At 38.8% G+C, this 288358-nt stretch overlaps 19 protein-coding genes, 5 long non-coding RNA genes and 5 pseudogenes across 46 annotated transcripts; 12 read left to right on the top strand and 17 right to left on the bottom strand.

The window, feature by feature from the left end:
- Positions 1-657: 657 nt before the first annotated feature.
- Positions 658-1788, bottom strand: LOC148731173 (uncharacterized). Its single transcript, XM_088761895.1, has one exon. It carries the CDS (start codon positions 1786-1788, stop codon positions 658-660), a length of 1131 nt encoding a protein of 376 aa, XP_088618021.1.
- A 169-nt stretch (positions 1789-1957) lies between these two features.
- Positions 1958-7216, bottom strand: LOC148731174 (neuroglian-like). The gene is made up of 5 exons (XM_088761896.1): positions 7171-7216; positions 5907-6155; positions 4571-4843; positions 2303-2467; positions 1958-2025 (listed from the first exon to the last, which is right to left on the bottom strand). Exons 1-5 carry the CDS (start codon positions 7214-7216, stop codon positions 1958-1960), a joined length of 801 nt encoding a protein of 266 aa, XP_088618022.1.
- Positions 7217-38025: 30809 nt separating this feature from the next.
- LOC148731175 (uncharacterized) lies at positions 38026-45934 on the bottom strand. Of its 11 annotated transcripts, none has more exons than XM_088760560.1 (20): positions 45696-45934; positions 45471-45601; positions 44894-44926; positions 44569-44601; positions 44229-44312; positions 43646-43726; positions 43480-43521; positions 43189-43254; positions 42976-43023; positions 42787-42890; positions 41471-41553; positions 41186-41265; positions 40659-40766; positions 40303-40384; positions 40137-40197; positions 39593-39637; positions 39411-39440; positions 39073-39126; positions 38565-38600; positions 38026-38416 (listed from the first exon to the last, which is right to left on the bottom strand). In XM_088760560.1, exons 1-20 carry the CDS (start codon positions 45917-45919, stop codon positions 38333-38335), a joined length of 1509 nt encoding a protein of 502 aa, XP_088616686.1. In that variant the 5' UTR covers positions 45920-45934; the 3' UTR covers positions 38026-38332. The 11 variants fall into 11 exon arrangements, 10 of the variants coding, with proteins under 10 accessions (XP_088616686.1, XP_088616685.1, XP_088616691.1 ...); XM_088760559.1 differs by having other exon boundaries at positions 43640-43726; XM_088760565.1 differs by lacking the exon at positions 43189-43254.
- Positions 45935-48200: 2266 nt separating this feature from the next.
- On the bottom strand, positions 48201-56849 carry LOC148731176 (uncharacterized). The gene is made up of 2 exons (XR_016001439.1): positions 56723-56849; positions 48201-48770 (listed from the first exon to the last, which is right to left on the bottom strand). It is a non-coding gene; the product is annotated as an uncharacterized LOC148731176 (long non-coding RNA).
- LOC148731177 (uncharacterized) lies at positions 49390-50899 on the bottom strand. Its single transcript, XM_088760571.1, has one exon. The coding sequence runs from the start codon at positions 50291-50293 to the stop codon at positions 49550-49552; it is 744 nt and encodes a 247-aa protein (XP_088616697.1). The 5' UTR covers positions 50294-50899; the 3' UTR covers positions 49390-49549.
- On the top strand, positions 51433-53363 carry LOC148731178 (uncharacterized). Its single transcript, XM_088761292.1, has 3 exons — positions 51433-51596; positions 51805-52096; positions 52664-53363. The coding sequence occupies exons 1-3, from the start codon at positions 51433-51435 to the stop codon at positions 53111-53113; spliced, it is 906 nt and encodes a 301-aa protein (XP_088617418.1). The 3' UTR covers positions 53114-53363.
- On the top strand, positions 54344-61105 carry LOC148731179 (uncharacterized). 2 transcript variants are annotated; one of them, XM_088760570.1, is made up of 4 exons: positions 54344-55264; positions 55787-55967; positions 56673-56872; positions 59400-61105. In XM_088760570.1, exons 1-4 carry the CDS (start codon positions 54726-54728, stop codon positions 59560-59562), a joined length of 1083 nt encoding a protein of 360 aa, XP_088616696.1. In that variant the 5' UTR covers positions 54344-54725; the 3' UTR covers positions 59563-61105. The 2 variants fall into 2 exon arrangements, 1 of the variants encoding a protein (XP_088616696.1); XR_016001438.1 differs by lacking the exons at positions 54344-55264; positions 55787-55967; positions 56673-56872 and adding an exon at positions 57353-57540 and having other exon boundaries at positions 59400-59579.
- A 5407-nt stretch (positions 61106-66512) lies between these two features.
- LOC148731180 (uncharacterized) lies at positions 66513-76044 on the bottom strand. The gene is made up of 3 exons (XR_016001626.1): positions 75871-76044; positions 75528-75581; positions 66513-66547 (listed from the first exon to the last, which is right to left on the bottom strand). It is a non-coding gene; the product is annotated as an uncharacterized LOC148731180 (long non-coding RNA).
- A 3333-nt stretch (positions 76045-79377) lies between these two features.
- On the bottom strand, positions 79378-82942 carry LOC148731181 (uncharacterized). The gene is made up of 2 exons (XR_016001625.1): positions 81677-82942; positions 79378-80066 (listed from the first exon to the last, which is right to left on the bottom strand). It is a non-coding gene; the product is annotated as an uncharacterized LOC148731181 (long non-coding RNA).
- A 467-nt stretch (positions 82943-83409) lies between these two features.
- On the bottom strand, positions 83410-87586 carry LOC148731182 (uncharacterized). The gene is made up of 10 exons (XM_088761897.1): positions 87416-87586; positions 86842-86874; positions 86517-86549; positions 86178-86261; positions 85595-85675; positions 85429-85470; positions 85138-85203; positions 84922-84969; positions 84733-84836; positions 83410-83511 (listed from the first exon to the last, which is right to left on the bottom strand). The coding sequence occupies exons 1-10, from the start codon at positions 87480-87482 to the stop codon at positions 83410-83412; spliced, it is 660 nt and encodes a 219-aa protein (XP_088618023.1). The 5' UTR covers positions 87483-87586.
- A 5108-nt stretch (positions 87587-92694) lies between these two features.
- On the top strand, positions 92695-94738 carry LOC148731183 (uncharacterized; annotated as a pseudogene).
- Positions 94739-96719: 1981 nt separating this feature from the next.
- Positions 96720-97623, top strand: LOC148731184 (uncharacterized). The gene is made up of 2 exons (XM_088761593.1): positions 96720-96864; positions 97387-97623. The coding sequence occupies exons 1-2, from the start codon at positions 96740-96742 to the stop codon at positions 97577-97579; spliced, it is 318 nt and encodes a 105-aa protein (XP_088617719.1). The 5' UTR covers positions 96720-96739; the 3' UTR covers positions 97580-97623.
- Positions 97624-98317: 694 nt separating this feature from the next.
- LOC148731185 (uncharacterized) lies at positions 98318-102774 on the top strand. The gene is made up of 2 exons (XR_016002073.1): positions 98318-98472; positions 101092-102774. It is a non-coding gene; the product is annotated as an uncharacterized LOC148731185 (long non-coding RNA).
- A 7119-nt stretch (positions 102775-109893) lies between these two features.
- On the bottom strand, positions 109894-152340 carry LOC111318827 (inactive tyrosine-protein kinase 7). Of its 2 annotated transcripts, XM_088760285.1 has the most exons (22): positions 152232-152340; positions 151931-151978; positions 149274-149522; positions 144333-144605; positions 133863-134111; positions 133214-133462; positions 132121-132366; positions 131245-131520; positions 129842-130123; positions 127819-128091; positions 125942-126208; positions 125394-125486; positions 125017-125044; positions 122848-123035; positions 122239-122355; positions 121564-121748; positions 120861-120980; positions 120115-120191; positions 119697-119737; positions 119286-119382; positions 118565-118661; positions 109894-111855 (listed from the first exon to the last, which is right to left on the bottom strand). In XM_088760285.1, exons 1-22 carry the CDS (start codon positions 152302-152304, stop codon positions 110518-110520), a joined length of 4866 nt encoding a protein of 1621 aa, XP_088616411.1. In that variant the 5' UTR covers positions 152305-152340; the 3' UTR covers positions 109894-110517. The 2 variants fall into 2 exon arrangements, with proteins under 2 accessions (XP_088616411.1, XP_088616412.1); XM_088760286.1 differs by lacking the exon at positions 133214-133462.
- LOC148731186 (uncharacterized) lies at positions 135764-138288 on the top strand (annotated as a pseudogene).
- A 9199-nt stretch (positions 152341-161539) lies between the features above and the next one.
- LOC148731187 (uncharacterized) lies at positions 161540-165945 on the bottom strand (annotated as a pseudogene). The gene is made up of 4 exons (XR_016001980.1): positions 165853-165945; positions 165376-165530; positions 164440-164537; positions 161540-163460 (listed from the first exon to the last, which is right to left on the bottom strand). The product of XR_016001980.1 is annotated as an uncharacterized LOC148731187 (transcript).
- Positions 165946-195168: 29223 nt separating this feature from the next.
- Positions 195169-196496, bottom strand: LOC148731188 (uncharacterized; annotated as a pseudogene).
- A 622-nt stretch (positions 196497-197118) lies between these two features.
- Positions 197119-197667, top strand: LOC148731189 (uncharacterized). The gene has a single exon (XM_088761898.1). The coding sequence runs from the start codon at positions 197119-197121 to the stop codon at positions 197665-197667; it is 549 nt and encodes a 182-aa protein (XP_088618024.1).
- A 1542-nt stretch (positions 197668-199209) lies between these two features.
- LOC148731190 (uncharacterized) lies at positions 199210-199944 on the top strand. The gene has a single exon (XM_088761899.1). The coding sequence runs from the start codon at positions 199210-199212 to the stop codon at positions 199942-199944; it is 735 nt and encodes a 244-aa protein (XP_088618025.1).
- Positions 199945-201899: 1955 nt separating this feature from the next.
- LOC148731191 (uncharacterized) lies at positions 201900-203936 on the top strand (annotated as a pseudogene).
- A 5086-nt stretch (positions 203937-209022) lies between these two features.
- Positions 209023-232300, bottom strand: LOC148731192 (CD320 antigen-like). Its single transcript, XM_088760426.1, has 4 exons — positions 232180-232300; positions 224836-224899; positions 221090-221200; positions 209023-209590 (listed from the first exon to the last, which is right to left on the bottom strand). The coding sequence occupies exons 2-4, from the start codon at positions 224891-224893 to the stop codon at positions 209457-209459; spliced, it is 303 nt and encodes a 100-aa protein (XP_088616552.1). The 5' UTR covers positions 224894-224899; positions 232180-232300; the 3' UTR covers positions 209023-209456.
- On the top strand, positions 225904-230137 carry LOC148731193 (uncharacterized). 6 transcript variants are annotated; one of them, XR_016001342.1, is made up of 5 exons: positions 225906-226242; positions 226461-226782; positions 227090-227171; positions 227688-227868; positions 229186-230137. It is a non-coding gene; the product is annotated as an uncharacterized LOC148731193 (long non-coding RNA). The 6 variants fall into 6 exon arrangements; XR_016001343.1 differs by having other exon boundaries at positions 225904-226242; positions 226575-226782; positions 227688-230137; XR_016001341.1 differs by having other exon boundaries at positions 227688-230137.
- Positions 232301-235803: 3503 nt separating the features above from the next.
- Positions 235804-248348, bottom strand: LOC111325247 (uncharacterized). 2 transcript variants are annotated; one of them, XM_088760288.1, is made up of 3 exons: positions 248278-248348; positions 242299-242477; positions 235804-241774 (listed from the first exon to the last, which is right to left on the bottom strand). In XM_088760288.1, exon 3 carries the CDS (start codon positions 241319-241321, stop codon positions 236474-236476), a length of 4848 nt encoding a protein of 1615 aa, XP_088616414.1. In that variant the 5' UTR covers positions 241322-241774; positions 242299-242477; positions 248278-248348; the 3' UTR covers positions 235804-236473. The 2 variants fall into 2 exon arrangements, with proteins under 2 accessions (XP_088616414.1, XP_088616413.1); XM_088760287.1 differs by lacking the exon at positions 248278-248348 and adding an exon at positions 245221-245775.
- Positions 248349-249052: 704 nt separating this feature from the next.
- Positions 249053-251905, bottom strand: LOC148731194 (uncharacterized protein C12orf56-like). Its single transcript, XM_088760373.1, has 3 exons — positions 251154-251905; positions 249758-249828; positions 249053-249295 (listed from the first exon to the last, which is right to left on the bottom strand). The coding sequence occupies exons 1-3, from the start codon at positions 251472-251474 to the stop codon at positions 249175-249177; spliced, it is 513 nt and encodes a 170-aa protein (XP_088616499.1). The 5' UTR covers positions 251475-251905; the 3' UTR covers positions 249053-249174.
- A 12143-nt stretch (positions 251906-264048) lies between these two features.
- Positions 264049-265995, top strand: LOC148731195 (uncharacterized). The gene is made up of 2 exons (XM_088760352.1): positions 264049-264314; positions 264630-265995. The coding sequence occupies exons 1-2, from the start codon at positions 264141-264143 to the stop codon at positions 265206-265208; spliced, it is 753 nt and encodes a 250-aa protein (XP_088616478.1). The 5' UTR covers positions 264049-264140; the 3' UTR covers positions 265209-265995.
- Positions 265898-268162, bottom strand: LOC148731196 (uncharacterized). Its single transcript, XM_088760304.1, has 2 exons — positions 267788-268162; positions 265898-267333 (listed from the first exon to the last, which is right to left on the bottom strand). Exons 1-2 carry the CDS (start codon positions 267907-267909, stop codon positions 266076-266078), a joined length of 1380 nt encoding a protein of 459 aa, XP_088616430.1. The 5' UTR covers positions 267910-268162; the 3' UTR covers positions 265898-266075.
- A 798-nt stretch (positions 268163-268960) lies between these two features.
- On the bottom strand, positions 268961-280638 carry LOC148731197 (uncharacterized protein C12orf56-like). Of its 4 annotated transcripts, none has more exons than XR_016001335.1 (5): positions 278937-279398; positions 278336-278410; positions 277756-277834; positions 276231-276408; positions 268961-270131 (listed from the first exon to the last, which is right to left on the bottom strand). XR_016001335.1 is itself a non-coding variant. In XM_088760416.1 (5 exons), the coding sequence occupies exons 4-5, from the start codon at positions 276404-276406 to the stop codon at positions 270008-270010; spliced, it is 300 nt and encodes a 99-aa protein (XP_088616542.1). In that variant the 5' UTR covers positions 276407-276408; positions 277756-277834; positions 278336-278410; positions 278937-279016; the 3' UTR covers positions 268961-270007. The 4 variants fall into 4 exon arrangements, 3 of the variants coding, with proteins under 3 accessions (XP_088616542.1, XP_088616540.1, XP_088616541.1); XM_088760416.1 differs by having other exon boundaries at positions 278937-279016; XM_088760414.1 differs by lacking the exons at positions 276231-276408; positions 277756-277834; positions 278336-278410; positions 278937-279398 and adding exons at positions 279417-279506; positions 280491-280638.
- Positions 272042-272810, top strand: LOC148731198 (uncharacterized). The gene has a single exon (XM_088760354.1). The coding sequence runs from the start codon at positions 272101-272103 to the stop codon at positions 272806-272808; it is 708 nt and encodes a 235-aa protein (XP_088616480.1). The 5' UTR covers positions 272042-272100; the 3' UTR covers positions 272809-272810.
- LOC148731199 (uncharacterized) lies at positions 273028-276181 on the bottom strand. The gene is made up of 2 exons (XM_088760329.1): positions 275759-276181; positions 273028-275633 (listed from the first exon to the last, which is right to left on the bottom strand). The coding sequence occupies exons 1-2, from the start codon at positions 275773-275775 to the stop codon at positions 274661-274663; spliced, it is 990 nt and encodes a 329-aa protein (XP_088616455.1). The 5' UTR covers positions 275776-276181; the 3' UTR covers positions 273028-274660.
- Positions 280639-288358: the final 7720 nt, after the last annotated feature.

The following is a 288358-nucleotide window of genomic DNA, read 5'->3' on the forward strand; positions in this document are numbered from 1 at the left end:
TTGCAGGATCTGATCCATGGCTTGCTGCCAGATGGCTGGCGCCGAAGCTAGACCATAAGGGAGGGGCTGGTACTGGAACAAACCACGGGTTGTGTTAATGGTGAGGAAAGGCCTGGAGTGCTCCTCAACCTCCATTTGTAAGTAGGCCTGACGCAGGCCAATGACGCTGAACAACGTTCCCCCAACTAGGCTGGCGTAAATATCATCAATGCGGGGAAGTGGGTACTCGTCTACCTCCAGCTGTGAATCGATGGTCACTTTGAAGTCACCACACACACTTACACTGCCATCCTTCTTCACAGGTGTCACAATTGGAGGAGCGCACTCACTGGTAGCTACCTTCTTTATAACTCCTTCAGCTTCCAGCTCTCTCAATGCTTCGTCCACTGCTGGTTTACGAGTCAGCGCTACTGGGCGGGCTTTCCAGAATCGAGGCCGGGCATCCTCTTTAACTTGGATCCGTGCTTGGATATTCTTCATCTTGCCCAAACCCTCAGAGAAAACATCTCCATGCTTACTCAGGACATTTTCCAGGGCTGGAATGGTTTCGGATGTTTCCAGACGAAGTAAGGGCAAGTCCAGATGGATAGATTCCAGCCATTCTCTGCCAAAAAGGGTGGGTCCCTCATTCTTCACTACATATATGGGAAGTTCCATTTACTGTCCCTGATACTGCACAGTCACATGGCAAAACCCCATAGGCTTCACTGACTCTCCTGTGTATGCGCGCAACTTCAAGGAGGTGTCCTTTAAAGGGATGTGGCGTAGGTAATCCAAATACACCCTCTCACTCATGACTGACACCACTGAACCTGTATCTAGCTCCATAGTCACTGGGCGGCCTACAAGGTAGATCTTACGTGAAATGGGCTTTTTGTTTTTAATGTCTGAGACATGGAACAGGTTTTCAAACTCTCCATCACTTTCTTCGGAATCATCACCCTCCATGACATTTATTCCAGCCTCAGTCATCTGTGAGGTGGCCTGTCTCTTCCTACATGCCCTCTGTGTATGTCCAATTATCCCACAATAAAAACAGCGTTCTTTCATGAAGGGACACTTTTGTGAGTTATGTGACCCTGAACAGCGGTAACAAAGTTTAGACTTCTTACTGCCCTTACCCCGGGGACCCTCGGCCTGACGAGGTGGCTTGGATATGGCTTGTTCTTCCCCAGTTTTGACAGTGTCAAGTTTATTGATTGGAGAGCCTGGCCCTTGTTCTCCCTGAAGCACCTGAACATCTTTATTAGCCTGCGCAATGGCCAAATACTTTTGAACCGCAAGATCAAAAGAAAGGTCGGCGAGTTTTACTTTCAAAAACTCCGTAATCATCTTCGAGTCGCGGATACCTGAAACTAATCGGTCACGAAGGCGCTCGGTTCGCATGGCCTCTCCAAACTTGCATTCTGTGGCCAAGTGCTTCAGAGTGGCTACATAATGACTAACTGACCCACAGGAATTCCTGGCTCGGTTGTCGAGCTCATACCTCGCAACCAGCGCTGATCTTTCAGGTTTCAGTTGTTCCCGCATTCGATCCACGATGATCTCATAGGTAATGGCGTTATCTTTCAGTTGTGTGGGGGCCACTAAATCCTTCGCCAATTGGTAAGTTTCCACCGGAAGGTTCGTCAAAAGTACGACCCTCATTGTTTTAGGTTTCTTGATTCCATTTGCAAGAAAGTAAAAATCCAGTTGTTCGGTGTAGGACTCCCAATCCGCTCCCACCACAAACTTTGTCACTTTGCCGATGGCTTGACTCGTGTTAGCGCTCGGTGCTTCGTCCGGCATAATTTTTTTTCCGTCGTCTCTGTCCCTTTTTGAACGTGATTTGTACGACCCACTCCTGTTAACCGCTTGTGCTTGATCAAAGGTATCCCACCTCGTCGCCAGTTGTCGTGTATTCCGAATAAAAGGCCAGGAACACAGCAACTAGACTAAGATGGCGGAAGAACTGTTTTTAATCTGAAAGCAGAAAACCTCGTGTACAATACCAAATATGGAAAACAGGTCTCTTGACACTAGCTTCTACGTAGAACAGGGAAACCAATATTAGGAAAAATCTAACACTAAGGTTCACCCCGTCCTTAGTCAAGAGTACCTCAGGTTTAGGGAAACCTCTTAGAGAGCAATTGAACCGAAGGGGTGAATTATATAGAAATGACTGGTTCTTGAGCTGAGGATTAATTTCAGGAGGACCTGGCTATGGAATAAATGAGCAAAATTAAGAAACGGTAGTAATCTGAAAAAGAAAAACATAAAACGAGGAGAGCAACTGCATAGAAAAAAGTAAATTAACATTTACCTGTGACTATAACCTCAAAAGCTGCTTTATTTTTCCCGTTGCTATTTACAGCGCTGCATGCGTATCGACCAGCATCTTCATATTTCACTTTACTAATCGAGAGAGTGTCGTTACCAATATTTGACCCATCTTTAGTCCAGAGAACTTCAGGTATAGGGAAACCACCTACAGAGCATATGAACTGAAGGGATGAACTATATGCAAATGACCGACTCGAGCTGAGTATTAATTCTAGGTGGACCTAGCTATGGAATTAACAAGCACAGTTTAGTACACGGAGGAGAAAGTAAAAAAAACCAAAAACAAGAAAATATGGAAATGAAAATAATAACTCAAAGAATAAGAGTGAATACTATGGTGAGTTCTATAGTGCTGCATGTATATTGTATATTAACCAGTTTCTTCATAGCTCATTCGATTAATGTTGAGCATTTTGCTTGTTTCAATTAACTCTCAATCTTTTGTCCAAGTCCCGGTCTGGTTAAGGAACACTCCTCACAAAGCATTGTATTTGAATTGTTGAATCTAATTTGACAGATTTCTCTCGCCGATAATGATTTTAGTGGGAATTTGTTTCTTTTTTCTTTTTGAAAAGGAAGCTAATAATTAAAATACAAGTACAGCCCCATCTCCCTCTCCTCTACTTCCTTTTAACCGTCGCTCATCCCTTTGATGTAAGTTTCGTTCTTTCCCCAGTTCTCTATTACTGTAAAATCAGAAGTGGAGGCTATGATATTCGCTAAGAAAATGCTAAGCATTAGCTCGCCAAAATCACAAAATTTGCCTTCGTCATGCACGAAAAAAAATAAGTCTATCATCAAATCGGAAAGAACAAAACTTTCGCAAAAAAAAAATGTTTCTAACTCAGCGCGACGTGTTGCTTTGCAAAGATAAATGGGGTGAGGGAAGGGGGTGGAGGTAGTTTTCAATAGAAATTTTGGTGCTACGTCAATAGTCGAACTTATAAAATCAACTCATATAATATTTAACAAGTGCACCAATATCGACTGGGAAAATGAACAACTTCCTTTAGTTTTAACTTCTAAACGATGTTCACGACAATGTCGCACTTTCTTTTCCTCTTTTCGCATTACTATCCTATCAAAAATGCATGATAAGTCACTTTTATTACACGACTCGGGCAGTCAGAGGGCCAATAACTAAAATCAACCTTTCAAAATGCTCTAATGCCGGTCAATATTCTCTCAATATTTGACCGAGCACTGTCCCGAATGGTCCTGAATGATACTGCACTTGTTTCCCTTTGAACTTCAGTCGTATAGTAGATCTCTTATTAACCAAGCTTGCTCGGGATCGTACTGGAAGAATATCGGCCCTCGGTCTTTTTTGTATGGACCTCGCTGCGCTCGGTCCGTACTGTCAAGACCTCGGGCTTATATTCTCCCAGTAAGGCGCTCGCGCTTTGTTACTATGCATAAGATATATATATTACAGAGTGTTTCTTTCTATTATATTAGAATGGTAGCTAGATCTAAGAACTCTTGTGACCCTTCAACCAAACCTGTGATATTTCCAATCTTAATTGGCTGCGTCTAATTACGAGTTCAAAATCACAAATTAACTTTGTGTATAGTTGCAAGGCAAGTAAATATCTAAAGGAATTATTTCAATCATTTCACCGCTATTTCACTTCGGATTTCGCTCAAGAATGAGAGAAGTTGTGTTTTTCCCATTGCCTTGTTCATTGTCAAGATTGTCAAATTTTGTACCATATGCACAAATGGCTTTTGAGTATCGCTTTCCTTTGTTATTCCTTCTATACTTCCTGGACCAGAAATATCTACTTTAAAAGTCTCAACTAAAATGAACAATGGATATTTTGAGGTGGTACGTGTCAGTCAGCAGACGATAGCGCCATTACTAGTAGTAGACTCAGAACAACAGTCTCTTTAGAGGTCTAGAACCAAATAATGAGTCACAAATCTTATTCCCGTAAGTACTGTAAGAGTCTCACGGACATAATTATTTAGGATATATATCGCCCTTATTTAAGCTTTCTCGTACTCCAAAAAAAAAAATTCCAACAAGAACTAGACCTATACCACCTTTCTCTCTCTGTACACATCCGTGCATAATTGAGATGATGTGTAGTCCGTAAGCATTCCTTCTGTTGAACCCCTAAGTTCCTATTTCTCCCCTTTCTCACACTTACCTTTATCTTTATCCCCACCCTCATCTTCATCCTACCTTTCTTCATATTCATCTTCATCCTAATTAACAATTTTATTTTCTCTTTATTAAACTTACCATAAAAATTCAGCGTTGCCGAAGAACTTGCTGAATTTTCTTTGTTTATTGCTGTACACTTGTAAGTCCCCTCCATCTCTTTTGTGACACGTGGCAATTCTAGGATTGATTCTCCTTCTTGATCGGTTTCATTGATACCACATGGAAGGTCACCATTATTAAAAGCCCAGACTAATGTTGGTGTTGGTATTCCTTTCGCTCGGCAACTAAAGTTAACAGAGTATCCTTCGGCAACAGTCTGGGTTATTGGAGCCTCAGTGATCTGCGGAGATACTTAAAATAAAGAGAATGCCAGATTCAGCAAGGGCTCATATTAACCATTTTAACGGTGATCCTTACCCAACCCCTTTTGAGTAAAACAAAAATAAAGTTGAACTCTTTTTTTTTATCCAAGTTCATTTTGAAATATGTTTCATCACTTTGGCACTAACAGGTCTCAATCAAACCAGTTTTTCACATATGTGTCATAAAAAAAATTCTTACTTGAGGTATGTTTTGTCTCAGACAACAGGGGGCGATAGTACTGATCTATCTATTTTTGTTTCCTTATAGTTTGTTTGGTGTGACGTAAACAACGTATACTACCATGCTCCAAGAGTGCCAGTTTCTCTAAGTTCAAAGTATACACTTATTTCGATTATAACAAAGCAAATAAACAAAACGATACAAAACGCTGGCATTCCGCAACAACAGAAAGTAAAACTGTCGTTTTGTACATCCAAAGTGGCCGTTTAAGAAAGGTGGGACCACACAAACTGTTCGTTAATGCACAGTGGTGATGCTTGTCTCCATAGCTTTGCCCGAAGATTTAACTTTTGCTTGAATTGGTGGGATATATAATTCGAGAATCAACTGTATGTGATCGGGAACTGTTCTATATAAAAAAAAAATTAAAACAGTGATGGTAAATGTTACTCAAAGAAGCTACAGGGATGATTTTTTTCAATCTCTTTCCGAAATCATTTATTTTGATGAAAATATAGTTTATGATGTAAAGATAGCCAGCTTCAACGCCCTCATGCCTAAATCCGTTGTTATTTATAAGGAATATGATGAAAAGCAAAAAAGAAAGGATCGATTCAATCTTAAAGCAACTCGGACGAGAAATACCGTCACAAAATGGTGCTTTCAGATCTAAAAAGTCAGGTTTTTTTGACACTCCGAAAATGTATCCTTCCAACGCCTCAAAAAAGAATTGGACTGATCCAGATAAAAGAATCAATCTACACTTGATAATACTGGTTAACATGAAATCGTAGTTTAGATGTTACCACTAACTAATAACCATTAACAATCAACCACAGCTCTTTTTCGCTCGTTTTAATGAGAACCATACCTCCGATAACTTTAATCCAGAGAGTTGATGTCTTGTTTCCTAAGCTGTGTGGGGCGCTGCTGGTGTATTGGCCAGAGTCCTCCAGCCTCGCTTGACGAATCGTGAAAGTGTTGTTGTTGCCGATATTCACTCCATCTTTAATCCAGAGTATCTCAGGTAATGGGAAACCTCTCAGCAAGCAATGTAACTGAAGGGATAAGTTATACGTAAGCGACTGATTCTTGGGATGAGGATTCATTTCAGGAGGACCTGAGCAAAGAATTGACAGATACAATTCAAAGCAGGTGAAAATAATAATAATAAAAAAAAAAAACAGAAAATAAAAAGAATAACTAAAAGCTTAAAATATGTAACATTTGGTACGAATGCAGCTTCCCTTTCCTTCTCATTACTCTGGGCACTGCACGTGTATTGACCAGCGAATCCTTAATTCAGTTGATTCTGTAGTAATGGTGAGTATGTTTTTGGCACCAAGTAACTTTCCATTCTTTGTCCAATTTAACTCTGGCTTAGGAAAACTCCTCCTATACAAATTCATTTGACTTGTGGAACCTAGTTTGACAGACTTCTCTCGCCGAAAATTGATTCAGGAGAACCTTTTATTTTTGAAAAAGAAACCAATAGCTAATGTAAAAATTGAGCCCTATCCCCTCCCCTCTTTCCCTTTTGACCGTCTGCAACAATCTATCTCTCCCAAGCTGTCCCCTGCTGTAAAAGTTAAAGTGTCAGCCATGATTATTTTGATAAGGAAAATAGATAGCACTCGCTAATAATTGGTAATAAGAGAGAGTGGGAGTATTTCTGACCAACCGTTCAGTCCTTTAGTTTCTCCTCCTACATAAAACCACTTACATTTACAAGGCCGTGATTCCTGAGTTCTTGTGCAGTTCAGTTCTAAACGTAAGGCTGTCCAGATAATCTTTTAAAAGTAATAAACGATTAGAGCCTAAAATGTGGTTGTTAATACGTCTTGAAGATTCCTGCACAATTCCCAGTTAAGAGAATAGGAAAAAGACAAGGAATAGATTTAATCTCACGTTATTATAAACTTAAACATTCATTTGCTACTTTTCCAACCATAGTAATAGTTCGTGTTTGGTTATCAACCTATTGTGCATGGTGTAATGTCCTGGAGGTTGATAACAGCCTATATTGTATTATATAAATAGGAAATCATTTATTTGAATAAAATCTTAAAAATGCGTTTGTAGTCTTTAAATGCACTTTCGAATTACAAGTATAAAAATCTCGTCTTGTCACTTACCACTCTTTCCCGGTTCTGTCCGCACTCTTTGCAGCCACCACTCCATGAGGACCACACTATGAAACCTTTAAAAACAGTAAGTTATGCGAAAAAGACATTTGGGGGAATTTTCTTCCCAGCTTCATAAATCTGCACCTTGCTGTAAAGGATACCAACGTAAATAATTATCATGGTTGATATTCTAGGTTTCTAATTTCCAAAGAGTGTTTGAACTAAAATCACCACGTTAAAAAGATAGATGGCTTGAAGCTTATAAATCACCCGCCTTACAGGTCCCGATTTATAAGCATCATCCATGCACTCTCAACATCCATCATGGATTTATCATGTTATCAAGCCCGGGAAAGTGAAGGTACGTGCTTTCTACTGCTCAAATAAATGCCGGTGCAAAAATGTTTACAAAAAACAATCTAGGTTTATAACGCTGTCCCTTCTCAATGCAGCTGTTGCACAGCCATAAGATGGATGAAGCCATTCATATTTAGTCGCTGTATTGTTTCTGTTTCTATTATGAATTTTTGTGTTGGCATCATATATTTATCCGAAGAGGAACACTGTGTCCAGTGTCTGTATTCGTGTATTGGGAACTATTCGTTTGTTCAATCAACTCTATTCTGCCTACTGATAAATGATAGTTCAAGCATGACTACTTACAATCTGTTAAACAGGTTAGGATGAGGACGTTAGGTGTACATGAAAAGAAAGATTGCATATTCGGTAAGTAAATGAGTGGCTTAATGAGTTGAATTACTTGGCTACACACATCATAAGCTTCATGAACTAACTGAACATGCTGTACTCACCCGCTTATAAATCAAGAAAGCATGCCATGAAAGAGAAAAATAATTTTGATAAGAAAAAACCACGGTTAATTCACTTATAATTAATTTAGCTATTTATTTCAACTAACCAGATTGTTTGTTATTTCACTTTTTTTTTATGTTGAAGTAAATCAAATAAACAACCAGGCCGAATATGACTGACATCTGATGATGATCACAGTTACAAATATCGTTTATCACAGGGCCCAGGTTTTAAGAGATACGTAATAACAGACTAAACACGATAGTAACAACGTTTCGACTGTGACTTTTAGTAGAAACAGCTATCTGTTATCGTCAGTGCTATACATCCTCAGATTCTCTTGTTCTATTCACGATTGCAATTTTCCGATTAGTTGCCGGGTGCTCTAGAGAGTCAGTGACGTACATTGACCAACATGACAGTTCATTATGGCTACGAGCGGATGATATTGATAGTTACCTTCCCTTTTGGCTGGACAGAAAACATGAGATAAGAGAAGATAAACAGTTAATTTTGTAAATAACATAGCTTTAGTTATAGAATAACAATCCATCTTGAAGTCTCACCCATCTCTTTCAGAAAGGAACTAGGTTCGACTACTTCATCACCACACAAAAAGCAAGTATTGGCGCCCAAAGTTACATTTCCCTGCAGAGAGGATGCCATGTGGAGAAATGAGTCTCCAAAAACTTGATGGAAATTTTAATGAATGGCTGGCTTTTTTAAGTCAGTTTAAACTCTTTGATGACGATGTCGCGTTAGGGGTTTCGCTGAAGTACCTGTGATTGACTTTGCTTTAATTCTGTTCAGCGCTCGTCAGACGTTAAAAAGGTCCTAACTCAGTCACCGTGAATATTTATGTTTGCAATCTTCCACGAGATTCAGTCGGATTTTTGGCCAGTTATGGTAGTCTTCAGCAAAAAGGATATACTGAAAGGAAGCTCAATATGTGAAAGACAGAAAAAAATACACTCGACATTCATAGATGTATCTCAGCGTAAAGTTCATCGTACTATTTAAAGCAAAAGCGATTTTCTGAAGAGGTGTATTTAATCTAGTTTGATTTCCCATGATCATGTACATGTGCGATTTCCAGCCCTGGATGCCAAATGCTTGTTTTGAATACGAGTTCCCGTAGGCTCCACTAATTTTTCGTTGTTCTAATTTTCTGTTAGAAGAAACTGACTTTGTTTTATCAACACTTAATAGACATTCGCTCCGAAAAGTAAAAGAAAATCATGCGTGGATCTCTTTTCAATGGGATCGTAGGCACTACAAAAAGAGTTAGTCGTCTGGAGCATAAATATTAAGAATAGAAATTGCGCGATGCTAGTGACTCCGCTATTCCTTTGGGGAGCTCTTCTAGTTTTACACTCCCGGCAGTACGTACCGAGCGTTTCCAACGTAGCTTTATTCCATGTATGCTTTTTAGACAATAAATAGTGTACATTACCTCATTTTTAATTTATCAGGATAGCTTTGATTGTAAACTATTAACTACTATTATTTAGTATGCTTGTAAACCAGTCGTTTTTCAATACTTGTATTGCCAGAACTGATGATGCTGAATAAACCTAAATTTATAAATGACATTCAACTTACCAGCTAAGTGATTGACGGTAGCAGCATGTAAAATAAAAAAAAATATATATATATATATAGAAATAAGATTAAAATGTGCATCTGTGGCTGAAAGAGATTCAGTTATTGAGAAATGCTATACAACTTTTCCTTTTATCTCCTGTATTCTAGTTAGATATGTGCTTGTAAACGCTCTGTAAAGGCGCCAGGAAAATACAAATGCTTTAAAAGAAAATAAGACATGTACTTACGTTCTAATCGTTTTCATCGAATACCAAGGCCAAGGAAATTAGTTTATTTATTAAATCAGTCGTCTGAAACCTCTTTACCCAATCATGACTTTAATTTTCAGTTTCAATTAAATAATACTCCATTTTCAGTCTGCTATACACACCATTAAATACATACCTAATTGAGCTGCTGGATAAAACCTGATCCTTGGCTGTATATTGTTTATCTCGAATAAATGCTTTCATAAGAGGCACATTTAAAACAACCTCGCCCAATTTCCGCCCTTAACTTGCAGACGGACGTCAGGAGATACAAAGCAAAAATAATTTCACAGTAGAGCGATGACAGTTCACGTCAACTTTTTCTCGTCACCTAATTTACGATTTCCAAAAATACTCTCGATTTTTAATGCACACTGTACAGCTCCGAAATCGCTCATTCACTATTAAGTCTACTTACATTAGTTCTTTAGAAAACTAGCTGTATAGAGATTTTTTTTTTTGTAATCCAAGTGTTGTTTTCAAGCTGTTGTCCTGTCGTAAAGCGACAAGTCCCCTTTGCCACTCCCAAAAAGAGGAAAATTCTTCGTAGTTTGCAACCTTCACAGGCGTGAAGTACAAAAGTATTCAGGTAAACAAAAACCGACGCCTCGAAAAACTTCAAGTCACTTTTTTCGGTAAAATGGATAATACCGATTTTACGGTGAAAAACACTCAGCACACTTCGTATCGAACGGTGAAGCGACAAAGCGTTCCAAAACAACCAGATCAAATAGTTTTTCGCCGTTAAGCCACTGTTCACAGAAGTTACAATTGAGGAAGGTGTACAAGCAGCTTTACGCAGACTGGAAAATGACTCTAGCCTTCCCAACGGCATTGCACTAATATAACACCAAGTCAGCTCGCGGACCCTTGGGCCTGAAGATCTAAATACTCCTAATAGTATAACAGATCAATTTACGAAAAGATGTAAGGCACGTTGACTACATTATGAGAAAAAAATAAAATAAAATAAAATAAACCACCGAGCTGCCCATCAAACGGTGCCTCACACCGATGGGAAACTGCAACCTTTTTTTTTCGTCTTGAGATGCTGCTCCCTAATAAATAAATGGGGGATCAGGGACAGGAAGGAAATCCCTATCACCCAAATCAACCCCTGGCTTTTTTTGTTACAGGGTGACAAGAGCAGTTTTCCAATTTCTGGGAACGTGCTCACTGAGTAAAGACAAAACGCCCATCCCAGTGACAGAGTAATCAGTCGGTTTCGAGACAATAGCGAGGTGGCAAGAGGGGACAAGATCTGATGTACAATAAGCATAAAAGCGGAAACGCGCGAGAACTCTTGAGCATTTCCTCAGGGATTAACAGAAGAAGTACAGGCCGTGGTTGATAAATATGAAACGTTTTTGGATTTTACTCCATAAGTTCCACCAACAAAGCGAAATAAAGAAGGAATTGGGAGCAAATTTGTTTTGGCGTAGTTATGCTTGGATAGAAATATACCAAATGGTCTCTCGGAAAGCTATTTAATCGCAGGAAATAGCCTACTAGAGTCACCTGCATTTAGATTTTCGTCTCTATTGTTGGAATCCAGAAACACATAAATTTGCAGTCAGAGTGTAATAGGGCATGATACATGTATATGTATCATGTCCTAAATAACATCATGTCATAAATAACAAAAATGGATTGCGATCGCTCAAATGGTTATTTTATTATTTATTTATTTATTTATTTATTCATATATATATATATATATATATATATTTTTTTTTTTTTTTTTTTCTCTTTTCCTTTATTTTTCAGTTTTGGTTTTCTACTTCTTTTAATGTATTGTTTTAAGATGAAATGCTTCGGTCATTTCCTTATTTGTCAGGAAGTGAAACAGGTGAACCCTCGAATATAATTCAACTGCAGTCGACCACTAAGAGCTAACACTATCGAAGACCATAGAAGATAATAGCAGCAACGCTTACATAACTGACATTAATCTGCAATGAAGCATACAGAGGCAAAGTAGTTTTAAGAAATATTGGCCCAAAATGCTCAATATACAGAACCGTTTTATTAACGCAACTTTAATATTGTGTTTGTCGCAGCAGGTTCTTGGTCAGAATTAAAAACAGTACCTGCCTGTATGATACTTAAGAACGCCTCGTAAAAACAATCAGCTTCAAAATAGTTATCTACCAACGAAAGAAAAGAGAAAAACAGAGGGCAAAATTTACTAAGAATCGAAATGGAGATTACAATCATCGGCGACGATTAATTATACGCGACATCTCATCAGTAGGAGAGCAACCAAATACCTTTATGAAGGGTGTTTCTCTGAAAATAAATAGATTCTTGACGAACAAAGTCGAAAGTCGTTGAATATAAATATTCCTTCCGCGATGAAAAAACCCGGCAAAAAGGAAGATTGTGTTGTTTACTTTGCATAAGTGTGTATTTTAGAATCAAATAGTCAATTATATTGAGGACATAAATTCGAATCGAGCCAATAAGAGGACATGAACAGTGTGGGCTTGCAGCCATCTTGAGAATTAAATTAACTTTGAATAAACAGGTTGATAGGACTAAAATTTCATTGCCACTTTTTTCCGTAATAATATTCAATGCAGCACGTTCAAAAATTTCCATCGAGAGCAACTGAGGTAAAGAAAAAGAAAATTTTACGCCTACAATGCAAATTAACCAAAATTTGCAGAAGTTAGTGTCCGCCATGTTGGTGTCCTCGGGTGTCAAATTTATGAATAATTAGTCGATCTCTAAGTGTGAGGCGATAAGAGTGAAGCCCTCTCTCTTATCGCTGTATTATTTCGCCAACTACATGAATATCCAGAAAGAAAATAGCGTTAAAAGTAGCTGGCATTCGTCGTAAGGTATCCCAGTGCTCTCTGAGTATGCCGAAAGCTTAGAGAGTTTGATAAAGGAAAGATGTTTGCAAAACATCTCGGTCATCGGGGTTGACCCCGCAAGCATACCAGCCGAGAAATTCAGTCCAGAATGCCTGCCTCCTGTGGAAGTGTCGGACTTGCTGAGTTACCTCGTTCTTGAGACCAGCTTCTACACCAAGAAGCAGTTCAAGGCGTCTAAGAGTCTGGAGGCGTTTAATCAAATGGTGTCGGGATTTGTAACCTCAGTTGTAGGCAAAGTAATCGCCGGCAAGTATGTCTTGAGAGCACGAGTTTGGCATTCACAGCATATGAATGATCCTTTAGTGAACATTTGGGTCATTTCCGAAAACGATGGGACTATTTTGTCAGCCCATTGCGTGGGATGCAAAGCTGGACTGGCTGAGTCATGCTCACACGTACATCGCGAGTGTTTTATTTTATTTAGAGGCAACTACTCCAATTCATGGCAAGCTCGCTGGGTGTCACGAAAACTCAGACCCCGAAAACTCAGACTCCTCTAAGTGCTCTCTAAACTTTCAAAGTGCTCCGCAATTCGATAGTGCATAGCATAAAGCATGAACCAATTGTTTTATAACCTAGCCGGTGGAATAATGCAACAAATCCGACGCGAAAGACGGACAACAATGTCAAGAGTGATTCTTCAGTGAAGCGAATCGTGACGGCGCTGATGCCGTCTTCTTTCCCGTTCTTTCTGCCTCATTTAAGAACTCTAGCCCAAGGGTCGCAAAACTGTCTTCGTTTTGGGACTGGTGGCCCGAGTCTCTGTTTGTATCCATTAATATCGCGAAATATTTAAGAATAATAAAACAGTGACAACAAGGAACTGTGCGACGAAGTACAAAGAAGTAAGCAAACGTCCCTTTCCGCTCGTCAAAATCACGCCACATTTTAATACTTTAATGTTGGAGCGAGCGCATTTGATCCAGTCAACTGTGAATGTAAAGCTCAAAATTAAGGGGAAAAATGGAGGAAATCTAAGCTAGATGAAGACTTGTGTCACTGTAAAATGTTTTAATACTCAACGATCGGACGATTTTGTGAAACGTGCAACTTGCGGCCTTGTTTTTGCTGCTTCAGTTAGATCAAGACCCAAAAGGTTAAAATATACGCGGCATTACCAGGAGTGATCATGAGTCGAGTTTATCTCTTGGATTTTCGAGGGGTCTGAGTTTCGGGGTTTGAGGTTTGAGGTCTGAGGTCTGAGGTCTGAGTTTTCGGGGTCTAAGTTTTCTTGACACCCCAAGCTCGCTTGCACTCAGGTAAAATGCTCATAGATTTTTCTGACATGTGTCAATGAAGAGGCATGTGCCTATGCGAGGGTTAAAGACATCGATTTCTCATTGGCTAAGAAGCTCAAAGAAAAGCTCGACCAAAAGATCGAGGATCTACAACAGCCGCAAGCCTCAAACCATACAACAGCTTCTAGTTCCTCCTGTTCTTTCCCTTGATTTGTAATGATCTGAGGTATAGCGCATTAGATCATATATCTAATGAATTTTTTCTCTATAGAAAGAATAAAATTATTAAATTATTATACGAAAAAATCCTTAGCCTGTATGTTTTCCACTTTTTCTCGAACAGCCAACAATGCATAAAACCATCCCCTTCTTTCTCACATGAACTCTTCGTTAGGTACGGTTTGTTTACGCTCGAGGGACACCAAGATGGCGGATAGTAACCGTTGCTAATCTATTGGTCACGTGGGTGAAACCTAAGAATACATAATAGTTTCACTTTACGGAAAGATGCCGAGAAAATATGTCCAACTTGGTCCTTTAAATATACACTCACTGTTTGCTACTTTTTTTACAGAACTGCGACATGTGTCCAGTAATTTATTATTATTATTATTATCGCAGAGAAATCAACTGAATGCTACAATCTAATCAGGCAGCACAAGGCGAAAATCGTAACCTGTGACCCATGGAGTAAAAATAAATGTACATTAACTAATCCTAAAAAGCTTTTCCGTTGTGTCTACGGTCCTCCTTCCAACAGGAACTCAAACTGCTACCTTGAAAGTCCGGGCCATATTCAGCGTGCCCGAGAGCACTGCCCTCTGCATCTTTCGCAGTACGTCTGTCCTTCTGCCTCCCACCAGCTCGGGCATCATGACATTCAGCTCCCGTGATCACCCCTCGAGGGCATCCATAATGATGTTATATTGCTTCACCTCATAGCCTGGGAACTGCTGCCTTAGTTCCCAGCGAAGGGGTCCGTACTTCAGTGTCTTCTCTTCATCCTTTCTTTTCAGAGTGTTAACCCACGGGCAGCTCATTTCCAGCGTCACAACTCTCTTGCACATATGATTTACAATGCGTGCATCCACACTATTGCAACTGACCTCTTGTTGATCAGCATATATATAGGGACATCCCAATAAGCCTTAACACTCTCTGACTCGTACACGGGCTTCGGCTTGTCGGGTGAGTACCAGGGTGGTATCTCGTCTATAAATGCCTCATCATACAAAAGTTCGTAGAACAGTACCTTCAGTGCTGCGTCGGGTCTAGAGAGATACTTGCTCTGGGCCAGCGCACTGTATCCTGACAAGATATGTGCCACACTCTCTGGAGCCTTGCCGCATAATCTGCACCTCACTTCGCCTTCCGCGCTTGTGTGGGTCTTCTGACTCGTGTATACTCGCGTTGGCAATAGCTGCTCGTATAGCTGGACGAGTCCAGCAATTGTGTGTGATGGGCAGTTCTTCTACTCTGTGAGCAACCAGAAACACCCATCGGCACTCAAACTCTCATCCTCCAGCCTAGTAGTCACTAGACGCCCTTGCCATCGTTGGTTTCTGATCTCATCCTCTAACTTCTCAAATTGGCACCTCCGCACCTCTTTCTTGATCCCTTGCGCGTGTTCCAAATCCAACTCCAGCCCCAACTCCTCTGAGCACTTAGCCGCTTCTTTAAAAATTCACCTACGCCCTATCCTTGCCGCTTGCTCTTCAAACTCCCGTACCATTCCCAGTGCAGGATCTTCATTACCATGGAGTCTGACTGCACCCTTGATTTTTAAGGCTTTGTACTCCATTTCAACAGAGCGCATATTATTATTATTATTATTATTATAACTTTGAGACAAAATGATTTATTCGTTTCTTTCTTTAGCAATATTTTTTCAAGAAGAAATCGCTTGAACCTGCAAATATTTCAGCAGCTGGTTGGCTAATTCCCAAAAAAGACATTGGGGCCACAGGGGTGGGGTTAGGGGGAGGTTTAAACCCTTTACTCCGCAGATGTGACTGTTTATTCTTCCCTCTTTATATTTCCTTTTTACTTACGTACAGGATTTTAGTGAAATATTAAGATAACAGGCGCGAGGGGGAATTCGCTCTTACGTCATTATTTTGAAATGATAGAGATATAGAGCAACATAAAGAAAGGATCTTATTACCTTTACGTCGATATCTTTTATAATCATCGGGCATATCATTAATTAATTATTGCGTGGCATCATGGAAGACACGGACTATTTAAGTGTTTCACGAGAAAACTAAGTCATTCTAGGTTGACCAGTCTTATGTTTGACCACTTTCTTTTTTCTTAATTGGTGCGATTTTTGATAAGCTAGCAGATTTTTAAAGTGTCTCTCGGAATACTTATAAAACTTGACAAAAAACGTTTATCAAAAAGGATTGCGAGAGTACCCTCTTTAAAATCTGAAAATGAGCCAAACGGATTTGAAAACAAAAGACATCGTCTCAAAAACACTGGATTTGATGCAAGCGGCTACATTGGTGCCTGTGGATGTGTGAATTTCAGCGGGTGCAATGTTACTAATGGCTGTATAGATGCCAATATTGGTGCATTGGCAGCCAGCGAAAGTCAAGTTTAACGCTTCCTAATGAAAAGGGGCATTGTTGCAGTCAGTATCTACCGAATGCTACAGGCACTTCTTCCGCTTGGCCTGCTCCCTGAAAGAATGAAGGCTGAAAAATATATTTATTTATTTATTTAAAGATTTGTACAAGAAGTACCGGAACAAAAACAAAAGGACATAAGTCCCCTACTAGGTTTAAGCTCCAACCCAACCCTCTCCCAAAATATTAACTTATAGACTAAATATTTAGTAATAGGCCCCTTAACAAGTGCAAGGGTATTTACCCGGCGAAATTTAGGACAAAACATTTTAAAGGTACGAAAGTTGTCGCCATGAAAACGTTGAAAAGTCTCTTAAAATAAAACGACGTAAGTTTACGCTTAAGAGAGTCAATAGACTCAGCCTGCCTAATATCATTAGGTATCATGCCTGTAGAAACTTGCTATGCTATTAAAATAGAAATCCCGAAATGTTGATGTACGATTTTTATCAATCTTTAAGTTCAGCCCTGAGCACGCTTGACGCGTCTGAATCGTAACAAGGAAAAAGTAGTAGTTAGATGAACGAGTTAGATCAATATGACCATGAAGACAATCAAAAAAGAAAGCTAAGTCGAGATATTCGAGCTAGTAATTAAGCGGCAACAATTTCAGTTTGATTAAGCGATCCTTACAAGATAAGTTACTATTATTTTTTAGTATAAAGCGTGTAGCTCTTCTTGGCACATTTTCAACTAAGAATAAATTGTTGATAACAGACTGAGGTGCCCATAACTGAGAGCAATAGCAAAAGTGCGAGGTCAACGCACTGATGAACAGTAAAGACGCAACAGCGGAACACTGCCAACAACTCCTGCGCAGCTCCTTACAATAAATCCCAGTAACCTACCTGTTTTAGCAACTATCATGAGTATATGATCCTTCCAAGAGGTGTCATTTTCGATCACTACCCCCAAATCTTTTTCAGTTGAGACAACCTCAACGTCCATACCATTTATATTATAGCTACGATATGGACTGATACGCTTCCTAGATATACGTAGATTACTGCACTTTGTGGGCTGAAAGTACGATTCATTTGACAAGGACCAATTTTTCTGCAAAATTAAATCCTGCTGCAATTTCGAGAAATTAGCATCATTATTTATGATCCTGTAACATTTAGAGTCGTCAGCAAACGTAGCCAGCGTCGCACTATTAATTACATTTGGCGTGTCATTTACAAATAATAAAAAAGAGAATCTGTCCTAGAAGTGACCCCTGGGGTACGCTTGACCCAACGTCCGCCCAATTGCTGAAATTTCCATTTAAAACCACTCTTTGACGCCTTCCAGTTTGGTATGAGTAAAACCAGGAGAGTAGGGGGTCATTAATTCCAAATGTTTTCAACTTCGACGCGAGCTTTGCTGGGCACACAGAATCGAAGGTATTGGCAAAGTCCAAGGAAATTATGTCAGTTTCTAGCCCGCGGTCCAGTGCATGACCAATGTCATAGAATACTTCAATGAGCTGAGTGACGCAAAACTTGGCCCTTTGAAAACCATGTTGAAAAGGATACAAGATCGTCTTAACGTGAGGGACAAAGCGCGATGTAACACGCCCCTCCTAAACTTTTAGAGATCACTGGAAGTAACGACAAGGGGCAATAATTTTCGACAACTCTCTTTTCCCTTTTTTAAAAGTTGGAGGAACATTTGCTTTTTCCAATCTGACAACTGAAAGCCTTTGTTTAAACTAAGATTGATAATCGCCGTTATAGATGGAGCAAGGGAGTCACCATTCTTTTAACGCGATGGTGGGCAGCTTATCATGTCCGATTGCCTCTTTAGTGTTCAATAAACAATGGATGTCCACAACTTCCGTAACTGACACTGTCACATGACACAATTGTTCAGTAACGCCTGGGCGAGTTAGTGCGTTCAGATCAATTACACAATTGGAATGATCCTTGTAAATAGATTTGAAAAAGTCATTTAAGGCTTATGCCCTTCCAAGATTATCCGAAAATGAGACACCATTGTAAGTTACCTCGTAAGGTGTGGGGTTTTTCTTGCATTTGAAGGAAAAGAACGACCAAAAACGCTTAAAAGTCTTATGGATTTCACTTGATACCTCTTCAACATAATTTCTCCTTTCATAACGAAGCTTATTTTTAATTTGTTGCCTTAATATGCGGAATTTCTTCACTTGTTGAGGAGATTTTACTTCCTAATACGCCGCCACGAGGTGTTCTTCTTGTTGATATCCTTTGCTAAGTCCATTGATATCCATGGAGGACGATTTGAATGTTTATAGTTTACTTTTGGGACGAAGCGTCTACTGCAACAAAAATAAAGTCATTCCACAATTCCCAAAGAGAATCAAATTCTTTAATGGAATTAACGCTGTGAATACCATTGCTGAGTGGAGTTAACAAAAGCACTTGTTTAAGAGACTCAAATTTGCATTTTTGAAGTCGAATCTCTTCAGACGAGAAACGTCTTTAAAATGTGCATCCACAGCAAAGTCAAAGAAGACGGGAAAATGATCCGATGAAAGTCCACTGTCTCTAACTAAGCTGGGGACTAGTTTTAGGCACAAGCATAAGGCAAGGGGTGTTTGTTAGAACGAGATCCAAGATGTTGTTGCTTCTAGTAGGTTGCTCTACTTATTGGAATAAATAAAAGTCCATGACCAAATTTGCAAAAGACGAGTCATCACCAGATGATACAAAGCCTGACCGCTCTATCCACTGTACGCCAGGGAAGTTAAAATCCCAACAACATTGAACAACATCGACTTGATTTTGTTTAAGTTAAGGAAATAAAGGCCTTTGTAGCCCGCAGTTAGCAAAGCTATTCTAGGCGGGCTACCTAAACAGACACTGTATGGGCTCTCTCTCTCTCTCTCTCTCTCTCTCTCTCTCTCTCTCTCTCTCTCTCTCTCCCTCTCTCTCTCTCTCTCTCTCTCTCTCTCTCACTCTCTGTCACACAAACACACACACACACACATAAAACAACTAAGTAAATAAATAAATGAGGAAATAAAAAGAAATAATAAATAATAGTGGTGATAATCATGTTAAAGGTTTTACCTGAGCCAGTCACACAAGGGATTTTTAACAGGTCAAAGAGAAAGCTAATCAGTTGAAATACAAATTTAAGCTAGAAAGGTCAAGGTAGCGTAAGTCAACATTCATCTCCTCAATTTCAAGAGTTTTCAAAAGCAGGTGAGTTAGCTTATGTTTAAAAGGTGCTTTCCTTAGCTTACGAAGTTCAGGTGAGGTGCCATTCCATATTTTCGCACCAAACCTAGAAAAGTAAAGCAGCTGATGATTTGTTCTCGCCTGTTTTATTTAAATGCTTCCAGCTACTGAGAAACGAGTAGAATAGGAGTGTACCTGTTCAGAGTGAGTAAAAAGTTCAGAAATATTGGGAGGAGTACAATGCTTTTTGATGTTATGTAACAGAGAGGCAACCAATTTGAAGTAAAGCATTTTTATTGGTAGCATTCCCGAAAGACCAAAAAGAGGAGCACTGTGAGATGTATAATCGGAAAGATACATTAGACGAAGAACCCGCTTTTGTAAAATGACGATTTTCTTTAAATGAGTATTCGCGGCTTGGCCCCAAGCAACGAGACCGTAGGAAATATACGGTTGAATGAGCGAGCGGTAAATGTTTATAAGAGTAGTGAGCGATACCAAGTGTCTAAGCCTTGCAATAATACCGATACCTTTGCTTATTTTCGTGGAAATGTAGTTAATATGGTGCTTCCGGCTAGGACAGATTACCGTCAATTAGAACACCAAGGTATTTAACATATGTCTTACGTTTAAGAGATCACAAATCCTCCGAGTTATTATCAAGTATTTTAAAGTTTACTTCTCGGTATAGTTATGGGTTGATAAGGATGAAAAATAACGAGATTAGATTTAGATACTTTAAGAGATAGTTTATTTGAATTCAGCCATTCACACAGCTTTAATAACTCCTTATTGACGACAACTTCAAGTTTGATTAGATCTTTTTCTGCACATAGTAAATTTATAAGGATGAAAAATAACGAGATTAGATTTAGATACGTTAAGAGATAGTTTATTTGAACTCAGCCATTCACACAACTTTATCATCAGCAAATAGGTAAAAGTCAAACTTTTTAGAGGAACGATGCATGTCATTGACATAAATTAAGAAAAGAAGCGAACCAAGTACAGAACCATGAGGGACTCCACACACTATTCTCTCTTTGCTGAGACAATAGAACCGATTTGGGTTGATTGCATCCTGACAGACAGGTATGACGAGAACCAGTCATTAACTGATTTATTAAGCTTCGCCGACCGGCATGGACACCGCAGCAGCCTGCGCCAATTACTGCGGGCCCAGTAAGCGCACCCATCTCACCCTAGAGGAGGACATCCATCACACAGTAATCTCGTGCATGGGAAATTAACGTCTCCTGCCCCTAACCCTACAGGAGACGGCACCTCCATTTATTCGTCCCTATCCAAGAACACTAGAATATGTAACCATTTCTTGATGTTATAGAAAGGTAGCAAATTCTTCTCAATTATTTTAAGAGCCTGAGTGTTGGTCCGGCCGGGGCTCGGACCCTCGACCTCCCGCACAACGGTCCAGCGCTCTATCCATTGAGCTAACAATTGATCAATCCTCTAATTCCATAATGGTGTAACTTATGCAACAAAATCGAATGATCAACCGTGTCGAAGGCCTTTTTTAAGTCAATGAAAGTGCCACAGGAATATAACTTTTTAATCAATGCTGTTTTGAATTTTATTTAGAATATCCAGAATTGCATGTTGAGTTGACAGCTCTCTCTAAATCCATATTGCGATGTAAAAAATATATCATTCTTATTTATAAAAGAGTTTAGGTGTTTGAACATTAGTTTTCCGAATATTCGACTAAACACGAACAGTAACGATATTGGGCGATAATTGTTTGAGTCAGTTTCATCATCCGCTTTATACATTGGAATTAATATAGCATGTTTTAATTTGTGGGGATAGATACCAATTGAAATAGACATGTTCATGAATTCAGCTAGGGTATGAGATATAGCTTGACGTGCGGACTTCAAAAGACGAACTGCACATGAATAAAGTCCGTAGGCTTTGTTTGATGCAGTACTCCCCCTACTGCCATAACAAAGTAGTGATCATGATGATGAAAATCTAAAGATCTTAAATAGAAAGCCAGCGAAATGCTGAATAAATTGTTGGTAATTGTCAGGAGGGCGATAGCAGTTTATAGGTAAGACACTGCGATCGTACTTTAGGTATGATACTCCAACAACAACAATTTCTGAAATTGAAAACTCTGACGAAACTTCATGGGACTTCACTCTGACGCAACTTCTACTTATGCTTGCTTTCCTATTTGGTGCAATTTTGGATGTGAGACAGCATCGTTGTCAATATGTCTCGGTTTAAAAAAGCTAAGCTAAATCTCTTCGGTAAAACCTGGGCCACCCACTTATTGGCGTTTTTCTGCTCGTGCATTTTAGACAGCTTACAGGGTCTATATAAAATACTTTCTCGATTTGTTGTTTAATTGGATTATTATCAAAATGAATAATGATCATGTAATACTTAACCGAAAAGCGTTCTCATTTGCCCTTTTTTCCAACTATTTCGGATTGTTATTATTTCTTTGCTGAAATTTTAATTCAAAATTTATTAAGCTTCGCCGACTGGCAGGGACACCGCAACAGCTTGTGCCAGCTACTGCCGGCCCAGTAAGCCCACCCAACCCACCCCAGGGGAGGACATCTATCACACAGTAATCTCGTGCGTGGGAAATTAACGTCTCCTGCCCCTCACCCTACAAAAGACGGGACCTCCATTTATTCGTCCCTATCCGAGAACACTAGAATATCTAACCATTTATTGATGTTATAGAAAGGTAGCAAATTCTTCTCAATTATGTTAAGACCCTGAGTGTTGGTCCGGCCTGGGCTCGAACTCTCGAATTCCCGCACAACAGTTCAGCGCTCTTAACATTGAGCAAACTGGGAGGCGGCAAAATACTTTCTCGACATGGTGATGATATGCATATGATATGGTGGATTTAAATTTCTGTCGAAATCAATTTTAGAGAAAGTCGAGGGAATAATGTTTCGATTGTTGTCTCAACAAGATTTTCTACATTTTCTCACCTGTTGAAATGTAATGTCAATTCTCAAATTCTCCAAAGGAATCAATTATTTTTCCCTTGCCTTAAAGACGAGGGAGTGACGTTTTTCTTTGTTCAATAGCCACGTCCTCATCAATTATCTCTATCAGTTTATCTATTTGAACAAATACGAGCAAATATATTCGATGATGCCTTGCGTATATTCAGTAAACGATAAAATAAGTAGTACACAAGGTGCAGCTGTGTGTGTCACTGATGTTTTGACCCCATTTTGACCTGTTCTAGGTTCTACTACTGAGTAAACACACGGCGTCATGGAATCTGTTTCTTTTATATCTTAACGAAGAATAGCTGTTAAAAGTGACATCATCCATGCGTTTACATCATAAGAAGGAACCAATCAGAACGAGTGTATATTTGATTCAGCTTAATGTATAAAAGGCAGATCGACTGCAAAAATTCACGTAAAAAGATTTGTCCGTGACGATTATTTGCCGGAAGGCTTTCCCCAGCCGTTAGCTCTAGTGACGAGAAATCTGAGACAAGGTAATACTTGGTATGAGAGGGGGGCCATCAAAACATTCTGTGCTGCTAAAAGTCTGGTCTACGGTTGTTCTGGTGCTGCTGTCTGTCACTGTATCAGTACAGTACTTGATAACTTTCACGACACAGTTTTTCGTTTTCATGTATTCTCTAGAAGAGAATTGTTTTAACTAAGTAAATGTTTTTCCACTGCTAGCTTTCGGCCCCTTTGACACTGTTTACAAAAACAAATGTTCAGGTAAAAGGTTTGGCTAGTTTAAAGATAGGAGGAGCCGTGGCGAGTGGTTAGGGTGCTGGACTTGTAATCAGGTGTCCCAGGCTCAAGTCTTCCACCCTGCCACTCACTTGATTTGTTCTCAGTTGCCTCAAGTTCCCCCATTGTTCTGCCTCCTGCCTGTGGGGATTTTTACGCACTTAGTCTACATTGTGGCTGAGAAGACCCTGTGGGGGACCTTCAATTTACGTATTGATTGATTCATTTATTTATTTGATAGTTTACAACGCACTTTTGTTCAAGAATGGTTAAACTTTGTTTAAATAACCGGCTTCAAATGTATTTGGGGAAGTTATCCTAGGGTATCAAGTGTGATCTGCTCTTCTAATGGACAGATTAGGAATGAAGACGAGAACTACAGACACAACAACAAATGCTGCTTCTTCTCAAATGCTACGCGTACATACCTCCGTAGAATTGCTGGTCTTTTGATTTTAATTTCATGGTTGATAAAGTCATTACTAATTAACTCCGGCATTTGCTACAAAAATAAAATTAACACGTGACATTAGCACCACCCTCCCACGAGGTGCTAATCAAATTTAAGTTTGATTCTACAACAGCAGCAGTCAATAACTCTATACTTATGCCTTTGACTTTGGGAGAGAAGCATGGACTAAGGAAGGGGAGGGTGCGCAGTTCCTTGGCTACTGACATCGAACTGGAAAACCCACATAATGAGACGAATGATTAACCCTTTAACTCCGGTGAGTGAGCACGTGACCAACATCTGATTTCTCCTTACAATATCACCCATAAATCACACATGAAGGTCACGAGAATGAAAGTAATGATCCCCAAGTGAAGAACCTTATGATTGTTAAACAAATTCTCCTTGTAAGTATATTAGGAAATGTATAGAGAACAGTATGGATAATATGCATACTGATCTTAGGGGTGTAAAGGGTTAAGAGAATGGATCGCACCAAAACAGTTACTTCAAGCTTGATCTCGGCTAAAATCCCTGCACATTCCTGAGCAACATGAGATGCTCCAATTATTACAGTCTTGCCTGGACTGCTTTCTTGTGCGCGCGACAAAGCGCGCTTGTTTATTTCAAGCAAGGAAACAATTATTCCACGAGCGCTCGTTTGATATGAGATGATGGATAGCCAACGAGGCGCGTAGCGGCCATGATGTGTACTTCTAGGAAGGTACTCATGCGTTATTTAAAAATTCATTGGGAAAAAAACTGCACGGAGAAAAATTTTATTGATGGACGCTTTTGTAGTGGGATAGACATTTTTGTTACTGGAATAATTAACAATTATTCCACGAGCGCGGGTTGGATATGAGATGATATAAAGCCAACGAGGCGCGTAGCGCCGAGTTGGCTATAAACATCCCATATCCAAGAAGTGCAAGTGGAATAATTGTTTTATTAAAAACGTTAAATTAAGTTATTCAATTTTATTAAATTTTAGCTCCCTTTTAATTTTAAGCTGACGCGTTCGCTTACCAAATTTGTTGATTATGGTATATTGGCTCATATACTATAATTGCTAAGCCAATTAATTAAAATTCTTGAATTGCATTATCCAATGATCCAGTTTTTAATAATTGCAATTATCATTGGAGGTGGATATTAACACTTTTACCCACACTGAGGTAAACAATCGTTTTAGTGTATACCACACAGAAACCGAAAAAATTAGTTTAATAACTTGCAGTATGAAAAACGCGCAAAAAAGATGAAACCGAGGAAGGAACACGTTAACAAACTTAAGAAAAAACACTAACGAAGAGGAATGATAAAATAAAGGACGAAGTACCTAAATAAGAATTACACAAAAAATAATTATAAAACGCTTAGATCTTACAGGAGGCTTAAGGACAGAACGAACAGACAACCTGATCCAGGCTTCCGCCTTCTTTATTTTCTACTTTGGAGCCTCTAAAATTATAGTCTAAAGATGTAAGTGTGGATCTAAGCTCAAAAATCAGTCTAGCCAAAAGATCTCTCGGTCTAATCTGTTTCACTTCCTTAGATCTATACTCTTTGAATTTCAAAGTTATTCATAGAACGATCTTGAATGAAAACGCGACTTACAAAATCAGCTTCTCCTGAGCCGTGACTAAAGGAATTTTCGACAAACAGGTCCTAAGAACAGACCTCTGAGAACAGGCTGGGGTTAAAAGTACCAGATAATGTGCGACAAATGAATCAAACAATTCTGAAAGCTACATCAATGCGCCGTTCCTCTGTAAGTGTCGTAAGGGAGCTTAGCAAACGACGACGACGATGCCGTGCACAACGTCGGTAAAAATAAAGTGAAACATTAGCTTTCATTTTACCTACAAATCTTGCAATACTCAAAAGTCATTTTCTTTGTTCTCACTGTCAAAACTTACTCGAAACTTAAATCTCGCAATACTCAAAAGTCATTTTCTTTGTTTCTCACTGTCAAAACTTACTCGAAACCTAAAAGGGAACAAAGCGTTAAATTTGAAACAGAGAGTTGAAAAAAAATTAGCCGTCGCCGTTCACATTCCCCCGACAAAACAAAGTTTGGTCATTTTACACTGTTGATTTGCTGAGGACAAAGAAATTTACAAATATTATATCACATGTGCACGCCATTGTTCTGCCCATTAAATCTTTTCTTTAGCGACTTTGTCGTCACTGTTGTTGTCGTGGTTTTCTTTGTGAACCACCTTTACACTTCAGTGGCTTACTTTTCGCTGCGCACGCAGGTCCCTCGGGAGTTCCAAATGGATAGTGTCGAACTCGCCATTTTCAGTGGGTGAAATGAACACAGTATCATGGGAGGCCATCGAGGGATCTTCGTCAAAGAAGTTGTACAGCCAGAGGTAGAAACTGGCAGAGTTAGCAGGCGTCGCGGTGTTCGGAATATCGTTTTCCTAATAGCCAAAAACAATAAGTGAGAAACCTAAGAGCGGGTTTTTGAAGAGTAAGGGTTTATCTTTAATTTAAGCTTAAAAATAGGATGTTTAAGAAAGTATAAGGACTATTTCTGAGCCTTTCAAAATGCCGAAAAAACGGACAGTTTTAGTATGATGGCCGATTACAAAAGCGGTTTTTTAAAAACTAAAACCGGCTTCCAAAAACCCAAGAGCGGAAAATGTAAGTTGGAGATTTCCTGAAACAGAATCCGTTTTGACTTTGAAAATTAGTGAACGGCAACCACTATTTCTCACAGCTTTAAAATTTCCTGTCGAAGTTCCTTACGAAAATTGCGCGTTTCGAGTTGTACTCCATTGTTCTCAGCCCACGCTTGAATGACTATGGCTGTCAAACCAAACAATGGCCTTTTCAAGAAAACCACTCATTTAAAAAAAAAAAAGAATTACCGCTTGTTTTAAAGGTGATCTTTGTGCATCAGCTGATTTATACCACTAGACCAAGCGATGATGAATGATCGAAGCAAAATGACCTCATAGAATCCCCTATCGACCCTATTCTTGTACAGGTAGTTCCAGCTTTCCTTGAGGAAAGCAATCCAGTATATGTAATTCAAATGAGCGGTGAATCTTCCTCGGCCTCCCACACAAGTAGCGAATAAGACCTATTTAGGCAGTCGTACTAAGCGCTGCGTAAGTTCATTCTTAACACAGCGTGTGGCTGCATTTTGTTTAGAAGAAGCAAGTGTCAGAGTGACTTGAAGTGACCCATTACGTACTTTCCATTATGGAAAAATATTGCGAGTGGTTTTTCCCGACGAAAATCGAATCCTAAACGGGAAATGATAGAACGAACGTTTTTGTTGAGTAAGATAGAGGAAGCGATGAATATGTAACGAACAGTTTCAAAATCGAGCACTATTCTAGCTTGAAACACACGGACGTAATGTGTGACTTTTTTTTATAACAACAGCTTAAACAATAATTTTACAAGCTATTGTTTCTTACCTCCGCCTTGAAAAGTTAATGAGCTAAACCAATATTCCTCGAGGAAGAATGCGCGAGTGATCTTTGACCAGTGATAACCCTCTAAAATACGTTTCGCAGCTAAAATTACAGATCTATAATTTTTTCGCTACTGCAAGTAAATGTCTCAAGAACAATAGGCATTCTGTGCGATGCACTCAGGCATCTAGATCTTCGTCTACGATCGATTCGTTGTTGGCAACGAAGCGTTGAAAGTCGACAACAGGATCGTACATACTGTAGTGATTGTAAAATGATGAGCTTGTCTTTCGGTTTCTTTTCGCTTAGTGACAGTCATTTGGTTCAAGCCCCAAGCGGCTCCTGTTAACAATCCCCAGTCCTTTGGGTACAACTGTTTCATCATGGCCCAGATGTGGATACGGTACCCTCGATTCACGCCTATGTTTTTAGCATTGTCGTCACTAAAGAAGTTTATTTACTTGGGATGATCGAAACTGGGCTAATAAATAACTTTTTGGTTACAATGAATATATGAAGTTCATATATTTTGAACTGCGGTATTAGATACGTATGATGCACGATCCTCGCACTAGACAGCGCTATTTCTGCACGATCCTCGCAGTAGAGAGGATCGTAAATAACTTTTTGTTCGGTTTTCTTTAAAGTGAGATTCAGGACTTTTTGAATTGTTCCCGCGAGGTCTTTATGAAGATCTGTGCCATAGGCTCTCGTGGGATGTCCAAAAAGTGGCCTGAACATAACCACTGATAGAAACGCGGGCTTGTATAGCCCCATTCGGATAGAGCAAATAGCCATTAATGTAATCGTAGTTAAACGTTGTTGAAATAGTTGGAAGAAACAGAACGTTTCTCGCCATTCCGCCCTAAAAATTAAGGCCATCTGTGTTTCCTTACTCGGATCTGGTCAGCTCAGACGACCACCACAAACCGTATGATATCAATCCATGCTTTAATAATTATTCGATCTAAAACAAATACATGTATGATTCGAAATCAGAAAAGCACAAACAAAGTCTTAATCTCGTGGCAAAACTCAAAAATCGTGATCGGAAACTTACCTCTGTGGCGGGTGGTAAAAACAGGTTTCTCTCTTCAGGTAAGCAGATTCAGGTAAGCGAAGAGATTATAAAAACCGACTGCGCTCTCTTGTTGATTCTTCTGAAAACTGGTTTAAAACATGATAAGTTAACACTTTTAAATCACAGTACGGAATTAATGTCAATCATGAGTCTTGTAATTAAATATAGCTATCGTCAAAACGCCACGCCTATTTGCTAAACGAAACAATCTGCATACTCAGTCATCTAAGTCTTTGCACTCTAACTAGCCAACGTTAATACTTGCTGTTTCATTCTCGCCTTTCTTCGTCATTCTTGTTGCCGCTTTGTTTCCACCTTGTTGCTGCTTGCATAATTTATCGATGTACTGTCTGTTTTCTCGCGCAGTTTAGTAAAGTCTTTAATACTTTAACGTCAGTTATCTTGGGTTTTTTTGTGGCCGTAACAACAAAAATATCTTATTAATAGTTCTCTTTCCGTCGTGTTATTCGTTATTTCTTTATATCGTATGTTGTGTAATTATTGTAATTGTTTGTTAATCCAGTTTCAACCCACGTCAGTTAAGCGGGAATTGAAAGTGAATTGTATTTAACTACCAGATATGGAGTAGTCTATTTCCAAGCAACAGATTTCGCATTGTTGCAGTTTCATAAAGGTTGCCGTGTCGATCAGCTATGTTCTGACACTTTGACGTTATCGACTGATGTTTCGAGTTAGGTTCGAGGCATGAAGGTAAATGTAAGCTAAGGGAAAGCACAGAAACTAGCTCGAGTAAACAGAGAGTTAAAATTAAACCAAGTTCGTTTATATTATAGTAAATGATAGTAAATTACTAAACAAATGGGGTCAAATCCAATTGAAATCAGTTCTTGTTCGAGTTAGTGGGGTTTTGCTGTAGAAGGACATAAAGTCAGTTGAAGTTGACAAACAAGTTATATTTAAATTTTTCAAAAGTACAGTTTGCTTGCCTTTGAAACTCTTTAAATGTCTTAATTCCTCCTAGGAAGACTGCTGGTCCCAATAGTAACTTAATTTTTTTTTTTCACAGTGAACAATGTGAATTATGGATATATCAACAAAGTTGAAATGGTAAATCGGCCACCGTAACGACTACAGAAGCTGACGTTTCGGGCGTTAGCCCTTCGTCGGAGCGTTAGCCCTTCGTCGTTCTTCGTCGAGCGTTAGCCCTTCGTCGAGCGTTAGACCGTCATGGTTAACGCTCGACGAAGAACGACGAAGGGCTAACGCTCCGACGAAGGACTAACGCCCGAGACGTCAGCTTTTGTAGTCGTTACGGTGGCCAATTTACCATTTCAACTTTGTTGATATATCCAAATTATTTCGTTACTCCCACCGACGCAGCCTCAAACAGTTTCTTTGGAAACTATCAGCCTTTTATGGTAATTATGAACAACTTGAAACAACGAAAAGTCTTTGGGGTATAATTGTTCCATAAATATTTTTTTGTGCACTGACGGGGAGTCAAAAATATGACCCTAAAACAATTTTCAATGGAGTGTGCAAAGTAAGTCGAGATTGCTTTGGTTTTGCTTTACTTCACTTGGCACCGTGATTGGTCCAGAAAGCTAGCACCACATTCTAAACCAATCAGATTCAAAACCTGAACTAATCACGACTTAGTCAGTCGAGGTTTCCTTGTGCTTAAAGCAGTTTTTTCTTTCGTGCATAATAACTGTCATGGACATGAAAGGCTTTTACGTGATGTAGAGCATGTTTCCTTAGTTTTTTGACCAATATCTTATACCTTAACCAGATGCTCGGTCAAGAATTAACATATATTAAGAACTGGACATACCTGCCAAAGGAGGCGAAGGGTGTCAGAATGTGACTAAGGAAGAAAGATCGTAAAGGTCACATTGTTTACCGGGCTTAACACGTTCTTCTACTCAAAGTTCTTGAAATAGTCAGGACCTTGAGGTGACCAGAAACAGCACGTGCTTGAACGCAAAAGAAATCAGTAAAACTGCTGGCATCAACGCAGCCACTGTTGGAAAATCTGCCTTTTTTTTGCAAGCCCTGTTGTTTGTCTCCCCATCCCTTTCATTTATTCTCCATGTATCAAAAAGGAAACCTTCCGGCTCAATCTCTGCTTGCAAATGATTTTATTGAAGCACTTAGAATTGAAAAACCAATTGGAAAACCAATTGAAAAAAGTGTTTTAGTTAAGATCGCGTCAGTTTTTTGGATACTTCACTCTGAGCAATGTACGTTATCAACATTTCAAATGAAGGAACAAGAGGAAAGTGTTTGTCTTTTCTCTTAAAGGGCCTCACTCAACAAAGATGCATTGTGGGAGTGGTGGCCTTTCTCAGTATTTTTTGTATTGCAGAAAAGGAAAGCCTTCTGTATGTATAATATTGTTGGGCTAAATGTTTGCAATCTTGATCGAGAACCGGCTTTTGCGATTGCGACAATGAAGCCATCGATAAAAGGTCGTCCTGCACGATGAAAAGGCACCGTATTATATGGCTGACTAGATCATTTTAAAAGCATTGAATGGCCAAAAGACAGCTTTGTGATTTACCAAGGAAACGAGCAGCGATTCTAAAGAAGCCCTCCTACACAGCATTTCGGAGGAAATTCAAACAGAAAGCTTCTCTCGGCTCCTGGGTGACCGTCGGACGGGAAAATGTTCACAATCGATCTCTAGCCTAAGGCCTACTGTGGGACCTTAAGTTGCCTAAAGTTTCCTTGAGTTGCCTCAATCAATCAATCAATCCTTTATCTAAACACGTGACAGCTAGGAGTACAGAAGTTCTCGTTAAAACGTGTACGTGTATGTACAATTAATAAATAAAACATCATTTCTGTAAGAATACAAATTTTAAGTAGATCTATTAACTAACTAAAAAAAAGGATCGAAGATCATAGACAAGAGCTATCAACATAAAATTACAATATTAACAATATTAACAATAACGATATTTACAATCACTACCGCTAAGCCATGTGGGCTTTAAGAGAACGCTTGGATGAAACAATATCTTGAGATTCTCTGAGTTTAGGGGGTAGCGCATTCCAAAGTTTACTAGCTAAAGATGAAAAAGACCGATGTGAAAACTCAAGATTAAAAGGAGGTAAATCTCGCCTGGTACTGAGCCCACGTAAACTATACGGTTCATTTCTAAAATTAAAAAAATCACTTATATAAGTAATCCCCTTATCATACAAGCGCTTATATAACATAACTAACGATTGGAATTGCCTACGATTCTCCAAGGACTTAATGTCGGCCAACTTGAGGCGGAAGTCGTATAACACAGACCTCGAGAAGCCTAATATAGTTCTTAATATAAAGTAATTACTTGTCTCTATTTTAGTAGTCTCCGCGTTACCTACTCCCAGCAAAAGGGGACTGCAGTAGTCAAGATGAGGGAGAACATAGGCCTTATATAAACAAACTAACACGTCCTTTGAAATAAACTTACGTATTCTCCGCAAAGCCGAAGTCTTTGCGCATCCCTTATGTAGATGTTGCTTTATGTGCGCTTTAAATGTTAATTTGCTGTCTAGGACCACCCCAAGGATTTTGAGTGTGTCCTTCGTATGGACATTACAATCATTAAGATGGAAATCATACTTGTTTGAAGACGGGCCAATAGCGATAGCTTGTGTTTTGGCGGCATTAGTCTGTAAAAAATTCATTGAGAACCATCTCGATAGAACGCTCAGATCAGAGTTAATTATATACTGCGAGACTGTTGGTGAGACATCAGAGACGTAATGAGTAGTGTCGTCAGCGTCTAGCCTCAAGGACGTATTAGTAATAAAATAATTAAGATCATTAACATACAAATGAAATAAGAGTGGACCCAACAGGGACCCCTGTGGTACACCAGTTTCAACGGTTCTCCACGAAGAATATACACCTCAAGTTTGACTCTCTGTCTCCGTCTAGTAAGGTAAGCGGTCATAATTTCCAGCGCGTCATGCGTAGAACCATATGCCTTTAATTTAGCTAGGAGAAGCGGGTGACAAACAGAGTCAAAAGCTTTACTTACATCGATAGCCACCGCTGCAACAGCTTCTCTTCTGTCAAGACAGGCTCTCCAATCTTCCGTAAATTTCAATAAGGCCGTGCAACACGAGTGACCCTTGAGAAAGCCAGACAGATTCGGTGAGAGTCGCCAATAAAAGGCTTCATAGATTTGATCGAACAATACCTTCTCATATAATTTCGATAAGGAAGTGAGAACAGAAACTGGATGATAGCAGGTCTTATCCGTCATACTTTCCTTCCTGAAAACAGGAACAACGTCACTGCTTTTCCGAACTATTGGCCATTGACGATTGGTAATAAAATCATTCATTAAACGGGTAACTGGCTCGCCAATAACAGGTGAGGATAAACGAAGGGATAATTATCAATAGCTGGGAACAGACCCTTATATAAAACCACCATGACATTTTATTCAAAAACCCCTTATGTAAATCATCATCGTTACATAGCGACAATATAGAGGTACAAATATAAAACTCCTGGATGTCAAGTACGGTTCTGACCTTCACGATCGACGATCGACGATCGATATCAACATCTGCGCGCAGAACCATAGATGTAACATTTTACCATCGCAATAAACAACTGGACACACGTTTAACATGGATGTGACATTTTAAGTTTAATTAATCAATATCAACATCTGGGCAAAGAATACGCACTGTATGTAAAGAGTTACGATCAACACAGACCCCTAACCGTAAGATACTAAGATAAGTATCAACATCTGGGCACAGCCCCCACGTGTAAGACACACTAATATAAACCCCTGAACGTAAGGAGCAACGATCATTATCAACATCTGGGCACAGTCCCCACGTGTAAGACACACTGATATAAACCCCTGAACGTAAGGACCAACGATCAATATCAACATCTAGACACAGCCCCTTCGTGTAAGACACATTGATATAAACCCCTGAACGTAAGGAGCAACGATCAATATCAACATCTGGGCACATCGCTCCATATAAAACACACTGATATGAACCCCTGATTGTAAGACCCCTGATTGTAAGAACCCCTGATTGTAGGAACCCCTGATTGTAAGAACCCCTGATTGTAAGAAGCCCTGATTATTAGAACCCTTGATTTTAAGACCCCTGATTGTAAGAATCCCTCACTGTAAGACCCCTGATTGTAAGAACACCTGATTTTAAGAACCCCTGAATTGTAAGAACCCCTGATAGTAAGAACCCCTGATTTTAAGAACCCCTGATTGTAAGAACCCCTGACTGTAAGACCCCTGATTTTAAGAGCCCCTGATTGTAAGAACCCCCGATTGTAAGAACCCCTGACTGTAAGACCCCTGATTGTAAGAACCCCTGATTGTAAGAACCCCTGATTGTAAGAACCCCTAATTTTAAGAGCCCCTGACTGTAAGACCCCTGATTCTAAGAACCCCTGATTGTAAGAACCCCTGACTGTAAGACCCCTGATTGTAAGAACCCCTGAATGTAAGACCCCTGATTGTAAGAACCCCTGATTCTAAGAACCCATGATTGTAAGAACCCCTGACTGTAGGAACCCCTGATTGTAAGAACCCCTGATCGTAAGAACCCCTGATTGTAAGAACCCCTGATTGTAAGACCCCTGATTGAAAGAGCCCCTGACTGTAAGACCCCTGATTGTAGGAACCCCTGATTTTAAGAACCCCTGAATTGTAAGAACCCTGAATGTAAGACCCCTAATTGTAAGAACCCCTGATACTAAGAACCAATGATTGTAAGAACCCCTGATTGTAAGAACCCCTGATTGTAAGACCCCTGACTGTAAGACCCCTGATTGTAAGAACCCCTGATTGTAAGAACCCCTGATTGTAAGAACCCGTTTGTAAGACCCCTGATTGTAAGAACCCCTGTTTGTAAGAACCGCTGGATCATTATCAATAGCTGGGAACAGACTCTTATATAAAACCACCATGACATTTTATTCAAAACCCCCTTATGTAAATCATCATCGTTACATAGCGACTATATAGAGGTACAAATATAAAACCCCTGGATGTCAAGTACGGTTCTGACCTTGACGATCGACGATCGATATCAACATCTGCGCGCAGACCCATAGATGTAACATTTTACCATCGCAATAAACAACTGGACACACGTTTAACATGGATGTGACATTTTAAGTTCAATTAATCAATATCAACATCTGGGCAAAGAATACGCACTCTATGTAAAGAGTTACGATCAACACAGACCCCTAGCCGTAAGATACTAAGATAAGTAGCAACATCTGCCTACAGCCCATCATGTAAGACACATTGATTAAAACCCATGGATGTAAGAAACAACGAACAATATCAACATCCGGGCACAGCCCCCACGTGTAAGACACACTGATATAAACCCCTGAACGTAAGGAGCAACGATCATTATCAACATCTGGGCACAGTCCCCACGTGTAAGACACACTGATATAAACCCCTGAACGTAAGGACCAACGATCAATATCAACATCTAGACACAGCCCCTTCGTGTAAGACAAATTGATATAAACCCCTGAACGTAAGGAGCAACGATCAATATCAACATCTGGGCACATCACTCCATATAAAACACACTGATATGAACCCCTGATTGTAAGACCCCTGATTGTAAGAACCCCTGATTGTAAGAACCCCTGATTATAAGAACCCCTGATTCTAAGACCCCTGACTGTAAGAACCCCTGACTGTAAGACCCCTGATTGCAAGAACCCCTGATTTTAAGAACCCCTGATTGTAAGAACCCCTGATAGTAAGAACCCCTGATTTTAAGAACCCCTGATTGTAAGAACCCCTGATTGTAAGAACCCCCGATGGTAAGAGCCCCTGACTGTAAGACCCCTGATTGTAAGAACCCCTGATTGTAAGAACCCCTGATTTTAAGAACCCCTGACTGTATGACCCCTGATTGTAAGAACCCCTGATAGTAAGAACCCCTGATTTTAAGAACCCCTGATTGTAAGAACCCCTGATTGTAAGAACCTGCGATTGTAAGAACCCCTGACTGTAAGACCCCTGATTGTAGGAACCCCTGATTGTAAGAACCCCTGATTTTAAGAACCCCTGACTATAAGACCCCTGATTGTAAGAACCCCTGATTGTAAGAACCCCTGACTGTAAGACCACTGATTGTAAGAACCCCTGATTGTAAGAACCCCTGACTGTAAGACCACTGATTGTAAGAACCCCTGATTGTAAGAACCCCTGATTGTAAGAACCCCTGATTGTAAGAACCCCTGATTGCAAGAACCCCTGACTGTAAGACCCCTGATTGTAAGAACCCCTGATTGTAAGAACCCCTGACTGTAAGACCCATCATTGTAAGAACACCTGATTTTAAGAACCCCTGATTGTAAGAACCCCTGATTGTAAGACCCCTGATTGTAAGAACCCCTGATTGTAAGAACCCCTGATTGTAAGACCCCTGATTGTATGAACCCCTGATTTTAAGAACCCCTGACTGTAAGAACCCCTGATTGTAAGAACCCCTGATTGTAAGACCTCTGATTGTAAGAACCCCTGATTGTAAGAACCCCTGATTGTAAGAACCCCTGATTTTAAGAACCCCTGACTGTAAGAACCCCTGATTGTAAGAACCCCTGATTGTAAGACCTCTGATTGTAAGAACCCCTGATTGTAAGAACCCCTGATTATAAGACCCCTGATTGTATGAACCCCTGATTTTAAGAACCCCTGACTGTAAGAACCCCTGATTGTAAGAATCCCTGATTGTAAGACCCCTGATTGTAAGACCCCTGATTGTAAGAACCCCTGATTGTAAGAACCCTGATTCTAAGAACCCCTGACTGTAAGACCCCTGATTCTAAGAACCCCTGATTGTAAGAACCCCTGATTGTAAGAACCCCTGATTGTAAGAACCCCTGATTGTAAGAACCCCTGATTGTAAGAACCCCTGTTTGTAAGAACCCCTGATAGTAGGAACCCCTGAATGTAAGAACCCCTGATTGTAAGAACCCCTGAATATAAGAACCCCTGATTAAGAACCCCTGATTTTAAGACCCCTCATTGTAAGAACCCCTCACTGTAAGAACCCTGATTTTAAGAACCCCTGATTTTAAGAACCCCTGATTTTAAGAACCCCTGATTTTAAGACCCCTGATTGTAAGAACCCCTGATTGTAAGAACCCTTGATTTTAAGAACCCCTGATTGTAAAAACTCCTGATTGTAAGAACCCCTGATTGTAAGAACCCCTGCTTGTAAGAACCCCTGATTGTAAGAACCTCCGATTGTAAGAACCCCTGACTGTAAGACCCCTGATTGTAAGAACTCCTGACTTTACTGAGACTCCTGATTGTAAGAACCCCTGATTGTAAGAACCCCTGACTGTAAGACCCCTGATTGTAAGACCCCTGATTTTAAGAAACCCTGATTGTAAGAACCCCTGACTGTAAGAACCCCTGATTTTAAGACCCCTGACTGTAAAACTAGCTGGTAGCCCATAAAGCGAGAGGTTGTGAGCCGAATTCCTACAGTACACAGCATTTATTCTTTTTTTTCTCTTATCAACGGATACATCTCTGCATAAAAAAATTTATGGAAAGACAACATTTGCCTTTCTTACGCTTGCATTTAAAAAATCACGTGGAGCAAATAAGTCATCCGAGAATTCGTAGAGAACTTCGACAGATTTCGAATTCAACTTTCTTAACTTTGGAATGATGTTAATTCTTGTGTTACTGTCGATTTCATTACGGAAATACTACTTTTCAAGTTTGACAAGTGCTTCGCTTTATTGTAAATTGAAAATCAAAATTACTGAAATCAAAATTACTTATATAAACTTTTCATAACTGCCAACAGTATAATAACACCTTTATTTAGACACGATAATGTTTAAAGCTGAACAGCTTGTGGGGTCGTGTGCAAATGCAAATAAACTCTAAATTGAATAAATTCAAATGTATTTCAGTTGTTTGGCTGGATTAACAGGAAGGGGGGTATTGTAGTTGTGAGAACCAATATTAATGATCAGAAATGAATGAATGGATAATATCAACTATTAACTGAGGGAGTTTGAGCCTCTATTGTTTAGATGATCACTGAGCAAACCTTTTAAAATCAGTTTTGCTTTAAAGACCCTCAACAGTGTATGAAAGAAGAAATTATTAAGGCCACCATTACATATCGACGAAAAGAACTTTTCTTTCATTTCATTTCATGCACATAGTTGTTTGTAATCTTGTTGATACTGAAATCAAAATGATGTGAAACCTATCTATTGCCAGAAAAGAAATTAATGGATACAATAAACAGTTCATTTAGAGAGTGCAAGTCTTTATTTGTACCATCATTGAGCTAACCCATCCGTTTTGCTTTCAACGAATGATTTCTTACTTTGTGTCACATTGGCAATAATCATCACCTCCCCTTTAATTCAGTTAATCAAGTTGCGAGATTCACTTATAGTTTATTATTATACAATGAGAGATGTTGAATACACTTATATTTGCCTAGTGCTGAACCTGGACCTCATTCACATTTATTATTATTTGTATTGACAGCATCAAAAGACATGCAAATAGACAAACTATTGATAATATATCTCATACCTTTTTTGAAGAAAAAACAACATCAAGGAAGGGAAATGAAGTTTAATTTGAATAAAACCCATCCACAACTTGTATCACAACTTAAATAGTTGTATTGCTTATAAAAATATGAATTACAATATGGGTAATACATAATAACTTATTAAGAACAAATCACTAAAAATGAAATAGAAATGAAAATTTATGGATTAAGTTCAACAATTGAGATTTTACTACAAAAATACAAATTATTAATTCTTGAAAGTCTGCAAAAAAAAGAAAATACATTTTAATCAAATAAATTCTTCAAAAGATCTGCACTTTTTCCTTCAAGTTTTGAAATAGTAACTATACTTCATTTCAAACCACTTACGATACTTAGAATTCTACTATCTTCATCACAGTCACTCTCATTATTACGGGGATATTTACAAGATTCCTACAAAATATATAAAACAATCAAGTTTTACTTGTTTGTGTTTGACCACCTATGTCTTCAAAGTTGTTTTCAAAATGAAAGGTTTACTATTCACTTAAAAAAGACTTGCAATGGATAATTTTTGAAATACATCATAAAAAGTAATTACCCCTTCACTAAACCTTGCGAGCCTTCTCTTGCGGACCTAAACAAAAATGATTAATTGGAGTTTTACTCATATTAAAGTATTTCCCAAGACTTATTAAGACGTATTAAGGGAATAATTTCTCCAGTGTTCAAAGAGTTGCAAAGAAACCATCATAATCATCATTTAAACCCAAAAAATTTCACCTTGCTTTGCTGATAATTATTACCATGCAGTGCTGCACGTGCAGTTGAAATTCAAAGTACAATGAGGAAATTGGCATTTGACCAACACTTAGAAACTCATGGAAGAACAAATTCACTGCACGCCAGTGAGTTTGCTGGATTTTTCCTCATATTAGAGTTTTTTAGGAACATCAATTGACGAGCACGTCAATTGCAGACAAAGATATATCTAGGATTCTTAAAAGCCATAACTGGGAATATCCAGTAAATCAATCAAAGTCCAATTTTGCACTTTAGCCAGTTAAGCCATATTAGTTTTGGCAGTTTCAAGGAAGTACAGACATTACCTCCGCAGAATCCACCACAGTTTCATCCAAATTTTCACCTTCACCAAGATCAGCCTGCCATATAAGTAATATACAATGAGTTATTTGAATTTAGTAGACAATTAACATGGGGCATAAAAGTGATAATTTCCCAATTTCCTGTTTTGCTTTTAATAGCACTATATACAGCCACATCTCACTCTGTGCAAAAACAGATGCCTTCACTTATACACTAATATATACATACTACTGGTATACGCATTTCTGTTAATGTGGATTTTTGGAATACTACTTTTCAGATATTATCTGGTTTATTTATTGTTAATAAATACAATTGCCAGAACATTTGCATTATTTACCTCATTTTCTAAGTCCTGAGGTCTTTGGGCCTGTGATTGAATTTAGAATACATGGAAATGGACATGCCAAGATTTAGAAATTCATTTGGAAGTAATATATCTGTTAATGAACCATGTTGATATTCCGCTCATGTAAGGTTAAAAAATCTTTAAAAATATACAACAAAGTAACTTAAACTTACTCTTTCCTCTGTTTGTGGTTTGCTTTTGGCCCTGTCTAAAGCCTCCTGAAAAAGTGGAATTCATAATAAAGTATATGTAATTCAAAGCACCACTTTATAAAATACATTTCAAATAAAGCCAACGATTGTATTTGCAGTTTCTTCAATCTTGTTTTTATATTAATTTTTCTTTTCTACAAAAAGAAAAAAATTACATCATGATTTCTTTCTATCAGCTGTTTACATCAATAAAGCTACATTTGTTTCCTAGTTCATATAGTGCTATCTTTGTGGTGTCTGATTGGTTTATCCAGAAAGCCAACAATGGTATTTTCAGTTAATTTCCTCCTTATTGTTTGTATTTTTTAATTTTTCTCTTCTACCAAAAAGATATATACCATGAGTTCTTTCTATAAGCAGTTTACACTTCTTTTTCTAATGTACATGCATTGGCATTTTTGTGCTGTATGTGTGGTATACGCAGATTTAACTGTCTTTGCTACACAATTTTGAATCTACAGTGTATTTAATGGTTGCCAATTCATCTGTGATCTACCAAACTTACAGAAGCTTGCAATTCAATTTCCTGCTGTAATCTTATAGCTCTGTCCCTTTCCAAGAGGTCCCTGTAAATTCAAATTAATGTAGTTTGAGTTAGAAAACTTAAACCATTATGGTTATAATGAGATCAACCTGAACAATAGTTAGTTATAGTACACTGCAACATTAACCTGTGAGCCTTTAGAGCATTTGAAGCCTCCTTGCCTTGGTGTATTGCTTCTACCAACTCTCTTGTAAGGCTACTTTCATTTCCTTGAAGACATAGTCATCCATACCATTAATACACAACGAGATAATTATCAGTGTTAAATTGCATAATTTAACAGAACATCATACACTTGAGTTTTTTTCATTTCCTGGTTTGTTTGTTTGTAAATGTTTTTTAAAACTCCCAAATCAGAAGAAAATCAGGAGATTTGAGATTTTTGTAAATTATGATTATCAGCTACAGGATTACCATGTATGGGATACCTTTGATAGGTTACAATTTGAGCAACAAATTGGAAGCTCAGATGCCTGCACTGACCTGCTATCAAACTTCCAACTATCATCCTGTTGGAAGTTAATGTGGGGTGCATCACCCTGATCTCCACATCTTCACTTGATTGTTGAGATTGTTGATGTTTCCCACAAGCTATGCAAATAAGACATTCAATTCATTACATTACTGAGGACATGACAATGTCTCTTTTGGATGGTTCTGTTCAAAACATATTACTTTTGCATGCATTTTTGTTGAACAACTAATTTGTGTTTGTTTCCTAAATTTTATTTTCCAAGACAATGTTGTGATTGACAATGAACTATGGAAAAATCTGTTTGAGGTTACATGCCTTTTGAGAGCTGACTTTTGTTGTCCAATAAACTGCTGTTTCATGGTAAAAGTGGGAAAAAAATTTGAAAATGATTTCCTTGGGATACAGCTTGATAATCATGTGAGTCACCAGGAGAACCACCAGTGTCTCAACAACTAATAATTATAATAATAATAATAATAATAATAATAATAACAATAATAATAACAGAGGTTGGTAATCAAGCCTAAACACTTACCACTGTTATCAAAATTGCTGCCTTGAAGGGAGGCACACAGATAGCAGGTTCCCAACACATCTGATATATCCAGCAAAGCTCTGAAATGAACCAGTAGTGTGTACTATATTCAATGAAGTGATAGATACAATACTACAATATGACCTGCACATCTCAGCTATTATTGAAATATGTTTAACTAGAATCACTTATCCCTAATGAAATGAAATGCAAAGCATGACCACTGTATAATTCTTTGCTCTGATTGTTATGAAGTTATATTGCAGAGATTTATAGGAGGTGTACCTTAAGGTATCCATGGCCTTTTGCGAAGCTTTGTAGCGGATGAGCACCAAAGGAATACAGTCCTGGTGGCACTGCTTTCTCATCTGAGTTCAATTTTTAGATAATAAGATTTTTTTGAATGTTATAATAATAATTGCTTTTAATTGTATAAATGCACAACATTAATTTTGTCTTTCCCTTCCAAACAATATCGTGCAGAACCTCTAATTTCATAAGACATGCATTTCATTTCAGTGTATTTTGATGTATGTCACCTTCAACTAGTGATGACTCAACTGTATAATTTAGGGAATGGGAAGAATTGATTAGAAATGTCAAAACATTAAGTGACGTGTTTTATGTCACAATTCTAACACTACAATTGGACGCAAAGCGCTAAAAAAACTAAACATGAACACAAAGTTACATGTACATTTTATACAATTATGCGAAAACACTATGAACCCAAGATAGACCTCAGTCAGTTGTAATACTACACTTGATTCTAAATTGCAACATTAGAACTTAGAATTAATGAAATGTGAGTCCCATGAAGAAATAATAGTTTAATATTTATTTATTTAATAATTTAATATTTACATTGCGCAAATTAACATGTCGATATGATCAAATGCGCATCACAACAATGTTCGGGGGACTTTGGCCAGACTGCATCAGCAGTTTTACAAACAATCGAAGGAAACTTATTTGAAGATGCCCCCTCCCTCCAATTCCCAGTAAACAGGCCAGACCACATCACAGTAATCTCGTGAGTGGGTTCTTTAACGTCCCCTGCCTAACCAAATTATCTAATTAATAGATGCAGGAGACGGGACCTACGGTTTATTCGTCCTTATCCGAGAATACTAGAATGTCTATCCATTTCTTATTAAAGAAAGGTAGCGCATTCTCCTCAGTTATTTTAAGACCTTGAGTGTTGGTCCGGCCGGGGCTCGAACCATCGACCTCAACCTCCCGCACAACAGTCCAGCGCTCTAACCAATTGAGCTAACCGGGAGGCAGTTAGCTCAAGAAACAAGGTCATGTATAGCTGTTGGCTCCTAAGAGGTTAATCCCCAGCATTTGATTAGGTTTCCCTGCAAGTTTTCTGGTTGTCATTAATGGTGCAGGCTGGAAATAGGCACTTTGAGAAAGAATGTATTTCATTCAAACACAAAACCCCCTGACATATAGCAAGGTCATGAACCTGACTGCAACACAATCTGAAGTTTCACATGCTTATGACTAGGCCAACTGTGACTTGTCCATCATAACCAGAAGAGACTTTGTATGCAACTCTTATCTAAAATCATCCCTACAAACCTTCACACACTTACTTCTCGTGCATTTATGCACAGGAATGGTAGCACTGGGGGCACATCATGTGCTACCATTAGTTTTCTTAGAAGCTGTAAATCATAGGCTGGTCCACATCTTGGGTCTAACAGTAAGAATGTAGAATCAATTGAGCACATAACTTCTTTGCAGGACCAGATTAAAATGATTCATTCCAAGTCTTTACTTACTCGCTTCTGCACCAACCAGTTGATCCACCTCCTCTTCCACTGTTCCCACTGAAAAACATTACACGTCTTTTTTTAACTTATTCTCCCTTTCTTTTATTACATTATTTTACAATATTCATGTTCAAAACCTATCAAAATATAATTTGAACTAGGATTGACAAGCCAATATTTGACCTTTAAAATTTGCATATAATTATTGGATTACACTATTACCTTCTACTGCCTGTGCAGCCAAAATGTGGCCATCCATTGCCATAGGACAGCATGTGACTACTGACTCTAGGAAATTGAGAACAACTTTAGGATGAATGATTACAAAGACTATAAACAGCATGAATTGACTACTTTCAGCTATAAGTTTTGTCTTTCAAGTTATTACAACTCTCATAGTCTTTTCAAGTGGGTATTTCATTCTTAATATCTCTTTGTGCAATATAATTATGCCCATCCCGTTTGTAACTCAACTCCAGAAATAATTACATATTGAACTTCCTTCATCTTTACCATATAGGCTTTCAACAAACATCTCTGCTCTTTTCTGGTCACCTAATTGAAAGGAAAAGAAAAAGAGAAAAAAAGGAAAACAAGTTCATTAAAGCTGCAAGAGCAATGCTACCCTACACTTTAGTTCTCCAGACAGAAAAAGTGTGGAAAGTATACCTACATGTACCTGCTACAATGGGTGCTTGATGTACTATTGGTGATGAAGTAAAGATAGGTCTACCAAGTTCCTCATCACTTGTGTTTTCATCTGAAGTAAAAAAAATAGGCAGTTAAGACTGGATATGGCTACTACTACTACATCCCACATCTTTTTGAGTACCCAATAGATGGTAACAAATAGTCATATTCATAATAATAAATTAATGATTAAAATAATGATAATAATATCAAAGAGAAATGAAAAATTATAGTGGCTACCTCAAGAACCTCACCATTCCTCTATCCATCTATCCTTTCGAATTCTACAGTCACACTCACTCGCTCGCTCACTCACTCAACCAAGTCAACATTATGGCCTCACCTCCATAGGAGGCAGTGGCCATAAAAATTATTTGAAATCAAATAATATATGGATGGCTATTTTGGGGTCCACCTAAATTAAATGTTAACACAAGTTTTTACGTGTTTGTATACTCTCATCTAAACACCAGTTGACATGTTCGCGTTACAGCCCCATTTGTTGGAACCAAATCAAGTTTCATTTCTGACTATCCTACAAGTTATTAATCATAACACATAATGTCATGTACCTTCTGGAGGGTCTACCACAACCACCTCGTTGGGGGCTCTCGCTACCCCAATTCCAACATTTCCAGTTCCTGATGTTGATTGCCCTGTTGTATCAAGCATTAAAGAAAAGAACGATCGGGTTGAAATAAAGTGATTCTCTTGGAAAGTATTCTAGGTTACTTAACATCATCTTTTCACAGAAACTGCAATTACTAATGATAACATCACAGTCAATTAAGCTAAGAACGAATTTCAATCGGTAAGGAATGTTCTCCAATTACCGATAATTGGCGGGTGCTTGATCGTCTAAGAAAAACCTTTAATGCATAAATATGATATGAACTTTTCGTTAATAATCACCTGCTGCACCATCTCGATCTTGATTCGTGTTATCTGAAAAAGAGAGAACGACGTTATTAAGTTAATTTAAAAGAAACTGAATCATGTAGTTTAGCCGAGTGCAGGTTCAGCACATCATGAATCACTTAAGATCATCTTTTCATGGAAACTGCAATTACTATCAGAACATCACAATCAATTAAGCTAGGAATGAATTTCAATCACGTCCTTGGCAAGGAGGCAAGGAAAGTTCTACAATTACCGGTATATGGCGGGTGCTCGATCTTCTTCGAAAAACCTTTAATGCTTAAATATGATATTGATCTTTTCATTAATTAATAATCACCTGCTTCGCCATCCTGATCTTGATTCGTGCTATCTGAAAAAGAGAGAAAGACGACGTTATTCATTACATTTCAAAGAAACGGTCTGATGTAGTTGAGCCGAGTGCAGACATAGTTAAATATGGTGCAGATTAACATGAGTACTCCTTGAATGAGACAGATATTCGTAACCATAATTCTACTAGACATTGTTGTTCTTCAGTCCCGTGAACAAATGAACTTTTCCGAATACACTGTAAAAATGCATTTTCTACGTTGTAAGCAGAAGATCTCTTCAGCACTTGTACCGTGTACTAGTGAGTCAAGACTCGATTCAACTCGGGCCAGACCCCGCCACTTGCGCATCGTCGCTCGCGTGAAGCATGAAGTACCGCAACGTGCTCTATCTCCAAACTTCAGCATACTTTTAAAAGTTATGTCGGAAGACTTGGTTCGAATTTTCCAGTAATCCTCGTTAAAAGTTTATCGGGACTGCTGTTGCGACTTGGACATGTCTTGTCGTTATGCAAATGTTTTCTTTCCCTAGGGCCTTTTCTAACTACGAAGTTGACTTGCCCTTTTCGTGAAGAGTTATCTTACCTCGATCTAATCGCATGAACACTCTACAGCGGCTTTTGAACATTGCCTTCATTGTATCCCCGCACATATCATCCCATGTGCCAGCCAGGGTCAACAGGTTAGAACCACTGACAGTTCGATAAAAGAGCAATCTAAAAAAAAAAAAAAAAAACGGTTAACCGCTACATAATACATATTTATAGGCCAGAAATCTGTTACTTCCTATTAACTATTTGTCAGCTTTACCTCGACGCCTCCCTACTATTTAGATGCTGCCTGAAACCATTCAATACGATCTCTTGCAGATTGGCTGTACTGGAGTTGTTCGGAAATTCCAGCTGGGTGACTCTTCCACTACTTTCCAACACCCGCTGGATGTTGGGACGCGGTACCTTCAGCTGATCGCAGTAGCGTAGCAATATGAAAGAACGTTTCATACTTCTAGATCGTCTTGTCCTGTCCGTCGACATTGCTGCTTGAGTACTTTATCAACAAAAACGGTCGAAATAAATTAAAGATGTAAGAGAGTCGAAGCGCTTTAAATGTACTCGCCGGTAAATGACATGACATTTGAAAACTTACATCTCATAATTGCTAATGAATATTTTTCTCACTTTGACGGCTATCTGGATCCATTGGGATCACATGTAGACGTCCCATTGTGAACAATCACCTTTAAATGGGCCGTTTAATAAAATAAAACTGCAATCAGTTTGGATAATAATTATTGTGATCCACATTATTGAATGCTAATTTGATCAAGGAGGGGTCAAGAAACAAGCTCCTTTTAAGGATGCACATCATATAAAAGTTGCCACTTTCAAACGAGAACATACGATTGATAGTCTTTATATTTTAATGAATTATGATACACCGTCAGTTGTTTCCGATGAGAATTTTTATAAGTTCGATCCTTCACGTATCGACATTTTTTTTTTCCATCATCGGATGGAATATACGGTCTTCCCTCTATTTTGGTGCATTCCTTGTTCACCTGGCTCTTTAATTCGTGTCTGTTCAGTTCTCAACATTTTAGAACACAATTGATTCTTGGATGGTATGGCCAAATGTCAAATTATTCAGCTTCATAGGATCGTGAAAAAGGTGTTTGAAGGGCTGTTTTGTCGCAATTTTGCAACAATTGTCACACTTTGCTATATCTGTCGCACTTTGTAATAACACTTGTCGCACTTTATAATTACACTTGTCACACTCTGTAATGAAAAAGCTGTTGCACTTTGTAGTAACAGACTTTACTACATCGCTTGCAGCGCCAGTGGGCAAGATGAAGTGAACCTTGTGTTCTGATTGGCTACCGGAGTAGGCAAGATGGGCCGATCTTGCCCGGTTGGGATTGCCTGCATTGATCTCGCGCATGAAATAAAAAAATAATTAGAACTATTTTCGTAATTCTTGGGCAATTTCGGCGATGGAAACGCAAAAACTGCTAGGTGATAATCAAAATAATGCAAACAGAAACGACTTTCGTGTGCTACAAATGGCTTTCGTTCCAGGCTTTTGAATTGAAGTAAGCGGCCGACCATTTAACTTTTGAGGAGAGGGGAAGGGGGGGGGGTGATTTCTGGTGATGAAAAATTTTTTTTCCAGCAATCTGCTGGGCAGGATATTTTTCCATTCTAAATGCTCTGCGGGATATTTTTTCCCTCCTGATTTCTCTGCAGGATTTTTTTTTTCCTCAAAGAAAAGGGTAATGTGTTTACATATACAAAATGTATTTACAAAATGTATTTACATTTACACTGTGGTCATTGCAGCAATAGTTCTAATATAGCTATGTTTTCGGAAAGTAATTCTTTACAATCGTTTTATATTACATCAAATAAAGTGATGCACCATAGGCAGATGTGAAAACGTTTAGTTTCTCAATTAACAAATTTGATAATGTCAAAAAAACATTTCTGGCACTATGACAATCATAAAATTGTTTCATTTGCTGATAACGGATATGGTTTGCAGTTTTCAGCCATGTTCATCACTGCTGTAAATTTTTATCTTGCAGCACAATTTTTATTCATGAAATATACAGCTACTGTTGATACACCTATCAATGCCATGCCCCAACAGGGGAGTGTGCAATTAGGTGGAAAGAACAGACCATCGCACTTTGTAATAAACGAAAAGATGTAGCACCTTGTAATTACACTTGGTAAATGGTAGGAGGACAAACTAAGCCTGTCTCGATTGGGTTAGTAAAGTTGCTGGAAAGTCCCTCATTGAAATGCCGAAAACTTTCTAAAAAATTGTCCGGCTACCTAAATATCAAAATTCGCCACATAAATGTTTGATACTTTTATATCAACGTTAAAATAAAACTTTAGTTTTCGTTGATCACAATAACTTTTAACAACAGTCAAGAATAGCTTGGAACTTAGACAGAGCTCGGTTCGCACTGACATGGGCGAAATTGGAATTTGTTCTTGTATGTTAGAGGTGAAACTATTCAATTCTCCTCTTCTGTTCGTAATCCTGGAGTGATACTCGATCTCAGTGCTGATATGGAAGACCACATTAAAAAGATTTTCGAAAAATGTCATTTCCATCTAACTGATATCAGTAAGATCAGTACATATTTGGATCGTGAATCTGCTTAAGCAATTATTCATCCTTTTGTGACCACTAACTTGGACTACAGTCTGTACTGCTATTTTATATGGATTACCTAAAGTTCTCTTAAACCGCCTACAGCTAGTGCAGAATAGGGCAGCGCGCATTGTAACATTTACAAAGAAGTATGAACATATAACTCCCATTTTAATAGATAAAAATAAAAATAAATAGAAATCCCAACATCAGGGTAGTCCCATCAGAACTTAAAGCTCTGCTATCAATAGAAGCCCTGGTGAATTGGATCCAAAAATAAATATAAAATAATAAAAAAGTCTTATTCAATATAATATTACAGAAAATTCTAATTAACGTGACTATTATAAACAACATATCCATGATAAAAAAAAGATCTCTTAGCTGTTTCAGTTCTAGCGCGAGGCAAATGAAGCAAATTTCCCTGTCTTGTTCTGGTATTATTAGGGTTAGGGTTGGGTTTAGAGGACAATTACCAAAAATACATTTATTAACCACTTTAAAAGTATGTTCGTCTCTTCTCGACTGTAATAACATTTACTGAAAGGCCATTTAAGATCCATTAAAGCTTGACCACTATCGTTAGATTTTGAAACAATTTTGGATGCCCTTCTTTGAAAATTATCCAGAAGTCCGGCATTGCTAAAACTTGGGTGTGGCCAGTCATAGTTTTCAAATCGGTTCAGTTCTTTGCTTTTGATTCCAAAATAGCGCAGTTTCCTGAAAAAAAAAGAATGATCTATTGTGTTGAATGCCTTACGCAAGTCCACAAAAGCTAGTCGTCAGGAACTTTGCTCTGAGACAGTGAAGCATTAATTATTGCTTGAAACGTCAGCTTTTGTAATCGTTACGGTGGCCAATTTACCATTTCAACTTTGTTGATATATCCAAATTATTTCGTTACTCCCACCGACGCAGCCCCAAACAGTTTCTTTCGAAACTATCAGCCTTTATTAATTATTACTGTTAATAGGTTTTGTGACAATTGCAGAAGCGTCCTTTAGAAGTCTTTGTGGAATGTTATCTAAGCCCACTGCTTTGCCTGATTGAAGTCGTCGGCCTTCCGACTGAACAGCAGTTTCAGAACTGTCAGTAAACAGAAAAGTAGCGTTCGTAGCTTCTGTTAAAGATATACTTCACGAGAGTTTCGATGCAGCATTTACAAACGATTTGCAAAGGTTGACAGCTGTATTTATGAATGTATTGTTGAAATAATTTGCGATTGAGCTCTTTTCAGTTATAACTTGACCGTCGACTTTGAGTTGTGGAGATGGTTCTTTGCTTTCGGAGGGGAGGATTTTCTTAACTGTAGTAATCTATTTATTTTTTTTATTTATTTATTACAATTTAATGGCTTTAATAGTAATACATAACAACAAAACTAATATAAATAGCCATACGGATAATCTGTAAAGGAGTCCAGGACCCCATAAAGAACAGATCACCAATGAATATCTACTAAAATAAGTTACAAAGTAAAGTATAAAATCAAAATAAAATCAATAGTTCAACAATAATAACTGATTTAATGCACGATCCAGTAAACATTTCTTGACTCCCCGCTTGAAAACATCAACACTTGCTGCCTTACGAGTATCGTAGGGCAAAAGATTCCAGGAGTCAACTATCCTGTGAAAAAAACTATATTTAAGTGGATTTGTTCTTGCATATTTCTTCTTAAGAGATAAATCATCGTATTTCCTAAATGAATAATGATCCGCATTAGAATAAAAATCTACGTATGAATCGATATTGATGTTACTTATTCCATTGAGAGCTTTATATAAAAAAGTAACATCAGCTAGAAATCTCCTATTTTCTAGTGACATCAAATTTAGCTTCTTTAAACGAGTCTCATAATTGTCCTCAGTCTTTAAAATGAACTTGGTTGCTCTTCTTTGTACTTTTTCAACTTTTTCTATGTTCCTTTTGGTGTAGGGTGACCATACAGCAGAGCAGTATTCAACATTCGATCGAACTAACGCGCAGTAAAGAGTTCTCAGAGTCGTAGTATCATCCAGACCTCTACAAGTCCTTTTAATTAGCCCTAACATTTTGTTTGCTTTCGACACAATAATATCAATGTGCGAGTTCCAGATAAAATTGTCAGTAGTTGTAACTCCCAAGTCTTTGAATTCTCTAACTTCTTCCAAGAGAGAATTGTCCAAGGAATAATTAGAGACTAAAGGTTGCCTTTTCTTTGTTAATCTCATAACTTTGCACTTTTTGACATTAAAAGCCATGGCATTGCGAATACTCCAATGATGAAGATTATCCAGGTCCCGTTGAAAACAGAATTGATCACTAACATCATCAATGACTCTTGAAGTTTTACAATCATCAGCAAAAAGCGCAATGGTATTTCCAGGGAGAACAACATCGGGCAAGTCATTCACAAAAACTACAAAAAATAGCGGCCCCAGAATGGAGCCCTGTGGGACACCGGACGGAACTTCTAACCAAGTGGAGGAGACGCCATCCAACACAGTTCTTTGCCAACGATTACTCAAGTAACTCTCACACCACTGTAGTAGGGAGCCAGAAATTCCGAAATTACAGAGCTTCCGCAGTAAAATTGAATGATTCACTCTGTCGAAAGCCTTCGAGAAGTCCAGGAAAGCAACATCCACCTGTCGTCCCTCATCCAAAGCTGTGACCCACTGATAATGAGTGAGAACCAATTGTGACCCACAAGATTTCCCCTTCACAAATCCATGCTGCCACTCAGATAAATAGGGCGAAATATGCGCGTAAACAGCAGTATGCACAAGACGCTCTAAACATTTAGCTGGAATAGGTAACAGGGAAATTGATCTGTAATTTTCCACGAATTCCTTATCATTGTTCTTATGTATGGGAGTGATGTTGTGATGTTGTGACAAAAATAACTCATCTGCGTCCGGTGGTCTATAAAATGCAGAAAGGAGTACACAAATAGTAGGATTTGGACGAATTTCAAGAGCTATCATCTCTAAATTAACCTCCAGGTCAGTCCTGCGAATACAAGAAATATGATTCTTGATAGCTATAAGCACTCCACCACCCCGCCTATTACATCTGTCCTTCCGAAAAATATTATAGCCTTCAAGCTTAAGTTCAAAGTCCTGATAGTTACTATCCAGCCATGTCTCAACTATGACAACAACATCAAACGAATCCATAAATAGCAATGCTTGTAGGTCAAAAACTTTGTTCCGTATACTTCTGGCATTTAAGAATAAAGCTTTGGGAAAAATATTTCGCACACCGTCAGTAGAACCTGAAAGTGATGACTGTAGACTGCCATTGGTATCTTCCATAGTAGATTCCTCGAAGAACGAATCGGTGAAATTAAATGGAAAAGTACAATCAAGTACAAATCAAGCATCCGAAAAGCATCAAGATGAATCTCATGGACATTAACAGGCTTACTGATGGTCCAGTCCTCGATGTAATAACCTGGCTACAGCGGCAGAACTTGATAGCTAGTCCTCTGAGATGCGTGCCATGCAATAGAGGAATGGAATTAGTAGAGAGAAATCCAGACCACGTAGATGGATATGTGTGGTAAGAATAGACAGTACCAATACTAAACTTTTTTAAATATCTACTTTCTATCACCGACATACTACTAGGTAGTTTAGCATTGAAATAAGTGATCATCATAAATCGGAATTCCTAACGAGTTAGACCACTGCTTTCCCTTTTCCAAATTTAAGCAAAATGACTAACAATCGATCCTTGTCTATAATTATTAAATATTTTTCTTTATAAGGAGATGCAAAGGCTGTAGAGGCAAAAAGTCTCTGAGAGAAGGCAGTTTTTTCGCCGAGTTTCCCCGGATTCCTCTGAAAAAACTCCTAATTGTGATCTATCTGTGGAGTCAGCGCGAGTTGCGCTCTAGGGTTTCTTCCATGGTTGGATTGACAAAAAACACCGTTGGACGTGTGTTTGCCTCGCTCCGCTTCATTTGTAAGAGAGATATAGAAGATAGACCAGTCACCCCATTTGGCGGGCGTGTGTACGTGGTCAAGTGTGACGAAAGTCAATTCAAGCACAAATCGAAGGTGAGTAAGTGCACTGTAATTTTCATTTCAAACGGAGGCTTCTGTTTGAAAACTTAGTTTTGTAGCAACTTCTTGACAACTTTTAAAGGAAATCTATCAATTTCCGGGCTCGCCAAGTCTCATTTATTTCTTTGCTTATGGTTTGACAGAGGTTACGCCCCCTTTTAAGATTGCCCCCTTGTAATACGCCCGCCTTTACTAGCTTACAACATCCCAAAATCAGAGTAGTCTATAGATTTTCCGCCAAGTATCAGACACATCCAACTCTCCGTACGGAAAAATTATTTTACCACGAAATATTAATAGGGTTTGATCCGCAAGCATTTTTTCTTGCTGCAAGTCATACATGTGCTCGCGAGCACAGCCAGGTTGAAGAATTGTCCGTTTTTCTGGCTACCGTGCCCATGATACAAGAACGCCTAACACCAGCCATTAAATCTGGTAAGAAGGAGGGTTTATATGCCAGGAGGGTGCTTGATTTCGCACGCATCAAGTCAAAGTTAATCGTTATTTTGACAAGCATGAATGCCAATATAAATCTCCGTTTTAAAAATTTAATCGTTATAGTATCAAAGAGGTCGCAGGGCCAGCGATGAAGTGTGGGTGTTTGGCGTGATCTCTACGGAGCACAGTCCTTGTCGCGGCTACTTTCAAGTTGTAAGGAGAAGAGACCGCCGAACATTGTCCAATATTCTTCAAAGGGTCCTCCTGCCTGGGTCAGAAGTGCACACTGACGACTGGGCTGCGTACAGGAACCTTCATCTGTACGTTCCTAACGTGACCATGCACAGAATAGTTGTCCATCAGAACAACTTCGTTGATCCCGTTACTGGCGTACATACGCAAGAGGCAGAGTCGGCGTGGGCGCGCGTCAAGTACCACGTAAAGAGGGAGAAAGGAATCCGCCAAGGGGACATCCAGGATTTCCTTGACGAACACATGTGGCGAGATTGGCGCGGGCTGGAAGCCGCTTTCGAAAATGTTCTGGCAATAGTACCAACGTACTATCCCTTATAAATATTAGCAACTCCATGAAAACTCCAGTATGCCTCTTGAAAAATGTTTGTTTCATTCACCCCAAAACGAAGTGTTCGGGCTTTAATAAGGCCAAAACAAGGCGGAAACAGCATCGCTTTTCCTAAACTTGCAACACAGCAAGGGGCAATTTCCTTTATATCTTTTACTCAGCGAGGCTAAGCAATCTTGGAATTGTGAACAATTTCCGCACCGACACTTTCGGCTTAATTTTTCGCTTTTTTTTTCTCGCACATCGCCTCTAAATGAATAGTTGAAATAAAGTGAGTCTCGCGACTTAATAAACTGACATAGCCAGAAGGTGATGATTATTGCCAATGTGACACAAAGTAAGGAATCATTCGTTGAAAGCAAAACGGATGGGTTAGCTCAATGAAACTCTGAAAGGCTCGCACTTGCTTAATTAATGGTTTATTTCATCCATTCATTTCTTTTGTGATAATAGATAGGTTTTCACAACTTATTTAAACAATAGCCTATTTTCTGTGACTCCACCCACACAAAGGAAATACTGTTGGCGGTTTTTACATAATTTTGATTTCAGTATCAACAAGATGCGAACAACTATGCCCATCAAATAAAATGAAAAGTCCTTTTCGTCGATAGGTAATGGTGGCCATAATAATTTCTACTTTTATACACTGTAAAGGTTCTAGAGAAAGGAATCGTTTATTCAAAGCGAAACTGATTTCGATAGGTTTGCTCATCCAAACAATAAAGGTTCGCACTTCCTTAGTTAACAGTTGATTTTATCCATTCATTATTTTCTGACAATAATATTGGTTGTCACAACTTATTTAAACAATACCCCCCTTCCTGTTAATCCAGCCACACATAACCGCAAATACTGTCGGCGGTTATCACAACTTTAGTTAAGCAATTTTGATTTCAGTAGAAACAGAACTTTATACAACGAAGCGAAGCACTTGTAAAACTTGAAAAGTAGTATTGTCGTAATGAAATCGACAATAACTCAAGAATTAATGTCATTCCAAAACTAAGTAAGGTATAGTTCGAAATCTGCAGACGTGCTCTACGTATTCTTGAATGACTTATTCGACATGATTTTTTAAAACAACTTTATATAATGGTGAAAATATGCAGACATTGGAGCTCTTAGCCTGTGGAGAATGTTTATCTAAACAAAATGCAATCTTCCCATTTATAAGTGCAGTACCAGGAAGTATCTCTTAAAATAATCTTTGTCCCATGAACACTTTTTGTCATTGAATAAGGTGTGGAAATACAACTTTAATATACCTGTTAGCAAAGTGCGCGAGTGCTTGTCAAGAGTCACTGTGGTTTACTTTCCTATTGGTTGTTGAAGGGAAGTTGTTTCCTGTGAATTTTGATATTCCACCACGTAGGCGGTTTATTCCTTCACACTCCTAACAAAAGTTAGAGAGAGAGAAAGAGAGAGAGCCTCCGAGCGAAGAGAAACGACAAGCCATTTTAAACTGACCAAACATGAGTCACTCTCGTTCGGTTTTTGACTACATCGCATTCAGCGATTCTATCCCTGCTGAATACCTGTGTAATGTTTGGTAAGTTGAAGTTATTACCATTTGCTATAAATATTTAACTTGTGACTTGAATGGATAATACACTTCACGCCATTTTCGGAATAATATGCCAGCCTGGAGCTATTTTCCTGACCTTACTTCGCCTTCTCTTTTACAGCAAGAATCCCATTCTAGACGCAGAACTAGCAACACCGTGTGGCCATTCCTTTTGTGGTTTCTGCGTGGATATGTTTAAGAAAACAAGTCAAGGGCAATCCAGCACATGCGAGATGTGCCGTCAGCCTGTGACGGCGTTCTGCTCAAACCGCCTCGCGAATACCATGCTTGGGATGGTCGATGGGCAGTGCAAGTGCTGCGGAGAGAGTATTGCGCTAAACCGGGCCAAAGATCACCTAGAACGGTGTCCGGAGTTAGAATTAAATTGTCAAGAATGCCAAGAAAGCATGAAAAGGAAACAAATAGACGCTCACAAAGCGACGTGTCCAATGGTGGAAGTCCTCTGCAAATGTGGCATCAGCTTCAAAAGAAAAGATGAAAAGAAACACGGAAATCTAACTTGTAGTGTTACAGAGGTGCCTTGCCCACTTAAATGTGGACAAAATATCACGAGGTAATTTCAGATAGGACTTTTGGAAGATACGTGAGTTAAGCCTCGTCTTTTCGCAAAACTTGCAACGTGATACCAACTCTTTTTTTATCACCTTGTGGCATCAGAAGGGCAGATTCTAATTATGGGTATCTTTTGATTTCTATAATTCCTTTACGTACCTCAAGAGCAAACATATAAAGAGAGTATCTTAGCTGATTTCTTTATGTAATCATGATATCGTTATTGTTTTGCCTAATTTCATATAATTCCCTTCACCACGCTTAAGTATACTTTAAATTATGATGATCCAAAGAGTAACCTATCCTTTTAAAAATTATCCTTAAATGCGCTTACGATGGAATCATATCATCCGATGTTTCCGAGTAGCCTGATTGCTTAGAGGTTATGTAACGTATTAATCATTCAGCTCTCAAACAGCCTGGTGTTACAAGCTGTACCAGTAAGAAGCAAAACACGGCATAAGGATGTGAGATGATTAATACTGCATGTCATTTTTGACAAGGTTTCTTTTTATTTCAAAAGGAGTTTAATACCATCTCATTCGATTGATTGTGGAGAAAGAATGTGTATCTGCGCTATGAAAGGTTGCGAAAAGGCAATACGAAGGAAAAACAAGGAGGAACACATGGAGGGAAACCAAAGAAAACATTTGTCCCTAATGACCAAGGAACGCCAGAAACTTCTCTGGAACGTCCTCGCTAAGGTAGGTGGATGATAAAATGTGCAAACAAAGGAGGCGTGGGTATCGGCTGTTAGCGTTTTTTTCTTTTTTCTTTTTGCTCTTAACTCAAAAAAGCCATAATTTGGGTTGGAGTTTTTTAATGCAATAGAAATTTGTTTCCTTTAAATGTATCATATATAATTAAACAGTTTCAGTCACTTTTAACAAAGCTCGCGTTGCAATAGCCTTCTACGCAGACGTTCTTTGGGCTCGTCACGCAATCTTCCTCCCCCACGAGCTAAGAAATAAAATAGCTACTCTTAAGGATCAATTTTTGCCCCCGTTTCTTTAAAATTCGCTTTTGTAAGCAACGAGCCGTTTCGTTGGCCATTTTGTTGACCATAATATCGTGGTTTTGTGCGCGTCGTTTTCGTCTTTCGCCCACGCCCTAGGCGATCGATGCAATACTGCAAAAAGGCTTAGGGTTTTATTACGACAACTAATAGCCAAAGTACTGGTTTGAAATAATGATAGAATAATTAATCCCTTATTCCCTGGTGTAACATGTGGTACATTTTGCTCATCGCCCTAGATTTTCCTCGCCTTTAAGTCTACGGAGCTCCTAAAAATAGGGAGCGCCTGGGAACATACGAAAATCCTTACGAAACTCGCTAGGCACATTACTTTTCATGAAATGTTTTCCATATGTTTTATCTCAAAAGTATGTATATTATTTTCTTTTTTCAGGTACCACAAAACATAAAACCAACACCAAATGGAATGGTTACTGTATTCACCTGGACATTACCCGCAGCAAAGCCGAATGCAGTAATGCGCTCTCCAATATTTGAAAAGTGGGAGAGACAGTGGTGTATCCTGGTCGACACCAATGACTGCACTTATCTTCAGTACTCCCAAGGTGCTGATTCAGCGTGCGTATCTGTGAGGTAAGTTTCTAAATCTTGACAATGAACATATCAGAGTCAGTTGCTGCTGCAGAGTAGACCCTATGTATCCTAGTTTCATTACTGAGAGCAAATAAACTTCAGTCAGAGGGTGTGGATAAAACGTGGCCTAAGCCATGGCCTACCCTGTGGACCACCCTATGGCCTAACGTATGGCCAACCGGTAGGCAGATTTTTAAGAACATAAAAATAAAATCAGTAAGAGTCGAACGAATACGCTGGCGTACAAAAGGGTATACTAAGAGGTCGCTAACACGATTTTCAACGTCCGAGGGAACGAAACACTGCAAATATCACAGCACTCAACTATACCGGTAGGTTAAGGGGGAGGGGAGAGGTGGGGCTAATATATTGCGTGGTCGCAGAGGCGTATTTCCTTTCCTAAACGGCTGTTGCCATATGAAAAGGTCAATTTTGCCATTTTGAAACGGTCGTTGTCATTTGTCGAAACAGTCGTTGCCATTTTGAAATGAATGGAAACGACTGTTCTCGGAAATGGCAACGACCGTTTCAAAATGGCAACGGTCGTTTACGAAAGGGAAAATTGCGTCGCAGAGGATATGCAAAATGGCGGTCAGTTGGTGACATATAGTGGAGTGCTAGTGTAAAAATGTAATCAGGAACGGCGTTATATCGGAGAGCATATCCGGGTAAGAAAAAGCTAACATAACGTGCCAGGCCAATTTTTTAAGTGCTGTAGAGTATTGAATTTGCAACGAGCACCCCGGGACACGCACGCATCGCCGTCGTAAACATTTCGCAAACTTTACTTGCTTTTTCCAAAGAAAGGGCCAGTATTACACTAATTTGAAAGGAGAGCTGATATGATGATGCTTGCCCAAAAGTTGCGTTTAACCGGCTTCTGTTCCTCGATTTCGTTATTCTATCAGAAGGTTAAGAAATTTTGATTGGAATGTGGCCCCCAAAACAACAGAAGAAATTCGTTGGTAAGACAGTACTCAGGAAAACGTTGAAATGTTTCCAGCAATGCTATCCTTTTAAAGATCTGACCACCGGTAGGCCATAGGTGGGCCATAGGGTAGGCCAAAGGGTAGGCCATAGGGTAGGCCATAGGGTGGGCCATAGGGTAGGCCACGTTTTGTCCACACACTTTCTCAGAACGATCTTCGTGCACCAAGAGAAATGGGCTCCAAAAAAAATTGACACATCCAAAATTTAAACTTCAGGAACTGCAGTTATTTAATTAAAACAGGTTGAGTTAATTATCTGAATATATCAACAAAGTTGAAATGGTAAATTGGCCACCATTACGATTACGTTGCTTTTACCTAATCATTCTAAGCAACACATGGCAATCTGCGGTCTTTCCTTACACTTAGGTAGCCCGGAAAGCCAGAAATCTCTTGAACAAAAGCTCATTTTTCAAACCGGCAGTCTAAATCCCACAGGTATCAACGAACGCTTTTCATTCCACTGATTTATTCGTGTTTTTCTCGTTGCCATGTTCCCACCAATCATGTAGTTCCTTTTTCTGCCTTCAAAAGCACACACAACCCACAATTCCTCTATTCACTCCGACAAAGGGCTAATGCTCGAAACGTCGGCTTTTATAATCGTAATGGTGGCCAATTTACCATTTCAGCTTTGTTGATATATTCAAATTATTTCGTTACCCCCACCGACGCAGCCCCAAACAGTTTCTTTAGAAAATTTCAGCCTTTATGAGTTTATTATCAACGACTTGAGAACCTTGATATAGTTGAAGAACATCAGATACATTAGGAGACTTAGGGGAGGGAGAGGGCCCCTGTCTGACCTTAGTGCCATATTTACGCATAAATTTCATTTTTGTCTCTCAAAAAGGGTAACATGTTGTTAGATAATTGCCTGGTAAGCAGAGCAAAATTAGACTTGAGAATACACATTCTCTTACTCCCGATCCATTTATTCGTAATATATAGATTTAGCCAAGCCTAAAAGCAGAGCTCCCAAGTTCATAATATTAATGATAACATAAAAGAAGTGCAAATGCCAGAACTTGCCTGAGACCCCCCTCCCTTCGTTTTGATAGTCTCCCCTACCCTACCTGTGGAAGTTGAAGGCACGTACGCATGTACGTACGTACGCTCGGTCAGGCACGTGAAAAACAAACGAAAAGAGGTTAACCATAATTATTCCATGGGTATGGGGGTCTGCCCCACACGCGCTTTGTGCACATGGGAGCCCCACTATGAATTAAACTTCACAGTATTTGATAGTGGTTAAGGTATGTGCAAGAAATAAAACTGTAGACATAAATTGAGGCGAGGAGCACTGATTTGCCCGAAAATATCCTCAGAATTGGGAGAAATAAGTAAAGAGCACTTTTGTGCTAAGGGATGGGTGTGGATTTGTGCCCTGGTTTGTTCAAAAGGTGGCTTGTTAGGAATGAATGTAATCACTTAAATACCCTGTACTCAAGGCAGTTAATTGACAGACTATGTCATTAGGAACGTTTCATACACTTATTTCATTGTCATGTAACGGCATTTATCTCGTTTATCAACAGTTGTACCTTGAGGAAAGCTGGTGACAAGGCAAGAATTTACATAGTGCCTGTTGTGAAACTGTCAGAAGGCAAGATGGTGAGGCTTGCCAATAAAATGCCTCAAAACACAACACATGCAACAATGAAATTAGAGATGCTAGTACCCGAAATTGTTGAGGATTAAAGAAATTTCATCCTAAAGTTGTAACACTATTTCAATTGAAGCTTGTAATACTATTTGAATTGAATTGAATTTCTTCACTCCTCAACTTTAGAAAGAGCTACTATAGGAAAATTAATTACCTGATGAGGGAATTTGCAATTTGTGCAATATTAGTTTTTGGCATGCAATTTGATGTGGAATTGGTGAGTCAAGTATGGCTTTCCCTTGAATCATATGGATGAAAAAAAGTTAATAAGAAGTAAAGAAAACAGCAATGATATACTTTTTTTGTCCTGAGTGCAAAACAAAAGATGCAAAACAGTATCACTGAGCCTCGTTTTCCACTCACAATTCCACGCTAAATCCCTCGCTTTATGAACCATCAAAATGCAAGTTTTTATCGAATTATGCAATTCTATAATGAGACTGCATCCCTCAATGAAATCTTAAAAAAATTGAAAACAAATATTGAGATGATGTCAAAAGTCTAACAAGATTTTTGCATCAAATTTAATAACTAAGATTTGTCTCCAGAACGTGAGCATGATGATTTGGCTGGATTAATTGGCAATACACTAAGCTAATTCATACCTCCCTGACATGATTGAATTTAAAGCTACCTTTGTTTCATTTTAATTTATACTCGTTAATGTTACATCCATAGTATAGGACAGGCCAAATTTAGTGTTTGGTTAACTCCTCAGCCTTATTTGATTTTACCAAATTTTAAATAATCCAAATACATGTAATTAAATCTGGGTGGAGAGGAGTGGAAATTATGTGTATTGTAAATAACTGCAGATGTGCTAAACTCAGAAATACTTGTTGATAAAGTCTATACATCACATAGACAGAGAGAGCTTTTTATCCATAATTGATGTAAAAACTAGGAACTTAATTCTCCAGAATCAACAAATACATATATACTACGAAGAATAGAAGCAAATTTTTAATCCATCATAAAGGTCTCTCATGGTACCCCTATAATTTCAAAGAGTGGAAATTTTATTATAATGGAAATATGCTAAAGAAGTTGTCAATTTTTGATTTTGATTAACCCTTGTACTTCCTTTTAATGAAATATTTATTCAATACCCATATTGTAATTCACACATTTTTTTTAAAGCATTAACTATTTACCTCTTGCTTATTTTTAATGACATGAATTTCAGATGTAAGGAGTTTGTTGAGTGTCTTAAAGAATGAGTGGCTCATAGGTTGTTAGGAAGTAGGCACTGTGCCTATATTGAGTGTCATCATCTCAATATTAATCTGTAGAAAACATCAAACTCTTTTTGTTTATATTGCATGGATAAATTTTTCAAACAAACTTAGTTGTAATGCAAGTGGTAGATGAGTGTTTGATCCAAGTTAAACCTCATTTCCCTTCCTTTCTTCAAAAAACGTGATGAGATATATTATTAATGGTTTGGTTATTTGCATGTATTTTAATGCTGTCAATACAAATATAATCAAAGTGAATAAGGTCCAGGTTTAGCACCAGGCAAAGTGTATTCAATATCTGTAATTTTTTAATAAATTTCAAATAAACTTTGGAAACTTATTTGCAATGACCCTTTTAATTACTTACTAGGTTTATTCCAATCTCTTTGCCTTTTGCCTGATAGACTGTGAGAATGATCAGGTTTTCTACTGACAATAGTTATGATCCCAAATGGGTTTCTGTGCTTTTCAATATTACAAACAATGGATTCGAATATGCAACATTTTCATATACATTTTAAACTATTGTTAACCCTAAACCTTGACCTCTCAACAAATACATGAAAAGTGATTGTATTCAACCCATTGGTCCTACAATGTGTACCATACTTTCAGGGTTTTATGTTTGATTCACATCTTCAAGGGTCTTAATACAGATCATATAAGAGTTGTAATTTTCTGATTTATGTTGGAGCTTCAAATTCATACTTTACAACCAGATCAAAGCCTTCCACTCAGGGATTGCCTTACATTTAGGGGTGTTATAATCAGGGGTTCTTACAATCAGGGCTCTTACAGTCAGGGGTTCTTACAATCAGGGGTCTTAAAATCAGGGGTTCTTACAATCAGGGGTTCTTACAATCAGGGCTCTTACAGTCAGGGGTTCTTACAATCAGGGGTCTTAAAATCAGGGGTTCTTACAATCAGGGGTTCTTACAATCAGGGGTCTTACAGTCAGGGGTTCTTACAATCAGGGGCTCCTACAATCAGGGGTTCGTACAGTCAGGGGTTCTTACAATCAGGGGTTCTTAGAATCAGGGGTTCTTACAATCAGGGGTTCTTACAAACAGAGGTCTTACAGTCAGGGGTTCTTACAATCAGGGGTTCTTACAAACAGGGGTCTTACAATAAGGGGTTCTTACAGTCAGGAAATCTTACAATCAGTGGTTCTTACAGTCAGGGGTTCTTACAATCAGGGGTTCTTTCAATCAGGGGTCTTACAGTCAGGGGTTCTTACAATCAGGGGTCTTAAAATCAGGGGTTCTTACAATCAGGGGTTCTTACAATCAGGAGTCTTACAGTCAGGGGTTCTTACAATCAGGGGTTCTTACAATCAGGGGCTCTTACAATCAGGGGTTCTTACAATCAGGGGTTCCTACAATCAGGAGTTCTTTCAATCAGGGGTTCTTACAATCAGGGGTTCTTACAATCAGGGGTTCTTACAATCAGGAGTTCTTACAATCAGGGGTTCTTACAATCAGGGGTTCCTACAATCAGGGGTTCTTACAATCAGGGGTTCTTACAATCAGGGGTTCTTACAATCAGGGGTTCTTACAATCAGGGGTTCTTACAATCAGGGGTTCTTACAATCAGGGCTCTTACAGTCAGGGGTTCCTAAAATCAGGAGTTCTTTCAATCAGGGGTTCTTACAATCAGGGGTTCTTACAATCAGGGGTTCTTACAATCAGGGGTTCTTACAATCAGGGGTTCTTACAATCAGGGGTTCTTACAATCAGGGCTCTTACAGTCAGGGGTTCTTACAATCAGGGGTTCTTACAATCAGGGGTTCTTACAATCAGGGGTTCTTACAAACAGGGCTCTTACAGTCAGGGGTTCCTACAATCAGGAGTTCTTTCAATCAGGGGTTCTTACAATCTGGGGTTCTTACAGTCAGGGGTTCTTACAATCAGTGGTTCCTACATTCAGGGGTTGTTACAATCATGGGTTCTTACAAACAGGGGTCTTACAATCAGGGGCTCTTACAGTCAGGAAATCTTACAATCAGGGGTTCTTACAATCAGGGGTTCTTACAATCAGGAGTTCTTACAATCAGGGGTTCTTTCAATCAGGGGTCTTACAGTCAGGGGTTCTTACAATCAGGGGTCTTAAAATCAGGGGTTCTTACAATCAGGGGTTCTTACAGTCAGGGGTTCTTACAATCAGGGGTTCTTACAATCAGGGGTTCTTACAATCAGGGGTCTTACAGTCAGAGGTTCTTACAATCAGGGGTTCTTACAGTCAGGGGTTCTTTCAATCAGGGGTCTTCCAGGCAGGGGTTCTTAAAATCAGGGGTGTTATAATCAGGGGTTCTTACAATCAGGGGTTCTTACAATCAGGGGTCTTACAGTCAGGGGTCTTAAAATCAGGGGTTCTTACAATCAGGGGTCTTACATTCAGGGGTTTATATCAGTGTGTTTTATATGAAAGAATGTGCCCAGATGTTGATATTGATCGTTGTTCCTTACGTTCAGGGGTTTACATCAATGTGTCTTACACGAATGGGCTGTGCCCAGATGTTGATATTGATCGTTGCTCCTTACGTTCAGGGGTTTATATCAGTGTGTCTTACACGAATGGTCTATGCCCAGATGTTGATATTGACCGTTGGTCCTTACGTTCAGGGGTTTATATCAGTGTGTCTTACACGAGTGGGCTATGCCCAGATGTTGATATTGTTCGTTGTTTCTTACATCCATGGGTTTTAATCAATGTGTCTTACATGATGAGCTGTAGGCAGATGTTGCAACTTATCTTAGTATGTATATGTGCACGATCCTTCGCAGTAAAGCACTATTTAAGCAATAGTGAAAATCTTAAATAGCTTAAATAGTGCTTTACTGCGAAGGATCGTGCACATATACGTTTCATAACCGCAGTTCATTTATATGTATTTCATATGTTTGTTGTTTCATCTTAGTATCTTACGGTTAGGGGTCTGTGTTGATCGTAACTCTTTACATAGAGTGCGTATTCTGTGCCCAGATGTTGATATTGATTAATTGAACTTAAAATGTCACATCCATGTTAAACGTGTGTCCAGTTGTTTATTGCGATGGTAAAATGTTACATCTAGGAGTCTGCGCGCAGATGTTGATATCGATCGTCGATCGTCGATCGTGAAGGTCAGAACTGTGCTTGAAATCCAGGGGTTTTATATTTGTACCTCTATATTGTCGCTATGTAGCGATGATGATTTACATAAGGGGGTTTTGAATAAAATGTCATGGTAGTTTTATATAGGGGTCTGTTCCCAGCTATTGATAATGATCCGAACCGCTGACTATAAGACCCCTAATTGTGAGAACCCCTGATACTAAGAACCAATGATTGTAAGAACCCCTGATGGTAAGAACCCCCGATTGTAAGAACCCCTGATTGTAAGAACCCCTGATTGTAAGAACCCCTGATTGTAAGAACCCGTTTGTAAGACCCCTGATTGTAAGAACCCCTGTTTGTAAGAACCGCTGACTATAAGAACCCCTGATTGTAAGAACCTCTGATTGTAAGAACCCCTGATTGTAAGAACCCCTGTTTGTAAGAACCCCTGATAGTAGGAACCCCTGAATGTAAGAACCCCTGATTGTAAGAACCCCTGAATATAAGAACCCCTGATTAAGAACCCCTGATTTTAAGACCCCTCATTGTAAGAACCCCTGACTGTAAGACCCCTGATTTTTTAAGAACCCCTGATTTTAAGACCCCTCATTTTAAGAACCCCTGATTTTAAGACCCCTGATTGTAAGAACCCCCGATTGTAAGAACCGCTGATTGTAAGAACCCCTGATTGTAAGAACCCCTGATTCTAAGAACCCCCGATTGTAAGAACCCCTGACTAAGACCCCTGATTGTAAGAACTCCTGACTTTACTGAGACTCCTGATTGTAAGAACCCCTGATTTTAAGAACCCCTGATTTTAAGAACCCCTGATTGTAAGAACCCCTGTTTGTAAGAACCCCTGACTGTAAGACCCCTGATTGTAAGACCCCTGATTTTAAGAACCCCTGATTGTAAGAGTAACCCTGACTGTAAGAACCCCTGATTTTAAGACCCCTGACTGTAAAACTAGCTGGTAGCCCATAAAGCGAGAGGTTTTGAGCTGAATTCCTACATTACACAGCATTTATTCTTTTTTTTCTCTTATCAACGGATATATCTCTGCATAAAAAAATATACGGAAAGACAACATTTGCCTTTCTTATGCTTGCATTTAAAAAATCACGTGGAGCAAATAAGTCATCCGAGAATTCGTAGAGAACCTCGACAGATTTCGAATTCAACTTTGCTTAACTTTGGAATGATGTTAATTCTTGTGTTACTGTCGATTTCATTACGGAAATACTACTTTTCAAGTTTGACAAGTGCTTCGCTTTATTGTAAATTGGAAATCAAAATTGCTGAAATCAAAATTACTTATATCAACTTTTCATAACTGCCAACAGTATAAGAACACCTTTATTTAGACACGATAATGTTTAAAGCTGAACAGCTTGTGGGGTCGTGTGCAAATGCAAATAAACTCTAAATTGAATAAATTCAAGTTTATTTCAGTTGTTTGGCTGGATTAACAGGAAGGGGGGTATTGTAGTTGTGAGAACCAATATTAATGATCAGAAATGAATGAATGGATAATATCAACTATTAACTGAGGGAGTTTGAGCCTCTATTGTTTAGATGATCACTGAGCAAACCTTTCGAAATCAGTTTTGCTTTAAAGACCCTCAACAGTGTATGAAAGAAGAAATTATTAAGGCCACCTTTACATATCGACGAAAAGAACTTTTCTTTCATTTCATTTCATGCGCATAGTTGTTTGTAATCTTGTTGATACTGAAATCAAAATGATGTGAAACCTATCTATTGCCAGAAAAGAAATTAATGGATACAATAAACAGTTAATTTAGAGAGTGCAAGTCTATATTTGTACCATCATTGAGCTAACCCATCCGTTTTGCTTTCAACGAATGATTTCTTACTTTGTGTCACATTGGCAATAATCATCACCTCCCGTTTAATTCAGTTAATCAAGTTGCGAGATTCACTTATAGTTTATTATTATACAATGAGAGATGTTGAATACACTTATATTTGCCTAGTGCTGAACCTGGACCTCATTCACTTTTATTATTATTTGTATTGACAGCATCAAAAGACATGCAAATAGACAAACTATTGATAATATATCTCATACCTTTTTTGAAGAAAAAACAACATCAAGGAAGGGAAATGAAGTTTAATTTGAATAAAACCCATCCACAACTTGTATCACAACTTAAATTGTTGTATTGCTTATAAAAATATGAGTTTCAATATGGGTAATACATAATAACTTATTAAGAACAAATCACTAAAATTAAATAGAAATGAAAATTTATGGATTAAGTTCAACAATTGAGATTTACTACAAAAATACAAAATTCTTGAAAGTCTGCAGAAAATAGAAAATACATTTTAATCAAATAAATTCTTCAAAAGATCTGCACTTTTTCCTTCAAGTTTTGAAATAGTAACTATACCTCATTTCAAACCACTTACAATACTTACAACTCTACTATCTTCATCACAGTCACTCTCATTATTACGGAGATATTTACAAGATTCCTACAAAATATATAAAACAATCAAGTTTTACTTGTTTGTGTTTGACCACCTATGTCTTCAAAGTTGTTTTCAAAATGAAAGGTTTACTATTCACTTAAAAAAGACTTGCAATGGATAACTTTTCAAATACATCATAAAAAGTAATTACCCCTTCACTAAACCTTGCGAGCCTTCTCTTGCGGACCTAAACAAAAATGATTACTTGGAGTTTTACTCATATTAAAGTATTTCCCAAGACTTATTAAGACTTATTAAGGGAATAATTTCTCCAGTGTTCAAAGAGTTGCAAAGAAACCATCATAATTATCATTTAAACCCAGAATATTTTACCTGGCTTTGCTGATAATTATTACCATGCAGTGCTGCAAGTGCAGTTGAAATTCAAAGTACAATGAGGAAATTGGCATTTGACCAACACTTAGAAACTCATGGAAGAAAAAATTCACTGCACGCTAGTGAGTTTGCTGGATTTTTCCTCATATTAGAGTTTTTTAGGAACATCAATTGACGAGCACGTCGATTGCAGACAAAGATATATCAAGGATTCTTAAAAGCCATAACTGGGAATATCCAGTAAATCAATCAAAGTCCAATTTTGCACTTTAGCCAGTTAAGCCATATTAGTTTTGGCAGTTTCAAGGAAGTATAGACATTACCCTTGCAAAACCAATTTCCAGCTTTCTGTTAATTTCTGGAGCTTTCTAGAAGTTTCTAGAATATGGCAGCTTTATTCCAGAATCCTATTCTAGCTTATTTCTAGAAAAGATTTTTCCAGTGTTTCCAAGCTCTAAGCTCTTTCAAAACCTGGAAATGGCTGGAATTCAATGCACGTATTCGCTGCTGCAAGAAATTGACAGCTTTTTCCAGTCTGCATTTCTTGCAGGAAACTGGAATAAGCCAGAAATAGTGAACAACTAATTTACATTTAGCAAAACTGAGAGAAATTGTCAGCTTAGTCATTTTCATTTTAGTTTAAAGTCTCCATCACCTGATCGCTTGTGGAAAGCTTTTCCTCGATTTTAAGCTCGTAATGGTTAACAAACGCTTGACTGAAGATTATTTCTTTTGAACAATTATCACGAATTCATAACGACGTTATTACGGTTTTGAGAACAGCCAAGTGTTGGATTACTTTGGTATCTTTCAAATTCATCATTTTTTAAAAACACTTTTCAAGTGATTCAAATACCGGAACAGCCACCCTTAAATGATTTACGCTGTCAAGTACAGACATCCTTTGATGAAGATAGTGCTTCAGTGTCTCAAAGAAGAGTTAGTTCTGGATAAGTGATATCTCGACCATATAGGAAATATGCTGATTGCTCCGATCAGTTGCAGCTTCGAAAGTTTAGCTGAGAACCGCCATGTTACAGCGTACGATCGCGTAAAGTAAAAGCTTTTATTACAGTGATCTTGGTCAGCGGTGAAATTCGATTACATTTGGTAAACAAACATGGCGGATCGATGGTTGCTTCGGCCGCTTGCCTCACAAAAAATGCGAAGTGTGTCCAGAGCATCCTTTACCTTGTAGCGGAGGACTTTGTTACGGATATTTTTTTTATTTTTTTGAGAAAGAGTAATGCTTGAGTAGAGTGGGCGGGAAGCGAACAAGAAGAATAACGATCTAGCAATTACGTTGCTCCTGAAGAATTTCACACGTCTTTGTTTTCGACCCAGGCCAAGATGTGATATTTATGGCCGACTTTGAAGTGACCGCAGCTTTTTAATATGATCAAAGCAAAAGTTCCGCAAGATTTGAATGTGGAAGCGTCTATTCGTGCTTTGACATTCATTATCTCCACGTGTTTTACCGTGATCGTTCTTGGCGTGCATTTCACTCAGAGTCTGCTCCTGTTCAGCTGAGTTCTGTTTAGTTTTGATTTCCGAAAATGCCCAAGCTGAAGTACGTCGTTGTTGAGTGGAGATCGTAGGGAGTGGAGGCGCAGAGTTTCTCGAAGATCATCGTTCGTGATCCCTTTAATGTGAGAGAAGGAGGTGAATGTTCACTGCAAGGAACGGACATGTTCTCGCAGTATTTGGTGAGATTATAAACCCAGTATTTTTCTCAATTACATTGATTTTCGATATAAAGTGCAACATATGTTTTGTTTCTTTTGAATTCCTTGGTTTGATCTTCACATCAATGCTCGTTAAAGCATAGCTCTTAAGAATTTTGACTTCAAACAGGTTTTCGATCCACTTTGTCATCTGACTAATTTGACGGTTCTTTTTATTCTTAGCTTAATACTTTATGTCCATACTCTCTTGTTAGTGATTTTTTTTTATGACAAAACTATAGTCAGACTTTCGCTGACAAGAAATGTTTCCACATTAAGTGGGCCCTAATAATGGCAGCATAGATCTTATTCAGATTACACCTTTGGAAGAAATGACTATCAAATAGTGATAGTTCACTAAAGAATGTTAAAATGCTCAATATATTTTCAATATCTTTTTTTTTTCAATCTTGTTATGGTTGGAAAATACTGTAACGAAAGCCGAAACCGTGTACCTCCCTGTTAGAGCGAAATGTGTTACTTTCGTTACCACCCCCCTCGGGGTGGTTGTTGTTGTGTGTGTGTGTGCAATAAAGATAACATGGCCGCTTGTTGTGTTCGATCAGTACGTTAGAAATTAAGTGCCTGCGGACCCGAAAATGGACTTATCACATTGGCGGCAGCGGTGGTCCACTCCTGTCAGGTCAGAGAATCCTTTCAAAACGGATTTGGAGGCGCTTAGCCCGTTTTTTGTACGATCGGAGGTCGGGGATAGCACACTTCCAGCGACCGAAACACCACTTGCGTCGACTGCAAATCCATTCCGACGTAACGATGCTGAATTGTTAACCCTCGCAAAGTCATCAGAGGTCGGAGATAGCACACTACTTCCAGCGACCGAAACGTCACGTGCTTCGATTGCAAATCCATTCCGACGTAACGATGATGACTTGTTAACCCTCGCAAAGTCACAAGGGTTGACGGTGGTCCGTCAAATAAGGAAACCTGTTAAACTACCGGAAGATTTCGATGGAAAACAACCCCTGAACGAATATCTGATGCATTTTGAGCACTGCTCGATCGTCAATGGATGGACCGAGGAAGAAAAGGCGATGTTTCTGGCCGCCAGTCTTCGTGGTGACAGTAGGAAATTATTAAGTGGACTCACGGATTCAGATTGTCAACAATACGACAAAATTGTGGAGAGATTGCAGCTACGATTTGGCGTGGAGAAACAAGCCGAGTTACATCAGGCCAGGCTGTTAAATCGTCGACAATTCGAAGGTGAGAGTTTACAAGTGTTAGCTACAGATATTCGTTCAATGGTAGATCTAGCATACCAGGATTTGGGTGCTTCCGTGCAGGAACGTTTTGCTGTCCAACATTTTATTGATGCTTTGAGTGATAAGGATGATAGGTTGTATCTTAGACGGGAAAAACCGGGAACTCTCGACCAAGCCCTTTCCCTAGCTAGAGAGTTGGAATCCCTCCGACTTCTAGACAACAATAATTCTTTCAGACGGGCGGGTAGTAAAGTCAGAGCCATGGAAACAGAACGAACACAATTGCAAACAAAGGTGGATGGGCTTAGGCTTCAGATAGACCAGCAACAACAGCAATTAGAAGCTCAGCAAAGCATCATCACGCAATTGAATGAATTTCTTGCAAACCAACTACAGCCGCAGGGTATCCCAACTATCAGAAATGACGTGCCACAGGGAAACTAAACCAGGGGATGGGAATGCTGGCATTGTAGAAAGAGGGGACACATGAGAAAAGAATGTCCTAAACGAAGGGGACGACCGGCAACTGACCAGTACTCGGGAAACGGGAACAGGGTGTCCTCGAGGGCCCAGTAGGATACCTGGACAGTCATGGGCCTCAAAGTTCTAACGCTGCAGTTAACAATCTTAAAGAGGGTGGGAATGTGACAGTAGTACCTAATCGGAGCTCTCGCCCCTATTGACTTTATGTCATTGGGTTGATAGGACAGTGTAAAGTTATTTGGCTGGTAGATACGGGTGCCGTGAGAAATGTTTTATCCTATGAGTGCTACAAGAGGTTACCTGAGGATGCTAAATTCCCCTTACGTGAAGATGGCTTACAAGTGTTTGTGGCAGACGGGCGCAGAACCAATACGTATGGCACAGGGGAGATTACTATAAGGATAGGAACTCAAGATGTAAGCTTACGTGTACTGGTAGCCGACATTGAGGACTCTGCCATATTAGGCATGGAATTCTTGTCTGATGTAGATGCAAAGACTGACCTAGTTCAGCAACAACTTCTTATCAATGGAGAGGAAATTGACTGTTGTAGTGAGAGTTTCCAGCAACTCAGTCTCAGATGTGTAACTCGCCGTGTTGTAATGATAGAACCACATTGTGAAGCAGTAATTCCAGTTCATCTTATCCACCGACAGTCCAAAGCGGAAAATGCTAATCAAGGATTGCGAATCCTAGAGCCCTGTGGCAACCGTCTACAAGACAAAGGGCTGTATATTGGAAGGACTCTGGTTTCTGCAGGAGATAACGGCCTTGTACCAGTCCGAATTCTTAACACTGCTGACAAAACGCAAACCATCGGTGCTCAGACTGTGGTAGCTGTGGCCAAACCAGTTTCCAACGTGGCAGAGCTGGAGTTTCCTGAAGTTAACTCTCAGGGCTCCACAAGTGGAATTGACCAAAGCCAGAGGAGGGCGGAGGAAGGTGGAGACTCGTTACCAGATCCACTCAGAGAACTTTGGCGGCGCAGTTCAGAACAGTTGACCGAAGAAGAAAGCCAGGCAGTTGCTGGACTCTTACACCGGCATTAAGACGTATTCTCCTTATCAGAACAAGATCTTGGCAGAACCAACCTAGTGACACACAATATCGACACAGGCGATGTAAGACCAATCAAACAGCATCCTCGCCGCACATCACCATCGAAACATGCGCAAATTGAGAGGCAGGTGGAGGATTTGTTACAACGTGGAATTGTGAAGAAATCCAACAGTCCGTGGTCATCTCCTGTGGGGTTAGTTACCAAGAAGGATGGCTCGCAAAGGTTCTGTGTAGATTACAGACAGGTCAACGCAGTAACAGTCAAAGATGCTTACCCGTTGCCAAGGATTGATGACTCTCTGTGTTCTCTTTCCAGTGCAAAATGGTTCTCCACCTTGGATCTGGCATCGGGGTATTGGCAAGTCCCTATGGACCCAGCTAGCAGTGGTAAAGCAGCCTTCGTAACCATTTCTGGTATCTACGCGTGGAATGTTATGCCTTTCGGTCTCACTTCATCACCAAGTACCTTTGAAAGATTAATGGAACTGATCTTAGCAGGGCTAAGGTTTGAGACCTGCCTTATCTACCTTGATGATACAATTGTGTATGGGAGAACTTTTCAAGAGGAACTGGAGCGTTTAGAGGAAGTGCTCGTTCGCTTTGCATCAGCTGGACTTAAGATAAAACCAAGCAAATGTCTGCTGTTCCAGAAACGCGTCGCATATCTTGGCCATATTGTATCTGAGACGGGCATCGAGACTGACCCTGCGAAGGTTAAACGAGTTCAGGAGTGGCCAGTACCTGAGAATGCAACTGAAGTAAAAAGCTTTCTAGGACTTGCCAGTTACTGTCGACGTTTTGTTCCAAATTTTGTCCTGGTAGCCAGGCCTCTTCACAAACTGACTGAAGTAAATGTTGACTTAACTTGGACATCCGAGTGACAGGTGTCGTTTGATACCTTGAAGACCTTGTTGGCCACAGCTCCGGTCTTGTCATACCCAGATTTCACTGCGGAGTTCATACTTGACACTGATGCCAGCAACCATGGTATTGGAGCCATCTTGAGTCAGTTAAAGAATGGGGTGGAGCATCCAGTTGCTTATGCGAGCAGAACGTTGACCAAGGCCGAGAGAAACTACTGCGTTACGCGGAAAGAGCTGCTTGCTGTTGTGGAGTTTATGAAGCAGTTTCCTCACTATTTGCAGGGGCCGAAGTTTCGCATAAGGACTGACCACGCTCCCCTTCGCTCAGTGCTTAAAGTCAAGGAACCAGAGGGACAGTTGGCAAGATGGATAGAGTTCCTCAGTGTGTTTACATATGAGATTGAGTATCGAGAAGGCCAACGACATCAAAATGCTGACGCCATGTCACGAAGACCTTGTAACGATGGTTGCAAATGGTGTAAGGAGTGGAAGAAGGTTGAGCAAGTGGTTAGTGTTGCTGTTCAGACGGATGTTTCCCAGGGTAGGAGTGACGAGTTTGTAAAGGAGCAAACGGAAATTCTTCACGATAAGCGAGGTGGAGCAGAATTGTCGTCAGCTACTACTGAACGTTGCTTTACCAATGATCAGCCTGAAACTTGGTGCAAAACGATCAAACTGGAACCAACGTGGACTCGAGAGTACCTTCATGAGCAACAAGCAGCAGATCCTAGCCTAAAGGTGATATTACAGTGCAAAGGTGCAAGTGCAGTCCGACCGAAGTGGGAAGATGTCTCTCCATATGACCGCACAGTGAAGGCACTTTGGGCCCAGTGGGATCAACTGGAAATGCGAGATCAAGTACTATGCCGGAGGTGGGAAGAGGGAAGTGGTACTAGAATACAGTACCAGATTGTACTTCCAAGCAACCTGCAAGAAACGGCGCTCAGAGCTCATCACAACCATACAACTGCAAGTCACCGGGGTGTCAACGAGACACTGGGAGCGCTTAGAGCTCGGTACTACTGGCCAGGCCTAACTTCACGAGTGAAGAGATGGATCAAGGTTTGTCATGAGTGTGGTGCCAAGAAGAGCTGGGGACGGAAGCGACGTTCGCCTCTGAAGCAATATGTGGTTGGTGCTCCGATGGAATGTCTTGCGATGGACATACTTGGACCACTACCTCAGACACCTCGTGGTAAAAAATTTGTTCTTGTTGTAACCGACTACTTAACAAAGTGGACTGAAAGCTATCCTATCCCGAGTCAAGAAGCTGTTACAGCAGCTGAAAAGTTGGTGGGTGAGTTCGTGTGTCGTTTTGGAGTTCCTCGGGAGTTACATAGTGATCAGGGAACAAACTTTGAGTCCAAAGTCATGGCTGAAGTGTGTAAGCTCTTGGATATCGAGAAAACTAGAACCACCCCATTGCATCCACAGTCAGACGGACAGGTGGAACGGTACAATCGCACATTGGTTGAAATGCTGCGAGGAAAACTTAAAGAAAGTCAAGAGGACTGGGACTTACAACTTCAACCTTGCATGATGGCCTACAGAAGCTCTGTGCATGAGTCTACGGGGGAAACCCCAAACATGCTAATGCTTGGACGTGAAATTGAAGTCCCACTTGACGTAGTCACTGAGTCAACTCCAGATACGCCGCCTCTGTCAACTGAGTATGCATTGGCTCTTCAACAGAGACTGTCTGGCGCCCACGAGGTAGCACGACGACATCTCGGAAAAGCAGCAGAACGGCAGAAGAGAAACTATGACAAACGAGTGTCCAGTAAGCCTTTCCGGGTGGGAGACAGCGTCTGGCTGCACAACGTACGCCGAAAGAAAGGCAGGAACCCCAAGTTGGATTGTCCGTGGGAAGAGCCTTATTTGGTGGTGTCTGTGTTGTCAGATGTAACCTATCGTATTCAAAAAAGTCGAAGGGCAAAAGCTAAAGTTATTCACGCAGACCGACTCAAGCCATATCTCGGACCAGCATTGAGGAGCTGGATTTCGGAGGAGGGAGAGACTGTTACGCCTGTATCCCAAGTTGCGAGTGTTGGAGAAATTGAGCCTGTTATCACGGGTGGCTCTGTTCCAACTGTGCTGAGGGAAGGTGTTCTGGATGGCAGCATTGCCGTGGAGTCTCAGAATTCTGTTCATGGTAACATCCAACCTCATTCAACAACAATGTCCGAGAAGCCTGAATCTGATGAGGAGAACAGTGACGACGAAGCAGACACGGGAAGGGATACAGATGCAGAGATACCTGCTGATGCCCTGCCGGTGGTTCCAGTTGTAGACCAACAGGGCGTGTTGGAGAAGGACAGTGGGACCCCTTCCCGAGGAAGCCTACCACATAATGTACGGACACGTTATGGAAGGGAGCGGAGAGAACCAAATCGTTACGGTGATTGGGTCTAACCCCTTCATTACCTTGGACATTGAACACTCAAATAGACTTTTAAAGAGTTTCTCAAGCGTGATAGACAGGAGGAACTTTGAGTGACATTAGTTTCTATTGTTTACTGATCAGTGCTAGTTGTTTTAGGAGAACTTTACAAGACGTTCAGAGCTGTTGTTAAATTGTTAACTTTATTCGTTCCTGTTAGAGCGGTTAGCACCGTGACACTGAGGACAGTGTCTCCTAGGAGGGGGAGCATTGCAGCGAAAGCCGAAACCGTGTACCTCCCTGTTAGAGCGAAATGTGTTACTTTCGTTACCACCCTCCTCGGGGTGGTTGTTGTTGTGTGTGTGTGTGCAATAAAGATAACATGGCCGCTTGTTGTGTTCGATCAGTACGTTAGAAATTAAGTGCCTGCGGACCCGAAAATGGACTTATCACAATACAGTATACGGTATTACATCACATAAACGAAAGGTACAACAGATAAATCTTTACTTTTACTGGTTTAAATTCTGCCGTTAAAACTCAGTTACTAACATGAATGATTGAAATAAAGTTCTTTCAGCAAGAGTTTCTTGTTTATAATTTATGTTTTGCACTATACAGTTTCAAATATAACATGCTTTTTACTTAAACTGCTTTCATCTGCTTGTTTCTTTTTTACAGGTATTGATTGTGTTCAGGAAAAGATTCCTTGCAGCTATAAAGAATAAATGCTGAAAAATCTTGAAAATCTGGAATATGCTAGAAAAAGCTGGGTATGATACATTACCTTAATCACTACTTCCTTTAAGGAGCATGCAAGAATTTCCTAGAAAATTCTAGAAATATACATTTTGTAATAAGCTGGAAAAGGCAGGAAAAAGCTGATTTTATGACCTAGTCTGTGATTTGTGGAATAAGCTGGCAAATTCTGGCCAATTTTACCCTAATTAGCACGTTTCATTAACATTCTAGAATATTCTAGAATTTTCCAGAAAAGAAAACAGGTAAATTCTAGAAATTTCTGTAAATATTTTCTGTCATATTTCTAGAAAATTTCTAGAAATAACCAGAATATTCCAGTCTTATTTTGCAAGGGTACCTCCGCAGAATCCACGACAGTTTCATCCAAATTTTCACCTTCACCAAGATCAGCCTGCCATATAAGTAAGATACAATGAGTTATTTTAATTTAGTAGACAATTAACATGGGGCATAAAAGTGATAATTTCCCAATTTCCTGTTTTGCTTTTAATAGCACTATATACAACCACATTTCACTCTGTGCAAAAACAGATGCCTTCACTTATACACTAATATATACATACTACTGGTATACGCATTTCTGTTGAACAGATGTGGATTTTTGGAATACTACTTTTCAGATATTATCTGGTTTATTTATTGTTAATAAATACAATTGCCAGAACATTTGCATTATTTACCTCATTTTCTAAGTCCTGAGGTCTTTGGGCCTGTGATTGAATTTAGAATACATGGAAATGGACATGCCAAGATTTAGAAATTCATTTGGAAGTAATATATCTGTTAATGAACCATGTTGATATTCTGCTCATGTAAGGTTAAAAGATCTTTAAAAATATACAACAAAGTAACTTAAACTTACTCTTTCCTCTGTTTGTGGTTTGCTTTTGGCCCTGTCTAAAGCCTCCTGAAAAAGTGGAATTCATAATAAAGTATATGTAATTCAAAGCACCACTTTATAAAATACATTTCAAATAAAGCCAACGATTGTATTTCCAGTTTCTTCATTCTTGTTTTTATATTAATTTTTCTTTTCTACAAAAAGAAAAAAAATTACATCATGATTTCTTTCTATCAGCTGTTTACATCAATAAAGCTACATTTGTTTCCTAGTTCATATGGTGCTATCTTTGTGGTGTCTGATTGGCTTATCCAGAAAGCCAACAATGGTATTTTCAGTTCATTTCCTCCTTATTGTTTGTATTTTTTTAATTTTTCTCTTCTACCAAAAAGATATACACCATGAGTTCTTTCTATAAGCAGTTTACACTTCTTTTTCTAATGTACATGCATTGGCATTTTTGTGCTGTATGTGTGGTATACGCAGATTTAACTGTCTTTGCTACACAATTTTGAGTCTACAGTGTATTTAATGGTTGCCAATTTATCTGTGATCTACCAAACTTACAGAAGCTTGCAATTCAATATCCTGCTTTAATCTTATAGCTCTGTCCCTTTCCAAGAGGTCCCTGTAAATTCAAATTAATGTAGTTTGAGTTAGAAAACTTAAACCATTATGGTTATAATGAGATCAAACTGAACAATAGTTAGTTATAGTACACTGCAACATTAACCTGTGAGCCTTTAGAGCATTTGAAGCCTCCTTGCCTTGGTGTATTGCTTCTACCAACTCTCTTGTAAGGCTACTTTCATTTCCTTAAAGACATAGTCATCCATACCATTAATACACAACGAGATAATTATCAGTGTTAAATTGCATAATTTAACAGAACATCATACACTTGAATTTTTTTCATTTCTGGGTTTGTTTGTTTCTAAATGTTTTTTAAAACTCCCAAATCAGAAGAAAATCAGATTTGAGATTTTTGTAAGTTATGATTATCAGCAACAGGATTACCATGTATGGGATACCTTTGATAGGTTACAATTTGAGCAACAAATTGGAAGCTCAGATGCCTGCATTGACCTGCTATCAAACTTCCAACTATCATCCTGTTGGAGGTTAACGTGGGGTGCATCACCCTGATCTCCACATCTTCACTCGATTGTTGAGATTGTTGATGTCTCCCACAAGCTATGCAAATAAGACATTCAATTCATTACATTACTGAGGACATGACAATGTCTCTTTTGGATGGTTCTGTTCAAAACAAATTACTTTTGCATGCATTTTTGTTGAACAACTAATTTGTGTTTGTTTCCTAAATTTTATTTTCCAAGATAATGTTATGATTGACAATGAACTATGGAAAAATCTGTTTGAGGTTACATGCCTTTTGAGAGCTGACTTTTGTTGTCCAATAAACTGCTGTTTCATGGTAAAAGTGAGAAAACATTTGAAAATGATTTCCTTGGGATACAGCTTGATAATCATGTGAGTCACCAGGAGAACCACCAGTGTCTCAACAACTAATAATTATAATAATAATAATAATAATAATAATAACAATAATAATAACAGAGGTTAGTAATCAAACCTAAACACTTACCACTGTTATCAAAATTGCTGCCTTGAAGGGAGGCACACAGATAGCAGGTTCCCAACTCATCTGATATATCCAACAAAGCTCTGAAATGAACCAGTAGTGTGTACTATATTCACTGAAGTGACGGATACAATACTACAATATGACTTGCACATCTCAGCTATCATTGAAATATGTTTAACTAGATTCACTTATCCCTTATGAAATGAAATGCAAAGCATGACCACTGTATAATTCTTTGCTCTGATTGTTATGAAGTTATATTGCAGAGATTTATAGGAGGTGTACCTTAAGGTACCCTTACCAAATCTACATATATGTGACATATATATGTTACATATGTATGCCACATATATGTGGCATATATGTCACATATATGTGGCATATATGTCAAATATATGCCACACATGTGTAACATAAATGTGGCATATGTAGGAATTTGGCACTCATGTTGCATATATATCACATATATGTGACATATATATGTAACATATATGTAACATATATGTGGAACCTGGGAACCACAAATGCACCCTTACCAAATCTACATATATGTGACATATATGTTACATAAGTTCAATCGTTGCACATATATGCCACATATATGTGGCACACATGTGTAACATGTATGTCACATATATGTAGATTTGGTGAGGGCATGCATATGCAGGTCAACCTAAATGCATAGATGTATTATAGTTGATAATAGCTAGCCAAAAACAATTGCAGTCAATAAAGAATAACCACAGTCCTTAATTGAGATCACAAAATCATATATTTCTGTAAGGCTTTGCGAAACCTGTTAATATGTAAAGAAAATAGAACTCATATATATATATATAAACGTAAAAAACCTTATCCTTGAATCATGGAGCTTTGTAAACAATTATTTAAGAAAATAAAAGTTAAAACTTCGCACTAAAACTTCGTGCAAAGTTTTAATTTTTATTTTCCTAAATAATTGTATATATATATATATACATATATATATATATAGCTCTTTGGCATACAAAGCTTTGCTTTCATGTCCAAATTGAGCACTCTAACTAGGATGAGTCATTGCTCTGCAATTGCGCATGCTCGCTAGTGTACTCTAGTTTGAGCACTCTGGCATGGCTTAGACGATACCACAAAGGTTGGATCGTTTGGGGTGACCATATTGGTTCTCCTCCATCCTAGCATTAGCACTGCACTGATGAGGCCCAGAAGGCCGAAACAGTACTGTCTGCAGTTAGTTATATATATATATATATATATATATATATATATATATATATATGTAGAAGCTTGTAAGGGGTCCCACAAACAATGCTGATCAGTCTCAAACGCGCTGCCTGGAGGATCACTGAAGCGATCGTGGGCTCTTGAAATAACGTAAATAAAAGCAGAAATGTAATGGTCAAGAGGCCAACTCCAATGTAGCTTTATTGGTTTATTAGCCCAACGTTTCGACCGTCTCGGTCTTCCTCAGGAGCATACTAATTACATACTAATCACATACTAATCTTATTGTAGTTAGTATGCTCCTGAGGAAGACTGAGACGGTCCAAACGTCAAGCTAATAAACCAACAAAGCTACATTGGAGTTGGCCTCTTGACCATTACATTTCTGCAGTTCTTCTAAATTGTATGAGCCAATCTTTTTTCATATTAAACAGTTATATAAAACATCAACAGCCTGTATATGCAAATGAAAAGCTGTACCCAAATGTAAAGCAAGAAAATGCTCATAGACATATATGGTTGTGGCAAACAAAGCATATATTTTGTATTCCTCCTTAAACAAAGTGAATGAGCGTTTACATCAATAAAATGGCCTGAATTACAACGTACCGCATCAAAGTGATGTATTTCAGTTTTATCCTACAGGCAAATTTTATTTCCATTTGTTGTTGGATATATGGCTATATGCAATAATGATAGAGTTTAATTAATACAAACGAAAATAAAAATTGAACCTAGGATAAAACTGAACCACAACATGTACACCAGTGACATGTACTTGGTAAATTACAGGTCAGTTGGAGAAACTTCTCTTGAGTTAAAGCACATCAATTGCCACAATCAAGTTTTTTTCTATTTTCAAGGGCATTATAGATAAAAAAAGCAGATAACAATCTCCCTCAATGGATGGTCCCGCAAATATGCAACATTCAAAAACATTAACTCAGAACCCATCAAACAATAAACCAGGCATTCAACTGAGAAAATGATAAGTCTATTGCCCATATAGGTTACTGATGAGTGCATGAACTTCAATGGAATGTATTGGACAAGATTAAGGGTCATAAAACGCAAGTGCATGCTAACGATATAGTGTCAACATTCTTTCCTTTTTGAAATTCCTCTGTGGCATCCTGTGCACGTGTCCTGGATGGCTTTTTGCACAAGGGCCACTTTTGAGTTCTTGAATTGGGACTATACAAATGCTGTCAAATGAGAAGCAAGATATATACTTAGAATCATAGATTAGTCTGTGATATATCTTAAATATAGTAATACTAACAAAAGGTTGCCACTCATTGGAACCCAAAAAATTCCCTGACTTTTCTCTGACTTTTCACTGACCTCAAAACATTTTTCACTGACGTTGAATTAAATTAATTACCAAATTATCGAAAGCGCAGTGCACAAAATATTATTAGCACAGAGTTAAGCAGGGTTTGATGGTTTGTTTTATTTCCTTGGGGTGCACAACTCAAATATAAAATGGCTAAGGCTAAAGACATGCAGGGAACGATTTACGAAATTTCTCGGAATAGCATAGTTCTATTGTTCTATGATACACTTCTCCATCGCTTTTAAGCTTTCTATCCGATTTGCTACACTTGATCGACTACTTCACAAACCTCTGTGGAACCCTCAAATCAACATTCCCCTACTTTTCACTGACTTTGACGAGAACTAAGATTTTCCTTGAATTTTTGCAAAATTCCCCAGTAACTCTTCCCTGACCTTGAAAAATTTGCGGGGTTTACAGACAGATGTAAGGAAAATTAAAAACACGATCACCCACTTTTCAGCTTACCTTTATATATCCCCCTCAATTTTAAATAGAGAAATGCTTGGGCCTCCATATTACCCTCACCATCAACGTTTGTGCAGATTTTGGAAAGATTTTCGTATAACCCCCTACCAATCAAAAACAAAGCTGTAGTCCCAAAGGAAATACGTTGTTTTTCCTCTGCTTTCCTTTATCCAAGAATTGAATGCATAATCAAGTATGGGGATATAATACGGAAGTCTTGTCCAGATTTTTATATTACAGACGTTTTTTGACATTGCGTACAAACACTTCTCGCTCTGTTTGCCCCGTTTCCAAAATGGCGGATTTTAATAAACAGTTTTATAATAATAAACAGTGTAACGTGGAGAAACACTTAGCTAGAAGCTAGTTTACAGGTTTTCCACGAAACAACTTAAACAAATAATTCAAATTGAAAATAACGTTGTTAAGAATCCCAACTGGCCGAAGGCAAACCAGTTAGCTATATTTCAAGCATGGCCGAGGATTTGAAATTCGGGGCTAATCCAAGAAGTCGCCAAGGCGGGACTTGAACCCAGTAGCGACAGATTGCAAGCCTGACACGCTGACCACTCGACCATGCTGCCCTCCTTTTACCGCGAAAAGATCTATTGCAGCATGGAAAAGCAAACACTGTACTGTCCTTTGTTATTTAGTGGCCTCTGTATTGACATCAATGAAAACAAACGGAAATTTCGGCTCATCCTCGGTGTAAAAACCTGTAAAGCTCACGAGTGACGTAAAACAAAGACAACAAAACATTAAAAACAAAAGCGTACAGCAAAACAATTCCTCATGACACAAAGAAAACCACATCAGGTTTTTACACCGAGGATGACCCGAAATTTCACGCTCTCAAAACATGCCGAAGGTAGCGAATCTTTATGGCAAAGTTGAATCCGCAATCGGCCTAGCTTTCAAACAAAATTCCTCTGGAACCAAGGTACAGCGGAAAGCATTTATTCGCAGCTAAGACAACTATCCATATAACGCAGTTAACTTTGCATGACTTACCAAAGCCGTTAGCGAAGCGAGAAGGCGCCTTTGTTTCTCTCATTATGAGAAAAGTTGTCCAAAATGGGAGAACACTAGCGAAATTTATCCGATGAAACAATGCTTCGGCACTTGCAACTCAAAAACTCCCGCTCTTGTCGACGCTCTTGTCTAGTCACATGAATATTACCACGTGATGCGTGCCCTCAGGCATTGTGGTCTTTCGTGATGAGAGGGCATGCGCTTTATATGCCATGTAAAATGGTGGAACGTTAAGAAGGCGAGATGGCCACAACATTCATCGAAGAGAAGTATCCCTTCAAAAACCCAAAAGCACTTTTTATCGACAGCAGGATAAAACGGTACAACTTACCTCAGATGAAGATGAGCAAACTCCCGAGGAAAGTGGGAATGTTTCGCTAGGAAATCGCAAATCAGAGTATTCAGATGACCGTGATGACAATTAATGCGGACTTGAGTATGTCGGAGACTATGTCAGATATGTCATTGCCTTCATCTCCGGAACATCAAGGAATGTCTTCGCCTGAAGACAACAGCGATGATATTTTGGACATGAATTGGAGCGGTGTCTCTGAAGGTGATGGAAGAAGCTATCGTGAAAGCTTTTCAGATGATGAAGAGAAATCAGTTGGTGGCGACATCTCCGATCAAACAGAAATTTTTAAGGATCCCTTTGTGTACCCAGGTTCACTACTTAAACTGTCTGAGAGCGTTCTTTTGATCCTTACTTTGGTGGTTGCTCGCAATCTAAATGGAAATTGTCTTTTAGGTGTAATTGCTTCGATTAATTTGCACTGTATTCCTGGATTACTTAACAATTAAGTGTGTCAGCTCATTGAATGCTCTTAAAAAGTACTTTGCAGACTTGATACATGCATGGGCCATAAGGTAAAGCTGTACACAAGCCATGAGACCCACACCATCCGAGCTTATCCTTGCTATATGGTTTGCCTGTTGTAGCTACATGTATTTAAAGAATTAGTGGCACCGAAATTCAGGTATTTCTCTTTGGTATTTGTAGTTCAGAAGAATCTCACTTTTTATCAAATAATTTAAGCAATTTTGTTATGATGACAGCATAAATAACCCAGCCTAGCTTCACCAAAAACTTGGATTGCATTAATTCATTTGAGAGAAAGGTTCAAGCAGGATACATGCAAGCTATCGTTTAAGTAGAGGCTGATAGTTTCTAAAAGAAACTGTTTGGGGCTGCGTCAGTAGGGGCAATGAAATAATTTGATTATATCAACAAAGTTGAAATGGTAAATTGGCCACTGACGTTATCATTTAAGTAGGATTGGCAAAATGTTAAATATTTAATAGTTCACAATCAGATCTGCATGCATGAGTATATATAATGTGCTTATAGAGATTGATATAAGCACTTTTCCATTTTAAGTTTATTATTCATACAGTGTAATAAAAATGAAAACAGCACTGCATCATGTAATATTTGAACCCTACAATGGAATTAGGGACTCCTCAATTTACTGTATCAGTCCATGCAAGGCTATATCGATAAATATGAGCAAACATAAATGCTACATATATGTGCAAACTTGCATACATGTTACATATATGTTTTCATCCTCGCCAATTTTCATATATGTCGCATATATGCAGACATATGTAACATATATGTAGAAATGACTGTAGCATTTTAACTATATGTCACATATATGCACATATATGTGACATATATGTGCAACAATTGAACCTATGTCACATATATGTCACATATATGTAGATTTGGTAAGGGTATCCATGGCCTTTTGCGAAGCTTTGTAGTGGATGAGCACCAAAGGAATACAGTCCTGGTGGCACTGCTTTCTCATCTGAGTTCAATTTTCAGATGTAATAAGATTTTTTTAAATGTTATCATAATAATTGCTTTTAATTGTATAAATGCACAACATTAATTTTGTCTTTCCCTTCCAAACATTATCGTGCAGAACCTCTAGTTTCATAAGACGCGTTTCATTTCAGTGTATTTTGATGTATGCAACCTTCAACTAGTGATGACTCATCTGTATAATTTAGGGAATGGGAAGAATTGATTAGAAATGTCAAAACATTAAGTGTCACAATTCTAACACTTCAATCGGACGCAAAGCGCTAAAAAAACTAAACATGAACACAAAGTTACATGTACATTTTATACAATTATGTAAGAACACTATGAACCCAAGATAGACCTCAGTCAGTTGTAATACTACACTTGATTCTAAATTGCAACATTAGAACTTATAATTAATGAAATGTGAGTCCCATGAAGAAATGATAGTTTAATATTTATTTATTTAAAAAATTAATATTTATATTGCGCAAATTAACATGTCGATATGATCAAATGCGCATCACAACACTGTTCGGGGGACTTTGGCCAGACTGCATCAGCAGTTTTACAAACAATCAAAGGAAACTTATTTGAAGATGCCCCCTCCCTCCAATTCCCAGTAAACAGGCCAGACCACATCACAGTAATCTCGTGAGTGGGTTCTTTAACGTCCCCTGCCTAACCAAATTATCTAATTAATAGATGCAGGAGACAGGACCTACGGTTTATTCGTCCTTATCCGAGAAGACTAGAATGTCTATCCATTTCTTATTAAAGAAAGGTAGCGCATTCTCCTCAGTTATTTTAAGACCTTGAGTGTTGGTCCGGCCGGGGCTCGAACCATCGACCTCGACCTCCCGCACAACAGTCCAGCGCTCTAACCAATTGAGCTAACCGGGAGGCGGTTAGCTCAAGAAACAAGGTCATGTATAGCTGTTGGCTCCTAAGAGGTTAATCCCCAGCATTTGATTAGGTCTCCCTGCAAGTTTTCTGGTGGTCATTAATGGTGCAGGCTGGAAATAGGCACTCTGAGGAAGAATGTATTTCATTCAAACACAAAACCCCCTGACATATAGCAAGGTCATGAACCTGACTGCAACACAATCTGAAGTTTCACATGCTTATGACTAGGCCAACTGTGACTTGTCCATCATAACCTGAAGAGACTTTGTATGCAACTCTTATCTAAAATCATCCCTACAAACCTTCACACACTTACTTCTCGTGCATTTATGCACAGGAATGGTAGCACTGGGGGCACATCATGTGCTACCATTAGTTTTCTTAGAAGCTGTAAATCATAGGCTGGTCCACATCTTGGGTCTAACAGTAAGAATGTAGAATCAATTGAGCACATAACTTTTTTGCAGGACCAGATTAAGATGATTCATTCCAAGTCTTTACTTACTCGCTTCTCCACCAACCAGTTGAGCCACCTCCTCTTCCACTGTTCCCACTGAAAAACATTACATGTCTTTTTTTTTTAACTTAATCTCCCTTTCTTCTATTACATTATTTTACAATATTCATGTTCAAAACCTATCAAAATATAATTTGAACTAGGATTGACAAGCCAATATTTGACCTTTAAAATTTGTATATAATTATTGGATTACACTATTACCTTCTACTGCCTGTGCAGCCAAAATGTGGCCATCCACTGCCATAGGACAGCATGTGACTACTGACTCTAGGAAATTGAGAACAGCTTTAGGATGAATGATTACAAAGACTATGAACAGCATGAATTGACTAGTTTCAGCTATAAGTTTTGTCTTTCAAGTTATTACAACTCTCATAGTCTTTTCAAGTGGGTATTTCATTCTTAATATCTCTTTGTGCAATATAATTATGCCCATCCCGTTTGTAACTCAACTCCAGAAATAATTACATATTGAACTTCCTTCATCTTTACCATATAGGCTTTCAACAAACATCTCTGCTCTTTTCTGGTCACCTAATTGAAAGGAAAAGAAAAAGAGAAAAAAAGGAAAACAAGTTCATTAAAGCTGCAAGAGCAATGCTACCCTACACTTTAGTTCTCCAGACAGAAAAAGTGTGGAAAGTATACCTACATGTACCTGCTACAATGGGTGCTTGATGTACTATTGGTGATGAAGTAAATATAGGTCTACCAAGTTCCTCATCACTTGTGTTTTCATCTGAAGTAAAAAAAATAGGCAGTTAAGACTGGATATGGCTACTACTATTACATCCCACATCTTTTTGAGTACCCAATAGATGGTAACAAATAGTCATATTCATAATAATAAATTAATGATTAAAATAATGATAATAATATCAAAGAGAAATGAAAAATTATATTGGCTACCTCAAGAACCTCACCATTCCTCTATCCATCTATCCTTTCGAATTCTACAGTCACACTCACTCGCTCGCTCACTCACTCAACCAAGTCAACATTATGGCCTCACCTCCATAGGAGGCAGTGGCCATAAAAATTATTTGAAATCAAATAATATATGGATGGCTATTTTAGGGTCCACCTAAATTAAATGTTAACACAAGTTTTTACGTGTTTGTATACTCTCATCTAAACACCAGTTGACATGTTCGCGTTACAGCCCCAGTTATTGGTACCAAATCAAGTTTCATTTCTGACTATCCTAGAAGTTATTAATCATAACACATAATGTCATGTACCTTCTGGAGGGTCTACCACAACCACCTGGTTGGGGGCTCTCGCTACCCCAATTCCAACATTTCCAGTTCCTGATGTTGATTGCCCTGTTGTATCAAGCATTAAAGAAAAGAACGATCGGGTTGAAATAAAGTGATTCTCTTGGAAAGTATTCTAGGTTACTTAACATCATCTTTTCACAGAAACTGCAATTACTAATGATAACATCACAGTCAATTAAGCTAAGAACGAATTTCAATCGGTAAGGAATGTTCTCCAATTACCGATAATTGGCGGGTGCTCGATCGTCTAAGAAAAACCTTTAATGCATAAATATGATATGAACTTTCGTTAATAATCACCTGCTGCACCATCTCGATCTTGATTCGTGTTATCTGAAAAAGAGAGAACGACGTTATTAAGTTAATTTAAAAGAAACTGAATCATGTAGTTTAGCCGAGTGCAGGTTCAGCACATCATGAATCACTTAAGATCATCTTTTCATGGAAACTGCAATTACTATCAGAACATCACAATCAATTAAGCTAGGAATGAATTTCAATCACGTCCTTGGCAAGGAGGCAAGGAAAGTTCTACAATTACCGGTATATGGCGGGTGCTCGATCTTCTTCGAAAAACCTTTAATGCTTAAATATGATATTGATCTTTTCATTAATTAATAATCACCTGCTTCGCCATCCTGATCTTGATTCGTGCTATCTGAAAAAGAGAGAACGACGACGTTATTCATTACATTTCAAAGAAACGGTCTGATGTAGTTGAGCCGAGTGCAGACATAGTTAAATATGGTGCAGATTAACATGAGTACTCCTTGAATGAGACAGATATTCGTAACCATAATTCTACTAGACATTGTTGTTCTTCAGTCCCGTGAACAAACGAACTTTTCCGAATACACTGTAAAAATGCATTTTCTACGTTGTAAGTAGATCTCTTCAGCACTTGTACCGTGCACTAGTGAGTCAAGACTCGATTCAACTCGGGCCAGACCCCGCCACTTGCGCATCGTCGCTCGCGTGAAGCATGAAGTACCGCAACGTGCTCTATCTCCAAACTTCAGCATACTTTTAAAAGTTATGTCGGAAAACTTGGTTCGAATTTTCCAGTAATCCTCGTTAAAAGTTTATCGGGACTGCTGTTGCGACTTGGACATGTCTTGTCGTTATACAAATGTTTTCTTTCCCTAGGGCCTTTTCTAACTACGAAGTTGACTTGCCCTTTTCGTTAAGAGTTATCTTACCTCGATCTAATCGCATGAACACTCTACAGCGGCTTTTGAACATTGCCTTCATTGTATCCCCGCACATATCATCCCATGTGCCAGCCAGGGTCAACAGGTTAGAACCACTGACAGTTCGATAAAAGAGCAATCTAAAAACAAAAACGGTTAACCGCTACATAATACATATTTATAGGCCAGAAATCTGTTACTTCCTATTAACTATTTGTCAGCTTTACCTCGACGCCTCCCTACTATTTAGATGCTTCCTGAAACCATTCAATACGATCTCTTGCAGATTAGCTGTACTGGAGTTGTTCGGAAATTCCAGCTGGGTGACTCTTCCACTACTTTCCAACACCCGCTGGATGTTGGGACGCGGTACTTTCAGCTGATCGCAGTAGCGTAGCAATATGAAAGAACGTTTCATACTTCTTGATCGTCTTGTCCTGTCCGTCGACATTGCTGCTTGAGTACTTTATCAACAAAAACGGTCGAAATAAATTAAAGATGTAAGAGAGTCGAAGCGCTTTAAATGTACTCGCCGGTAAATGACATGACATTTGAAAACTTACATCTCATAATTGCTAATGAATATTTTTCTCACTTTGACGGCTATCTGGATCCATTGGGATCACATGTGGACGTTCCATTGTGAACAATCACCTTTAAATGGGCCGTTTAATAAAATAAAACTGCAATCAGTTTGGATAATAATTATTGTGATCCACATTATTGAATGCTAATTTGATCAAGAAGGAGGGGTCAAGAAACAAGCTCCTTTTAAGGATGCACATCATATAAAAGTTGCCACTTTCAAACGAGAACATACGATTGATAGTCTTCATATTTCAATGAATTATGATACACCGTCAGTTGTTTCCGATGAGAATTTTTATAAGTTCGATCCTTCACGTATCGACATTTTTTTTTCCATCATCGGATGGAATATACGGTCCTCCCTCTATTTTGGTGCATTCCTTGTTTACCTGGCTCTTTAATTCGAGTCTGTTCAACTTTCAACATTTTAGAACACAATTGATTCTTGGATGGTATGGCCAAATGTCAAATTATTCAGCTTCATAGGATCGTGAAAAAGGTGTTTGAAGGGCTGTTTTGTCGCAATTTTGCAACAATTGTCACACTTTGCTATATCTGTCGCACTTTGTAATAACTCTTGTCGCACTTTATAATTACACTTGTCACACCCTGTAATGAAAAAGCTGTTGCACTTTGTAGTAACAGTCTTTATTACATCGCTTGCAGCGCCAGTGGGCAAGATGAAGTGAACCTTGTGTTCTGATTGGCTACCGGAGCAGGCAAGATGGGCCGATCTTGCCCGGTTGGGATTGCCTGCATTGATCTCGCGCATGAAATAAAAAAAAATAATTAGAACTATTTTCGTAATTCTTGGGCAATTTCGGCGATGGAAACGCAAAAACTGCTAGGTGATAATCAAAATAATGCAAACAGAAACGACTTTCGTGTGCTACTAATGGCTTTCGTTCCAGGCTTTTGAATTGAAGTAAGCGGCCGACCATTTAACTTTTGAGGAGAGGGGAAGGGGGGGTGGTGATTTCTGGTCATGAAAAAAAATTTTCTAGCAATCTGCTGGGCAGGATATTTTTCCGTTCTAAATGCTCTGCGGGATATTTTTTCCCTCCTGATTTCTCTGCAGGTTTTTTGTTTTCCTCAAAGAAAAGGGTAATGTGTTTACATATACAAAATGTATTTACATTTACTTTGTGGTCATTGCAGCAATAGTTCTAATATAGCTATGTTTTCGGAAAGTAATTCTTTACAATCGTTTTATATTACGTCAAATAAAGTGATGCACCACAGGCAGATGTGAAAACGTTTAGTTTCTCAATTAACAAAATTGATAATGTCAAAAAAACATTTCTGGCACTATGACAATCATAAAATTGTTTCATTTGCTGATAACGGATATGGTTTGCAGTTTTCAGCCATGTTCATCACTGCTGTAAATTTTTATCTTGCAGCACAATTTTTATTCATGAAATATACAGCTACTGTTGATACACCTATCAATGCCATGCCCCAGCGGGGGGAGTGTGGAATTAGGTGGAAAGAACAGACCATCGCACTTTGTAATAAACGAAAAGATGTAGCACCTTGTAATTACACTTGGTAAATGGTAGGAGGACAAACTAAGCCTGTCTCGATTGGGTTAGTAAAGTTGCTGGAAAGTCCCTCAGTGAAATGCCGATAACTTTCTAAAAAATTGTCCGGCTACCTAAATATCAAAATTCGCCACATAAATGTTTGATACTTTTATATCAACGTTAAAATAAAACTTTAGTTTTCGTTAATCACAATAACTTTTAACAACAGTCAAGAATAGCTTGGAACTTAGACAGAGCTCGGTTCGCACTGACATGGGCGAAATTGGAATTTGTTCTTGTATGTTGGGGGTGAAACTATTCAATTCTCCTCTTCTGTTCGTAATCTTGGAGTGATACTCGATCTCAGTGCTGATGTGGAAGACCACATTAAAAATATTTCCGAAAAATGTCATTTCCTTCTAACTGATATCAGTAAGATCAGTACATATTTGGATCGTGAATCTGCTTAAGCAATTATTCATCCTTTTGTGACCACCAACTTGGACTACTGTCTGTACTGCTATTTTATATGGATTACCTAAGGTTCTCTTAAACCGCCTACAGCTAGTGAAGAATAGGGCAGCGCGCATTGTAACATTTACAAAGAAGTATGAACATATAACTCCCATTTTAATAGATAAAAATAAAAATGAATAGAAATCCCAACATCAGGGTAGTCCCATCAGAACTTAAAGCTCTGCTATCAATAGGAGCCCTGGTGAATAGATCCAAAAATAAATATAAAATAATAAAAAAGTCTTATTCAATATAATATTACAGAAAACTCTAATTAACGTGACTATTATAAACAACATATCCATGATAAAAAAAAAAAAGATTTCTTGGCTGTTTCAGTTCTAGCGCGAGGCAAATGAAGCAAATTTCCCTGTCTTGTTCTGATATTATTAGGGTTAGGGTTGGGTTTAGAGGACAATTACCAAAAATACATTTATTAACCATTTTAAAAGTATGTTCGTCTCTTCTCGACTGTAATAACATTTACTGAAAGGCCATTTAAGATCCATTAAAGCTTGACCACTATCCTTAGATTTTGAAACAATTTTGGATGCCCTTCTTTGAAAATTATCCAGAAGTCCGGCATTGCCAAAACTTGGGTGTGGCCAGTCATAGTTTTCAAATCGGTTCAGTTTTTTGCTTTTGATTCCAAAATAGCGCAGTTTCCTGACAAAAAGAGAATGATCTATTGTGTTGAATGCCTTACGCAAGTCCACAAAAGCTAGTCGTCAGGAACTCTGCTCTGAGACAGTGAAGCATTAATTATTGCTTGAAACGTCAGCTTTTGTAATCGTTACGGTGGCCAATTTACCATTTCAACTCTGTTGATATATCCAAATTATTTCGTTACTCCCGCCGACGCAGCCCCAAACAGTTTCTTTCGAAACTATCAGCCTTTATTAATTATTACTGTTAATAGGTTTTGTGACTATTGCAGAAGCGTCCTTTAGAAGTCTTTGTGGAATGTTATCTAAGCCCACTGCTTTGCCTGATTGAAGTCGTCGGCCTTCCGACTGAACAGCAGTTTCAGAACTGTCAGTAAACAGAAAAGTAGCGTTCGTAGCTTCTGTTAAAGATATACTTCACGAGAGTTTCGATGCAGCATTTACAAACGATTTGCAAAGGTTGACAGCTGTATTTACGAATGTATTGTTGAAATAATTTGCGATTGAGCTCTTTTCAGTTATAACTTGACCGTCGACTTTGAGTTGTGGAGATGGTTCTTTGCTTTCGGAGGGGAGGATTTTCTTAACTGTAGTAATCTAGTAGTAGTAAATACTTTTATTTAGCTAGGGTAACTCCTAAATACGTATGATGCACGATCCTCGCAGTAGATAGCGCTATTTAAGCAATAGCGAAAATCAGACCTGAGAAAAATCAGGCCTGTACGGGACTCGAACCACTGACCTCTGCGATACTAGTGCAGCGCTCTACCAATTGAGCTAACAAGCCAACTGGGAGCAGGCCGTTAAGCTGATTCGTAGTAAGCACTAGTATCGCAGAGGTCAGTGGTTCGAGTCCCGTACAGGCCTGATTTTTTCAGGTCTGATTTTCGCTATTGCTTAAATAGCGCTATCTACTGTGAGGATCGTGCATCATACGTGTCTAATACCGCAGTTCAAAATATATGAACTTCATATATTTCATTCTATCTGATTTATCACTTTCACGGGTTTATTACGAATCAACTTAACGGCCTGCTCCCAGTTGGCTCAATTGGTAGAGCGCTGCACTAGTATCGCAGAGGTCAGTGGTTCGAGTCCCATACAGGCCTGACTTTTTTCAGGTCTGATTTTCGCTATTGCATAAATAGCGCTATCTACTGCGAAGATCGTGCATCATACGTATCTAATACCGCAGTTCAAAATATATGAACTTCATATATTTAATTCTATCTGGTAACTCCTAAAGTTACAAAAACTGATATCCTTAGAGGCCCCTGGAGATTCACCAAGAAATATATCCAATTTTCTCAGCTTTTTTACCAGCTCCTACTCTTTGCGTTCTTGTTCGAATAAGTTACTCAAGGACCTAAATTATGGAACAGCATACCCGCATCTTTAAGAAATGCCGATTCCTTGAATTCTTCCAAAAAAGACATATTTAATTCGTCAAGCTTTTTTGATTTGTAAATATATTTCTGTTTAATTTCCATGTTTATATAATGTAGTTGTTAGCTTTATCAGTGTTTTTAAATACCTTTTGTGATACTTTTAAGGGCCTAGAGCAATTAGTGATATAGACGCTATATAGATAAAGTTTATTATTATTACCATTGTTGTTATTATTATTAGTAGTTGATAAATATTCAAGAAATTCGCATAAATTTAAGTTTTCCGTGAACTTTGACGTTTTCGCGCTTGATATGTGCTCTAAACCTATATTTGGAGCACAATCTATGTAGAAATAGATTATTATCTCTTAGGTACTGTTAATGCGCCAAGGTTTTCCGAAAATCACCGGCACGTGACATGATCGATCGTTGCTTTTTTCACGTGTGTGTTGTTGACAGTGTAACCAAAGAGGCGATGAGACTCACTACCTCGTGTTAAGTAGGGAATCGATACAATCTTTTACCCTGAGTTTTGTTATCACTCACTTCATTTTTATTTTTGTGCCCTTCACTTCGGCATCTCTAAGTATTTTTACAAGGTCGCCCTCTTTCCTTCTTGCGAACCGAGAACCGGCACTTTTTTTCTGAAGATTTTCTTTCGCCACGTACTTCTTTCACTTCGACAAGTTCCTCTTAAAAAATTTCTCCGAGTATGCCAATCTTGGAACTCGGACACTCGTCATTGTCCATATTTCAGAAATGTGCATTTGTTTCACGAGAGAAATGGTTTAGTCTTCGTGGCGAAGATTGAAAATGACTCTCGACCAATGAGGGCATGAGATTTTCTATGGTTATTGTGAAAAGGCCACAAACAAAGTGCGAAAATTTTATTTCAAAGAACGACAGAACAGAGGGCCGCAGCTCCGCCTCTCGTTTTCGCAGCAGTAGCGGTTTCTCAGCAGTCACAAAATAAGTAGTAAAATACAGCAAATCAAGAATCCGAAGAGCATCAAGATGAATCTCATGGACATTAACAGGCTTACAGATGGTCCAGTCCTCAATGTAATAACTTGGCTACAGCGGCAGAACTTGATAGCTAGTCCTCTGAGATGCGTGCCATGCAATAGAGGAATGGAATTTGTAGAGAGAAATCCAGACCACGTAGATGGATATGTGTGGTAAGAATAGACAGTACCAATACTAAACTTTCTATCATTGACATACTACTAAGTAGTTTAGCATTGAAATAAGTGATCATCATAAATCGGAATTCTTCACGAGTTAGACCACTGCTTTCCCTATTCCAAATTTAAGCAAAATGACTAACAATCGATCCTTGTCTATAATTATTAAATTTTGTTCTTTATAAGGAGATGCGAAGGCTGTAGAGGCAAAAAGTCTCTGAGAGAAGGCAGTTTTTTCGCCGAGTTTCCCCGGATTCATCTAAAAAAACTCGTAATTGTGATCTATCTGTGGAGTCAGCGCGAGTTGCGCTCTAGAGTTTCTCCAATGGTTGGATTGACGAAAAACACCGTTGGACGTGTGTGTTGCCACGCTCCGCTTCATTTGTAAGAGAGATATAGAAGATAGGCCAGTCACCCCATTTGGCGGGCGTGTGTACGTGGTCAAGTGTGACGAAAGTCAATTCAAGCACAAATCGAAGGTGAGTAAGTGCACTGTAATTTTCATTTCAAACGGAGGCTTCTGTTTGAAAACTTAGTTTTGTAGCAACTTCTTGACAACTTTTGAAGGAAATCTATCAATTTCCGGGCTCGCCAAGTCTCATTTATTTATTTGCTTATGGTTTGACTAGCTTACAACATCCCAAAATCAGAGTAGTCTATAGATTTTCCACCAAGTATCAGACACATCCAACTCGCCGTACGGAAAAATTATTTTACCACGAAATATTAGTACGGTTTGATCCGCAAGCATTTTTTCTTGCTGCAAGTCATACATGTGCTCGCGAGCACAGCCAGTCCGAAGAATTGTCCGTTTTTCTGGCTACCGTGCCCATGATACAAAAACGCCTAACACCCGTCATTAAATCTGGTAAGAAAGAGGGTTTATATGCCAGGAGGGTGCTTGATTTCGCACGCATCAAATCAAAGTTAATCGTTATTTTGACAAGCATGAATGCCAATGTAAATCTCCGTTTTAAAAATTTAATCGTTATAGTATCAAAGACGTCGCAGGGCCAGCGATGAAGTGTGGCTGTTTGGCGTGATCTCTACGGAACACAGTCCTTGTCGCGGCTACTTTCAAGTTGTAAGGAGAAGAGACCGCCGAACATTGTCCAATATTCTTCAAAGGGTCCTCCTGCCTGGGTCAGAAGTGCACACTGACGACTGGGCTGCGTACAGGAACCTTCATCTGTACGTTCCTAACGTGACCATGCACAGAATAGTTGTCCACCAGAACAACTTCGTTGATCCCGTTACTGGCGTACATACGCAAGAGGCAGAGTCGGCGTGGGCGCGCGTCAAGTACCACGTAAAGAGGGAGAAAGGAATCCGCCAAGGGGACATCCAGGATTTCCTTGACGAACACATGTGGCGAGATTGGCGCGGGCTGGAAGCCGTTTTCGAAAATGTTCTGGCAATAGTACCAACGTACTATCCCTTATAAATAATAGCAACTCCATGAAAACTCCAGTATGCCTCTTGAAAAGTGTTTGTTTTATTCAACCCAAAACGAAGTGTTCGGGATTTGATAAGGCCAAAACAAGGCGGAAACACCATCGCTTTTCCTAAACTTGCAACACAGCAAGGGGCAATTTCCTTTATATTTTTTACTCAGCGAGGCTAAGCAATCTTGGAATTGTGAACAATTTCCGTACCGACACTTTCGGCTTAATTTTTCGCTTTTTTTTTCTCGCACATCGCCTCTAAATGAATAGTTGAAATAAAGTGAGTCTTGCGACTTAATAAACTGACATAGCCAGAAGGTGATGATTATTGCCAATGTGACACAAAGTAAGGAATCATTCGTTGAAAGCAAAACGGATGGGTTAGCTCAATGAAACTCTGAAAGGCTCGCACTTGCTTAATTAATGGTTTATTTCATCCATTCATTTCTTTTGTGATAATAGATAGGTTTTCACAACTTATTTAAACAATAGCCTATTTTCTGTGACTCCACCCAGACAAAGGAAATACTGTTGGCGGTTTTTACATAATTTTGATTCAGTATCAACAAGATGCGAACAACTATGCCCATCAAATAAAATAAACAGTCCTTTTCGTCGATAGGTAATAGTGGCCATAATGATTTCTACTTTTATACACTGTAAAGGTTCTAGAGAAAGGAATCGTTTATTCAAAGCGAAACTGATTTCGATAGGTTTACTCATCCAAACAATAAAGGTTCGCACTTCCTTAGTTAATAGTTGATTTTATCCATTCATTATCTTCTGACAATAATATTGGTTGTCACAACTTATTTAAACAATACCACCCCTTCCTGTTAATCCAGCCACACATAGCCGCAAATACTGTCGGCGGTTATCACAATTTTAGATAAGCAATTTTGATTTCAGTAGAAACAGAACTTTATGCAACGAAGCGAAGCACTTGTCAAACTTGGAAAGTAGTATTGTCGTAATGAAATCGACAATAACTCAAGAATTAATGTCATTCCAAAACTAAGCAAGGTATAATTCGAAATCTGCAGACGTGCTCTACGTATTCTTGAATGACTTATTCGACCTGATTTTTTAAAACAACTTAAATGGTGAAAATATGCAGACATTGGAGATCTCAGCCTATGGAAAATGTTTATCTAAACAAAATGCAATCTTCCCATTTATAAGTGCAGTACCAGGAAGTATCTCTTAAAATAATCTTTGTCCCATGAACACATTTTGTCATTGAATAAGGTGTGGAAATACAACTTTAATATACCTGTTAGCAAAGTGCGTTAGTGCTTGTCAAGAGTCACTGTGGTTTACTTTCCTATTGGTTGTTGAAGGGAAGTTGTTTCCTGTGAATTTTGATATTCCACCATGTAGGCGGTTTATTCCTTCACACTCCTAACAAAAGTTAGAGAGAGAGAAAGAGAGAGAGCCTCCGAGCGAAGAGAAACGACAAGCCATTTTAAACTGACCAAACATGAGTCACTCTCGTTCGGTTTTTGACTACATCGCATTCAGCGATTCTATCCCAGCTGAATACCTGTGTAATGTTTGGTAAGTTGAAGTTATTACCATTTGCTATAAATATTTAACTTGTGACTTGAATGGATAATACACTTCACGCCATTTTCGGAATAACATGCCAGCCTGGAGCTATTTTCCTGACCTTACTTCGCCTTCTCTTTTACAGCAAGAATCCCATTCTAGACGCAGAACTAGCAACACCGTGTGGCCATTCCATTTGTGGTTTCTGCGTGGATATGTTTAAGAAAACAAGTCAAGGGCAATCCAGCACATGCGAGATGTGCCGTCAGCCTGTGACGGCGTTCTGCTCAAACCGCCTCGCGAATACCATGCTTGGGATGGTCGATGGGCAGTGCAAGTGCTGCGGAGAGAATATTGCGCTAAACCGGGCCAAAGATCACCTCGAACGGTGTCCGGAGTTAGAATTAAATTGTCAAGAATGCCAAGAAAGCATGAAAAGGAAACGAATAGACGCTCACAAAGCGACGTGTCCAATGGTGGAAGTCCTCTGCAAATGTGGCATCAGCTTCAAAAGAAAAGATAAAAAGAAACACGGAGATCTAACTTGTAGTGTTACAGAGGTGCCTTGCCCACTTAAATGTGGACAAAATATCACGAGGTAATTTCAGATAGGACTTTTGGAAGATACGTGAGTTAAGCCTTGTCTTTTCGCAAAACTTGCAACGTGATACCAACTTTTCTTTTTTAACCTTGTGGCATCAGAAGGGCAGATTCTAATTATGGGTATCTTTTGATCTCTATAATTCCTTTACGTACCTCAAGAGCAAACATATAAAGAGGATATCTTAGCTGATTTCTTTATGTAATCATGATATCGTTATTGTTTTGCCTAATTTCATATAATTCCCTTCACCACGCTTAAGTATACTTTAAATTATGATGATCCAAAGAGTAACCTATCCTGTTAAAAATTATCCTTAAATGCGCTTACGATGGAATCATATCATCCGATGTTTCCGAGTAACCTGATTGGTTAGAGGTTATGTAACGTATTAATCATTCAGCTCTCAAACAGCCTGGTGTTACAAGCTGTACCAGTAAGAAGCAAAACACGGCATAAGGATGTGAGATGATTAATACAGCATGTCATTTTTGACAAGGTTTCTTTTTATTTCAAAAGGAGTTTAATACCATCTCATTCGATTGATTGTGGAGAAAGAATGTGTATCTGCGCTATGAAAGGTTGCGGAAAGGCAATACGAAGGAAAAACAAGGAGGAACACATGGAGGGAAACCAAAGAAAACATTTGTCCCTAATGACCAAGGAACGCCAGAAACTTTTCTGGAACGTCCTCACTAAGGTAGGTGGATGATAAAATGTGCAAATAAAGGAGGGGTGGGTATCGGCTGTTAGCGTTTTTTTCTTTTTTCTTTTTGCTCTTAACTCAAAATAGCCATAATTTGGGTTGGAGTTTTTTAATGCAATAGAAATTTGTTTCCTTTAAATGTATCATATATAATTAAACAGTTTCAGTCACTTTTAACAAAGCTCGCGTTGCAATAGCCTTCTACGCAGACGTTTTATAGGCTCGTCACGCAATCTTCCTCCCCCACGAGCTAAGAAATAAAATAGCTACTCTTAAGGATCAATTCTTGACCCCGTTTCTTTAAAATTCGCTTTTGTAAGCAACGAGCCGTTTCGTTGGCCATTTTGTTGACCATAATATCGTGGTTTTGTGCGCGTCGTTTTCGTCTTTCGCCCACGCCCTAGGCGATCGATGCAATACTGCAAAAAGGCTTAGGGTTTTATTACGACAACTAATAGCCAAAGTACTGGTTTGAAATAATGATAGAATAATTAATCCCTTATTCCCTGGTGTAACATGTGGTGCATTTTGCTCATCGCTCTAGATTTTCCTCGCCTTCAAGTCTACGGAGCTCCTAAAAATAGGGAGCGCCTGGGAACATACGAAAATCCTTACGAAACTCGCTAGGCACATTACTTTACATGAAATGTTTTCCATATGTTTTATCTCAAAAGTATGTATATTATTTTGTTTTTTCAGGTACCACAAAACATAAAACCAACAGCAAATGGAATGGTTACTGTATTCACCTGGACATTACCCGCAGCTAAGCCGAATGCAGTAATGCGCTCTCCAATATTTGAAAAGTGGGAGAGACAGTGGTGTATCCTGGTCGACACCAATGACTGCACTTATCTTCAGTACTCCCAAGGTGCTGATTCAGCGTGCGTATCTGTGAGGTAAGTTTCTAAATCTTGACAATGAACATATCAGAGTCAGTTGCTGCTGCAGAGTAGACCCTATGTATCCTAGTTTCATTACTGAGAGCAAATAAACTTCAGTCAGAGGGTGTGGCTAAAACGTGGCCTAGGCCATGGTCTACCCTGTGGACTACCCTATAGCCTAACGTATGGCCTACCGGTAGGCAGATTTTTAAGAACATAAAAATAAAATCAGTAAGAGTCGAACGAATACGCTGGCGTACAAAAGGGTATACTAAGAGGTGGCTAACACGATTTTCAACGTCTGAGGGAACGAAACACTGCAAATATCACAGCACTCAACTATACCGGTAGGTTAAGGGGGAGGGGAGAGGTGGGGCTAATATATTGCGTGGTCGCAAAGGCGTATCTCCTTTCGTAAACGGCTGTTGCCATTTAAAAAGGTCAATTTTGCCATTTTGAAACGGTCGTTGTCATTTGTCGAAACAGTCGTTGCCATTTTGTAATGAATGGAAACGACTGTTCTCGGAAATGGCAACGACCGTTTCAAAATGGCAACGGTCGTTTACGAAAGGGAAAATTGCGTCGCAGAGGATATGCAAAATGGCGGTCAGTTGGTGACATATAGTGGAGTGCTAGTGTAAAAATGTAATCAGGAACGGCGTTATATCGGAGAGCATATCAGGGTAAGAAAAAGCTAACATAACGTGCCAGGCCAATTTTTTAAGTGCTGTAGAGTATTGAATTTGCAACGAGCACCCCGGGACACGCACGCATCGCCGTCTAAACATTTCGCAAACTTTACTTGCTTTTTCCAAAGAAAGGGCCAGTATTGCACTAATTTGAAAGGAGAGCTGATATGATGATGTTTTCCCAAAAGTTGCGTTTAACCGGCTTCTGTTCCTCGATTTCGTTATTCTATCAGAAGGTTAAGAAATTTTGATAGGAATGTGGCCCCCAAAACAACAGAAGAAATTCGTTGGTAAGACAGTACTCAGGAAAACGTTGAAAGGTTTCCAGCAATGCTATCCTTTTAAAGATCTGACCACCGGTAGGCCATAGGTAGGCCATAGGGTAGGCCACAGGGTAGGCCATAAGGTAGGCCACGTTTTGTCCACACGCTTTCTCAGAACGATCTTCGTACACCAAGAGAAATGGGCTCCAAACCTTGTTTGTTTGCAAGCAGCAAAAAAGGGACTTTAATGTCTTGCTCTTATCCCTAGAAGATTTTACGTTAATTCTAGTATAACCAGTATCAAATGTGATTAAGCGAATGAAAAAATTTGACACATCCAAAATTTAAACCTCAGGAACTGCAGTTATTTAATTAAAACAGGTTGAGTTTATTATCTGAATATTTGAACAAAGTTGAAATGGTAAATTGCCCACCGTTACGATTACGTTGCTTTTACCTAATCATTGTAAGCAACACATGGCAATCTGCGGTCTTTCCTTACACTTAGGTAGCCCGGAAAGCCAGAAAACTCTTGAACAAAAGCTCATCTTTCAAACCGGCAGTCTAAATCCCACAAGTATCAACGAACGCTTTTCATTCCACTGATTTATTCGTGTTTTTCTCGTTGCCATGTTCCCACCAATCATGTAGCTCCTTTTTCTGCCTTCAAAAGCACACACAACCCACAATTCCTCTATTGACTCCGACAAAGGGCTAATGCTCGAAACGTCGGCTTTTATAATCGTAATGGTGGCCAATTTACCATTTCAACTTTGTTGATCATTTATATTCAAATTATTTCGTTACCCCCACCGACGCAGCCCCAAACAGTTTCTTTAGAAACTTTCAGCCTTTATGAGTTTATTATCAACGACTTGAGAACCTTGATATAGTTGAAGAACATCAGATACATTAGGAGACTTAGGGGAGGGAGAGGGCCCCTGACTGACCTTAGTGCCATATTTACACATACATTTCAGTTTTGTCTCTCAAAAAGGGTAACATGTTGTTAGATAATTGCCTGGTAAGCAGAGAAAAATTAGACTTGAGAATACACATTCTCTTACTCCCGATGCATTTATTCGTAATATATAGATTTAGCCAAGCCTAAAAGCGGAGCTCCCAAGTTCATAATATTAATGATAACATAAAAGAAGTGCAAATGCCAGAACTCGCCTGAGACACCCCTCCCTTCGTTTTGATAGTCTCCCCTACCCTACCTGTGGAAGTTGAAGGCACGTACGCATGTACGTACGTACGCTCGGTCAGGCACGTCAAAAACAAACGAAAAGAGGTTAACTATAATTATTCCATGGGTATGGGGGTCTGCCCCATACGCGCTTCGTGCACGTGGGAGCCCCACTATGAATTAAACTTCACAGTATTAGATAGTGGTTAAGGTATGTGCAAGAAATAAAACTGTAGACATTAATTGAGGCGAGGAGCACTGATTTGCCCGAAAATATCCTCAGAATTGGGAGAAATAAGTAAAGAGCACTTTTGTGCTAAGGGATGGGTGTGGATTTGTGCCCTAGTTTGTTCCAAAGGTGGCTTGTTAGGAATGAATGTAATCACTTAAATACCCTGTATTCAAGGCAGTTAATTGACAGACTATGTCATTAGGAACGTTTCATACACTTATTTCATTGTCATGTAACGGCATTTATCTCGTTTATCAACAGTTGTACCTTGAGGAAAGCTGGTGACAAGGCAAGAATTTACATAGTGCCTGTGGTGAAACTGTCAGAAGGCAAGATGGTGAGGCTTGCCAATAAAATGCCTCAAAACACAACACATGCAACAATGAAATTAGAGATGCTAGTACCCGAAATTGTTGAGGATTAAAGAAATTTCATCCTAAAGTTGTAACACTATTTCAATTGAATTGAATTTCTTCACTCCTCAACTTTAGAAAGTGCTACTATAGGAAAATTAATTACCTGATGAGGGAATTTGCAATTTGTGCAATATTAGTTTTTGGCATGCAATTTGATGTGGAATTGGTGAGTCAAGTATGGCTTTTCCTTGAATCATATGGATGAATAAAAGTTAATAAGAAGTAAAGAAAACAGCAATGATATACTTTTTTTGTCCTGAGTGCAAAACAAAAGATGCAAAACAGTATCACTGAGCCTCGTTTTCCACTCACAATTCCACGCTAAATCCCTCGCTTTATGAACCATCAAAATACAAGTTTTTTTTTAATTATGCAATTCTATAATGAGACTGCATCCCTCTATGAAATCTTAAAAAAATTGAAAACAAATATTGAGATGATGTCAAAAGTCTAACAAAATTTTTGCATCAAATTTAATAACTAAGATTTGTCTCCAGAATGTGAGCATGATGATTTGGCTGGATTAATTGGCAATACACTAAGCTAATTCATACCTCCCTGACATGATTGAATTTAAAGCTACCTTTGTTTCATTTTAATTTATACTCGTTAATGTTACATCCGTAGCATAAGACAGGCCAAATTTAGTGTTTGGTTAACTCCTCAGCCTTATTTGATTTTACCAAATTTTAAATCATCCAAATACATGTAATTAAATCTGGTTGGAGAGGAGTGGAAATTTTGTGTATTGTAAATAACTGCAAATGTGCTAAACTCAGAAATACTTGTTGATAAAGTCTATACATCCCATAGACAGAGAGAGCTTTTTATCCATAATTGATGTAAAAACTAGGAACTTCATTCTCCAGAATCAATAAATACATATATACTACGAAGAATAGAAGCAAATTTTTAATCCATCATAAAGGTCTCTCATGGTACCCCTATAATTTCAAAGAGTGGAAATTTTATTATAGTGGAAAATATGCTAAAGAAGTTGTCAATTTTTGATTTTGATTAACCCTTGTACTTCTTTTTAATGAAATATTTATTCAATACCCATATTGTAATTCACACATTTTTTTTAAAGCATTAACTATTTACCTCTTGCTTATTTTTAATGACATGAGTTTCAGATGTAAGGAGTTTGTTGAGTGTCTTAAAGAATGAGTGGCTCATAGGTTGTTAGGAAGTAGGCGCTGTGCCTATATTGAGTGTCATCATCTCAATATTAATCTGTAGAAAACATCAAACTCTTTTTGTTTATATTGCATGGATAAATTTTTCAAACAAACTTAGTTGTAATGCAAGTGGTAGATGAGTGTTTTATCCAAGTTAAACTTCATTTCCCTTCCTTTCTTCAAAAAACGTGATGAGATATATTATTAATAGTTTGTCTATTTGCATGTATTTTAATGCTGTCAATACAAATATAATCAAAGTGAATAAGGTCCAGGTTTAGCACCAGGCAAAGTGTATTCAATATCTGTAATTTTTTAATAAATTTCAAATAAACTTTGGAAACTTATTTGCAATGACCCTTTTAATTACTTACTAGGTTTATTCCAATCTCTTTGCCTTTTGCCTGATAGACTGTGGGAATGAGCAGGTTTGCTACTGACAATAGTTATGATCCCAAATGGGTTTCTGTGCTTTTCAATATTACAAACAATGGATTAGAATATGCAACATTTTCAGATACATTTTAAACCACTGTTAACCCTAAACCTTGACCTCTCAACAAATACATGAAAAGTGATTGTATTCAACCCATTGGTCCTAAAATGTGTACCATACTTTCAGGGTTTTATGTTTGATTCACATCTTCAAGGGTCTTAATACAGATCATATAAGAGTTGTAAATTTCTGATTTATGTTGGAACTTCAAATTCATACTTTACAACCAGATCAAAGCCTTCCACTCAGGGATTGCCTTACAATTAGGGGTCTTATAATCAGGGGTTCTTACAATCAGGGGTGTTACAGTCAGGGGTTCTTACAATCAGGGGTCTTACAGTCAGGGGTTCTTACAATCAGGGGTTCTTACAATCAGGGGTTCTCACAATCAGGGGTTCTTACAAACAGGGATCTTACAGTCAGGGGTTCTTACAGTCAGGGGTTCTTACAATCAGGGGTTCTTACAAACAGGGGTCTTACAATCAGGGGTTCTTACAGTCAGGGGTTCTTACAGTCAGGAAATCTTACAATCAGGGCTTCTTACAATCAGGGGTTCTTACAATCAGGGGTTCTTACAATCAGGGGTTCTTACAATCAGGGGTTCTTACAATAAGGGGTCTTACAGTCAGGGGTTCTTACAATCAGGGGTTCTTAGAATCAGGGGTCTTACAGTCAGGGGTTCTTACAATCAGGGGTCTTAAAATCAGCGGTTCTTACAATCAGGGGTTCTTACAATCAGGAGTCTTACAGTCAGGGGTCCTTACAATCAGGGGTTACTACTAATAGGGCTCTTACAGTCAGGGGTTCTTACAATCAGGGGTTCTTACAATCAGGGGTCTTACAGTCAGGGGTTCTTACAATCAGAGGTTCTTACAATCAGGGGTTCTTAAAATCAGGGGCTCTTACAATCAGGGGTTCTTACAATCAGGGGTCTTACAGTCAGGGGTTCTTACAATCAGGGGTTCTTACACTCAGGGGTTGTTACAATCAGGGGTTCTTACAATCAGGGGTCTTACAGTCAGGGGTTCTTACAATCAGGGGTTCTTACAATCAGGGGTTCTTACAATCAGGGGTTCTTACAATCAGGGGTCTTACAGTCAGGGGTTCTTACAATCAGGGGTTCTTACACTCAGGGGTTCTTACAATCAGGGGTTCTTACAATAAGGTGTCTTACAGTCAGGGGTTCTTACAATCAGAGGTTCTTACAATCAGGGGTTCTTAAAATCAGGGGTTCTTACAATCAGGGGTTCTTACAATCAGGGGTTTACAGTCAGGGGTTCTTACAATCAGGGGTTCTTACACTCAGGGGTTGTTACAATCAGGGGTTCTTACAATCAGGGGTCTTACAGTCAAGGGTTCTTACAGTCAGGGGTCTTAAAATCAGGGGTTCTTACAATCAGGGGTTCTTACAATCAGGGGTCTTATAGTCAGAGGTTCTTACAATCAGGGGTTCTTACAGTCAGGGGTTCTTTTAATCAGGGGTCTTACAGGCAGGGGTTCTTAAGATCAGGGGTTCTTACAATCAGGGGTTTTTACAATCAGGGGTCTTACAGTCAGGGGTCTTAAAATCAGGGGTTCTTACAATCAGGGGTTTTTACAATCAGGGGTCTTACATTCAGGGGTTTATATCAGTGTGTTTTATATGAAAGAATGTGCCCAGATGTTGATATTGATCGTTGTTCCTTACGTTCAGGGGTTTACATCAATGTGTCTTACACGAATGGGCTGTGCCCAGATGTTGATATTGATCGTTGGTCCTTACGTTCAGGGGTTTATATCAGTGTGTCTTACACGAGTGGGCTATGCCCAGATGTTGATATTGTTCGTTGTTTCTTACATCCATGGGTTTTAATCAATGTGTCTTACATGATGAGCTGTAGGCAGATGTTGCAACTTATCTTAGTATCTTACGGTTAGGGGTCTGTGTTGATCGTAACTCTATACATACAGTGCGTATTCTGCGCCCAGATGTTGATATTGATTAATTTAACTTAAAATGTCACATCCATGTTAAACGTGTGTCCAGTTGTTTATTGCGATGGTAAAATGTTACATCTAGGGGTCTGCGCGCAGATGTCATGACATCGATCGTCGATCGTCGATCGTGAAGGTCAGAACCGTTCTTGAAATCCAGGGGTTTTATATTTGTACCTCTTTATTGTCGCTATGTAGCGATGATGATTTACATAAGGGGGTTTTGAATAAAATGTCATGGTGGTTTTATATAAGGGTCTGTTCCCAGCTATTGATAATGATCCAAACGAAGTAGCCTCTGAGATATTTTATCGCAGCCAACAGCCTTGCGAGGGTCAAGAGTATCAAATATTTTCCTTATGCAGCCAACATCAACTGGGACGAGGTCAAAAACATCATCACAAGTTTTCTCAGCAATGACTTTAACACTAGGATGATCAACAAACTCAACCTAAAGTTGTTTTAAGTCGACTAAAGTCGCCTTAAGTCGCCTTAAGTTGCCTTAGGTCACTATTGGCTACGCAATGTTATAAAGGTTCCACCCTAATCCCAATTGACCCCATTCACCCCACTTTAATCATAACGATCATAGGAGGCATGGTGGCTGAATGGTTAGTGCAGTGGACTCGACATTAGTCCAGTTTTGGTGTCTAGTGTTGGAGCATTGCATTATGTTCTCGGCACGATACTGCGAGCTCAAAGTGCCTCACCTTTTCCAGGTGTAGATATGGATACTAGTTGGAAGTGTGGAGGTGACCCTGCAATGGACTAAGAGTGTAATTATCGTTATTGTAAGGTGGGTAATGGTTTCCATATATATAGAAACTCCATGTGAAAATAATCATGCACCTGTCTAGCACCTATGCTGACATGGGTAATTCCTACATGTAGACAATATTGATGTATTAGGTGTTTATATAGAGAATACTCTTAGCTGAAATAGGCATATTACATATTTGGCCTCTAGGATACATCCCAAGCTTAAGATGCTAAATAGAATTGCTCCCTTTCTCAGTCAAAAGTTGCTTTTAAATATCTACAAACAAACGATGTTACCCATAGTAGACAATGGTTGTATCGTATGGGGGAACTGTGGAAAGAAAAATTCACAACGTTTAGAAAGGTTACAACATTGGGTCATGCGTACCATCCTCTCTGCAAATTGTAATACATGTTCTTAAGAAATGCGTAGTAAGCTTTCTTTGCCTTTAGAGAGTAGACGTAGATTCTTAAGACTTAACCTTGTTTTTAAGTTCGTACATAATATAAATTGCCCACAGCAATTAGAGAACTATCTCTTTAAGAGATCAGCCTTTCATACCAGAGATCTTAGAGATTCTACGTTATTGAACATTGTTGATATAAAGACCAAAATGGGTCAAACATCATTTAAATGTACTGCTGCTAGCGAGTGCAATCTTTTACTTAAGGACATTCGAGAGATACAATCTTTATCTAGATTTTAGGCAATAGTTTTTAAACAATTTTTAGAATACGACAAATCTAATCATTTATGTGGTTTAAAAAAAGTATTAGCTTTTCTACATATATTTTTGTTCTTTTAATTTAGACTTTAGTTCTTTAGAGGGTTTCTCCTTCGATTTTGATTGATACTATTTATCATGCTGATCACTAGTTTACACCAGCCAATCTATTAGATTGCTGATTAGTTTTATCAGTTGAAAGAAAGCTTATTATTATTATTATTGTTATTATTATAATTATCATCATCATGTAGGAAATATGACAGTGTATAATCTTTCATTTCCTTACTAAAACAGCTATCTGTTCAACAAATTTCTGTCGTGACAGAAATTTTTAATGATGAAAAGGTGGATAAAAGGGTTGACATTTTGTGTTATCATCAGGATGTAATAAATGTTGCATCGCATAAAACCTACAGTACCAGAACATCAAGATAAAACGATAGAAAGGTATTCTGGAGAAAGGTTCAGTTCTTGCCACTCACTTATACTTTCAGCCGAGTATAAATACAATTATCAAAAGTCAACTAAACTTAACTAAAGTGAAATTTTATCCACTTAACTTAGTCAGAGTAAGAGAATGACAAAAGTGGGCCATTTCTCCAGCATAAACCCATTAATCTGTACTAGCTACTTCCACCATGCTATTTGACCAACTGAAAACATTTGAACTTTGCAGCTCGACGAGCCTACTAAAGACGTAAATATTTATTTATCTTGAGACTTTGATAGTCTTTTGTACATTTCATCTTCGTCAGTTTGATGATCAACATACATGACCGTCATCAACAACCCTAACCGCCTCCCGGTTAGCTCAGTGGATAGAGCGCTGGACTGTTGTGCGGGAGGTCGAGGGTTCGAGCCCCGGCCGGACCAACACTCAAGGTCTTAAAATAATTGAGAAGAATATGCTTCCTTTCTATAACATCAAGAAATGGTTAGATATTCTAGTCTTCTCGGATAGGGACGAATAAATGGAGGTCCCGTCTCCTACAGGGTTAGGGGTAGGAGACGTTAATTTCCCACGCACGAGATTACTGTGTGGTGGATGTCCTCCCCTGGGGTGGGATGGGCGGGTAAGGATTGATTGTAAAGCGCTGTTGATCTGTCATTGTAAATAGCGCTCTGTAAGTGATAAATTGTAATTGTTGTAATTGTAATGAGCCACTTCTAAGCCAAGAGAAGCCTTTTACAGCAAACAGCGCCGCCAGAAATATTTGATCACGTGACTCAAGTTTTGTACCGTGACCGAAGTGCACGTGAGAACAAAACGCACGCGAACCTGCTGAAAAGAGTACAGAGAGATAATTTATTTATCTGTGCAAAAAAAAATTATGAAAAAATATACTCTGAAAGTTTAGCTGGGCTACCACTTCAATGAAATGGGCGTACTTGGCGAGAGAAACCCTTTAGTGCGGTCCCGCTGTTAACTTCGAAGCATGGAGACTGGTTAGCAGTGCAAAGGTTGCTGGGAGAATTAGAATGGTGGAGACTTTGGAGCTAGTTATCAGCTGGGAGAATTTCGTCGTCACTCGTTAGTTTCTGGACAGCTGTGTGGTAACAATGAATGCTTTTAAACCTTTAATACTGCCATTAGGCTAGAAATAAAACTTGAACGCTTGGAAGGTCCTGCTGATCCGATCACCACTGGAGAAAGACCTTAGCATATGGTTCTTAGTATGGTATTAGAGTGTTTTGTCTAACTGAGGCAGGAGAACAACAAATTGGTTGGGTCCCTAAAAAGGACCACGCAAATTTGGATGCTGTTGGAAAGGCATGCGACTTGCCAAACTTTCAAGCCAAAATTGACAGTGCAAGTGGCAAAAAGATGGGAGACAAGTTTACCAAGATAACAATTTTTATGATTTGTGAGAGTGTGTGAAGTAATGAAATAATGAAGTTATTTTTTATTCATTATGTGGAAAATTTAATGATAGTTTTATGTAAATCATGTCTCTTTTCTTAAATTATAAATGTGTGTCTTTATGTGTATATTTTTGATAGATTTGTTTGATGTTGGGCATATAACCCATGATGTTTTCCTGGCTATTTATTCACTAGCTTTGACTGTATGATTTAACAAAAGCTGTTGTGGTAATTCTGTCTAAGCATTTTAAGCTAAATTGGTTTCCTAGCTGTTGTGGTAATCCTGTCCAATTATTTTTAGCTAAATTGGTTTGAAATCTGGATATCTTAGACTATGGTGACTTAAGAGCGTACAAAAGTAACCAAAATGACCATGGTATTTTTTGCAAGGGATTCTGTAAGAATTTTTAAGGTTTATGGAGAGACTTTTGTTAACTTTGATTATATCACCTCAGTCAAATAAAGTCAGTTTAAGTCGCCTTAAGTTGCCTTAAGTCGCCTTAAGTCGCCTTAAGTCGCCTTAAGTTGCCTTAAGTCGTCTAAGTCGCCATAAGTCGCAATGTTTTTTCTGCCAATTTTACTTGTCACCTTAAGTCGCCTTAAATCGCCCAAAGTTAAGGCAACTTAAAGCCTCAGGGAAGGCCTAGCCTAGTCCTATGTGAGTTCTTGAGTGACCTTTCACTCCCAGTGAGATCAAATTCAAAGATACATTTCTCCTAAATCTCATCTTGATATCCCCGACGATTTATTCGTATTTTGAAACACTGTGAGTATTTATTGAGCGTGGAGCGTGACGAATTCATTCTTAGGAGGCGTAGCGCCTCTCCTTTTCCGAATCCTCTCTTTTCGCTTGATGAAAGACACGCACGACTTTATTATCCATCAGTTTCTCATTTCGTGCATCATTTCATTTCTCATTTCGTGCATCATTTCATTTCTCATTTCGTGCATCATATGTATCTAATACCGCAGTACAAAATAGATGAACTTCATATATTTCAATGTATCTCATTTATCACTTTCACGGGTTTATTACGAATCAACTTAACGGCCTGCTCCCAGTTGGCTTGTTAGCTCAATTGGTAGCGCGCTGCACTAGTATCGTAGAGGTCAGTGGTTCGAATCCCGTACAGGCCTGATTTTTTTCAGGTCTGATTTTCGCTATTGCTTAAATAGCGCTATCTACTGCGAGGATCGTGCATCATATGTATCTGATACCGCAGTGCAAAATATATGAACTTCATATATTTCATTGTATCTCATTTATCACTTTCACGGGTTTGTTACGAATCAACTTAACGGCCTGCTCCCAGTTGGCTTGTTAGCTCAATTGGTAGAGCGCTGCACTAGTATCGCAGAGGTCAGTGGTTCGAATCCCGTACAGGCCTGATTTTTTTTTTTTTTTTCAGATCTGATTTTCGCTATTGCTTAAATAGCGCTATCTACTGCGAGGATCGTGCATCATATGTATCTAATACCGCAGTTCAAAATATATGAACTCCATATATTTCATTGTATCTGATTTGTCTCTTTTGTTCTTTAAGACTTTTTCTGCGCGTTTGCCTTTGTCTCCCTGGAAGTTTCCTAATCTGAACTAGCAATTTTGTAGCAATGGATGGAGTAAAAAGACACGGGTTTAGCTTAAATCAGTTTATTGAAGCATTTATGGAGTGTTTTACAACAAGTTAATTATTTTTAGTAGGGTCAATACTGATGGTGGCTTGAGAGATATCAACATCTAATATTTCTCGTCCATAACGGTCGCTTTGAGTTCTTAACAGCAACTTTGCTTCGAGACGAACAAAGCAATATAGTTTTTCTTTTCTACATTGCACTTACAAAAATTAGGAAATATTAGTTATACTTAAAAAACACTCACAAATTCATTAAGCATGCCTGACTTAATCAGTTATACAAATTATCTAAACAGCAATGCCCTTTTTTGTATTTTTTTGTCTCTATCAGTCTACAGTCGATAACAGGAAAGGCAGTCACGGGTGCAACAAGTGAATAAACGCTAAACTAAGAAGTGTGAAAGTGAAGTAAATAAGCAAGTTTTCTTTCAAGGAAACTTCACTTAACCTCCATATACAAACTATAAAAATGATTATCATTACTAACAAAGCATCACAATTGTAAGATGAACATTACATCTAAAAATCAGGAGGTACAAAAAGGTAAGTCTAAGGTTCTCGAAATCTAGACCGCAAATTACCACTGAGCATTATACGACAACAACATTGGAGGTTCAGCAATTCTGGTATCGTGGCTCAGTCCTGCACAAGAGGAGTTGCTTCAAATGACTCCTCGTCTTCGTCATTTCCGGTCTCGTTTGTATCCACGGCCGTTAGTCGATCACCATTACTCTCTTGCATATGAAGCTCTTCATCACAAAGGTCTACAGTATCACCTTGGTCCTCCATATGTTTTCCAATATCGTCTTGTTCATCCTCTGTGTCCTCAAATTGGCAACTCTGAGGTTCTTCACCTCCTGCCTCCTTTACAGATTGTACTGCTGCAGCATCTTGATTATCAGCATTAGTTTCAAGTTTGCTTCTTCCACCTTCGACATCTGGAGGAGAAGCGGAACCAACATGGCCTTCTTCTTCAATCAGTGGAGGGAATTCGAAAGAATCGACATCTTCTTCCCCGATTACAGGAGGAAATTGTGAGGCATCAGGTTTGTTCACCTCTACGGCAAGGGGGTGCGCTACAGAATTAGGATCTTCTTTTTCAATCACAGGAGGCCATACGTATACTGAGGCTTCCAAACCTTCTTCCCCAGTCATGGAGGAGCATGCTGAATTGCTGGAATATTCCTTTTCAATCAAAAGAGAGCATGTTGAACAATCAGGATTTTCCTCGTCAGTCACAGGGGGGCATACCAGAGTACCAAGACCGTTATCGTCTATGACCAAGGAGGATGGCCAAAGATCGATATCTTCCTCCTCATTCACAAGAGGGCACTCAGGGTCGTCGATATCTTCTTCCTCAAGTCCAAGAGGGCATTCAGAATCACCAGACTCTTCCTCCTCGGTCTCGCTGAGGTATGGTAAAGTATCACTCTCGTGAAGGTGCGCTAAGGCATCAATATCTTTTTCATCACTTTTAAAAGAGTGTGCTGCTCCGCCCTCTTCTCCTACTTTGATTCCGCGAGGGAAAGCTCTAGCACCATCTTTTATTGAAACCACAAACGGATGCGCAGTAGCGCCGTGCTCGCCCACTCTACGGTCGGGATTTGCAGCAGCTGCTCTTTCGTCTGCTACGTTAACTCTGAAAGGAAAAGCTGTTGCAACGCTGCCTGTTGCAGCCACAAAAGGATGTGCAGTAGCACCGTCTTCACCCACTTCCCGGTCGCGATTTGCCGCAGCTGCTGCTTCGTCTCCTATGCTAACTGTGAGAGGGAAAGCTGTAGCGGCATCGTCTATTGCAACCACAAAATTATGTGCAGTAGCACCGTGCTCATCCACCTCACGGTTGAGATTTGCTGCAGCTGCTCCTTGCTCATCCGGTCCTGCATCTTCTCTGATTGCAACAGCTCCGCGATCATCGATAAGCCTGTACTTATCGTGATCATACTTTTCCATGTCCACGATATCCACATATGTCTGTAATAAAGATTAGAAGGTAATCAGGAATTTAGTATGTTGAATAATCAGTGAGTTAATGAATGTCAACAAGGAACCAGGAACAATCCAAAAATGAATCATTTAATACATAATGAAGATTGTAAAGACAGGAACCGATTTGCGTGTATAAATTGAAAAAAAGACAAAAGCAGGTAAGGTCGACCTCTTTCGTCCAAATTTTCCAAACTATCACTTTAATAGGTGTTCCATACCCGCCATTAATTAACAAATAAGAAAGCCTTAACTATCCTTTTGGTCTTTTTTAAAGTTGTTAGAATGCGGTCAGAGAAATCTGGGAGGAAATGCGAGACGTACTCGAGTGTTGTTTCTCGTAACTTCTTTAACATTTGTTTAATAATGAAGATTGCGTCAAACTCCCAACGCACTACTTACAATTTTCCAAAAATTTCTAATTTTCGAGGCAAAGAAAAGTGTCGTTGGCATGTTTTATACTCCTAAAAACATGCTACAATGAGCCATTCGGAATCCGGGTTAGAATGATTCAAATAATCCGACTGTTTGAATAAGACTTCAGCCGTCAAGAATGTCAAACCATCAAAGTTCACAATCTGTAAGAGTTCACAAACTTAAATAGTACGGCAACTTAAATCTAAAAACATTTTTGCCTGAAGTTTTCTTTTCTTGATACAGAATCTGAAAGGGAAATGTTCGGTCAAATCAACACAAATCGCGTCTCAGAAAAACATGCAAGTTTTTTCAAATGGCAATAGGTAAGCAAAGTTCCCGCGGCGTATGTTTTATGAATGAACGACTGCCAAATTCTTAGGAACTTGAAGATCGCTCGAGATGACAGCGCCGTAATATACAGCTGTTGTGACTGATGATACAGAAACTGAAAGTGAAATGTACGGTGAAATCAGCCCAAATCGTGTCTCAGAAAACCACTCAACCTATCGGAAATGTTGATTGGCTATCTCATCTGGTTGTCACAATTAGCATAGATTATCATATGTAACGAGAGACCACGAGGTGAAATAAACATGGCAGTTGTGTTCTAGAATCCTAGTGCTCTTTGCTCACTGCTTACTACTCTTTCTCTTTAATCAACTCTACAAATCAACATGGTGGCAGCTGCGGGATTGTAAAATTCAATCATGGCGAAAGGGAATTTTCGTCAACCGCCCCAACTCGACATAAATTCTGGAAATATCTCAGAAAACTTCAGACGATGGCGACGAAAAGTCGAAGTGTATTTAGCCGCTTCTGGAGCGACGGCGAAGGAAAAACAAATCCAAACAGCAATCATCTTGAATTGTGCTGGAAATGATGTCCTCGAAGTATACGAGAATTTCACGTGGAACGAGGAAAGAGATAAAGATGACCCCGAAAAATTCCTCGAAGCACTCGAAAAATACTGCAACCCAGGAGACAACGAGGTGATGGAATCACATCGGTTCTGGAACATCGAGTATCAAGAGCCCTTCGACAAACTCTTCACTGAGCTACTAACAAGAATCACCGCATGCAACTTTCTTGAAAAGGATAGGATGCTGAGAGACAAAATCGTCCTCACAGTGACTGGAAAACTACAAGAGCTTCTGTTGAGAGAAGAGAGCCTCACACTCGAAAAAACCCTGAAAATATGCAGAGCTTTCGAGCAATCAACTAAACAAGTAAAAGAGCTTAAAAACAACATCGGAAGCGCCTCAGATTCAACTCCATCTAATCTGAACAAAGTCTCCAAGAAATCCAACCCTAAACTGCAAGACAGGAGAACCAGATCCAACAAGAGCAGCATGTCGAAGGCAGGTAATGACAATTTACGGTTTGATTGCAAATATTGTGGATACAAACATGAACGAAAAGGAGAAAAATGCCCAGCTTGGGACAAGACATGCGATAATTGCAAAGGCCTGAACCATTTCAAATCCAAATGTTCAAAGAAAGTACATGCTGTTGTGTCTCAATCAGATGATCATAATGACCCTAACAATGACTTTGATGAGAAATGGCTTCTCGCCACTAATGATGAGGAAACTGGAGTCACAACAAATCTCTCTATCAATAACCATATCGTGAAATTCCAACTGGACAGTGCTGCTGACGTAAATACAATTTTCCACAAACATGTCGGAAGGAAGCAAGTATCTCCAACAAACATTCGTCTTAACATGTGGAACAAGACCAATCTTAAACCTCTGGGTGAAACTTCTTTAACTACCACTAAACCAAGTGACAACACTCAACATGAAGTCAAATTCCTTGTAGTTCCTAACGGCTTTACTAATTTTCTTGGCCTGAATACTATACAGGAACTTGGTTTTATAACCATCAATTGTAATGCCTTCATTTCAAAGGTGTGTACTCCTCCACTGGGCGACCTGGGAATGGCATCTCTGAGAGTGAACGAGTCTGTATCCCCCAAAGTACTCCCATGTCGTAAAGTACCATTAGCCATTGAAAATGATGTCAAACAGGAACTGGATCGGCCGGTAAGCAAAGGCGTATTGGAACCAGTTACTGAACCGATTAAATGGGTCAGTCAAATGGCTATCGTGCACAAAAACAACGGTAAGCTCCGGGTCTGCATAGATCCTCAACCTCTGAACAGTGCACTTCAACGTGAGCACTACCAACTACCTGTGTTGGATGACTTATTCCCTAAGCTCAAGAACGCCAAAGTCTTCAGCAAACTTGACGTAAAAGAGGCTTATTGGCATGTTCGACTTGATGAACAATCAAGTAAACTCACTACAATGATAACCCCATTTGGTAGATATCGATGGAAGAGGTTACCGTTTGGTCTAAAAGTATCAAGTGAAATCTTTCAACGGAAAATTGATGAAGCCCTGGAAGACTTGAATGGTGTCTTCAATATTGTTGATGACATTATCATCGTTGGTTGTGGTGCAACTGAATCTGAAGCACTCGCTGACAACAACCAGAATCTCTCGAAGAGTATACAAAGATGTAAAGAAAGGAACATTACACTCAATGAAGATAAGCAAGAAACTGGACTCAAAGATATTACGTTCCATGGTCACAAGATCACTCGCAATGGCATTGAAGTGGACAAAGCTAAAGTTAAGGCCATAGTTGATAGGCCTGCTCCCACTGACGTAGAAGGCGTAAGAAGTCTTTGTGGCATGGCCCAATACGTATCCAGATTCATTCCAAATCTTGCACTGAGAAAGTTAACTCGCAAAAATGCCTCATTTGTATGGTCCACAGAATGCGAAGAAGAATTCGGCACTCTCAAGGAAAAAGCTGTCTGAATCTGCATGCTTGGCTTATTTTGATCCTTCAAAGGAAATTGTAATCCAAGTCGACAGCAGCCAGCATGGCATAGGTGCAGTACTTCTTCAAGACGGACGTCCTATTGAGTATGCTTCACTTGCACTGACGATATCGGAGAGGAACTTGGCTCAGATTGAGAAGGAAGCTTTAGTCGTGCTTTACGGACTAGAGTGTTTCGATCAGTACACTTATAGTCGGGCAGTGACGGTAGAGAATGACCACAAACCCCTGTCAGCAATACTCCGCAGACCTCTGAGCACAGCCCCTAAACGCCTTCAAGACTTGATGATGCGCTACAATCACTATAATGATTGCGCATTGCGAGTGATCATAATGTTTCATATGTTTGTTGTTGTTTGATTTATCATCTACGGGTTTATGTCGAATTAATTTGATGGCCTGCTCCCAGTTGGCTTGTTAGCTCAATTGATAGAGCGCTGCACTAGTATCGCAGAGGTCAGTGGTTCGAGTCCCGTACAGGCCTGAAATTTTTTTTCAGGTCTGATTTTCACTATTGCTCAAATAGTGCTTTACTGCGAAGGATCGTGCTCATATACGTCTCATAACCGCAGTTCACACATATGTTTCATATGTTTGTTGTTGTTTGATTTATCATCTACGGGTTTATGTCGAATTAATCTGATGGCCTGCTCCCAGTTGGCTTGTTAGCTCAATTGGTAGAGCGCTGCACTAGTATCGCAGAGGTCAGTGGTTCGAATCCCGTACAGGCCTGAAATTTTTTTCAGGTCTGATTTTCACTATTGCTCAAATAGTGCTTTACTGCGAAGGATCGTGCTCATATACGTCTCATAACCGCAGTTCACACATATGTTTCATATGTTTGTTGTTGTTTAATCACTATAATGTCAACTTTTTGTTTGTAAAGGGATCTGAACCTCATCTAGCTGACACATTAAGCAGAGCTCACCTCAACTCCAATGGTCACAATCATGACAACCGTGCCCGAATCATGAACATCATATTCGGTAACATTTCTGATGCTCACCTGGAAGAAATACAGGAAGCAACGAAGAAAGACAATGGTCTACAAGATGTAATGGAACTAGTGATGAACGGATGGCCAGATGGAAAACGCAACATTCCTCCTTCAGCATTTCCCTCTTTTGACATCCGTGACACTCTATCTGCAGCCGATGGCGTACTCCTTAAAGGCGAAGCAATAGTCATCCCTCAATCTTTTAGCTCAAGAATAAGGAAGAGGCTACATAGCTCTCACCTCGGTGCTGACAGTATGCTCCGACGAGCACGAAGCTCTGTATTCTGGCCTAGAATGGTGAGCGACATAAAGCAGTTGGCTGACTCATGTGAAGCCTGCCAAGAAATGAAGCCAAAGAATCAACATGAGCCTCTCAAGCAACACAAGGAAGGTGACGAACCCTGGAAAAAGATTGGACATGACATTTTCCAAATTGCGGATAAGTACTACCTAGTAACTGTTGATTACTATTCTACATTTATTGAGGTTGATCTCCTCAGTACTCAAACAGGCACTCGTGTAATTAACCTACTCAAGAGTCATTTCTCTCGATACAGAATACCCAGAATGATTGTATCGGACGGTGGCTCACAGTTCTCCAGCTTTGAATTCGATTTGTTTGCTAAGGCCTGGCATATCATCCACTTGACTTCATCACCCATGCACCAGCGAGCAAATGGAAAAGCTGAAGCAGCCGTGAAATCCATGAAGAAACTGCTGATCAAGACTCACAAAGAAGGTAGTGATCCACTTGAAGCTCTATTGGAGCACCGCAACACCCCACGACAGGACGTTGGTCTTAGCCCTGCTGAACTCATGTTCAAACGTAAGACGCGCTCACTCATACCCTCATTCAACAAGCATTCGAGCAATGATCCCATTGAGGTAAGGCGTCAAGCGCGCAAAGGCACTGTCCAGAAAAGTCATGACAGGAAAGCAAAGAGTCTCCCTGAACTGGACGTAGGACAGCACATATTCTTTCAACATTTGGAAGGAAGAGATTGAAAATTTGGTGAAGTCTCCAACATACTAGGCCCAAGCCCTATGAAGTCAAAAAATCTGATGGAAGCACATATTGACGAAATAGAGTTCACCTTAGACCCACCCAAGTAAACCTCAAGACTCGAGATACTTCCCCATCTCATGTTCCTCACTCTTCCAACCAAACAGCACCAAAAGAACAGACGGCGTCTACCAAATCTTTACCTGGTGAAGTGGCAAATAACAGTGATAACAATGCAAGCAACCCCCAAAATGCTCAGCCCAACAGCCTTGCAGTAAATAGACCACGACGATCCATAAATCCTCCTGTTCGTTTTAATGACTATGTAATTAAGTAATTGACACTGATTTCTAATTGGTCATGATTTTATTATAGGCATGTTGACTTATAAACAGTACCTCTTACTCATAGTTTCGTCGACGTTGTAACTGTTTTTATTGACACTCCAAAAATTTCAAGCTTTCTTTTCTTTCTCCCAGAAGAAAGGATGTTGATTGGCTATCTCATCTGGTTGTCAGAATTAGCATAATTTATCATATTTAACGAGAGACTACGAGGTAAAATAAACATGGCAGCTGTGTTCTAGAATCTTAGTGCTTTTTGCTCGCCGCTTACTACTCTTTCTCTTTAATCAACTCTACAAATCAACAGGAAATGACATTAGGGTAAGCACTTGTTCTTTCTGAGATTTCTGAGGCATGCCTTACTGCGATGGCCGGAGATCAGCAGTTGTTTCATACTATCATGATCTGTATGAATTTTAACAGTTATGCTAGTTTGGTTATATTTTGAAGTTTTATTATTCCCTTTTTTTGGTTCTGTTATGTTTTCGGATACGAAAATATACTTACTATGCGAGTGTTGCCTGTGTCTCAGTTTTATTACCATATAAAAGCTGACAATCTGACTAAACAAGAAAAATTCAAGCAGTCCTTTTCGTTTTCTCTTTGGAGATTTTTGTTTCTGCTCAAGTAATGATAACGTTAATTACGCGCTTGGCTTGTTTACAAACCTTTGTTTGGTTTTTCTGTAACTAATTTCCGGGTCATTTGTTCCGAACTTTCGCTTTCAGTTAGCGAAAAAATAAAGAAGAGAGACGTCTAGTAAATGCTCGAAGTACAAATTGGCTGATGGCGGGCAGCTTTAGCTCAGCTCCTTGTAATAGAACACGCTCTTTCAGCCATTAGCAGCGCGCATTATATTCGAGCTTTATTATAATATAACTGATGTTAACGAAATGACCTGTGATCCTAATATACAGACCTGTACCTCATGAAAACAAACAAACGCTTCCCGAGAGAGAAAAAGAAAAAAAAAATAGTCAAGCATGCAAACACAAGACAACGAAGAGAAACAAACAGCAAAATACACGACCCAAAAAAACCCAGAACCGACGACGTATTTTCGGAATAAGATCCTGTATGGCAAACCTTTGTTTTAAGATAGGTATCCATTGTTTTGTAGAGGTTCACAAAATGTGGCCGGGCAGCGATTTCATATTTCCAGCAGCTTAACATAACCGCGTATCTATAGGAAAACAATGAAAGTTCCTAACATAAGGGTTGCATAACCGCAACTAGCTATAATTACACCTAAAATGCTAAGTTTAAAAAAAGAAAATCAGTTGGTTTAGCTTGTTACATTACAGTTCAAATAGAGCTTGGAATAAAAAAACCCATCTCATTCTGAATTTGACTCACCAACTTTGAACTGACTGAACTGGGTGATGTGAGTCTCATATTTTAAACGTCTATTTTCTGTTTTTTTATTTGTGTTGTTTTTTGCTTTGTTTTTGTTTTGTTTTGCTTTGTTCCGTTTTGTTTTGTTTTGGTTCTGTTTTGTTTCGATTTTTCTTTGCTTTTGTTTGGTTTCGTTTAGTTTAGTTTAGTTTAGTTTTGTCTCTTTGTTTTGTTTTTTGGTTCGCGCAAATTTGGTAGGTAGGCTATTTATTCCGTCTGAACAGATTTATAGGTTCAACAAGTATTTACACCATCATCACCAACATTATCGCTTTTTTCATCATCTGATAAAATTAATGCAAGCTACAATAAACCCGACCACGATAGCTATCGTATTGCACTTTATTTATGTAACCCTAAATTTTTTTTGTACAATCCATGTTCAGTATTACACAGAAGAAGCCGAACTTACAAACTGTTGTCGATATGTTCAGGCCTTGGCAAACGATAACCTTGATAGATTTTTCTTATTGTCGTGGTTTCAGACCATCCTTCGTATGGAATACCTCCTGTGGACAGGTAAATGAGCATAACTCTTTTGTTGTAATCACTTCCATCTTAATGGGAACGATTGGCATGATTTCAATGTTAAAACGATAGTTATCTAGGAATACTCCCGTTTACATCAAGTAAAAGATAGAAGAAGAAGCGTTTTCAAACAGTGTGAGTTTATTCATTAGCGACATTAAGTATTGCCATTACTTCTCTATCATGCAATGCTTCTTTAGCTGCTCATGGTATAACATTTCAACTGGCAATTGTGCAAGCAATCTCGGCGAGTATATTTTATGAAAGTAAACTAACAAATAAGTGAACTGAGTACCGATTGTGAAGATTTCAAACAGGACTATGCCATAAGACCACCTGCGAAGGAAATAGAAGGATGACGACTCATGTCAACCAGGGTAGAAAAGTTATCTTTAATTCAGATACTTCAATGTTTTAGAATATGTTTATCAAGATATAAACAATGCCTTAAACATAAAAAGCTCCATAGTTATTTATTTCATCATTCATTTATCTTTTCATCTCTTTTTTTTCCTGATGAGGTTTAAGTATTGCCCGTTGAACTTAATACTCATCCAAATCTTATACTGTAGTTCTACTCTCAGATTTCCCGGCTCGACGTATCCTAATGAACCTAGCTCTGATCAATAAAGCACTGATTATTTAACTCGTTAAGTAAGCATCGTAAACAGGTTGACACTTCAAATGTATATAATAACGGTTGCAGTACGTACACATCACTTTTGGTTGACAGCCGTTCCACATGGCCAATGAGAATCTCGGGTGCACTCCATTTGACTGGGATACATCCCTGGTTGAATATTTAGAATACTAAGAACATATGTAATTTAAAGACTCTGGAATACAATTATTGAGATATTTTTCATAAAGATTTATACCCTTTTTTCACCAAAGATGCGAGGAGTCGCGATAAATACAAGAGCAACACATGCGTTTCTACAAATCTCGTTAGTTACAAATCACGTGCTCGTTTTTCTTCACATCTCTTGTGTTAATCTGCCCTTCTACATGTTCGAGTTGGTATGCTTGCACTTGAAAGAACACTTATCAACTCCGATTTTCTTATTCCCTGCGTTCACTCCTCATGTTTGGTACAGCGTATAACCTGTTTTTTTGTTTGTATGAAAGTTTAGACACGCTTAGAATGGCATTCCGATAAGAGAAACATGTTTGGCGGTTAAACTGTATAAAAGGAAGTAAGGTTCGTCAGGATAGTACAAGGTTTGGTTTGAGTCTCAAAATAGAGGCCTAGTTGACGTCATTAACTGGTATTCGCTCATTTTTCGTTTTAGTTTTCTTGCATTAAAATCTTTCATACCCACAATCCCAAAACACATTTCTCGTCTATACATTAGGAATATATGTAAATGAGGCTAACCTCACATTATGATATATGATGTACTTGATGACAGTCAAATACAACTCGCTGAACAAGTGATTAAAAAATTCTGAAAATTACCCTCTTGGCATTTCCTGTACCGTATTTGAAATCCTGGTAAGAGAGCCCAAAATCAGTCAACTTGCAGACACGATGCTCGTCGAGGAGGATGTTGCGAGCTGCAAGATCGCGATGAATTATCTGAAATTGAAAAAAAAAGGATGCAATGGGATAATAACGAGATAAATAAAGCACACATCGAAACCAGTCGCTAGACATTTGAATTTACCTAATCATTCTAAGCAACATATGGCAATCTGCGGTCTTTCCTTACACTTAGGTAGCACGGAAAGCCGTAGAAATCTTGAACAAAAGTTCATCTTTCAAACCGGCAGGCTAAATCCCACAGGGATCAACGAACGCTTTTTATTCCACTAATTTATTCTTGTTTTTCTCGTTGCCATGTTCCCACCAATAACGTAGCTCCATTTTCTGCCTTTAAAAGCACACAAAACCCACAATTCCTCTATTCGCTCCGACGAAGGGCTAACGCTCGAAACGTCAGCTTTTGCAATCGTTACGGTGGCCAATTTACCTTTTCAACTTTGTTGATATACCCAAATTATTAAATAAAGAACACGTAATCATATCAAAGAAGAAAAAAGAAAACAAAAGTTTCTTTTAAACTATTTTCGTGTGACTTAGTGTACCAGTGTGCTTTAACTTTTTAGTCGTATGGTGATCGATTCGCGAAATGCAAACCAAGAAGAGTTTAAGCACTTACCCCTCTCGACGCGAGAAAAGTCATACCATTTGCGATTTGTTTGGCAAAGAGCACCATGTCATATGTTGTCAAGTGGTCGACCCTACCGACCCCACGATGATAGTGGTCGAAAACCCCCCTTGATTTTCTCAGATAACCCAACAAGTCACCTCGCCACAGATACTCCATGATAAGTATTGGCTGAGCTAAATAGGTTTAAACACGAATTGGCAATTTGTTAAAATAAGGGAAGGAGAGTAGACATTCCAAATCATCCAAAATGTTGTAAATTGTACACGCTTTGTTATTCATATCGTAGGTATATCTGTTATGAACCAAAGTAGAGACAGACAGGGTAACTAGAAAAAAGGAAACACACGGACAGACATACAAAGACAGGCAGACACATACGGCGATAGAGAGCTACAGACGGTCAAAGGAAACAGAAGACAGACAAAAAGAGATGGCAGATAAACAGAGAGAAAGCAAATATTACCAAGCTAAATATTTAAAAAAATACGCACAATTTGAGCTGAATCTCTCTAACACACACAAGTATATCTATATATATATATATATATATATATATATAGAAATACATATATACTCCTTGAATTAGTACGCCATCTTAGCAATATAAGTGATTCTACCAGTCGTTCACCTCAGCTGATTACAATCATAACAATAGCTGATTACCTCCAACTGTAACACAGCCAATGAACTTAACAACATTCTCATGGCCCATCCTTCCAAAGAGTTTCAATAACTCGATCTCTCTCAGCAGGGCCTTCCTTCCTTCCTCTCCAGAGATTGCTGGGAAACAAGAAAAACAAACAATGCAGTTATATATTTATAGAGAGAAAATTTATTTTGTGGTTAACATGCTTATCTAAAACTGTTGTATATTTGATGATGAATATTCAGCTTAAAGCCTGGTTTACATATCATCGCAGACGATCGCAGAGGATCGCCCTTGATCGCCAGCGATCGTCTGCGATTATATATGACACAGCCTCTTAGCACTGTGAAGTCTCAATAATATTTTCCTGCTCTTCTATGTTCGCTGTGTTACATGACAAATGACTCGGTAACTGTTCTCTCAAAGAAAAAAGGGAAGAGCTTCAATCAGGACCATTCACTAACTATTCAATATTTCCAGCTGACACATAACTTTAACAACGCATATACAGTTGTTTTAGTCATCAACGTTATCTGTTACATTGGTGAAGAGAATGCTACGAAAAATGCTCCCTATTAGTGTGAAATGCCTAAAAAAATTAAGAAAGATCTAAAAAGAGTACATACGTAGGTAGCACTTAGCAGCAACTGTACAATTTCCACGTCTGCCATGGGACCGACCCAGTAGCGCTCGCCACACTGAACCAAATGCTCCTCTGCCTATGGGCTCACGAAAGTTCAGGCGGTCAACTGCAATCTCCCATCCATCAGCGCTTGCGATCAGTTGACCCATCTCAACTTCATCTTGCTCTGTACTGAATAATTGCAGATGAAAACAAGACTTTAACTGTCTTTGTTACCCATCTATTATTTTTTTCTCTGAATGTGTCATCTTTATTCCGTTCTTTTTTTTAACAAGAGTCGTGTTGTCTTCTTTAGTGATTTCATAGAATTAATTTACAATTTGTATGTAAACGAGTTTATGACTTTTAATAATAAAAGTCATTTACAAAACCCGTTTTATTCCGTAACCTGCTAACATGATCCTCTACATCTGCATATAAAGAAAACGTATCATTTAGAAAGGAATCTATCCGAAAGTTTTGTGATACTCTCTTAAATCAAACAACAACAAACATATGAAACATATGTGTGAACTGCGGTTATGAGACGTATATGAGAACGATCCTTCGCAGTAAAGCACTATTTGAGCAATAGTGAAAATCAGACCTGAAAAAAATTTCAGGCCTGTACGGGACTCGAACCACTGACCTCTGCGATACTAGTGCAGCGCTCTACCAATTGAGCTAACAAGCCAACTGGGAGCAGGCCATCAAATTAATTCGATATAAACCCGTAGATGATCAATCAAACAACAACAAACATATGAAACATATGTGTGAACTGCGGTTATGAGACGTATATGAGAACGATCCTTCGCAGTAAAGCACTATTTGAGCAATAGTGAAAATCAGACCTGAAAAAAAAATTTCAGGCCTGTACGGGACTCGAACCACTGACCTCAGGTCAGTGGTTCGAGTCCCGTACAGGCCTGAAATTTTTTTCAGGTCTGATTTTCACTATTGCTCAAATAGTGCTTTACTGCGAAGGATCGTTCTCATATACGTCTCATAACCGCAGTTCACACATATGTTTCATATGTTTGTTGTTGTTTGATTGATCATCTACGGGTTTATATCGAATTAATTTGATGGCCTGCTCCCAGTTGGCTTGTTAGCTCAATTGGTAGAGCGCTGCACTAGTATCGCAGAGGTCAGTGGTTCGAGTCCCGTACAGGCCTGAAATTTTTTTCAGGTCTGATTTTCACTATTGCTCAAATAGTGCTTTACTGCGAAGGATCGTTCTCATATACGTCTCATAACCGCAGTTCACACATATGTTTCATATGTTTGTTGTTGTTTGATTGATCATCTACGGGTTTATATCGAATTAATTTGATGGCCTGCTCCCAGTTGGCTTGTTAGCTCAATTGGTAGAGCGCTGCACTAGTATCGCAGAGGTCAGTGGTTCGAGTCCCGTACAGGCCTGAAATTTTTTTCAGGTCTGATTTTCACTATTGCTCAAATAGTGCTTTACTGCGAAGGATCGTTCTCATATACGACTCTCTTAAATGTTTTGTATGTGACAGAAAAAAAACTTTAGCGCGTCAAAAAATTCAGGTCACCTGCCAAGGAAAAAGCGCGTTGAAAGAGATGAAAATTGGGATTGGATACTGAGACCGTTTTGTTAAGATAACATTCCAAAAACGGAGATCTTAGAATTGAGCTAAGGATTGAATGAATCTCGTATGAGGAAAACTTCGAACCGACTTAGTTTTTCTGTATTTCTCTAATAGGAGAAATGAAATACTAATCATCCGTATTGAGTGCTTTGTTTACGAAAAAGGATCGGCCTAAAATCGCATTATCCAGTTGCATATTCAACACTCTGAGTCTCGCATATTTCAATTATAGTTGAAGGAGACTCAAAAGATCTCTTTCTCCTCATTACTGTGCCGCCCAGAAGTCGGCAGAGTGGTCAGAACAAAAATAAACAAAAAGCAAAATAAACATAAAACAAAAGACTAAACAAGTTGGCAGAACATGTCAAAGACAGACTACCATTTAATGACAGCTGCCTTTTATCTGAACTTTTACTGCTTAGGGAGAAAAGCAAAACTCTTTTGGTTCTTGCAATGGAGATGGTGAATATAATTGGTCCAAGCTAAAAGTTGAAAACTTCGGACATAACCACATGCTTAAAAATTGAGCAAAGAAATTAAAAAAAAATACTTACTTCTGCATAGCTGACACTTGATGTAAGGCTATTGTCCAAAGAAATGTCAGAAAAAGGGTGAAAATTGCTTCGTTGGGAGTATAAATCACATAGTTAACCTAGTTAAACCTTGCGACCCCTTGTCAAACAAAAGGAGGTGGGTTGTCACAGCAATAGATTTTATCTAATAATTTATAGCCTTCTTGTAATTTGACTACTTAATGGGCTTGCGGGAAGTGAGAAGTAACCCTCAACGTCAGAGATGGAAGTGCAGAATGTGACCTTAAAATAACTCCTTCGTAATTTCAAAACCTGACTTATAAAAGCCACAATTTTTCATATTGAAACGTTTTGTTTTCATCGAGTAAGGTTTTACATCTTAACTGAGTTCCTTTTACCTGTCGCACGGCGTTTTTTAAAGTATGCAAAAAGAGACAGCAGTAAAATGACAGCAGCCACAGGTCCACCGATGTAGTACCACTCTAGAGGAGCTGGTGCATTTCATGAAATAAAGTAACGGGAGAAGGTCATAAGAGACTAATTTAGTTAATAGAAAGGAGAAAACAATGTCACCAATTCTCATGGTAGAAAAGTTAACCTTCTCTTTGTTTTGTACTAACAATTGACTATATGATATTAATATTATTTACTGCTTGTGTCGGGGGATGGGGAGGGGGGTTTAGGAATGACCGATTGAATATTGAATGAGGCTTATTGGATTTCAAACAAAGTAGCAGACAGACAGGTAAAGATAGATGATAAAAGGAGGAAAAGAACGAGCAGGCATAATATATTGTTTATTCAGAGGATGTACGGAAGGAAGAAGGGACAGGAGGTTGCAGGGTCAGATGGGTGGATAGTAACTTGCACCCAGCAGATTGAAAACAAAAATTACTGGGCTGCAAAAGAGGCATCGCGACTAAAGAGCTTACCAGCTAGTTTTTACCTGCCATTATTTTTACCATCACATCAGTGGATCTACTCCCAGCGTCGCTGGACGCTTCACAGGAATATTGACCGCTGTCATCAATTTCAACATCTGATATGGTAATAACTTTCTTCCCATCTTTAGTATCGAGTTTTGCTCTTTGAATTTTTTCCACTCCGTTTTTTTTCCAGATTGTAGCTTCTGAGTTCTGGAATAGGCAAGTCAATTGAAGTGTTCCTCCTTCTATTATGGGAGCTGGCTGTTTTGGAATAATTTTTGGAAGTTCTGTAAAGAAAACAGGAGAAACTCATAATTGTGGCATGCTCTTAAGAGCTTCTCAATGGGAGATGGCTCTCGCAGCTAACGGTTAAGATCCTGGCTATTTTACGGCTTACGGTTAATTTCTTTCCACTGTCATGAAAATAGAGGTTTTTACGGCTAGGCAGTTTTAAACCTACCGGTTGAGGATCTTTTTCCGTTTTACGTTGAAAACAAATAAGGCCAGCGAAGAAAGCCGGCTCAAACGTTTCACTTTTTAATATTTCATTAGTACCCTCCATTCCAAAAGGACAAAAGAAGTCAGTTATGCTGCACAACCTTTCTTTCATTTCCAGCACAAAAGTAGTTAGAATTAGGAGCTCTCGTGGCCCCTTAATGAAACCTGTGATATTCTTAATGTCAATTGAATGAGTCTCATCACGAGTTAAAAAGATTCACAAGTCAACTGTGTGGATAGATGCAAGAGAACTAAATATCCTAAGGAAATATTTCGAACATTTAATCGCAATTTTGCCGAAAATTTCGCTCAGTAATGGAAGCAGTTCTTCGTGTTTCCATTACCTTGTTCATTGTCAAGACTGTTAATTTTTGCATCACATGCAAAAATGGCTTTTGAGTTTCGTTTTCGTTTTCAATTCCCACTGCTCTATTCTGAACTTCCTTGATCCCTCCATCAGAAAAATATCTTTTTAAAATGTTCCAGCTGAGGTGTTTGTAGTGTATTGATTATACATGTACCTATATTAATTATTGACAACAACCTAGCATGGGCTGTAAGGTGAGCACTTTGTACTTTAATTCAGTAAATGTACTACTCGCAGTAATCCTACTATACTGGAAATACCTGCATGCTGTAAAATTACTATAAGTCAGTAAACTCTTCTACTTCTATATGTGTAATGTGTTTGTTAATACTGTTCAGTTAGCATTTTGCAATGAAAGAGAAACAGTCTCTTTGTGTCTGAATGACGACACTACAGTGTTAATTTATTTATTTATGAACTTTGCCAAAAAACAACAGTCTAAATAAGTAAATAGGAAAAAAAAAAAGAGAAAAACCCCAATCAATGATCGAAAAAAAAAAAAAAGGGGACACCGCAACAGCGTAACCAATTACAGCGGGCCCATGTGCAAAGCATACTATAGGGCATTACGTATTAGTCAAGAGGCGACAGCGCCATTACTACTTGTAGTTTTTCTTTGCATTTTAATCTTTCAGATCTATTCGGTTCACCCAAATAGCGGGCTCTTTTAAGGTCTAGAACCAAATAATTTGCAACAAATTGTATCCATTTGTATGTAATAGGCCCAGTGTTAATATTAGGATTGATATCGCCCATACTGACTCTTGAGCTTCCTGAGGCTTAAGAAAATTCTAACTCCTATAATAATAAAACTTCAATAAGAGTTATACCTATTCCAACTTTTTTTTCGTTGTCTGTGCACATCAGTTCATAATAGAAGCCATGTGCAGTCCGTGAGCAGTATACAACCCGGCTTGAGCTACTATTTCACTCCTTTCTCAGCATTAATTTTTTCTCCGCATTTATCTCCACCATCTTCATCTCCACATTCATCTTCACGATAATCAACCAATTTTTTTTCATTAAACTTACCGTAAACATCCAGTGTTGCTGAGGAACTTGCTGTATTTATTATGTTTTTAGCTGTACAGCTGTAATTCCCTTTCATCTCTTTTGTGACACGTGGCAATTCCAGGGTTGATTCTCCTTCTTGACCGGTCTGACTGCTACCAGCTGGCAGGTCACCATTGTTAAAATCCCAGAAAAAAGTTGGTGTTGGATAACCTGAGGCTAAGCAACTAAAGTTTACAGGGTATCCTTCAAAAGCAGATTGGTCTATCGGATGCGTCTTCATCTGGGGAGAGACTTAAAGTAAAAAGATGACCATGTTAAACAAAGGGTCGCATTGTCCATTTTAAAACTCCGCTCCAACCGACTGATTAATTTTTTTTCCGTTTTACATCGAAAAAATACAAGGCCAGCTAAAAAGACTAGCTTAACTGTTTCACTTTTTAATTTATCATTATTACTCTCTATTCAAAAGGACAAACGAAGTCAGTTATACGGCAAAACCTTTGTTTTATTTTCAGCACAAAAGTAGCTTGATTGAAGAGCTCTCTTGGCCATTTCATCAAACCTGTGATATTCTTAACCTCAATTAAATGAGTCTCATCGCGAGTTAAAATGATACACAAATCAACTTTGTGGATAGATGCCATAGAATATTCAAAGGAAGTATTTCGAACATTTCATCGCAATTTTACCGCAAATCTCGCTCAGGAATGGAAGCAGTTTATCGTGTTTCTATTATCTCCTTCCTTGTCGATATTGTTCATTTTTGTATCACATACAAAGATAGCTTTTGAGTTTTGCTTTCTTTTTCAACTCCCACTGTTCTACTCTGAACTCACTGGATCTCTCTGTCGCAGAAATATCTTACATTGACTCTTGAGCCTAAACTTTTATCGATACGATATCCTTTACTTTTGTTACGGCACGCGTGATAATGATGGTAATAATAATGATGATAATGATAATGAAGGTAATGATAATGAAGATACTTTTAATTAATTTACATTTATTTTAATTAATTTACATTTATAGCTAATATATTTTATTTAATTTATTATTATGTTCTAATATTGTAAACTGCTGGTATAATAAGATGTGTAATTAAGTATTTGAATTTTAAATTTTAAATTTCTTGGATTGTAGAAATGTGTAATTCAGCCCTCGGGCTGCAAATACTTTTGAGATCAAACTATCTATCTATCTATCTATCTACTCAGACTAGAGAAAATTCTAACTTCGATAATAATGAAACTTCAAAATAAGTTATACTTATTCCATCTTTTGTTACCTTTGTCTGTACAAATCAGTTTATAATAGAAGTCATGCGCAGTCCGTGAGCAGTATATATGTACAACCCTTGAACTACTGTTTCCCTCCTTTCTCAGCATTACTTTCATCTCCACATTTATCTCCACCATCTTCATTTCCACTTTCATCTTCATGATGATCAACAACATTTCTTTATTAAACTTACCGTAAACAGGCAGTGTTGCTGAGGAACTTGCTGTATTTATTATATCTTTTGCTGTACATTTGTAAGTCCCTTTCATCTCCTTTGTGACACGTGGCAATTTCAGGGTTGATTCTCCTTCTTGATCAATTAATTTTCTTTACGTTTTACATCGAAAACAAACAAGGCCAGCGAAAAAAGCTAGCTCAAACGTTTCACTTTTTAATTTTTTATTATTACTCTCCATTCAAAAGGACAGAAGAAGTCAGTTATGCTGCACAACCTTTCTTCCATTTCCAGCACAAAAGTAGCAAGATTGAGGAGCTCTCGTGGCCCTTGAACTGAACCTGTGATCTCCTTAGCCTCAAATGAATGAGTCTCATCACGAGATAAAAGATCCACAAATCAACTTTGTGGATAGATGCAAAAGAAGTAAATATCTAAAGGAACTACTTCGAACATTTAATCGCAATTTTACCGCAAATCTCGTTCAGTAATGGAAGCAGTTCTTCTGTTTCCATTACCTTGTTTATTGAGAAGATTGTTAATTTTTGTATCACATGCAAAAATAGCTTTTCAGTTCACACAGCTTACCTTTGACAGTTATTTCTACGAAGTGGCGGTCCACAAACCCAAGCTCGTTACGTCCTTCACAATAATATTTTCCACTGTCTTCTTCCAAAACCTTAGTGATGTTAAGTTCACTCTTTTTCTTATTCAATTGTGTATAAATCTTTGCTCTTTCTGATAGTGAGTCTCCATCTTTCTTCCAAGTCACATTTACCGTGTCTTCGTTGACCTGGCAGGTCAATGTGAGGATATCTCCTATTGCGAGTGTTGGAAATGAATCTGGAACAACTTGAGCAGAGGCTTTTCCTACGTTGTAAATAAGGAATAATTGATTTAAAAAAAAATCCCAACCACATTTACAACTTTCCAAAGTAAAATAAATTGAATTAATAAAAAGAAAAAAAGGTAAATTTAACCTCACAAAAAAAAAACCTTTGGAAAATGCTGCTTTGCATAAAAAGGTTTGAAAAAGGCCTCAGGAGAAAACTTGAGGCCCCATGTTTATAAATAACTGATTGCTGTCGAAAGCGTCCAAAATTACAACTAAGAATATTGAAAATTTCCTATGGTTCCAATACTTACAAATTTTAAATTAACCTCTTGGTAGTTGCATCAAAAGGACTTCACAAATCAGTTATCTTGCCCGACCTATTCATCTCCAGGCTGAAGGCTGAGATTCTCAGTTGTGCGTCGCATGAAAAAACTGATGGATTTTCGTATTTCCTTTTCAGCTGCCTATCATCAAGTATTTAAAAACTACGCGCGGAAGGCTTCGTCTCGGGGATTATTCAACAACACATCGCGCAGAATGCTCAGTTTTCTCGAAATATTTAAATGCAGTAGCCAAAAAATCTGTAATACTAGCGGCCAAGCGTGCCCTAATTGGTGTTCATTGGTCGTGATTTTGTGCTTCTTCATTCACAGGGAATATATTACTCGCCTATTCACTTTCATGGTGCATATCTACCCGCGTTCAGGCGTCAACCAACAATTATAGTTTTTAAAAGCTGGCGATTCAGTATGCTTATGCACACCAAAAGTCGGTTGCGCCTGAATATCTGCCAGAAGCAATTGCCTACCAAAGTCTTGTTGAAAATATAAAATCAGCAAATAGGTCACGTCATTCCAAACCTAAATTTACAGACCCAATGTTTCCTAGCTAAGGATCTCATTATCAAAAGAATTTACCCGCTCGATTTCTCAAAAACTAACCCACGTCTCTATAATCATCGGAGCAGTTACACTAATTCGTATCAGTCAACTCATGATGGCACCGTCACTTCTATTTTTTTCTTTGTCTGTTCTCGACTCCCAAATCACTACAGCTTTGTCTTCATGTCCGTCCTGTTCTCCATTGTCATCTTCTTTCCTTTCGCCATCATTATCGTCAAAGTCACTGTCATCATTATCATTATAATTAAACTTACCATAAACACGCAGTGTTGCAGTGGAACTAGTAGTATTTGCTTTGTTTCTTGCTTCACACTTGTAAGTGCCATTCATCGCTTTTGTGACAATTGGTATTACCAACAATGATTCTCCATCGTGCTCAGTCTGACTGATGTCACAATGGCGGTAACCATCATTATTCAAAACCCAGACTAGGGTTGGTGTTGGCACACCTGAGGCTCGGCAACTGAAGTTGACCGGAGACCCTTCGGCTACGGACTGGGTCATCGGAGGCTTAGTGATCTGGGGAGAAACTTGAAGTAAAAAGACCAACAAATTCAGCAGAGGTTCACATTGACCATGTTAACTCTTTCCGCCTAACCCTAAATAAAATTGCAAAAAGAAACAAACTAGCAAACAAACAAACAAACAAACAAATCACAGAGTAAGCCTGTCTTTTTTCTAAGTTTTACTTCCCGTAACATGAGTACACGTATGGAATTGCTAAAAGACACCACAAGAACTGTTTGTCATAATGTAATAGTGGGAAATGTTTTTACGAAATTATTTATAGTTTTAGTCGTAATTTAGCTTCGGAGAGTACTTGTGGGTGTCCGTAGATCAGAACGAACTGTATATGATCAGTAACCCTTCAACAGAGAAACGAACTAATGCTGGCGAATTGAAATTTAATAAACATGGAAGTTCTTTTCAAATCTCTTTCCAAATTCAGTAATTAATAACTATGTAATGAAAATGTATCATCAGATCATTATTCCTTAGTCATTGCCATATTTTAAGAAATGAGTGAAAGGAGAAAAAAAGTCATTTTATTGTGGCTTAAACTACGAGAAGTAACACTTTCTCGAGTTAAAATTTCAATATATGACAAAAACTTCAGTATAAAAATTTACCTGTGACATCGATCCAGAAGGAGGCGTTAGCTTTGCCATAATCATTTTGAGCAGTGCATTCATACTTGCCCTTATCTTTAAAAGTCGCGCGTTTAATTACCAGGGTGTTTTTGTTACTAAGAAGCACTCCATCCTTGGTCCAGTTGACAGATACTTCTGGATCACCACTCCAATAACACTTCTCAGTAAACGTGGAGTTTACTTCAATGCTAACATTCTTGATCTTAAACTTTACACGGGGTGGAACTGCAAGGCGAGCAGAAAAAACGCACATTGCAAATTGCAAATATAGTCATTACAGGTTAAACCCCCCCCCCCGCAACCCCCCCCTCCCTCCCCCCACCACCACCACTCAAATACATAAGTCTAAAGACGAAGATTAAACAGGCTTTGATTTTATCATGCAGAAGCTTCAAAAATCCAAATAGGCCGGGCTAGATTGCTAACTGAGCTTTGAAATCATCACGCACGAACAGATATAAGATGAAGCGGTCTGAAAAAATACTTATCATGGACCTGGTCTTAACAAATTAATCCATTGCAGTTAACAGCTGAAACGTTCGATGTTAAGTTTTTCCTGATGATTTTCCTAAGATTCATTTCTACTTAGTACTTTTATCTCACCCAACAACACAACATGCATTAGAGAGACTGACTGTCAAAGTTATATAACGCAGGTAATTCCCAGAAATTCTGACTTACACATTAGGGTCAGTCGTTATAGGAACTACAATTTAGTGTGCCCTCGGTACAACAGGGAAACGGAAGAAGGTAGAACTTTTCGAGTTCGTGGGGTAAAGCTACGGAATGGAATCCCTTTAGAAATATGTAAGAAGAATTCTATCAGTTCCTCAAGTTCTGCCTGTTTCTAAACTATTCTTAATTTTTTTTAGAAGATTTTTAGGGCACAGAGCCACTAGTTCAACAGTTCATACCGTTTATGTGTCATCCTTCATAAACCAAGTTGTTACTTACCTAAAGAATGATCCTGTAGCCCAGACCCAGACCCCTTAATCCTAAGTCCGACCCACAGAACACTGATTTTCACCCAGTAGACAAACCAAATACATAACTGTGAGATTAACAAACTCACCCTTAACAGAAATATCAACATATTTGGTAAAACTTCCCGCGGGATTCTGTGCCTTACAAGTGTACCGCCCTTCGTCGCTCTTTTTTATTTTAAGGAAAAAGAGAGACGAGCCTTTTTCCTGCAAAGTCTTATTCTTGAGCCAGGTTATCTCAGGCGCAGGCCGACCAGCCACAATTTCACACGTCAAGTTCACACTGTTTCCCTCTATGATGAGATTGCTTGCTCCAGAAATGTTTACTTTTGGTGGAACTAGGAGGTTGAAGAAAAACCAAAACAGAAAACGGTGGCATCACTAAACGGAAAAAAACTACTCTTGTCCAATATCAACATATCTGATAGAGACTCGTGGGGTAAAGCTACGGAATGGAATCCCTTTAGAAATATGTAAGAAGAATTCTATCAGTTCCTCAAGTTCTGCCTGTTTCTAAACTATTCTTAATTTTTTTTAGAAGATTTTTAGGGCACAGAGCCACTAGTTCAACAGTTCATACCGTTTATGTGTCATCCTTCATAAACCAAGTTGTTACTTACCTAAAGAATGATCCTGTAGCCCAGACCCAGACCCCTTAATCCTAAGTCCGACCCACGGAACACTGATTTTCACCCAGTAGACAAACCAAATACATAACTGTGAGATTAACAAACTCACCCTTAACAGAAATATCAACGTATTTGGTAAAACTTCCCGCGGGATTCTGTGCCTTACAAGTGTACCGCCCTTCGTCGCTCTTTTTTATTTTAAGGAAAAAGAGAGACGAGCCTTTTTCCTGCAAAGTCTTATTCTTGAGCCAGGTTATCTCAGGCGCAGGCCGACCAGCCACAATTTCACACGTCAAGTTCACACTGTTTCCCTCTATGATGAGATTGCTTGCTCCAGAAATGTTTACTTTTGGTGGAACTAGGAGGTTGAAGAAAAACCAAAACAGAAAACGGTGGCATCACTAAACGGAAAAAAACTACTCTTGTGCAATATCAACATATCTGATAGACACCTTATACAAATGTTTCAGGCCTATTTTGCGCAATTCTCATCTTCATCTCCGCAAAACGCGTTGGACCGAGTCAGGAGTTAAGAGTCTGTCCACGAGAGGACCAGGCAGACGTGACACATGCCATCTCACCGATTTTTCTCAAACTTTCACAGATGATTAAGGTCATAAAGTTATTCAAGACTCCAAGTAGTTTGGGCTCCCGGTTAATCCCTGGGGTACAGGGCTTTCACATCAAATCCCTGGGATAAAACTCCGAAATTAGCCCTAAAATTGAACTTTCAAAAAAGATCTCCCACACTGATAGAATGCGGTGGATTTTGATCTCATTTCCTCCAACAATTGTTTGAACCTTAGGTAATAGAAGGTTCGAAGCTGGATTGATTTAAAATTAATCACGCCAATCGAGAGCATTTCATAATTAACCATGTCAAGCGACAATTTTAAGAGACCAAAAATTAGGCTTTTTTAATTGCAAATATCTCCAATGGGCAACGTTACATGTCGATAAACATGTGATCACAGTAAAACCCAATCAGAGGGCTATGTTTCTGACGAAAAACAGTTTTTGGCCTCTCTGAAATAGTCGTGATCATATTCCTCCGAAGTGCGTGACAGGCAACGTTAATTTAAGCACTTTCTGATCACAAGCTGCTAGTTAATGAGCCTAATCAAATCATGTTATGGCATACGTGACGCCAATTGTTTTGTTTTTTGGTTCTAAAAGTATTAACAGGTGTTTAGCTACATAGTTAAGGCGTTGAATAAATTGCACCAATTCCTAGATATTGACACAATTCACTGACAGTTACTAGCAGATCTAATAACACCGATTCTGGTTTATACGCTGGAAGTCAACAGCTAAAAAAAAATATATGCGAGGTATATTTTGTACATTTTGTTACTTTCCATACTTGTTAAATTTACTATCAAACTTAGGATGCACTTGACTAATTTCCTTCCAGAGAAAAAGCAGCCGTCTTGCAAATTTAGGTGTGGTGCGTGACACGTGCTTCTGCCACATGTACTTGCATGAATTCAGGAATGAAATTCCCATTCCACTTTCAAAAAAATTTATTTTATTTTTTCTTTGTTAAGTCTGACTGCGTGATTATTTTCGAGGTAGAGAACCTTTATTCCGGCTAATGTAAACGCCGTCGCCATGAAAAGTAAACAAAGATGACAAAAAAACACGTAGTCTTTTCTTGCCAGTGAAGTCTTACCGTTGTTTTTTCTTGTTACTTGGTTGATTTTTTGTAGCGGCAACCCAAAGCTATGGCTGCCCAATTGTCTTGTTCGTTCTATTTGCATCCCAATAGCACTTGTGATTTTTCAGTGACATTTCAAAAGAAGAATGAATTATTTCCTTTGTTATCCTGTGCGCCTGTGCGAGGTATATCAAATCTCATTTGGGACAACTGAAGTTCGCCCAAACATCTGTTAGGTCGGAAAAAGACCTCACTCTACGTACAGTGGGATTCTTTGATGAGACGAGGGACGATATAACAGTGTGTCCGAAGCATCGCGCTCCGCTAGGAACCTGGTGGAGACCAAGTCTCAAATGTTACCATCCTCTACATGGAAACAAGCGACGAAAACCAGAGAGAGGAGCAAGCCTACAGATGTGTCAAAAGATTATAGAGAAAAGGAGAGTTCTTGTTCCCGTCAGTGCAGGTATGATTTTGTTTTCATTTTTTGCTGTTTGGAACCATATCTCTTATAAAATTCGAACTAGATAGACACCAGTGGTATTGCTTGTTCTTCTGCCAGAGAATTAATACTTAATGGCTGAAATTACTTAAACTGGATAGGGAATTAACAGAATTTGTAAATAGTTCATTTCGCAGGTCAATATGACAATAACTGCTCACTTTTTGTGATAGAAAAGCTTCAACAGGAAACTGAAAAAAAAAATTTTGACCATTTGCTTTGCACACAAGGTACAAAGTAGTCGATAACGTTCGACTTTAAAACAGGTTCAAACTCTGCGTTGGCTATACGAAATTGCTTTTTTGGTCGTAAGGGAGCTACGTCACGATATTTTAAGTGAGCTTTACAGTCGAAAAGAGTTGCCTTTAGATAGAATGAAACCTTGCACCCAGTTGCGTCTGGGTGTAATGTAACTGAGGTCGACGTCTAGAAAAAAGAAAACCTACAAGTTATTTATGATTAGTGTTCATCGCGCCAGCGTAACAGAAGGAGTGATTAACCAACCTAGTAGTCATCAGACTAACTTAGATCAACGCAATAAAGTGAAAGCGATGCCGCAACCAAGACATCTGCAAATGTTATATCTGTGAAGAAGAAATTGGCCAGAAAAAGTTGATTTACACATTTTACGCAATTTCTGGAAGTAAAAAAGTTGGTAAACCGAAAATGCAAGTACATGCTTTAAACAAATTCACTATTGCGTCGGTGTTTCACAACATAGAGCTTTACCTCAGCATTGGTTGTAAGCCTAATGGTGACAATATTAATTAGATACGTATGTGCACGATCCTCGCAGTAGAGAGCGCTATTTATGCAATAGCGAAAATCAGACCTGAAAAAAATCAGGCCTGTACGGGATTCGAACCACTGACCTCTGCGATACTAGTGTAGCGCTCTACCAATTGAGCTAACAAGCCAACTGGGAGCAGGCCGTTAAGTTGATTCGTAATAAACCCGTGATGATAAATCAGATGCAATGAATTTATGAAAGTTCATATATTTTATGAACTAAATACTAATTAGGTAATACAATCCCGTTTTTTCTCTAGGCAAGAAGCTATATCCGCCCTTTCGACAAATGCACCCAAAACTGGTTTGCAGAGGCATCAATCCTGGAAAGTATGCTTGTGGCCTTAAAGACTAGCTATTCTAGTCTCAGAGAAGCTTTCTTACGATCCGATAACGCTGAGTGCTACCACAACGCGTATCTTATTCTGTCATTGGCAAGTCTTGGTGAGCGCGTTGTTGGATTCAGCTGGACTGAGAGCTTGGAAGGCATACAATGTGGGCACCGGCAGGTTTTTTTCGCTGGCACAGCTTGAGAAGTATGTTTTGAAAATATTTTTTATATTTCGCTACTATCGATTTTGTTACTTCTATAGATTTCGTTACTCAGTGGCACGTGATTTGTATTGTTGTCTAGTTATCCAATGGGAACGCGATGACTTGATTGACATTTGACCTAGGATTTTTACTTTGCACATGTTCTGGTAGACTCGAACATAACTCAATGAAAGAAGGAAAGTTCAGTTGCAAATCTGTTGGAAGCTCCGGCGGAAAGTCTTGAGTTTGAACGGAGATCATCAGAATGAAGTCTTGTGGAAATGTGGAGGAATTGTTCTTAAAGGTCCTACAGGTATCAAAGAACTTCAGCCATTTAGCCAACCGTTACAAGAAGTCGGCACGTTACGTGCAGGAGCAATGGAGGCCCAAGTTCTTGGACCATAAGCGCCAATGGAGGTGCAAATAACTCAATCAGACGAGGCTGAGTCAGCAAAACGATCGGTCGTCTCCTATTCCTGCCCTAAACAACTGTTTCAAAGTCTACAAGGAATTTAAAGGTCTTGAGGAACATCTTGATTTTGGACGCCACCTAATCAAGTTAAATTATGAGAAAGAGAATCGGACTATGACAGAGACCTGGGCAGAGACCTGTAAAACTGTTATAGGAGACTGTGGGCAAGGTGAAGTTGGTGGTGCACCGTCAGTGACAGAATCCCCATCAGTATCAGCCGCTGATGACAATCCATCACTCGAGGAGGGTTGGGCAATGGAGAAATCAAGGAAGTCAATTCGATTTTCCGAACGTGTTCACTCTAATTTGCAGGAAACATTACTCCAGGGAGAAGAAACCGGTGTTAAAGCAAATCTCGCTTATAAATATTTTACAGAGGCCAAAAACTTTTTTCGTCAGAAACATAGCACTATGATTGGGTTTCACTGTGATCACATGTTGATCGACATGTAACGTTGCCCATTGGAAATATTTGCAACTGAAAAAGCCTTATTTTCGGTCTCTTATATTTGTCGCGTGATATGGTTAATTACGAAATGCTCTCGATTGGCGAGATTACTTTCAAATGAATCCGGCTTCGAACCTTCTGTTACCTAAGGCTCAAACAATTGTTGGAGGAAATTAGATTAAAATCCACCGCATTCTATCAGTGTGGGAGATCTTTTTGGATAGTGCAATTTTCGTGGTTTTATCCATGGGATTTGATGTGAAAGCCCTTGTACCCCAGGGATTAACCGGGAGCTCAAACTACTTGGGAATCTTGAATAACCTTATGGCCTTAATCGTCTGTGAAAGTTTGAGAGAAATCGGTTAGATGGCATGTGTCACGCCTGCCTGGTCCTCTCGTGGATAGACTTTTAAAGGGCAAAATAGAGATCAATTGGGTGAAATACCAACAGCTTGGCCGTAAGCACTAGAATTTTAACTGATAACGTTAGCACTTGACTAGAAATATACTTTTCTTTGTTTGTTGTTTCATATTGCAGACCCCTCGAACTTCGTATTAAGATCTATTGATGGTAGTCTTCCATTATAACGGACAAATTTACAATCAGACAGAAGGCGCAGTGATGGGAAGTCCGGTTTCTGCAGTTAATGTTAACCTTTACGCAGAGAGTTTTGAAAAAAAAGCGATAACTATTTAACACGATACCTTTTTTAAAACAACTTAAGTCAACAAATGTAATTTAACAAATGGTAAACACCACAGCGTACACTATTGAGTTATGGATGCACGCGGGAGGTTGCTAAGCATGAAAGAAGCGTAAGAGTCGCTCGAGGCGATAGAGAGGAGAGGAATGACAAGGACACATCGAAACCAGTCGCTAGACATTTTAATTTACCTAATCATTCTGAGCAAGATATGGCAATCTGCGGTCTTTCCTTACACTTAGGTAGCACGGAAAGCCGTAAGACTCTTGAACAAAAGCTCATCTTTCAAACCGGCAGTCTAAATTCCACAGATATCAACGAACGCTTTTCATTCCACTAATTTATTCGTGTTTTTCTCGTTGCCATGTTCCCACCAATCACTTAGCTCCATTTTATGCCTTTAAAGCACACACAACCCACAATTCCTCTATTCGCTGCGACGAAGGGGTAACACTTGAAACGTCAGCTTTTGTAATCGTAACGGTGGCCAATTTACCATTTCAACTTTGTTGATATATTGAAATTATTTCGTTACCCACACAGACGCAGCCCCAAACAGTTTCTTTAGAAACTATCAGCCTTTATTCCCAGCTTTGTTGGACGCTTCACAGGAATATTTACCGCTGTCGCCAGTTTCAACATCTGATATGGCAATAATCGTCTTTCCTTCTTCGATATCGACTTTTGCCCTTTGAATTTTTGAGGCAGCATCTTTTTTCCAGATTGCATCTTTTTATTTTTGGAATAGGCAAGTTAATTAAAGTGTTCTCCATCCATTGTGGGAAGTGACTGATTTAGAATAATTTAAACAATGGGTAGTTCTGCAAAGAGAAACAAGAGACCCATAACTGTGTCATGCACTTAGGAGGGCCTCAATGTGGCGATGGTCCTCACAGCTAACAGTTAAAACCCTAGCTATGGCTTACGGTCAATTTCTGTCCGTTGCGATCGACATAAAAGTATTTTTTATGGTTAGGTATTTTTATGACTAATGGTTAAAATTTGGCAGTTTTAATCATACCGGCTAGCCGAGACGTTGCACTTTTTAATCTTTCACTTTTACTCTCCATTCAAAAGAACGTTTTCCATTTTCAGGACAAAAGTAGCTAGATTGAAAAGCCCTTGTCACCTCTTAATCAAAACTGCAATATTCTTCATCTTAATTGAATGAGTCTCATCACGAATTAAAAAGATCCACAAATCAACTTCAAGTTGTTGATAGATGCAAAGGAAGAAAATATCTAAAGGAATCGCTTCGAACAGTTAATCGCAATTTTACCGCAAAGTTTTGCTTAGGAATGTTAGCAGTTTTTCGTGTTTTCATTACCTTGTTCATTTTCAAGATTGTTAATCTTTGCATCACATGCAAAAATAGATTTTGACTTGCGCTTTCTTTGTCATTTCCCACCGCTCTATTTTGAACTTCTTGGATCTCTCCGTCGCAGAAATACCTTTTTTAAAACATTCCGGCTTAGATGTTTACTTATTTATTTGTTCATTAACTTTGCCAAACAACAACAACCACCGTGATAGAAAGAGAAATAAATCAAAAGAAACTGTGAATAAATCATGGATACATTGCGTTTGAATGAGTTTTGAAGATAATTAAATGCCAATGGGTAACTCCCGGACACAGTTGAAACTACTTGGTATTACTTTGAACTGCTGGGGTAATGTTGGCTGAATGGTCAGAATTCACATTTTAGCCATCGGTCAGTAGAAAATACAGACTGCAAACCGGGTACGAAATGCAGACTAGGTACAAAATGCAGACTACAGACTCCACATTGGGTACAGAATGCAGAATGGAAATTTCGAAAACTGTTTTTTCAATCTAAAGGCTAAAAGTTTCTAAAACTGTGGTGCTGCGCCGGTGGGAGTAACAATGTAATTTGGATATATCAACTCGGTTGAAATATGTAAATTGGCCACCGTAACGAATAAAAAAGCTATCGTTTCGAGCGTTAGTCCTTCGTCAGAGCGAATGGAGGAATTGTGGGTTGTATGTGTTTTTATATGTAGAAGCGGAGGTACGCCATTGGTGAGAACATGATAACGAGAAAAACACGAATAAATTAGTGGAATAAAAAGCGTTCGTTGATACCTGTGGGATTAAGAGTGTCGATTTGAAAGATGAACTTTTGTTCGAGAGTTTTGCGGCTTTCCGTGTTGCCTAAATGTAAGGAAAGACGGCAGATTGCCATATGTTGTTTCGTCTGTTACACGATAACATATGTCATCTTACAACTTACCGAGTGTCACGCAATCGCTTTTTGCAATCTCTTTCATGATCACGTGCCCGTTTCCTCGCATATTTTGTTTTTAACAAAGTGGCCACTGAATTGGGTTTTTAAAAAAACGGCCACAATCGTTCTAAAATAGAGTTTCAAGCTTTCGTATAGTCTTCTCATTTCGCGCGGAGATGTCAGTATTGAAAAAAAAAAGACAGCTTTTGTATGTGGTACGAACTCTTAACCTCTAAAATTCTCATTTAGTTGACAAAAATGTGAACTTAGACTGAAACTGTTCCTTCGAATTGCTATATTTTTTAACATTCAGGGGTGTACCCACAATGATTTTCACAAATTAATGTTGGTCTAGTCACTAAACAGATGAAAGGTAAAACCATCAGAAAAGCAAACAATTGACAAGTCCGACGTTAAAACAACGTTACGCTTTCCGCTATAAAAACTCGCCGGTTACTCATTTTAGCGATATACATTAATATAAATACTGACGGCTCGCAGTGAGAAGAATGAGGGTTTGAAATTGTATTTAAGAACTGTTGTGGCCTGGACGCCTTGTTGAAAACAAAATATACTCGGAAACGGCGAGGAATATTCCACAATAATGCAAATGATGGCGAAAGATGATCGCGCAAAAGCAATTGCATCAAGCGTCTTCACTCATAGTTACACCTTTAGTATTTCAAAGAGTTTTGACTCGGTTACCCATATGCTAACTGTGACGAGTATTTTAAATCAAATCGAAACTCCTTCGAAGAAAGGTCGAGTTAAATTATAATGTCGCAGCATTACTCTGGAAACGTGATAGAAGCGTTACAGTATAATTTCGGAAGTTCGCTATCAATTGGTCTGCCGTCGACATATCGATTTGTTTACATCTAAGTGACTGAGACATTTGCGTATTCTGCCCCATTCTAATAGCTGTTTCTACGCTTCGCGTACCCACAGCTGAAAATGAGAATCAATGACAAAGGAAAACAAAAATTGCAGGGATACTGCAACAGCGTAGCAGATTACAGAGGACCCAAGCATATTATCAAGAATTTCGTACCAATCAACAGACGACAGTGCCGTTACCGTAGTTTCTCTTTGCGGGCTCTTTTAAGGTCTGGAACTGAATAAGTTGTAACAAATCGTATCCCTTTGTAATGTAATACACTCAATAATATTATTACTCGAGACTGATATCGCCCGTATTGACTCTTGAGCTTCCTCAAGCTTGAGGAAATCCTCACCTCAATAATAATGAAACCTCAATGAGAATGATACCTATTCCATCTTTTGTGTGTGTAGTCCGTAGGCAGTATATATGTACAACCCTTGAGCTCCTATTTCCCCCCTTTTCTCACTACGACCGTCAGCTTCATCTTTATCTTCGTCTCCATTTATCTCCACCATCTTCATCTCCATATTCATCTTCATGCTTATTAACAACTAGTAATAGTCTACAATTATTCTACAAGCAGTTGATGGTTCATCAGGAGAGTCATGGTATACTTTTTGGGCACCAGTCTCCTTTCCGTCTGAACCGCTCAGCTAGCTGTTACTTACTTCACTAATTTCATCAGAAAGAGGGCCGACAGTGGAAAGGCAACAAGAGTCGTTTTTATTGACTTATCAAAAGCTTTCGATACCATCAGTCATTCCGTTCTATTGAGTAAACTGTCCCGTTATGGTGTATATGATATGGAACTACAATGGTTTACTGATTGTTTATTTTATCGCTTGTAGATCGGTCAGTTTCATGGTGTGCCCTCTGAACCAAATCCAATTAACATTGGAGTTCCTTAGACTTTTCATTTTTACAAGAAGGCAGGTGGAAGAGCAAACCTCTTACGGCGCATCCGTTCCAGCATTGATACTGTTAGTGCCCAACAAACTCACCAATCGAGTTATACAAATATTTACGTATGGCTGCTATACTACTCTTTGATGGTCAGAGTCCCGCAAACGCATGATCTGCTCCATCGAGACCCGAAGCCATCATTTCCCCGAAATGCAGTCTGCAGAACTGTGATCTTCAATTTTTAACAATGCCTTAATGGCACTGCATGCTTTCCATTGAAAGATTAAATTCGATGATTACATTATAACGCTTTTAACACTAGAAACAATGGGAAATCAGAAACACCACCAAAGGTCAGACTGGATTTTGCGCACCGTAGCTTTTATTTTTTAGGTGACTCGATTTTTAATTCATTACCTCTAATTTTAAGAAAAATTAATTCTAGAGTTCTATTGAGGCAATCCTTAGACGTTTATTACTTGAAAATTTATTGTTTAATATTTTTAACGATTTCTAACTTAATGCATTTTTGCCTTCATATGTATTTTAGTCAGTTTTATTTTACATATCTGAATAATTCTTATTTATAGCTTTAATTCTTAGCCAGCAGGACCCTGCTGATAACAATACTTTATACTGAAGAGTTATCGTGGGTAAAAAATTCGATTATTATTATTGTTTTTATTATTCCTGCACTATTCTTAGGAGGTATGGAATAGGCTTAAAATAACTTGCTACGTCCCTTTCAAAGCTGTCATTCTATACATCCAAATTCTAACAGGGGTATAAGTTGATAATGACGTCTGGATTGTTTTCATATATCTCTTCCTAATTTTTGGTCGCTGAATTAGCAAATTTAAATTCAGTGAAATGTTTTCAGGGAAGTTTTTTCAAAAAAAGATCGCTTTCCACCCTGAATAATCAATACTTACTAGATAAAGACGCGCCGATAGTTGCTTTGCAAAACCAGAACGCGTACACCGTTACTAATTTTGATAATGTACATAAAATCATGACTCGTCAGTCACTGATATTCATCGAGCATTTTCATGAGGAGTGAAATGGGAGGTCAATTAAAATGATTTCAAACGAATTTTTATACTGAATGTCATGTTAAAAAAGATGGGGTGTCGAGATCGGTCCAAAAAAATTCAACGACACTCAAAAGAACAATCGGTTGGGACTGCCAAACAACTATTTGCATGCGTCTAGATACAAAATAAATTCACATCATTTATATCAGCTGACATGTACTCGTTCTTTAAATGCCGTTTGACCAGCGACTCCATAATTCGCGTGTCCCTCCTTCCAATGTGAATGGTGGCTATTTTGGAAAGATTTTGACGGCGGATAGCTCTTTAGGGGCGAATATGAGACACCTCCAATGACTATGACATGCACTTGAGAAAGAATAAAAAAAATATTTTTTTATCAATCTTACCATAAACATGTAGCGCTGCAGAGGAACTAGCTGCATTTTCTTTGTTTTTAGCTGTACAACTGTAAGTCCCCTCCATCTCTTTTGTGACACGTGGCAATTCCAGGATTGATTCTCCTTCTTGATCAGTCTGATTGATACCAGATGGCAGGTCACCATTATTAAAATCCCAGACAAATGTTGGTGTTGGAACACCTGAGGCTACGCAGCTAAAGGAGACAGGGTATCCTTCGGCAACAGATTGGTCTATTGGACGCCCAATGATCTGGGGAGAGACTTAAAGTAAAAAGATCACCAAGTTAAACAAAGGGTCGCATTGTTGATTTTATTTTAACACTCCACCCCCCTCCCCCCCCCACCTCGTTTCAAAATAAGAGCAAAGTACGTAATTCTTAAACCTATTTTTAATCAAAGTTATTTTGCAATCAGTTTTCTTTACTTTTGGTAAAGGAAGGTATATCGTAGCCCAATGTGACATTAACGCATATTTTTCAATTTCATTTCACTTAAATATTTCCTATCCTAGCAATACTACGGGGCGATAATGAGTTTATTATCTATTCATTCATTTCTTCGTCCTTTTCTTATTGGTTAGTAGGTGAAATAGGTGTAATACCAAGAAGCCATGCTACCATTTTCCAAGATTACCAGTTTTCTTCTGTTCATGATATCCAATTCTAGCTGGGCAAAGATGGTCGAAAAATTGTAAAAGGTTTCAATTCCGTGAGAACATTACCTCAAATCTGTTATTTTTTTACACTCAAATTGTCAAATTGATACATGGTCTCATTGGTTTGGCCTGTTCAAACAAGTCCTCGACGAACATGCACCTCTGAAATCAATACAGCTTCGCAACAAACAATTGCCGTGGATCAGCCCCGACATTCAAAAGCAGATTCGAACACGAAATCGACTCTACAAGAAGTGTCGTTGTGTACCAACAGATTTAAATTGGTCTAAATCCAGGAAACAAAGAAACTCAATCACAGCAATGAAGAGAAGGGCAATAAAGGATTTCTGTGCTGATATGGCCTCAACATTACCATCTACTGGTGTATACTGGAAAAAGATTAAACCACTCCTCCCAAATAGCAAATCGAATATCGATGGCTCTGCTGACATCCGCCTTTTGGACAATGGGCTATTAATATCGATTCCGAGCGCTGTCCTAAATGATTTCTTTGCGAGTCTGAGAATACAGGAATCAGTCTTGAATATCAAAGAAGAGGATTTTAGTGACCATCCCAGCATTGCAGCACTAAAGAACAAGTCGTACCTACTTGACTTTACTTTTACGGAAATTAAAACGGAAGTCGTAATAGACAATTTACCTATTTATAAGTTAAATGTCAAGAAAGCTACTGGCCATGATGGCCTTTCTCCGAGGATTCTGAAGCTATCTGCTGCAGTCCTGGCTACACCTCTGACAAATCTGTTTAACTATTTTATTTCGCACAAGTACTGTTCCAAGTGATTGGAAAATGAGTAATGTCACCACTATCCATAAAAAGAATGAAGCAACCAACAAGAACAATTATCAACCAGACAGTGTCCTTCCTGCAATCTCTACACTATTTGAAAATGTAATTTTTGATCAGCTGTATGCCTCTTTCGCACCTACACTTTCATCTAACATATCAGGCTTCCTCAAGGGACACTCATGCGCTACGGCGCTAATCAAATTGAGGGATGATTGGAGAAGCGCCCTTGACGAAAAGAAGGAGATGGGTGTGATTGCCATTGACTTGTCCAAGGCTTTTGAGAGCATATGCCATAATTTACTACTTGCAAAAGTAAAGGCTTATGGCGTTTAGGAACCGGCTCTTCAACTCTTAAGATCATATCTGCATTGCCCCAATCAAAGGGTAGTATGCAACAACAAGTTCTCTAGCTGGTCACCGGTACGATATGGCGTTCCACAAGGAAGTCTCCTTAGTCCCTTACCATTTAACATCTTTATGAACGACATAAACGAAACCATCACCGTTTCTTCCCTCCGCCTCTATGCAAACGATACAACTCAATATACGGCCAATCATAGCCCAATTGTTCTTTAGCACATATTAAACCAAGACATGGGAAGACTATCTTCCTTGTTTGTCTCTAACTATCTACAGGTCAACGAGGACAAGACCCAAGCGATGATCCTTGGAAACTCATCCTATCGATATGACCTGGAGTTTGCCGGCACTTCCGTCGATATTAAAGACCAACTAAAGATCCGTATGATGCACGATCCTCGCAGTAGAGAGCGCTATTTGGAATATGTTTAGATAACACATTATCTTTTAAGGAACATATAAATATCATGTTAAAGAAAGTATATTCTAAGACAGGCGCCACCTTAAGCGCTTAGTACCGCAGATACCATATTACTTCTTTACAAGAGTTTTGTATTATTAAATTTTGAAAACTGCAACTCTTTATTTATGGGTATAGGTAAAACACAACAAGAATCTGGAAGATGCGAACTATTATGGTCTACGAACTATAAAGAATTTGGGAAAAAGTACTAATTATGAATCAATTCTTCTGACGGTAAACATAAATACTTTAGAACATAGACGTATTGAGCAATCTTTGATAATAATTTAAATTTTTTTTATGGAGAATGGTCCAGACTATATAGCCGATTTATTTAAACCCCGAGTTACACCATATAATCTTAGAAGTAGTTGTGTAGACGTAGTACAAACTTCATATAATAGTAGATTCCTTCATGGCTCATACGCGTATATGATCTCACGTATTTGGAGCCAGTTACCATCTGCTGTAAAAAATGTATCTTATGCATCATCCTTCCGGAGACTTTTAACTAAGTTAAATTTTATCAGCTGTCAATGCAGTGAATAAAGGCTGATAGTTTCGAAAGAAACTGTTTGGGGCTGCGTCGGTGGGAGTAACGAAATAATTTGGATATATCGACAAAGTTGAAGTGGTAAAGTAGCCACCATAACGATTACAAAAGCTGACGTTTCGAGCGTTAACCCTTCGTCGGAGCGAATAGGGGAATTGTGGGTTGTGTGTGCTTTTAAAGGCAGAAAATGGAGCTACGTTATTGGTGGGAACATGGTAACGAGAAAAACGAGAATAACTTAGGGGAATAAAAAGCGCTCCTTGATCCCTGTGGGATTTATACTGCCGGTTTGAAAGATGAGCTTTTGTTCAAAAAGATTTTTACGGCTTTCCGTGCTACCTAAGTGTAAGGAAAGACCGCAGACTGCCATATGTTGCATAGAATCATTAGGTAAATTAAAATGTCTAGCGACTGGTTTTGATGTGTCCTTGTCATTCTTTTCCACGTCTCGAAGGTGTTCTCGGAATCGGTCACCTAGTCTTCTGCCTGTTTCGCCGATGTATATCTTTTGGCAATAAGTGCAAGTTATGCAATAGATTACATTGGCGGAGGTGCACGTAAAGTGATCGGTGATCTTAATGGATCGTTTGGATCCCGATATTTTATCAGTGTTGTGAATGAAAGGACACATTTTGCATCGTGCACGAGCGCATTTAAAAGTGCCTGGTTGGTAATTCGTCTGAAAAGAACTTCTGACCGAAAAACTGCCTATGTTTTTGTCGCGTTTGAATGAAACGAGCGGAGGCTGCGAAAAGATAGTGCTTGTCTCTGGATCGTTTTAAAGTAATTTAAAGTTTTTAAGAATGATGGATTTAACTGAGTGGTTGTGAGGGTGAAACGTGAGAGTGAATGGAATGCGGTCGGAATCTTCCTTATGCGACGTTTGTAGTGCTGAATGTCGATCAATAAGTTGAGCGCGGTGGTAACCCGCTTGAACGACAGAGGCAGGGTAACCACTTTTATCGAAAAACTGGTACATTGACTCTGATTTGTGGTGGAAATCAGAGTCATCACTACATAAACGACGAAGTCTTAGAAACTGAGTAAAAGGAATGGAATTCTTAGCGTGAGAGGGATGCGAAGACGAATATAACAAGTAATTATGCGAGTCTGTAGGTTTGTAATACACACTAGTGCATAAACCGTTACCTTCAATTGAAACTTTGATGTCTAAAAAGCATATAGAATTGTCAGAAATTTCCCAGGATGTCAATGTCAATGCAGTGGTTGCCTTTGAATGGTTTTATTTTTTTTTTCTTTGGAAATATATTGCTTCTAATTTAATCAGTGCTATTACAATTTTAAGTTTCTTTTATATTGTCAAACAATTTTATCATGAGCCTCTTGCTCGGGGAATTGGGAGACCACCCTCTGTGTATTTTTTGACATTAAATAAATTATCCTTATCCTTATTCTTATCTGTTGTAACAAAGATACAAGTTCATGATGACGTCAGGATTGTTTTCATACATCTATTTGTAATTTCAGTCGTTAATTTTGCAAATTTAAACTCGGTAAAAATTTTTCATGGATGTTTTTAGAAAAATTGCTTTCCAGCTTCAATAATAAATACTATATCATGATGCACCGATAGCTGCTCTGACAAACTATAACGAGTACACTGTTACTAATTCTAATGATGAACATGAAATCATGACTCGTCAGTCTTTGATATTCATCAAGCAATTTGATGAGGAGAGAAACTGGAGGGTCAATGAAAATCTTAAGGGAACTTTTTATATTGAATGCCATGTCCAAAAAATGGAGTGTTGAGATCTGTACAGTCAAAATTCCTCGACTCTCTAAAGAACAATTGGTTAGGCTACCCAACAGCTATTTGCATACGTTTAAATACAAAACAAACTCACATCTTTTATATCAGTTGACACGTACTCGCTCTGTAAATGTCATCATCAGTTGATATTTTTTGATAATTTTCATCCATTTTTAAGTAGATCTATAAGTGGTTTGAAGCCCTTAAATCTGATATGGAACCTAAGAATCGACTTTCTTTGTTCCTTATTTAACAGAAAATTAAATTGATAATATAGACTCCAGCTCTTTCTTTTTTATAGTGAGAACCATACCTCCCGCCACTTCAATCCAGAAAGTTGAGTTCTTGCTCCCTTCGCTATTTTTGGCGCTGCATGTGTATTGGCCAGAGTCCTTAAGCCTCGCTCGATGAATCGTGAGAGTGTTGTTGTTACCGAGACTCACCCCATCCTTAGTCCAGTTTACCTCAGGTGTAGGGAAACCTCTTAGAAAGCAATTGAACTGAAGCCATGAATCATATGCAACCGACTGATTCTTCAGCTGAGGATTAATTGTAGGAGGACCTGGGCGTAGAAATGACAAACACAATTCAAAGTAAGTGAAAATTAAAAACAAAAACTAAGACAAACAGAAAAACAAAGAGAATAACTAAAAGAGTAAAAGTAAAATAAGACTAGTCTGTGACATTTGGTCTGAAAAGCTGCTTCCTTCCTCTCTCAGTGTTTTAACAAATGCCGTATTACACTGGATGCGTATTCACCAGCGACTCCATAATTCACTCGATTAATAATGGTGACCATGTTTGTGTTACCAAATAACTTTCCATCTTTCGTCCAATTCAACTCTGTCTTGGGAGAAACCCCTCATGAAGCATTTCCCTCGAGTTGTTTAATCTGATTTGACGGGCTTTCATTGCCGATAATTAATTTAAAGAGGACCTTCTTCTAACGCCCCTCATCATCTCCACTCTCCTTCCTTTTAACTGTTGCTCACCCCCTTGTTGTAAGTTTCTGTCTTTCCCTTGCCCTCCCCTGCTGTTATAATCAATATATCGTTTTCACTGATAATGCACTAAGCCCTTGCTCACAAAAATCACGCTAGTTCTGCAGGCAAATGCAAATATATATATATTTTTTCCACTAGAGAAAAATTGCCATTATTTTGAATGACAAATAAAAATCTAGTTTCTAATCGGTAATATTAAAACTCGGGCTAAGTGCGTGCTATTTATTTTTCCCCCTCCTTTTTCCCTTTTTTTTTCCCGAGGATAACTGGGTAAGTTTCTATAGAAACTGTGATCTGCGTCGTTTAAAGATTCGTGAGGTTGTTGTTCTTACAAAGATTCACCCCAGCCTTATTCCACAGTGCCTCAGGTGCAGGAGAACCTCTTAGAGAGCGATTGAAGTGAAGCAATTGATTATATGGAACCCACCAATTCTCGAGAAGATGATTAATTTCGTATATGTGCACGATCCTTCGCAGTAAAGCACTATTTAAGCAATAGTAAAAATCAGACCTGAAAAAAATTCAGGCCTGTACTGGATTCGAACCACTGACCTCTGCGATACTAGTGCCATCAAATTAATTTGATGTCCTGCTCCCAGTTGGCTTGTTAGCTCAATTGGTAGAGCGCTGCACTAGTATCGCAGAGGTCAATGGTTCGAATCCCGTACAGGCCTGAATTTTTTTCAGGTCTGATTTTTACTATTGCTTAAATAGTGCTTTACTGCGAAGGATCGTGCACATATACGTTTCATAACCGCAGTTCATATATATGTATTTCATATGTTTGTTGTTTGATTTATCATCTACGGGTTTATGTCCAATTAATTTGATGGCCTGCTCCCAGTTGGCTTGTTTGCTCAATTGGTAGAGCGCTGCACTAGTATCGCAGAGGTCAGTGGTTCGAATCCCGTACAGGCCTGAATTTTTTTTTTTTTTTTTTCAGGTCTGATTTTTACTATTGCTTAAATAGTACTTTACTGCGAAGGATCGTGCACATATACGTTTCATAACCAAAGTTCATATATATGTATCTCATATGTTTGTTGTATGATTAGTTTCAGGGGGACTTGGCCACGGAGCTTACGAGCATAATTAAAAAAAAGGGGGGTAAGAAAACTCAAGATAAAGGAATAAACTTGAATTAAGATTTATCTGCAACCACGATTTGAAAAGCTGCTTCCCGTTTCCCTTCACTGTTTTATAGCGCTGCATGTATATCGACCAACATTTCCATAATTTTATCAATTTGATTAGTCGTGAGCATGTTCGTGGTATCAAGAGATTTCTCATATTTTGTGCAATTCAACACTGGTTTTGGAAAACCTCTCACAAAACATCGCACTTAAAATGTTAAATCTTATCTGACAGCCTTCTTTTGAAAAGGAAAGTAATGATTAATGTGCACCATCAATTCCATTCTCTACCCTCTACTTTTTATAAACCGTCGCTCGTCCCTTTGATGCAGATTTCTTTCTCTCCCCAGTTGACCGCTGCCGTTAAAAATCAAAGATAGCAGCTATGATTTTCACTGAGAAAATACTAAGCACTCACTCGCTAAAATAAAAAAAAATTTGCCTTTGTTTAGCGCGACAAAAATTAATCAGCACGCGTCTTGCTGTTTTGCAATGATAAACGGGAGCAGTGGGGTGGGGTAATGTTTATAAATAAATTGTGGTGGTGCGTCAGTGGGAGGATTTCATCAACTGAGTTGATAATGTAACGTGGTACCGCGAAAAGAAGTTGACGTCTCGAGTGTTAGCGCTTCGTCAGAGTTAACGCTCGAAACGTCAGCTTGGAAACTCTTTGCGGTGGCCAATTCGTATTATCCACTCAGTTGATAAGACCAAAGTATTTTTTACAAAGAACTTGGAAGTTGATGAAAGGCCAGTTGAGGGATATCTGTGCAACATTTTCAACCAGCGCACGAGGAATCCTTTTCTTTTCCCTTATTCATAAAACCACTTACATTTACAAGGCTGGGATCGTAATTCCTTAGTTCTTGCGCAGTTGAATTCTGAAAGTAAGGTATTTCATATTTTTCTCAACCATTTTCAGTATTAGCTTGTGCTCGGTTATCAATCTATTTCGCATTGTGTAATGGCATTGACTTTACTTGTGGTATATATTGCAATCTATACATAAGAATTCATATACTTGAGTAAAAGCTTATAATACATGTACAGATTTTTGAAGTTGCAAAACGGAAGTAATAACCCGGGACCGCATTTTCGAATCATAAATTCTAAAATTTTCTTCTTGTCACATACCGACTCTTTCCCGATACTGCAAAGAAATGCATTCTTTGCAGTCGCCAACCGCAATCCAAGATGACCACGCCATACAACCTTTGAAAACAATGTTGTAAGAAAAGAGTCCAACGTCAAATTATAAGCTTATTTTACGCATTTATCACATTCCCTGTGCTCTTTACCTCGGTTGCTGCATAGTTCTACAGCTTATTACAAAGGATGCCAAAGTAAAAAAGTCTTACCGTCTGTAATCACCGTTTATAATTTGCAACGTGAGTTCGAGCTAAGATCTCCACGTTAAAAGTATTGATAGCTTGAAGCTTATAAATCATCCACTATACAGTTCCCAATTTATAACCCTCATTCTTGTTCTTCCAATTTCTCTCAGGGATTCATCATGTTATCATGTTATTAAGCCTGAGAAAGTAACATTGTTTTCTATTGCTTTAATAGATGACTGTACAGAAATGCTCAAAGAAACAAACTAAGATTTTGATTTATTCAATTCTTATTTCTTAACTTTTGCTGAAGATGACCAAACGCTGAAAATTAAATTGTTATAATACATAAGACTTTTTTTCCTATGCTGCATCTTTGCACACTCGTCTACTGATCCAAACAAAAACATTGTACTCTGTCTACATCCTTCTATTGGGAACCTTTCGTTTGTTCAACCAACTTTACCTTGTTTACTTATAAATGATAGTTTAAGCATGGCTACTTACAATCTTTTGAACCAGTTAGAATGGGAATGTTAGATGAACATGAAAAAAAAAACATCCACATTTGGTAAGTAAGCAAGTGGGTCAACATAACCTTGGATCTCTTGGCTACAACCACCATAAGCTTAACGAAAAAACTGAACACATCGCACTCACCCGCTAATGAGTCCGGAAAAAAACGCCGCAAAAGGGAAAAAGAATTAAAAAAATCTCCATTCATTTATCTATTCACTTGTCTTTTTTCTTTAAGCTATTCGGTTTGTTTAGTATGTCAATGCTTTCTGTTGAAACAGATGACAGAATTTGTTTAATGAAACAAACAATCAGCCAAATATGACCGACATCTGACGATAATCACACAACTATCGTTTATTGTAGGACTTAGGTATTGAGGTATACATATCATATCATTAACATCGTTCCCATAGTAACATCTGCACGGTAACAGCTATCGCGAGCTGTCATTAATATATACTCAGAGATTCTCTTCTAAATTACGATTGCAATTTGCTGATCAGTAATCAGACAATGAATTGAATGTATGTAATGATGTAATGATAATGACCCACGGAAGAGTTCTTTATTTATAGGAACGGATGATATTGATAGTTACCTTCCCTTTTGGCTGGACAGAAAAGATGAGATAAGAGAAGATGAGCAGTCAATAATGTGAATAACATAGCAAAGCTATGGAATGCCAATACATCGTAGATTCTAACTAACTATTTACAAAGGACTTGTTCCAGTACATTATCTTTAAATGGGAAGCGAGTATTAGCTTCTAAATTTACATTTCTTAGAGAAGGATGTGATGTTGGCAAATTTGTCTCCAAATAACTAAGCGAAAATATTCAAGGATGGGTTGCATTTCTGAATTTGATTTTAAATTCCGGTGTCACGTTAAGGGTCTGACTGATTATATAAGTCCTTTAAACAGCCCTTGAAGTACTTTTCGCTAAATTTGCTTTACCTCTGCTTTGCCTTTGTCAGACCTATCATGGTCCTCCGTCAGACATTAAACATTTTTATCTGCGGTCCTTGACGAGATTCAGTCGCTATCCGAAAGCAGAAAAGTTAGCAATACCGAATACAATTTTTCTTTTCAGCGGTCAGCAGGAGATTAGACGGTGAGAGGCCAGCTATGATAATCTTCGCTAATGAGGATACACCGGAAGCAAGCGTTACGCTTAATATTCAAAATAAAACACAAAAAATATACTTGACACAAATTCATGAATGTCACCGAAGGGTTCATTGACTGAATCTGTACTATTGAAAGCAAAAGAAATTTTAATGGGTTCTCGATAATAATCCCGGGTTACATCGGAGCTTTGCCAAGCCCAGTCCAGTGCTACAGCTCCCCATCCGACCAGATGCAAAATTTCATTTCATATAATTACATGCATTTTCGAGTTCTGGTTGCAAGATGCTTCCTTTGAATTTCAGTTCCCTCATGGGGGAACAATAGGTTACAATAATTTGGATTTGTTTTTATAACACTTAATCGACATGGGCTCCGAAAAGAATAAGTAACTCATAAATAATCTTATGGTAAATTTGATCTTACGCACTAAAGAATAAAAATGTCGTTTTCAGCATGAAAATTAAGAATAAACACTGCATGAGATAAGTTTTCTTGGACTTACCAGCTAAGTGATTGAAGAAGTGACATGTAGAATAAAAAATATAAAAATAAAAATAAAATATGCATCTTCAGCTCAAATACATCCAGTTGTTTATTGAGAAATGCTGCAAAATATTTCCTTCACATAACACCTGTACCCCAGTTGAATGCGTGAGCGTAAACGCGCTGTAAAGGCGCCATGAAAATACAAATGCTCTATTTAAAAATAAAGCATGTACTTACGTTCTAATGGTTTTATCAGAAGCAAGGCCATGGAATAGAAACAACAAAGAAAAAAATCAAGAACAGAAAAACGAATGGAATTACCTAACTAGCAAGAGATTTGATATTCATTACACAGTCGTCCAAAACCTCTGTACAGTAGTTAGTTCTGATATGTAACTACTTCTAAAATCAAGACTTAAATTCCTAGTATCAAGTGAATGACACTTCAACGTCACAGTCTTCTACAGACACCATTAAATCTTTACTTAAACTGAGCCACTCGATCGAAACCGGATCCTTAGCTACTTATGGTTCACCCTGAATGAACATTTTTACAAGAACCCACTTCAAAACAACTTAAAGCAGTTTTAGGCAAATACAACTTGGGTAGTAGGGCAAATATCAGAATGCCGTGTTTATTAGCTAGTGATTATAATTTTTCGGCCATATATTTGTTCCCAATAATATTTGTGTAACGAAAATCGTAACCTTTATCATCACCAAGAGTACATTACAGTGAAATATGAATATATATTACATGATGGTTACTGCAGTAGTGAAAGCAGTGAAAAGACTTGCTAAACCCACCAAAATTACTATGAAATAAGATACAGATACTCACGGTCTGTTTGCCAGTCAAGGTAGGTAATGGGAAAGAGAGAAGTATTAGTTAGTTATGCACATTTGTTATTGCTTTCATAGTTCTTAATCTTGGTATCGTTAAGACAAAGTGTGTTGTTAATTGAACAACCAGGGGTAGGACTAACTGCCAAGTCATATTGCACTTGCTACAACTGTCGGGTACTTGAAATAGTGACCATATTGGCAATGAATGGGAAAGTCTGACCGGAAGAGAGTCTTGGACATATTGTCAACCAGCATTGGTAAAAAGGTCACTTTGCCTTCCAGTTAACTCAATGGATAGAGCTCTGGACTGTTGTGCGGGAGGTCGAGGGTTCAAGCCCCGGCCGGACCAACACTCAAGGTCTTAAAATAATTGAGAAGAATATCCTACCTTTCTGTAAAATCAAGTAATGGTTAGATATTCTAGGCTTCTCGGATAGGGACGAGTAAATGGAGGTCCCGTCTCCCACAGGGTTAGGGGTAGGAGACGTTAATTTCCCACGCACGAGATTACTGTGTGATGGATGTCCTCCCCTGGGGTGGGATGCGTGGGATATAATGGGTGGACTACTCGCATGCATCGCATATGTTCCGTTCTAGTCCTGTCCTACTGCGGTAATGCAGTGAAATATGGTGAGAAAAAAAAGTGTTCCTCTTGGCTGCAATTATAAAATGGTGACTGTGGTGAAAACTAAGCCCGCCCGATTCATTGTCAGGAAAGCTTACAACTCTACTTTTTCGCAAAAGGAGATAACGAAAAATCATAATAACTCTGTGTCTCTCTCAAAATGACTGACTGGTGCATCAGAAATGTGAAAATGAATGAGAAACAGTAAAAATAAAAGAAAAAGATACTTACGACCTGTTTTGTCAATGACACGTTTGTGACCAGATAAAATAGAAAAAGGAAATAATTAAACTTGAATGTTGTGTCATTTTAAAGCCGGTTTAAAATACAAATCATTAATGCGAATTAACTTTTGTATTTGAACATATTTTTGTACTTATATCATAATCTCTTGCGGACGCAAGAGATTGCAAACAGAAACAAAGAGCAGTTTAACGCTCCAAGTTATGAGCTCCTGTTTTCGGATAAGTGAACCATTTAGAGGCATGCAAAAACGATTAATTTTCCTTAACAAAAGATGAAGCGACATTTTACAGCCAAAAAAGGAAGAAAAAGAAAGGAAAAGAGAGGATGATGATAGCAAGAAATAGTGACTGACTTACAAGCGAAACAAAACTTATACCTTGAAAAGCTAAGAAAGTCAATTTGTTTTATTTGACCAAAATTTACATGAATTGCGCACCACTTTGAAAAGTAAAAATAAAGAGAAATGCTTCGGGAAGTGTTATTAAAATAAATTGTTAATTTTTTAGCGTTTTGCTTGAAACACGAATTCTGAATTAAGATATTTTCTTACCCGCTAAAGTATCCATAGACCATAATTTTAAAGAGGAAAGAACGACAAAATAAATTGTTAGTTGAATTGAAGTGTTTCATACAAAATGATTACACATGTACAAAGAGAACACACCGATACTAAATAGTACATTTTTTTCTTTCACCGCATTGTGCGAAATCATTTTTGTGTTAGTAAGAGATTTAACGTGTACAAAGGCCAATGATCCCAAGCTGAAAAAGGCAAATGATAACACACAACGAAACTGTTGTGCGCGAATGATATTCTACTTTTTTTAAGTGGCTGAATATACTCTGCGTAGGTTGTTTCACTTGTCCTAAAGTGATCTGATAGATACGTTCAGGAAAATATCGATTTTAGATGACTCAAGTTTCCCCTGCTAAGCGATCATCAGACTGAAGAGTATTCTACGAAAGCAGAATTACACGCTCAAGTTTTTAAGTAAAAAATTCCATTAAAAACTTATTTAGTTGGTTGGAACTCTCCTTTCTATTATTGGTTACTACAAGGAACCTTTTTACCACGAGTGGCAATAATGTCGCAATCTGATCGGCCAATTTCCCGTTGTCGATATGAGTACAGACAAAGCTGTTCATGTCAACGTGACACGCACTCAAACAATGCCTTTATTTGACGTCGACATTTGTTGTCGACCAATCGGCTGCGCCTGAAGAGTCCACAACATTTTGACCACTGTGAGGATGAATATCGTTGTCGATAAGAATACAGACTACGCTAAACCACTGTCGGTTTGTTTAATGTACCTTAAGCAATCGCAATGTCAACTTGCTGAACAAAAGATCTGATCTGGTTAGAAAATGTCGGACTAGATTGCAGAATATCCGGCCACAAAAATATCTTACTTGAGAAATTGCCACCGCAGTCCCACAGTGGTGTTTTGATAATGCTGACCCCGCAGTCTGCAGTGGCAAGTCTTTTGCTAAACCGACCGCATCATTAAATACAGTCATCGCCGCGCGTTGCGAATCGACCGCATCAACCCCTCAACCAAAATAAAGAAATTTTGATTCATTTTTTTTAATTCTTTTTCTATGAACTTTAATAAATAGTAACTACCGATTAATAAACAGCGAAGCGAACTATTGAATACAGTCATCGGCGCGCGTTTACGCGAACTATTGATAATAATTACACACATTTCAAATTAAACCCTACATACTTACTCCGAGGAGGCGCAAGCTAATCGTGGAAAACTCTTTACTATATTTACAAAAGCGGTCATCGCAATTAAAAAGGTTCATGTCGCCTCCACAAATAGAACATAATCGAGATTTGGCCAGCAAACCTTCCCCCATTAACCACTGAATAAGTCTATCTTTATCGTTCAGTAAAACAATCAAGTCATCGTAACGCCATTTTATCTGCTTTCTCTCATCTCGCGCATAACTTCCCTTTGGTATGTCACACTGCATCACCTTGTCTTGTCTTTGGGCTTCAAGTGGAGTTTGTGTGCCACTGCTAGATTTCCGGGGTTTTTCGATCCTATACACACTTGTAAACATGTCTCAATAAACTACCTTTTTTAATCAAAACAACCGTCTCCCTTTGTTTGTCCTAAGGATATGATATCTTATTAAATGTGAGAACAAAATTCTTTTAATTCCTTAACTTTTAATTTCAGAGATTTAGCAACTCTTAAATAATGAACAAACGAAAATTACTTTCAATTATTCGCCAGAACAATACCACTAGCATAAATCTTAGTGCCGGCGTCTCAAACAACAGCTCACGTTATTCCAGTCATGTTAACCTCTTTCTTAGTTCACTGTAGTAAGCTAAGGATATGATATTCTAGTTATACTCGTGGTAATCCCTTCAAGAATGCATACCGTTTCCAAGCTTTACAAGCAGAACGAACAGACGTGAGTGAATTTACAGCTACGATTGAATTCTATACAATTTCCTTACAGCAAGCTCTTCACTGACAACGAAATACACCGTTTTGTCAAAAATAAGGCTGTATCGGTTGGAAGCTCAGAAAGCTATTTTATTCCCACTTTGCTTACTACAACAGCCTTTATCCTCGCATGCAGCGACTCCCGCGTTGAAGTCATTTCCACCCACAGGCAGCCTCTTAACCTGTTCACCATAGTTTTTGGATATCCAGGGACTGGTGAGTATAAAATAGGTATATTTGGTTTTACGATGCCTTTATGAAAAAATATCCTAATTTTTTCCTCCGTTCGGCAACGGTTTACATGGGTTAGATGGTATCTGGTTAGTCTTGCGAACCTCTTGCTAAATCTAACTTAACCCTTACTTTTAAGGGCCCTTTTCATAAACAAGACTTTTTGTTTCTACAACAGGAAAATCGTGTGCGATACAGTACGCACCCCAAGTTTCCCTAGAAGCTTCAGACCTAAACTCAACTGTACTCAGCAAAACAACTTCGTCAGGTCTGGTGAAGCATCTGGCCCAGAACAAGAAAGCCATTCTACTATCTCCGGAGGTGTTTGGCAGAATCAACAAATTGATGAAGTCAGACGAGGACAACGCCACAGGAGACGTCCAGCTACTCTGCAAACTGTTCTCTGGTGAGCGCTGTTCCTATCACTACTCAACGGAAGACACAAGACTAATACCACCTAACACTGCTTTCAGCATCCTTGGCTCAACACAATTGTTAAACGCCGCCAAGCTCATCGCAAAGATGGACCATGGCCACGGTTTAATCGACCGAATTTTATTTGCAACTCTTCTAGCTTTAAGGCCTACGCTTTCCGAAATGGAGGCTGCTAATGACTACCTATCAATGGAAGTCAAGCGATTTCGAGAAATTCTTTTTGACTATGAATAATATTGCCAACAATACAGTTTACACCTTTGAGGATGACGCAATCGCCATTGTACGAGAAAACCTTGACATGTTTGTCGCAGAGATAAATGAAGCAATTCAAGACGGCACAGTGCCTCCAAAATCCAAGACACCAGAACTTATCCCCCGCCTAGCTACAGCCCTACACGTCTTCAATCACGTCATAGCCGAACTGCTCGCTGGCGTCCCTTCCACGGAAGCTCCAACCAAAATAAGCAAGTAAACGCTGGAGAATGCCTCAGCCTTCGTTAACCATCTTGAGACTCAGAAGGGAATCTTATGTCAAGTAAAGCAACAGAAGTTTATTTTAAAGCAACATATTTTACTATTAAGTCGCATTTTGCCTACATTTGAAAGGAATGCCCTCCGTCGAAAGTCTGTGGCTACGGTAACTGAATTTTACCAATAAAGCACTCCTTGTAAAATACTCGTTTAAGTTTTTCTTCCCAATTTAATCCATTTCTTACATGCCTTAATTCTTGTGTAACTCCCTTTTATTCTCCTCTAGTTCCTCAAAGAAATCACTAATTCGATTTGCGATAAAACGATCGAACAACCAACGAGCGATTCAGTCCAGGAGAGCATCCTTTTGTCACCTGGACCGCAGTAACGTACAAAGCCTTTAAGCATGGAAAGAGATCATCTCGAACAATCGCTGAGGCAGAGTATGTGCGCGCCACAGAGTCCTTGCAGGCGGATGGGTTTGGAAGAATAGTACAATTCCGTGTTCCACGAGCTAGAGCTACAAGCAAAGTGTTTGTGAAGTCGAAACCAGATTCGTATCCGACCACAGCACCACTAACAAGTACTGAGTTTCATATTGCTTTGGCTAAACCAATACATAGAGACATTACTCAGCCAATAGTTAATTATCTTCAGTCAAATAACTTCCTTCAGTAATTTTAACAAACGTTTTCATCAACTTCTGGTGTCTGACCGTGCCTAAGAAGTTTTTTAACTCGCCAAGCATGTAAATTCATTTAAGCCTGTCACTTTCCCACTCCTTTTAGAATATTTTCCAACTTAGGTGCTTTTAAATTTAGGTTAGTTCATCCAACAAATCTCCTTTTTTTTCAATAATGTACGATGTAATTTAAAAAAAGTCAAATTTATGGCTGATGTTTGAAATGAAGCATTGCTCTTAATTTTGCAGCGCGTTGACGACACCACTAATTAGGTAGCTTTCTCTTAAGCCTTCATTAAAAATCTATAGCTTACCCGTGTTGTCAAATCGAATTAGGTTATTACTCATGTCCACTAAGAATACTGACCAGGGTTAAGCAACTTAGAATAGTTATAAGGGTTAACGATTAGCTTCTTTTTATGGTTACACTGGGCGAAAAATCAGATTTGACGTCAGACAAATGCAGTCCAAATGTGGTTCAAATGTGATGTTTGTCATATTTGTCAGTATTTGACTTAAAGACAAATATGACATTTGTCCTAAAGATAAACAGGATAATTGTGCATTAGCTTTTGGGTGTAAATATGGACAAATGTGGTATTAATCTGAATTAAATATCATGATTTGTCCTGCTCTAAATAAGGACAAATGCGTTAAAGATGACATTTGTAATAACAAATTCAAGACAAATGTAGGGCAAATATCATCTTTGTCATGGAATAATCCAAAATTCTCTTCCCCTCCATTGACCCTGTTGTCAATTTACACAAAATTGCTTTTTCCACATGTTATTTCAGTATTAGGGTTGCAAGTACCCAATAATACACTGCATTCAATAAAACATCAGAGATTTCATTGTTTCAGTGGCAGTTTAAAATGGAAATCGCATTTACTTTGATTAATTCAATCCTCTCACATCCAGTCATCTCACACCCACACTTCTGACTAAAATCAACACACATAAATGTATAGTAAATGGAAAATTTATCTAACATTTCTCCTTTATGTACAAACAAAACCATTTCTGTTAAAGGAAATTAGCATTTAATAAATAAATGTATTTAATCAGCCCCTGTACACTTATATATATACCATATATGTGATACAGAATATAACCTCAATAATGGGGAAAAGCTACAAGGAAAGTTTAAAATATAACATCATTGATTTTAAGTCTTTACAACTGACTCCTGCCAGCAGGACAATCTCGATAAAACATTTTCACATGAACTGTACTTAGTGTGTTATAATTCATAAAGAGGAGTTACTTCCAAAAAACTCCTACTCAGGTACTGCCTGCCCTATCAGTTTCAATACAGTAGGTTCTCTTTTTATGAGGCATTAAAAGACCCAACATCATCGCAACATACCAATTAGTCTTTGATCACATCACCAACACAGCTAATCCTACAAATTACTGTCAAACTGCTGGTAATTTTTTTTTTAACAGGAACTCATCAGCGTTGTGTTGCAATGTTCCAGTATTGATTGAAAGTTTGCTGCATGAAATTAGCAACAGACTCACTTCATAGGAATTTAACTAAAAAAGTCATATTTCACATGACTACTTTTGAAGTGTGATTTCCTGACAAAGGCAAATTGAATGCTATATTCTTGCAGTCTGTTACGTTGATAAACAGGCAAAAATTGAGCAATTTTATTTTGTTTCTTAGAAACAGATCAGCAATTAGCTTGTTTTATATGGGAAAATGGAACTTGAAAATAATTCACAAACTATTCTAGCAAATTTGAAGTGAAAGTTGCAAGTTGCATTCAGCAAGCTGTCAATCAATATTTTCGCATCACAATGCAATATTCTAGAGTTCCCATCAGGAGGCAACCAGTTTGACTATAAATTTCTATCTAGTCAAATGTTAACCAGATGTTCTTATGATGGCAACCTTGCAAATTTCTACCTCAACATTGGTATTTGATGACAGTCTGAGTCGAGCAAGCTGCAACCTATGTGAGCAGGTTGAGTCTTTCAATTTGAATTTGCTGAGTAAGTTCTCAAGCCCTGGTTTTCATTTTGCCATATAAAGTCAGGTAAGACAAACTAAGTTTCAAATAAACAGAATGATATTGCCTAATATTTGCTGTTAATCAACAGACTGCGATGAATTAGTGACAGACTTAGCTCCAAATTGCCAAACTGTGAATTTTCCATAAAAATTCAAATCTGTCATTCAAGGTTATGGCTTACACTTTTAATTTTGAAGCACAATTCCTGGTTTTGCTAATTTAACTAAGTCCGTCACTTATTTCTCGCAGTCTCTTGATAAACAGGCAGGCGATGGCTAACTGAATTTACTCTGTTTCTTTGAAACAGAGCTGGTATTACCTTGTTTTATACCGCAAAATGAAAACGGGAACTTGGAAACTTGCTTGAGCAAATTTGATAGCAAAAGTTGCAACTTACTTGTACAGGTTGAAACTTGCTCGACTCAAGCTGTCAATCAATTATCAATGACGAGGCAAAAGTTTGCAAGTTTGCAATAAAAAGAATACCCAGTTTGACTGTAAGCATCTGAGGCTTTATTTTTGGCTACAAAATTAACTATCAAGCTATAAAATTCAAATTTTTTTTACAACAATCACCACAATAGCTAATTACTTTCCTTATAGTGTTGTTGACACTAAAGTTTTGAAACTGATGCAAGTGACAACACATCTGGTCAAAGCAAAAAAATAATTGGTCACGTGATAAAAATTTTTAGTCATTTCTGTTTAGGATAGGTACACCATCCTAGAGTTTATTACACCATCCTAGAGTTTATTACTCTTTCATCCTGCTTGTTTGCCACTTGGGGCAATCCCTCATTCCTCATGTGGGTTAAAAACTCCACTGATTTTGGCCTTGAGGGTTTTAAAGTAAATCTTTAAGGCACCTGTGACAAAAGCAATTCAAAAATTATATCACAAATCTTGATCATTGTCCAGAATAAAATAAAAATACCTCTGAAAAATAGTATTACTAAAAATGTCTGAATGTTGCACTCATTTTCCTTGTTTGATATTGGATAAATGGACCCAACAAAAGAATCTTCAAAAGTGACCAAAGTACATACAAATTAATGCAAACACCTTAATTTTCACATTCTTAGTCAATCATATCATCAATGGATAAACTTAGCAGAATAGCTGTGTGACCAGGCTCACAATTGTGCATGACATTGCAATATTTTTGTTATAATTTTAGAATTACATCTTCAAAAACTATTTCCTATGATAATCAAATTACCATACACACAGGATTTGCATCATAAATTTCCTTTAAGTCGCACCATCACACCTAACTATTTCCTATGATAACCAAATCATCCTAAACACAGGATTTGCAGCTAAATTTCCTCTAGAATGATCACACCTTACTTCCAAAACTTTAGAGGATTTCCTGCTATTGTTCGATTCCTTATAAAAGAAGTACAGTTCGTTAGTTTAACTCAGTAGTTCAGAGTGTCAAGACCAGCACTTACAAGCTCAGAACCTTTGGTCACAAAAAAAGTAACTCCAGTACATGTAACCTCAAGTTAGTGACCTATTTTACTGAGGATTTGCTTGCAATCACCCTTGCTTTTTATCAGTATTATTTCTTTTGTACTTTCCCGTATAAATAAATTTTATTGTGGCTATAAGTCTGTCTCTTTGTTCAAATAACAACATCAGAACCTGCCTCGGTCACAGCTGGTTTAAGTTAAAGGCTAGAGAGGAACTATGGAAGTAAAGTGTCTTGCCCAAGAACACACAATACAACACACTGGTCCAGGCCAATGCTCAAACCCAAATGTCTGATCCACAGTCCAATGTGCCAGCTATTAAGCCACCAAATATTATAGTCATAATTATAGAAAATTAATCTATACTTACACTCTAATATAACAGGATCAGCCTCTTTGAAAGCTGATGTTGCTCTGACACCTCTTTCGATTGCTTGGGTAACCTCAAGGTTGGTGTGATCATTAAAACTGAAAAGCAAAATGATGTTAAGCTTTTAAGTACTTGGGTTGATGTATTCTGTAACTCAAATTAATAGAAACACTCAAGACATATATTGTTCGGTAGAAGTTTGGAAGAACCAAAAAACTTGCTAAACACTGGCCAATGGCTCATATTCCCACAGCATTTCTCATTCTCCCAACTTACCTATGACAGTTCGACTATCATGCACCATTTCACCAGGGCTTTATGAAAACACAAAATCATACATATCCCTGATCATCTGAGATGGTCGGGGATAAATCGGGAGTGCTTCTATTTACCTGATGGCGGCCAGATTTCTGCAATCATTCCCAACATATGAAAACATAAATTGGCAAAATCTGGGACGATCACGAAACAGCGAAATCCCAGAGCTTCTGGAACTTTCCCAACATACATGTACAAAAAACCCAGCTTACATCAGACAGCGCATCTTAAAAATTTGGCCAAGTTTTTCAAGTCTGCCATTCTCAATCTTGCCCAATCTTGACCATCCTTGTTCCTTTTTGGTTTATTGTTACCTCTTTGGTGTTTTTCTAACTTAGAAAACTAAATTTGAAAGTAACTTTTGTACATCAGCAAAATGGCTTAAAATATCATGACATAGCTCCTTTAAAACTACATAGTACAATAACTCAACAATAAATTTCATCCTTTAAAAACAAAATGACCGTCTATTGTTATGATGGCTATGTGCATGAAATCAGCAACAAAGTGTTATCAACAAGCTGTTATCAACAAGCTGTTATCAACAAGCTGTTATCAACAAGCTGTTATCAACACCGTGACGTCTCAAAGTTCAAATAACCAAAATACTGTACTCACCACCATATCTCGTGGAAGGTTTTCACTTTTCCTTTTTTCTGCCATTGCGGGTGCTGACTGTTGGCCTTGTAAGTTGTCAATTTTTTCTGTAAGAACAAGTTTTCACTGAAGTGCGTCAAACTGCCCTTCGTGGTCGGAACAACTCGCTCTAGCGTTTACATGAGACAGTGGCGTGGTGGCTGGAGTTGATCGGCTCCTCGATGAGGAGGAAGATGGCACAATTGAAGGCAAGAGAGTGGAGGCGACTGGCTGATAAACTGGCGAGGTCTCTTCTGAATCACCATTACTGTCAAGCTGCAAATCACGACGGATATGATTTTCAGATCGAGATCTCTCGATGGAAATCCGCGGACGGTCTTGCGCTCGAGGAACGACTGCAGTTGTCCCTGGAGTTGTCTAAATATTCAAAGAACAAAACGAGTGAATTGCTGACCTGTCTTACTGACCCACGTTTAATTAATACACGTAAAAGCTTACCGTTCGACGGTGAAAGTGCCCAGACGTTAGCGGTGACTCGGAAAGCTGGTCAAAATCACTTCCTGCATTGCTCGATCTGTTTCTGGGAGACATATTACAAAACTGCGGAGTAACATTTGGTTAAAGGCCTGCTTCAACGAAGACGTGACACTTGGACGAAAGACGCTTTAAATTTGAAGTAACGTTCGAAATCCCGCCGATTATGTTAATGTCCAAGAATACGAATTACACAAAGCGTCGCGCGAGGGCCTTTAGGGATTACCTGCGCATGCACTTCCGAAAATTTGCATATTTTTTTTGCTGTAAATGTTATGTTATGTAAATGTTATGTTATGTAATGTTACTGTTATGTAAATGTTATGTTATGTAATGTTACTGTAATGCTCATCAGTTCTCGTCATTTCTCAGCTCAATATCTTTTCTCAATTCGAAAATGAGGGAAAAAGAGTTATTACTGCAGTCACTGTGATGACTTTGTCAGACGAGGTACCCGATCGAGACATCTCCAAATTGCCTCTGAAAGTGACAATAGCGCTAGCGACGTCGAGAGAGATTCTGAAGTACACTGCTTGGAATACTACGATAGTTTTGAGGATCATGAGGAATGCCTCAGTGCAGATTTAGCCCTGTCCCTATCCCTTGTTCTATCTTTTTTATTTACTTTTAACACAATGACATTTCTCTTCTTTTCGACAGTCTAATGGGGGACATTGGCTTGGGTTTTTACTAATAAAATACGAACAGATACAATGAAATACATGAAGTTCATATATTTTGAACTGCGGTAATAGATACGTATGATGCGAACAGTACCGTAGAAGCGGTTAACAGTCAGTTCAGGCAACTGTATGGCTTGCGCCGGTCAAGTCACGCAATTCCTTGTACGAGCCTCTACCAATATTCAGTTTGTTTTAGTAAAAATCACACTTTTGATCCAGACAAAAAATGCCCAAATCTAAGTGATCTCCTTAGAGATACAAAGTAGGGGAACTGAATAGATCATACAAGAGGGGACGCGAGTGAAAAAAACGTCTCCGTGGGGTAAAATAGGGTTCGTATGATGTTCAACACATTTGTCTGTTTTGTCTAATATTTGTCCTTGAATGAAATATGGCTTCATATTCAAACAATATTTGTCTTGCATTTATCAGGGACAAATATGATAACATATTTGTCACACATTTGAAGTCTTTGCGACCAGGACAAATGTAAAGTCAGATTTGTCTCACATTTGATCTAGAGCCAAATTTTGTTCAAATCCATTATTTCATCCAGCGTTAGGGTTTTACCTTCTTTTTAGGGTTTGGGTTTCTCTCAGCTAAGAATAATCGTTACGTTTAAGCATCTTAGAAGAGTTAGTCAAATTTCTTTCATAGACTACGGGACTGCGGAACGCCATTAAAACTTCACAATGACAACGGGTTAGAGTTTGTCTTTCTTAAATGGGGGTAGTCGCTGGCATCTTTACCACGAGGGTTCACAAAATGCACTTCCGAGAGCCGTTCGTACGCGTTCCGCCTTTCTCCGATGAGAGTAAAAAGGCTATTGGTGGAATAACTTGCGACTTTTGGGCGAATAAGCTATTATCCTTTTAAAAAGGCTTTAACAATTCGGGCTAATTTCGTGGCACCAAATTAGCATCCTTTGGCTTATATTTTTCTGCGCAAATTTTATTCAACGACTATAGGACCGCGGATCGCGGCGGCAGTTCATCCTACTTCTTGCCATTTAACAAATGTCATTCAACGACAACGAGACTGCGGACCGCGGTGGCAGTTTATAGTACTCCTTGCCCATCTGAACAAATTTCATTCATCGACCACGGGACTGCGGACCGCGGTGGCAGTTTATCGAGCTCCTTTCATTCATCCACTATGGAACTGCGGACCGCGGGAGCAGTCCACTTATAAAGAGCGTGAGTGGCCGGGTATTCTGCTATCGCTCCCAATGTCGCCTTAAGAACAATTATTTTTTAGGACGATTAGGAATTTTACAGAGAGAAAAAGCAGGCCCCGTCCACACGAAGACGATTGTAAACGCAAACACTAGTAAACGCAAACTTTTTTATGCGTTTAGGCCTTCCGTCCACACGAAGACGATGAAAACGCTCACCGTAAACGCATAAATTCGAAAACGCTCTCCAAAGTGGATAAATTTGAAAACGCCGTTTATGCGTCTTCGTGTGGACGGCCGTAAACGTATATTTTCGTAAACGCTCTTTTATCGAGTGCGTTTCCAACATGGCGTACACACGAGTGTTGAGCTGTGTCGTGCTTGCGCTTATTTCAAGCATAACTGCGAGCATTCAATTGAATCATGCAATAATCGATATACAGGAAAACTACAAAAGAAGAAGACTAAACCTCTCAAGATTGTTATTCACAACTACAAGCAGTTTTACTCGAGTAAAACGACTTAGATGCAAACGTGAGAGCAAAGAGAGAAGTTTCTGGACCAGACCAGGTCTACCTTTTTCTTCTCTCTCGATCACAACAAACGGACGTGGTGACTTTACAACATGGGCGCTAACACTTGACAACAAGGCGCTGAAGCAAAGATGCGCGTTCGGTGTATGACATCGTTTAATGTGTTTACGAGCGTTTTCGTGTGGACGGAGATAAAAATATGCGTTTACTAGCGTTCGCGTTTACAATCGTCTTCGTGTGGACGGGGCCGCACATTAGCACACCGACTACAATTCATAAATAAAATTCAATTAGCAGTTACGGAAAGGAAGACAGGTTCTGCGCGTATGTCACTTGTTGATAATCAACTTGCTTCAAGTAATTCAAATCCAATAGATACCATCATCGTAACTAATAACTATTAAGGAACGTAAATGTTACTTACTCACTGATTTGTCAAATTTGCGGGCCAATGTGCCAGGTTAAAAGGAAAATGAGGAAAACAAAAAAAGAAGAGAGTAAATGTACCAGAGTAATCAGGTGCAGACAAGAACTTCAAGTGAAAAAGGCAAATAATAAAAAAAAAGGAAACTGTTCTGCATGGATGATTTTCTACTTCTTTTAAGTGGTTGAATGTACTCTGCGTAGGTTGTTTCACTTGTCCTAAAGTGCTCTGATAGATACGCTGAGAAAAAACATCGATTTTAGATAACTCAAGTTTCACATACTATGTGATCACCAGATTGAAGAGTTTTCTACGCAAGTAGAACTGTGCGCTGAAAGTTTAATTTAATTAATTCAATATAAAATTCTGTTCGGTTGGAATTGTGCTTTCTACTACTGGTCACGATAAGGAGCTTTTTACCACTATTGGCAATAATGTCGCAATCTGATCGGCCAATTTGCCATTGTCGATATGAGTACAGACAACGCTACTCAAGTCAACGTAGCACGCACTCAAATAATCTTTTTAAGTGATGCCGATATTTATTGTGGACTCACTCAGCTGCGCTTCGAGATTCCACAACATTTTAACCACTATGGGGATGAATATCGTCGTCAATAAAAGTGAGGGCTAAGCTAAATCAATGTCAATTTGTTTAATGAAACATAAGCAATCATAATGCCAGCTTGCTAAACAAAAGATCTGAGCTGGTTAGAAAATGTCGCCTTGAGAACATTTATTTTTTGCGAGAATTATGAATTTTACAGAGAGAGAAAGCACATTAGCACACCAACTACAATTCATAAATAAAACTCAATTATCAGTTACGGAAAGGAAGACAGGTTCTGCGCGTATTTCACTTGTTGATAATCAACTTGCTTCAAGTAATTCAAGTCCAATAGATACCATCATCGTAACTAATACCTATTAAGGAACGTAAATGTTACTTACACCCTGATTTGTGAAATTTGCGGGCCAATGTGCCAGGTTAAAAGGAAAATGAGGAAAACAAGAAAAGAAGAAAGTAAATGCACCAGAGTAATCAGGTGCAGACAAGAACTTCAAGTGAAAAAGGTAAATAATAACAAAAAAGGAAACTGTTCTGCATGGATGATTTTCTACTTCTTTTAAGTGGTTGAATATACTCTGCGTAGGTTGTTTCACTTGTCCTAAGGTGCTCTGATAGATACGCTGAGAAAAAACATCGATTTTAGATAACTGAAGTTTCACATACTCGGTGATCACCGGATTGAAGAGTTTTCTACGCAAGTAGAATTGTGCGCTTAAAGTCTAATTTAATTAATTCAATAAGGAAAATCCTGTTCGGTTGGAATTGCGCTTCTTATTACTGGTCACGATAAGGAGCTTTTTGACACAATTGGCAATAATGTCGCAATCTGATCGGCCAATTTGCCATTGTCGATATGAGTACAGACAACGCTACTCAAGTCAACGTGACCCGCACTCAAATAACCTTTTTAAGTGATGTCGATATGTATTGTGGACTCACTCGGCTGCGCTTCGAGATTCCACAACATTTTAACCACTATGGGATGAATATCGTCGTCAGTAAAAGTCAAGGCAACGGTAAATCACTGTCAATTTGTTTAATGAATCATAAGTAATCGTAATGCTAGCTTGCTAAACAAAAGATCGGAACTGGTTAGAAAGTGTCGCCTTGAGAACAATTGTTTTTCGCGAGGATTAGGAGTTTCAGAGAGAGACAAAGCGCATTAGCACACCAACTACGATTCATAAATAAAACTCAAATATCAGTTACGGAAAGGAAGACAGGTTCTGCGCGTATCTCACTTGTTGATAATCAACTTGCCTCATATAATTCAAATCCAATATATACCATCATCGTAACTAATAACTATTAAGGAACATAAATGTTACTTACTCGCTGATTTGTCAAATTTCCGGAGCCAGTGAGTCAGATTAAAAGGAAAATGAAGAAAAAAAGAAAAGAGGAAACTAAATGTACCAGAGTAATCAGGCAACTCAATTAATTGCCAAAGAAATAATTTTCAGTCTTCACATGTTTTGTGAAAAAAATCGCATGTAGCAATCAAAAAGCATGCTTTTAGTTTTTAACACTGTCTGTGAGAAACAAACTAAATGCGACTGGAACTGTTTCTTGATTTAATGAATGGTAGAAACCTAAACTATTTACTCTTTTCTAAATGTAATTCTAGATTGTCCCCTATCATCCATACAAATAGGTAAATACGTGGACTCGACTTGTTTGTAGCAGTTTTATTTAGTCAATAACCATTATTAAAATCAATGACTACTTAGCAACGAGAGCATTACTTACAACCTGAATTGTCAAACGGGGACCAATGCAAGCAGATTTAAGGGGAAATGAAGAAAAAAAATAGTAAAGAAAGTGAAAACACCATGACTGGAGACTAGAGTACGTATTAACTACAAATGACAATGAATCGTAAACTCTAATATCAGTTACGAACAGGCAGGAGAATTTCGTGCTTCATTTCCTTTCTTGAGCACTGTCAGTCTAGATATTCAACTTGTTTCAAAAAATTCAAACTTTTCTCAACTGAATATTAGCCAACGAAAATGTTACTTACGGTCTGATTGAACAAATGTGGACCAAAACACCAGATTAAGAGGAAAATAAAGAGAACTATTTGAAAAAGTAAACACACTAGAGCAAAAATTGGGATGAATTCATAACACAGAATTATCAATTACAACCCGAGGAAACTAAACCTCACTGTTTATTTGTTTTGTATCGCAAGGTGTACGACGGCAATTGAGAAGTACCCCCCATCAAATAAAAAGGAAACAAAAAACGAAAGTGGAAAGTAACGAACTGGAACAACGATTAAAAATAAACTAATATAGCACAGATGTCAGTTAAAAAAAAAAGGGAGAAGAGTTTCGATCTGTTAAAGCATAGAGTACTACTTTTTAATTTTATTGCAAAGTCCCATTGGTCATTACTTTTTTTGAGATCTACAAAATGGAGACAACCTATTCCTAGAAAGGATTTCAAATGCAACAGAAACATAATTAATGTTACTCACCAGCTAATTTGTCATATGACCCAAATGAATCAGATGAAAGAGAAAAGAAAAGGAAATAGCAAAAAAGTAAGTAAATTAGAACAGGATGCCAGTAAAAATTGAAAGAAAAAGCAAAGTCCAACTAGTGAGATTGAAGCGGTATAAAGATCTTCTTAATGGATGTCGGACATTATACATATGAATTTAACTCGATTATTAATTGCTCAGGGCGCACTGAACTCAGCCAGTCTTCTTTCAGAATATAGCTGCAATTTTCAAGTGGCTCTGAATTGAGTACAACTCCCAACGGGTCTTTCGGGATCTATGAAATGGTGCATATTAGAGGCAGAGAGCGAAAAAAGTGGTTAAAAATGCTGTCTTAGAAAAAAAATTCGATGCATGGAACAATTTCATTTCTCAGAAGCCTCAGACTACTTAGACCGCCGGTTTCAGATTTCCTCAACTGTTTTATTTTTATCATCTTTTGTTAAACATCGCAAAAAACAAAAACAAACTATCATTTTGATAGTGGTAAATGTTAATATTCTTAAGATAAAACCTGTCTCAGTAGGAAAAATTTTAAGCTTTCTATATCAAATATAACCATCTCACAATATAGTCCCTTTGCATGTTCATCGCGATGTTTCGGCCGCGTAGTGCGGGTTTTAATTTTCTCCAATCTAGAGATCGAGATCGACTAGATTCCAGCTACCCCATGAACCGTTCTTTTTTTTTTTTTTTTAAGCTGTGATTGGGTGGAATCTTACAGACGCAATTGATAAATTTTGAAAATAAATGATAACGGTGGTTCGCTGTCTTACTTTTCTCCTGCCGTTATATTATTGGATAACTCGAATTTACAGTGATCAACTAAGCCCGCTTTGTATTTAACTTCAGCGGCGAAACAATCCAAGACAACGAGATCATAGCGCCTTGCGTCGTCTAGTCACTGTTAACAGACGTTTTAGTTGAGGCAGCTATACAAGCAGCTTTACAGAAACTGGAAAACGATTCTAGCATTTCCCATGGTATGGCACTATCACCAAGTCATATCACGGAAATCTTGAGCCTAGAGATTTAAATATTATCATCCCCATAACGGATCAATTTACGAACAGCTAGAAGACACAATGACTACATCGCGAGAAAAACAATAATTGATCATCTAAACGGAGCATTCACTCCGATGAGAAACCGAAACCTTTCCTTTTCGTCTTAGATGCTACTCCCTTAGAAATAAACGCAGCATTAGGGACATGAAGGATCTCCTAATCAACAAAATCAAGTTCTGACTTTTTCATTACAGGATGACAACAGCAGTTTTCCAATTTTAAGGAATATAGCTACTAAGAAGAGATAAACGCAAATTCAATAGAGATATAATTAATGTTACAAGCTAATTTGTTATAAGGCCCAAATGAATCAGATAAAAGAGAAAATAAAAAGTAACGTCAGTAAATTTGAGCATGATATAAAAGTAGGCAGTCAAGGCTGCATATAACTGCTGCTGCCGCATTCCACATACTTTAAATACCCTGTTACGTAAGAGGAGGATGATTCCAGAATATAGAGACTAATTGTCACTCAACAAAGAATCAAATTGTTACAAATAATCATATTAACAATAGTGGAAACAATAAAAAAATATGTAAAAAATGATAACAATAAAAGATTGTAATAATAACTTATAAGGAATAGCTCAAGAACCTCTCCTTTCCTCTATCTGTCTATCCTCCGGGCTTCAATGATGATTAAACTAGGTTTCTTTAAATTTCAATTCTGCCCTTTACTAAAAATTGTATTCTTATTTCATTACAATTCCATTTTTGTGAGACTTTTATTTCATACAACGGGGCATTCCGCCTCGCAAATTTAGCGGCTCTTTAGAGCATTTTTCGCTGATTGAAATGGTAAAATGCTCTTTTTTTGAATAAATAACGTTGTTCTTCAAAGTTACCAAGATACGCAGATCAAACCTTTCCAGATATTTCAGTAGTGTATCACGTGCTAATCAATTCCGGGTTACTTCTGAATGTATGTGAGACACATTTAAAAATGACATCACAGTGATAGCGGCTGACAATATTTCAAGATAAGAGTGAAGTAGCAATGAGGAGGAACGATCTGATTGACAAGAGGCACTAGAGCGAAAAGCGAGGGAATAATCTCCAGTATTTTCTTAGGTAGTAACAGGGCTAGCACAGGCCGTGGTTGATAAGTATGAAATATGTTAGGATTTTCCTCGACGAGTTCGTCCAACAGCGAAAATTAAAAAAAAGAGATAGGGCGCAATTTTTTTTTCTTAGTCACCATGTTCTGATAGGATAGAAATATGTCAAATGGCTCCTTAAAAAGTGATATAGCCTACCAGGGTCACCTATACTTTGATTTTCTTACCTATTTTTGGAATCCATGAACACAAAAACCTCGAGGCATGCGTAATCAGACAGCACAGATCGACAACTGCGCATTACTTTATGACAGCCGCTTTCTTAGAACAAAACCCCAGGACAGACAAGCCAGGCTTAGGTGCAGCTCAAACCAGGACGACCGCGTAGTCCGCCATCTTTACATTTTTTGTACCGCGTATCCAATACGTGGTAATTATGGAAAACGAAAAAAACACGGACGAACACGTGTAACCGTTTGTGTCAAGTTAAGTCAGAGATCGACTAAATAAACAACTCAGAGATGATCACCGATCAATTTATGCAGCGCATCCCAACCCAGCCTCTTGTTTTACCATTTCATTTTTAAATTTAATTCCGATTATAACCCGCACAAGTTCCATAAACCCATAACTACACGCAGGTTTTGAAGCAAGTGCGTTTAGTGAGCTATAATATAATCGCTGACATCGATTTTCTGAGAGGCGGCGCTATTAGATCAAAATAACGCGCAAAACCATTTCTTTCCACGAAGCTGGACCAGAACACTGCGAAAAACAATAGAAATAAACCCTCGATAATTGGTATTTAAGGTCTAAACTGTATTATAAAATTGTTTATGTGTAGTTTTCAGTTCTCCTTTTTCTATTTATCCTTTTTTTATCATTTCTATTTTTCATGGATAGAGTAGTCTATGAAAAAACCCATGTGTACACCCAAAGGGAAAAAGTTAACATGGAGCAATCTTGACCGAACAAGCAAAATCAGGTGGACTTAACTTAAAGACGCATATCGCAACCTTTTATCAAAGAACGTATTTGTGTGTTTGTCGCCAAAAGCGCTGGAAGTACCTTGCCACAAAAAAAGGTTACTTTGAGGAGGCTCAAAAGGGTTTTCCACGATTAAAGGCAAGTGCCAATCAGTAAGAGATATCAGGACTGTCAAACTTATCATCAGGATAATGACTTGACCTATGCATAGCACTATTTTAGGGCAATCTTTTAAAGGGGTTCGTGAGACATCATCTGTTGCCATGGCAACATAGTAGAGCTAAAAGACTTTCTAAAACTCAGTTTTTTAAAGATATCTCAAAAACCAAGTCGGTTACCTTTTTTTTTTTTTAAATTTCTTAAACATCATCACATTCTCTCTGTACACGTGATATATAAAAAAAAGCTATCAGGTAGAACTTGACTTATTTAGGAAAATGCTGTTTTAAAAATGTAAAAAAATTCATTAAATAACTTTTTATCTTTATTTTTTTCAGGAATGCTTAATGGCGAAAATAATTTGTATTCGGAAGATCAGGGCAAGCTAGGTCACCGCGCTAATTTTCGAGATACTAGCTCATCAACTTAGCAAGCTTTATTTCCGGTCTCCGTAATTTTAGCTCAAACTTTACCGTTGGTCATGCGTTTGAAATGATACCGCTGACTCAGTGGCTCATGTTCGAGAGGACGAGTCCACGTCCGCGTGATCAAACGATGTCTTCAGGAAAGGGAAAGGCAACCCGTAAGAAAAAGCGCTCGTTCTGAAAATGGACTTGACCTCTTTTGTGATTTTACACATTCTTGAAAAAAATTATCAATGGAGTGTCAGACTGCTTCCCGTTACGAGTGTAGGAAATGTGAAAGTATTTCGGAGAGAATTCTCTTGTTTGAGGTCACTCTTGCGGAATTCGATTTATGGCGACAAGTGAATGTTGCTGTTGGCGCCAATGCAAGTATACCATACAGGCCATTGGTGTTGAATTTCTCGTACAGAGATTGTAGTTTACGATAAGAAAGACCAGCATCTGCCAGCTTCTGGACAATGCTTGAGAAAAGATTAAGCTTTCCATCAAACGTCTGCATGGTGTCTTAATACGTCGTTCTAAGAATATAGTCTCATCGAAGGCCTCATCCGCCGATACACATTCACCATGGGTCACCACTTGTTCATTGATTTGCAGAGGACCAGTGAAAGTAAATTTTCGAAGGGCTCTGTCGTTTTTCAGAGCGTCATGAGCTTTAAACTTAGCAGAAAACAGGGTTTCATTTCCGCGGATGCGAACGCGCGCGCTACCGCTTAATTCTCTCACGAGTAGTTTGCTTGCGTGTATCTTGGAATCCATTCTCCGCTCGGTCAAAAAAACCCTTTCGAGCCTCCTTAAAGTCACAGATAATTAAAACCATCCACGGGATGGTTTTAATGGGATCAAAAGATTTGCCCATCTTGTCCGCTTCGATAGCCAGTTTAATACAGGCCTAAAGCCCTTGATCTTAATCAATCGCTAGCCATGTAGTTGAAGATGTATTTCATCCAAATAACGGACATCACTTTGACATCGCATCTCAGTTGACACTCTGCCAATCATTGAGTTCTTAATCATTCCATCATATATATTGTTTCACAAGAATAAAACGACAAAACGATAAATCAATCAAACGATTAAACAGAAGAATAATTTCATATCATAACGAGCTTCCCCTCTACCGTTCATTTTGCGAATATTTTCAAATGACGAATGACAGGTGGAATACAATCACTTAGGATGAATATGACTGTGCCACCAACTCCAAAAAGTAGAAGAGAAAAAAAGATACACAAAATCAATAATAAAAGTAACATGTACAAATCATCTAAAGAATTGACCTAAACTTGACTTGGAATTTTTCTATCACTATGCCAAAAACAAAGTAAAGAAAGTTGGCACTTACATCCTGATGCACCCATCAAATACATGGTGGAACGCAGGGAGAAAAGGAAGAATGAACAGATTAAAAGAATAAACTAAAAACAGAATCCCTACTAATGTATTCTAATTACGAGGAAAAGGGGGAGTGAAATCTTCTTAGACGAATTTGACTATGCCACCCATCCGAAAAATAAAAGAGAAAAATGACTGTACGTTGAGATATTCAAATCAATAATAGCGGTAAGAAAAACAAATATTCAAAGAATGGAACTCAACTCGACTTCGAATGTATTCTGACACTATCTCAAATACATGGTTGTACAGGAATGAAAAACAAACAAACAAAGAAACTACAGCGGAATTCACTCTGATTAACATATTCTAATTACGAGGAAAATGGAGAAAATCGTCGTGGGTGCTGAGAGTGTACAATCTAGTTGGTGGCGAGCCGTCGAGTTTAGGTAACTTTGCATCCACGCAACCAAACAAAAAACAAAAAACAAACAAAAAAGGCATGGTATTTATTACAACTCATTGAAACAATTGTAAATAAGACTCAGGTTGTAACGAAATGATCTTTGTGAAGAACACAGGACTGCCTCACACAAATCACTAAAATATCTCAAACCTCTCGTGATCACAGACGAACGGGAAAGGCTGAAATGCATTTCAGTCAAACAAATATTGATGACTGACTTCAGTTCGTAAAAGGAATTAAGGTAAAGATCAACCAAAACATCTCTACACCCCAAACCTGTCCTTCTCCCACAACAAGCCTGGAGACAGTCTGTGCTGCTCATAGGAGAATGCGTGTGGCTGGGCTTCTCAAACTCAAAATTAGGTAAAAAGGAGAGATACTGTATCTACTTACTTTCTGTAGTCCAACGCAGATTCCAATGAAAGAAAAAGATCAAAGAAAATATGTTAACGACCCTAACTTTTGCTTAAGATTGTTGTTCATATTATTGCTTTCATATAAGGAGAGAAAGTTCCTTTTTAAACTAGATGCAGGGCTTAAATGTAGCCATACCCCCTCCCCTCATCCAAAAAGAGAAACGGAAGGGAGGAAACGTCTTTGAAAACCTGACAAGAATCGTGTTACATGACGTCACTCTAATCTATGGAAAATTTTGTAACTTGATAGACTGGTGATATTTTCCGCGTGGTTGCACGTTCTTGCGCAAAAATAATCGAAGTAAACAACATAATTCAAAGGAATTCGTTTTCCATTATTTTGGGTAAATTGGCAATTCAGTGTCCGTGTTTCAGTATGTACAATGCTATAGGGATACAGAGAGGAGGATTATGAGCGATGTTTGGTATAAAGTAAGGAAAGGACGAGCGATGTTTGGTATAAAGTAAGAAAAGGACGATGTTCAATTAGCATCGCACTTTCAAAACAATTTCAACGTTCACACTGTCTCTGCTTACAATAGTAGTCACTGACACGGTCGTCTATAAAAAGTTCGACAGCTCTATTAGCCTTGCAACAAGTCCATTGAGGTAGTGCTCCTCGTCCTCCATTTGAACTTTAACGACGGCACAATAATTATAGTGAAGAATTTCTTCCGGAGAAGATGTGGCGACTACTGGGGTGGCCTGATATATAAAAGATTTTCCATAGCAATTTGGCAACAAATCAGAGACATCGTTACCTCACAAAAAACATGACAATGACTTTCTGCCGTTCTCCTTGAAATTTCTCTATTCCCGAGGGTCACATTGTTGTTCGTAGAGGTGACCATTAAAACACTCTGTTGACCATTTTGTTCGTTAATAGATAAATAAAACCACCAACTCTAACTAATCAGAATTTATGAAAGAATCGACAAAACAGTTAGCCACTGGAAAATCATCGCACTGTTTCATGCAAAAGAGTGACGTCATAAACACGATGCATGTCAGCCTTTTGTAGACGTTCCCTCTCTTCCGGGGAGAATGAGGAAGGGTACAGCTACACGTAAGCCTTCCCTAAGCAAATAGTGTTGATGAAGTATAACTCAAGGGTAATCTAACTATTCCTAGCGTCTGTATAGTGCCCACGAATTTCTAGAGTGCTCGCATTGACAATTGTTTTTCCTTTGATGACCAGAAGGTCGAGAGTGTATCGAGATAACTGGGAAAAATTAAAATTAATGTTTAGAGAGGTCTTAGTAATGACGAGCTAACCTTTTGCGGAACTCAAGTGCTAATCAAATATGCATAATATTGCAAAACGTAATTTAGAATGGTTCATTTTAATCAAAAAAAAAAATACTTCAAAAACCTGTACTACTAGCGTAACGTATTTTCCTTAGTTTTTAAGTTCTAATCAGGTCACGTGACCTCAAATTAGCGAATTAGCGAGAAAATATTCAATGTTTTCATGTGTTTTCTTTTTCCAATAGTTTTTAACCCTAAATACGAAAAACTTGAACTCCTGCTTTTTCTTTAGATGTTTGACAGTTAGGTGTGTAAATTAATCGACCCCATTACGAATCGGCTGAGTGAAAAGTGTTCTCGATAAAAACTCGTTTTTATAATGAACATAAAACCACTTACCGTCTGACATATCCGGTAACATTAAGGGAATGAAAGAAGCGGAAGAAGCAAAATTAGTGTTTCAAGCTTACAAATCACTTCAATATATTTTTGCCATGTACATACACTATAATGTCTACAAAATGCTTAAAAAAGATAAAATGGTGGCTACTTACAGCCTAGAAATTGATTTCATTTTGGAAAATTGAGGGAAATGATAATGAAAGAAGAACATATTGTTAGTATTTAAATGCAAAAGCTAAAAAACTAATATATATTTTTCTAACTACCGCTTTATCAAAATTATTACGTAGGGAATTTTTATGTATTTTTTTTTCTAGTGTTCAATTTAGAACTAGACAGTCTATTCTCAGAGTTAGTTGGATTCCCCCATCTTAGAAGTTCGATCTAATGTTTCAATAAAGCCGCCAATAGTGTAATTGACTGGGACTTTTTACAATTCAAACTTGTAACAATTCAGTAGAACTTTGGATAATTATTTCTTAATCATTATTACTCTGTTATGAAGCATAACATAGCAAAACGATTTAATATAGCAACATTAAATTGTGAAATAAAACTTATATTTAAAGACACAGTTACAAAGAATTCCAAGCATTTTAGGTCCTGCAACATTCTTTAGCTAGACCAAACGTGTCACTAGCAAAGAAACGAACGGAAAGTCGGTTAAGTCAAACAAGCTATATATAAAACTGAAATTTATGCAGAACATACGATGCAAGTATTAAACATAAATTTTCATGGATTAAGATCTCAGCAGGACCAAGTCGGGAAGTAAATGTAACACATTACCTAGGTACTTGAACACTGATAATTTGAATATATCAACAAAGTTGAAAAGGTAAATTGGCCACCGTAACGATTACAAAAGCTGACGTTTCGAGCGTTAGCCATTCGTCGGAGCGAATAGAGGAATTCTGGGTTTTGTGTGCTTTTAAAGGCAGAAAATGGAGCTACGTTATTGGTGGGAGCATGGCAACGAGAAAAACACGAATAAATTAGTGGAATGAAAAGCGTTCGTTGATCCCTGTGGGATTTAGACTGCCGGTTTGAAAGATGAGCTTTTGTTCAAGAGTTTTACGGCTTTCCGTGCTACCTAAGTGTAAGGAAAGACCGCAGATTGCCATATGTTGTTTAGAATGATTAGGTAAATGAAAATGTCTAGCGACTGGTTTCTATGTGTCCTTGTCATTCTTTTCCACGTCTCTAAGTTGTTCCCGGAATCGGTCACCTAGTCTTCTGCCTGTTTCGCCGATGTATATCTTTTTGCAATAAGTGCAAGTTATGCAATAGATTACATTGGCGGAGGTGCACGTGAAGTGATCGGTGATCTTAATGGATCGTTTAGGTCCCGATATTTTATCAGTGTTGTGAATGAAAGGACACGTTTTGCATCGTGCACGAGAGCATTTAAAAATGCCTGGTTGGTCAGTAACACTGATAAGTTTGACCAGAATCGTGTTATATGAGGTCACTCTAATCTATGAAAGATTTTGTAACTTCATAGACTGATGGTATTTTCCGCGTAGTGGCACGTTCTTGCGCAAAAAATAATCGAAGTAAACAACAGAATTCGAATGAATTCGTTTTCCATTATTTTGGGTAAATTCGCAATTCAGTGTCCGTGTTTCAGTGTCTACAATGCTATAGGGATACAGAGAAGAGGACACCGTCGTCTAAAAAGAGTTGGATCGCTCTATTAGCCTTGCAGCACCGCTCCCAACGAGATCGACTGTTGAAAGCAGGCAAATCTTTTATCCCAAGTCCATTGGGGTAGCTCCTGGTCTTCCATATGAGCTTTAACGACGGCATAATAATCAGAGTGAAGAATTTCTTCCAGAAACGGCGGCACAGCAATTATAGTGAAGAGTTTCTTCCAGAAATTTCTCTATTCCCGAGGGTCACGCAGACTTGCCTTAAAACTTCGCCGTAGATCATTGTTGTCTGTCGAGGTGACCATTAGAACATTTTGTTGATCATCTTGTTTATCAATAGAAAATAAAACTACCAATTCTAACTAATCAGAAATTATGAAGGAATCGACAAAACGGCTAGCCAATAGGAAATCATCGCACTGTTTTAAGCAAAAGAGTGACGTCATAAACACGATGCGTGTCAAGTTTTCGTAGACGTTCCCTCTCTTCCGGGGAAGAGGAGAAGGAGGGGGTACAGATACACGTAGGCCTTCGCTAAGCAAATAGTGTTGATGAAATCGAACTCAAGGGTAACCTAACTATTCCTAGCGTCTGTATATTGCCTAAGAATTTCTAAAGAATTAGAGTGCCCGCATTGAGAATTGTATTTTCTTTCGACAACTAGAAGGTCAAGAGTGTTTCGAGATAACTGGGAAAAATTAAAATTAATGTTTAGTGAGGTCTTAGTAACGAGGAGTTAACCATTTACGGAACTCAAGTGTATTAAGGGTTGGCTGGCTAATTAAATATGCTGAACATTCCAAAATGCAATTTAGAATGATTTAATACAGCAACATTAAATTTTGATATAAGACTTGTCTTTAAAAATCCAATTACAAAGAATTCCAAGCAATGTACGTCCTACAACATTCTTTAGCTTGACCAAACATGTCACAAGCAAAGAAACGAACGGAAAGTTGGTGAAGTAAAATATGCTATAAATAAAATTGAAATCTATGCAGAAAATACGACGCAGGTATTACACATAAATTTTCGTGGATTGAGATCTCAGCAAGACCAAGTGTGGAACTAGATGTAACACATTACTTAGGTACTTTAACACTAATAAGTTACTCTGCTACCCTCCACTGTGACAAAAAAAAAGAATATAACACTTCATCTGTGCACTCACTCGTTATAATATTAACGTGGAAATCATTAGACCTTTTCTCTCAATAAGGAAGCCAGGAAGGAGTATCAGGCTGCGGAATGGTTTGCAGGCTTAAATATGGTGTAAAGGGCACTTCAATTTTTCTTATTGATAACCTGGAAAAAGGCTATGTGTTCTTGTAACATGACGTTATCATAAAGTAGAACATATCTTTAACAAACCCCAATTCTGTAAAAAATTACGAATATTGCGAACAATACTCTTCGATACTTCGTAGCTGCCATCATTTGTACATGTTTCACAGGTTCACTTGAAGTGAGGTGCGATTTGAAAGGAAACGACGTCAAAGCTTCAACAAGGAAAATCCACATGCAGAATCGCAGAATTATCATAGGGTTCCATAGGGTAAAAACAGAGCTCTTCATTCTATTTATGATGTAGCTGTTCGAGTTTTGTCACCAGCTTAAGACCCGGCAAAGATGAGTTATAGGAAGTCGATTTCTGTCGCAAGACTGCTGGGATCGTTCAAAGTATATTTTCCACCAAGTTTGATCTCTAACTTTCAATGCTTTCAGATGCAACGAAAGGCATTCACCTTTTCATTCAATCTTTGCTAACCGGTCCTCGGTTAGCTCAATTGGTTAGAGCGCCGGATTGCATTGTGCGGGAGTTCGAGGGTTCGTGCCCTGGCCGGTCCAATACTCATGGTCTTAAAATAACTGAGCAGAATCTGCTACCTTTCTATAATGTTAAGAAATGCATAGATATTCTAGTCTTCTCGGATAAGGACGAATAAAGCGTAGACCCTGTCTCCTGCAGGGTTAGGGGTAGGCCTAGGAGACGTTAATTTCACACGCGCGAGATCACTGTGTGGTGGATGTCTTTCCCTGGGGTGGAATGGGTGAGTGGTGTTGTAAGAATGGTCCCGAAAAGCCCTCTGAGGGAGTGGTTAAATAACGTATGTATTTATGTATCCTATTCGTTGGTTTTCATTATTCCAAAAAATTCGAAATTTCACTTTGTCTTGTAACATTTCAGCACTTTCTCGAATCCTAGCATTCGGATTTCCCGACAACATTCGACATTTCTTTTCATTAAGCACTAAAACACATTTTTTGGGCTTTAGAGCCAGACAAAATGTTGGGAGAACACGAGCAAAAGGCGGGTGATTAAAAAGCTTTGTGAGTGTTCTCTAAACATCCCGAGAGGTTTTGTGACGCCCTCTAATAAATTTTAGTTATAACGCCCGCTGTAACTAGTTGAAAGAGCGTGCTCTATCAGGGTACAAAACACGGAGCTGAGCTGAGGTTTACCAAAAATCAGAGGAATCACATCATATAAAGGCTGATAGTTTCGAAAGAAACTGTTTGGGGCTGCGTCGGTGGGAGTAACGAAATAATTTGGATATATCAACAAAGTTGAAATGGTAAATTGGCCACCGTAATGATTACAAAAGCTGACGTCTCGAGCGTTAGCCCTTCGTCGGAGCGAATAGAGGAATCACATCATATCCTTGTTGGATTAATTTCAGGAAAAAAATGTTTCTTAACATTTGAGGTTCAGAATACATTCATGATTTCAAACATACAAGTTACTGTGAGAAATAAATCAAAAGCCCATAAAGAAAGCCGACGCACGACACAATCGCTATGAAATGGTTTTCTCTCTCGCGGTGTGTTGTTCGAGAACCGCTTTTCAGGCAAGATTCATCGAATTTCAAGCGAAACAAATTATGGCTTTTCATTTTAATAAGGAAAATTTATATTTTGAAGAAATGGCACTCTGTGCATCGAAAGAACCAAATAAAGGTTTGTAAGCATGCCAAGCACCGTAATTGACGTCATTATAACGCGAGCGGAGAAGAAATTCCTCGACTAACAGAAAACGAAATCGAATGTCCGAGTTTTGAAGGTTTTTCATGCTTGGTTGGATTGCTAAAACAAGGCCATCAGAATCCTCGTTAGAATGGTTCAAGTTATTTGATCGGTTGAACAATACGTAAGCTGTCAAAAATGCCAAAAAGGGCGCTCATTCCTTTTATGAAATAAACAGATCAAATCCAACCTCTACAACCTGATGAAACATGCGCTTGAAAACTGAATTGACCAACCAGACGATGCATACCATATCTTGACTATGTCATAATCCAAGAAAGTTGGCGTTTTCTTCTTAAAGAGGGGCTTTGATTATCTACAAGAGGTTGTTAACGGGAAAATCTCTTGGTCTCTTTAATTCAAAAACGTTCTCAATGGATGGGGAGTATTGGAGTATTTTTGGCGGTTCGCAGCTATTTAAACTGACTTTAACGGTTGACGGTAGATTTCTAAGAACCTAGACGTTCACAGTTGACGATTAATAGAAGGATATTTCTTCGACTGTTTTTAATCTTAACAAGAGAATTTAAACTTGTGTTTTAAACTGACTTTAACGGTTGACGGTAGATTTCTAAGAACCTAGACGTTCACAGTTGACGATTAATAGAAGGATATTTCTTCGACTGTTTTTAATCTTAACAAGAGAATTTAAACTTGTGTTCTCTTTATTTTAGCTATAGATTATACTCAGACCTTCTAAGTCTTTCTCTGATTAAGTGAAGTAGAGCGAGTGTATTTAAAAAAAGAAAAACCTGACTCATCAGAGAATTACCAGATATTACGCACATAGTTTTTCCAAATAGTGAATAGCGAAGGGCGTTATGATCAGACTTCTCAATAATTAAAAAATTCTGTTACAAGTCGTTTATAAAAGCGAAGTCAGGTTTTAAAAACAAAATGGACCAACCCTTATGTAAAATGCAGCTACCTATTTCTTATTGTTATAGTCTTATTACCTAAGCCATCTCTATCGATATTATTCAGCCGCTCGAAAGTAAATGCATTCTATGCAAATACAACTAAAGGCTTATTTGAAATACGAGTACTTTGATCTCAAGCAATTAGATCAGGGAAGAAGTAAACATACGTAGCACATAATTTTGTTTGTTTTCATCCTGAGCGCGCGTTCCAGAAAGCCATTTCGAAGTCAACTTTCAGAACTGTTATTATGTTAGCGAATAGGAAGCAAGGCCAACGTTAGAACCTTCGACACCTTTTATTTGAACCTTTTTTGTACATTGGTTTTCAAACTTTTTTAGCAAGCTTCACACTATTTAAAGACAATGGTGGTATTTCACAGAATTTACAAGCCGTTTATTATTAACATCTTTTTTTCAAGTTTCCAATGAATTTGCTCTAGAAGGAAAATAATGTACACCTTTTGTCTCTTAGGTGGCAAAACGGAAAGAAATGAAGTGTGCAAGCGAAAGCGCTGAAAGTTTAACATCGCTATTTATACAAGGTAAGTACCTTGAAGTGTAAATACGTGTATTCATCGGTATCTTATTCCTCAAAAAACTTAGAAGTGTTTCATGCAAAGTCCAAAAACTTTGATCTTTTTATTTGTAGAAATTCATTACAGGCAACTGCCATTAGCTAAGTCGTTAGGATGAGCATTCGACTGAAAGTTGAGGGAAATATTCACTGGAGAGCTGTTGAACGATACATTGGTGAACCGTCCACCTAGAACTCTTTCTGTTAGACCATCACTGCCGTTATTCATTGCTGTTGTGTTATTGCCAACTACTAATGGAAGTACAAGGCTATTGACTTAAATTTCTCGCAAAAGGCTTCAGTGCGTGGACCGTCGCTGGCGTTGGCAGCTGTGACAGTCGTACTCGTACCACTGCAAACCCAGCCAACTTACTTGACATCCTTCGTTGATTTTCTAAAAGAGTATGGCTGTAGGTGGATATTGAACCCGCATTGACCTGACCTGTTAGCTCGAAGATTGTTTTTTGTGGGCCGTGTTCACAGGATTTTCCCGCTTTCGCGTTGTCGCGAGCGAAAGAGGTTTTTCATGCCTCTCCAAGAATTAACTGTTCAGTTCAAAACAAGGAAGAACCTCAAGCTCACTTAACCAATCAGAATGCGAGATTGTATTCAACGATACCATTATATTGCGAATAGTGAATAGCGAAGGGCGTCATGATGGGACTTTTTTAATAACTTAAAAGTGTCAAAAGTCTTCCAAAACAAGGGAATCGGTTTGCAGGGCCCTTTTGCTCTCAACAATAACAAAATGAAACAAATCCTATGAGAAATGCAGCAACCTGTTTGTTATTCTTCTCGTACCTTCCAAGATATCTCGATCAATATTATTCAGCCGCTCGAAAGTAAGTGCATTCTATGCAAATACAACCAAGGGCTTATTTGAAATACGAGTACTTTGATCTCAAACAATTAAATTAAGGAATAGGTAAACATACGTAGCACAATAAATAGGTACTTACACCCTGTTGAGCATGAGGTCAAATGAAAGAAAGAAAACAACAAATAATCAACTGTTGTTAATCATTATAGCATACTTATCATTAACCTTTATTCCCAGAGAAAATGTCAGGAAACCTGTGCTGGTTGAAGTCTCGTCTATTCGGAGACTACGTAGAAAGTTATTTTGCGATTAGTGAATAGCGAAGGGCGTTACGATCAGACATTTTGATACTTTAGAAATATGAAGAGTCGTCCAAAAAAAGGGAATCGGGTTGCAGGGCCCTTTTTGCTTTTATCAATAACAAACTGGAACAAATCCTATGTTAAATGCAGCTACCTGTTTGTTATTGTTCTCGTAACTTCCAAGCTATCTCCAACAATATTATTCAGCCGCTCGAAAGTAAGTGCATTCTATGCAAATACAACCAAAGGTTTATTTGAAATACGAGTACTTTGATCTCAAACAATTAAATTAAGGAATAGGCAAACATACGTAGCACAATAAAAAGGTACTTACACCCTGTTGAGCATGAGGTAAAATGAAAGAAAAAAAACAACAAATAATCAACTGTTGTTAATCATTATAGCATACTTATCATTAACCTTTATTCCCAGAGAAAATGGCAGGAAACCTGGGTTGGTTGAAATCTCGTCTATTCGGAGACTACATAGAAAGTTATTTTGCGAGTAGTGAATAGCGAAGGACGTTACGATCAGACTTTTTATTACTTTAGAAATATGAAGAGTCGTCCAAAAAGAGGGAATCGGGTTGCAGGGCCCTTTTTGCTTTTATCAATAACAAAATGGAAAAAATCCTATGTCAAATGCAGCTACCTGTTTGTTATTGTTCTCGTAACTTCCAAGCTATCTCGATCGATATTATTCAGCCCCTCGAAAGTAAGTGCATTCTATGCAAATACAACCAAACGTTTATTTGTGATACGAGTACTTTGATCTCAAACAATTAAATTAAGGAATAGGTAAACATACGTCGCACAATAAATAGGTACTTACCGTCTGTTGAGCATGAGGTGAGATGAAAGAAAGAAAACAACAAATAGTCAAATGTTGTTAATCATTATAGCATACTTATCATTAACCTTTAGTCCCAGAGAAAATGGCAGGAAACCTGTGTTGGTTGAAATCTCGTCTATTCGGAGACTAGGTAAAAAGTTATTTTGCGAGTAGTGAATAGCGATGGGCGTTACGATCAGACCTTTTAATACTTTAGAAATATGAAAAGTGGTCCAAAAAAAGGGAATCGAGTTGCAGGGCCCTTTTAGCTTTTATCAATAACAAAATGGAACAAATCCTACGCCAAATGCAGCTACCTGTTTGTTATTGTTCTCGTAACTTCCAAGCTATCACGATCGATATTATTGAGCCGCTCGAAAGTAAGTGAATTCTGTGCAAACACAACCAAAGTCTTATTTGAAATACGAGTACTTTGATCTCAAACAATTAAATTAAGGAATAGGTAAACATACATAGCACAATAAATAGGTACTTACAGGCTGTTGAGCATGAGGTGAAATGAAAGAAAGAACACAACAAATAGTCAACTGTTATTAATTATCTTAGCATACTTATCATTAACCTTTAGTCCCAGAGAAAATGGCAGGAAACCTGTGTTCGTTGAAATCTCGTCTGTTCGGAGACTACGTAGAAAGTGAGTAATGAATAGCGAAGGGCGTTACAATCAGACTCTTTAATACTTTAGAATTATGAAAAGTCGTCCGAAAAAAGGGAATCGGGTTCCAGGGCCCTTTTTGCTTTTATCAATAACAAAATGGAACAAATCCTATGTCAAATGCAGCTACCTGTTTGTTATTGTTCTCGTAACTTCCAAGCTATCTCGATCGATATTATTCAGCCGCTTGAAAGTAAGTGCATTCTATGCAAATACAACCAAAGGCTTATTTGAAATACGAGTACTTTGATCTGAAACAATTAAATTAAGGATTAGGTAAACATACGTAGCACAATGAATAGGTACTTACTGTCTGTTGAGCATGAGGTGAAATGAAATAAAGAAGACAACAAATAGTCAACTGTTGTTAATCATTTTAGCATACTTACCATTAACCTTTATTCCCAGAGAAAATGGCAGAAAACCTTTGTTGGTGGAAATCTCGTCTATTCGGAGACTACATAGAAAGTTATTTTGCGAGTAGAGAATAGCGAAGGGCGTTACGATCGGACTTTTTAATACTTTAGAAATATGAAAAGTCGTCCAAAAAAGGGAATCGGGTTGCAGGGCCCTTTTTGCTTTTATCAATAACAAAATGGAACAAGTCCTATGTCAAATGCGGCTACCTGTTTGTTATCGTTCTCGTAACTTCCAAATATCTCGATCGATATTATTGAGCCGCTCGAAAGTAAGTGCATCCCATGCAAATACAACCAAAGGCTTATTGGAAATACGAGTAGTTTGATCACAAACAGTTAAATTAAGGAATAGGTAAACATACGCAGCACAATAAATAGGTACTTACACCCTGTTGAGCATGAGGTCAAATGAAAGAAAGAAAACAACAACTAATCAACTGTTGTTAATCATTTTAGCAAACTTATCATTAACCTTTATTCCTAGAAAAATGGCAGGAAACCAGTGTTGGTTGAAATCTCGTCTATTCGGAGACTACGTAGAAAGTTAATTTGCGTGTAGTGAATAGCGAAGGGTGTTACGATCACACCTTTTAATACTTTAGAAATATGAAAAGTCGTCCAAAAAAAGGGAATCGGGTTGCAGGGCCCTTTTTGCTTTTATCAGTAACAAAATGGAACAAATCCTACGCTAAATGCAGCTATCTGTTTGTTATTGTTCTCGTAACTTCCAAGCTATCTCGATTGATATTATTCAGCGGCTCGAAACTAAGTGCATTTTATGCAAATACAACCGAAGGTTTATTTCAAATACGAGTACTTTGATCTCAAATAATTAAGTTAAGGAATAGATAAACACACGTAGCACAATAAATAGGTACTTACAGTCTGTTGAGCATCAGGTGAAATGAAAGAAAGAAAACAACAACTAGTCAACTAACAACAACAAACATATGAAACATATGTGTGAACTGCGGTTATGAGACGTATATGAGCACGATCCTTCGCAGTAAAGCACTATTTGAGCAATAATGAAAATCAGACTTGAAAAAAATTTCAGGCCTGTACGGGATTCGAACTACTGACCTCTGCGATACTAGTGCAGCGCTCTACCAATAGAGCTAACAAGCCAACTTGGAGCAGGCCATCAAATTAATTCGACATAAACCCGTACATGATAAATCAAACAACAACAAACATATGAAACATATGTGTGAACTGCGGTTATGAGACGTATATGAGCACGATCCTTCGCAGTAAAGCACTATTTGAGCAATAGTGAAATTCAGACCTGAAAAAAATCTCAGGCCTGTACGGGATTCGAACCACTGACCTCTGCGATACTAGTGCAGCGCTCTACCAATGGAGCTAACAAGCCAACTGGGAGCAGGCCATCATTGGTAGAGCGCTGCACTAGTATCGCAGAGGTCAGTGGTTCGAATCCCGTACAGGCCTGAAGTTTTTTTTCAGGTCTGATTTTCACTATTGCTCAAATAGTGCTTTACTGCGAAGGATCGTGCTCATATAGTCAACTGTTGTTAATCATTTTAGCATACTTTTCATTAACCTTTATTCCCAGAAAAAATGGCAGGAAACCTGGGTTGGTTGAAATCTCGTCCATTCGGAGACTACGTAGAAAGTTATTTTTCGAGTAGTGAATAGCGAAGGGCGTTACGATCAGATATTTTCATACTTTAGAAATATGAAGAATCGTCCAAAAAAGGGAATCGGGTTGCAGGGCCCTTTTTGCTTTTATCAATAACAAAATGGAACAAATCCTACGCCAAATGCAGCTACCTGTTTGTTATTGTTTTCGTAACTTCCAAGCTATCTCGATCGATATTATTCAGCCGCTCGAAAGTAAGTGCATTCTATTCAAATACAACCAAAGGCCTATTTGAAATACGACTACTTTGATCTCAAACAATTAAGTTAAGGAATAGGTAAACATACGTAGCACAGCAAAAAGGTACTTACCGTCTGTTGAGCATGAGGTGAAATGAAAAAAAGAAAGCAACAAATAGTCAACTGTTGTTAATCATTTTAGCATACTTATCATTAACCTTTATTCCCAGAAAAAATGGCAGGAAACCTGTGTTGGTTGAAATCTCGTCTATTCGGAGACTACGTAGAAAGTTATTTGGCGAGTAGTGAATAGCGAAGGGCGTTACGATCAGACCTTTTAATACTTTAGAAATATGAAAAGTCGTTCAAAAAAAGGGAATCGGGTTGCAGGGCCCTTTTTGCTTTTATCAATAACAAAATGGAACAAATCCTATGTCAAATGCAGCTACCTGTTTGTTATTGTTCTCGTAACTTCCAAGCTATCTCGATCGATATTATTCAGCCGCTCGAAAGTAAGTGCATTCTATGCAAATACAACCAAAGGCCTATTTGAAATACGAGTACTTTGATCTCAAACAATTAAATTAAGGAATAGGTAAACATACGTAGCACAATAAATAGGTACTTACAGGCTGTTCAGCATGAGGTGAAATGAAAGGAAGAACGCAACAAATAGTCAACTGTAGTTAATCATTTTAGCATACTTATCATTAACCTTTCTTCCCACAAAAAATTGCAGGAAACCTGTGTTGGTTGAAATCTCGTCTATTCGGAGACTAGGTAGAAAGTTTTTTTGCGAGTAGTGAATAGCGAAGGGCGTTATGATCAGACTTTTTAATACTTTAGAAATATGAAAAGTCGTCCAAAAAAAGGGAATCGGGTTGCAGGGCCCTTTTTGCTTTTATCAATAACAAAATGGAACAAATCCTATGTCAAATACAGCTACCTGTTTGTTATTGTTGTCGTAACTTCCAAGCTATCTCGATCGATATTATTCAGCCGCTCGAAAGTAAGTGCATTCTATGCAAATGCAACCAAAGGTTTATTTGAAATACGAGTACTTTGATTTCAAACAATTAAATTAAGGAATAGGTAAACTTACGTAGGACAATAAATAGGTACTTACACCCTGTTGAGCATGAGGTGAAATGAAAGAAAGAAAACAACAAATAGTCAACTGTTGTTAATCATTTTAGCATACTTATCATTAACCATTATTCCCAGAAAAAATGGCGGGAAACCTGTGTTGGTTGAAATCTCGTCTATTCGGAGACTAGGTAGAAAGTTATTTTGCGAGTAGTGAATAGCGCTGGGCGTTACGATCAGACCTTTTAATACTTTAGAAATATGAAAAGTCGTCTAAAGAAAGGGAATCGGCTTGCAGGGCCCTTTTTGCTTTTATCAATACAAAATGGAACAAATCCTATGTCAAATGCAGCTACCTGTTTGTTATTGTTGTCGTAACTTCCAAGCTGTCTCGATCGATATTATTCAGCCGCTCGAAGGTAAGTGCATTTTATGCAAATACAGCCAAAGGCTTAATTTTAATAAGCAAAAAGTTCAAGCTTTTTGCATAGCAAAAATAGTAATCATTAGCCCTTACTCTTAGAAAATGCAAGGAAAGCCGTGATCTTTCTAATCTCGTCTTATTGAACTACTGTCAGGAGATTTCTCTCTCTCTCGAATGACTCCGTGAAAATCTTTATTTCCAGGATCCAATTTTTGGACGACACTTGAGGTAAGAAGACAACGACGAGATGTGGCGAAAAAATAAAGGGAGAAAAAATCCTATCGTTGGAGGTCGAGGGTACATATCTTAAACGACACGGAACATTGTGTACGGTTCTCTTTTATGGTCAGTAGTGTTCTTAACACCGGTTTATTTAATATTATTATTATTATTTTTTGCGATTGTAATACATAATTGATGTGTTTCCTTTGCTTGTTTAGTTTTACATACAGTTAGCTTGTTCGGAATTAGACGATCGAAGGGCTTTTCAAATAGCTTTGTCCATTGAACACGATGCGACAGAAGGGAATGTATTTTGAAACCTGAAGAATGTTTCGAAGAGAAATTCTTTTATTGATCATTAAGATAATTTATCCGCTAATAAGATACGTCATAGTGATGTCATAATACTGATGTAAGTCATTTCTCAGCTGTGGGTCTGGTCGACTCACTTGGTAAATATCAAATCGTCTCGTATCCTTTATTATCTAAGCATTTCATAACAATGTCACTTCCTTTTAGGATTCGAACGCACTTCTTTGATTGTCTGACACTATAGTCGTCAATAAAGATGTTTGATAACAGTGAACCAAAAGCCCACAACTGACGAAACATTCGAATCCCAATAGGTAACTCCGAGGACCATGACGGATAACACTGAGATGGCAGAGGAAGCCAAAAACATTCGACGAACAGCCAAAGCTATGTTTACCAGGATGCGCAATGATCTCCTGAAGCCTATGGATGCGGACCAAGGACGAAAAATAGTCGAAGCTAATTAAGTGAAGCTTTCAGAAGCATGGGGTATCGTTGAAAGTAAGCACGATCTATACACGATGTATTTAACGGATGAAGAACTGGAAGTCGCGGAGTGGTGGATTACCGAGTTGCGGGACCTGTTTGTAGAAGCGACAGCGCGTAAAATCCAGTATATACAGAAATCAGTTAGATCAGAAATTGTCGTGCGAGAGAACACATTACGTCATGAAACAGAAATGAAGGAGCGCGCGGAAAGAGAGAGGAAAGCAGAAGAGGCACTTACAATGCGCGCGAAAACGCAAACAGTTTTTAGCACTATCTGTAATAATAGAAAGCATTTTCTTGATAATAACATGGCCGCACATACTCTGGAAAGGTCTTTAAGACAGATAGAGGATGCGTATGCCGAGTGTAAAACTGCAAACGATGACGTTTTAGATTTAGCAGACCATGACACTTCAGAAAATGCTATAAAATTTGCATCACAGATACAATGCCGGCTCGATGATATGACTGAAAAGCTCACGTCGTTAATCGGTCCAAAAGATGACAAAGTAGCAAAGAGAGAGACTTGCCCGTCCTCGAACCTTCAGTTAGAAAAAAGAGAATTGTCGCAATTTGAAGGAGAAGTTCCCGCTTATGCACAGTTGAAACGAGACTTTAAAAAACCGATCATGCCGCATCTCTAAAGGGACGATGTGTCATATGTACTACGTTCATGCTTAAGGCTGGTTTTACTAGCGCATAAGCACAAGCCCAAGAATAAGCGCAAGCACAAGCATAAGCAAGTGAGAACACAGAACATAAGCATCAGAGCATACGCAGGCGCAGTATCAGCAAATTCCTCGATACCAGTCTTCCTTGACCACAATCAAGATGGTGGATGAAGCTGAAATCTTTCTCTTTGCGTTCCTTGTAATCTACCGTTTTTGCTTACGAAGGCGACCTAATGCCAGAAGATCCATCAGACCTAGAAAGTTTAGGGTAAGGGAGATGTATCGTCGAAAAAAAGCTCAAGGGGAGTTCAATTACCTTGTTTTGGAACTTCGTGATAGTGACAGAGCTATACTTGCGGTAACCGAATTTTAAAAGTCTGCTGAAAAAACTAGTGTAAAAGGCTTTCACTCCGAACATTGTTGCCGCTAGCGTTTTGTTATTTTGCAGGCAAGTTTTTGTATGTTATTTTATTTAAAAAAATGCCCTGAAAATAGCACGAAAATATAAACTTGACAAATATATTTTTTGCCTCAGTACTGTGTTACTTTGTATGTGCTACTGTAAATTTTTAATTCCAACTTTAGTTCAACATGATGTTACAAGGGCACGCTCGAAATATTATTGTTCAAATATAAAGTTCAGTCATTGGTTCATTGAATGATTATTGGTCTCATTTTAGTTACATGAGAATGTCACGAGTGTTTTGATTGCCTCCTTTCCAAGGTTGGCCCACTTATAAGAAGCAAGTTATAAAATTCAAACAGCTTATCTCACCATCAGAACGACTTGCACTCACCATACGTTATTTGGCTTCTGGTGACAGTCAACAATCCATGTCCTTTTCTTATTGAATATCGAATATCCATAACCGGCAATTTCAACCCCTTCTAGATTCTAGAGGGATATCTCTGAGAGAGGTGAATGCAATTTGTCTTTATAACACTTGTATAAATTGCTGTCTTATCATAAATATGATAACACAATACTTTACATACGAATTGTCCTGTTGATGTTTTTGTACATAATACGCAAATTATGAGCAAGGCTGTCACTAAGGAAACAAGAGATCAATGAAGTGCTTTGAGTTTGAGAAAGGAGGGATTGGCTGATTGACATGGTCAGGAACCGGTTAAATGCTGTCAACATTCAACAACACAACCCTTTTGTTTTTTACAACACCCATGTGAAAAGGGAAGAGTTTCAAAACTGTTTGTTTGAAAAGAACATAACTCTCAATTTATAATTATTTTATAATCTATAACTAAAACTTGTACAATAATTATCTCAATACTTTTACCGAACTGGTTGTAGTAATAAAATAATGTTGACATTACATCACAGCAGACTCAGACTATTATGCCTTGTTTCAAATACCAATACATAACTAAGTAGGGTGGATACTCTTGGCATTTATAACCCCTCGTGTCGACGTTGCTGGAGGAGGTAACCTGGGGACTAAGTTGAAACAGCCCCTACATTACCCAGCTCGGACATGAAACTACTGCTAGCAGTTTCAGGGTACCTAGAAGCTACATAGCTAACAGTATTAACATCTTGAGAATTAATCTTTAATAAGCGTGAAAAAAATCAAATTGTTTATTTCAATCTTGGTCGTCAGTCTTTCTTGTATTGGCACCTTTCTCAGTTGGGCAGCAACCAGTTCTCCAAAAAGACGTTCTTCATCTTTTTGTTCTCTCTGACTGTCTCTACTTACAAGGTGATTTCCAATAGATTTGAGAAAATCCATTTCAGCTCCTTCAATAGCTTCATTATTTACTCTAGGGCGTTTGGCATGCAGGTATTTTGGCTGACCAGTTACTTTAGACTTTAATGACTTTGGCTCAAAGCTAGGGTCTGGGGTGATGCTTCTACCAGAGCTGCTGTCTACTGGAGTGCATATACCTTCATCTTCAATATCAGCATCATCTAGTTGTGAGGTTTCATCTATCACTATAAGATTACTGGAAGATCGACGGGGTTGAACATATGGATCCAGCCAGACCAAAAGCATGCACATGTCGCTTGTTTCACTTTTGGCATCTATGGCAGATTGTGTATCCGCTCCACTGACGTTAACACTCTGTACTTTCTTCTTGTCTCTTGAATATCTGTTCCTCAGGTTTTTGAAAGCAGAGTCTGCATCTTTACCTAAAAATTATAAGCATCGATTCTTAGTCTATATTGGCCTGTTTCAGTTCGAAAAGCCTCAAACCTACTTTGCACACAACGATAGTTGATAGAGATCAACCATGTGCTTCATTTTATCAAATAATATCCAGTCACAAGAGAAACAGCTTGCCATTTCGGGCCGAAACTCTTCAATTGTACGAACTGGTTTGTGTTACGTTAATATAAAAATAAAGTGGACGCGAGTACTATCAATACCATGGAAAAGCTTCATGAGGTAAACCTTGTTAATCTTAAACTTAGCCTAGAAATGATGAGAGAAAGCAATAATTACCTGAGGGAAACCAGTCTTCCGTGCTACGTCTTGCCATGCAAGCTCCTTTTTGTTGCGGTGTTTAAAATCTTTACTTGCTTTATCATACAAAACCGGGTATTGTCTTACCGCCTCGGAGAGATGTTCATCTATTGACAGCTCTGCATTTGCCGAAGTGTCAAATCGATTGGATTCCGCCATTTTGTTTGTGGATAGTTTCTCGAGGAGGTATGGGCCAAAGTGAGCGATGATTCGTTGACCACTTTACGCTTATGCTTATATATGCTTATTTCACTCGCGTTCGTACTACTACATAAGCATAACATGTGCTTATGATCATGCTTTAGGTCGTGGGTGTTTTCACTTGCTTATTCGACTCCTTGTGCTTATGCTTGCGCTTATCCGCTAGAGAAAAAAATCGTGAAGGAAAGAAAGAAGATTTATCGAACATAGAGATTGGAGCCCAGGATGAGAAGATGAATACGATGAAATACATACTACCCTTAGTTGATACACAAGGTCAAACAATACACATTGAAGCCTATGGTATTGATCAGATTACTTCAGACATCGAAAGCATGAGCACCGAGAATCTGGCAAAGTTGTACAAAGGCGTGTCAAAGGACGATATCGCTCGACCAGCGGGACCCGTCGACGATTTGATTAGGTCTAAGTATACTGTGTATCACCCTCAAAGAAAACAGAACGCTAGACACCTTCTGTTACTCCAGAATCGATTTGGCCTTTGTATCGGAGGAACACACCCGTTGATAAAAGGCCAAATAAAGAAAGATGACCTCAGTTACGCTCGAGTGCATCATGTAATAAAAGTAGAAAACTTGTACAAAATAGGGAATCTTGGCGTTGAAAGTGTTTCGCGTTGTGGAAGCTGCAAATGTGGGACATTGTGCTCTCGGAAGTAAAAACTACAGCATCAAAGAAGAAAAGGAGTTCGATTTGATTGAGGAAACATGAAGTTTGACGCTCAAGATCATAGATGGATCGCGGAGTACCCATGGACTAAAGATCCGTGCGATCTTCCTGATAATAGACGAGTGAGTAGCTCTAGCCATGCTGTATTCTACTGAGCGTAGACTGGAAAAGAATACACAACATGCAACTGTATACGATAACCTGGTTGGAGATATGGTACTATGGGGGGTCGCCCGTAAACTCAGCAAAGAGGAACTTAATACTTACAAAGATCCTATCCATTACATTTCCCATCACGAGGTGCTCAAACCAGACTATAAATCTCCTCCCGTTACAATCGTGTTTAACAATAGCGCAAACTACATGGATCACGTACTTAATGAGTATTGGACAAAGGGGCCAGACTTGCTCAACAGTCTGCTTGGAATATTTGCGCGATTTCGCGGGAATGAAGTAGCTTTCATAGGTGATATAAAGAAGATGTACTATACCGTTAAAATAACAGTGCTAGATCGACACACGCACCGATTTTTATGGAAGAACATGGTCAACGACAGAGCACCCGACACCTATGTGATACAAAGAGTTTCATTCGGAGATAAGCCCTCTGCAACCATCGCTACGATGGCCTATACAAGACAGCAGAGATGGGAAGTGAGCGATATCTGGATGCCCCAGAAGTTGTGAAAAATATATGGATGGCTCTATATAAAGTACCACAGACCTTCCCACTGCTCAAAAATTAATGCAGGACATCGAGACCTTAATCATTAAGGGCGGATTTGAACTGAAGGAATAGATATTTTCTGGCGACTCAAGTAATAGTAAACGGTATCTAACAAATGAGTGAAACGTAGCGACCGAAAAGGTGCTAGGAGTCAATTGGGACCCAATCAAAGACCATTTGTGCTTTTTAGCAAAGCTTAACATTTTTTCGAATCGGAAACGCGGAGTACAGAAAGACAATCCTAATAGCGATTCGAAACTCACACCATCACTTACGAAGGTGATGATATTGTCACAAGTCAACAGTATGTACGATCCTCTAGAACTGGCAGGGCCCTTCACAGTGCGGGCCAAAATCTTGATCGACATTTGTGGGCAAATAGCGAAAAGCTCGACTGGGACGATCCGATACTAGAAAATAATAAAAATAAAATGGTCAGCACTCTTTAATAAATAACCTGAAATGAATCGAGTCAAATTTTCCGGAAAGATGTTTAAAGCCTTCGGTCGCAGTTTGCAATCCTGTTCTTATTATATTCTGTGATGCTTCAGAAGATGTTTACGGCTCCTGTGCGTATGTACGATGGCAACGACAGGGCGGAGGGTTTGCGTGCAATTGGATTGTTTGTAAAAATCGTGTTGCCCCCCAAAACAAAATGTCTATCGACAAAATAGAGCTGTGTGGAGCAGTGTTAAGTGAGCGGCTTCAATCCTTGATCGATAAAGAATGCAGATACACTATTGAGAAATGCTATTACGTAGTTGACTCTCAGATAGTGCATGCAATGATACAGAAAAGCTCCTACGGTCTCAATACTTTCGCCGCTACACAAATCGGTGAAATTCAGGAAGGAACCGACATCGAGGATTGGTATTGGTGCGAGAGTAAATTTAACATTGCAGATTGGTTGACTAGAGGAAAGAAGCCAAGTGAAATTAGTCTTCACAGCGATTGGCAAGAAAGACCTCTTTTTCTCAAACAACTTGAGAGCGAGTAGCCTATTTCTCGTAATTATTCTGAAGTAAGAATGCCTCCAACAATTATGAGAGTAGTCCACATAGGGAATGTAACTGTTAAAGACGACTTGGCGTCTAGAATCAAGATCGAACGATTCTCAGATTATAACCGTCTATCGAGAGTGACAGCAATGATTTTAAAGCTTTATCGCAGAGAACGCAACAAAGGAAATAACAAGTAAAGATGTAGAGACAGCCGAAGTATTCTGGATCAAAGAGGCACAGCGAAATATTGAGAACGATATAAAACATGGTATGAACAGACGTTTGTGTCCTCGATTACGAGATGATGGCATATATGTGATAAGTGGCCCTGCTGAAAAATAGCTAGAAATAGGCTACAACAATTAATACATCATACTCCTACCATGTCAGCATCGATTTGCTCGTCTTTACTAAGAGTACATTCATGCTAAGGGGCATCACGGAGTTCTTACAACTGCAAGCAAGATCCGCGCAAGGTTCTGGATGACCAAATTACTTAAAATGATCCAATCTGTAGAGATCAACTGTGTGACGTGTAAGAAACTTGACAAGAAACTATCAGGAAAAGTAATGGGAAACCTTCCTAAAGAGAGACTCAAACCGTCATCCCCATCGTATTCTACATCAATTGACTTATTTGGACCCTTTACGATCCGTGACGCAGTTAGGAAGCGTACTACGTCAAAAGCGTATGGGGTGATATTTAATTACATTGGAACCAGAGCTGTATATTTGGACCTTGCACCTGACTACAGCACAGAAAGTTTTCTTATGGTATTACGCAGATTTGTCTCACACAGAGGATATCAATCAAAGTTTTATTCCGACAATGGCGCGAAACTTGTCGCAGCAAGTCAGGAACTTGAGAATGTTACGAAATCTTTAGATTCGGAGAAGCTTAAAAGTTTTGGAGTTATGGAAGGTTTTGAATGGAACTTCTCACCAGCTGATGCACCATGGCAAAATAGAACATTAGAATCTCTCATCAGATCAGTCAAAAGATCACTCAAAGCTGGCATTGGAGAAAGCATCCTAACGTTTTTAGAACTTCAAATGGTACTCTTTGAAGTTGTTAATCTAATTAATAAAAGACCCATAGGTCATCATCCAAGGTCCTCAAAAGATGGTTCCTATTGGTTCCCAAACGACCTACTTCTAGGCCGTTCCGCAACCCGAGTACCAAGTGGGCCTTTGAAAGAGTCAGCAAATCCAAAACTCCGTTTTGAATTCATTTAAAACATAGTTAATAGCTTCCGGAAAAGATGGACCACAATCTACTTCCCAGATCTGATCGTGGGTCAACAGTGGCATACAGCACATCGCAACCTTAAAACTGGAGATCTTGTCTCAATCCAAGATTCTAACTTGATTAGAGGTCAATGGTGACTTGGGCTAGTTTCAAATACCTTCCCGGGTTCTGACGGCAAGGTGCGCAAAGTTGAAGTGTAGTACAAAAATCCTAAGCAAGGTGAACCTGTAACCAATTATCAAGGAAGAGGACACTTCACGATCGAGCGCCCTGTACACCGTTTAGTGTTACTCATACCAAAGGATGACATATTGGACTTCTGAAATGATATAAACTCTGTACTGTTACTAATTTTATAACCTGGACTTAGTAGTTAACAAATGTCTTCTTGTGGAGGGGAATATTTCGTCGAGGAAATCTATTATTGATAATTAAGTTAATTTATCCGTTAATGAGATACGTTATAATGATGTCATAACACTAATGTAAGTCATTTGTCAGCTCTGGACCTAGCCGAGTTACTGGATAAATATCAAATCGTGTCATATACTTTATTATCTAAGCATTTCATAACAATGTGACTTCCTTTTAGGATTCGAACGCACTTCTTTAATTGTCTGACACTAAATTCGTCAATAAAGATGTTTGATAATAGTGAACCAATTGCCCACAACTGACGATAACATTCTCGAAATTCGTCTTTGAGACTTAGAACTGTTTGTGGCAAGCAGCATGAGTGGAAGTATCTGAAAGACCTTAAACCCGTTTGAAAGTTGAAACTGAAGTGACTTTTTTGATGGTTGACGACTAAAGTTTAAGCTATTCGATGGCTGACAGTTAAACCCATTGAGCCCCTTTAAAGTGGACGTGCTATCTGAATTAGACACGAAACATGTCTGAAGGCAGGTAAAGTAATTTTAAAATTAATTATCATATGACCTGTACGGTCCTGCGCGCAGTCCTATAAGCCAAGGTGAAAGCTGACGTGTGAAGGGCCGACGGGCTGACGTGGACCGGTCCAGAAAAAATAATCTCAGCCCTGCACTCATTGGAATGTTTTTAATTTTCTGATAGCGCATTTGAAATTGTGCACTTCAAATAAAAGTATTGTAAATGAGAAAACGAGTAAAACTTCTCGATAAATTATGACCTGCAGTAATAACGAGAAATATTTTTACTGTAGAATGTTTTACCAAGTGTGCAGTGCGCGCCTTTCTTCCGTATACAAGTACATCCTACCTATTACGACAAAGGTTTCGAAATCTTCAACACCTAGTGGTCATGTGATAAAAGGCTTATTGACTGAGTTTGTTAGGAGCACACGGGACAATATTTAACCCTCTGCTGGAGGTCATGCTCTCTGCACGAGCATGACCTCGAGCAAATTATTTCTCCCGTCCGACCCTCCCACCCAGCCAAAAGGTACATTTTACATACTATGTCCCTTGTTATTAAAATCCATCTCGAAGTTATGCTGTTGACCTCTATATCAATAAAACTCACGGCCGAAAACGTTTTGTGTTCGCAGTATCCGAAAGAAACAATCTGTATTTTAGCTACAACAGTTCCCCCTCTACAAAATTTCGCTTACACTTTTCTAACTTTTTACAATGAACTAATAATAATAAAGTATTATCGTTTGTCTAACGATATGGTCACTTGTGATGTAGATCGCGACGTCTCGACTGCATCCGGCTATTCTTCATCTGGAGATAAGGTCGAATGTCTTCGAGTCTTCTTATAAAGCAGGATGCTCCGCTGTGATTGGTTGGCATTCCCCAGCAGTGATTGGTGCGATTCCCAGACGACGAGATCATGGTGTCTTTCGACGTAGAGTCCCTTTTTACCAACGTCCCTGCCAACGCCGCTGTAGAAGCCGCATTGCAAAAATTGTAAAACGACTCCAGCCTCCCAGAACACACGGCGCTAACACCATCTCAAATCGCAGACCTTCTGAATTTCGTTTTAAGATCCACATACTCTTCGACACCGCACTTCTAAGAGATCCTGACGGCTGCCTCACCAGAATCGTATATAGGAAGCCCACACACTAATAATACTTATCGTATGATTCACACCACCCACAATCAATAAAACATGGTATTGTAAAGTATCTCCACGAGCGTATCAACGCCTCCTAACAAAACCCTCTGTCATGTCTAAGGAAAAGAAACATTTTTTATCCACTCTTACGTCTAATGATTACCCTATTTCTTTCTTGCAGAAAGTCACCAAGATCAGAAAATCTACCGCCGCTTCCGAGTCCGCAATCGATTTCAAATCCACCGTAGTGTTACTTTATGTTAAAGGTCTTTCGGAACAGCTTCGCCGCTGCCTACAACAACAAAGCGTACGCGCTGTCTTCAAGTCGGAAATCATAACATATGATCACATAGCTGGTAAGAGCAAAAGACGCTGTTGATCCGGCCAGACAAGACGATGTAGATTACAGGATTCCCTGTGAATGCGGCAAAGTTCACATCGGTGAGACTGGAAGACCAATGCAAGGCAGAATAATGGAACACGACCGAAACATCCGACTAGCTTGTACCCAAACCTTCGCCATTTCATAGCACGCCTACAATCGTCACTGGACACCAAACGCTTTCAAATGAGGTCAGGTTTATTGATCGAGATCCTCACTGGTAAACTCGCAGGGTGAAAGAGGCTATTCACATAAAATTTAATCCTTAGAACATCGATGAAGACAGTGGAATAGAAATTCTTGAAGGGTGGATGGCCACGATCAAGAAACACAACAACAGGAGAACAGTACTACAGCTGACTGCCGAGAGAGCGTCTCATCTGACCGCCGCCCAGTTAGCCCAATGAACAGTGCTCTGGACTGTTGTGCGGGAGGTCGAGGGTTCGAGCTCCGGCCGGACCAACACTCAAGGTCTTAAAATAATTGAGAAGAGTTTGCTACCTTTCTATAATATCAAGAAATGGTTAGATATTCTAGTCTTCTCGGATAGGGACGAATAAATGGATGTCCCGTCTCCTGCAGAGTTGGGGGTAGGAGACGTTAATTTCCCACACACGAGTTTACTGTGTGATGGATGTCCTCCCCTGGGGTGGGATGGTGGGATGTAGAGGTCCCAATTTAAATCAGCTTTAAGCTGAACTGGGCTGGCCTGTCTAAATACCCTAAATACATTAAAACGCGCGGATCCCAGCTGTGGAATACCAACCAATCACAGCGGAGCATCCTGCTTTATAAGAAGACCCGTAACCAGTCTACCTTATCGCTTGATGAAGACTAGCTGGATGCAGTCGAACGGGCGCGATCTACATCATAAGTGACCATATCGTGAGACAAACCATAATACTTTATTATTATTGTACTTTACCATGATGAATAAGCACAACCTTATTTACGAAAGAATGAAATAAGTTATAAACTTTGGATTAAATCAAAACAAAAGAATAAAAATAAAATGATTGATAACATTGTCTTAATTAACTTAATATGTAAATGATGAAACCGATATTGCATTAGAGGGTTAAAAGAAAAATAATGGCCACTTACAACCTTATTGTCACAGGGTCAGTTAAGTTGATAACAGGAAAAAGAGAAAAAAAAAGAAACAATAAAAACATAAATCAATAGGTTTTAATAGACTTATAACTTGTCAAAATTGTTATCATGTTAAACTAATACTTACATGCTGTAATAAGCAGTTACCAGGAGAAGAAAGTAATAAAAAGAAAAGAGTTAGTTCAATTAACGAAAGAATATTGCACTAATGATAAATCTTATTTAATGAAGCTGGATTTATCATATGGGCTGAGGATTTGAAAAATTCCTCTTATTGTCGGATTAATGGACTAGATGCCTTGAGGATTAATAAATGAACAACAATCCAAGGTAACATAGGATATTTGTAGGCAACACATTGATACATGTCTTTCCAGTTGTTTCTTGCGTGACAAAGTTGTTTGTCAGAAATTCGAAAATATTTCGACCTTGTAAAGCGAACTTTTTAACAGAAGCATTTTTGCTGAATCTAGTGGAACCCTGTTTTAAGAGGCACCATAGTAGAGGTCACCCTGTATTAGTTGATCAGTTATCAAAGTCCCGAAATTTTTACCCCTTAATCAATGTAAAATTATCACTTCCATTAGCGGTTGTGATCAGCCTTTACTGAGTCCCAACGACCCGTTTGCATTGTCTTTCACCTGTATCGAACAGCCACTTAAGGCGGACCACTCAAGTAAAACTAAGAATGATCTCTGTGTAGAATTAAATCCATATTTAATTCCCGAGATCAATGCACGTACTATTACTGGGCGAGTTCTTTTACATGGATTAGTCAATTATGGTACAAATGACTTTTTTATCGTTTCCTTATAGTAACCTATTCTGTGGAACCTGCATGGAGCGGTTACAAAGCCATTTCCCGCAGGTTAACGTTTAAGACAGGTTTGACTGTGAATAGGACGCTTGCAGAAATTGCCAGATTTTCACTTCATTTGTTCTTGTTCGATTAATTATGCTAAATGATGATAAGTTTGCTAAATATATGAGCGGAGGAAGAAACAAATTAGGAAAACAATACTCTGCTGTTTTGACAGAGGTTTGACTGTGTGTAGGACGCTTGCAGAAATTGCCAGATTTTCACTTCGTTTGTTCTTGTTCGATTAATTATGCTAAATGACGATAAGTTTGCTTAACATATGAGCGGAGGAAGAAACAAGTTAGAAGAAAAATCCTCTGCTGTTTTGGCTTTGTAAATTATATCGGAATTAGTTTGTACTTTATCTTTTGAATGTCTGTAGCTCAATAGTGTTTTTTTCCGGGGTATTTAGCAATGGAAATCGTGGCAAGATAACTCTTATTTCGTACTTTTAATTCCAACGTGATCAGAATTGAACTGATGGAAAATAGTAAGAATCTCTTGTTTCCAATTATTGATGAAATCATTGCTAAAGTGAGCTAATGCAATAAGTGTATCAAGGTCGACAGCGCCCTCTGATTACTGTATCATTATGACGCAAATAGATAAAATGAGATAAATGCTACTTCTTTATAGAGACTCCTCTAAGTTAACATGCCATAATGTTTTGCAGTTCATTTCATTGTAATAAATATCCTTCATGGTTCGAACCTTTTAAATCAGGGAGATATCTTTCTTCTATCAGGTTTGTCACTGTTTACCCTATTTTACTATCCAACTACACTCCGTAGAGTACAAATAACGCCTACGACGGGTACAAATATCACGCGGTATTTGTACTCCAGAGAATCGGTTACACAGGTTTTCTCGCATCGCACAAGCGATGAATTGGAGTTACAAAAACTGGCGGAGAATTGAAGTCATTTTTCTGACGAGGAAGAGTCGGAATGAGTGGCGAGTATTGATCCAAGTTTATCGGATATATCGAACGAAGAAAAGCAGTTAGACGACGATGAAATTTCATCATTTTGAAGAACAAAACAGAAACAGCAGCACGACAAAGTGCGAATTCCGTACTACTTCTGTCACGCATTCCCGTAAAGAAATGTCCGCAAAATTCTCCCGCACTCAAATTACAATTTGGCGTTTGGGATAATAAGTAACTTATTAAACGTTTTGTTGTGTAGTATCGATGAGGATTTCTTACTCGTTATTTGTATTTTGACTCGCCCAACGGGCTCGTCAAGATACGGCACAACTCTTAAAAATACTCAGCGATACTACACAGTAAAACGTCTCATAAGATATATTAATTTCGAATGAAACAGAGCAGACATTAACCTCGCTAAAGTAATCTCGAGAAAATCTGCTGTATCTTATGCATGGGTTGCATTTTATCACCCTCGTTGCTCAAGAACTGAATTGTAAGAAGTATCCAATTCAGTTTGGATTGGCGAACTAGCTTAGATAACTTAGCCCCAGTCTCTCTTCAATGGCTATATCGGGTTGAGGAGGATAGGAATACTAGTCCTTCCACGTGGAAATTACTGCCGTAGTCATTTTGGGGGAATTTCTTCGACATTTTGCAAACAGCAGAAAATTAAGAATTGTGAGTCAGAAGAAAATGAGGAAAACATTGAGAACACACATGACAATTTCCTTGTCATATTCCTAATCATCAAGAACAAACAACAACCTCACGAACATGACGCATTCTTAAAAAAACAAGTCAACACCGTGTAGGAAGACCTGTTTTGTCTTGTCATGACTGATGGTCAAAGAAATACTTTTAAGTTCCCATTGGGATTTAGCCACATGCATAGGGCCGGCTATGTACAACAGGTTTAATCCAAACCGCGGTTTTACGCAAGGAGTGGGTCTCGAAGATTCTCTGTAAGAGGGTTAATTTTAGTAGTTAAAGGAATGTCCTTCCACCATTAGCTTTAACCCCTTGACACTGTTTAAAAAAATAGATATTCATATAAACTGACTCAGATAAACTGAAGATGGCTTAAAACGAGTTTTGTTAAACAAAGGCAAAGCTTTGCTTAAATGCCGGACTAGCCAATGGACCATAAGACATTGCTTATTCAATAATTGTACAGTACGTGTGTCACTTATGAAAATTCTTCCCCTATCCTTTTTTTTTTTTTTTCATCTTTGTATTGAGCATAAGATCTTCCATCACTTGACCTCTATTTAGGCAAATGTCACGACCCTGTTTACTTTGTTTTCGATACGGTAAATGAAAGATACATAAAGATACGTATTATCTTTGTTACAATAATTAGTTTTAAGCTTTCACTTACCGCCTGATGCAATTACATGTATTAGATCCATCGTGGGTGATATGGAGAGCAGAGGAAACGATAGAAAATCAAGCATTATAACACAATTTTCAGTTCAACTATAATTTATAACTATGGCATGTTAACTTTGTTTTTTTTTTACAAACTGTTTTCGAGATAAGTCTTTTATTTTTCTCTTACAACGAATGGTATTAAAAAGTCAAACTCTCACCCTCATCTTCTCATGCACGGTTGCGGTATTTAGGGATGATTATGGAAAGTGGAGGAGAAACAAATATAAACTGGTAAATTATTAACTTTAGTAGTCTAATCAAAAGTCACTCACAGGCTAGTTTATTTCACCAGTGCGGCACATGAGTAAAGAAATACAGAACAACAATAAAGTTAGAGAGACTGGATAAAAAAAAAATTACTGAACCAATAAATGAATATGTGCCGATCAATTTGAAACTTCAAAATCTCTCCGGGCATTTGAACCTTTGAGGATTGGTTAGTTTAAATTTCCGGCCCCAGGACCAAAATTCTGTTCAAATGCCCCATGCAAGTGCTGGATTTGATTGTCAATATTATTCCTAAATGCCTACCAAGCGTTAGAGCCTAGATTTAAATTTTTCACCTTTACTCAACTCCATATTAAAAGGTAAAACACTTGTATTCTGCTGGAAAGACTTGAAACTTCCGGTTTAAACTCCCCACCCAAACCAGGCAAGGCTCAAATTCCCCAACATAAGGGCACGGACGGCAGTCAAATGCTGATGTGTCGCACGGCGGGATGTTGAAGCTTCGAATTAATCGACGCATTAATCAATAAATGAATAAAAGCAAATAACTAGATAACTAAAATAGCACGCCATTTACACCGGAAATATTTTAAAGCATCTATTGAATATCAAATTTTCTTAGCAGAAGAGCACTAAGTATCCAAGACTTTCCCCGAAAACAAGCTTCGTTAAGTTAATTACTCGATGATTATCTAGATAGAGCTCATCGACATACGAACATGAGACACTGATTATTATAATTATATCTAAATATATATTACTGTTTATTCCCACATTCCTAAGGTGGCAGCGTTTTGACAACTCTTTTGTAGAGAATAAAGATGAAAAAACTCCACGCTAAATTTCGTATGAAGTTGAGTAGATGCCACAACACACAGCCAATCCTAGTATCTTTACCTAATTCAAACTATAATTCGCTATTCAAAACAAAGCAAAAGCGAAATTAAAGGAGTCCTGAAGGGAGGGTAAAGCAAAATTATTCAGCAAAGTATTGGATTCATTTTACAATCTCGAAACATGACTTGCTTTCGTAGCCGATACACAGATCTTGAGTTCTTAATGAAGTGCAGCATCTCTTGATCTTTTCTTTTGTCTCTGTCGGAGTTCAGCTGGTAGAAAGGGTACAGACGAGGGGTGGTCAGCAGCTTTTTGGTCATGTGATATGTATAGTAACATTTTCATTAAGAAAAGTAGCACTTACTTCCTGATATTTCCAAGGCGCAGTACATAAAAAAAAGACAGGAAAGAACGAAAGAAAAGTGAAATTCACTGTTAATTACACGATCGTGCATCATCATGTTGAAAAAAAAGGAAAGAAACAAAAAAAAAGGCATAGAACAGAAGGGAAACTATTGAGTTATTTCCTATACAATGTAAGATAATTAAATGGCATTCACCGGTGATTACACGGACGTACATGTTAAAAAAAAAGAGCATAGAAAACTGGGGAAAGTATAAAGTTATTTGCTATGCAATGTCAGAAAATTAATCAAATGAATTTGAATGCTTTTCATTTGAAGAGGAGGAAACACACACGGTTTTTTTCTCTTTTTTCCCCTACATTCATTCAACGTTTTCGAAAGAGTTTATATTCTCTTGACGTGGTACATGCACTTTTTATACTCCCCTGAGCTTAGTAATAAATCCCAAGCAGTGTGAAAGACGTCAAATTTCACTCATTTTGAATACTTGATTTCAACGCTAAATGACATGAGGAAAACATTTCGAATTAATTCAGGTGAATGTTTGGTATGCTTGGGACGGTCCAAAATTTGTTTTGAAAGAAAGAAAGGTTTGAAACAGATTCCACGCCCATACACGTAAATGCCCCAAGTAACTAGCTGTAAGGCTTTTCTTTGAGAAAGTATGATTAACATTATACTGAAACAGTTAATGAAAAGTATAAATGAAGTAGAATATAAGGAAATGATTAAATAAGCGAACGCATAAAGCAGATAAATGTATATAGATAAAAAAAGAACACTTACGCTGAGCTATCATTTCCACGTGAATGATACGAAAATGATAAAAAGAAAGAAAATAGTCTCAAACTCAATGTATGTATTTAATAGCTAAGATCTGCTCTACTCCTGGCTTTTGCAAATTAAAACAAACAAATACAATAACATCGACTCAAATGGCAGCTGAACTGAGAAAATCATCCTATGTAGTCAGTAGATATAACTACACGAACAGCCTTCATTTTCTCTATTTGGTTCATATTCAGTACATAATTATTATTATTTAACAACTAAAGAAAGAAAGGAGGAAAGTAAGAAAGAAAGAAAGAAAGGAAGAAAGAAAGAAGGAGAGAAAGAAAGGAGGAAAGAAGAGAAAAGTAGAAAGGTAGAGAGAGAGAAAGAGATAGTAGAGAAAGAACGAAGGAGAGAAAAAGACGAAGAGACGGCTCCCAGTATTTGTTTGCATCCCGACATGGTTATCACAGCCCGACTTGAATGACAGTGAGCCATCGACCCGAGGAAAGGAAGACTATAATATAAGACAACAGTGATCATAGTAATAAAACAAACTTACGACACTGCTGTTCATCTGAGTTATCACCACAATTATCTCCGTTTATACAACGTTTCCATTTACTAAGACAATTTCCATTTGCACAGGTGAACTCATAGTTCTCACACTTTCCTGTACAATAATGCAAACAACATCGATTCAAAGACAAGAATATTGAGCCTGTGCATCGAAGAAAATGGAGAGCACTCAAATAACCGGAAACAATCCAAATGAATTAAACCAGAGACCCATTACTTGGAGCGTTCAACTCCCACACTGAGCCTATGTCAAGGCATTTTCACGGAACGGTTTATTTCAGACTATCTTTTCCAGGGAAATGATTAGAATTTAACTACTAGCTAATTGTGATTGGTCGAAGAGCTTACGTGGCCGGTCAGGGAATCCCATACCGCGGTAGTTCAAACTTAAGATATATTTCTGTATTGAAAACATCCTGACAAAACAAAGGTCAGTTGAACGCACGAAGAAATGGCTCCTGATTAAACATGTTCCTTAGTTGTCAAGTCAAAACTTGGTGGTTGGATCATAATGCAACTTTCAGCTTGAACCCTCCTCCCCCTACCCCCCCCCCCCCATCATTCTACGAACTAGTAATTGTCGTAATAAGCAGTGAATCTGAAGCTTCACAGAAAGTTTACCCGTTTGAAGGATTGGTAAAGTTTGCCAATAAGGACGCCTAAAGTTAACATTTAAACTAAATATGGTTTGTTTTATTTCATCTCAATCCATTATATACGATGCAAGAGATCCGTTATTCTTCTTTTTATTTTTTCTTCACTTCGCTCTATTTTTTCCAATTGCATTCTACATGATTGATCTACGCTTTTTTCCCTTGACCTGACGTTGCAAAAATTTCAATGTTATTGCCACAACAGTCGTGCTAATGGCAACTGGAAGACTTTAGAATTTATTCTCCCACCATTACTAACAATTCCGGTCACGGCGAATCCGCACGGCGTCAGCTATGCTTCCTATAAATCTAACGCAGCACAACGAATAATGGATACATTATGGTGGAAGGCTGTGCTCTCGTGACTACAGCTTTCTTGGCGATATTCTGGGCCTCTTTGGGCAATTTGCCTCCGCACAATAGCCTCATCGACCATTATTACCATCGTGCACAATCAGAAAAGATCGTTTCTTGGCCACGAGTAGTTTTCAGTGCAAATGTAGACGTTGGTGCTACCGCTGTCGTTACACGTGGTAACTTTCGAAAATGTAGGAGCCTCCAGCGTTCAAAGTCCCTCTCGAGGCGTTTTAAATATTATTCAAATGCCTCCTGTGCTTTTGACCCAGCTGTTTTCAAGAACCTACACAGTGGTGATGTTGAAATAAATCCCGGTTACGTACCTAAATGCACGATACGACCTCGAAGACAGAATCGCACTTCGAAGTTGAAGGTATTCTACACAAACGCCAGGAGCATTGTCAACAAAGTTGCCAAATTATAATTGGAACTGGCTAATAGTCAAGCGGATATCGTTGTTCTAACTGAGACGCATTTAGACTGTTCGATTTCAAGTGAGGAAGTTATCGGCAGCGATTATACTGTCTACCGGAAAGACCGCGCCGGCAATGGAGCTAGACATTGCGGTGGTGTTTTGATCGCGATGAAGAAAGGCATAATCACCTTAATAGGAGAGCACCAAGATCTACCTTCTGAGTTACTATTTGTTGCTATAATCACGGACGGAGAGAAGAAATTAACGATTGGAACATTTTACAGGCCGCCAAATAGTGACTTGAAGCCTCTGGAAGACCTTCGGTCATATCTTTCTTCGATTACTACCACAGATCTTTTCATTACTGGAGATTTTAATCTAAGAGGCTACCTACAACGATTAGTAACCTGATGGATTGTTTGAAGTCCAATGTGGAAATACATGCGAAATACATGCGAAGTTTAAAAAAAAAGTGCCGGTGTTTTTTTTATTTATTTACTTATTTTTTTGTTTGCCGGTTTAAGATGTACTTGACCTTCAAGTCAGGAATAGTCTGGTTTTACCTTCAATCCATGATTTTCTTCTGAAATCGCGTTTAGAATTGCTACGTAGCCGATTGCCAGTCCTTTGACAGGGATGAAAATCGTCTGCGCATGCGTGGCGTGAGCGTGTTGATGTTGTCGTCGGCGGGTTGTTCGATCGTCTGATGAACGGAATGTCGGCGTAATTTAAACTGTGTATTCCTGGACATATTTTGCCTATCAGGCTGGAATTTATGGACGCTATTTGAAAATAACTTCTGTAAACTGAGCTCGTCGACATGTTGAACGTATTATTTTTGGGAAATGTTCATTTGCTTGCTCAAGAGCCACCTCTCAGTACTCGGTAAGGAAACACATTGCAAGCTTAATTTCTTTGAGTATAATTTACCTCCATTTTAGATAATAAGCTAAGATTCAAATTGATAGAAGGTAAATAATACCATGCTTTGGTAATAAATGTGAATCTCAAAAAAAAATGGGACATATTTTTATCAAGGCGAAGCGAAAGCACACCCATCCTATACGGTGTTACATCAACAAGTCAAAAACGCTGCAAAATATCGCGTTACCCCATGCATATCGCTCTCACTGGAACTTAAAATTCGTTAAAGTCCTAAGACTATTGGAAATGAGTTATTTCCATATGGTATGAGAGGAGCTCCCATGAATGCTGCCACTCAGCAAAAGCCTCATGAAACCCATTGTTCTCGTGGATGTGCTACCAAAAAGAAAAATTCCTGGGAAAGTTAGAATAAGTACAGTGGTTTTGGAACTCAACTGAAAACAGAAGCCGGTATTGCTTCAGGATTAATGCTGACAGGGAGTTCAGGACCAATATATGGTCCATGATACTGTTCAGTGCTCTAGGGCCTTGCAGAGGCTGTAGCGCACCAAAGGTTTGAAAAGTTTTGTGTGATTGAATCATAGATCCTTTTGCCTAGTAAGATTCCTCGAACAATTATTATCTGGTACACCCATGCCTGACTCAGTGGACTTCTTATTACAGAAATATCCAAACTGGATGAGTAAAACAATTTGCTAAACAAAAGGGCAATAAGTGTACATGAGTTGCTTCATGTTCAGCCAAGAACTGATGGCTGTAAAATAGTGCTCAGAAAGAACCAGAAAGTGGCATTGCCATGTTTATGTGGTTGGATATTGACTGTTTTTTTTTTCTTTTTTAAGAAAGAAAAACTTTTTAAAAAAGCAATAGATTTATCTAGCAACCTTTGTGGCATTACATGGTTAGAGTGCTGGATTGTGTTGTGCGGGAGGTAGAGGGTTCGAGCCCCAGCAAGACCAATACTCATGGTCTTAAAAATAACTGAGGAGAATTTGCTACCTTTCTATAACATCAAGAAATGGATAGACATTCTAGTCTTCTCAGATAATGACAAATAAACCATAGGCCCTGTCTCCTGCAGGGTTAGAGGTAGGCGACATGAATTTCCCATGCACGAGATTACTGTCACAGTGTGGTAGATGTCCTCCCCTGGGGTGGGATGGGTGGGCTGCTCTCTTATGTTCCATACATGACCTTCTGGCTTGGGCAATCAGGGTAACCATGCCGCACGTATAGTCAATAAACTTGATTGATTGATTGATTGATTATGTAAAAGTATGGAATCCCAAATGAAAGGGTTCCCAACTCTCCACAAAAATAATGGGTTAATAAGGGGAAAAGAAGCGTGATGGTGGCAAGTGTTGAAAGTGTGAAATGATGAAAATAAAAGTTTAGTTGTTCAATAGAGAATTTGCACTGAGGGACCTACAAACTGCAAGGCAGCTGTGTCAGTCATAAGGCAGCATTAAAATAAAAACTATCAGTAGTTCAATTGGGTACTAGCATTGAAGTTCCACACTTCCACACTTTTAATTATCTTCTTATATATCTACAAGGTATTCCTTTGACCTGCAGATAGTGGGTAAAATTTTTCTTAACTTAATGTAATTACACCGGAAATAAAATGAAAATGAGGAAATACAACATAAAAAGACAAAAAGATACACAAGAAAAGAAAAAAAGGAAAATGAAAGATTTTCATTGCAAAAGACTTAAGTCTTGTTTCAATTGTATTATATATCTTGATAACTTTGCAATTGATTATTTAATTATTCAACGGACTTAATTTTATTTTATTTTATTTAACAATTGTATTTTTATTTAATGATTATCTTTGTTTAATTGTATCGGTATGTGATCATTAGCAGAGACAGCACTTGTTTTAGAAGGGTGGCCCGCCTAGAATAGCTTGCTAATTGCGGGTCACCTAGGACTGTGATAATATTGTATTGCTAACAAATAAATAAATTGAAATTGAATTGAATTGAAGACTCCATAAAGAAAGCTTTATTCTCTAGAATATTGGAAAGAGCCCTTTTTGTTGATTGTTTGTTTTTTTTAAAGATTTCTTTGACAAATTTGTTTTTTCATAATTTTTATATTCAATTTGCAGCCACTTCACGGCAGTACAAAAGTTTATAAGAATAATAATAATAATAAGGAAGGTTAGAATGAAATAAGATGAGATAGTCATAATCAGAGGAAAAGGAATGAGGGAGATGAGTAACATGTTGGTTAGTATTAAAAGTAGGTGGTAAAAGGAATAGAAGAGGTTAGGTATAGGGAGCCAAAAAAAGTTTTTTTCAGTTAAAAAAAGTTTGAACAGAATATTTTGATTGATAAGATGGGGGGTGGGAGTTAAGGATGGGTTGGTCTGAGCTGGTTTTGATTGACTATTGGTTTCCTGGTATCTGTGTTGAATTTGAATGGTGATAATAACAGACACAAAAGTAATTCCAAAATAATTTAATGTTATGAAAACTTCACTAAGCTATTTTGACAACACAGGAAATAATGGAACTATTGCAAGATATTGATGAGAGAAAACTTCCCTCTCTCCAATATTAGCTTAATTAAAATAGTGGAAGTTTACCTATGTAAAATTAACAGTAATTCGTTTTGCAATGATAGATATTTAACTTTGGTTAAAAAGTAAATGGCTTCTTTTTTAGTAATTTTTCCAATCCTAAAGAGCCACTTTCCTAGATTTAAATCAAAACAAAACTAAATGCATGATTTTGAGTCAACATAGTTCTCAACGAAATCCATTTGTTATCGCCATACTTCAGTCTCCCTCGGCACTTTGTTAAAATGTTATTTCACAGGCGTCACACCACGTGCTCCTTGATTGATATCTCGCTTTCTTTCTTCCCTCTATATCTAAAATTTTGAAAAGGCTTACGGGAATTAAGTTTAATTAATTGGAATGTTGGTCGGTAAAAACGACGATGAGCAGCGACTATCTTGCTTTTCGAACTTTGATCGTTCGACGATGTACCCTGCTGGCAGAGGCGTTTATTTGTTAACTTCCCCTACTGTCCACGTAAACCGTAGGGGAAGTTAACAAATAAACGCCTCTGTCAGCAGGATATCGACGATGAGGTCAACAAACTAGAGTTTCTTCAGGAAAGTTCTCGGCTCTTGCCAAACCAAGTGGCAAGGGCTTAGAAGTGCCGTAAAAAGCTTCTTTACTCTTCCTTGTTTTACCGACGAACCAACATTTTGCCTGAACGCACGAAAAAGTGATCAGAAAAAGCCAACACGACACTGTAAACGTTGCCGCAAATTGAGCCAGTTGGCAACCGTATTGAGACTTTGCACAAAAGACCGTTTTTCGGCGCGAGAACAATTTTTTTACAATTCTCAATTGTTTAAAATTCTTTTCTTCTTTTCAAAAATGAGAATTAAAACCTTATCTTTTTAACGGCTTCCTTATTTTTTACACTTTTGTAATGGCTGTTCATTTCACGCAAAATTTATAAAGTTTAAAATGAGTACTCGTCTGAGCCCGCGTTTCTTACCGCGGGTCTCTGTCGCATGCGCAAACGTCTTTCATCCCTGTCTCGGAAACTAGTAGTTTCTCTGGAGAAATTGTGCTTCGAACGAGTGCTGAATCTCTGGAAGAGAGTTGATATTGCGGGTAGAAGCTATTTTTTCTTTCTCGCAAGGCTCAGGATTTGTTTTGCGTTCTTTGGAAAGGAAAACGACAGAGCAAACAATTCGCTATGGGCCTCCACTCCGGCGAGTGAAGTACCAAGCACAGGAATACAGGTATCGATCTGTTTCTAATTTTTTTGCTTTTCAGTGTATCTTTGCCAGCTATAAAGGCTTAGACGGGTCGCTTACCTTGATACAAAGCAAGGAAAAATAAAGTGTTTATTTTGTACCTTAAATATTATTATTTACAGTAGTACACAGACAGCAGTCGTTATAATGGCATCTCGCTGCGGCAAAAGTACATGAAAAATAGGTGTCCTGGCACAGTTGCCATGTTTTTGCTCTCCTTACTCCCAACTACCAAACAAATATACCTCCGTTGACCGCCAACTCAACGATCGACGCTGCGGGCACGAAAAGTTAATTTTTTTGTTTGGCCTCAACAGTGGCTATTTCATAATTATGCTTGTTTCTGTTGAATTATACAGTGGCTTACTCTTGTTGGTGGCTAATACGGAAAGAAAGACTTAAAGGGTAAATCGCGTTGTATATTATAAAATATGGAAAGTAAAAAAGTTATTTTTACTGGTCGTAAATGTTTGGTCACTGATAAAGGTTTAAAACCAATTCTAAAAGTAAGAGATCCAAAATATTTACCTGTTGACGTTAACCGAATTATTTTAGAAGATTTAGAATCGGATTGTATGAAATTGAATGGAAGAAATTATCGTCAGCATCCAGATTTTAAAGAATGCTTTTGCTTGTCCAGATAAAAGTGTTTGTGAACTTAATAATTGTATTGACATGAATTATGTATTCATAGTAAAGGAAAACATATTCGTTGGTCAGTGGTGTTACCCAAAAGACTGTCCTGAAGAACTTTCTATTGTTGAATATGATCCATCTAATAATAATGCTGCTGCTGCTTATAGATTTGTTTATGAATGTTTTAATGGTTTGATTCCAATAGGAAAGAAAATTGATTTTAGAGATAAAGATCAGAGTAACTTGAGACTACATAATAAAAGAACTGATTTCTTCTGGAAAAGGATGCTTAGAAAATCTTACAACACAAATTGAATATGATATGTGGTTAAAAGTTGTATTTACTGATTGTATGGCAAGGTGGATTTTCTGCAATTTGATAAAAATACTCATATGAATGATGATAATGAGAAATAGAAAAAATTAATATGTGTGACTACAGTTGAAGGTTTCAATAATTTTGTGAGTCTAAATGATGTTAAAAATGGTATCTATTTTGAAAAGAATGTATGTAAATGTGGTGGAAATGTTTTGAATAATAATGACATGAGTTTTATTCAGTTACAAGGTAACAAAGTTGCTGTGATTAAGCAGTGTTTGATTGATAATGAGATTGTTTCTGAAGATGATGTTGTATGTTATAGTGTGTGAAATGTATGTAAAACTAATTTATATTGTTAAAATAATTGATAGTATGTGTTATTATGATAATTATTCACCCTGGATTGGAAATTAACAATAATTTGTGGTGTTTGTAGACAGATTTTGAAAAAGAAGATTGAAAAGACTGAGATGAGAAAAGAAATTGAAAAAATTAATATGTGGTGATAATATGAAGGTTTTTTTGTATGGAAATACTTGTTGAATATGAAGAAGATAAAGAGGTTTGCTGCTTAAATTCTTATATACAATGTGTTGGTTATCAGTTCGTTTGTGTTGAATGTGGTTTTGTTGAAGGATACGGACTTGTGAATGAATTCATTGACTACCAAATTCAAGTTCAGGAAAAAGAGTATTTCATTCACAGAAAGTATCGTATTGAGAGAATAATAAATTATTTGACATTGAAAGAGAATATAATATTCAGATCAACAGAGACATCATCAACAGAATAGAAAAAGTGTTTTTTTTTTTTATGAATGGAAGGGGAAAAAAGAAAAGAACGATCAACATGAAATTTGCGATAAACAAGACTTTCTCTTTGATTGGTATTAAGGCTCATATTGAAGCAACCAAATGGAAGAAAATGATGAAAAGATATGAGCAATTTTGGAATAAGGCTGTGAAGAAAGAGGAGATAATATAAAATCTATTTTGTGCTGAATTTCTTTCTGTATTTGTTTTCATATTTGTCATGTTTCCAAGTACAGGATATGCGATGATAGATAGCTAACGAGGTGTGTAGCACTGAGTTGGCCATAATCATCTCATATCCAACAAGTACGAGTGGAATAATTGTTTTGTTAGAAAAACCCGACCTTAAGATATTAGACAAATCTCCTCGACTTTATTTTGTAAGAAGAAACCGGATGTTACAATGTATAGATATTAGATTATGGTATATTGGCTCATATGCCGTAATGGCTAAGCCAATAAAGAGGCTTCAATTGCATTATCCAGTGCTCCAGTTTTTAATAATGAATATTATATCTGTTCAATGAATATTATTCATAGTATTCATTTTTATCAATTACTTTGAGTTTGATGAGATGGTCAAACATTTGCTACTGTAGTATGCTTTATTTCTGAGTTGAATATTATTGTGTCCTGCAAGTCTTGTTCCTGTAAGAAGTTTCAATCTTTTGAATCAAGTCTTTTGGTGTTGTATAGAATACTTTTGAATCAGCAAGAGATTGTTTTCCACTGCCTCTGTGTTTTGGCATAGTTATTTGCAATAGTATTGAGATTATTGAATATTTTAATAGCTTTAGCACTACATAAATTTCTTCCTTTCATAATTAAATAAATCAAACTCTTATTGGCTTTTAACCTTCATAAATAGTCTGCCCACCTTTTTGTACTTCAATAACCATCTCATTCATCAATCTTGGAACATTTATCATCAATTTACCTTAATAATTGTCCATTATCTATTTTATAAGCATTTCTTTTCTTCTGTTTTTAACTCCCCATTCCTTTTCCTTTCTTGATCGACTTTCATCTTATCACCTTTTATAAATTAGAATATCTAATGAATCTCTGTAATTTTAATGTGATTTAATAATTGAATCATAAAACTCCAAGAGAGGAGAATCTTTTTTGTTCTTTTAACATCTTCTGGAGTTGCACTTAATAATTCTGATGGAAGCTAGTGGAAAAGCTTCTTGAATTTCTCTTGATTTGGAAAATCAAAGGGTCACCAAGCACTTCAGTGTCTTGTGTAGACAACTCTTCATCAACATTATAAATGTTAGCAGGTACGTGGTGGTTCGATCTCTGGCATTATTTTACTAGGTAATTCTCCTTGGTTTTTTGGGGTATTCCCTCAATAACAAGGATAATCACATCATCGCTGACCTTGGCGGATCGAGTAGCCTTACTTGTTACAACGAAGCCTGCTTGTTTAGTACAGAAAATTTTTCACCGAGCAGATGAGACGTAGAACCATCAGAAAAGTAAATAGTTGGCTAGCCACGAAAGTAACGCTTCGCTTTCCCCTATAAAAACTCACCGGTTACTCATTTTAATGATATAGAACGATAGAAATAATATGTATGACGCACGATCCTCGCAGTAGATAGCGCTATTTAAGCAATAGCGAAAATCAGACCTGAAAAAAAAAAAAAAAAAAAAATCAGGCCTGTACGGGATTCGAACCACTGACCTCTGCGATACTAGTGCACGTATCTAATACCGCAGTTCAAAATATATGAACTTCATATATTTCATTGTATCTGATTTATCACTTTCACGGGTTTATTACGAATCAACTTAACGGCCTGCTCCCAGTTGGCTTGTTAGCTCAATTGGTAGAGCGCTGCACTAGTATCGCAGAGGTCAGTGGTTCGAATCCCGTACAAGCCTGATTTTTTTCAGGTCTGATTTTCGCTATTGCTTAAATAGCGCTATCTACTGCAAGGATCGTGCATCATACGTATCTAATACCGCAGTTCAAAATATATGAACTTCAGATACTTCATTGTATCTGATTTATCACTTTCATGGGTTTATTACGAATCAACTTAACGGCCTGCTCCCAGTTGGCTTGTTAGCTCAATTGGTAGAGCGCTGCACTAGTATCGCAAAGGTCAGTGGTTCCAATCCCGTACAGGCCTGATTTTTTTTTTTTTCCAGGTCTGATTTTCGCTATTGCTTAAATAGCGCTATCTACTGCGAGGATCGTGCATCATACGTATCTAATACCGCAGTTCAAAATATATGAACTTCATATATTTCATTGTATCTGATAGAAATAATGACGGCTCGCAGGGAGAAGAATGAAAGCTTGAAATTGTATTTAAGAACGATTGTGGCCTGGACGCTTTGTTAAAAACAAAATATACCCGGGAACGGCGAGGAATATTCCACAATAATGCAAATGATGGCGAGATATGATCGCGGAAAAGCGATTGCACTAAGCGTCTTTACTCCTAGTTACACCTTTAGTCTTTCAAAGAGCTTTGACTCGGTTACACATGTGCTAACTGCGACGAGTATTTTAATTAAAATCGAAGTCCTTCGAAGAAAGACCGAGTGAAATTTTAACGTCGCAGCATTTCTTCGGAAATGTGATAGAGGCAGCATTCCTGTATAATTTCGGAAGGTCGTTATTAATTGGTCTGCCGTTGACATATCGATTTGTTTACATCTGAGTGAGTGACATTTGCGTATTCTGCCCCACGACAAAAAAATCAAATCAGTAAACATGTATGTATGTATCAGCTATTTTGATTCTTTTTTACCATAAGGAAATGACACAAAAATAGATTAGACTTAGGTACTTACGGCCAGCTGATTGGTGCAGATAAAACATGAAAGAAAAGGAAAAGTCAATCAAATTCTCTATTTATATGTTTACAATACCACTAAGACTGTATAAGCTTCAGCGGTGAAATTTAAATGCTGTTTATCATGATGGGTGACAAAAACTAGCATGTAAAAGAAAAATTTGTTCGTAAGCCCTGCCTTCAGCAATTTAGTTTCGCCTGCGTTGTGAACGGTTTGTTTGCTTTTTCTCGGTCAAACTGATGTAGTCAGGCAATGTTGATGGGTCCATAACTATATTTCTATATTAGCTCTTTTTGAAATTAATATACCAACGCTTGAGGAACTCAGTATACCCGAGAAAACTCGTAGTATCCATTCACAGCATAACACTTGTCTGCTTTCAGAATAATTTACATCGAGCCGTTTATCTTGCAAGGTATAATCTGTTGTTTCCTGTCGCCAACTGAATGCATTTGCAATTTAGTTTTCCGGGCGCTAAGATACAAATGATCAGGTCATCTCGTACATGAAATCGCAGACATCTTATTCTGCTTGTTACAGTTTATATTATTTGTTTTCATAGTAACTTTCGCCATCATAAAAATCTCTTTCATACTATCGAGGCTCTTCATTCAAATTAAAGATGAACGGATATGACAGCATTCGACGAATAACCAACCATTACTGTAAAACTACCTTCCCATATGATAAAATTATGCGCCAAGGCTTTATCTCGCTATTAGGAGATGCTCTTGTAAATTGGGCTCTTGGTGCACAATTTTTTCTTTCTTTCTTTCTTTTGGAAAAAAAGTATTTGCAAGTCAGCATGACTATTATTATTTTTAGTAATACTTTCAGGGTGGAAAAAGCACAGCCCACAATAAATATTAAAATATATACAAGAGTTTAAAAACAAATTAACTACAGTACTTACTGCATTGTTCGTCTGATCCATCACTACAGTCCCTGTTCCCATCGCAGCGCCAAGACGCATAGATACACTGTTGTTGATTTGCACAAGCAAACTGATGGACTGCACAAGTTACTATGAGATGATGAAAAGAAACACACGAATTGTGACAAATCGTTTACACTTCAAGTACATTTAAAAAAAAAAGAATAGACAACGAATATTAAGGGCTACATCACGACTCATGCAAGCGCTGTCACAATTGAAAACCCCATGAATGGGCGGTTAGCAGCTTCATTTCGGGGACTGATCTTTTGTAACTGATATTGTGAAGTTACACTTCATCAGAGGTCAATATTGATCTCTACGCGGTTTTTTTTTTTCTGGAAGGCACTTGCGATGGGTCGGAGTACCCTTGATAACGACGCGTTTGATCTCTTTTCAGACTTAGCTGCAGACAATCTCTTGATAGCACAGAATTTCTGCTTTTCTCTTTTGTCAAAGTTTTTCTTACCTTTTATTACTGACATTAAGCGTGTTTTCCTTTTAGGATAATTTGTTTTTTTTAATAAAGCTATCTTCCCCGGAAAGCTGTAATTTTTGTGTTCTGTCGATTTCCCTATAATGCGAGTTCGAGTAAGCTTTTATGCTTATTTGTATTTGATACTTTAGATTGACCGAATATAGCCGTCAGATTACGTTTTCGTCGATTGAGAAAGCCCTGAAATTTATTGAAACTCTCAGAAAAAGATCAGAAGGAACAGGGTCTACATTCTAAATTGCAAGGAAACAGTTGCCGCTGAAGCTCGACTTCTTCAATTCTTTTGTTTTTTCATTTTGTCCTTTTTTTTAAAGTGCACCTAAACCCAATTTTTTTTTTGCTTAACGAAATAAGCTTATTTTTTGGAGTATTTCTGTACAAATTTTTTTTAATTTGCTCAAATCTTTAACTTTCTGTGCCTAGTCAAAATACGGAAAATCGGCCGCCATCTTGCCCCACGACCGAGTTTAAAGAGGAATGGCTCTAGCGGGTAATGTGACGTCAAATCGAGAACACGAAAGTCTGCATTTTACATGCACATTTTCATTTGTCTGGGAAGGCTGTCGTCGATATTGTCCGAAATATGCTGACTAGGTGTGTTGTATGAGGAATGTATGAAGCGCGATACCCTCTTGCAAATTTCGCACGTTGCTACATCGTTCTACAACACACTTACTCGGCATATTTTCGGACAATATCGACAACAACCTTCCCAAACAAGTGAAAATGTGTGAAATGCAGACTTTCGTGTTCTCGATTTGACGTCACATTACCCGATACAGCCATTCCTCTTTAAACTCGGTCGTGGGACAAGATGGTGGCCGAATTTCCGTATTTTGACTGGGCACAGAAAATTGAAGATTTGAGCAAATAAAAAAATTTGTGCACAGAAATACTTCAAAAAATATGCTTATTTCGTTAAGCGAAAAAAAAAATTTGGGTTTAGGTACACTTTAAGGTCGGTCTGCTCTCTCATTTCCCTTGGTATGAGTGTATCGACTAATGGTATTTTGCAGAGGAAAATGAAAAGTTTATTCTAAAAGAAAAAAAAGAAAGAAAGAAACCGCGGAGGATTGAGAAGGGATAAGGAGGAGACATAATGATGCTTTTAATAAATTTCAGCAGTCAAAGAGGCAAATAAATTTAAAAATATTTAATTAAATGAACAAATTTATCAATTTGATATTGTTGTTGTGGTTATTGTTTTACATTTATCTTCTCATGCGACCTCCCTATCAAGTATAAATATAGAGGCAAGACCGATACAACGTAGATAAGTAAATTTTAAGACGGAGCACTATATTTCGGCTGGCCAAACCAGCCTTCTTCAGGTGCAGTGGGAATTAACAGAGAATTGGGGTGATGCTAATTGATAGCTGTATGATGTACCAGCGGAAATGCCTAAAACTAATTTGATTGACAATGAGATAACAATAAGAATAGAAATAGTGAGCAAAATAGAAATGAAGTAAGGTAAATTGGATAAATAACTAGAAACTAATACATTTCTTCGCGAGCGTTAAGACCATCTGGATAAATAGTGTTGCCTCTTGAAATTAAAAAAGCTTCCCTGGCCTTGCGTGTCGAGTCTCTCTTGGAAAACACTTTTTCGATGGCGATTAGCTCCATGTCGTGAGCGGAGTGGTTAGGAGAGGAAATGAAGTGTTCTGCCGCTGTAGTAGGTTTAGATTTAGAGTTGGGTTTATCAATGGTACGGCGGTGTTCATTAAAACGGTCTTTTAAACGTCGTTTAGTTTCTCCTATGTATTGTAAGTTACAGCGGTTACACTGAATTAAGTAGATAAGGTTTTTAGTGTCACAGGTCAAGTGAGATTTAATGGGACGTGTTTCGGCGGTAGAAAAAAAAAGGTATAGTTAGTAAGACCGTCAGAGATGTAGGGGCAAGTAGCGCAGTTTCTACTACAACGGAAAGAGCCGGGGGGGAATTGAGGATGGGAAGTGGTATCAAGCACTGGTATCCCTATCAAGCACTGGCTGACTTTTTTTTGTTCCATCCTATTCTTTTTTATTCTTCCTCTAAAAAAGAGAAGGAAGCTTTGTTTTTTCACTATGACGAACGCGATCATGTTCAATCTCAGATTTCTTCTCTATGGCTACATGCAAACCAATCGTAAACCAAAAGACAATCGTGAAAGGCGCATTCATATTACAATATTCGTTTGATGCTGCTACTGTAGCAATATGTATGGGACTATACAAATAAATATAAGCCTAAGGTCGCTGTCGTTAGCTGATTGGTGCAGGTAAAAGAAATGAAAAAGAGGAGAAGTTAATCGAGTGATCAGATAGTTTTATGACAATACCACTAAACTCCATTCACTTTTGCAGTAAAATCATAATTTCATTAACCAAGGGCGACAACAATTTATGCGTGAAGAAGAATTTATGCGTGAGCTCCACACTCAGCATTTGTTCTAGCTCCTCCGCGCTCAGACACCACTCCGGTCACCAACCAATCACAGCGTTTAAAAATAAGTGGCTCGAAGTGGTTTGTATAGAAGCCACACGCGAGGCCAATCCCACACGCTGAGTAAATCTCATAAATGACATTGAGTGTGTGCTATTGTTTACAGTTGTTATTTAAGGTAAATATTGTTTTTATCCCCAATTTATTTCCATTTGTGATTTTCAATACCTAATCGATGCATTTCCTTTACCTATACCTCAGATGGTTCGTTCGCAATCAAAAAAAGGGCCTCTTGAATAGCTTTGTCCATACAACAGCATTATACAACCACCGCACCATGATATCGCGTGACCAATTGAATAGCTCTGTTCATATATGAACAGAAGAACAGCTCGGACAATAGTGTGGGAACAGGCGTTATTTTTTCGCGCTCCTCCCCTCCGAGCTCATTAGTCACCACTGGCCTTTTACCTGAGATGGGTCTCTTTTTTGTGTGTGCTTTTTTTTGTCCTGTAATGTGAGCATTACATGGTTATTTGATTTCGACCTATCGTCACAAGTAGTGAGTGAATCATTTTTGTCAAAATTTATAGATATGACAATGAGTTGTTTATAGGTCTTTTAAGAAACAAGTTGAGTCCTTCAAGATCTTTTTCGGATCCAGAAAAGCCTGTTCAGAATAGGGTTGGAATATTTGTTTCTAATCTTCTCTAGCAGGTTCAATTTTCATATGCAAATATTCTGTTTACTTATTAGGGTAGCAGTGACAGCTAAACATAACTTAATATTACAGTAACATACTTGCAGATGTGAAGCGAACAGCTACCAGCATGAGCACTAGAATAGCCTGAGGATTCATGACAATCTATGTGGAAAGTCAAAAGGTTATTTTATTTATTTATCATATTTTTTTGGGGGTAGGGGGGAGTTGGTGGAGGAGAGCAAAAATTACAATTACCTGCTGAGTGTCGTGAAGTTAAGATAAGCATTCCCACCGATGAATAAGGGGGAAAAAGAAATTGTTAGATCTTACGGACTATTTAAAGGATTTCTATAGATAGATGAAACCATTTCCAGGAAGTAATTAAATTGGAGAGAAAAACCTCGTCTTTTTAAAATGTTGTTTTCGCAAATGTCGTGTGGAGCCAATAAAAAAAATACTGAGTGGACCCAGGTGGAAATCTTATTAAGATCTTGTAAGATCTTACAAGAATCTTGTAAGATTCTTATTAAGATTAAGATCTTAATAAGATCTTGTTTAACTCTTAAGATCTTAAAAAATCTTGGTAAAAATCTTGTAAGATCTTAAGAGGATCTTACAAGATCTTATCCAAAGAAATCAATATTCAACATTCTAAGATCTTAAAAAATATCTTGTAAGATCTTAAGAGAATCTTACAAGATCTTATCAGAAAAAAAATCAGTATCCAACTTGCTAAGATCTTAAAAGATCTTAATAATAATCTTGTAAGATCTTAAAATAAATCTTACAAGATCTTGTCAAATTTAGTCAATGTGTAGCATTTTAAGATCTTAAAAGATCTTGATAAAATCTTGTAAGATCTTAAAGAAACCTTACAGGATCTTGTCATCAAAAGTCAGTTTGCAGCATTCTATTGATAAAAAAAATGACAAGATCTCAGAAAATTATTAATTAAGGTATCAACACTCTTACATCTATTAAAAACAATGTTAAGACAATGTTACAAGATCTTGTCAAAAAAGTTAGCTTTTAATGATATTTCATGTAAGTAAATACTAATACTAATAACAACAATCACTTTATTTGAGTCTCAAGGCTATTTATTTGAGCATGAGTGCTCTACTAATTTGGGAGACTACAAATCAACTTAAAGCACAACAAATCAACTGAAATATTGTTTTTTTTTATGTGAGGGGAAAACCGGAGTACGCGAAGAAATAAAACCTCCTGATTAAAATAGCTTTTTCATACAGATCTAGTGCATTTGAACTTCAATTTTAAAATCGTCAACGCAAATCGACAACGATCGCTTTGAAAACGTACAGTTCAACAAATCACGGTATACGCCGCCATTTTGTTGGGCAGGCAAAACATTGGGAGGCGCGGCTACCAAGCCTCGTACGTTAACTGTAAAAATTTGACTCGTGACTCGGATGCAAGCTACATTTCCTTAATTTTCTTCCTGTCAGATGAATCTCTGGTCTTCAAATTTTCAGAAATTTTAGGTAAGTATATAGCCGAAGTATGTACGAAATTTCAGTTGCCTGAGATCGATCTTTCTTGCGATTTTTTTACTTTTTATGGAGGTGACATATGCAAATCAACCACGTGAAAGAGTGTCAAACATCAAAGAGAAAATGTTCAAGCATGTTTTCTACATTTTTGCTCGTCATATTCCATTTTTTGATTATGTAAGTGTTACTTATACTTTTTTTAATCTCAGGCGCGTTTATGTCGACTGCTAAGCCAAAAACAGCTCGCTGTTGCGTTGGTGGTTGTAACGACGATAGATATCCGACAAAATGATGTTCGATCCGTTTCTTTAAATTTACCACAGCCAAGAATAAACACCAGAAATGGAAAGATGCTATAGTCCCAGGATTAAGCGGTATGATTTTTCACCTGGAAATGGGACTTTTGTCTGTGCGAACCACTTTGTAGATGGACAGCCTACTAGAGAATATCCCAACCCTACACTTTTTTTGTCTGTACTGAAAAACAAGTTCGACAAGACTCCTCAAAAAAGAAGATTACTGGATAAAGAGGCAAGCACATCCGCATCTAATGATTCTTTAGGGGACAATGTTGAAATGGATTTTGGCATTGAGCCTCTGCCAGAGGTTCCCGAAGATAAAGAGACTGAGTTAGAGGTTGTTGAACCAGAGGATGTACATAATGAGCCCTCGCCACAAGTTCCACTTTTTTACCAGTAGTTTGAAGACCTCTGACGTCAAGATAATCTTTTAATGTACCAACAGACAAGTCAAGGAAATCGTCATAAGTCTCCATTCTATTGTTTATTTGTTTTCTCTTTTATTCAAACTAGAATTCTGTTATTGATTTTTTTTTTAGCCCAAGTACGAAATTCAAGGTGCTAGTAGTGTGAGTGATGTTGGTGAGACCTGGAGTTGGAAGCTCCCCCACAGCATCCTTGGTAGGTGTCATGCACTGCAATGGTTGTTTTGATAATGGCATGAGGGCTCAATTTTAGCAATAGCCTGAGAGGCAGTCACCTGAGTTCAGCTTTACATCTACAATAATTAGAGACCTTAAGATCAACATCAATGAAAATATCACCTCAAAATATAACTTTGCACTATTGTAAGTCTTTCGTGGTTATTCCATCTTATTCATGTTGTCTAATGTGGACGAAGTATCTTAAAAATGAATTAGTGCCAGCAGTTTCACAGTAAGAATAGATAATAAAAGATAGGCATTTTTATGGGAGCGTTGCCCTTAAAACCTCAAATTTGGTGATTTCATGTCGTTTTTATGCACAGTACCAAAAATATATGAGCAGCACATGCAGCAAGGTTATTTTCAACTTTTAACCAATCATACTACTGTTTGGAGGCATTTTCTTCACCATCACCATTGTAGATCTTAAGGTCCCTATTGAAACTTCTTGGAAATGAGATAGTCACTAATGACACATTTTTTTTTCTTTTAGATGCACAATGAGGTTAAACTTCTTGCCATTCCCTCTGGTGGGGACCTGAAGAAATATGAGTTTAAGGTGTTTTCACAGCTTTTTACAACAGAAGAAATGGCTGCTGGAATTCTTGAGCCAGCAAGAGAAAAAGCAACGGGGAAGGAAGTGCTGGACCCCCACAGGACAAGTCTTTGAAGAAGTAATTAATTTCTTTTTAGTTTCACAACATTGTGTAATCACCTAAGAAAATATATTCTCTTAGCTTGTGTTTAGGATCATTGAAGAGGAGTTCCCTTTACAGAATTTCACATTATTTAAAAAGATAATTAACAATTATTCCACGAGCGTGCGTTGGATATGAGATGATAGATAGCCAACAAGGCGCGTAGCGCCGAGTTGGCTATAATCATCTCATATCCAACAAGCGCGAGTGGAATAACTGTTTTATTAAAAACGTTAAATTAAATGAAATTTTATTCAATTTTTAGTTCCCTTTTAATTTTAATCTGACACATACGCTTGCCATATTTGTAGATTATGGTATATCGGCTGATATACCATAATGGCTAAGCCAATAAAAAGTCTTGAATTGCATTATCCAATGATCTAGTTTTTAATAATAACCATTATTAAAAACGGGATCATTGGATAATGCAATTCAAGACTTTTTATTGGCTTAGCCATTATGGTAGGTGAGCCAATATACCATAATCTAATATCTGTACATTGTAACATCCGGTTTCTTCTTACAAAATAAAGTCGAGAAGATTTGTCTAATATCTTGGGGGCATTTTTTTTTTAATAAAACAATTATTCCACTTGTGCTTGTTGGATATGAGATGATTATAGCCAACGAGGCGAGTAGCACCGAGTTGGCTATCTATCATCTCATATCCAATGCGTGCTCGTGGAATAATTGATAATAGTTAAAGACTAGTTAAATGTAGAATTGAAATGTGAATGTATAATAGCTAACATAGAAAAGCCTAACTTAAATAGGAACATAGTTAATTTTTATACTTGTCTGTGACATTGATATCTTTTTCATCACAGTAAATAGGTTCCAGTGTTACTGTTACCATTCAGGGTTCGTACACTTTTGACCTGTTAAAATTCCATGATTTTCTATAACTTTTTCCATGACCTTTTGAAAGATTCCAAGACTAGAATGCAGTGTGAAAGAATGTTTGCAAACATTCTCACAATGTGTGCTTCTGTTTATTTCTAATGAAATTAAATCTGATTTTTGGACTCATCAGTTAACTTTTCAACTTTGGGTCTTATTGCCTTTCACTCATAGAGAGCATATTGATTTTCCATGACTTTCCATGACCCACACCTAAATTGCATGACTTTCCAGGCCTGGAAAATGAAATTTTGAAATTCCATGACCTGTACGAACCCTGCCATTATTATAAAGATCATATTACATTGAGCATCCTCTTGAACATTAACCTCCTAAATGTTCTCGAATTTTATAAATGAATGAAATTATTTTGCATCTTTATTCATGCAGGAGCCATAACAGAAAAGTTTGGAGAGGTTCCATTCTAGAAGAAGTGGGGCCAGATATGGCAGTCTTTAAACCAAAAGTGTTTAGATTCCAAAAGGAAACTTAAAAGTGATGAGAATGTCACTGAAACCTAAAAAGTCACAACAATAATAAGTAGTATTCTTAGATTTTTAGGTCACTGTGAGTCCAACATTCACATCACTTTTGAGTTTCCAAACTTCTAATTCTAAAAATGTATTGTTAAAGGTAAACTCCACCTTGACTCGAATGAACAATTTAAAATTGTACAAAATAATATTTGCAATTGTTTCAGAAAAAAAAAGAATTTAGAACAACTTATTTTCACTTTTAAATTTCCCAGGTGCCACTATCTTGAATGATTGTGACGTGCCATGGTTGCAGTTATTGTTTTCACAAAAGGGCTTTTGTTTGAAACAAGAGAGCAACTGTTGCCCATCACAGTTATTCAAGATGGCGGCATCCGCGAAATTTAAAAACCAAAACAAGCGTTTTTGAAATTCGTTTATTTTGGGTCCCAATTCTTTCATTGCAAAAAAGTTTGAACAGTTCTGATTGCGAACAATATGTTCTGTAGTTTAAAGTTATTGTCCTGTTTTAGTGGAGGTTCCCTTTAGGTAAAGAGTGGTACATTAGATTTTTTGGAGCCTAACAATAATTTGTTGCAGCTTTTTTTAATTATGCATTTGAATTAGTCTCTTTTAAATAATATTAATCTTACCTTCATACTTTTTAGTAAAACAAGCGGTAATTTTTTTTCCATTAATGAAATTTGGAATACCATTATTATGTTGCAAAGAGGTGCATCGCCCTTTAATTTTACTTGGGAACAATTTAGTAGTGTCCTTGTTTTCTGAGTTTCAAACTTGTATAAATAGTTCATTGCTTTGTAATTAAAATAGGATTTCTGTTTTAATAAAATATTGTTCTAAAGTTTTTTCTGCTCTTTCTATTTTGGTAACATTGTTTTTTAGCAGAAATGAGAAATATTTTGATGAGATCTGAGTAAGATCTAGGTAAGATCTCATATTATCAAGATCTTGTGAGAATCTTGGTAAGGTCTTGTAAGATCTTACAAGAATCTTGGTAAGATCCTCTAAGATCTTACAAGAATCTTAGTAAGATCTGGTAAGATCTTGGTAAGATCTTTGTAAGATCTTGGTAAGATCTTGGTAAGATCTTGGTAAGATCTTGGTAAGATCTTTGTAAGATCTTGGTAAGATCTTGGTAAGATCTTAGTAAGATCTTGGTAAGATCTTGGTAAGATCTTGTAAGATCTTGTAAGATCTTGGTAAGATCTTGGTAAGATCTTGTAAGATCTTGGTAAGATCTTGGTAAGATCTTGGTAAGATCTTGGAGCATTTTCCTAAGATCTTGTAAGATCTTGTAAGATCTTGTAAGAATCTTGTAAGAATCTTGTAAGAATCTTGTAAGAATCTTGTAAGAATCTTAATTAAGAAGTAAGATAAGATCTTAGTAAGAATCTTATTAAGAATCTTACTAAGATCTTAATAAGATTTCCACCTGGGTATATTTAAGAAATTACGGCTCGTATCAAACTGACAAAATTAAAGCATAGAGATTTATTGAGTTATCAATATCTTTTGATTAAGCATATTACTTTTTCGTCACAGTCTTCTAAAGCCAGCTCAAGTAGATCCCGAATAAACAAGTTTAACTTGGGTTAGAGTTTAATACAGATACTACTTCCAACCGGCTCATTAAAACAATTCAGAACGACGGTAATTGAGACTTCTCATGGAATTTTCACAGAGCACAGAAATATGATGCAATATAATGTCAATCATAATTTCTTTGATAATAATGATGTTCATATTTGCAATAATAAAATAACAAATGTAACAGTTTAATGAACAATGATAAATCATTTAGGAAATAAAGAACACTTTCTAACAGTTCATATGGGTTATTTATCAAGCTTGTTCGGACAGGATGGCTAGATATATTGATCGGGGTTTTTCTTTTTTTTCTGTGTGTGTGTTTTGCTTTTGTTTGTTTGCTTTTGTTTGTTTGCTTTTGTTTTGTTTTGTTTTTTTTTTTTTATCTTTTTTTTTTCTTGTTCTAACTGTCTTCCACTTTGTTGCCGACATTGTCCAAAAGCTACGATCTTTGTGGGTCCGCTCCCCGCACTTTATTTCTTGCACGCTATAGAAGCGGGCAATCTTGAGCTGGCCCCGTCTTTCCCGCACGGGTCGCCAATCAGAACACACGATCGCTTCGTCCTGCCTGCGGGCGCTGCCAGCTAAAAAATGAACCGCAGTAAAAGACTGCGCGGGATGTTGGGAAAATACGAGAAAATTTGGTGTAACTCGAGGTGCAGCCAAGTGGTTTACAAACTTTGCCTTCCCATGTTTTTTTTTTAATCTCTCTTTTCCTTTCAGTTGTTTTTTAGATTTGGTTTTCTTCCTTTTTACCTTTTTAATGAACTGTTTTAAGATGAAATGCTTCAGTTATTTCCTTTTTGACAAAAGGAGAAACAGGTGAACGTTCGAATATAATTCAGTTCAACTTCAGTCGACCACTTGGATCTAAAACTAAAGAAGACCATAGAAGCAACGCTCATTTTACTAGCATTAATCTGAAATAAAGCATACAGAAGCAAATTACTCTAAAATAGATATTGGCCCAAACATGCTTAATACACAGAGATATGGTATTAACACAACATTAATATTATGTTTGTCAAAGCTGTTTCTTGGTCACAATTAGAATCAGTATTTGTATAATACTAAAGAATGCCTCTTAAAAACAATCAGCTTAAAATAGTTATTTAAGAACGAAAGAAAGGAGCAAAAAGACGGGAAAAATTTTCACAGAATCGAAGTAATAGAGATGATGATCTTCAGCGACGATTAATTATACGCGGCATCTCATCAGCAGGTTAACAACCGAATTATAAAACGAGTAACGATGTTCTCTATGCTCCAGATGGAGCCAAAATAAATAACAAAAGATTACCTTTATCAAGAGTGTTTCTCTGAGAATGAATAGATTCTCGCTAAACAAAGTCGAAAGTGGCTGAATACAAATATTCCTTCCGTGGTGACATAAACCAACAAAAAGGAAGACTGTGCTGTTTACTTTGCATAAGGACGTATTTCAGAAACCAATAATCACATATGTCGATGACCTAAATTGGAATTGAGCCAATAAGAGGACACGAACATTGTGGGCTTGCAACCGTCTGGAGAACTAAATTAACTTCTAAATAAACAGTTTTATGGAACTAAAATTTTATTATCACTTTGTTCTGTAATAATATTGAATCCAGCACGTTGGAAAACTTACATCTACGTACATCGAGAGTATCTGAGAAATCGTATGGTTAGTAGAGAGTTTGTGAAAGCACCTTTACGCGTGAAACGTTAAAGGCGCTTTGAGTGAGAAAATTCCTTTGACGATATATTCCCAGACAATAGATGATTACACGCCTGGCAAATACTGTTCTATTAGGATGAGAAAAGGCGAGAATGATAGTAATAATTGCGATGATGACGATGAGGATAAATGTGAATAATAATAATCTATAGATGGATAGATCTCATATAGTTTTTAATGTTTTCAAAGACTACGGCTGATCGGCATTTAACATATTGTTATCTCTGCTGATCAAAAATTAGAATTATGACATCATCATTATTTCGAATCAGCCAACCAAGTGAGAGATGGTGACAAATAACATAACGTCTAGTAAATTCATTAGTCTGTTTCAACCGACGGCTGTCAAGAACTGAAAATTTTTCCATTCCTAACAGTTTCTAATTCTTTTTGCTTCGTTGTTCTTGTTTTGTTTCTAGTTTTTGTCTCTCGATGTAAGTTTGTATCGTTTTGTCTTTTGATAGTTATCAGTAATTTGCAAGCGTTTAGTTGTTATCAAGCCACAAAAAGAATGAAATATTCATGCTTACGATGCAAATTAACCAAAATACATAATTAATTCACTCTTCCGACAGGTGCTGAGAAGAAAAAATTTCTTGCGAGGTCTTTTAAATATGTATGTATGTACGCACCCACTGTTTGTTTCTGTTTCAGAATTCCAAAGTGTCTCCAATTATTTGTTTTATTATTATAATTATTACTTTTCTCCTTTTTCTTTTCATGTACTTTTTAAAAGCAAAATGCTTTCTTCGTTTGTTTTTCTCATTATTTTTATCATTTTTCAAGAAGAAAATCGCGTGAATGTTCAAATATAAGCTGTAAGCTGACTTACTCTAAGGAAAAATGATGGGCAAACAGCGGGGTGGGTAGGGGGAAAGCAAACCCTTTAACTCCCAAGGTCTGATTGTTCTCTCTCCCCTCTAAGTGCTACGTACATGGGTGGGGTGAGGGGAAGGTAAACCTTTTAACTGCCAAGGTCTGATTGTTACCTCTCCCCTCTAAGTGCTACATATTTCTTCGTAAAGTAGACACAATGATTTGATGTTAGACTGAGATGACTACCAGATAAGTTTGAGCATTCTCATTAGTTGTTTGCTGGATAATGTATGCATATTGTAGGGAGAATTTTCTCAGTAATTCCTTCTGGGAGTTTAAAGTTATCCCATCTCTCTTTCCCTTGGTTACAGTTTTTAAAAGGAATAGACTCTCTTCAAACAATTTCGGGAATTTTGAAGTAAAATCATCGAGCATCGCGCTCGAAATCTCGTTTGCAAACATCTGTGGATACCTTGAACTTTGTAAAAATGACAGTACTCTTATGGAAAACGACCAAATGACAGAAATGTAGAGGAAAATAAAGAATGTTTCTGTCAATGTTTACATCGATGTGTTTGTAATGTTCCGTTGCTGTAAATTTCATTCAGTCAGTTCTGCGTGTTGCAACTACAATGGCAAAGGCATAACCCATTTGTTGTTTTGGTGTGTTTGTCATGTTGTGGTCATGTCCCTGGAATGGATGAATACAAACCTTCAAATGGAACCAAAAGACGCGATGACTCTTATGCCTTGGCTACTCATCATTAGGTATTACAATCTAACTGAAATAAGTAGAAAAGAAATAGTAATAACGCGTGAGTCCATTTTGCAAACATCCTGCGATATTTGGACAATTGGCTACTTGTTTGTGTTATAGGACTCTATGCCGTTCAATCTGGGAATGATTGGTTGAAAAAAATTCCCAGGTAGCTGAAATGTTTTCAACACGACGACTGATCTGCAATTAGCATATTATTATTTGTGGTATTCTTAACGTAATAATATTCAAACCAACAGGTTGGAAAAGTTATATCGAGAGTTACTACGGAGTCTTATCATTATAGAGCTTGTGAAGCTTTCTTCAATCATGAAACGTTAAAGGCGTTTCAAACTAGAAATTACTTCTGAAATAAAATATTTCTAAATATTTCCCGTAAAAATAGATAGAAACGCGCATGGTAAAGATTGTTGTGTCAGGTTAGAAAAAGCGAAAATGATAATAATAATTGCGATAATGACGATGATGATAAATGCAATAGTATGATATTAACAACCATCCTAAGAAAAGGAATATTAATTACCCTATAGATAAATAAGTCTCATGTAGTTTTAATGTTTTCAAAGATCACGGCCCCTCGGCATTTAACATATTGCTATCTCTGTTGGTCAAAAATTAGAATTATAACATCATCATTCTTTTAAATCAGCCAATCAAGTGAGAGACCCATGACGCTTCCTTCCCTATGGTGACAAATAACATAACGTTTAGTGACGACATTAGACTATTTCAACCGACGGCACGCAAGAAAAAAATTTCCATTTCAAACAGTTTTAAATTATTTTTTCTTTGTTTTCCTTGCTCTGTGTCTCGTTTTTGTTTCTCGATTTAAGTCTGTATCGTTTTGTCTTTTGACAGTTATCAGTAATTGGCAAGCGTTTAGGATGATGAAGGCGGGTCGTAATACGGTGGCCTTCCTAAATGATCGTCTGTGTCACCCCAATCGTCCCAAATGAAGCTCGAGAGATCAACATAAATTTTTGGAAACCAAGGCCAAAGATCGGTAACGATCTGGACGATGAAGAAAACTTCCATCGTTCGGATGTATGACCGCCCCGATCATCTCGATCAGTACTAACGTGGTGCGCCGATCAGGATGATGCAACACTGATCAAAAGAGCATCAGTGCTTGAACTTCCCGAGTCCGCTGCATAGAAGACAGTTCTTTCGTGATCGTTGCTTTGGTCCAAATAATTTACAAGCTTCTGTGTAAGGCAGTTTTCACTGTTGAGTCGGGGGACGTCCCCTGCTAAACAATATACAAAATACGTAGGAGACGACGCCTAGGACTTATCGTCCTAATCCGAAAAGACAAGAACATCTAACCATTTGCAAATGTCACGCCAAAGACAGCTCGTTCCCCTCAGTTATTTTAAGACCCTGAGTGTTGGTACGGTCTAGGGCTTTAACCTTTGACCTCCCGTAAGGCAGTGCGGCGCTCTGCAACACCAGCTTTCTGGGCACGGTTGATAGCCGTGTAACAAGCATGAACTCTTTCTGAGATGAAGTCGAACCCCCAAGGCTGTCTACGTTTAATAAAGTAATGTAAACTTACACCTTTTCGTTATGGAAAAGCAGTTATTAACGGAAACAACCACAGCAACTGTAGATCAGTTCAAAATTGGTGAGTTTTATTCCTTTTTTTTCTCAGTTGGGGTATCTCGAACAAATCTCATTTGTTTCAAGCTCAACTCTACGTAAAATTCTGTGGACTTTCCATGCAGAGGACAGAATTCAAAACGACTAAAATACTACATACAGAGTCCTCAATTGTTTCACGGCCCGTTATGACTGACTGTGAAGTTTGGGATAGAGGAGCATGGTCGAGCAGGATTTTGGAACACGTTCGGCAAAAATAATCAAAGAGTTCAACAGTTTTAAATACAAAATTGTTTTAAGAATGACTTATCTTAAATAAAATGACCTCTTGAACTGGTAACAATGGGAAAGAGAATTCAATATGATACTGAAGCGAACTCCTCGGTTGATTTAATTTAATCAGAACGATGAAACGGATCTACAGGATAAATACAAAATCCAAACACTAAGCAATGCGAACAATTAAGCTAAACAAAACACAACATCATAGACTTACGATAGTAAGTTCAGTTCGCAAGATCTATTGGAGATGCACATGAGTTTTAGCGTCCGAAACGACCTCGCTGACTACCGCAGGTCAGCGGTCCTAGCGAGTCCTCGGTATGTGGCCAGCGGTAGTCCCATCATCCCCCCCAGTCCGAGAACTGAGAAGGGTACAACGTATCGCGTCGTTTGTAGGACTCAAGTGACCCATTGTCCTGTTTCGGGTTCGTACCGTTTGGGTGGCCGTGTAAAGCGGCGAGGACGTGTAGCGGGTTCGGGCGGCAGTTGAGGTGGAGTAATGGGCGTTGGGGAATTGTGAACAGCAGCTGCTGGTAACTGGGGGTCTCGGGGCTGTAGGTCGGGAACGGGGCTGTTATCCTGTGCCGGGGCGAGGGGCGACATCGGTGCTATGTCAGGGACTGCAGTTGGTACGTTGAGCTTTGCTTCAGTGGTTCGCTTGGACTCAGCAGGAGGTTGTGGTGGCACGGGGGGCTGTGGGTGTGGGGACTGGGCAGCACTGCTGGTGAGCTGGTGGGCAGGTGGCGGTGGTGGGCGGATAGAGGGCGTGGCTGGTGTATAGGCTCGCAGGAAGCGGCGGTTGCGTAGTGTGATTCGTCCGGAGCCGTCCACCTTGACACGATATTGGTCATGGCCGGCTGATTCCACCACTACCCCTGACCGGTCCCATTTGGTGGGGTTGGGGCCTTGTTGGTTCTGCAAGAAGACTCTCTCGCCAAGGGACAGAGGGCGGAGGGGGCGTGAGTGGGCTTTCAGAGACTCCGTCGTGTGAGTGATGCGTGTGCGAAGGGCTTCCTCCTTGGCCTCCCATGCTTGACGCCAAAGGGGTCTGATGTGCGGGTTCGAGAACTTCTCAAGGCGGTTTACGAATGAGAGGGAGTCCCGTAGGGGGCGACCGAAGATGATTTGCGCCGGCGACAGGTTGCAGTCTGGGTCTGGGGTGTTTCGTAGCTGTAATATGGCACGCAAGAAACGATCATGGTCAAGGCTGCCTGTCGGGCTTGTGTTGGACATCAGGAGGCGTTTGGCAGTTTTCACTGCGACTTCCGCTCTGCCGTTTGATTGAGGGAAGCTGACGGAGGACACACGATGTCGTACGCCCCAGAGGCGGAGGAACTCCTGTGTGCTCATAGCAGTGAACTCTGGGCCGCCGTCGCTCGAGATCTCCTCTGGGACGCCGAAGGTGGCGAAGAAGGAACGGAGATGGCGAACCAGGCCGGCTGAACCCGCGAGGGTGGTCCCAGCTGTTGAGCTTAGGACTTCCACCCAGCCAGAAAGGCGATCGCCTACGACCAGGTAGTGGCAGCCACTGAAGTCGAAGAAGTCTGCAAAGACGGATTCGAATGGGGATGACGGAGGAGATGATGGCAGAGGGGGGGTGGCTGCCTGTGAAGGTGCATTTCTGTTGCAGTCTGCGCAGCCCTCCCGAGTGTTGCGGATATCCTGTGACATCCCTGGCCAGTAGACGATGGCGCGGGCTCGCTGTTCCATGGAAGAGGTTCCTTGATGGGCTGCGTGCAGGCTCTGTAAGACTCGTTGGCGTAGGGACGGGGGGACGACCACGCGGTCCTGGTAAAGTAGTACGCCCTCTGCTGCATAGAGAGACCCGTAGATAGGCCGAAGGCTTGTCAGGGTGGGGTCGTTACTGGTGATTGGTTTTCCTTGCTCGACTGAGGTGAGGAGGGGGCCCAGGGAGGCATCCGCAGCTGTCTCTGTTGCGAGGAGAGACCAAGGGATGGCGCCAAGCTCGTGGGTGTCGTTGCGGATGGTGTTTATCAAGGCAGACTCTGCGATGTCGGGAAAGCTGGGTGATCCAAGAGAGATAGTATCCTCTGTGCAGGATGGGGAAGGGTATCGTGAGGCGGCATCGGCTGCATGGTTACTCTTGCCGGGTAGGTGTCTGATCTCAAAGCGCCATGGGAGAGTGCGCTGTTTGAGGCGGAACAGGCGCGAGTTGGTAATTTCATCCAGAGTGCGGTCACCAAAGATCTTTACAAGTGGTTTGTGGTCGGTGACTATCACGAGGTTGTCGCACCCCTGTGTGAAGTAGCGTGTCTGCTCTAGACCCCAGGCGACTGCGAGGGCTTCTCCTTCAATAGCGGCGTAGCGCTGTTCAGCAGAGTTCAAGAACCGGGAACCGGCCAGTGTGATTTTCCATCCCCCAGGGCAGCAGTCGGGAATGCCAGGGAGGCAACTGCAGTGCTGTTGAAGGAGGAAGTAACCGATGCCCCGCTTGGACCAGTCAGGGCGAAGGCAGGTGCGCCGCTGCATGTCGAAGATTTCCACCCCCTGGCGGATAGCTGTGATGATGGCTGCCTTGGAAGCTTGAAACGCTGCCTCGAGCTTAGGGGACCAGGAGAATTTACAGCGGGGGCTGAGGAACGGCTTGAAGGGGGCCACTGAATCACGGAGCTGGGCGTAGTTGGAAACCTGGTTGACCAGGCCAAACCAACTCCTGATGTCTGTGGTACTGGTAGGAGAGGGGAAGTCCTTTATGGCGTCGAGGTACTTGGGGAGTGGTTCTATGGTGCTATCAGACACTCTGAACCCAGCAAAGTCTACACTCCTCTCGGCGAACTGGAATTTTTCAGGGTTGAGCACGATCCCTGCCCGGCCAACGCGGGTGAGGAAGTCGATGGTCCTCCACCAGTGTTGTTCGAGGTCTGTGTCGAAGTGGACTGTGTCGTCAACGCATCGCTCTTTGCGCTCAAACTCCGCAAGGACAGCATCGAAACGGCGATTGTAGCCGTCCTCCGAGGACAGGAAGCCTTGAGGTGCCCGTGTGTAGCGCCAGCGGCCAAATGGTGTAATGAAGGTGGTCAGGTGGCGGTCTGAAGCGCGCAGAGGAACGCTGTGATAGCCATTCCAGGCATCGGTAACGGTCTTCCAGGTATCCTTGGGGATACGACGGGCGAGGTGGAAAGGCGACTCCATGGCAAAAGTCTCACGTTGACAGAATTTGTTCAGTGGCGAGATGTCCACAGTGCGGCGTGGGGATCCGTCGTGCTTTCGCGTGATGACCATCCTATGACACCACGTAACGGGTTCGCCGTAAGGCACACGCTCGATGACGCCAAGAGCTTCGTCGCGCAGGAGGTCATCATACACCCGTTGCTGCCAGTGGAGGGGTATGTTGGCCGGTGTGTGGCAGGCCTTAGGTGTGGCTGCGGGGTCAACATGGATCGCTATGGGTGGGCCCTCCATACATGGTAGCGCTCGATGAGGGCAAGTGTTGAAAGTGGATGAGGCATATCTGTCGAGAAGCCAGGCTTTCATTCTTGCATTGTTCTCTGGAGCACAGGGGAACGGCAGCTCGGAGGGACGTGGCGGTGTTGCTCCACGCTGTGGGCACGAGCACGTTGTGTTGCGCGCGATGGTGGGTTCCGGGCAGCCATCATTGAGGGCCCTCGTAGCATTGATTGCTGGTGGGGGGCTGGGAACATGTGGCTGTTTATCAGAGGTATCACTTACAGGACGGCTGCTGGTAGAGTAGTCAAGGGATGGGAAGGTACGCGGCAGTAGACCAAGGTTGAGGAGTGAGTCGTAAGACAGGTACAGGTCCTTGACAGAGCTGCTCACATAGACCATCGAGTGACATGCTGTAATGTCCCCGCTGCTGGACTGTGTAGCGAGTTTTGCGAAGAATGCTCCCTCTATCGAGATGGGCGAGCGGTTAGCTGCTGATAGGCTGAGGCTGATGGGGTGTAGGTGGTGGCGAGAGAAACCGCACGCTAGGAAGTCGGATAACGACCACAAGTCTGATTGGGCGCCAGTGTCGGCTATGGCGGATACTTCAGCGTGGATGGCTGAGGAGGGCTTGGAGAGGTCACTGTCGGTCCCGCCAGGTCGGGAGAGGGATATAGTGATCGGGAGCCTTGGATGATCTCTCAAGCGGGCCCTTTTCCACTCCCCCTTGGAGAAGATGTGGTGGTCTAATCGCGCTGCGAATGGTTTGGTGACGGTGGCATGTGTGGTCGCCTTCCGGGTGTGACGGTTTCGTTGGGAGGCTCGAGGGGAGCCTACACTCTTGGTGTGGAACGCGGCTATCTGTGAAATTGGCTCCGTTGCTGTGGCATGGACCCCTGGGGCCTGGGGCGGGCGCTGTGGGGGTCGACGCTGGTGACGTTTTTTACGGCGATTGGCCCTGTAGCATTCGATGCACATGGGGTGGGGTTTCTCGTTCCAACCACGGGCTCCTTCCGTGAAGAGCTTAAAGGTGATCTGACAGCCGGGGCATGATGCTTCCTTCGCCCGATCCGCCTGAGAAGGAGGGGGGGCATGGGTGGGTGGCGATGTCTTTTGCTTCACGAAGGAGGAGACAGCTGAGAGCGAAGGGGAGGGGAGGGCATTGCGTGCCATCTCTTTAGTTTCTACCAAGGCGATGACCTCGTTGACTGGTTGCTCTAGTATGCCCGCTATGCCCAGCACTTCCCTCCTGATGTCAGAGTCGTAAAGGCCATTAAGGATGACGTCACGGATGACGTGGTCGGTGTAGTCCACCGAAGCACCGCAGGTGCACGAAGCAGTGTAGGAACAAGTTTCTGCCTTCCCCCGCACTTTAGCTGTAAAGGTACGAAAGGGCTCATCACGTTCCTGCCGCAACTGGAGAAGCTCTGTACGTAGCACACAAGTGGCGACTGGGATTATCGCTAAAGAGCGCATGGCGGCTAGCAGCCCAGTTAGGTTTTCAGAGGCTGCATTTGGATTGGCTTTAAGGAGGCTGTCCCCAAGTTCAGGTCCGGCACACTGGAAGAGCTGGGAGGGTGCCGAGGCATCGTTGATGCCTGAGCCTGATTTGAAAACCTCCCAGCGTCTTGTGAAGACATTCCACTCTTCTATCGTGACTCCGATGTTTACTTTCGGCCGCTCTAATTTCGGGCCACTGGTTGTTGTGGGCGCTGGAGGTGCTGTAGGCGCCGGGACGCGGTGGGCCAGGTCGTGATTTGTGATGAGGGCAATTGCCAAGGCCTCAGAGACGTCCGCTGTTGTGAATGTGCAGTCCGGCACGGAGCATTCGACGACGACCATGATTACGTGATCATCCGTTTCATGAAGCGAACTCCTCGGTTGATTTAATTTAATCAGAACGATGAAACGGATCTACAGGATAAATACAAAATCCAAACACTAAGCAATGCGAACAATTAAGCTAAACAAAACACAACATCATAGACTTACGATAGTAAGTTCAGTTCGCAAGATCTATTGGAGATGCACATGAGTTTTAGCGTCCGAAACGACCTCGCTGACTACCGCAGGTCAGCGGTCCTAGCGAGTCCTCGGTATGTGGCCAGCGGTAGTCCCATCAGATACCTGTACACAAGATTTGATAAAGGGAACGAGTTATGTGTCCATCGTCACCTAAGTGATGGATGTTTTAACACTAAATCCGTGACTTTCTCCAGTAGTTCAATTATGGGACTTGTCAGGGGAAACTTGGTGGAAAGTTTCTTCTTTGCCACTGGCTTTCTGATGTAATATCTGCAACATTTATGAGACAAAAAATATTGATGGCAATGATTCATTAGAGATTTAAAGGTTCACCTGTCTAATTTGCCCTTTCATTTCTTCTGCCCCTAATCATTTACTCTACGACAGTAATTTAAATGTTTATCATTTATGCTTGGGCGTTACAAAACAAATCTTCTTCAAATCATTTAACAGCCTGTATACGTTTTGTTTTGTTTTGTTTTTGGATTTGTCTTGTATTTTTTTCAGTGTTAATTTTGATGTACTTTTTTTAAGACAGTGAAGTAAGTTTTTGATTACTTCCACTCCGATATGTCCCCTCCCATAAACCTCTGAATAATTCCCCTTTCCTCGTCTGCAAGCCTTTGTAATTGATAAACCTTCTAGAGTATCTCAAAACGCTTACTATAAGTTATCAAATATTACAACTACAACGACAATTTCGGGAAAAATGGTACAAAAAAACTTTTTTTTGACTCGCGCCACGAACTACATCGAAAAGGACGGACTGTTCATAGTCTACTGCGCTGTCATACCTAAATTCCTCTGCGTATCCAACTCGAATCTGATTCGCAACCACTGTACCATATTCCAGAGAGTTATTGAGCAGGTAAAGTTGTCGGTAAAGAAGAACAGCTTCGGCGGGAGAGAGATATCGGCCAGAAGATGATACTAACAACGTTAAACGTTCCATGATTCTCTGTACACAATATTTCTGAAAATAGAAGGAAGAATATCAACCTTAGATTGTGAGACGCTGCTGTTGCCGTTGGATTAAGGTCGTTCTTAAGATCCCTTAACCCTTCACCATTCAGATTGACCAGCAGCTAATTTCTCCCAACATCGTCGATGCTAAATCAAACAGTAAGGTCAAGAGAATAAAGGATAATGGTTGCCGACTGAAGAACGCAATAAGAAATGTAGAAAGAACACTCTGGAGAATATGCATACCGATGTTGTACAGGTTTTAAGGGTTAAGATACGCACTAACCAACGTTAACAGATGTTAGTAAGAATCTACCGGCGTTCCATCACTAGTTCTGCTATCTGATTGGCCAACTTACTCGCCTGTAGCCTGAAAATGTGCGTTTGTAACCAAAATAAAAATTGAAAAAGACGAGTCTGTCTTGTTTTGACTTAAAAGTTTTAGATGACTAGAAGACGCAAACTGTTAAGCATTTAGAATATTTCCGTTGTTCTCATCAACCATCAGGCGATGTGAAATTTGTGTTCACAATTTAGATGCTAAATTAAATTGGTCATGGTCGCGTACTATTGGAACTTTGCTTATTTTAAGTCGGTTGGGTATTGTCGTGTTCAATTGGAAAAGAAACGTTGTTGAATTCGTCAATTCCTCAAATTTTCTAAGTGGCAGCAAATCAAGCTGAAACGTTTCCTTTAAAGACACAGATTGACCAAAGTATGAACGAATAGACCGTAAATGTCAATCCCCGCCGTAAAGAAGGAAAGCTGTTTTTTGCACGTTCCGAATAGAGCGGGTAGAAGTTTAGGAAAAGTGCCTTTCGCTACCTCGAAACGAATTGCAGTTGCATAAACTTTAAAATATTTGGTTAATCTTTTTGTCCAATGATATTATCTCAATTTGTATTTCTCTTTGTTTCGATAATTCATGGAATGAGAATTCTTTTCTAAATATTTGCTTCTATTTTGCCTCAACCCGTTGACTGCCATGAGTGACCGAGACAGAATTTCTCCTTACAATGTCAATACAACATCAAGCAGACAAGTGATGAGAATGAAGAAAAGTAAGTCCGCAATGCGTACATGTGTGGCTTACGCAATTTAGCTGTTTTTAGTGTCTGATGTCATAATGAGCTTCTTCTAGCTAATAATCTGATTATGGTTAGATAGTTTTCAATATTTTTCTTGCTCATCGATAAAAAACAAGATAACTAGCATACAATATAGTGCTGAAATGTTCATTAAAGTTGAGGGTTGAGGGTTAATTGCCAAACTTTGTTGTGGAGGTCTCATTTCGACAACAAAGGTTACACTTGTAACATGAAGATTTTAGGTACTGAAAAAAACCTCAGCACTATATCACACAGTGGCCGGATAGATTCAGTCATGATTTGTTTACGTAACAAAGTGGAATTGGGTTCTGAAATTTCTAGGTTAATCTTCTTTTCCAAGGCAAGAGATGTGAAATTAACTCCAGGGAAGCATGATATGAATATTTTTGGCATTTTGTCTACCAGTACATGAGGAACACGAAATAATCTACACTAGAAGCCATTGGGAGCTTGATTTGGTTTGAATGCATGACTAGTTTTCCACAATACATACATGTAAGCATAGGTTTTCATTTATTATAATTATTCTATTTTGGTTTGATTGTATTTTCAGTAAACAACCCAGAAAAATTCAGTTAAGGTAGGTATAGATATGGGGTTGCAAATGGAAGAATTTCAGGGAAAAAATAGGTGTATAACAAGATCAGAACACAAGCAATATTTTAATGAATCATGTGTTGGGTAGTACATTACACTGACACTGCTAATAAGTTTTTAACCCAATAAGATTTACAATTTTACCGGGAGGTTTATTTGACAGAAAGTTTATTATAGATAGAATCTCACCATAATAGATTTCAGGAACAGTAATCAGAGATATGATGACGCAAACATAACAGGGTTTAATGTACAGGTAAGCTAGTGCACAATAGTATCATGATTTAAAGTATCAGAATTTTTAAGCTTTTCTCATTATGGAAATTGTAATTTCATGCCTGTGTGTTTCCCAAATTCAAGCTATGTGGAGACATGAAATGAATAGGTGAACTTGACATCGTCATGTAAATGGTCAACTTGACATTGTATCAAAATTTGCTTTCAGCTGAAATCGTACTCAGGAATGCAGTTTTGTTTTTTTTTTTTTCAATATACCTAAAATTTATCCAGGCTTTTGTTTATTTTGGTCAGCTAAAGGGTGCATCAATCAGCACAACCTCCTTTGTATAAGTCTGATTGGTTTCCAGTGTGATCTAACTTACATTTGTGACTCAGTTTTGCACTAGTAATACATGGAAAAGGCATCTAGCTGTTTTCAACCAATCAACAGTGTAATTTTTCATGTATATCAGTGTTGCGATGAATTACCTTAACCCAAATAGACTACCGGTATCAAATAAATAACTTGGATCATGACATAGTGCAGTTTACACTCTGTGTAAGCCACACAAAAAAACTAATTAGTTGATCCAATACCAAATTCTCAGATCAAACATCATAAGAATTGTTTGGCTGACAGTAATGAGAATTACTAATGACATCATGGGAGTGAAAGAGTTAAGGAAGGTTTGTCTGTGAATTTGAAATTTTTGGGCTCATATAGATTGAATTTAAACACTCGAATCACCTAAAAAGCCTGAACCCCTCAAACAAGCAATTTTTGAAAGACCAAGCAAAATACTTGATGTCCTCAAGTGAAATACCTACTGCTTGTTCTTGAGCTTCAACAATCTTTATAAGTCAAAAAATGTTTAGGACACTGTCTTCTACTGAAAAGCAGTTGACCTGAAATAACAAGAAACACAATCTCATAAAGTTATCATAAATTCAGTCCAGTTACTAAACATTGTTCACTATAAGAATATAAGGATGAGTTACAAGGTCAACCCTGCATCAAAGTTAACAATGAGTGACTAGCACCTGATTTCTCCTTACGATGTCATCCCTGAGTCATATATTAGAGTCACGAGAATGTAGGAAATGATCACCAACTAAAGAAGCTCTTGACTGTTTAACAAATTCTCCTTGTCATGAGCTTAGGAAACGTGTTAAGAAACAAAAATCTTAATAAACAACGCTGCGCATAACATCCATAATTATATTCTCCATTTCTCTATACATCTTCTGTGATACTGGCAAGGAGAACTTGTTTGACAATCAGGAAGTCCTTTTGATAGCGATCATTTCTTTCATTCTCATCACCTAAAAGTTCAATTTAGGGGAGGTAGTTTCAGGAGAAATGAGTTGTTAGTCAGGAGTTAATGGTATTCAAACCTAACCTGATGTAGAGCACACATCAGTTCAAACAGAAGCGAAGTAGCATTGTCCAGAACCTCTCTCAAAAATTTATCAGTCTGAAAAGAAACAGAAAGTACACTATATATAACTAATAACAGCACATGTCTCATTACATTTTTTGGTACAGAGGCATCCTTATGAGAACTACTTGGCGAGAAATTATTTCTAGAATTGGATTCCTTTAAGTCCCATGCAAAGGTGAGCAGGTACTGATACTTAAGTATCCTGGTGCCGATGTGGAGGTCCTGCCTTCTAATGAGAACCCAGGAGTCCACATACAGAAAATCACCATGAAATGAACCCGCAGAGGATATAGATGGAGGACAACACAAAAAGTCCCTGGGTTTTTGATAAAGAGCATCTGCAACACATTATATTTTATTTTTTTTCGTTAACACTTCATCACCCAAAAGGTGAGGAGTCACTATATAGGATGGGGCCTGAGCCCGAGTTGGCCCGGCCATGCGCAGTTTAGTAGACTTACGACTTGTTAGTTGTGTCCTTGCTTATTTTGTTTGCGATACAATTAGGATGGACTGTAGCAACAGTGCACCCTTGTAGATGTATTTGAAAACAATAACCCTACCTCTTGTTCCGTATCTCCCACTGTAAACATGTTCTTGTCAGCTCCTGACAACAACAGTTGAGCTGCTGGAGAGATACCAACTGGTTGCTGTGATGTGGTTAAAGGATGAAGAACAATGCATTTGAGAAGATCCTTGATAGCTTGTCCTCTGTAAAAAAAAAAGCACTTCAACTGAGCCAGTGTCTGGAAAATTAACAGAGTGACTTGTATACAAATAATATTTTGACTAGCCTGCTTGCGGGCACTAGTTTGTGTTTTAAAGTGCGAGATTCAGCTCGGCGAATATTCAGTCCAAGTTCAAGCCCTGCATGGCCAGGAACGTTGTGTTGTTCTTAGGCAAGACACTTTACTCTCGTCACTTCATATTGCTACGGAAACTGGAGTTAAGTGCCTACCTGAAGGGTCCTTGGAATCTTCCAGCAAAACATGTGATAAAGGTTGTTGTAAAGTAGTCACTTACAAGAATTAAGATGCCTCAGCATCACCAACTTACTTGTGCGATTTTATGACCATCAATCGTGTGGATAGAATGTCTGTCTCACGAAACAGACATACAAGTGTCTTCAACAACACCACAACAAAGCTGCAAATGATTAAAAGAGAATTTTCAACCAAACCTGAAAGTACAAAGTTCCAGAGGGGGATTAGCGGGATTTCCGAAAATCGAAAGAAATTACCGCACAAAATTTACGTCCAATTGGGAGCAAATAATTGTGCCAGGATAAGTGCTATTTTAAATGACCATATTTTTTTTGGAAAGAAAGTACTTGTATGAGTGAAAGCAAGATTATTAAAAACAGCTGCTGAGGGCCCAAAATAATTTCCAAAGAAATAAAACTCACTTTGAACTCTTTTACATCTTATGGTCTCATTTGCTGTCTTCTTCGTTTTCTCACTGTCTTAACCATACAGACTAGACTAGACACCCTGTATCCCCCCTTAAGTTGGAAAAAGGGGTCCACTGGGCCCTCTTTGACCAATTTCCTAGAATGAAAACCGTCAGTGCAAAGTGCATTTAATTTGCCAAAAAAAGAAGAAATTCAACCGCCAATAGAACTGAGTTACAGGAGAGCAAATATTTTCTGTTCCGCATGGCCCAACTCAGCATTAAGCATTTTATCAACATGATTGTCGCTCTATTTCTACCTTCAGGGTTAGTACACTTTTTCAGGCTAAGGATTCAAGGACTTTTCAAGGACTTTCCAGGACCCTACTTAGAAATTTCAAGGACTTTTTGTAATGTCAATTTTACCTCAAAACCACGAGAAACAACTATGTTTTGGGTTTACCGATGGTGCAAAACAAAAGCAGATATTTTTCGATGTTGTTCATGAAAAAATCAAGGACTTTCAAGGACCCTAAACAAAATTCAAGTACTTTCAAGGCCTTGAAATTGGCCTCCTGAAATTCAAGGGTTTTCAAGACGCGTACGAACCCTGTATCTTTCTAGTTTTAGTCGCAGCTCGCTTTTCCAACCCCTGCTCGCATAATCTCATGCAGCCCTCATATGGATATTTTTCATTTGCCGCAACCAGTTTCCCCAGGCTTATTGGATTCAATATGCACTACCCTCATATCCTACACTGCACCTTTCAAAAGTTTTAAGTCAAACTATAAGTAGCATCTTTTGTGCTCTTCACAAGGTTCCTTTGTTGAGTTCATCACCTTCTTAGTAACATTGACAGACAAGAGCCAGCCATTTTGAAATGTAGCACCCCTGCTTAGTATAATTGTCACGTGCGAGGTGATTATAGCGAGATAGATCACAATCCCTGACTAATCAGAGCGCAAAAAATTAATCTCTTTCATCATCAGTGTAATTATTCTAATTTTTAAAATTTTGCACAGAGCAACATGGGTGATATGAAAATAACACTTACTCAAGCTTATCCTCTCTATTGCTTCCTTTTTTTTGCGATGATTGGCTGTGGGATTGAGGCATGTATTGCTGTGGTTGACCCAACATGAAAACAAAGAGATCTGCTGACTTAAGTTGAACTGTAATCAATATTTGAAGCCAAGGATCCAGATAGGAAACCATAAAACATGTAGTGTAAGGGGGGCACTATGGTGCAAAGCCAATCAGAGAAGAGGATTATGTTCCACCGTCACCATACTGGATGCTATTCCAGCCATATAATGGGTTAGTTTGCACCACATGTTACAAAATACTCTTCTATAATGGTCGAGCAGCACAGTGCCCCCTTATACTGTCAACTGAAAGCAAAGTCCTAATCTAAAACACTGGGCTGTTATTCAGACTACCTTCAATGTCAACTTTATTGTTTACAGTCTGGTGCGTAAACATTCAAGGAAGTGTGATTGCAATGAACAAATTGGGAAGCATATTAGTGAGTATTCCCTAGATGGTACAAGTGCTTCAATGCCTTTTATGAGTAACATTTTCCTTTCCGTCCGATTTATCAACAGCTCAGATCAAACAAATCTACTGTTACTGCTGGTTATTCGATAACTTTGCACAGCGATGCGACATATGTACATGTAGCATGATAGCTTTTTTGACTGACGTGTAAATTTTCCAGTGTCAATTTACTCCTTTTTCAAGCCGAAAAGTTCTTTGTTTTACACAACAATTTAACACATTGGAAACTCATAGCTCAGAACAACAAAGTCTTGCATTCGTTTTCGTCCATGCAAGCACAAAAAAAAATCGTATGTGCATGTATGACTACCATGCATCTGAGCATATGAAATGTGTCTGTGTTGTTGACTTACATCTGAGTGGTAGTGTACCGTACCTTCTAAAAGTATTTTTTTCAGTTAAAACTCTTCTCTGCAGCCGTAAAAAGCTCCTGGATGAGAATAAATGTCTTCTCCATGATATGCGATTGAAGGATATCTGTCTTCAGCTGATTAAACAGGGGCAATAGCTGTGAACTGAAAAGGAATATGAGAATAACATTAAGGACTCAAATCTAACTAATATTCAGTAGCCATGAGCCCTCAACTTATGATTTTTTTTTTTTTTTGCTGTGGGCTGTTTGCTCCACACAATCCGGGTTCTCTTAAAACCGGACAGTGACCGAAGGTTAGGCAATACAGCTGCAAATTGTATTAGTAATAAAAATGCACCTGTTTTAAATATTAGCAAAGTGTTTCCTGAGGAGAGTTTTTACATGTACTTAAATGAAAAAGAGAACAGAATTGTACATGGAAAAAAAAAAAAAAAGACAGAACTCAAACGACAAATACATGAAAATAGATAAATCAGCATCAATTGCATAAAAGGAAAATCAACAATCAACAAGTGGTTTGACCAAGTTGCATTTATTTGACAGACCTTCTGTCCCCAACTTTTGAATATCAGCGTTTTATTAAATAAATGTATGTAATACTTACTTGTCAACTTTGTTTGATCCAGTGGGTGAAGTTGGTGTGGAATTCCTTCGACCATGACGGAGTGTAGATTTCTGAAGAGAGAGGCAATCAAAATTTATAATCAATTAACCCTAAAAATTATTTATATTACAAGTGTGCAACACAGGTATCATGTGCAAGAGATTTCTTTCTTTGGACCTAAGTTTTGATAACAAGATTCACATGTCCTGTCTGCTCATCACTTGAAGCTAGTAAAAACAGTGCTGGTTAAGCCAACCAAAACACCTGACTAGTGTAACACCTTTACATGGCTAGTTTTTAATAACCCCATTTTATCAAAATCCCTAGTTGAAAATCCTTCCATTACTGAGACTCTCGAAGAAAATTCAGGGCTCAACATCAACGGTAGCTAACTAGCCACAGACTAGTAGAAATTCAGTTTTGGCTAGTGGTGTTTGATTTCCACTCGCCAGTTTGGCTAGTAAAGAAACTGAAACAGTTGTAACATCTAAGTTGTCACTTGGCTAATAAGTTGAAAAGTTAATGTCGATCCTGAAATATGTTAAGCAGAAATTTTTTTCGACCCAGTTTTAAGAAGAATGGAAAACCAACTGTTACAAAAGCAGCTTTACATGTGTGAATCAAGTTCATTTTCAAAATGTGCAGAAAGGTTAATGCACTGTAATTTTTCTAATGCCAACAGTGTACGCATAGGAAATATAAACTGATTAGTTCCCAGTCTTGCACATAATCTGACAAAACAACATGGCTCCACAATAACCTGGTGGCCCCTTATATCTTTATAGCTCTAAATTTCAAACTTACTGTAAGCCCTTGAGACATGAGGGTTAGTTTACTAAGACTACACAATGTACAGCGTGTAGCTCTTTCATGCGAAGAAGCCCAAACTGCCATAATCTGAATTGGTTGCTCATAACGGCATTTTCTGTGCTGAAGCCTGTTTTCCATATGTACATGTCGGGAAAAGCCCCCATGATTCCCATTTTCACTGTTTCCTAACTGTCCCAAAGTTTTGAGACAAATAATTATAGAGGTTGTAGAAAGTGGATGCTGCACCAACACATCCCACAATTCTGTGATGATCAACAATCACTTGCTACATGTATATTTGGAAACTTCAATTTTCACTGTTAAAGAATTCAACAGTAATTTTGGATCACTACCAGTCCTTCAGTTGCTTAGCAAATCAGTACCTTTGAATCACAGTACCTTTGAATTTACCGAAATGTTCGCAAAATCTGGGACGAATGCGAAACAAAATTACCAGTCACCATTGATTTTCCAATTTTTTTGTCTAAAGAGTTAAAGTTCAGTAAATAGAGCATGTAGAACTTTGTTTACACACATGATGCACACCCACACAGCTTACTAAAAAGGAAAAAAAAAAAGAACTTACCGAAATGCAATTGTTCCAGGCGCTTTTAAGACGCATATACATTGGTGATTTTTCTGAAAGGATGTATAAGTCCATTTCCATCAATTCAAATTTCTTGTTAGCAGAATAATTGCCTCCATCATCAGAATTATAGTCCAACTCTTCCCCACAGTCTATAGAGCCATTCCTGTCACTTCTGTAACGACTCCTCCCATATGGACCACTAGCAGAATCCACTGACTTTTGTCTGTTAAAACTAGTTGATGAATCCTGGTAAGAAATTTCAAGTTCACTACTGCTAGAGCTACAATTTAATTCATCATAGTCATCGTTAGTTCTCATCTAGTGTGAAGCCAACGTTTTCTTTCTTCTTTGCTTAGCAACACTTCCCGATTTCGGTCTTGCGCTTGAACTAGACTGCACAATCATTGATTGATGACCAGGTGGAGGTGGCGGAAGGAGTCGCCTGCTCCGAGGAGATGTAGAAACAGCTCCAATATTACTAGCTGACCCTGAATACAATTTGCTGCTGCGTTCATGCCTCAGATGTCGGAGATCAGGGTCTGAGGCACTTCAATGAAGACTGGTTGTCTGTACTGAGAGATGCTGCGTCGTGACTGGCTGGCTTTCTACACGTCCGATAGATGTTTTAGATTTAAGGTTACCTCCCACTTGGGGTGCTGTATCCACTCTTAAAACTGGAGAAGTACAGAGAATGGAAGATGATTGGAGAGCTAACTTCAATGGTGAATTGTTTTCACTAGGTGGAATGGCTATTGTCACGATTCTGTGAACTCAAAAGGGTTGTTTATTGTGCGAACTCGACTGCCGCCACGTGTGTTGTCGTTGTCTCCTAAGTGTTCTAAATATGAAAATGTTCATCGGCCCAGTGGCGTGACCGTGTAACGCAACATCACGACATCTTCCCCTTTTTTACAAAGTTTACCTTCAAAAGTTAATTAATACTTAATGTTCGGTTTCGATCACTGTTCAAATCACATAAAATCGATAAAACATTGTTCTTCATTGAAATCATAAAAAGATAGAAACAGAAACCAACAACTATTTAGCGGCTCAATCATTCAATGTTCAGTTCATATGGTAATCCTGATGCCACAAAGGCGGTCGACGTCTGCGTTCTGATCGACGAGTTTCAATCCTTTGTGGCTCAAGCTCAGTTCCCATTTCATTTTCAGGTGGCATTCTCTCTGTTTTGGTCTCGCCATGGAACTCCGGTGGAGGAGGTCCTGGCTCTGTCAGATTTGGCGCCGGTTTGAGGGTAGACTCGGGCGGAGTTAGTTCTACCAGACTCATAGGTGGTGCTGTTTCCGGGGTCAGGCGCAGTTGCCGACGGTTGCGTCGGTATCGCCTGCCGCAAACTTCAACTTCATAAGACCTGTTCCCCAAGGCTTTCATGCAGGTCCCCAGACTCCATTCCTCCCTTCCGGGAAGCCGCATCCTGATGGCCTGTCCACACTTTAGTGCCTCTAAAGGGCGAAACTTTTTGTTGTATTGTTGAGCTTGTCTTTTCTTGCGCTCAGCTAATTTGGTGGATGTTTCCTGGTGTGATGGCTGCCGCAGGAGCGTTTCATGGGTTGGTAAGAAAGTGCGTGTGCGGCGTCCCATCAGTCTCTGTACGGGTGATGTTCCTAGACCCTCTGTTGGGGTGTTGCGCCAATCAAGAAGGGCTAACAGCGGGTCTTGCCCATCCGCTTTCGCTTTCGTCATCAAGTTCTTGCAGGTCTTCACGGCATTCTCGACGCGGCCATTTGACTGGGGGTAACGGGGGCTCGAAGTTCTATGTTCAAACTGCCATTCTCTCACGAATGCACTGAACACCGATGACGTAAACTGAGGTCCGTTGTCGGTAATAAGCACGTCTGGTATCCCATGGCGGGCGAATTGTACTTTGCACGCAGCTATCACGCTAGCAGATGTGGCCACCTTAACCTCCTGGACTTCAAAGAACCCACTCCAGTAAAACTTGAACTTTATTTTTATTTAGACACGGTAAATCTATCAGATAAAATGATAATATTATTACAATCTATTATTACAGTTACAATCTATTTCAATCTATATAAACATGATCTAAAATTTAAAAGTGAAATAGAAAAAAAAATAAAGAAATTCTGCTTTACATAGATGCCGTGTGTGTTTTGTCGATTCAGACGAAGAAATTGCGACAACCATTTCGGAAGGATTGAAGTGATTTTGCTTGCCGCAATTCAGGGGACAAGCTATTCCAGAAAACCGCACCGTTATAGCTAAAGCTATTTTTCAGGAAATTGGTGCGGCTAGGTAGTCGACTAGGACAAAGAAATGTTGTTGCCCAAGGTCAAAAAAATCGGCACCTAGCATCGACCAGGGACGCGACGGGATCGGATACGGTTGCAATTCCTCGCGGCTAAGTAGTCGACTAGGACAAAGAAATGTTGTTGCCCAAGGTCAAAAAAATCGGCACCTAGCATCTACCAGGGACGCGACGGGATCGGATACGGTTGCAATTCCTAGCGGCACTGATCTGGCTGGTACGACTGGCAGATTGAGCATTTGGAAACAAAGTCCTTTACTTCCGAATTCATGAGGGGCCAATAGAGGACCTCCCTAGCGCGACGTAAACACCCTTCGATTCCAATATGTGATCGGTGAATTTGCTTTAACATTTCTTTTCTCAGGGAAGGGGGTACCAGCAATCGCTCCCCCAGGAATACTAGTCCCTTGTCTTCTATAAGCTCACTTCGTTTGTCATAGTAAGGCGTCAGCTCAGGGGTACAGAACTTCCTTGACACTGGCCATTCACCCTTGATTGCTCCGATTAGCTTTTGCATCACTGGGTCCCTGGCAATCTCGTTTCTGAATTCAGCGAGCCTGTATGGTGCAATCGAGAGGTTTTCTGAATGATCTATCTCGGCAAGTGTACAGATCAGACTTGTATCGTGCTTGGAGGCTTCGGTGGTGTTGCGGTATGCTCGACTCAGTGCATCTGATACCCACATAAGTTCCCCTTTTTTATACTGCACATCCAGGGAGTAATTCTGAAGGGCCATCAGCATTCTCTGGAGTCTCTTTGGTGAGTTGTGTATTGGCTTGGTAAAAACTGCCCGTAGTGGTTCGTGGTCAGACTCGATGTGTACAACTTCGCGTCCCAGTATGTATTGATTGAACTTGTCGGTTGACCACACTATGGCGAGGAGCTCTTTCTCGATTTGAGCGTAACGCGTTTCGGTGTCGGTCAGAGCTCGCGAGGCAAAGGCAACGGGCTGACCCTTTTGCATCAGTACTGCACCTAGACCCGTTATGCTGGCATCGCATTGGATTGTCACTTCTTCAGTAACATCATAGTATTTCAGTACCGGGGCTTTGGCCAAGTATTCTTTGACTGTGGTAAATGCTTTCTCGTGCTGTGCAAGCCAACACCACTCGACGTCCTTGTCCTCAAGCCTTCGCAAAGGTTCTGTCATGTCGGGCAGGAGTGGCAACAATTTGGCCAGATAATTGACCATCCCCAAAAACCTCTTCAGGCCTTTCACATCAGTCGGCGGTGGCATATCCAAAATAGCTTCAAGTTTGGCTGGGTCTGCCTTTAGACCATGAGGAGTCAAGAGGTGGCCCATGAAACGCACTTCGGTTTGAGCTCTTTTCAGCTTGAGTTTGTTGAGCTTGAGGTTCCACTCCCGGCATTTCTTGAAGAACGCACGTTCGTTCTTTTCAAGGCTCGAGTTGACCTCTGCGTCAGTTTCGCCAAATCCAGCGATGAGGAAGTCGTCAGCGATAACTTCAACTCCTTCTAAATTTTCTACGAATTCATGCATGCGTCGCTGCCAAACTTCAGGCGCACTTGAGATACCAAAAGGCATGCGGGCCCATCTATAACGCCCAAAAGGCGTATTGAACGTTGTCAGGAAACTAGAAGCATCGTCTAAGAGGATTTGGTGGAAGCCATCCTTGGCGTCACAAAGAATAAATCTCTTGGCACCTGTTAAGCGGGAGGCCACTTCATCGATAGTCGGCAACTGGTAATGCTCTCGCCGAATGGCACGATTTAAATCTCTCGGGTCAATACAGATGCGTACTTTGTTTGGCTTCACTATAGCCAACATGCTGGATACCCACTGCGTCGGTTCTGTTACTGGAATAATAACTTTACGATCAACAAGTTCGTCCAGCTTGTTTTTGATGCGTGGACGCAAGGCTACTGGCACTCGCCTCGGTGCGTGGACAACTGGTTGCGCCTGTTCGTCTATGGCTATTTTGTATGCTCCCGGTAGGGCCCTTAATCCGTCGAATACGTCCTCATACTCTTCGAGCAAGGAGGCTTTGGGGCGCTTGACGTGTAATGCTAGGACGTCACAATTATGCAAACTCACAAAGCCAAGATTGAGGCTGGTGTTCAATGATAAAATCGGTTGATAGTCTCCGTCTAAGATGTTAAACTCCATTGACCTCCGCTGTCCACGGGACCACACAGGCAGGGTAGCTTTACCAGCAATTTTGCGGCGATCCCCTGTGTACGAGACTATTTCCTTTTGGCATGGTTTGAGGCGATGAAAGAGGGTGTCCCCAGTGATTTGCTTGTATAATTGGGCCGGGAGAATGTCGCACTGCGACCCAGTATCTATTTGAAACTGGACTTCTGTCTTGGGATCTGGCCCATAAATGTGGAGTTTGACCACTGCCAATTTTTCCTGGCCTTTGCTCTTACTAGTAGTAGCACCAATGTAGTAGGGGTCGTTTCCCATGTCGACGGCTTCGTGGACCGCCGAAACTCTACTTTTCACTCCTCGGGGATTAGCGCGACATTTATTCGCAAAATGATTCATACTCCCACAGTTAAAACATGTTCTTCCATACGCGGGACAATGACGTCCATGCACCATTCCGCAATTTCCACATTCTTTAGACGGTCTTCTAAATGCTTGTGACTTAAGTTGTCGTTCTTCTTCAGGTTTTTCTGCCGATCCCGCCTTCCGTAACGCATGAACTGCAGTGTCTCCTCCAGCCATTAGCTTTACTTGCTGTTGGGTCTGTTCTGACGACTTAATAATGTCAACTGCTTGTAGGAGAGATAAATCATTCAAACGGAGAAGTCTCTCGCGGACGCGATCATCCCGTATGCCTAGCACGAGGCGGTCACGCAAAATTTCATCTGGTGTGATTGTATCGTGTGCACAGTTTTTTGCGATCGTTCGAAGCTCCGTAAGATACGTCGAGATGTTTTCGCCTGGTTCCTGGTTTCGGTTGTTGAACCTATAGCGTTCATATATGACCTGTGTCCTAGGAATGCAGAATTCGTCGAACTTCTTCAGGACTTGTGAAATGTCTTCTGCGTTTTCGTCTTCGTTCCAAATAAAGGTATCGTGGGCTCTGACGCCATCCTCGCCTATAATGCTTAGTAATGTCGACACACGAACTATGCCCTCTTGTTTATATACACCAGTAGCGATTTCGTAGCGCTGCCACGCTGCTTTCGACGATTTCCATGCGGTGGCTAAATTGTCGTCAAAATTAAGCGCTTTCGGCGGGGGCAAATTTGACGGGGGAATAAAAACTTGAGTCGGCGCTGGTGGCACAACTATGGATGCTTCAGCTGCTTCTGTCATCTTTAGGGGTGAACAGATCCCACTTCTGACACCATGTCACGATTCTGTGAACTCAAAAGGGTTGTTTATTGTGCGAACTCGACTGCCGCCACGTGTGTTGTCGTTGTCTCCTAAGTGTTCTAAATATGAAAATGTTCATCGGCCCAGTGGCGTGACCGTGTAACGCAATATCACGACAGCTATCGAATGGCTTGATGCCATTTGCTTAAAAATCTTTCTGTAAACTATCAGAATGTGTTGGTTTTTGGTCTTCAAATCTCCTCTAAGAAATTCTGCAACATCATAAATCTAGAAGAAAAATTATCATGTACTAAAGAGTAATCATTAATTTTTTTTAAAATAGCCTGTTCTCTGATCGACAATTTCAAGGATTCTTTTATCACTTATTTAGAATAGTCCATCATTACTTGCAATTATTCAAAGACAATTACTGTTTTTACTTTCTCTTGGGATTTACAATCATCTTGACAGATTAATTAAATCAAAAAAAAATTCCAAAGCTGGATTTTGCATAGGAAATACAAAGTGTATTACAGGTTACTCAGATATAGGAAATGCCAAAAGAAAATCAGTGTAAGCACTGAAGTTAGATTCTTCAAAAGCTGGATACCAGAACATTAATTTTTATGGATTATTTCATTTTACAGATATCAATTTTCCAATTAAAAATGCTTATAAAAACAAGTCTCTGTAAGAATGAAACATCTTGGGAAATGAAAATTTTCAACCCCTCTTCAAACCTTGCACGCAGTTAGGCACTCAGGGGGAATGCACAAAAATGCTCTTTTTAAAGATTGCAGCACTCTTGTTGCCACGGTAACAACGGCTGCTTGTTTGAGGTCTGGGGCCTCATTCCCGTGCAAAAACATTTAAAAAAAGAGTAAAGTGTTGATTTCTGTATCTCAAGCTAAATACAACATTACAGACTGGTACTTCTACCATATATAGCGACATCATTTATCTTGACTTTGATACATTCAATTTACCCAGAGAGTGAATGTGAACACACCAATAGATTATTTGTCTCGGTACAGTTTCGGTCATTTTTTCGGTCTCAGACAAACGAAGCGTGCAAGGCTTGTAAAGAATATTATGTTATGAGCAATATCCCGAAGAGATATCTCACCTCTGGTTGTCATCTTTTAAAAAAATTGACCAGCCTTTGTGGAGGGCTGCTTGAGGTAACTACAAACATATCGTCTTCAAATCGTGTGCATACCATTTAGATTCCGAGTGCTGCAACTTCTTTCACGGGAATTTGAGCAATTTGACATCCTCTGTAGATACGTAAGTAGTCCAGTGGTCAGTGCGGTGGACTCTGGGTTAAACGGCCCGGGTACAAGTCCTGGCTGGGGCTTAACGTTGAGTCCTTAAGCAAGACACTTCACTCACATTGTTTCGTCTTCTCCGATAGGACGGAAAGCCGGAGGTCCCGTCTCTTAAAGGGTAAGAGGTAAGAGACGTTAATTTCCCACGCACGAGATTACTGTGTGCTGGATGTCCTCCCCTGGGGTGGGTTGGGTGGGAAAACAGCAGGTCCACATCAGCTTATACAGTTGCCAATAAATTCACCCTGCTTGAACAAATAAACATGATGATGATGATGATGATGATGATACACTGGCTGATCTACACGCAACTATCCCATCACCAGTAATTTGTCATAAACGTTTACGTTATCACGATGGCGTGACGCTGTATTTCTCCATAAAGTTTCCCTCGGTCGCTCCAAAGAAGACGAGAAATGGACATTTTCTATATTTCATCAGATCTCCGCGCATTCTGAAATAAAATAAAATAAAAAAACATAAAGAGAAGAGGAGGACTTTGGTTGAATGCGACAGAGCTGAATAATAAAATTGCTCACGTTAGAGGGTATGCGGTAGACAACGCGGGCTCAAGTGTCCTAGGTCTAAAACTTAGCGAACCGGAATATAATAAAGGCTGACTTTTAAAACCGAGGAACTCTGTTTTCGCCGAAGGCATTTTCCTATTTCCAGAGGTTTTAAGAAGAAAATTAATTTCTGAAATTTTTTAGGGGTTGTACCAAGTTTTTGGAGGTTGTTCTGTAAAAGAAAAGCGGCAAGTAAAGTGACGCTTCAAAGCGGAGGATTCTCTTGTCTTATAGTAGCTGTATTAAATCATCCCCCTGGAGCAGATATCAACACCCGTGAGCATTTGCTTAACTCTCTGGCCCGGGCTAAATCTATTTACCCGAACTGTGCGCTTATTTTAGCCAGTGATTTTAACCGCCTCGACGTCACGCGGCTTATAAGGGATTTTCATCTTGGGAACGTGTCCACGTGAGATCCAAGCAATATCAAAATTTGAGTCTACATGGTACCCTCCAGAATTTGATACTATTTTGTGTACATACTGGTATTAGTCATAACCAGGAGCCCATCACTTGTCTTAGCTAACCGCATCCCGGTTAGCTCAATAGATAGAGCGCTGGACTGCTGTGTGGGAGATCGAGGGAGTTCAAGTCCTGGCCGGACCAACACTCAAGGTCTTAAAATAATTGAGAAGAATATACTACCTTTCTGAAGTTCAAGAAATGGTTAGATATTCTAGTCTTCTCGGATAGGGACGAATAAATGGAGGTCCCGTCTCCTACAGGGTCAGGGGTAAGAGACGTTAATTTCCCACGCACGAGATTACTGTGTGATGGATGTCCTCCCCTGGGGTGGGATGAGTGGGATTTATTGGATGGACAACTCGCATGGTTCGCATATGTTCCGTTCTAGTCCTACCCTACTGCGGGAATGCATTGAAAATGGTTAGAAAAAGAAAAGTTAAGAACCTGCCAAATATTTTTTCCAACGTCCGAACAGTTCACGAGATACAGTGGTTCGAGTGAGATGACACAATTTTAGTAGAATCGCATCATTGAATAAAATCTCGCATTCTGATTGGCTAACGAAGCGAGGTATTTAGCATGGAATTGCGAGTTGAAAACGAGGCTAAGTGAAATTCTTTCGCATCTACGTCACTAAGAACAAAAACTATCGTCAAATAAATTGTTACAAAGTTTGGTTTCTATGTCAATTTAAAATGTTTTCAAAACCATTGTCAATTTCTATTAAGAGCAAAAACAAAAAAAGCGTTTTCAAAGTGAGCTTGAGGTTCTTCCTAGTTTTGAACTGAACTTCAAATACTTGGAGAGGCATGAAAAACCTCTTTCGCTCGAGACAACCCGATTGCGAGAAAATCCTGTGAACACGGCCCAGAAAAAACAATCTCCGAGCTAACAAGTCACACCTACCCGGGTTCAATATCCATCTGCAGCCATGATCTTTTAGAAAAACAAGAAAGGATGTCAAGCAAGTTGGTTGGGTTTTCACTCGTACTACTACGACTGTCACAGCTACGCCAGCGACGGTCCACGCACTAAAGGCTTTGCGAGAAATTTATGTCAACAGCCTTGCACTTCCATCAGCAGTTGGCAATAACACAACATCAATGAATAACTGCATTGATGATCTAGTATTAAGAGTTCTAGGTGGATTGTTCACCAATGTATCGTTCAACAACTCTACGGTGAATATCTCCATCAACTATTAAACTTTCAGTCGAATGCTTACCCCAGCGATTCAGCTAATAGCAGTCGCCTGTAGTGAATTTCTACAAATAAAAAGATTAAAGTTTTCACTTTTCATGAAACACTTCTTTGTTTTTAAAGGAATAAAGAAATCGATCAATACAAGTAGTTGCACTTCAAGCCACTTACCTTATACGCTGTGTCTATGTCCGGCAGCCGAACAGTGTTTTCAAAATACTCCGTGTCCGGCAGTCAATTTCTTTTTTAATTTTCTGTTAATAATAACAAAGCCTTCTTTATATGGCTGAAAACTTCACTATTTCCACCGTAGTGTGAGTTTTTGTGAGCTCAGCAACCGGTATGCCGGTATTCATAACTTTGAAGCTCGCCGCGAGCTTCTTGACAGGAAATTGAAAATACTCCGTGTCCGGCAGTCGAATATTTTCCCGAATATTAAGTCATTACACTCAATATATTCGAGCTATACCATCCTAGGCGGTGTTAGTTGTTTTATTATTATAATTGTGTTTTTCCTCTTTTTCTTTTTATGTATTTTTTAAAAGCAAAATGCTTCCTTCGTTCGTTTTCCTCATTATTTTTATCATTTTTCAAGAAGAAAATCGCGTGAATGTTCAAATACAAGCTTTTAGCTGACTTACCCTAAGGAAAGAGGATGGGCAAACAGGGGTGGGGTGGGGAGAAGGTAAACACTTTAACTCCCAAGGTCTGATTGTTCCCCACTAATTGCTGCTTACAGGTGTGGGGTGGGGGGAGGGTAAACCCTTTAACTCCCAAGGTCTGATTGTTAACTCTCCGCTCCAAGTGCTACAAACAGGGGTGGGGTGGAGAGAAGGTAAAACCTTTAACTCCCAAGGTCTGATTGTTACCTCTCCCCTCTAAGTCCTGCATACAGGGGTGGGGTGGGGGGAAGGTAATCCCTTTAACTCCTAAGGTCTGATTGTTACCTCTCCCCTCTAAGTGCTACATATTTCTTTGTATAGTAAATACAATAATTCGATGTTATATTGATATAACAACTTCAAATTTCTACCTAATGAGTTTGAGTATTCTCATTACCTGTTTCCTGGATAATGTATGCATATTGTTGGGAGAATTTTCAAAGAAATAACTTCTGGGAGTTCAAGTTAACCAATCTCTCTTCCCCTTGGTTAGCTTTTTTAAAAGGACTAAATACATAAAAAACAACAACAATAACAGTTCGTGGCTGGTATTATGCGGCGTTTCGTCTTCACAATCACTCTTCAAATAATTTAGGGCATTTTCAGACAAGATCGTTGAGCGTCGCGCTCGGAGTCTCGTTTGCAAACATCTGTTGATACCTTGAACTATGTAAAAATGACTGTACTCTTATGAAATAGAGACCAAATGACAGAAATAAAGAGCAAAATAGAGAAAGGTTCTGTTAATCTTTACGTAGACATGTTTGAAATCTTTCGTTGCTGCCAATCTCGTGCAGTCAGTTCTGCGTGTTGCAATTACATTGGCAAAGGCACAACCAATTTGTTGTTTTGGTATGTATGTCATGTTGTGGTTATGTCCCTAGTATAGATGTATACAAACCTTCAAATGGAAAAACTATTGAAGTTTTCAAATTAAACGTTGAACCAAAATATGCAATGACTTTTATACCTTGGCTACTCATCATTAGATATTACAATCTAACTGATATGGGTAGAAAAGAAATACTAATAACGCGCGATTTTACAAATATCTTGCGATATTTGGACAATTGGCTAGTTCTGTGTGTAATAGGACTATATGCAGACCAATCCGGGGATAATCAGTTAAAAAAAAAGAGTTGAGGAAAGCCTGAATTGGCTCGTCCAATTTGCGTGTCAGAGGAATGTGTTCAAAATTGTATGACACGTAGTCCTGTTACTTGCCGATCATGTAGCCAATCTGTTGTAATTGGGCATTGCTCAGTCATGCTTAAACCCTTTAGTTATTTAAAACTGTCCAATTAAAGATTATTTGGAAAAATTGATCAACGATTATCTATAGATGTATAAATTCTCAGGTAGGTTAAATGTTTTCGAACACGATGGCTGATCTGCAATCAGTATATTATTATTTCGGTTGATCCAAAATTATGCTTATTACATCATAATTCTTTAACCAAAGCCAATCAAGTGAGAGACCCATGACCCTTCCAGTCATCTGGTGACAAATGAATTAAACTCTAGTAAAGTCGTTAGACCGTTTCTATGGACACCTCCCAAGAAATTTGCGATCAAGCGGTCGAGAAAAATGGAACTGCGGCTATAGAAACGTACTTGTTTACGATGCTCGCAGTTAAGAATCTAAGCTATAGTGAAAAACAGACCTGAAAAAATTCAGGCCTGTACGGGATTCGAACCATCGACCTTTGCGATATTAGTGCAGCACTCTACCAATTGAGCTAATAAGCCAACTGGGAGCAAGTCATCAAATTAGTCCGACATAAACCCGCAAGATGATAAATCAAACACAACAAATGTATGAAGTTCATATATCTGAACTGCGGTTATAGAAACGTATTTGTGCACGATCATAGCAGTAAAGAGCACCTTTAAAGCAATTGTGAAAATCAGACCTGAAAAAATTCAGGCCTGTACGGGATTCGAAACCACTGACCTCTGCGATACTTGTGCAGCGCTCTACCAATTAACCAAACAAGCAACTGGGAGCAGGCCATCAAATAAGTCCGACATAAAAATTTTTCCAATTCGGGATCTTTCGATGGCTCTAAGGAAATATATGAGGAAATGTATCAGCAACAAAGTAAAATGTTGAAAGTCTGATGGATCAACGACAGTAAACGAAATACTGAACTGAAAGTGTTTTAGGTAAAAAGGCAACCTCGACGCTCCAGGGTCACAAACATTATAAATTAGATAGATAGATCGTTTATTAAATAATACTTTTGCAGTCGTAAAACTGAATTGGGTGTTTTACAGGTAACATTGGTTGACATATATAGCTAACTACAATCACATAAATGTAAAAGCCTAATATGATAATTCTAAAATACGTGATTATCTAAAATTAAAGTTACTTTTCTTTGAAGCTTTAGGAGCTATTGTGCGCACCCTGGGACATAGCATAAAAGAAGAAGCGTCGAAAACGTTCCGTGTGAGAACGTGGCAAATTATATATCTCTTGACGCCTCAAATTATAACTAGATTTTTTCCTTGATGGCAGAAAATGAAATAACTTATGTTCGGGATTGTTAGCGATGGAATCGAACAAATGACAACAGAGTTCTATGCGTCTATCATACAAAGTTGGCAGGCCTAGTCTGTCAAGGCATTCCCAATATGACATTTCAGGTGAAATTATGGAAAGCACACGTTTCTGAATTCTTTCTATATCCTCATTAAGATAGGCCGGGAGTGCATGATGGAACACTGGAGCGCAGTATTCTAGTATAGGTCTAATTGTTGTACAATAAAAGTTCACAATGTCAGTAAGGGGAACACGGGCCCTTTTCAAGAGGACAATAAAATACAGGCGCTTATTTGCTTTCTTAATGCATGCAATCTGCAATGCGATTGTTCATTTCAAGTCACTGGATATCCTAACACCTAATATCTTCGCGCAGTCGGTGACAGGAAGCTCATGACCATCTACCTCGAGAGGGGAGAAGTTATGAGGGTTCTTCTTGAAATCAATAATCATCTCCTTGCATTAATTATCTGCTAAAGAAAGGTAAACTTGGAGCGGATCCATCGAAAATATCGAAATAATCAGGAACACTAACAAGAAGCTAGCCCATAGAGTTCTAAAGCCGTGACGTCACGTTACCATGGTGCTAAAAAACTCAGTTCCAAACAAAGGCCCAAAACGTGACCGACGCCATGCAAAATGTCGGCCCTCTCTATCTCGTCGCTCATTTCTTTCTTCGGAGAAGAGCAGAAGTCAATTACGAAGGGTGAAAACCACTACAAATCAGGCCATGTGGAGTCATTTAATTATAGTCAGGGTATTTTACGAGGAGAAGTGCACGCAAGCATGCGAAACAAAGTCTACAAAGTCACGGTGAGTGGAAATGGTTCCAGAATACTCACTGCAGATGCGGCTTGTCATTTAAGCTTATTTGTTGCTTTGAAATGCTTCTCAGTGAGATTTTTAAGTTAATAGCAGTTCTTTTCCATGATAATTTAATCGTGGAATAACTAGACGCGCAAACTTTAGCGTTGATCCACTTTGTTGTTAAGGTCGTTCGATGTATATCGATGTGTTAGTTCAATCGAGGCATGGAACTGTTCGTTCGTTTGGAGTCTTCATGTATTTAGAAGTCTTTGACAGTTGCTTTTCATGTCCTCACGCGTCTTTTTTTTTCCGATTTGCTAGGTTTACTTAGATAGCGAGAATGCTATAAGATCAAGTGAGTGCGAGTGTCCAAGGGGGAAGTTTAAGTGCAGCCACGCGGCTACACTTTTCATTCACGGCATCTACAACGTCAGCCGGACAGATGTTGAATGCAATTGGAAGAAACGCAAAGCAAATACACCGCTCTCTTGGCAATCCGTCGAAGAAATGTTTCCTCCCACAAAACAGTATTGCTGCTTATCAAGAAACCCTACTCAATCTGATCGGTCTTCCCTTTACAGAGACCTACAGGAGTATGGAAGATTTACTGGCCTTTGTTGGCTTATGAGCCCTGAACCAGCTACTGTTAGTAACCTTCCCATACCGACAATAGAGGATATCATTTACTCGGAAGAATTTCTTAAATTACAAGGATCACAGCAACAAATTGATTACCTAGTAAGACAGGCAAAGATTCCTGATGAGTACATCTTAAAAATAAGTGACATTACCATTGGACAGAGAAACAACCCAACTTGGCATTTAGCTAGAAGGGGCAGATTAACAGCAAGTAACTTTGGTTGCGTTTTGAAGGCCAAACGGGTGACCCAGTCTCTCTAGAAGGGCCTTCTTGGAGAATACGATTTGTCTGGAGTTAAGGCTGTACAATGGGGTGTGAACAATGAACAGGAAGCACTCAAAGCATTCACTATGTTGACAGGGAAAACCGTCCAGGAAACTGGTATTTGGTTGGATGCTTCTGGAATCCTTGGGGCCTCTCCGGATGGAATTGTAGATGATGAAACCGTCCTAGAAGCTAAGTGTCCTTACACTGAAAGGAACCTAACAATTGAAGAAGCCATTGCTACTTCACCAACATTTTGCTTAAAAAAAGCACAGGATGGAAATGGATATGTGTTAAAGAAGGACCATGTCTATTGGGACCAGGTACAGGGTGAAATCTTTTTTACACAGCGAAAGTTTTGCTACTTTGTTGTTTGGACTTCTAAGGACGTGGCTGTTGTCAAAATAGAGCAAGATGAAACCTGGGATGCAAATATTCCAGTCTTGAAAGAATTCTATTTTAAACACATTTTTCCCAAGATAGTGGAAGGTGCATTGTAATTTTATTTCCTTAAACAGACATGCGTGCAAGGCTTTTCACCTGAGAGTATTGGTTGTACTGTCTCTGGCTGTAACTTTTCTCGAGCAATGTCAGTGTCACCAGCAAAGATTTGGTAAATGTATTGGACTATTGGGCCAAATTTTAAAGAGATAAACATAAGATTGTAAATTTGAGTAACAAAGAGTGCAGGTTGTGTTGATCTTTATTATTTCTACTAAATGTCTTACAAAATATAATGGCATTCTGACTTTGTTTATATATTAACATAATTGAAAAAAGTTATTCGATTGACTCAGTTCTATCATATGATGACCATTATATTTGTTTACTGATAACAGCCAAACATCCTTTTTGTACTCAGATCACTCAAACTCTGCCCCCTCACACCCCTCTTTGATAAGTGGAAATTGTAAATTTACCAGTGCAGCACATAACTGAAAAATAACATCAGCATAACATCTTAAATAATATGGGATGAAAGTTAAAATTTTGAAATCCTTTAACCTTGCATTTGCCCTCTCTACATGGATCCTTGCTCTGGCAATGGATTTTGTTTTCCTTGCTTCGCTTTCAGTGAAAACACCATTATTCAAAAAAGGTGGAATGTTAAGAGAAACATTATTGGGCAAGATGTCTTGGATAAGAAAGCCTTTGTCGGCCAAAACCATATCCCCTGGAACAAGATGGTTCAACAGACCTGACTGTTGTACTATGGCTTTATCAGAAATGGACCCAGGGTACAATTTGCTAACAAAAGTTATTACTGCATTTGGTGCAACCCCGACAATTACTTTAAATGAGTTCATACCCCTGTAGCTTGAATAAGTGGCATTTTGCAAACTCATTAACCCCGGGGCTGCGATCTCCACATCGGTACAATCAATGACAATTCTACAAGAAGTAAACTCTGAAAAAGAAGATGGTGCACATAACACATTTTTTTGCCTGGACGGAATGGTTGTCATGATGTCATGAAATAATATGGAATGCAAAACATGGACAAAAGTGGTGACAATATTAGCTATTGTTGCAACACTGCAACTGAAAAGCTGGGCAAGGTGCAAGTTGGTATAATTTTGTCTTAGTTTCATTAAAGTAATGAAAATCTGGTCCTCAAAATTAATGGACTCTACTTTCCAACCAGAATAATAAACAATAAAATCTTTGAATCTCAAGGCATGAAGTACTACAATGTTAAAAACTTCTTTTGTTGGAAGCCCTGTTTCCATTCTAAGAACCTCTACACTCAATCCAGAAGCTGAGTAGTGTTTTTGTGTGTAGCTTTCTTTTTCTTGCAGGTCCTGAAGTTCCTCCCTGGCTTGATTTAATTCTGCCTCCAGTATTATCTCATTTGTTGTCTTGTTGCAACTTTCTTGTTTGGTATCATCAGTGTCATTATTAGTGGACTGCTGCTCAGATGTTGTGATTGCCTCAGCCACCATTTCCTGCACCGTCTTCTGTTTAGCTGTTACTTTTCTCTTTTTCTTTGGTGGTCCTCCTTCACCAGGAAATATCTTATCTCGATTTCTTTCGTAAATTGTGGGCCCATTTAATTTATCTCCATCCACAAAATGACAACTGCACACTCTAGAATGCTTGCTTGGTTCTCTGTCTTTCCTCCTATTTCAAAGAAACAGATAACAGAACTTAATCCTAAACACTTGTAAAGATTTAAATTGCTCAAAATTCGTTTCAAACTTTCAGCTAACTCCTGAAGTCCACAAGCTCTTAAAAATATATTAAATAAATCAGTAAGCCATATGCATTTCATAGCACAAACAACATTGAAATATATGACTCAGTATGGGCACCGAGAAATTTTAAGTTTTGAAAGTAAGCACATGTTAGCACAGTGGCGTTCAGACAAACACATATTCTTTCAGCACAGTTGTATTCGAGGTTTTTCAAAATTTAAAATGTAATGAAAAGCAAATACACAAAAACCTACTCAGTACCCACAAACTTGACACTACATGCGCTTGTTCATCGGTGGAAATCGCACACTCGCAAAAAAATGGCAAATGTTAAGATGTTCTTTTGAGCAAAGCGCTAATTACAAGTGCCGTTTACAAACCTTATCAGACGGATCCATCGCTTGTATTCGTCTTTTTCCTTTTTATTGCCTGGAAATGCAAAGAACTTGCAAGTGTGGCTTTCTGATGAATGACTGCATGTCGGAGCAAAGCAGTACACCATTGTGCTGTTGTGTTCGTTCCGATAAATTTCTTCCGACAAAAAGCGATAATTTTCAAATAGTATTTGACATTTTGACCCTGTGTTCTTCTTCTTGACCTCTTTTGTAATATAACACAAGGTTAATAAACGTTTTAATTATAAGACAAAGCAGAGACAAGCACTACGTGACCCACGCGCAAGAGATTGTCCGAGTTGTTTAGAACTGACTTTTTCAGCGCCATGGCAACGTGACGTCACACTTTAGAACTCTATTATAATGCTTAAACGGATGACTGAAACAAATATTACATTGACAAATTCGACTGAAAACTATGGTTTTTTTACATGTGCAAATGCTCTGCACCTTAAACATAGTAAGACAACGATACTCTGAAAGTTGATTTCAAAGGTGAATTAACTAACCAAAGGCAAATAAAACGTTTAAGAAAATCATCTTGATCTTGTTCGTTGTGGAAGGCTGCTATCTGCTAAGAGTCGAACCCTAAATAATGCTGCGAGTCGCCTCACACGTGAGATCCTTGTTTAAGCCACAAAGGTTTTTGGGATCACCACGTAGCTAACATCGCATAAAATTCTTGTAAGATAATATACGGCAAAGGGTTTTTTTAATGTCCGAGAAAACTGTTTTGGAGAGAAATCACTTTTTCGCCACAGAGGAATGTAGATGGATTTTGTCGATGTTGATGCGTACTCAGCTGCTGCACCGTTCATGATCGCCGAATGGATCATGGCAGAAAGTGTGTAGGGCCAACACAATAGAAATATTCTCGACTTTCCCGACAGCCAATCTGGGATCTCTTCGATTTCAAGGTTTCATTTGTCGGAGATCTGGGAAGGTCGGGAAACAGCAAAATTGCCGATCGTCTACGATTTTCTTGACTTACGAAAACCAGGCATTACAACTAAAAAAACCGAGAGTTATTAGGTTACTTAGTAAGCAGCGAGATCAGTAAAGTTACCGTATGCCGAGGTCAGAGATACGACCTCAAAGCTCCAGTGCGACATTTCATAAACTGCTTAACGAAAGCTAAATATTTGAAATGCAAAAGGACACGGATGTGGCCATTTTAATGAAATTAACGAACAGAGACTGTATGGAAACCGACGGTTGACTGATACGAATGAAACAAATTTCGGCACGGATTCGATTGCAAACAATCTCTCATTTGTTTTCAAGCGGTGTAAACCAGTGTTTGAATTCTGAAAATTGGACGCTTTTACGGCAAAAAACAGCAATACACTGAAAGTCGATTGTAAATGCAAAATTAACTCACCTAAGGCAAATAAATTTATAAAGAAAATCACCTTGATCCTGTTTGATGTTTAAAGGAACTCCGCTCAGACTGTTTTGTAATGCAATAACACTTTCAGTCTACTTTCTCGTAAATTAGTTGACAAGACGAGATCATGATTACCCTCTTCCACACTCTACAACACAGAGACAGAAAAATGAGACTGCGAATCTGCTTCGGCATCTTTTACCACGAAACGAATAACTTATGAGAGGTTGAGAGCTCAAGGAAAGCTTCCCGGGCGGGAGGGAGTGTACAAAAAATACAATTAACTATTAATAGAGCAGACCAACCCCCCAAGGCTGTCTTGAGGGGGGGAGGTTAAAGCAGTGTAAACTTACAGCTTTTCGTTATGGAAAAGAACTTATTAAGGAAAACAAGCACAGCAACTGTAAGTCTGTTCAAAATTGCTGACTTTTGTTCCTTTTTTGCCTAGTTGGGGTATCTCGAAGAAATCTCATTTGTTTCAAGCTCAACTCTGCGCAACAGTCTGCGGACTATTCATGCAGAGGAGAGAATTCAAAACGACTAAAATGCTACCTACAGAATCCTCAATTGTTTTTTAAGTTTCATGGCCCGTTATGACTGACTGTGAAGTTTGGGATAAAGGAGCATGGTCGAGCAGGATTTTGGAAAACGTTCGGCAAAAAAAATCCAAGAGTTCAACAGTTTTAATTAAAAAAATTGTTTTAAGAATGACTTATTTTAAATAAAATGACCTCTTGAACTGTTATTAGTGGGAAAGACAATTCAATATGATACCTAGACACTAGATTTGATAAAGGGAACGAGAAATGTTTCTGTCGTCATGATAGTGATGGCTGTTTTAACACAAAATCCGTGACTTTCTCCAGTAGTTCTATTATGGGACCTGTCAGGGGAAACTTGGTGGAGAGTTTCTTCTTTACCACTGGCTTTCTGATGTAATATCTGCAACATTTATGAGACAACAAAAAATAATGATGGCAATGATTCAACAGATATTTGAATGTTCACCTGTCTAATTTGCCCTTTCATTTCTTCTGCCCCTCATCATTTACTCTACGACAGTAGTTCATCATTTATGCTTGTTGGCATTACAGAACAAATCTGCTTGAACTAGTTTTCTGTTTTTGTTTTTGTTTTGTTCTGTTCTGTTTTTTTTTTTTCAGTTTTAATTTTCAACTACTCTTTTTAAGGTTGTTTTTTTCAACCAATGACAATTAAGTAAGTTTTGATTACTCCCACTCCGATGGGTCCCTTCTGATAAACCCTTCAATAATTCCACTCCCCTCGTCTGCAAGCCTTTGAAATTAATGAACCTTCCAGGGTATCTTAAAACGCTTACTATAAGCTATCAAATATTAGAACTGCAAGAACAATTGCGGGAAAAATGGCATAAAAGAATCGCTCGCCATTCATTCTCAATACTACAAAAAAGTCTTGTCAACAATCATGTCCAAACAAAACTTGCTAGATCAGAAATTAAACAGGAAGGCGCGCTATATTAGGAAGTCTTTCCTGGGAAGACCTAGGCTCATTTGTCACTCACCGTTGACGTGTGAATTGAAATGCTGGTAGACGAACAAAAAGAGCTAATGAGATATTTATTGTTCACTTCCATCAGCATGGTGGCATGAGGTAACGTGCGAACCACCTACTTCGATCTCAAATTTACCGCCACAAATAAAGACAGTTTCCATTGACCACTTTCATAAATGGCTGCCTGATTAATATTCTTTTGTTTAAATTTAAATTAGCCTTTCTGGCCTCGTTTTCCAGTACAAAATTCAAAAGAATACATCATCTCAAGCGAGGCCAGAAAGGCTAATTCAAATTTAAACAAAAGAATATTAATCCGGCAGCCATTTTTGAAAGTGGTCAATTGGAGAAAGGAAATACAAATCTCAAAAATTCTTGTATTGTGATGAAGACATAAAACAATTTTGAGGAATGCGCCCGCTGTTCACTACTTTGGAGTAGCTGTAGCTCAAGCTGACTTGACTCTAAAACTTGTACATCACACGACGGTTGATTGACAAATGGTCCAGTGGGACCTAAGGCTTCATAGCCCACTTTGGAAAAGAGCGGTAGCCTGGAACCGAAGTCGCCACGCAAGCGCTTATGGGATTGTTTGGGGAGACGCTCAAGTCGGCCATCTTGAATTATGCCCAAGCACGTAAGTTGCTGTGTGCCTTTGTGCACCAATAATTTCAGAAACTCCTTTGGATTGACGTTTTATCGAATTCCAAAAGATGAAAGTGTTCGCAGAGAATATGTCCGTTTACTAAGAAATGATAATTTAAAGATAGAGTCCGACAGCACACGCGTTTGCTCTGCGCATTGGACTGGAGGTACTAAGCTCAGCAGAACTCACCTTCCATCGATATTTCCTTGGAGCAAGAAGGAAAAGGAGCGACGGATTTTGTCCAGAATCGACAACAAATACAGCAAGCAAGAAAAGAAAAGTCGACTTTGGATCTTCTACCGAAATTGACGAAGGGACTCTTATTGAAATTGATCACGAGGAGTCCATTCCAGCCTGTTTTTGCGATGCAGCGACACAAACTGAAATGACTGTAGAAATGCTGGATCGAATGGAAGCCGAACTTAAAGAGATGAGAGAGGAAAAGGAAAGGTTAGCAAGGGAGAGAGACGAGTTATAAAGAGAGTTAAAGAGACTTCAGCATGTAACGAAAAATCAGAAATTTGACATTGTAAAATTTAAGGACAGCCCTGAAGATGTCGAATTTTACACAGGCCTTCCCCACTGGGATGCACTTATGCTTCTTTATGACCTGGTCAGTCAGAAGGCTCAAAACCTGAACTACGGCAGTTACGAAAAGAAAGACAGTGGTTCAGAGAAAGAGCTTGAAGGCCCAGAGCATTAACTTTATTTGAAGAGTTTGTTTTGACTTTAATGAGACTTAGGCTTGGCTTGTTTCAAATTGATCTTGCACACAGATTCAATGTTTCTGAAACTACTGTTTCTGTTGTCTTTAACACTTGGGTTCGGTGTATGAGGATTGAACTGGAGCCTTTAATTTGCCTCCCCAGGAGGGAGCTTCTACATCAGTTCATGCCAAACATTTTTAAGGAACTTTATCCAAGGACAGTTCTAGTTATTGATGCTGTTGAAATTCGACCAGAGAGCCCCTCATCACTTGACATGCAGTCAGTGTGTTATACCTCGTATAAAGGAACAACAACTATGAAAGGACTTGTTGGTCTTTCGCCCACTGGAGCCCTGGGATTTTTAAGCGGGCTTTACACTGGTAGCATAAGTGACAAGGAGCTTACCAAAATGTCTCATGTGATTGACTACTTGCATCCTGGGGATGATGTCATGGCAGACAAAGGCTTTGACATACAAGATGACTTTGCTGCAAAAGGGGTTACTGTAAACATACCTTCTTTTCTTAAAGGAAAAACTCAGTTCAGCAAAGAAGAAATGGCACACAACAAAAAGATTACTAGCCAGAGAATACATGTTGAGAGATGTATTGAAAGAATGAAAAACTGGCATATTTTTGACAGCAGAATTCCTTTAACATTGGCTCCTATTGCTAGTGACATGTTTATAATCATAGGGGCACTTACAAACTTTTTACCACCTCTCTTTGATTAAAGTGTAATATCCATACTTCCCTATGGGAGAGTTTTTTCATTTAAACCCTTCCAACCCCCCCCCCAAATTTCTAGTTTAGCCTCATACTTTTCCTAATAAATTTTGGCTTTTGAGACCCCCTCCCCTCAGATTTTCGAAGCCCTTTCGGCTATTGGGTGAGTATGGATTTTGTGGAACGATACAACAATATTTCACTTTCTGCTTGTACATAAAGCAATGTTTTTCTCCAAGCAGATAGTGGAATTGTATTTAATAACCTTTCTTGATTTTCCTCAACTTCAATAATATGCAACATTGTTTATTCAGACTTTAATTATTATGTATTTTATTGTGTTTGTGAGCTCCTTCAGTTAAAAAAGCCATACACACAAAGTAAATTACATTAAATTTCTGGAGGATATTATTTTAGATTTAAGGTTTAGCCTTGTTTACATGGAGTGAGTCTCATCTCCTTAATGCATCTTGTAGACCTTTCCCGAATTCAACCTACGGTACATGTAAGTGACTACGAACAATGATTTCAAGTCAATTCTGGGGCAGACAAAATTATTGTAAATTTATCAAACCACATGCAAATTGTTTGCCCCAACCGTGAATTAAAGTCATTATTCGTGGGCATCGAAACCTAATGCAGGAAAGTAAGTTCAACAACATACCAATTTAGCAAATTAATTATGTATGTCAGTCAACATCCTCTCATGTCAAATCTTGAAAGGCCATATTTCACACGCGGATAAGCAAGTTCTACAAGAATGTGCTCATTGTAAAATGCCTCCAGTTTTGGGAGCACTGAGCTCAAGAATTTAGCATCAAAGTTTACTGTTGAAATGAAAACACCTTCAATGTCTACAAATGATCTGTCTGGAAGCTCTTTAACTCCCTTAATCACCAGATCAACCCATGATTTCTGTGTAACAAACAACTGTTGCTGGCCTTGATAGTGATACTTGTGTTTCTGGTTGATAACCAGCTGTCCATCAATTGAACCAGGAAGAAAGATTCTTTTTCTGATATGTCCATTGTGCAAAGTCTCATTCTCCTTTAGGAAGACAAGTTTTATTTCAATAAGTCCACTGGAACTTGGCTCAGCGGAGTCAGCATTGTATACTAAGCCATCTGGAGATGCAGCCAAGAAATTACGTGATTTGCTGATGAAAAGTCCACATGGTTTCACTAGGACATTTTGATTGTTCAGTTTCCTTGATTTGATGTATTCTGCAATAACAGTACCTTCTCTTGACAAGCCCTCTTTCATATGAATTGTTTGAGGGATCTGCTTGTAATGTAAGACTTCAGTAATGGCCTTTGTTGGGGAGGTAGTTGCTTGCAGAGTCGCAATTTGATGGCACTTAGATGCAGTTATTCTTAACAAATGGTAAACACCACAGCGTACACTATTGAGTTATGGATGCACGCGGGAGGTTGCTAAGCACGAAAGAAGCGTAAGAGTCGCTCGAGGCGATAGCCGAGAGCGACTCTAGCTTCTTGAGTGCTTAGCAAACCTCCCAAGTGCATCCATAACTCAATACTATACGCTGTGGTGTTTACCATTTGTTTTATAACATAACATTAACACATTGTAGCTAAAGAGTTCCCTTTTGTTTAACAAATCTTACGTGACCAGGAAAAAACAAGCGCGCGCGGAAAAATAGTCTTTGCATTTGCTCACGTCAGCATCGTACACCCATGGGCAAATGGGGGACGCTAAATTGACCAATCAGAGCGCGCCTTTTACTTTGGTTATGTTATAATTATTTTTCGATGCAGATTCCAGTTTTCATTTACCCATGGTTTCTTTTTCAAATTGATCGACATCCTTTTCATCAGCAAAGAGCCTTTTCTTAAGTTTTATTCACCTTTCCTTTATTTCTTCCAAACTCACTGGATGGCATTTCACTGGTGATAACAGTTCAGTTGACACTGGACTACCATTTCCTTGTTCCGGTTCAATGTGATTCAAGGGCGTGCAGTAATTATGTTCAACCATAATCGTTTCTTTATTTTCCTCCAAAGTTTTCTGCGGTAAAATGAGACTGAAGGCCATTTTCTTGCCTGTCTTATTCTCAATTTCCTTGACACGGTGCAATAAATTATACATGTCGGTGTTTGTATTTGGGTTCTGCTGGTGTGGTGCTCTAACATCCCTTGTTGATGGAGGAGCTTTATCCTCACCTTTGCTTAGTTTGCCATGTTGATGTTTTTTAAATTTGGCTTTGGCAATTGGCAGATTGTCGATCTTTCTTTTTCTTAGGACATTCCATGCACATGGCTTTGAAGTGCAAGAAAGTGCAGGGGTTAAGGAAGGATTTACGGGTGCTTTACTTTGTTTGAAGAACTCCTCCAGTGCAAATAGTGTTGAAGTTACATGGTTGCAACGCCCGTCAACTCCAGCTGGGAAACCATCATAAGCTGTTACTACACTGCCATCTTTGTTGAAAACAATGAAGCAATTATACAACACTGTCTTTTTCATTGATGGAATAACTTGACTTTTAACATAAAACTTTCCGTCAGATTCCCTGCATTTAATGCTAGGGACATGGCCAGATTTAAAAAAATTGTATCCCTTGACAAGAGGTTTTGCTGTGGATAATTGCTTCTTACCATCACTCTCTTCAATCATGTACCTCCATATTGTACCAAATGATATGGCAGGTAAAATATTCGAATCCTCTGTAAAGCCATCCACTGGAAAGTTTTCTTTGAGTGTTTTAGCGTTAATTTCTTCCATGAGTCCCAGGTCTGCCTTAGCTTTAACCAAATGGATTCCACCATCAGGGTCCTTTATTTTCGAGCTTAGGCCACCTACAATAGAGTCTTTTACCCTGAGACACAATAGACAAAACACGAAAGTATTAACGCTTTTCTCAGAAAATTGTCGACTAACGTCGTAATGTAAAGCACAGGGGGCAATAATAACAGTTCTCGAATAATTCCTGAGCTTTCTTACCTTTGAACAAGCTGCATTTTCTTTCCAGTTGTTTTAGCTCCACGGCAAAGAAGCCATCGCTGCAGCTGTCTCACGGTGCATTATTCTGGTATTTCCCGAGGTAAAATTGCTCCTGGTACATCTTCTTCTCTTAGCTTTACGCTATCAGATTTGTTTCTTTCGATTACTTCGACCTTATCGCTATTTTGCTCTGTTAAAACCTTGCTGTCACCACTACATTCCACGCTAAACTCCGCCATCTTTTTGTTTTACCTGCGTCCCCCCAAACAGTCCCATAAGCGCGCCCTCGTGTTTAAAAGCAAAATCAACTGCACTATTGACTACGAATAGTCCCAGCTTTTTCGGCAAAGTCTGTCGCGCGATTGTCTAAAATAAAAAACATCCACTCGGGTCTCCATTCATTTTTTCTCCCATAGTGCCACGTACTTCACCGGAAATGGCGGACTGCTCATAGTCTACTGCACTATCATACCTAAATTCTTCTGCGTATCCAACTCGGATTTGATTCGCAACCACTGCACCATATTCCAGAAAATTCTTGAGCACGTAAAGTTGTCGGTAAAGAAGAACAGCTTCGGCAGGAGACAGATATCCGCAGAAGATAATACTAATAACGTTAAACGCTCCATGATCCTCAGCACGAAACATTTCTGAAAAATGAACGAAAAATATTAACATTTGATTGCGATACACTTTCGTTGTCGTCAGACACAGATTGACCAAATGATTAAAGTTTGAATTAATAGGCACTACATGTCAATCACTGCCGTAAAGAAGGAAAACTGGTTTTTTGCACGGTCCGAATAGAGCGGGTGGGAGTTTAGGAAAGATGCCTTTCGCCATCTTGAAACGAATTGCAATTATTTAAACTTTAAAATCTCTGTGTTTCTATAATGCTTGGAATGAGCAATCTTTTCTGGATGTTTGCCTCTATTTTGTCTCAACCCTTTGACTGCCATGAGTGACCAAGGCAGAATTTCTCCTTACCATATCATTACAACATCAAGCAGACAAGTGATGAGAATGAAGAAAATTAGGTCCGCAATGCGCACATGTGTGGCTTACGAAATTGAGCTGCTTTTTAGTGTCTGGTGTCATAATGAATTTCTTCTAGAAGAGCTAATATTTGATTATGGCTGGATAGTTTTTAATATTGTTCCTGATCATCAATGAAACAAGATGACTAGCATACAATAGTACTGAAATTTTCATTTTCAAGTTCAGGGTTAATGGCCGAACTTTGTTATGGAGATCTCATTTTCACAACAAAGGTTGCACCGGTAACATGAGGATTTTAGGAACTGAAAAAAACGTCCGCATCCTCTCCCATAGTGGCCTGAAAAATTCAGTCATGAATTTGTTTACGTAAAAAAGTAAAATTGAATTCTGAAGTTTGTAGTTTAACTGTCTTTTCCAAGTCAAATTTATTTTGGTCTGCTACTGAGTGTATCAATCAGCGCAACCTACTTCGTATAAATCTGATTGGTTTCTAGTGTCATCTATTGATGCTTAGACTAGTTTACATTTTCACTTGAGTTTTGCACTAGTGATACATGAAAAAGGCACCTAGCTGTTTTCAACCAGTCAAGAGGGTAATTTTTCATGTATATCAGTATTGCAATGAATTAACCAAGACCAAACAAGTAACTGAAAAGGAGTTGTAGTCTACCAAATAGACTACCAAACAGAAATCTTGGATTATGACATAGTGCAGTTTACAATTCGTGTAAGCCACACAAAAATACTAGTTGATCCAATACCAAATTCTCAGATCAAACATAATAAGAATTATTTGGCTGACCGTAATGAGAATTACTAGTGAGATCATGGAAGTGAAAAGGTTAAGGAAGGTTGGTCTGTGAATTGGAAATTTTGAGCTCATATAAATCGAATTTAACCAGAATTACCTAAAACACCGTCATATGAACCCCTCAAATGTAAAAGCAATTTTTGAAAAACCTGGCGAGATACTTAATGTCCTTAAGTGAAATACTCACCATTTGTTCTTCAACTTCGACATATCTTAATAAGCCGAAAAATGTTTAGAACATTGTCTTCTACTGAAAAGCAGTTGGCCTGAAATAACAAGAAACTTAATCTCATAAATTTATCATAAATTCAGTCCAGTCACTAACCACTGTTCACTGTAAGAGTGTAAGGACGGGTTACAAGGTCAACCCTGCAACAAAGTTAACAATGAGTGACTAGCATCTGATTTCTCCTTACGATGCTATCCCTGAGTCATAATATTGCAGTCACGAAAATGTAGGAAATGCTCACCAACTAAAGAAGCTCTTGACTGTTTGACAAATTCTCCTTGTCGTGAGCTTAGGAAACGTCTAAAGAAACAAAAATCCTAATAAACGATGCTGCGCTTAACATCCATATTCATATTCTCCATTTCTCTATACATCTCCTGTGATACTGGCAAGGTGAACTTGTTTGACAATCAGGAAGTCCTTTTGATAGCGATCATTTCTTTCATTCTCATCACCTAAATGTTCAATTGACGGGAGATATTTTGAGGAGAAATGAGATGTTAGTCACCCGTAGGAGTTAGTGGTTTTCAAACCTAACCTGATGCACACCACACATCAGTTCAAACAGAAGCGAAGTAGCATTGTCCAGAACTTCTTTCAGTAGTTTATCAGTCTGAAAAGAAACAGAAAGTACACGTGTAAGTGATAACAACAGATGACTCATTACATTTTTTAGTACCAAGGCATCCTTACGAGAATTACTTGGCGAGAAATTATTTCTGCAATTGGATTCCTTTAAGTCCCATGCAAAAGTGAGCAGGCAATGATACTTAAGTCTCCTGGCACTGATGTGGAGGTCCTGCCTTCTAATGAGAACCCAGGAGGAGTCCACATACAAAAAATCACCATGAAGTGAACCCGGATGATATAAATGGAGGACTACACAAAAATTTCCTGGGTTTTTGATAAAGAGCATCTGCAACACATTATGTTTTATTTTTTCGTTAACAGTTCATCACCCAAAAGGTCAGGAGTCACTATATAGGGTGGGGCCTGAGCCCGAGTTGGTTCAGCCATGCGCAGTTTAGTCAACTTATGACTCCTTAGTTGTGTCATTGCTTATCTTGTTTGTGATACAACTAGGATGGGCTGTAGCAACAGTGCACCCTTGTAGATGCATTTGAAGACAACAACCCTACCTCTTGTTCCCTATCTCCCCCTGTAAACATGTTCTTGTCAACTCCTGACAACAACAGTTGAGCTGCAGGAGAGATACCAACTGGTTGCTGTAATGTGGTTAAAGGATGAAGAAGAATTCACTTGAGAAGGTCCTTGATAGCTTGTCCTCTGTAAAAAGAAAGCAATTCAACTGAGCCAGTGTCTGGACAATTAACAGAGTGACTTGTGTACAAATAATATTTTTACTAGCCTGCTTGCAGGCAGTTAAGTTTGTGTTTTCAAGTGCAAGATTCAGAGCGGAGAATATTCCGTACAGGTTCAAGCCCTGGCCAGGAACATTGTGTTGTTCTTAGGCAAGGCACTTTATGCTCGTCGCCTCATGCTACGGAAACTGGAGTTAAGCGCGTGCCTGAAGGGCCCTTGGAATCTTCCAGCAATGTGATAAAAGTTGTTGTAAAGTAGTCACTTACAATTAAGATGCCTCAGCATCACCAACTTACTTGTGTGCTTTTATGACCATCAATCGTGTGGCTAGAATGTCTGTCTCACAAAATAGACATACAAGTGTCTGTAACAACACCACAACAAAGCTGCAAATGATTAAAAGAGAAACTTTCACCAAACCTGAAAGTACAAAGTTCCAGAGGGGGATTAGTGGAATCTCCGCAAATCGAAAGAAATTACCGCACAAAATTTAGGTCCAATTGGTAGCAAATAATTGTGCCAGGATATGTACTATTTTAAATTTACCATATTTTTCTTTGAAAGAAAGTATTAATTTTGTAAGTATGACTGACAGCAAGATTGATAAAACAGCTCCTGAGGGCCTGAAATAATTTCCGGAAAAGTAAAACCCACTTTGAACTCTTTTACATCTTATGGTCCCATTCTCTGTCTTTTTCGTTTACTCACTGCGTCGACTATACAGACTAGACTAGATACCCCGTATCCCCCATTAAGTTGGACAAAGGGGTCCTCTGGGTCCTCTTTGACCAATTTCTTAGAATAAAAACCATCAGTGCAAAGCGCATTTAATTTGCCAAAAAGCAAAAAATTCAACTGTTAATAGAACTGGGTTATGGGAGAGCAAATATTTTCTGTTCTGCATGACCCAACTCAGCAATAAGCATTTTATTAACAACATGATAGTCGCTCTATTTCTTTTAGTTGCAGCTCGCTTTTCCAACCCCTGCTCGCATAATCTCGTGCAGCCCTCATAGGGATATTTTTCATTTGCTGTAACCAGTTTCCCCAGGCTTATTGGATTCAATATGCACTATCCTCATAACCTACAGTGCACCTTCCAAAAGCTTTAAGTCAAACTAAGTAGCATCTTTTGTGCTCTTCGCAATGTTCCTTTGTCGAGTTCATCGCCTTCTTAGTAACATTGACAAACGAGAGCCAGCCATTTTGAAATGTAGCGCCCATAATTGACACGCGCGAGGTGATCATAGCAAGATAGGTCACAATCCCAGACCAATCAGAGCACAGAAATCTGTTTCATCACCTGAGTAATTATTCTATTTTCAAAATGCTGCGCAGAGCAACATGGGTGATATAAAAATAACACTTACTCAAGCTCGTCCTCTCCATTGTTTCCTTTCTTTCGCCATGATTGGCTGCGGGATTGAGGCCTGTACCGCTGTAGTTGACCCACCATGATCCAAAGAGATCTGGTGACTAAAAGTTGAACTTCAATCAATATTTGAAGCCCAGGATTCAGATAGGACACCATAAAACAAGTAGTGTAAGGAGGGGGGGGCGGCACTATGGTACACAGCCAATCAGAGGAGAGAATTATGTTCCACCATCACCATATTGGATGCTATTCCAGCCATATGATGGGTTAGTTTGCACCACGTGTTACAAAATACTCTTCTCTAATGGTCGGGCAGCACAGTGCCCCCTTATACTGTCAACTGAAAGCAAAGTCATAATTTAAAAAATTGGCTTTTCATTCAGACTACCTTCAATGTCAAATTCATTGTTTACAGTCTGGTGCGCAAACGTTCAAGGGAGTGTGATTGCAATGAACAAATTGGGAAGCAAATTAGTGAGTATTCCCTTAACCCATTGACGTTCAGTGCGCCCGTATGCGCCCATGTGGACCCACACCCTTTCTATGCCTTGTGACGTCATCACTTTTAACGCTGGAGCACGAATTCGAGCACCTAATTGAACAAGTTGAAAATATCTTACAGACGATACCAGAATGAGGGCAATTGAGGGGAGGAGATTGAAGAAATAGCCAAAAAACCGTGTCACTTTGACCTGAAAATCTGCACGAAAATCGTGTTTCACTACCCACCTACCTTTCCGAGCATGTGCTTTGAAAATAATGAGTAGTTTCTGAAAAACCTCTACACCAAAATGAAGCCTACTCAATTTCCAGCAAGTGAGGAGAAACTTCAGGCAAGGAGAGGGGAAAAAAAGGGCAGGAGAAAGAGACAAATTTTGCTCTCTGCGCGTGCCCGAGATTTTCAGGCCGCCATTTTGCATTTGGATCAAAAGGCCGTCGAGTGCACGACCTGTCAAGCGGTTTTTGGTAAGTTTGAGGTTTTAAAACCACAACAATGACCCGAAATCTGCTCGACTAGCTTCAAAACACAGTTTTCCACAAAAGCTGCGGCCATTAATGGGTTAACAAAGAAGCAAGTTTTTTCGGAAAAATCCACTTTTTGGCATTAAGCAATCAAATAGGTTAGGATAATGTAAAATCAGGTGAAAAAGTTAGGGTTAGGGTATCTTTTAGGGTTAGGGTTAACCCATTGACGTCCAATGTGCCCGTATGCGCCTATGGGGACCCACACCCTTTCTACGCCCTGTGACGTCATCACTTTTAACCCTGGAGCACGAATTCGAGCACCTACTTGAACAGGTTGAAAATATCTTACAGACGCTACCAAAATGAGCGCAATTGAGTAGAGGAGATTGGAGAAATAGCCAAAAAACAGTGTCACCTTGACCTGAAGATCTGCACGAAAATCGTGTTTCACTACCCATCTACCTTTCAGAGCATGCGCTTTGAAAATAATGAGTAGTTTCTGAAAAAGAAGCTTCGTGAAGAAAGGATTTATTGTATAGCAAAAAGATTTCGCTTTAGTAGGATTCAAGAATGACTTGTTGATTTAGAGAGCCGAAAAAGAAAGTCAACTGTGTTTGTAGCACAATAAACTCAAGAGGGTCGTTTATGTTTTCTTTATTTTGACTGTCTTATGGCGGTTTTTTGCGAATTTATTGCCAACATTGTCCAAAGTTACAAATTTTTTGAGTCAGCTCGTCTTATTGCCCGAGCGGGCAATATGGGCCCATCTTTCCCGCTTGAGTAGCCAATAAGAATACAGGATTCCCTGCATATATTTCCCACAGGCGCTGCCAGCCATGTTGTATAACATTTATAAAAAGAACTGGAAAAAAAGATATATTTGTATATGAAAAGAAAATTGCATGCAACCAGGTCATTTTAAACATTTTTAATTTCGTTCATAATAAGAAATGAATTCAACCTGTTAAATTGCACACTATCAACTCCCGTTAAAATGAATTCTTTCCAGCTACCTTCTGTGCTCCGACCTCTACTCCCCAAAGTCAGCCATCACATGTTTTGCTTTCGAGTAAAACCCTGAATGAGTCCTGAATCTGTTGTCGGAAAAATGAAATTCAAATAAAACGAAGGAATGAATAGATATATATTTTTTCTGTCACCGGAAGGAAGGTTGGCAAAGATATGGCTGTTTAAAAAATCTAGCTAATATTTGCTTGGCTCCATCTCAGTAGACGTATTTCGGTTTTGCATGTCTAACTTTAGTTATTGATGATGGATCTAAACGTGAAAAACTAAAACCTTTTTTTCATCTTGCTTTACAGCAGACGTTAGACCTCACTACTCATTGCCTTTGAACAGTTGAACAGATTTTCTTCCTCCCATTGCCAGGGAAAACTGAGTTCGATCAGGAGATTTGATTCAAGAGTCTTTGCTTGTTTTAATCGGTGAGTTTATTTAGAGCTGATATGCTCAGTTTCACTTTCCCGTACAATGCGTGAAATGCGTGACACCGTAACGAATCCCTTCAAAAGACATTGCAGCTGTAACCTCCATGTGAAGAACAGCACCATGCTCTAACATGACGACATTACAAGCCATTTGTTACTCTTGTACCCTTTCACTCAGCAATTCTTTTTACTGTTTACCATACAATTCGTCAGTTGAGAGAATTTTGCATTGGATCAACTAGTAATCTCCCGGTGATATTTTTCTTTATCCTCATCTATGCCTGCTTTAAATTGTGAGGATGCAGTACGGAGAATTTTTTTTTTCTTGCTCACTCAAAGGAGTTAAAGGATTATGGTGTAAATTAACTCTGGTCTGTTAGCTACGTGTCACTATAGATATTTCATAGCTTATGTGCCGTGTTAATTTACCATAAAGGACGTTGGCAGCATATTTCAAATAGGCAGAGGGGAGAGTGTTACCACAGCCGTATCTTGTTAGAATTTATGTGCATACCAAGATGATTTCAAATCCTGAATTGCGGGGGAGCGAGAGACCCCCCTTAGATACAGTCCCCCCACCCCTCCCCCTAGCACCATATGAGACACTGTTATTGCCAATTTGTGAATGACTGAAAATGAAATACAGACTGTCATCAAACGTATTTGGTAAAGACATAAAAGATCGGAACTGACTATAAATCATAATATGAGATCAAGAAAAAAAATACTAGAATCTTTTTTTCTCATATTATTATTATTTATTTTTCTGTCCTGGTAACACGCTAGATTTGGACATTATGACAGTGATTAATGTCTCTATGAGCTCTTGAAAGTTGGTTTAAATCAATTGATTCTCTACAGTGATTAACATTTTATGGATGACTTGCGGTACCTTACAAAGAAAAATTTGTTTTGCTAAAGGAAATTTTGCCCATCCATCATTGCTCCTAGCCTATTTTTCTTTCATTTGTTTGTTCTGTTTTGATTTTTTGTCTCATGTTCCTTTACATCTGAATTCTTTTTCGAACCCATCGCTAGGGAGGTGGAGAGGAACGAAAATTTATCTAACCGCTGTTTTTTAATCAGTTTACCATAACTTAACCCTATTTACATAACCGCCCCCCGGTTAGCTCAATTGGTTAGAGCGCTGGATTGTGTTGAGCAGGAGGTCGAGGGTTCCAGCCTTGCACGAGATTACTGTGTGGTGGATGTCCTCCCCTGGGGTGGAATGGGTGGGTGTGACAGGGCCCCATTTAAACAAGCCTTAGCTGAGCTGGGCTACCCTGTATAAATATTCATAAATACATAGATACAATACAAATACCTACAATACAATACATACAATACATAACTCAGTTGGGTCGGAAAACCCTGGAGTGCAAGCTCAATTATCCATCAACGAAAATGTTGTTCACCGAGTGGTTTTGCCTTTTAAAGATCAAAAGTCAGCTGACGCAGTGAAAAGGCAATTATCAGATCTAAGCAACAAAATCGGTCACACCCTTCATTCCGTGTTCAAGAGTCGCAAAATCTGTGAAGATCTCAGCGTACGCGAGCCTAAACCCCCCTATAGTTAGCCAACAATGCGTTGTATATAATTATAAATGTGATCTGTAGGATTCAGAGTACGTCGGGTACACCAGCCGGCATTTACATCTACGTATTAACGAGTACCGTAATTCGGTCATCGGCAAACATCTAAAGAACGACCACGGCCTACAAACCATCGGTGACCTGACCAAGCATTTCAACGTACTTAAAAAGTGCACCGGGAAACTGGACTGTTTAGTTCATGAAATGCTTTTCATAAACAAGATGAAGCCCTCTTTGAACAAACAATCGGATTCAATACGCGCGAAACTATTTCTTTAATAGTTTAAATTTATGAACTCAACACGCGCAATTATTTATTTAAATTTTTTTAAAAAAAATTTTAACTTCTTACGTTTGTCACCTTCGTACGGTATAAATTAACTATTCATTTTTATTCTCTTCTCACTTGAGAATGATGACATGGAGTCATCGAAACGTTGTGTGTTTTTCTCGCCAATATTTACTCTTAAAAGTCTAACAAATACATACAAAAGAAAAAACTTTCAAGGAAGCGAAATTCGTAACTTCTTGTTTTGTCCTAGAACCGGATGTAGATTTTAAAAGCGTTAAACATGCAATTCAGTTTTCCTAGCGAAGAACATTTAAAACAGAAATGCATGTAGTTAATGTGCATCGGAACAACCTTGTTCCCTCAGAATTCCCGAGGTCGCGTTGTCTTGACTCTCTTCCATGTTTCGTCCGCCATCTTCCTACGTCAGACAATTGGATACGAATTCGGTTAATTGCAGCAGCGCTTGTCTTCGAGAGAGAGTCTACTGTACTTTGATTTGTCTTATCCCTTTGATGAACACAAATTGACCTCCTGGATTGAAGCAAGTTGCTTTTGCTTTAGTCTTCTCGACTCCCCAGCGAGCAACTTCAATTTTCTGCAACAGTTCTGTCATGGCAATGAGGATTGTTACATTGGAATGCTATTAAAATCTTTTGAATTTTGCTTAATATCTGGAGTCAGGAGGCGAGCAGCGCATATCAAATCTAATTTCAAGGTGATTCGCGTTAGAACCGTCTCTAACAACTTTTTTCGCAGTTTTTCAAGAAAAGGTAAGTTATTTCTCTTTATAGCCGAATTAAGAACTGAAACAAAGGAACGGAGCAATTTACACAAATAAGGAATAAACAGACAACATAATTAAATGCGCGAAGACCACGTATTTTTTTTAACGCAAAAGGGTTGGTCGTTAAAATGAAATCTCCTGACAATGGAAGAAAGGAGAGATGATAATGCAGCTTTTAGAGCGAATGAAAGGGGGCAATCTCAGTACATTTTTGTGCAGTCGATACTCATAAGAAAAAATCCTCTGTTATATACAATATATTCAGTAACTCAAAGAGGTTAGTGATACAGTCACTCATTCAAGCGTTAAAAGTTCACTCCGGTCCTAGTCTTCTCTCGGTCAAAGAACTGGATGAAGAATTCAAGTCTTGAACTGATTAAAGTTTTCATTTTTCGCTTCTTTGATTGTGACGAGTACACGCGTTACAAAAAGGGTTTCATAAGAAACTGACTGTCGTTGGGCAGTTAATGGTATGAGCACTTTATTTGGAAAAAAAAAGGAGTGAAAGAAAAAGAATAAAGATAATGCAAAAGAAAATATTCAAGATGTTCGTAGGAAGTTAGCTTTTTCAAACTCGCTGTGTAAACCCTGTTCTCTGTTTACGCGAGATAGCAGAACACATGACTGTGATGCACAAATTGGACTGAAGTCCTAAATCAGAAATAACATGCGTAGTTTAAAAACATTAGCAGATGTGAACCTTGCGTTCATGAAAAGGGGAAAAAGTTTCATGCAAATAATACTTATTAATTTATCGCTGGCAGTAAAGGTAGGAAGTGAGACGAGAAACCTGCGTTCCGGTTAGCTCCACGAGTGGGCAAGTTGGGCCCATCTTGCCCGCTTGGGGTTGCTCGCTTTGATCCCGCGCAAGAAAATAAATTGCTTGAAGTGGACTTACCACGCTTTTATTTCTTAGATAATATCGGCGATGGAGACGCAAAGAGCGGCAAAATATATACAGTCAAAACATAGAAAACATAAACGACTCTTGTGGGTTTATTGTCCTACAAACACTGTCGGGTTTCTTTTCTAGCCCTCGAAATAAACAAGTTATTCCTGATTCCTGATGAAACGAGATATTTTTGCATAAATGAGCAGTTAATCATTTGTCTCACGATATAAGAGTCTGGCTGAACCAATCGTGTGTTGACCACGACGTTTCGAATGCTATACAGCTAGTCTTCGTTAGGCGTGGAGGTAGAAAGTTGATGTGTCGCTATTCTATTGCCACTTGGTACGGCACTTTTCCGCGAGCCTCGGATTGGAGAAAATTTGAAAGGCTACAGGAAAGAGCTTTGAGGGCGGTATTTAATATCACATCGGATACACATGGAACATTACTTCAAAAAGCCAAAGTGACACCATTATCTAATAGAAGGCTACAAGGTGTAGATGACCTCATGGATAAAGTTAAAGGTGGACTTACACCAACGTACTTAACAGATATATTCCAATTAAACTGTGAAAAAGTAAGAAAAATATAATTTAAGAAACTGTGACTTCAGGCGGGTGCGTTATCGCATTGTCACTCATGGCAAGCATTCGATCAGCTATTTAGGGCCATCACTCTGGGCAAAGCTAACCAAAAAGGAAAGGATAATCAGAGCGATGATACGAAAGAAAGATTTATCAGCTGAAGTCAATGGATGTGGAACGACTTATTATCTCTGCACAACTTAGAGTATAAATGTCTTAAAATAATGTCATATAGTTTTGATTGTAAAAAGTGTTGTAGCAAACTTAACAGATGTCAAGATCGAAATAGTAGTTATGAGTGCAACTTTTCTTAGGGATCATACTGGAGTTAATTATTATTAATTAATTAATAATTTATCCAATATTTTAATCAGTATTAATTGCTAATCATTTTATCAATATTTTATTATTTAATCAATATTTTTACCAAATTTGCAACATACTGTATGTGTTAGTGTCCCCTATCAGTGCCTTGGCGTTGGAACCAGTAGACACAGAAATAAAGGTTATGTGTGTATGTATGTATGTATTAACCTGGTTAAGTGTATTGAAATTGTATTTTTTTCTATGTTTTACAGAAGCGAAGGCGACTGAGATACATGACGAATACAAAGATTTTTATTTTCTGTACACTGTTGGCTTTGGCAGCCAGCGCGGCATTTGGGAGGCCAGTCGTGACTTCGGACGAAAGAGAGATTGATAATTATGAGGTAAGCTATCGTACATTTCTTAACATTGAGGGCGTGTCCATCTATCTCAGGAGAAGAATAAAAGAATTAGCAAGGAGGGGACTCAGAATTGGCTGAATTTTTCCAAAACTGTTTTACTTTGTTTTGCTTTGTTAAAAAAAAAAAAAACTAAACAAACCTCGAAGTGGATGTATTTCAAGGCGCTGTGTAACTTTTGAAAACGTTGATGTCTTTGCATCTTTGGCCGGGAAATAAGAAACCAATAATGCGCATGCTCATTGAATGCACTATTTCCATTGGCGCCCCTTGTCCACTTGTTTTCACTTTTATGATCAGTTACCAGAAGAAACGGGGACTCTAGGATCTAGGATCTGGAAGGGGAACTAAAATTCCCTCAGGGTATTGGTAAAGAATGATGGGGGTCTGAAAGGTTGTGTAACAGCTATTTTTACGTCTACTGAGTTAGCATATACCGGCCACCAGAAAGAGTTTCTAAGGCTGACCTTTGGAGCGTTTGCCCTTCACCACTAGAGAGTCAGAGCCAAGAGCCAAAGCTCAGAACCTCAGCTTTGAAAAGTATTTACGGAAGCTGATTTACATGGGCAACTATATTTG

Source organism: Stylophora pistillata, chromosome 5 (assembly GCF_964205215.1).
Source record: "Stylophora pistillata chromosome 5, jaStyPist1.2, whole genome shotgun sequence".
In the NCBI taxonomy this organism is placed as follows: Eukaryota; Metazoa; Cnidaria; class Anthozoa; order Scleractinia; family Pocilloporidae; genus Stylophora; species Stylophora pistillata.

Excerpts from the sequence above, each read along its gene's own strand:
- LOC148731173 (XM_088761895.1), bottom strand. The coding sequence starts at position 1,788 with ATGCCGGACGAAGCACCGAGCGCTAACACGAGTCAAGCCATCGGCAAA.
- LOC148731174 (XM_088761896.1), bottom strand. The coding sequence starts at position 7,216 with ATGGAGTGGTGGCTGCAAAGAGTGCGGACAGAACCGGGAAAGAGTG. Across the intron at positions 6,156-7,170 it reads GACAGAACCGGGAAAGAGTG|GTCCTCCTGAAATGAATCCT; the intron begins GTAAGTGACAAG and ends TTCTTTGCTCAG. Across the intron at positions 2,026-2,302 it reads TTTTGAGGTTATAGTCACAG|AAGCTAGTGTCAAGAGACCT; the intron begins GTAAATGTTAAT and ends TGTTCTACGTAG.
- LOC148731175 (XM_088760559.1), bottom strand. The coding sequence starts at position 45,919 with ATGTCGACGGACAGGACAAGACGATCTAGAAGTATGAAACGTTCTTTC. Across the intron at positions 43,727-44,228 it reads TGTGGTAGACCCTCCAGAAG|ATGAAAACACAAGTGATGAG; the intron begins GTACATGACATT and ends TTTTTACTTCAG. Across the intron at positions 40,385-40,658 it reads AGTTGGAAGTTTGATAGCAG|GAAATGAAAGTAGCCTTACA; the intron begins GTCAGTGCAGGC and ends TATGTCTTCAAG.
- LOC148731177 (XM_088760571.1), bottom strand. The coding sequence starts at position 50,293 with ATGGCTTTTAATGTCAAAAAGTGCAAAGTTATGAGATTAACAAAGAAA.
- LOC148731178 (XM_088761292.1), top strand. The coding sequence starts at position 51,433 with ATGAATCTCATGGACATTAACAGGCTTACTGATGGTCCAGTCCTCGAT. Across the intron at positions 51,597-51,804 it reads CACGTAGATGGATATGTGTG|GAGATGCAAAGGCTGTAGAG; the intron begins GTAAGAATAGAC and ends TTTCTTTATAAG. Across the intron at positions 52,097-52,663 it reads AATTCAAGCACAAATCGAAG|TATCAAAGAGGTCGCAGGGC; the intron begins GTGAGTAAGTGC and ends TAATCGTTATAG.
- LOC148731179 (XM_088760570.1), top strand. The coding sequence starts at position 54,726 with ATGGATAATACACTTCACGCCATTTTCGGAATAATATGCCAGCCTGGA. Across the intron at positions 55,968-56,672 it reads TCTGGAACGTCCTCGCTAAG|GTACCACAAAACATAAAACC; the intron begins GTAGGTGGATGA and ends TTCTTTTTTCAG. Across the intron at positions 56,873-59,399 it reads TCAGCGTGCGTATCTGTGAG|TTGTACCTTGAGGAAAGCTG; the intron begins GTAAGTTTCTAA and ends GTTTATCAACAG.
- LOC148731182 (XM_088761897.1), bottom strand. The coding sequence starts at position 87,482 with ATGTGCGGGGATACAATGAAGGCAATGTTCAAAAGCCGCTGTAGAGTG. Across the intron at positions 86,550-86,841 it reads AGATCAGGATGGCGAAGCAG|ATAACACGAATCAAGATCGA; the intron begins GTGATTATTAAT and ends TCTCTTTTTCAG. Across the intron at positions 85,204-85,428 it reads GTTTGTTGAAAGCCTATATG|AGTCAGTAGTCACATGCTGT; the intron begins GTAAAGATGAAG and ends TCAATTTCCTAG.
- LOC148731184 (XM_088761593.1), top strand. The coding sequence starts at position 96,740 with ATGGTGGAAGTCCTCTGCAAATGTGGCATCAGCTTCAAAAGAAAAGAT. Across the intron at positions 96,865-97,386 it reads TGTGGACAAAATATCACGAG|GAGTTTAATACCATCTCATT; the intron begins GTAATTTCAGAT and ends TTATTTCAAAAG.
- LOC111318827 (XM_088760285.1), bottom strand. The coding sequence starts at position 152,304 with ATGGCGTGGTCATCTTGGATTGCGGTTGGCGACTGCAAAGAATGCATT. Across the intron at positions 125,487-125,941 it reads GATGGTAAAAATAATGGCAG|CTCCTCTAGAGTGGTACTAC; the intron begins GTAAAAACTAGC and ends GAAATGCACCAG. Across the intron at positions 119,738-120,114 it reads CTGTCAACCAAAAGTGATGT|GTGGTCTTATGGCATAGTCC; the intron begins GTACGTACTGCA and ends TTTCCTTCGCAG.
- LOC148731189 (XM_088761898.1), top strand. The coding sequence starts at position 197,119 with ATGCTGTATTCTACTGAGCGTAGACTGGAAAAGAATACACAACATGCA.
- LOC148731190 (XM_088761899.1), top strand. The coding sequence starts at position 199,210 with ATGATCCAATCTGTAGAGATCAACTGTGTGACGTGTAAGAAACTTGAC.
- LOC148731192 (XM_088760426.1), bottom strand. The coding sequence starts at position 224,893 with ATGAATCCTCAGGCTATTCTAGTGCTCATGCTGGTAGCTGTTCGCTTC. Across the intron at positions 221,201-224,835 it reads TGTTCGCTTCACATCTGCAA|TAACTTGTGCAGTCCATCAG; the intron begins GTATGTTACTGT and ends ATCATCTCATAG. Across the intron at positions 209,591-221,089 it reads TGGATCAGACGAACAATGCA|GAAAGTGTGAGAACTATGAG; the intron begins GTAAGTACTGTA and ends ATTATTGTACAG.
- LOC111325247 (XM_088760288.1), bottom strand. The coding sequence starts at position 241,321 with ATGGTCGTCGTCGAATGCTCCGTGCCGGACTGCACATTCACAACAGCG.
- LOC148731194 (XM_088760373.1), bottom strand. The coding sequence starts at position 251,474 with ATGAGAACTAACGATGACTATGATGAATTAAATTGTAGCTCTAGCAGT. Across the intron at positions 249,829-251,153 it reads CCTGGAACAATTGCATTTCG|AAATCTACACTCCGTCATGG; the intron begins GTAAGTTCTTTT and ends CTCTCTCTTCAG. Across the intron at positions 249,296-249,757 it reads GGATCAAACAAAGTTGACAA|TTCACAGCTATTGCCCCTGT; the intron begins GTAAGTATTACA and ends ATTCCTTTTCAG.
- LOC148731195 (XM_088760352.1), top strand. The coding sequence starts at position 264,141 with ATGTCGGCCCTCTCTATCTCGTCGCTCATTTCTTTCTTCGGAGAAGAG. Across the intron at positions 264,315-264,629 it reads ACAAAGTCTACAAAGTCACG|GTTTACTTAGATAGCGAGAA; the intron begins GTGAGTGGAAAT and ends CCGATTTGCTAG.
- LOC148731196 (XM_088760304.1), bottom strand. The coding sequence starts at position 267,909 with ATGGTGTACTGCTTTGCTCCGACATGCAGTCATTCATCAGAAAGCCAC. Across the intron at positions 267,334-267,787 it reads CGATGGATCCGTCTGATAAG|GAGGAAAGACAGAGAACCAA; the intron begins GTTTGTAAACGG and ends TCTTTGAAATAG.
- LOC148731198 (XM_088760354.1), top strand. The coding sequence starts at position 272,101 with ATGAGACTTAGGCTTGGCTTGTTTCAAATTGATCTTGCACACAGATTC.
- LOC148731197 (XM_088760415.1), bottom strand. The coding sequence starts at position 276,436 with ATGTTAATATTTTTCGTTCATTTTTCAGAAATGTTTCGTGCTGAGGAT. Across the intron at positions 270,132-276,230 it reads GGATACGCAGAAGAATTTAG|ATATTACATCAGAAAGCCAG; the intron begins GTATGATAGTGC and ends TAAATGTTGCAG.